Source organism: Hemitrygon akajei, chromosome 5 (genome assembly GCF_048418815.1).
Source record: "Hemitrygon akajei chromosome 5, sHemAka1.3, whole genome shotgun sequence".
Classification (NCBI taxonomy): Eukaryota; Metazoa; Chordata; class Chondrichthyes; order Myliobatiformes; family Dasyatidae; genus Hemitrygon; species Hemitrygon akajei.
This window is the reverse complement of record NC_133128.1, coordinates 76844584-77132941: the sequence shown is the minus strand read 5'-3', so window position 1 is coordinate 77132941 and position 288358 is coordinate 76844584. Positions and strand designations below refer to the sequence as shown.

Here is a 288358-nt window from a genome sequence, read left to right as displayed (position 1 = left end):
AACATCGTGTAATGATTTGGTTTTGTGCTAGAGCACATCACAATGAGAACCAAATACAATTCCTTCTCATGGTAGCTTTAACTCCAGTCCAAAAATTATTAATTTGGTTTTTCTAAAGAGATGTGCTATTAGACAGATTTTGCAGCAGTTGTTTTACAGACTGGACAGTAACACTGCTGTGTTGGGACAAAATGAAAAATATTAAAATAAATTGTATTGCTTTCGCTTCACAACTTTCAAATATGGCCCTCCTTAGGATAGGACTAAAATGCTCATGGCACTTCAGAGAGACCACTTAAAGTTGGAAACATCAAAGCAACAGCAGAGCTATTAAGAAATCAAGGTAATCCCTGATCAAAGAGCAAATTTTAAGTAGTATCTCAAAGGTGAGTTATAAACATGGAATAGTTTACCAAGCGTAGCAGATGGAGCAAAGAGTGACAGGTAAGAATACAGATGCTTCACAATTTATGCAATGGACAAGGTTGTTATAACTTCAAAAGACAATTGAAAATCTGCTTCTGGAGGAACTATAATCTATCATTAACCTTCCATTATTGTAAGAACAATATGTTACCTGCAGTAGATTTCAATGAGATAATTTATAAATAGATCCAAGGACCTTATTACATTTTTCAGAGGAAAAGAACATTTTAAGTGCCAAATTGCAATGTCCATTGATTGGGTACAAGGATGCTCATTTTGTAATTTGGTTTGCTCTATATTGTATACCATATTACAATTTGCACTATATAGCTGCATTAGAAGTCCTTCAGGTCCTATGCTCCAAAAGAAATTATTTTATTTTGTATCTCTTTGCAACAGGCAATTGACACCCATGGATTCATGAAGATTGCAAACAGCCCACAATGGAGTAAGCCCTGGAATTGTCAATTGCCCCTGTATTGTTTGAGGGTTCCCTTAGGGAAGCTTATAAAATGTTCAGAGATTCTAAGGGATTTCACTTAATGTCCAGCCATAAGAACATGATAGTCAAAGAGTGATTGATGCCTATAAAGTGGTTACATGAACATACTGTACTTATGTATGAACATTTGAATAACAAATATCAGGAGACTACTTAGTCTCTCAGCCTTGTTGCATCATTCAATAAGATCTTGGCAGATTTAATCGTAGACTCAGCTTGGCATAGTTGGAGAGCTGCTGCTTCACTGCTCCAGATCAATCCTGATCAGTTTGTGTGGAGTTTGCTCATTCTCTTCCTGACCACCAGTTGCTGTGGTTTCTTCCCATGTCCCAAGCACCAGTGGGCTGTTCATCTAATTGATAACTGTAAACTGCTCTGAATGTGTAATGGAGTGGTGGTACCTGGCAGGGAACTGATGGGCATGTGGAGAGAATAAAAAGGGACAGGTGAAGCTTGGGTATGAATGAGTGTTTGATCAGTCAGGTCTTGCTTACATGCTATGTGACTCTGTGATTCTTTTACCCCATTGTTCATCAAGTATCTCTGTCATAAAAATATTCAAACACTCTGTTTCCATGCCCTTTAAAAAGCACATTTACAAAGGCACATAACCTACTGAGAGAAAAGAAAAATCGTTCTTCTCTGTCTTAAATGCAAGGTCCTTGTTTTTAAGCAGTGACTTCTAGCTCAAGAAGCAGTGAGTGTCAGAAATACCCAGCAAATCAGACAGTCTCTGTGGAGGGAGATACAGAGTTGCTATCCAGATTGATGATATTTTATCAGTTTCTAATGCTGTGTCCCATTCAGTACTTCCATCATTTTCTGATTTTCTTTCAGATTTAAGCATTTTGAATCTTTGATTTCCAACACCTGCTTGTAGATTCTCCCACATTCTCTCCACATCTTCCCCATCAAGACACATCAGGATCTTAAATGTCTTTCTCCTTGTAGAAAAGATATTTCCCCACATCGAGCTAATGACCGCAACAAACCATAAGGGCCATTCTATTTCTCATCAATGATTCACTTAGTCCTTCTCTCATCATGACACATTAGGATCTTAAATGTATTTCACTTTTCCAAACTCCACCTGATGCAAATCTGATCTGACAAATCTTAGAGTCTTTGAGTATCACAGCATGAAAACAGGCACTATTTCTGTCTAGTTACATTGACCCGCACCCGGAACATACCCCTCCATATCCCATCTCATCCATGTACATATCCAAATTTCTCTTAAATGTTGAAATCAAACCTACATACACCACTTCTGCTGGCAGCTCATTCCATACTCACTATTCTCTGAGTGAAGAAATTCTCCCTCAGGTTCCCCTTAAATATTTCATCTTTCACCCTTAATCTATGACCTCTGGTTCTGGTCTCACCCAAAATCACTGAATCATATCGGAATGGGAATGGGAAGTGAAATTAAACTGGATGGCCACTGGGAGGTCCCACTTTTTCTGGTGGATGGAGTGTAGATGCTCAGTGAAGCTTCTCCCAATCTACATCGGATCGCACCAGTATACAGGAGGCCGCTTTGAAACACCAAACACAATAAATGACCCCAACAGACTCACAGGTGAAGTGTAGCCTCACCTGGAAGGACTGTTTAAGGCCCTGAATGGTAGTGAGGGAGGAGGTGTAGGGGCAGATGTGGCACTTGTTCCGCTTGCAAGGATAAATGCCAGGTGGGAGGCCAGTGGGGAGGGATAAATGGACAAGGAAGTCACGTAGGGAGCGATCCCTGCAGAAAGCAGAAAGGTGGGGGGGGGGGGGCGGGAGGGAAAGATGTGTTTGGTGGTGCAATCCAGTTGGCAGTGGCAGCAGATGCGGAGGATTATGTGCTGGACGTGGAGGCTAGTGGGGTGGTAGGTGAGGACAAGAGGACACCCTGTCCTTGGTAGTATAGCCATTCTTCAGCCTATTTTTTCAGCTGGTCCAAATGCCACTGCAAGCTTTAATAGGCTTCCTCACTATCCATGATACTCCCCAGTCCTAGTGTCATACTCAAATTTGCAGATCCAGTTTACCACATTATCAACCAACCAATTATTATATATGACAAGCAACAACAGACCCAGAACCAATCATTTCAGCACACCAGTACTCACAGGCCTCCATTCAGAGAGGCTACTATCTACGACCACTCCATGGCTTCAGTCATGTGTTAATGTCAAATCCATATTTACTACCTCACATGCTGAGCGACTGAACTTTCTTGACGAGCCTCCCATGTGGGACCTTGTCAAAGGCCTTGATAAAGTCCATGTAGACATCATCATCATCTGCTTTTCCCTCATCAACTTTCTGAGTAACCTCCTCAAAAAACTATAAGATTGGTTAGACACGACCTAATATTCACAAAGCCATGTTGACTATCCATAATCAGTCACTGTCTATCCAAATACTTATAAATTAAATACCTTCCAATAATTTACCCAACAAACTAATACTGGGCTCACCGGACTACAATTTCCTGGCTTATTCTTAGAGGTTTTCTAAAGCAATGGAACAGCAATAGCTAATAGAGTCCTCCGGCATCTCACTCATGGTGAAGAATGTTTTAAATATCTCCGCTAGAGTCTCTGCAGTTTCTGCACTAGTCTCCCACAAGGTCTGAGTGGACACCTTGTCAGGTCCTGAGGATTTCTGCACCCTAATTTGCCTCAAGATAGCAAGTACCTTCTCCTCTGTAATCCATACATGGTTTATGACCTTACTTCCAAGTAAATTCAGATACAAAAGATCCATTTAAGGTCTACCTCATTTCTTCTTGCTCTATGCATAGATGACCACGCTGATCTTCAAGAGGACCAATTTTGTCCTTTGCTATCACTTTTTCTTTAATATGCCTTTAGAAGTCCTTGTGATTCTCCTGCACCTTGTCTGCTGGAGAAACTTCATGCCTTTTTTTAGCCTTCTCGATTTCCCTCTTAAGTGCTCTCTTGCATTTATTCTACTCCTTGAGTACCTCATTTGTTCCTTGTTGCAAATAACTGCTATGCAGCACCTGCTTCTTCTTGTTTGGCACAGCTTTGTGGGCCGAAGGGCCTGTATTGTGCTGTAGGTTTTCTATATTTCTATGTTTTCTATGTAAATCCACACTTGCCAGAACCTTTCTGATGGTTATCAAAATTAGCCTTTCTCCAATTTAGAATCTCAACCTGAGGACCAGGTTGACCTATCCTTCTCCATAATTATCTTTGTTTCCAAAACAAACTGTTACATGATCTTTCTTACAACATGACATTACAATTTAGAATAAAACCATCCAGCACTTTGGCTCAATGCTAACTCTTCCATTAGTCAGATTCATCCACTTATTTTCCTTTTCTCTCTCACATGTCTGTCAGCTACACTCTGATTATACCCCAGGGTTCCTACAATTCTTGCTTACCTATGAGTTGCCATTTTCTTGTGTTCCTGACAAAACAGTGTCATATGACCAAGACCTCCTGTTTTTTTATACCTTCAGTCCCAAACTTTTCCACTAATTGTATACTTACACCACTCTTGCTTGCTCTAATGATACTTTAAATATTAGTCATTGCAGCTTGAAGAACAAATGGTGCCCTTCCTCTTCCATTTCCAGTACCTAGAATAAAATATCTATAGAGCCATTTTCTTGCCATTTCCTATCATTTTCACAGAAGTCTGGAGGGTTTCAGAATATGCCAAATATGGAAGGACTACTTAGAAGGTGAGAGAACTTTCCCCACAATGATGTTAATGCATTGGTAAGGGCAGGAATCCTCATTGCCCATTGTTCTCCATCCTAAGCTAGACTTAGACACTCCTGTACCGTGGGTAAGTTTTATTTATAGCAGCTGTTACAGCAAGAGTCTTTATTCTATTTCCAAGAGCAAGGAACTCGCAACACATGCTGGTAAAACTTGAACATATGACCTATTTACATACTATATACAAATGTTGAGCCATCCACATCCAATTACCACAACTGAAAAAATATAAGACCACACCAAATGAAGATTCCAAATAATATACACAACCATGGCAAATGGTGCCAAGTATCAACTAATTTCCCTTTGGGTTCCCTTGGTGCTTACCATCTGCATGTCCAGGTACAGGTTCCAATGACTGAGGGACTACTCACTCACTGGCTGCATATAGCTTGAGGAAGGATGATTGCATGTAGCGGATTGCAGAAGTATGATGTTGAGCAGCCTAGAAGTTCTGACAAAGGGCTATAGATATGAAATATTGACTGTTTCTCTTTCCAGAAATGATATCCGACTTGTTGAGTGCTACCAGCATTTTCTGGCGTAAAAGGTTCAGTTACAGAATGCAGTATCTCAATGCATATCTGAACCTCAAGGCAGCACACGTGAGTGGTGGGGTGAGGGGCAAGTATGCTTACATCATATCCCGACTGAGGATGGGACGAGGGGGGAAATGTGAAATGGAGGACATAGCCATTCCAAGTGTGGCTGTCACTCTCTGAACCAAAGGCAAGAGTGGATTCTCTGCCTTCTCCACCACCATTCTCTAGGATTCTCTTCAGAAAAGTTTAATTTGTACAATTGTTGGACAAGTTCTTTCTTTACATCTTGCTTTTGATCAGCAACCTCACTGGGAAACTTCTGTCACTAGCTTCTGAGTGATGTTCTCCTTATTGCAATTTTTCCATCAATAGTGCTTATGTCCTTGTCTTGACCTCAGATTTTCATTTTAAGTAGATTTACGTCCCATCTCATTTCAGGACAAATTTATTTTTATTACTCTCAAATCCTTTCTTATTAACAGTGTTGCTAATCCTTAATCTCCACTGAACAATTCAAACAAACAATATAAACCTTCTGTCCATCCTTCCCTTCTGTCAGAAAACTTTTGTCTTGATAAAAATGCTGAACTTCATCAATATCATGACAATCACCACTTCTTATCAATGCTACACATATATTTCAGTTTTTGAAGAGGTAGCCAAAATGATTGATTAGTGCATAGTCCTGCAGGGTGGGCTGGTCTGGAAGGGCAGATATTGTTATGCTTGTTCCTGATAAAAGATAAACTTTACATCAAAGTTTTCAAATGTTAGCACATTTACTAGCATGGGACAGCTATAGCTTCTGCTTGACCACATTTTGCTTGGGGTCTTGGTGTACCTTGGGTCATTGTCCTGATGAAAGATGAACTTAGGTCCCCAGTTCAAGCTTTCTGACAGAGGCTAGCAGGTTTTATTCAGGATCTCTCTGTATTTAACGGTGTTCATTGTCCCATCAATCCTGACTAGATTTCCAGTCCCTCCTGCTGAAAAGCATCCCCATAGCATGATGCTACCTCCACCATACTTTACAGTAGGGATGGTGCTATCTGGCTGATATGCAGGATAGGATTTTCACCGCACATACCACTTAGAGTTGAGGCCAATATATTCCACTTTAGTCTCATCCAACCACAAGATGTTCTTCCACATCTTTTCAGTAGCTTCTAAGTGATGCTTTGCAAAGACTTTACAGGCAAGGTTATGCTTTTTTTTTTAGCTGGGGCATTTTCCTTGCCACTCTTCCATAAATACCCTTTTTTGCAAGGCCTTAGAAATTGTGGAACCACAAACTTCATCTCCGGTTGCAGCCATTGACTTCTGCTGCTCACTCAGAGTGATTGTTGATGTCACATTAGCCTCTCTTAGAAGGGCCATTCTTCTCCAGTGACCAAGTTTAGAGGGGAGGCCTGACCTAAGCAGTGTGGCTGGGGCTTCATATTTTTTCTATTTTTTCACGATGGACTGCACAGAGTTCTGAGGTATGTTTAACCATATATAACCATATAACAATTACAGCACCGAAACAGGCCATCTTGGCCCTTCTAGTCCATGCTGAGTGCTTACTCTCACCTACCTGCACTCAGCCCATAACCCTCCATTCCTTATACCATATACCTATCCAATTTTTTTTTAAATGACAAAATCAAACCTGCCTCTACCACATAGGAGATTGGTGGGTAAAATCAAAGCTCATGGCAGTGGGGGGAAGACATTGACATGGATAGAAAACTGGTTGGCAGATAGAAAGCAAAGGGTAGCGGTGAATGGGTGTTTCTTGGAATGGCAGGTGGTGACTAGTGGGGTGCCACAGGGCTCGGTATTGGGACCACAGCTGTTTACGATTTACGTCAACAATTTAGATGAAGGCATTGAGAATAACATCAGCAAATTTGCTGATGATACTAAGCTGGGTGGCAGTGTGACATGTGATGAGGATGTTAGGAGAATTCAGGGTGACTTGGATAGGCTGGGTGAGTGGGCAGATACTTGGCAGATGACGTTTAATGTGAATAAGTGTGAGGTTATCCACTTTGGGAGTAAGAACAGGAAGGCAGATTATTATCTGAACGGTGTAGAGTTAGGTAAGGGAGAAATACAAAGAGATCTAGGAGTCCTTGTTCATCAGTTACTGAAGGTGAATGAGCAAGTGCAGCAGGCAGTGAAGAAGGCTAATGGAATGTTGGCCTTTATTACAAAGGGAATTGAGTACAAGAGCAAGGAAATCCTCTTGCATTTGTACAGAGCCCTGGTGAGACCAAACCTGGAGTATTGTGTACAGTTTTGGTCTCCAGGGTTAAGGAAGGACATCCTGGCTGTAGAGGAAGTGCAGCGTAGATTCACGAGGTTAATTCCTGGGATGTCTGGACTGTCTTACGCAGAGAGGTTAGAGAGACTGGGCTTGTACACGCTGGAATTAAGGAGATGAGAGGGGATCTGATTGAAACATATAAGATTATTAAGGGATTGGACAAGATAGAGGCAGGAAATATGTTCCAGATGCTGGGAGAGTCCAGTACCAGAGGGCATGGTTTGAGAATAAGGGGTATGTCATTTAGGACAGAGTTAAGGAAAAACTTCTTCTCCCAGAGAGCTGTGGGGGTCTGGAATGCACTGCCTCGGAAGGTAGTGGAGGCCAATTCTCTGGATACTTTCAAGAAGGAGCTAGACTTATGAATATTTATGCACCAAATGAAAACGATGTAAAATTTATACAGGAGGTTTTTCTGAATTTGGCTAATGCACATGATAAAATATTAATAGGTGGAGATTTTAATTTTTGTCTAGATCCAGTTTTAGATAGATCAATAAAGGCTACTACAAAATCAAAAGTAGTAAAACTAACTCTATCATTGATGAAAGATCTAAATTTGATTGATATATGGAGAAGAATCAATCCAAAAGAAAGAGATTATTCATTTTATTCAAATAGACATAAAACATATTCAAGGATAGATTTTTTCTTATTATCAACGAATATTCAAGATAGAGTGAAAAATGTGGAATATAAAGCAAGAATATTGTCTGATCACTCTCCTTTAATAATGACAATGATTATGATAGATAAAGAGGAATCAATTTATAGATGGAGATTTAATTCAATTTTACTAAAACGACAGGATTTTTGTGATTTTATGAAAAAACAGATTCAGTTCTTTTTAGATACAAATTTACATTCAGTTGATGATAAATTCATACTGTGGGAAACAATGAAGGCATATTTGAGAGGTCAGATAATAAGTTATACTTCTAAAATTAAGAAGGAATATATGATAGAAATAGATCAATTGGAAAAAGAGATTATAAAATTAGAAAAAGAATCTCAAAGAAATATGACAGAAGAAAAACGAAGACAACTTATCAATAAGAAGTTAAAATACAATACACTCCAGACATATCGAACAGAAAAAGCAATTATGAGAACTAAACAGAGATATTATGAACTAGGTGAAAGATCACATAAGGTCCTTGCATGGCAATTAAAAACAGATCAGGTTTCCAAAACAATAAATGCAATCCGAACAAAAGTGAATAAGGTTACTTATAAGCCTCTAGAAATTAATGAGGCTTTTAAGAACTTTTATTCTGAGTTGTATAAATCAGAATCAAAAAACGATGATGCTAAGATAGAAAGATTTTTAGCACAAATAACTCTTCCAAAATTAGATATGGAAGAACAGAAGGGATTAGGTATGCCTTTTACAGTGAAGGAAGTTGAAGAAGCTCTAGGATCACTTCAAAGTAATAAATCCCCAGGAGAAGATGGTTTTCCGCCTGAATTTTATAAAAAGTTTAAAGATTTATTAATTTCTCCTTTTATGGAGTTAATACATCAAGCGGAAAGAACACATAGACTTCCAGAATCTTTTTCAACAGCTGTTTTAATAGTGTTGCCAAAAAAAGATAGAGATCTTCTAAAACCAGCATCATATAGACCTATTTCTTTATTAAATACTGATTATAAAATAATAGCAAAAATCTTATCTAATAGATTATCTAAATGTTTACCAAAATTAGTGCATATGGATCAAACAGGATTTATCAAAAATAGACAATCGGCAGATAATGTAACCGGATTAATTAGTATAATCCATTTAGCGCAAAAGAGGGAGGAAATGAGTGTGGCAGTTGCTTTAGATGCAGAAAAAGCGTTTGATAGATTGGAATGGGATTTTTTATTCAAGGTATTGGAAAAATATGGATTAGGAACACCATTTATAAGATGGATTAATACCTTGAATACTAATCCCAAAGCTAAAGTAGTGACGAATGGTCAAATTTCGACACCATTTCAGTTAACAAGATCAACTAGGCAAGGTTGTCCATTATCACCTGCTTTGTTTGTGTTGGCAATAGAGCCATTAGCTGAATTAATTAGAATGGATCCAGATATTAAGGGTTTTAGAGTTAATCAGGAAGAATATAAGATTAATTTATTTGCTGATGATGTTCTACTTTATTTAACAGATCCATTACACTCATTGGGTAAATTATCTTATAGACTAGAAGAATATGGGAAAATATCAGGTTATAAAGTAAATTGGGATAAAAGCGAAATTTTACCTCTTACTAATGGAGACTATAGTCAATGTCGATTAATAACTCAATTTAGATGGCCGGCAAATGGTATAAAATATTTAGGTATAAGAATTGATAATGACACAAAAAACTTATATAAATTAAACTATTTACCACTTTTAAAAAAAATTCAGGAGGATCTTGATAAATGGATGGCATTACCAATAACATTAGTAGGTAGAGTAAATACTATAAAAATGAATATATTCCCTAGACTACAATATTTATTTCAATCATTACCAATACAATTACCCCAGAAGTTTTTTCAAGAGATAAATAAATATGTGAGGAAGTTTCTTTGGAAAGGTAAGATGTCAAGAATATCGTTGGAAAAATTGACATGGAAATTTGATCTAGGAGGGTTACAACTTCCAAATTTTAAGAACTATTATAAAGCAAATCAACTTAGATTTATTGCATCTTTTTTTGAGAAAGATAAACCGGCATGGATTAGAATAGAACTGGACAAAATAGGAGAAAACGTACCAGAAGATTTTATATATAAATGGGAATCTAAATGGATACGGGAAAAGAAAGAATCTCCTATATTAAAACATTTGATTGATTTATGGAATAAGATAAATGTTGATGATGAGACAAAAAAATCTTTATTAGCAAAGAGATCTTTAATTCAAAATAGACTTATTCCTTTTACAATGGACAATCAACTTTTATATAATTGGTTTCAACAAGGGATTAAATATATAGGAGATTGTTTTGAAGGAGGTATATTAATGTCATTTGATCAACTAAAGAATAAATATAAAATATCAAATAACACTTTATTTTGTTACTTTCAATTAAGGGCTTATATAAGAGAAAAACTAGGTCAAACAATGTTATTGCCGAAATCTAAAGAAATAGAAATTTTAATTCAAAAAGGAAATATTAAAAAATTTATATCTTGTATGTATAATTTGATTCAAAACCAGGCAACTAAACAAGGAGTCCATAAGTCAAGACAAAAATGGGAAAGTGATTTGAATATTAAAATTGAAGAAACAAATTGGTCAAGACTGTGTCTTGACAGTATGACAAATACAATAAATGTTCGGTTAAGATTAGTGCAATATAATTTTTTACATCAATTATATATTATACCACAAAAAATAAATAAATTAAATCCAAGTTTATCTGATCAGTGTTTCCGATGTAACCAAGAAACTGGTACATTTTTACATTCTACATGGTCTTGCTCTAAAATTCAACCTTTTTGGACAAATTTAAGACTTTTATTGGAACAAATTACGGGAATAAAACTTCCTCATAATCCAATATTACTTTTACTAGGTGATATTGAAGGGACAAAACCAAAACTCAAACTTAATAAATATCAGAAAGAATTTATAAAAATTGCGCTGGCTGTAGCCAAAAAGGCTATTGCAATTACTTGGAAATCAGATACATATTTAAGTATAGATTGTTGGAAAAAAGAAATCTATGGCTGTATTCCATTAGAAAAAATTACTTATAACTTAAGAGATAAATATGAAACATTTTTGAAAATCTGGGGCCCTTATTTACAAAAGACAGGATTAAATATATAGGTGCTCTGAAGAGAAAATTAATGGCTACTTGGGGAAAGAAATAAATACATATACTAAAGTTATTAAGAACTCCATGGAGCATGTGGAGACCTTCCAACAACCAGGCACTCTTTCTTTCTTTCTTTTCTTTCTTTCTTAATTTTTTTTTTTATATAGGGAAGTTAGGGGGGAGGGATTAAGGGGAGGGGGGAAGGGTCACATATCCTTTTTTCTTCACTTGTAATCATTTAAAAATTTAATTAAATAAAATTTAGAAAAAAAAAAAAAGGAGCTAGATAGGTATCTTATGGATAGGGGAATCAAGGGATATGGGGACAAGGCAGGAACCGGGTGTTGATAGTAGATGATCAGCCATGATCTCAAAATGGCGGTGCAGGCTCGAAGGGCCGAATGGTCTACTTCTGCATCTATTGCCTATTGTCTATTTCTACTGCAAGTTCGTTCCACACAGCTACCACTCTCTGAGTAAAGAAGATCCCCCTCGTGTTACCCCTAAACTTTTTCCCCTTAACTCTCAACTCATGTCCTCTTGTTTGAATCTCCCCTACTCTCAATGGAAAAAGCCTATCCACGTCAACTCTATCTATCCCCCTCATAATTTTAAATTCCTTTAACCCCCCTCAACCTTCAATACCAAGTCCCCCCTCAACCTTCTACGCTCCAAAGAATAAAGACCTAACTTGCTCAACCTTTCTCTGTAACTAAGGTCCTGAAACCCAGCTAACATTCTAGTAAATCTCCTCTGTACTCTCTGTATTTTGTTGACGTCTTTCCAATAATTTGGTGACCAGAACTGTGCACATATTTAGTGTCTTTGAGATGGTCTTTTGCATTTCCCCAGATTTGTGCTTCTCTATTGTCATTTCTCTGACTTGCCTTGAACGTACACGTTTGTACTTCCATCTTCATTTTGGTTTGGTCTGTTGAAAATCTACCATTCTATTGGACTTTACAGAGAGGGGCATTTATTCAGGTGAACATCCAATTTTCAACATCAACAAATTGGATGAGTTGGTAAGGTAATATACAGTATTGCACCTGAGAAAAGTTAGTGTACATAGTAACTATAAAGGGGATAAATACTTTTTCAGCCTCACAATTGTGGTTTTTAATTTTTAGCAAATTGTTGACAGGTTTTGGTATTTTTGTTTTGATTTAACATGATGCACAGCATTTTATAAATTAGCTCAAAGACCCTACTTCAATATTTTTTAAATTTAGAAATTGAGACATTAAAATGTGAAAATAGTTGTGGAGCTGAATACTTATTCAAGGCACTGTAAGGCACACTTTCCTTCATGAGTCAGGGTACTGAGAACAAGATGTTGCTGAGACCCCACCAGGAGTATTGTATGCAGTTTTAGTTGCCGTACTAAGTATGCCAAAGAGAGTACAGGGAAGATCCAAAAGGTTTTTGCCTGGCGCTCGTGGGCTTGAGTTACTTGGAGAGTCAGAATAAGCTGGAAGTTTTTTTCTCCTTGAAAATGAGAAGTTTGAGGGGTGACATGATCTAGTTTTATAAAATCATAAGGGACATAGATAAATGGATGGTCACTCTCTTTTTCCGAGTATAGGGTATAGGTTGAGGATGGGAGGTGTAAGATTTAAAGGGATTTCACATGTGGGGTGATGGGTAATGGAATGAGCTGCCAGAGGAAGCTGTAGAGGTGGGTACAGTTAAAACATTTAATGCTTTAGATAGGTACATGGTTAGAAAGGTTTTAGAAGGACATGGGACAAATGGGAATATTCAAGGAAGCATTTTTGAGCAACATGGATGAGTTGGGCCAAAGGATCTATGTGTACTCAATGACTCTGTATTGTTTACTCTGTTGATGCTGCTTCCTTTTCAGACTCCATTATTTTATACATTCATTCTCTTTCTGTTCTAGTTCTTTGTTTACATATTTTTCAATTAAAATAGCTTGGACAATCTTAGTTCTAAAGTCATTTTTATCCCTTCTTCTAAGCAGAAGTTTAACCCTTGGACTGTACGTTTAAGGTTTGTGAAGTTTAAATGGACATGTGACACGAAGCTTTCAATTATGCAGCTTTTCTCCAGATTCCTCAGCCTTTGATGTACTGTGTGCTTATCATTGGTTCTTACAGGCTAGTTCTTTGAACCAGTGTTGGGAATGAGCCGCAGAGCAGAGACTGAGGGTAATGGATTTAAACCTATCTATCTCAGTTGTAAATGGTTGTGTCCTGTCTTGACTATAGAAGTTTAAATTGGTCCCATTGGGGTTATGTAAAGTTGGTATTACATTTTTTGATTATTTTTCTGAAATTAGTACAAGTGAACGGGGCCAAAGCAACAACTGCTACAAGCCCAGAATTGATCATATTTATCTTAACTCTTGATTCTTCAGTGAAAATTGATAAAGAATTATAACCTCACTGGTCAGCTGTGCAGGAGTAGGTGGTGGTATGGTATTGTGGTGGCTACCTGGCACATATGGACAGTAAGTATGTTTACTTGTTTGGGCACTGTCCTGGCAGAGTGTCTGTTTATATGATCATGATGGTGCCCCTTTCCTTGGAAGTGGAGTCTTTCAGGGAGGTCCCATGATCAGCCTATTATATTCCACTTCTGTCCTTCCGCGGGTGTTTATGGTTTTGGCTTTGTGTGGAAGCTGATCTCTCAACATATCTGCTGTTGTAGCTCTCACTGTCACCAATCGTGCAGACTGGTAGAGGATGTACAGAATGACAGCCAGCAGATCTTTTTTCACTGCACGGTCCACAAGAGTCAGTTGGATGATATGGTGGTTGAAGATCCTATTGGAGGTGTTTAGGCCTAAAGCATGAAACACCACATATCTCCCTCATCTCAAGCTCTGTCTCTTGATCAAACATGATCCAGAAAAGTGCCAAGAGTTGGAGATGAAAGTCACTCTTTCCTAAGATGGAGGACTGCCCAGATTAATTTTCTATTCATTTTTGTTGTCTTTTAGTAGGTATTATAAAATAGAAACAAAAATCCTTTCCAAACAGAAAGGTCACCCTTTGGTATCTTCCAACAGATCACTCTGTCTGGGCCAGCAGATGTCCTAAAGAAGAGATTCAGGAAGAGAAGCATCACGAATTGTGAATGCTAACCGGTGACAGAGATGGGAAATGAGTTTGCAGGGTCACAATGGAGCACTGGTCTTAATGGTCTCACTCATGCAAGCTCAGAGCCTTTTTAAATACAACTTCAATGATTTTGCAGAACTATTTTCCTGCTCGGTGAAATTAGCTCAAGATTCAAATGAACAATGGATCCCTGTCATGGTTTGCTGATGAAGTGTCTTCCCTGTTTCCAGCTGATGCATTAAAGACATTGTGGTGTCAATGCCATTCCTATCATGCATCTTTTCCTAAACTGTTATGAAGTCAGAGGATTCTTTGGAGACATGGAAAAGTATTGAGAAACTGCGAATTCCCTAAAGGAAAGATATTATACAGTAACAGAGCTAGAAGTCATTTACGCTCCCTGTGTCTAATATATTCTGCCTGGTGATGAATTAAAACTAGGCAGAAATCAGATGGGATTTTTATTCAAATGTTAACTAAAATCACATAAAACACGAATAATCTGCAAAATACATTGAATTAAATTGTACTCATTAACTTTCTGTCCCAATCACTCTGTTTTTATTTCCTTGGAGCCATTTTTAATAATTGTAGAAGAATCATTTGAATTAAGAGGTCAATATAGTCTCCAATCCAATAAAGAGAAGAGATGCAAGGTTAAAAGTATAATTTTTATAGGCAGAGATTTACCAAGAGCTTCTGAAGCTTGTTTCCTTTATGTTAATTTATTTTCCTGATGTTGTTACAAATACCAGTGTTTATTGTCCATCCTTATTGCCCTTGAGAAGGAAGTGATAAGCTGCCTTCTTGAAAGATGCAGTCCTTTTGATTAAGATAATTGTACTGTAGATTTGAATATGCAACTCCAAAATTCAGACCTAGTAACAATACAACATCATTTACAACATGAAGGAAACTTTCAGAAGTGGTCTTCTGAAATCTCATGTTGACTTTGTTCTTTACTGACGGTAAAGTTTCCAAATTTGGGAAGGCCATGATGGACATCTGTAGCCCCTCAACTGAGAAACCATTTTCATAAATCTTCTCCAGTTCCTCTCTAATGCCTCCATACCATTCCAAAAATGAGGTGACCAAAATTGAACATAATGTTTCAGTTGAGGCTAGACCAGAGTAGTATAAAGATTCAGCATAACTTCCCTGAATTTATACTTCTGTTGATAAATTCCTGAACAGTTTCTGCCTTGTTAACCATTTTCTCAATTTGTCCTGTCACTTTCAATGGTTTGTGCACCCACACCCCAGTGCTTCTGCTCCTGCAAGCTTTTTAGAAAAGTATCCTTTATTCTACATGTCTCTCCTCCTTCTTTCAACCAAAACTGGAATCATCTCACACTTCTCCATATTAAATTTTACCTGCCATGCATCTGTCCTTTCACCAGTTCTCACTCACCTGGAGAAGAGGGATGCATACGTTAGAATGCTGTTCCTGGACTAAATTCAGCATTCAACACCATAATTCCCTCCAGACCTGACAGGAAGCTCAGGGACCTCAGCCTGCACCCTGCCTTGTGCATCTAGATCCTGGACTTCCTATTGGACCGCCAACAGGTGGCAAGGATGGGCTCTCTCAACACTCTGTCCCTCTGACCTTCAACACAGATGCCCCCCAGGGTTGTATTCTGAGTCCTCTACTCCCTTTAAACCCATGACTGTGCTGCCACACGCAGCTCCAATCTGCTGATCAAATTTGCAGATGACATGACATTGGTTGGCCTTATTTCTAGCAGCGATGAGACAGCCTACAGAGGACAGGTTGACACCCTGCCACAGTGGTGTCAAGGTAACTTCTCTCTCAATGTCCAAAACAATAGAGCTGATTGTGGATTACAGAAGAAATGCAGACAGACTCGCTCTGATCAACAGTTGAGAGGGTGAGTCATTTTAAGTTCCTCGGTATACACATCACTGATGATCTCGTCTGGACTGTACACACCAGCTTTGTGGCAAAAAAAAAAGCACAACAGCATCTCTTCCACCTCAAGTGACTGAAGAAGTTTGGCATGGACCCCCATATCCTCAAGACCTTCTACAGAGGCACCACTGAGAGTGTCCTGACTGGCTGTATCATCGCCTGGTACGGGGACTGTACCACCCCTGATTGCTGGACACTACAGAGAGTGGTGTGGACAGCCCAGCTTATCTGTGGATGCGAACTTCCCTCCACTGAGGACATTTATAGCAGTAGGTGCGTAAAGAAGGCCCGAGAGATCATCAGGGACACTAGTCACCCCAACCATAAACTGTTTTAGCTGCTTCTGTCTGGGAAATGGTACAGCAGCATAAAAGCCAGGACCAACAGGCTACAGGACAGCTTCTTTCTACAAGCCATTAGACTCTTAAATTCACATGTCTGTTAATTGCGAAGGAGTAATAATGCAAATAATTTTATTTGTTCATGTTGTGGGATGGATGCAAGATTTAAATAAAATTCAAATTCAAATTCAGATATTCTACTGTGATCTCCTGCTATTCCTTTTCCAGCTAATAATAAAGTAGATTTTGGCTAATTGGGATTGGTTAATCCAGCCAAGCATTTATTTAGGACAACTCAAACAAGAAAAACTAATCTGGAAAATAGCCTGGAATCCCTTTGTTTATCTAGGAGAGGAGACTGTTGATGAACATTTTCCAATGGCCATCAGTCACGTGCACTTGTGTGGCTGTTAAACACTACACCACGCTTAGAATGAACAGGTTTCAAATAACGTTTGTGTTCAAAAAACAGTGAAATACATAGGAAGACAATTTAGAACTGTTTTGCTCACTGCGGTTTCAAGCACTCAGGCTTGGAGGTGCCAGAAATGGCAGGGAATGAAAATTTAACTACTTCGACAAGTTAGGACTATGAAGAATTTGAAGGCACTGACAATCATCTTGAATATTAAAATGAAAACAAAGATTTAGAGAATGTAATCATCAAAAGCATTTTATGAAGGTAGTCTGTTATCTGCATTCAGTGTCTGCATTGATTTATTTCACTTACGGTCAGTCATAAGCATACACTAGATGAATTCCTCTGTCATTAACTATTAGGAACTAAAACACAGTTTTATAGCACTTAGTAGTATTGGCAGTGGTTTAATTTGTTCTGTATTTCATTTAAATACATAATTTGTTACTTAGTTAAATGGTGGTCTGTCTTTTTTATACCTTTTTAACTATTTCCATGAAACCTCAGCTAATTGGGACAGCCGTTTAATTAGGCCAGAATGAACTGGTCTCGATGAGTCCCAATTAACCAGAATCCACCGTGTTCCCAGTGTAAATTTGTGTAAGTACAATGTAAATTTGTACTTTACACATTTAGAAATTATACTTCCATCCCCAAGCCTAGGTCATAAGATAGATAAAAAAAAACTCAAAGCTCTATCGTGATGGTATTGGGTTTGCTGTCCATAAAGCTCCAAACCAAAAGGAGATTTTTAAGCCCTGTATCTACAAATACCCTCATACTCCACCTGTAGGAAGGTTATACTATATCACACTACACTTCAAAGACTGGTTTACTTCCCTGTTTATCCGTTACATCCATCATGCCAGGTGAATGCAATGTTTAATTAGGCCAGAGTGGGTCTCATGAATTCTCTTGGTTAAATCACATGCCAAAGAGAACCTCATTATGCTCTTGTTTATGACAGGTAATATTGATTCAAAGTTTAGCTTAATTGAAAACAGCTTGCTGATCCCCAGAAATCCCTGCGCTAGAAAGCTGAGGTTAGCAATAAGCACATTGGGCCCTTGAAAGTGAGTATTCATGATGCTATCATTATCCTTGAAAATGCCTCTGTTTATCTTCCTCTGGCCAAACAACCCCCTCTGTTAGCTTTTATCTAGCCAGCTTTGTACCTATGTCATCAGTGCACCTTTCATGCCAATGCTTCAAGTTTGCTGATCAGTTTTGTTGAAAACTTCCTGAAAGTCCCTGAACCACATTATATTCATCAACCTTACTCTCTAACCCATAAATATATTTTATTAAGTTGGTTAAACATGGTTTCAAGTTCAAAGTTCAAATTTACTATGAATGTAGCTGCACATACATGTTACTGTGTATGACCTTAATACTCTCTTTGTTGCAGGCATTTACAGGAACAATAAAAATACAATAGAGTCAATGAAAAACCATACATATACAGAGACTGACAAACAAGTACACCCTATCCTCGTTATATGCATCTTCATACTATGCTGATTCACAGTTATGCGAGGAACCTATTTCTACCAACGTCTCCTTATATGCATCCAAAACTCACAGTTATGCAAGGAACACTGCCTTCCCGCCAATACAAGTCATGTGCGCACGTCTCACAGTCTCATTCCCACCAGTCTCGCAAGGTGTAGATGTGCGATCTTGCACTCTTAAACTTTTGTTGGTTTGACCTATGGTGCAGTAATTTTGTGCTTGAAATATTTAACTATGCCTCCTAAGCATCCGATGTCATGTCCTGGGCCATCAGCCGGGCGGCAGAGAACCACTTTAACACTTGAAAAAAAGTTGGAAATTATAAACAGCGCGGCCTCAGCTGAAGGTAACACACTTCTGGGACATTACTACAGGGAACAGAATCTTGCCTTTAAAGTTATTTTGTTGCTTGACAATGTGCCAGCCCATCCTAAACATTTGGACAGCATTTCTCCTAACGTAACAGTGCGTTTCCTGCCGCCTAGCACAACATCGCTGATTCAACCACTCGACCAAGGTGCGATCCACATTCAAGGCGTATTTTTTTTCCCAGTGAACTATCTCTCAGATGCTGCAAGCAACAGACGGTTTTGAAAATCCCGGGAGTTTCCCCAACAGTGAGGGAATGGTGGAAGTCAGAACACTTGGCACAAATGGCGATGGAAATGGACTCAAGTTTAGAACAGAGTCAGCATTTCAGTCGTTCCCTGCCATCAACCCTTCTTCCCTACAAGCAAATTTATGCAGAAAAACAAAATGCTGCCAAGCAAACAATCCTCACCATTTTATTCAAACCGGTGTCATCGCCTGCTGCCAGGAGTTCTAAGAGTTCTGTGAGTCTTCCTTCACCCCTTGCTGTGCTTGATATGATCCCAACACCACAACAACCACTCATCTCCCGGAGCAAACTCGCCTGCCACTGTTGGTGAGTACTGTACACTTTAGTATGTTAACTTTCTATGATTTATTACATTGAATATTACCTTAAATTGATGAAATATAATACGAATGTTGCCTTGTGGTAATGCTTTTGAGTTGTATTGGTATGAAAATGTGAATAAATTACAGATAAAACACATTTAGGAAGTCCTCTGGAACGCATCCCTATTTTCTCCATTTAAATAATTATTCACATTATGCGTCGACTGCAAGGAACATATCCCCCGCATATAACGAGGATAGGGTGTAATGTGCAAAAGAAGACAAACTACAATGAAAAAAATACTGAGAATATGAGTTGTAAAGAGTCCTTGAAAGTTGGTCTGTTGGACATAAAATCAGTTCAGGGTTGTGCTGAGTCAAGTTATCTAGAGCAGTTCAGGAGGCTGATGGTTGCTCTTAACAAACCTATTTTATTAGGAAACTGTTACTCTTATCCAGCATCAATCTTTTTAAAAACTTTCCAACCCCAGAGATTAAGCTGAATGGCCTGCAGTTATAGAGCTGATGCCTCCTTGCTTTGAACAACAGAATAACATTCTCCACTCTCCAGTTCTCTGGCACCACACTCCAAATACAAAGAGCATTGAGACATTATGGTCAATGTCCCTGTGAATTTGCGCATAACATCCTAGGATGCATCACATCTTGTTCTGGTGATATGTCTGCTTTAACTCTCCCAAATGCCCCAATGTTTAGTGCCTCAACTATCCTCTCCAGACCGATTACTTTAGAAGCACCCTCTTCCTTGGTGAAGTCAATTGCAAACCAATCTTTTACTAACTTAACATTGTCCTCATTATCCACATGCAAGTTTTAATTTTTATCTGTAAGATCTCCACTCATCCATTACTTTTTTGACTTTATCATGCCTTTTAGTTTCTCGTTTATGTTGACAGTAATGTTTTCTCATACACTTTCTTGGCCTTTCTTGTTTTACTTTTCATCTTCCCTCTGATGCTTTGCAGCCAGCCAGCCTGGTTCGCACTGATAATTCCAGTATGAAGTTGACTTTTTTTTCCCCTTCTATCTTCCTCTGAATCTCTTCCATTATCTATGAGCTGTGAGTTTGTCTGCTCTTCATGGGAATGTGCCTCAATCTGTTTTGAATGATCTCCTTAAAGACAGTCTATTGTTCATTCCTGGGAAACACATCTGCCTTCTTCCTTGCTGAATGCGAAACACACTACACTCAAAGAAAACAACAGAGGTCTCTCATTACAACAAAAATCCACAGACTTTTGAAGAAAAGAATTCCAGCTTTCCATCCCCCTTTACCTGAGAAAGTTAGGTCTAATTCAATTTCTAATTGATTTCTCCACAAGAATTCCCTCCTCTGTTTTCACTCACCCGTGGTGTTTTGTGTATTGTATGTGGGGAGTAGCTCAAATGATGCCAATGAACAAGACACAAGTTTGTGATGGGAATGCAGGTAACTCCATGATGGGCCTCATTTATAACCCCCATTAATTCAGAGAGCCAAAGAGAAATCAACACAGCAAGAACTTAATTGAGGCATGACTGTGCAGGCGCATAGATGTCAGCGAGTTAGACCAGTGGGAAGAATTTAAAAAGAAGACAGCTTTATAGAGTGGGGGACAGAGTAGAGGGAGTCAGAGTAGGAGGGCTTTGGCTCAATGGGGCTTCAGCAATAACAGGCTGCGGCGAGGTAAGTCGAACGTGAAGAATAGGAATAGGAAGTATGCCTGTGAGGTCGGTATTCTGTACTGGTTGTCAGACGTGGGATGTCTGGGAGACTCCCAGCCTCCCGGAAGGCCACATCTGCACCAGGTGCATCGAGCTGCAGCTCCTTAGGGATTGGGTTAAGAAACTGGAGATGCAACTCCATGACCTTCATCTGGTTAGGGAGAGTGAGGAGGTGATAGAGAGGAGTTATAGGCAGGTAGTCACACCGGGGCCTCAGGAGACAGGTAAGTGGGTAACAGTCAGGAGAGGGAAGGGCAGGAGTCAGAAGCTAGAGAGCACCCCTGTGGCTGTACCCCTTGGCAATAAGTACTCCTGTTTGAGTACTGTTGGGGAGGGACAACCTATCAGGGGGAAGCAACAGTGACAGCGTCTCTGGCACAGAGTCCGGCCCTGTGGCTCAGAAGGGTAGGGAAGGAAGAGGATGGCAGCAGTGACAGGGGACTCTATAGTCAGGAGTTCAGACAGGCGATTCTGTGGATGCAGGAAAGAAACACGGATGGTTTCTGATCGCATCCACGATATCCTGAAGTGGGAAGGTGAACAGCCAGAGGTTGTGGTACATATTGGAACCAATGACATATGTAGGAAAAGGGATGAGGTCCTGAAGGCAGACCACAGGGAGTTAGGAAGGAAATTGTGAAGCAGGACCTCAAAGGTAGGAATCTCGGGATTGCTGCCTGTGCCAAGCGACAGTGAGTATAGGAATAGAATGAGGTGGAGGATAAATGCGTGGCTGAGGGATTGGAGCAGGGGGCAGGGATTCAGATTTCTGGATAATTGGGACCTCTTTTGAGGCAGGTGTGACCTGTACAAGAAGGACGGGTTGCACGAATACGAGGGGGACCAATGTCCTGGCAGGAAGGTTTACTAAGGCTACAGGGGAGAGTTTAAACTCAAATTGCTTGGGGGGTGGGAACCGAACTGAAGAGATGAAGGAAGGGGCTGTTGGCTTACAAATAGAGAAAGCTTGTAGGCAGTGTGAGACGGAGGATAGGCAGATGATAGAGAAAGGATGTGCTAAGACTGATGGTTTGAGATGTGTCTATTTCAATGCAAGGAGTATCATGAACAAAGTGGATGAGCTTAGAGCGTGGATCAGTACTTGGAGTTATGATGTTGTGGCCATTAGAGAGACTTGGATGGCTCAGGGGCAGGAATGGCAGGAGTGCCAGGCTTAGATGTTTCAGGAAGGACAGGGAATGAGGCAAAAGAGGTGGGGGTGTGGCACTGTAGATCAGAGATAGTGTCATGGCTGCAGAAAAGGAGGAAGTCATAGAGGGATTGTCTACGGAGTCTCTGTGGGTGGATGTTAGAAAGAGGAAGGGGTCAATAACTCTACTGGGTGTTTTTTATAGAGCACCCAATAGTAATAGAGACATCGAGGAGCAGATAGAGACAGATTCTGGAACAGTGTAATAATAACAGGGTTGTCATGATGGGGGAATTTTAATTTCCCCAATATTGATTAGCATGTCCCTAGAGCAAGGGGTTTAGATGGGGTGGAGTTTGTTAGGTGTGTTCAGGAAGGTTTCTTGACACAATATGTAGATAAGCCCACAAGAGGAGAGGCTGTACTTGATCTGGTATTGGGAAATGAACCTGGTCAGGTGTCAGGTCTCTCAGTGGGAGAACATGTTGGAAATAGTGATCACAGTTCTATCTCCTTTACTAAAGCATTGGAGAGCGATAGGAACAGACAAGTTAGGAAAGCGTATAATTGGAGTAAAAGGTAATATGAAGCTATCAGGAAGGAATTTGGAAGCATAGATTGGAAACAGATGTTCTCAGGGAAATGTATGGCAGAAATATGGCAAATGTTCAGGGGATATTTGTGTGGCATTCTGCACAGGTACGTTCCAATGAGACAGGGAAAGGATGGTAGGGTACAGGAACTGTGGTGTACAAAGGCTGTTGAAAATCTAGTCATGAAGAAAAGAAAAGTTTACAAAAGGTTCAAAAAACTAGGTAATGATAGAGATCTAGAAAATTATAAGGCTAGCAGGAAGGAGCTTAAATATGAAATTAGGAGAGTAGGTTTAAGAAAAACCCCAAGGCATTCTCCAAATATGTGAAGAGCAAGAGGATAAGATGTGAGAGAATAGGACCAATCAATTGTGACAGTGGAAAAGTGTGTATGGAACAGAGGAGGTAGTGGAGGTACTTCATGAATACTGTGCTTCAGTATTTACTATGGAGAAGGATCTTGGAGATTGTAGGGATGACTTACAGCAGATTGAAAAGCCTGAGCACATGGACATTAAGAAAGAGGATGTACTGGAGCTTTTGGAAAGCATCATGTTGGATAAGTCACTGGAACTGGATGAGATATAACCCAAGCTACTGTGGGAAGTGTGAAAAGAGATTGCTGAGCCTCTGGCAATGACCTTTGCATCATCAATGGGGACGGGAGAGGTTCTGAAGGATTGGATGGTTGCAGATGTTGCTCCCTTATTCAAGAAAGGGAGTAGAGATAGCCCAGAAAATTATAGACCAGTGAGTCTTACGTCAGTGGTTGGTAAGTTGATGGAGAAGATCCTGAGAGGCAGGATTTATGAACATTTAGAGAGGCATAAAATGATTAGGAATAGTCAGCATGGCTTTGTAAAGGGCAGGTCGTGCCTTACAAGCCTGATTGAATTTTTCGAGGATGTTACTAAACACAGTGATGAAGGTAGAGCAGTAGATGTAGTGTATATTGATTTCAGTAAGGCATTTGATAAGGTACCCCATGCAAGGCTTATTCAGAAAGTAAGAAGGCATGGAATTCAAGGGAACCTTGCTTTGTAGATCCAGACCTGGTTTGCAAACAGAAGGCAAAGAGTGGTTGTAGATGGGTCATATTCTGCATGGAGGTTGGTGATCAGTGGTGTGCCTCAGGGATCTGTTCTGTAAACCTTTCTCTTCGTGATTTTTATAAATAACCTGGATGAGGAAGTGGAGGGATGAGTTAGTAAATTTGCTGATGACACAAAGGTTGGGGGTGTTGTGGATAGTGTGGAGGGCTGTCAGAGGTTACAGCGGGACATCGATAGGATGCAAAACTGGGCTGAGAGGTGGTAGATGGAGTTCAAACCGGATAAATGTGAGGTGGTTCATTTTTGTAGGACAAATATGATGACAGGATACAGTATTAATGGTAAGACTCTTGGCAATGTGGAGGATCAGGTGGATCTTGGGGTCCAAGTCCATAGGACGCTCAAAGCAGCTGCACAGGTTGACTCTGTGGTTAAAAAGTCATACAGTGTATTGGCCTTAATCAGCTGTGGGATTGAGTTCAAGAGCCGAGAGGTAATGTTGCAGCTATATAGGACCCTGGTCAGACCCCACTTGGAGTACTGTGCTCAGTTCTGGTCATCTCACGACAGGAAGGATGTGGAAACTATAGAAAGAGTGCAGAGGAGATTTACAAGTATTTTGCCTGGACTGGGGAGAAGTCCTTTTGAGAAAAGGTAGAGTGAACTTGGCCTTTTCTCCTTAAAGTGACATAAGATGAGAGGTGACCTGATAGAGGTGTATAACATGATGAGAGGAATTGATCATGTGGATAGTCAGAGGCTTTTTCCTAGGGCTGAAATGGCTAACACGAGAGGGCAGAGTTTTAAAGTGCATGGAAGTAGGTACAGAGGGGATGTCAGGGGTAGGTTTTTTACGCAGAGTGGTGAGTGCATGGAATGGGCTGCCAGCGACGGTGGTGGAGGCAGATACGATAGGGTCTTTTAAAAGACTCCTGGATAGGTACATGGAGCTTAGAAAAATAGAGGGCTATGGGTAACCCTCGGTAATTTAAGAACATGTTGAGCACAGCATGTGGGCCAAAGGGCCTGTATTGCATCATAGGTTTTTCTATGTTTCCATGTTTTAACCAGATTTTTGCCAGACACTGGAAAAACAAAGAAGATCTGCACATCAACACAGCACAGCACGGAGAATAGAATCAAAACAAATGTCAGAGCAGTGGGTGCAGAACAAAGTCACGAGCAGCAGATAATCAATGTCCGTATACGTCCAGTCTGATTATGATAGTACATCTATTCCTTCAGAATTTTAATATCAACCTTTGCATTAGCATTGAAAAGATACAAATTCCTAACAAATTTCTGGTGTGAAAGGGTTACTTACATTTTTTTTGGTTTAAGAACATTTCCTTACTCATGTTGTTTTAGTAAAAACATTTACATGGTTCTGTTGACAGGTGAAATTAGACAGAAAGGCTGTGAGACTGCAGTTAGGAAGTTAAATCTGAAATTGATGCACCTTAATCACCGAACATAAACTTTGGAAGACAATAGATTTGTTCTCTGTCAATTCTCTTCCACCCCTCTCTGTTAGCGGAATTGCCCCTTGGAGGAAACATTAAACAGTTTCCTCCAATGGTTGGCTATTATTTGTCTCATAACTGATATCAGCAAGACAAGTGATCAGAACATTATCTCTTGGTGAGAGCTGCTTGTGAACTAATTAGCTGCCATGTCTACAACAGTGGTCAGACTTTAGAAAGGGGAATAAGGATAAACTGACATCCATGGGCCAGATACATTAAGCTTGTGAGTGGGGAGCATTTGGAATGTAATGGTCACTTGGACGGCAGTAGATTAAGTAATGGAATCTGGGATGAACTTGTGGAAAGGAAATCACGCCTGCATAATTTGATGGGAGCTTTCTTTAATGGGATAACAAGAGGGTTGATGGGGCAGTATGGTTGTTCTAATATATATGGGAAAAGTTATGATTAAGTTATTTCATGATAAGGCTTTCAACATGGCTGGAGCCTATGGAAGTAAGTGGGCAGAAACAGCAGGGGTAAGATGCAGCTTTAAAACATGATGTATAGCATTATGGTTTTAAACTAGAGGAAGATGTGTAATAGTGGTGGGAGGAGTCAATGGTAAGACAATTCCTTTCCTGAGTTTGATGCACAAGTTTGGCTTTAGCAAAAACTTCTAGTGCCATAAAACTTTGAAAACAAGTGAACTTTGAGGAAGATACTGATAAACCTCATGGGCAGTTTAGTACAATGGATAAACACTAGGCAACTGAATTGTAATGTTGAAAGTTACAACGTGAAAAGGTTTGAAGAGAAGAACAAAGAAGCCACACAATATAAAAGTAACTATTCAGACGAGCATGAGAGTCTTTGAATGTAGCTGGAGAGATATATCAGAAATCGTGCTTAAATAATTAGATGCTATAACAAGTAAGTTGTGATTAAATGTTATAGAATAGAGGGTCAGTCACAACTAGTTACATTCATTGCATGAATAGCAATGACTCCAGTTTAATTAACCTGTTTCATTCAAAGCTCTTTGCAACATACTAACTGAACATACAGTGCCTATAAAAAGTATTCACCCCACTTGGAAGTTTTCGTGTTTTATTGCTTTACAACATTGAATCACAGTGGATTTAATTTGGCTTTTTTGACTCAGATCAATAGAAAAAGACTCTTTCGTTGCAAAGTGAAAACAGATCTCTATAAAGTGATATACTATATATATGTATATAAAATTATGATTCTACAGTTCCAATCTGCTAATTAAATTTGCTGACAACACTACATTGATTGGCCTAATCTCAAATAATAATGAGAAGAAATTATTACCCTGACACAGTGGTGTCAAGAAAACAACCTCAATACCGCAAAAACAAAGGAGCTGGTTGTAGACTAGAGGAAGAATGGAGACAGGCTAACCCCTACTGACATCAATGGATCTGGGGTTGAGAAGGTGAACAGCTTTAAGTTCCTCGGCATACACATCAGTGGATCTCATGTAGTCTGTACATTCTGGCTGTGTGGTGAAAAAAGCAAAACAGCACACCTCTTTCACCTCAAACAGTTGAAGAGTTTTGTATGGGTCCGCAAATCCTAAAAACGTTCTACAGGGGCACAATTGAGAGCATCCTGACTGGCTGCTTCACTGCCTGGTATAGGAACTGTTTTCTTCTCTCAATCGCAGGATTCCGCAGAGAGTGGTGCGGACAGCCCAGCACATCTGTAGACGTGAACTTCCCACTATTCAGGACATTTACAGAGACAGGTGGTTAAAAAGGGCTCAAAGGATCATTGGGGACCCAAGTCACCCGTTCCACAAACTATTCCAGCTGCTACCATCCAGGAAATCGTACCGCAGCATTCAAGCCAGAACCAACAGGCTTCTCCCACCAGGCCATCAGACTGATTAGTTCATGCTGATACAATTGTACTTCTGTTTATTTACTATCCTGTTGAACAAACCATTTCTTACAAATTATTATAAGTTGCACATTGCACATTTAGACGGGGACGTAATATAAAGATTTTTACTCCTCGTGTATTTGAACGATGTAAGTAATAAAATCAATTCAAGTGATCTAAATTGATTACAAAATTAAAACACAAAATAATTGATTGCATAAGCATTCATCCCCTTCAAGTCAGTATTTAGTAGATAGACCTTTGGCAGTAGTTATGACCTTGAGTCTTTGTGGATATGTCTCAATCAGCTTTGCACATTTGGACCATGCAATTTTTCCCCATTCTTCTTTACAAAACTGCTCAAGCTCTGTCAGATTGCATGGGGATCATGCATGAACAGCACTTTTCAAGACCAGCCACAAATTCACAATGGGATTGAGGGCTGGACTTCGACTTGGCCACTCCAGGACATGAACTTTGTTGTTTTTAAGTCACTCCTGTGTAGCTTCGGCTTTATGCTTGGGGTCATTGTCTTGCTGGAAAAGAAATCTTCTCCCAAGTCACAGTTCTCTTGCAGACTGCATCAGGTTTTCTACCAGGATTTCCCTGTATTTTGCTGCATTCATTTTACCCTCTACCTTCACAAGCCTTCCAGGGGCTGCTGCAGTGAAGCTTCCCCACAGCATGATGCAGCCACCACCGTGCTTCATGGTGGGGATGGTGTGTTTTTGATGATGTGGGGTGTTTGGCTTACACCAAACATAGCGTTTAGTCTGATGTCCAGAAGCTCAATTTTGGTCTCATCAGACCATAGAACCTTCTTCCATCTAACTTCAGAGTGTCTCCTATACCTTCTGACAAACTCTAGTCAAGATTTCATGTGAGCTTTTTTCAACAGTGGCTCTTTGGCAGTCTGTTTGCTACTCTCCCACAAAGTTGTGACTGGTGAAGCACCTAGGCAACAGTTGTATGTACAGCCTCTCCCATCACAGCCACTGAAGCTTGTAATTCTTCCAGAGTTGTCATAGGTCTCTTGGTGGCCTCGCTCACTATTCCCCTTCTTGCAGTCACTTAGTTTTTGAGGACGGCCTGCTCTAGGCAGATTTACAACTGTGCCATATTCCTTCCATTTCTTGATGATTGACTTAACTGCACTCCAAGGGATATTCAGTGGCTTGGACTTTTTCTTGTATCCATCTCCTGACTTGTGTTTTTCAGTAACCTTTTCACAGAGTTGATTGGGAGTATTCTTTTGTCTTCTGGGTGTAGTTTTTGCCAGTACACTGTCTCATCAGCAGTTTGACCCTCCAGATACAGGTGGATTTTTACTAGAATGAATTATAACATCTTGACTGCACAGAGATGATCTCCATTTAACTCATTATGTGACTTACAAAACTGATTGGCTGCACCAGTGTGTCATATTAAAATGGGTGAATACGTATTCAATCAACTATTTTGTGTGTTATATTTGTAATTAATTTAAATCACTTTGTAGAGATCTGTTTTCACTTTGGCACGAAAGAGTTTTTTTCTGTTTATCAGTGTCAAAAAAGCCAAATTAAATCCACTTTGATTCTGTGGTAACTTCTACTTTACGAAAGACCATTCGACAATTTTATGCCAAAAGAACATCTTTATCTGGGACAGCAAATGATATTTACAATACAGAGGCTTCCAGATACTTCATGCAGCCTGGGTGGAGGAACTATACACAATGCATACCAGGAGTAAAAAGAGCAGAAGTAAAAACCCTGCCAACCCCAGAACCCACCTCTTGTTACCAACAGCTTCCCAATTAGTATTAACTTACTGTTAATAATACTCACATTACAACAGATTCAATGTTGTAAAACAACAAAACATGAAAACTTCCAAGGGAGTGAATACTTTTCGTAGGCATTATATATCACACTGTCAATGCTTATGCTGATAAAGACCTTATGCTAAGTGTTCAGAGGACATTAAAGAGATGAGTAGCACAAGAGTAAGATTTTCTAAAGAACCATTCTATGTGTCTGGTGCAGAAAATTGCTGCAAGACTATCTTGGCAAACGTTAGCTTGGTAATTTCTGAATTACCTTGCCTTTCTATTATTTCACATTTGAGCAAGATACTTGAGCAAGAGTATAGTAGTGGATGTGGGCTAAGTGCTGGTTGTCCTATCCTCTCCATTTAGCCTTGGTGAGTAAACACTCCTGCCCCGGTAACCAATGGGATTGATTGTCCATTGGTTTTTATGGCTGCTGAGAGACAAGCAGATGCTCCAAAGGTGAAACACCAGGAAGAGCCCAATGGAAAAACCTCCCACCTCTTAAGTGGTAGGATTGGACCTGCTGTGTGGATCAAGCACAATTGATATTTGCTCGGTGCAATCAGTCATATCTACAATTATTGTAGATTGAGTTCAAGCATGGAAAATCTTTCCTTTGTGTGAATGCAGTTGGGCTTTAACTTAATGGATTTATGGACTTGAATTTAAGATTATTTTCCGATTTCCAATTCCTTAAATCTCTGCAATTTACTTTAGAGTCATTTGGAGAAACATTCAAAGATTTCAGAAAGTGTTTCCTCACAGTGTGTACGAGATCAATTTTGTATGAAATACTGGCGACTTTTGATGTTTTCCTTTGCTTCTTAGTGAAAGTGCAAATTTGTTAGCAGTCACTAAGGGAGGTATCAAAATCATAACAATACCAATAAAAGAGAATAATGATTCTTGTGATAAGGTATAGTAAGAAAGACAAATCTTCTTATTAAACTAAATGAAGATCTTAAATACTTAAAGACACCTCTCACTGGGAGAAGATTGAGTAGTAGAGTGGTACAACACAGAAGCAAACCCTTTGGCTCATTGAGTCCACACTGATTATCAATCACCTATTTTATAGTAATTGTACATTAATCCCATTGTATATTGCCTCCATATTCTCTTCAACATCACCCAGTTTCTATCATTCACCTACACACTATATTTACAATATTGAATTAACATATTAATCCACACATCTTTTTAATGTGGGAGAAAGCCAGAGCATGCAGTGTAAACTCCACACAAACAGTTCCAGAGGTAACACACACAAAATGCTGGTGGAACGCAGCAGGCCAGGCAACATTTTGTGTGTGTTGCTTCAATTTCCAGCATCTGCTGATTTCCTTGTGCTTGCTCTTTAGTTCCAGAGGTAATCTCCTCATCCCTTTCCCACAAATCTCCCTCACCTCTCTGAAATATAATAAAAATATAACAACACAGGGTCTCGAACTGTTAACACTTTCCCAAATGCTATCAAGTTTAGAATTTCTGAATACAGTTGTGCAAACCTACAAGCATCAGACTTACCAACATCAATTTTACTGAATGCACTCTGATATCAGACTCCCCTGATTAATCTGACCCAATAAAACACCAGTTAAATGTAATGCAGGAACTTCATTTCCATTCATTTGAGTAGAGAGGAATGGTTACAGTCTGTGGAAGCATGTTATAATTAATTTAAAAAGTTTGAAATTAAATGAAAGGTTTAATTGATGTTTGATTTTTTTTTTGTGTGTGATATTTTAATACCATTTTAATCATATTAATGTTTAATGAGGTTTGATAGTCTTTAAATGTCTCTTACATTTATAAACATTAAGATTCGACAGGTTTCACTGGATCGTTTGGTCGTCAATATTTTCTTCTGGCTTTGTTTAAACCATCTGTCCGCACCATCATATAATGCTTTACGAGGTCCTGAATCCACTTAGGGTCTTGCCACTGTAAATTATGTTTAATTAGAGACAGCTTTCCACTGCAGATTCTGCAAAAGGCAAATTCATGCTTGCGACATTATGGCTAGCGTGGGCAGTTCAACTCTGATAGGAAACTCTGGGACAGTATTTGGGTGATCAACATATTTATCAATTCCACCTGAGGAGGTAAAATAGCAGAAAGTTTAAATTTGTGTTGATATTCTTTTTCCTGGGCAGTCCCTTAGTGTGGAAGATGAACTGCATTCAGTTTCATTCCACTAGTTCTGAGGTGCCAGGTGGGACCCATAGATTCTGCCTCAGTGACCATAACTTTTAACACAAGGACCAAAGCCTCTACCACAGAGACAATAGATTCTATCACAGGGACATCAGATTCTACCACAGGGATGATGGCTTTTAACGCAGGGACCGTGGATTCTACCATAGGGACCATAGATTCTACCAAAGAGATGTTAGATTCTCCCACAGTTGGCCAATTTGAGCTGATGTGAGTGCTTGGACTCTGAGTGATCTTGCTATCACAATAAAAGTGCTGTTTTCTTTATGGTATATATCCCTGCCTGTTTGAACAACCTTGGGCAGGCATTCCCATGAGCCAGTGAGTAGATAACATTCCTTCATAAAGACTTTGAGGATGACCTTTCCATCCTACTTGGGAATCACTTGTGGATTTTGATGCTGCCTATTTGGGATATACAACCTGACATTAGCTTATATTGGGGACACTTTTCATGCTAATGGATTTGGAAGGTCCCTGTTAACTTTCTCTTATCCTTTGTGGCTGGTCTGTAGGTGATCCGTATCTCTGACATGTACAGGAGGGCAGGGAACGCTGCTGCTTAGAAGACCATGAGCTAGGTGTTGATTTAAAGACGTTGGTCTTCAAACATTCTTTTCCTCAAATGGCTGAAGGCAGTATGGACATACAGCTGCTGATGGTGGATCTTGCTGCCCGTATCCTCTCCCACTGAGTGGTGGCTTCTTTCTTGGGGAGAGGGGGTATGGTGGCGGATCCTCCATGACAAGTTGGGTGGTGGTGCAACATGGTGACACAAGGCAATAATGAAATGTTGTCAAGTATATGTTTAGTGAAAAAATCATCTTCTTACTTAAGCCATGAAAAAAGAGAAAGGTTTGGAAGTTGGTCTCTAAGTATATATATTCATAACCATTGCCTGTTCTCTGTGATTGGATGGACAAAGCTGGTGTGACTTCGGCTTCAGAAAAAAGGGGAGGAGGGTTGAACATTTTCTTGAGGCAGTTTGAGAAGATATTTCATGCAAGCAGACAACCTTTCTTAACGCTATTATGTATGGCAATTGGGTCTCTGATAGACGGTAGGTAAGAGTCATGGCTTACCATAGAGGATGGTGTTGAATTGCTAAAGACAGACAAATATTCCATAATCCTTCTCAGCTTATAGAGTCAAAGACATTTGTGAAGTCACACAGGGACATATAGAGCAGCTGATGCTGAGCTGATTAACTATAAATTTCATACAGTAGGACAGTGTGAAGTTTTGTTCGCTTTGGTACTGCTTTGAACTGTTTCATATCTTCTGAAATCATTTCAACTGAACGATTGAGTCCCGACACGTGCGCGTTTCTGGGGATGTGCATAAATTAGTGTTGTGTCGCTTCATCACGTTATTTATGGCCATCTCTTCATAGCAAGCACATACTTAAAAATAAACTCTCTTTCTTGTTATTGTTTTCACTCCATAGTAGGTATGGCTGTCTGAATGAAATACATCCAACTTCTAAGTATACATTTTAAGACAAACAGAACTAAGTACCTTATTCTTTAATCCTCTTTTAAAATCTTGAACATGCCTCTATATTTTAAGAAGTAATATTGTACAACTTAACTGTGTCAAAAATAGAAAATGCTGAAGACACTCAGCCAGTCCCAGGACATCTGTAGAGTTAATGTTTGAGTCCAATGAGATTTTAACCACAGCTGGAAAGGAGAGAAAACAAATGTAGTTTAAGGTAGTGCAAATGGGGAGGGAATGGGTGGGGGATGATGAAGAGAACAGAGGAATTGCCTGTGAAAGGATGCAAACAAGTTTTTCTTCATGCAGGTGATAGAATTATGAGAGATAGAGACAGACAAAGACAGAGTGACAGAGAGAGAGAAACAGAGAGAGTGAGAGACAGAGAGAGAGAGGGAGAGAGAGGGAAGGAGGGAGAGAGAGGGAAGGAGAGAGAGAGAGGGAGATATTAAACCAAAGATAGAGCAGTGTGATTCTGAATACTGATAGTAGAAATAGAGACAGAATGGGTGAAAAGAAAAGAACTGAGCCTCATTTGGATGATCTTGCATCAAGACTGAGCAGTTCTGATGCAAACGGCAATGGTGATCTGAAATTTCTGAATTCCTTGTGGACTCCTGGGTTGCAGCTTGTTTGATAGAAGAGGAGGCTCTGTTCTCTGTGCTTCTTTTGAACAGTGCAGCAGGCCAGGGTGAGAATGGGATGCAGAATTAAAGTGACATGCAACTGGAACCACTGACTAAATGCAGGCATTCTGCAAGGTAAGCACCCGATATCCTGGCTTCTCTGATGTGGTGGTGAAGTTGAGCACAGAATGCAGTGGACTAGATTGGAAGTAGAGAAGGTTCAGATGAAGTGAGGTTTTCAAAGATGCTCTTTATTTCATTCAAAGTCAGCTCTAAAGATCAGCAGGTCCTCGTAGATATGTAGTATATGGGAGGACTGTGAAAAACGTAATTGCATCCGCTGTCTTTCTCACACAGTAACTGTGCTACATAATTCAGAAATACAAGAGCTTCTGCAGATGCTGTGAATCTTCAACAAAACACACAAAATGTTGGAGGAACTTGGCAAGAAAGGCAGAATAAATGGAGGGGAATGAACAGTTGGTATTTTCGGCCAAGACAAGGGTCTTCATCAGGTGTTTCAGCCCGAAATGGCGACTGTTTTTTCCCCTCCTTAGATGTTGCCTGATTTGCTGAGTTCCCTCAGCATGTCTATGATTTATAGCCATTCTGCAAGGGTTCAACAGTACTCAATAAACCACTTAGCTGCTCTTTTATGAGATATTTGATATTTAGATTTCAATTCCATTGATAATATCTAGGGGAGGGTAAGCTTTATTACCTTGTCATCTAAGAATATCTGCTCCTAAATCACTAATCTATTTTTTAAAAAAAGCCATTAAAGATGGTGACAATTTCACAGAAGTGCTTTTCTTCTTTTTAATGTACAAGATTAGTCAAGAGTAAAGAAAAAGAGTCAAAAAGAAAAAGAGGTATATATCATTAAAGATTAAAAATCAAGAATTCAGAATATTTCTTCAATTTGTAATTGAATTAATAAGTAATCAGTCTTTATTATATTAATACCACTTGAATTCACAGGTGTCTCTATTCAATTCTCAAGCGTAACAAAACAGATCAAATGATGTTTATTGCATTGCTTTTTTTCCCCGATATTATATTTTTGATTCTTACTCTGCATTAATTTTTAACAGGCACAGCCAAATTGAAAGAGATTATAGAAAGTTTCTTCATATTCCAACTTTCGTATATCTCTTGTAATATATTTCTCTGCATGTGTCGACATGCGCAAACGTCTGCAGACAAATCAGGATGATTGCAAGGAACTGCAATGTTTTACTGAGTTATAAGGATAGAACAGTAATTCTGCATTTATAAATAAATTCATCAAATCCATCCTTATGAATAAGTATTTCACACCCATGAGATTACTCTAGCAAAGCAATGCCTAGATTGTGTCTGGTAGAATTTATTTTGTTATACGTTGCCTTGTAATGGAGACTTCATAGAACTTTTCATGGCTAGGCTGTATTCTTCACTGTTGGATTAAAATCCTGTCTATTATAATTTACCATTTCTTTATGCTTATGGAGTCTAGAAGGAAGGCAGGGTTGATGACAAATATCCGATCAGCTGGGATGCTACTAAATGGCAGAATAGTCCCAAAGAGCCAAGGAATTAAACTTAATTGATTTCTTATGTTCTAATGCTACTTACAATTACTACTTCATAGTATTTTGTATCCAAAAATAAAAGAAAACTGTGAAAGGCAGCACGCCAGCGGAGTGGTTAGCACAATCCTTTACAGTGCAAATGACCTGGGCTCAATTCTTGCCACTGCCTGTAAGGAGTTTGTACGTTCTCCTTGTGACCACGTGGGTTTCCACCGGGTGCTCTGGTTTCCTCCCACAGTCCAAAGATACACAGACTAGAAGTTTAGTTGGTCATTGTAAATTGTTCTGTGATTGGGCTAGGATTAAATCCGGGATTGCTGGGCGGCACGGCTCGAAGGTACTGTATCTCAATAAATAAATAAACAATACTGAAATTCAGAATGCACTTCATACAGCATCAACTTTCTCTGCACCTTTGAAAAACAAAAATAAAGCCCCACCAATTCATGCGTTCATCTGCATCACCTCCAGCAGTCATTCCCAGAGGTTATATTATTGGTTGTATGTCTTCATGAACTTTCAGCAAACCTACCCATTGAATCACATTCTAAGTAATTTCTTGCTGCAAAAACATTTTACTGAGCTATGAACTAAACCTACTTCAATTCCTTCTTCGCCAGACATTGACTTTTCCCACCCACCTGGCTTCACTTATCTCTTCCAGCTAGCCTCCTGCCCCTCCACCCACCTTTTTATAATGGCATCCTCCCCCTTCCTTCTCAGTCCTGAACAAGGGTCTTGGCCGAACTATCCATTTCCATGTGTGGTCCAATTCCAGACATGAATAACAAGTGAATCATGATAAGAATCAGACCTCAATCATAATCTAAGAATTAGCGTAACTTGTAGAATATCATAGGTGAACTCAGCTGTCTGTTAAAAGCACAATTAAAGTGCAGGTTCAGCTCTAAACCCCTAGGATTCTATGTAGTTGCAAGAAAAATGTTTTTAAAAAAATGAAGATTATTTGTCATCTGGATATTTATGCTTTAAAATGTTTAATAAAATTACAGTTACCTTTTTAGAATTTATAACACTTTGATTTAAGCAATAATAACCAAGATACATCATTCATTCTGGAAACAACAATGGAAAACACATACAGGATAATACAGGTCCTCCCCAGATTAGAAAAACCCAATTTATATACAGTTTGCACATACCAATAAGCATTAGGGAGACCAAAGGGCTGGATTTTCCAGCTTCTGCAGGGCTGCAGGCTTCTTCTGCCATGTGGGAACTGAGTTTGTGATAATGTTATTGAACCTTGCAGAGAATCTGAAATTGTCCTGGTTTAACTACATACTTTCCTTGGTTGGCTGATGTTTTTATTTAAGTATATTGCTGGAAGGTGGCTGTTCCAATTTGCAAATTGTTCAGGTCACAAACAGTACACAGTGTTAAGCTCAGCAGCAATAAGGTTTTCAAATGAAAAGAACAACTGCAAAATTATGCTTGCTATCGAGGGCACTAAAATGCAGATTAATGGCTGTAGTTGTTGGTGCTCATGGGCTCTGATGCATGTGCGTGATAGGACTGTAGATATATCACAAAAAAACTAATTTAGGAGATATGAGTGATGATCAGAATTGTCTGTTCAAACCCCACCGTGACAGTTGTGGTAATTAAATAGCTACAGATTTAAATGCCAGTAATGCTGCTTGCTAAATAACCAAATTTTAGTTTAGCAACCCATTGGATTCACTAATATCCTATGCTAATAGTAATTCCTGGTCTATTTAGAATTTGCTTTCAGTCTTACAGTCATGAAGTTATCTAGTAGACCATGAGGTTTGAGGATATTTAAGGATGGGCAACAAACCCATTGATGCCCATCTCTGGAGAATAAATCTTAACTGGGTCATTCAAGTGGATTAAAGCAGGTTGGCTAAAGAAGTGCTTGTTGAGGCTCTGCAATTGCTCATTCCTCACCAACCTGGATAACTTTGTCTTTTGTAGCCATGTGCAGGACTCTGCCATCACTGAGGAAGGAATCTCCTTCTCCAATGAATTGTCTCAATGGGTGTGGCAGGACTTTGGAACATTTGATCTCTTGCTCTATTTGTAGCAGGTATGTCCAACAGCACAACCTTACTTCTATCATTTGTGCAGTGCTCCTGCTTGCATACTCACAGTTCAAAGTAAATTTATTATAAAAGTACATATAGGTCACCATATACGACCCTAAAATTTATTTTCATGCGGGCATACTCAATAATCCCATAATGGAATAATAATCATATCAAATAATCAACCAGTGTAAATACAAAGAGAAAGAAATAATAATAATAAATAAATAAGCAAAAAATATCGCGTACATGAGATGAAGATTTCTTGAAAGTGAGTCCATAGGTTATAGGAACATTTCAATGATGGGGCGAGTGAAGTTGAGTAAAGTTATCCATTTTGGTTCAAGAGCATGATGGTTGAGGGGTAATAGCTGTTCCTGAGCCTGGAAGTCTTGAGGCTCCTCCTGATGGCAGCAGCAAGAAGAGGACATGTTCTGGGTGGTGGGAATCTCTGATATGTATGCTGCTTTCCTGTGACAACGTTTCATGTAGATGTGGTCAACAGTGGGGAGGGCTTTAGCTATGATGTACTGGTCTGTATCCACTATTATTTGGAGGATTTTTTTGTTCAAGAGTATTGGTGTTTCCATACCAGGCAGTGATGCCACCAGTCAATAAACTCCATACTACACAAATATAGAAGTTTGTCAAAGTTTTAGATGTCATGCTGAATCTTCACAAGCTCTTAAGGAAGCAAAGGCCCTGCTGTGATTCCTTCGTAATTGCACTTACATGCTGGGCCCAGGATCCGGCCTCAAAACTGATATACTGAGGGTCATGTTGTTGACCCTCTCCTATGCTTCAAGTAATAAGGAGTGGATTCCTGGCTTGTATGCAATAACAAAGTGGCAAGCAAGCTATTTCCTACTTCTTTTTCATAATTCTATCAAGTGAATGTTGGGGAAGTTGGCACACCTGTAGTGCAATTCGTACACAAGGGATGTCTTTATTATTGGTATGTGTACTCAGAGGGACCATTGAAAAAGATATTGATGTTTGAGGGGTGACAAGAGAACACAGAAGCAAGCATCAGCAGCACCTTTAAGAAATAACATTGATTTTTGTGATTTTACGTTGCAATGTCTCAGTCTAAAATGGCAATCAACTTGATCAATGGTGGGAACAGTTTAGAGTTGTGGGAAGTGAAGTAGGAAAAAATTACCCCCTCAATAGCCTGTTGGTTGAGGAGTAATAACTCTTCTTGAACCTGTTGGCTCTGAGGCTCCGGTACCACCTTTCTGATTGCAGCAGCATGGACTGTTAGGACTCTTAATCTTATGTTCTCAATATTTATTGCTTATTTATTTATTATTATTATTTGTTTTTTGCTTTTGTACCTGCACAGTTCATTGTCTTTTGCATATAGGGTGTTTGTCTTGTTGTGTGCATTATTTACTGGCTCTATCATGTTTCTCTGTATTCACTGGGAATGTTTGAAGGAAAATGAATCTCACGGTTGTACACAGTGACATAAAAGGTATGTACTTTGACAACCAATTCGCCTTGAACAATTGAACTTTTGAACTAGTTTCTTTCAGTTTCTCGTTTTGATCTGGAAAACAGGTTTTGGAAAATTAGGTTTTATTTTTAGACTATAAGAATATCAATCACTTTGCTATATTATAGATGTAATATGCAGTGTGAACAGGAATGTGTTTGATATGAATGTTTTTCTCCAGATTGCTAACTTTACAAGATGTGATTCTACTCAGGAGCAATTCTACCAAACCGTTTCAATATATAAGATAGGTTTGCCTAATAGACTTCAATCAAATAATTCAGTGGGAATTGAATGAAGCATTGACATGTATGTGGGTAAATTCCAATTGTCTTGTATAGGGCTACCATAATGACATTGTTACAGGGTCCTTCCCATGTAAGGTTCCATCTTCATTAGAGCAAATCATGGCTCAACTGCCCAGAAGTCACAATATTCGAAATCATCATTTGGAGTATAAAGCTCTAAAGAAATCTGACTTTCCCTATTTCCTCCCATTCTCAGCATCATACTTGACAAAATGAAATGAAGGTTCCTAGTAATGAAAAATAAATTGATTAACTGCAGAATTGGATCTGGCTGCCTTGCTCTTTAATTTCACTTGATGGCCTTGCTAATTATCATAAATAAACAAATGTCTATCAACCTAACCATGAGAATAATTTGTGGTTTAAAATCTTATTGCATGAAGGCTTTATGTGATCTCTGTCTGCTTTAATCAATTAACAAGTATCTGAAATGCAAGATTAAATATCAAAACGTCTAATGGTATTTCAAAAAGGTAGCCACTGATCTGATATAATTAATTATGAATATAAAACCTATTGCACACAAAAGCGGTTTGACTTACCAAGCCAAGAAAACATACTAACATTTAGTGACAGAAAAGCAAATGGCAGCAGCAAGTGGTGAAAAACTCAGGCAATTGAAGCCGGAAATGGGAGCTTCATGTGCATAAATTAGTTTACATTTATTTTGCTCTAGCTATCGCATTTAAGCCTAATCGGACCCCGTCAATCAACGTGATGCACGTCTTAAGTGGTGCTTTAGACATTGCTTTCAGTGTAAAGTTAGTATTTCTAGGAAATGAATAACAGCTCCTGTCGATTTGAGCTGTCTGTCAGTTCTGAAGTTTGTACTAGTGCAGAGATTATTACTGTTATTATAGGTTCATTGCTCCGTGAGAACTTACTTTATTCAAGGGTTGTTCTTCATTATTTTCTTTTATATCTATTTTGTCAGTGGTGATGGGTACAGAAAGTGCAGAAATTCCTTATTCCCAGTGGGTTAAGTTACTGGATTAGTATTCAGAGGGTTGGACCATTGATGTGGAGGCATGAGATTGAATCTTACCACAGCAGCTGTAAAGTCAGAGACCCATGGTAGATTCTTTAGAAGGTTGGGGAGGGGGGTACTTTGGAGCCATATAAGGGATGGTTGAGGGGAGAATTATGAAGGACCTTCTATGATGGGAGTGGTTAGTTGGTAAAGGGTTGATTTTTGCAGTGCTTTATGATCAGAGAGGAGAAATATTACAGGTTTGCTACAAGCTCCATTTGGGAGAGGCATGGAGAATTGGGAAATTTATGCTGGTGAGGAAGCAGGATGGAAATAGGGGCAGAGTTGGTTCAGTGTAGTAGGAAAGAAAAGTGAGGGACTTCCAGATCTATGTCTTGGTTTGATGCTACGCTGGGAGGATCAGATTCCCTGGGCATGGTCCAATGATGACTGTATCCAGGACAACTAGGCCCAAGTTCCAACACCATGCACCAAAGGGGAACAATATGAATGTATATGTGGCTGAGGTATGTATAATAACAACATCACAGCTGTGACTCCCACTCTGATGTGACCGGTTAAAATTTTGGAATGACTTAGAAAGGTTCAGGAATCTAAAATAAATGTTGTCATGCTGTTTGGGTTCTTGGGCAATAAGTTTTAAGTGCCCTTAGTTTCTTTGAAGTTTATGTAGATTTGCTATATCACCAAACTCTTTGACCAACTTCTGGAAACATACAGTAGAGAGTATTCCAACTGGTTGTATCACAGCCTGCTATGGAAACTCAAATGTCTAGGAACAGAAAAGGCTACAGAAAGTGCTCGATACGACCCAGTCCATCACAGGCAAAGCCCTCCCCAACGTTGAGTACATTTACTTGAAGAACTGACACAAGAAAGAAAATTGAAGACCTCCACCATCAAGGCCATGGCCTCTTCCTACTACTACCATTGGGCAGGAGTATGTACAGAAGCCTTGGATCCTACTCCACCAGGTTCAGGAAAACACACTACCCTACAACTTCAATCACCACTACTCTTGACAAATTCTATGACTTACAGGCTCACTTTCATTGACTCTATACAACTCATATTTTTAGGATTATCTTTTTATTTGCATAGTTTGTCTTCTTTTGCACATTGAGTGTTTCTCAATCTTTGTTTATGCATAGATTTTCATAAAATTCCATTGTATTTCTCCCCTATAAATACATGCACGAAAAAGAATATCATGGAAATATACCTTAATGTATATAAGTACATATGTTAACATATGTTAATGACTTGGATGATGGCATTGATGCCTTTGTTGCCAAGTTTTCAGATAATACGAAGTTAGGTGGAGGGGAAGGGAGTTTTGAGGAAATAGAGAAGCTACAGAGGGACTTACGCAGATTAGGAGAATGGGCAAAGAAGTGACAGATGGAATACAGTATCAGGAAGTGTATGGACAGGTACATTGGTAGAAGAAATGAAAGGGTTAACTATTTTCTAAATGGAGAGAAAATACAAAAAAACTGAGATGCAAAGGAACTTGGGAGTGCTTGTGCAGAGTTCCCTGAAGGTTAATTTGTAGGTTGAGTTTGTGGTGAGGAAGGAAAATGCTATGTCAGCATTTATTTCAAGAGGACTAGAATATAAAATCAAGGATGTAATGTTGAGACTTTGCAAAGCACTGGTGGGGCCTCACTTGGAGTACTGTGAGCAGTTTTTGGCCCTTTATCTTAGAAAGGATGTGCTGAAACTGGAGAGAGTTCAAAGGAGGTTCATGAAAATGATTCCAGGTTTGAACGGCTTGTCATATGAAGAGCGTTTGATTGCTCTGGGCCTGTATTCACTGGAATTCAGAAGAATGAGGGGTGACCTCATTAAAACCTATCAAATAGTGAAAGGCCTTGATAGAGTGGATGTCGAGAGGATGTTTCCTATGGTAGGAGAGTCTAGGACTAAAAGACAGAACCTCAGAATAGAGGGGTGTCCTTTTAGACTGGAGATGAGGAGGATTCTTTTAGCTAGAGGGTGGTGAATCTATGGAATTCATTTCCACAACAACTGTGGAGGCCTAGTATGTATGTATATTTAAGGCGGAGGTTAATAGATTCTTGATTGGTCAGGGCATGAAGGGATACCTGGAGAAGGCATGAGATTGGGGCTGAGAGAAAAATTGGATCAGCCATGATGAAATAGTGGAGCAGACTTGATGGCCAAATGGCCTAATTCTGATCCTATACCTTATGGTCTCCTACATGTACTTTGATAATAAATTTATTTTAAACATTGAAGTTTATTGAAAACACCAAGCACCCCTCGTCCTAATATCAGGAGATCTGGACACATTCATTGAATCTTACTTTTGTAGATGGCAAATTTAATCCTAAATGTAAAGTTTAAATAAATATCCATGGTGACCATGAAGCTATAAACTGTCACAACTAGTGATCTGTCTTATTCCTGCCAATCCTGCCTTCTTTGACCAACATGCACACGCACACACAGTTGTTTCTCTGAATGGCCCTGTAAGAGCCTCAATCCAACAGGTAAGTAAGGAGGATTCAGAAATGTTGGTTGTGCCTCACAGCAGCAGCTTTGCAGCTGTGGCAAAGCTACCGATAAGCAGTCACTGGTACTGTCTCACTAAATCTTTCCCAAAGACCAAGGTCAAAAAAGGTGTTGACTTAAAGCTTATATTGTTTAAAATATCAAACTTTATCAGATCTCATTATTGGACTCAGTACAGGCAAGATCAAATATTAACTCAAACTCACAAGTGACTGCTTTGAACAGGATTAAGAAATCTTACAAAACACGGGTGCAGTTGACAAAAAAGTTGGAGCTACCGAAGTGCTGCTGTAAATGCTCTCACGTGCCAGTCGCTTGTTAGATTGCCAGATTGCTCAGCTGTTTCCAGTTCATTGCTCATGCAGTGTCTAATTCACAGATAAGTGCTCTGAAACTGTAGGCCCAGGTAGTCTAAAAATATCTTTTGATTACAAGTTTGCCAATAATGGCAGGGACCCATGGAATAGGGAACAAGAGGTTTAACTGACTACGACATCTGTGAAAGTCAGTGCAGAGAAAGGTCAAAGGCACTCAGACAATACTACTTATATAGAATACACCAAGACAAACATTAAATATACTTAAAGATGATAGCTGTGTTTTCCTTCTCTTCGAAAGTAAACAGTGTGGGCTTTTTTGCCAGTTCACACAGATGTTATTTTGTCATTTCATTTCATAATATCAAAATAGATAAAAATTCATAACTAATTCCTGAGATATCAACACACCTGAGAATTTTTCATATCCCTCTTATATAACCAATGGTATAACCTATTAATGCATCAGCTATATAAAATAAAAATTAATGACTTTGATGCTTGATCATAGCTGCTATTCTGATAATAATTCAAGATTATATGAGACATTGAATTAAAGCAGATTATCTGAGCCATGTTTAATTATTTTATTACTAGAATCTTTTATCCATCTAATGTATTAGATTTTTATGGATGAAGCAAGTAGGGTAGAGTGGGAGAATCAGTTAGATTGATAATAGATCAGGCTCCTGTACTGCCTTCCTGATGGTAGAAATGAGAACAAGGCACGACATGTGTTATGGGGGTCCTTAATAATAGATGCCACCTTTTTGAGGCATCGCTCCATGAAGGTGTCCTGGATATTACGGAGGCTAGTGCCCATGATGGAACTGACTAGGTTTACAACTCTCTGCAGTTAATTTTGATCCTGTGCTATAGCCCCCCCCCCCCCCCCACTTCCCAGACCAGATGGTGATGAAGCCAGTTAGCATGCTCTCCATGGTACAGCTGTGGAAAGCTGAGAGTATCTTTGATGATATACCAAACCTCCTCAAATATATTTAATAGTTTCTATGTCCCATATTGATCACCTCAGTTTTTTGCATATTATATCACTATATAGAGACATAATCATTGCTAAACTCATTGTTATTTCCTCAAAGAAATCTAACAAGTTCCTACTTATGCCAACTAATACAAGTGCTTCGATTCTCTCCCCAAAGCACGTCTGATATTTGAGCACTTGCCACTGAAATATTCTGAAGATTAATTTGAACTCACCCCCCTCATACACTTTAAAACGCAGGCACGTCCATGCTAAGATCTGGGCAAAGAGAAAGATCTCACCATGTTCCTTGCTATTATTTCTCAATCTCATAGTTGGGATGTGCCAGTTTGCAAAGCCATTGCTCCTTATCTAATGCATTTTTCCATTTGGGTGCTCTCATCAACTTCCTTTCAACAGATGGAGTGGCTTTTTTTGTGTGTTTTGTGTTAGCCGGAAGATTACACAGCATTCTGAGTATAATTGCTCTGATGATTTATAAGCTGGAAGGATTTACTCATTATTTTGACCTTTTAAATTGATCTAAGATCCAATTAGCTTTACATGCTGCGACCAAGGATTGTTGCAATAATTTGACCTGTTGTACTTCAGATAGTTTTCGGTTTTTATGGAGGTTGTTATCCTTCCGTTTTAAGCCATTACCGCTACTTTGGCACCATTATAATCATGGAAAAACTGCGTATTACTGATGAATTTATGTTGATCCTGTGAACTATCCTTTTTCTCCAAAGATTCAAATCATCTCTTGCTTTCAACAATCTGCACTGAAGTAATGCTGAAAGACAGATACTGTCATTCAAAATTCAAAGATTGAAAGAATCAAAGAACATTTATTATCAAAGTATGTATGCAGAATATAACTCTGAGATTCTCCCTCCACAGGCAGTCATGAAACAAAGGAACACCATGGAGCCCGTTCAAAGAAAACATCAAGCACCCAACACGTGGGAGAAGAATGGATTGCGCAAGTGGCAGAAAGCAAGTGCACAACACATAGAATATCAAACGTCTAACCAGGAGTATTCGGATTAGTTCAGTTCAGCTCCGTGCCGTTAGCCAACTGCAGGCTGCAGAGCTATTGCTGAGGTGCCCCAGTCTGCACCAATCACCCCAATCAAACTGCTCAAAAACAGCAAGAAAGTGTAACGAGAATCCGGAAATACGTGCAACATGAACCTCAAGGTCCTCCAGAACGAGCATTGCCAATCAATCCTTGCAAAGTGGAACACAAGACTCCTGCACTTTCCTCTGACAGCAGGTGGTGAAAGGGAGAGGAAAACTGGTCCAACTGAGGCAGACAGCATCGAGCACCCACACACGCTCCACTCGCGTCTGGTTGACTTCAACCCTGCTCAGGGCAATCGGAAAGAAGCAATGGGGTCAATCTTGGGCTCGCACCCCGCGCCCGGTCTTGAGGTGACTAGGCTGCACACTCATTTCCCAACCTCATCGAACTCCCTCAGAGACCGTAAAGGACCAGATCACTCAGTCGGCCCAAAAGCACACCATCAAAACAGAAATCAAAGGTTCCAGTTGCACACAGCTTCGTAGTAGAATCGTATTTGAAAGAAGAAGAAGTAATAGTTTTGTGATCGGTCTGCTGGACATCGCTGTGGTTTCATTGTTCACTGGTACTGTCTTAAACACTTTTATGTGTACTGCTAAGCTGCATTCCAGTTCAGGCTTAATATGGTATATAAATGGAGAGTCCAAAGATGGAGGATTCTTAACCTGCTGTGCAGGAGAATGAAATGATTTTCATTGAATCTTTGGCACTACCTCGCTTTTTTAAATGTACAGTATTTCTGTTTTTGCACTTTTTTTCAAATCTATTTAATATACATAATTGATTTATTTGTTTATTTTTTATTATTGTATTTATTATTATCTTTTTTTCTCTCTGCTAGATTATGTATTGCATTGAACTGCTGCTGCTAAGTTAACAAATTTCACATCACATGCCGGTGATAATAAACCTGATATGTTTTATTTTAATTAACCTTTTTTTATTTTGTAAAATCTGTTAACATTCATTTTAATAGTTCTTTAATACTTTATCTCTGAATGCTAAAGACATGTACATTTGCTAAATGCTTTGTTAGCTTCGAAAAGGATTGAACGTCTGCCCGCACCTTTACTTTCTCTGAAAGGTAGTCTGGGTGTTCTGGGGCCTCAGCAGTACACCGGCTGTGATCCGGTCACTGCTACCTTATGTTTCCCGAATCCAGGCACACAGCAGAATTCCACCTGTGCGTTCACTTCATATCAACATGATATGACCCTTTCTCCCCTTCCTTCCTGTAACTTTTATTCAAGAATCATGGATTATTTCTCAGCCTAATTCACTTTTCTCAGGACCTGTGGAAACAGCTGTGATCTTTATGCCAAATTATTCTTCTGTAAACAATTTTTATGTGTCCAACTTTATTCCTTCTTGATTTCTTCACAAACTGTAGGGGCCACCTAAATTTTTAGCCCAGATTTTGGTTTGTTTGACTTTTCACTATTCAAAGGAATTCTCTCTGCCCTTACACTCTTAACCATATGCCAAGTCCCATCATAAATTTATAACACCAGTTTCATTCAGAAAAAAAACAGGCTTTTATACCTGTTCCAATGTCTGTATATAGTTGAAAATGTGTGTCTGCTTCCTTCTCAAGCCAGTTACCGGGGAGATAAGAATAACAAACATTAAAACATAAGACCATAAGACATTAAAACATGTGTAATAACATAAGTTGGGACAGTGCCGGTGGCCTTTTAACGCATTTGTGTGGTGCACAATTGAAAGGTTCAACAACTAGGCCCAAACACCATTTTATGACACTCAAAAAGTACAAGAAACATTACACACTGGAACACACTAGCCTGGCAAGGAATCCACTGAGTGCTGGAGTTTTTATAACGATCGAGGGAAAACAAAAACTTACCCGAAGGCAGAAGAGGAACTGGCCCAACAGGATTCAGGAAAGACTGTGGTCTATATAAGGATCTGGTTCTTCAGTGAATTGATGTTAAGCGCCGAAATCCATGGATACAATAGCACAACTGAAGATACTGTAGTGTTTGCATCATCCGCAAAACCACCATGCTATTTTCTTCTCCAAGGTATCATTATTTTTAATTATTTGTAATAAACATTTAATTTCTTCATCCAAGCAGAGGAGATTTACTAATACGCTGTTTGGATTAGAGAGCATATGGAAAGGTTGAGGGAGCTAATGTTCCTATCCTTGGAGCGAAAAGCATGAGAGGACTTGATAGAGGTGTATAAGATTATAAAAGGCATAGATAGAATGGACAGCCAGCATTTTTTCCCTAGAGTGGCAATGGCTACTACCACGGGAATTTGTTTTAAGGTGATTGGAAGATAGTTCAGGGGCGATTTAGAGGTAGATATTTTACAGAGAATACAGTAAGTGTTTGGATATGCACTGCTGGGAGTGGTGGTTGAGGCTGATACATTAGGGACATTTAAAATACTTAAATAGTCACATTGATGATAGAAAAATGGAAGGTACATAAGAGAGAGGGGGTAGATTGATCGTGGAGTGGGTTTATGTAGGTCAGCCCAGTATTACAGGCTGAAATGCTCATACTGTGCTGTACTGTTCTGTTTTATTCCTCTGTGATTTATTTTATTGCAGGTATCCACCAGATTATTTAAATAATTTGCATATTAAAGATTTACCTACTGATGTCTTCAATAGTCGTTCCATATATTTAAGGGAATTAGAAGGAGTGGATGAGAGATTTAAAACTTATTGTCTGAGTGGATGTAGACACATTTTATAATATTTGAACCACTCTTGGACATTTGCTTGTTGTCAGGCCTGCACATGCAGGCTCCTCCCAGTCTCCACCCAATTAAAATAAGTTACCTGCCACTCGTTTCCAACATGTCACCTGCAGCCTATTTAAACCCAGCTTGCATCTACAAGCCTTGTTCACTCATACAAATCAGTCACCCTCAACCAATTGCTTCTGGACTTCAGGTATCTTGTTACTTTGTCGTGTTAAATATCTATGCTCTATCATCTTGTGGCCCCTCATGGTTTGTTATTTTGCAGTTTATTATTAAAATTATCACTCACCGCTAAATAGTCTCCATTGCTCAGTGTTTGGGTTAAGACTCCTCTACATTTCCTGACAGGATGAGTGAACTAGTGACTAACCCACCAGAGTTTGCTTGCCTCAAGGAACATGCCCGTTGATATAAGAGCATGATCCAGGAGCAGCAGAAAACCATTGAGCATCTGCTTGACACCCTCATCCAACCCTCTGTCTCAATACACGAACCTTCGCATCAGTCAACCTCCTCCCTCAGAACCCCGGATTCTGGTGCTTGAACACTTCAATGGATCCCCAACACGATGTCACAGCGTCCTGTACAGTGCATCTCATGCTTCGAGCTCCAGCCATTTCTGTTTGTTACGGACCGAGCCAAGATTCCCTTCATCATTTCTCTGTTGACTGGGTGAACTCTGACCTGGGCTGCCACAAACTAGGACAATAAAACCCATTTTTACAACCTCTATGAAGATGTTCACTGAGGTGCAACCATTTGGGATGTGGAAAGGGTGCAGTGGATTGGATACTTTGCGTGTGCTCTGCATTGGATTACACCATGGAATTCAGGACCATCATGGTAGAGTGTTGCTAGAATGCGGAAGTTCTGCTGGCCCATTACCATCACAGGCTCTTCTGTGTAGATAGCTCATACAGAGTGCTTGAAAGGCGCCCACCAACCTCAAAAGCCTCATCACTCTAGCCCTCCATATTGTCAAGTATCATATAGAATGACCCTCCAGAATTTCAGTCAGGACCCCAGTTACATTCCCAGAGTCATTTCAGGCTGCAAGACCCCCATCATTAACACCTCCAGAACATATGCTATTAGGGACAGCTGCCCTAAACCCCGCCCCCCTCGAGTGTCGGTACGGAAACAACTTGTGCACTTCCTGTGGAACAGCTGATCACCAAGGCATTAAATGCTCCCTGTGTACCAGAAAATGTCACTGCTGGCTAGACACGAGGAGCAATATATCTGGTAAGCACCATAGCATACTCACTCTCTGTCCTACTCCATAATCCAATGGATTACAAACTTCCTAGACCAGCCTACTGAGCCTATCTCTCACCTATCTGCATCATGGCTACTTAGGGTCTGGGATGGTTAGAGTGCACACACAGCCTGTGTATTTGAGCATTGGGGAGCTCTGCGAGCCCATCCAATTCCACCTGATCGACTCACCCAACACTCTGTGTTTCTTGGGTTACCCCTGGCTCTCCACCCTTAACCCTCTGTTCGCCTGGTTACCCAGTTCATTGCTGAGTTGGGGATCCACTTGACAGGCCACTTGCCTTCAAGCTCAGCTGACTTCACCCTGTAAATCTGTGGAGACAGAGGAAACCTTCGACCTCATAACCTCCCTCCTAGGCACCAGCCTTCCCTGAGATCATCTGTTCTCCCTCTGCCCTCCTGAGACATAAGCAAGGAATGACTACATCACCAAAGTGCTACAGCATGGCTTCATTTAACCATCCCAGTCCCCAGCTGATGCACGATTCTTCTTTGTTAAGAAGAAAGAACGAGGTCTTCATCCTTGCATTGACTACCGTGGATGCAGCAACATTGCTGTTAAGAACTGTTACTCTCTCCTCTTAGTGGATAGCTCATTTGAACCATGCTGCGAGGTCTGTACCTTCACGTTGGAGCTACTGAGTGTATTCAATCTGATCTTCATTCGCCAGGGGAATGACAGCAAGCCGGCATTCATAACACTCACTGGCATCGACAAGAACTTGGTGATGCCTTTCCCACTTCCCAACAGTTCAGCTGTTTTCCAAGCCTTCATCATCAAAGACCTCTGAGACATGTCACACAGGTATATGTTCGCCGACCCCTACAACATGCTCATCTTCTCCATGGACCAGCCCAAGACCACATCGGCCACACCTGATCAGTCCTTTGGCACCTCCTTGAAATCCAACTGTTCTGCAAGTTAGAAAAATGCCAGTTCCGCACCCCAGTCATTTCCTTCCTGGATAATGTGCTTTCACCCCAAGGCATAACCATGGACCCAGAGAAAGTGAACGCTGTCACTGAATGGGCCTGCCTGCACTCCCTCAAATAGCCACAGTGCTTCTTGGGCTTCTCCAACTTCTACTGTTGTTTCATCATAAACTACAGCCAAATCTGCCACACCTCTCACCACCTCACAGCTAATCTGGTCTGCTGCAGCAGACTACACTTTAGAGAAGCTCAAAAGACACTTCACCACCAATCACATTCTCCAAAATCTGAATGCCTCTGGACCTTTTGTGGTAGGTTATCCTCTTGTGTTGAGGATCGGTTGAGAAGGCACACCTTTGTGCCTTCTTGCACAGGTTCATCTCTACACAGTGCAGTTATGGAGTAGGGGACAGGGAGCTAATCACCATCAAATGGGACTTGGAGGAATGGAGACATTGGCTGATGGGAAACACTGATCTGGACCTGATCACCTCACATCCATTCAACAGATGCGCTAACTCAACCCATGTCAGGCTTGTTGGACCCTCTTCTTCGAGCAATTCAACTTCAATACCTCCTACCAACCCAGTTCCAAGAAACCTAAGGCAGGCGCCCCGTCATAACAGTTCAACACAGCTGAAATGGAGATGAACCCTCAGCCAATCAATCCATCCTCCCAGACCCTCATGCCAATCATTTGAGACCTTGAGAATCAGATCTGCCAGGCCCTACAGCAAGAGCATGCTCCAGCTGACACATCTTACGGAGGCCATGCGCTCTGAGGCACTCCAGTGGGCCCAATCCTGACCCCTCTCCAGCCATCCAGGTGCATGATGGGCTCTGAACGTTCTCTGATTGCACATGTACATCAGTTTGTCACTCTTTTCTCTCAATGTGCCCCGTCCAATTCTTCCACCCAGTGGCCCTCTGGGGTCCTGCAGCCTCTGCTGGTACCTTGGCACCCATGGCCCCACATTGCCATGATTGGAATCATACCTGACACACAGGAAGATGGCTGTGGTGGTTGGAGGTCAATCTGCCACACCTCTCATCCTCAGGACATTACTGCAGGATTTCCTCAAGGAAGTGTTCGAACACCAACCATCTTCAGTTGCTTCATCAATGACCTTCCTTCCGACATAAGATCAGAAGTGGGGATGTTCTCAGGTGACTGCTCAATGTTCTGCACTATTTGTGATTCCTCAGATAATGAAGCAGTTCTACCCAAATGCAGAAGGACCTGGACAATATCCAGGCTTGAGCTGACAAGTGGCAACTAACATTCGAGCCACACAAGTGCCGGGCAATGACCATCTCCAACAAGGGAGGCTCTAACCATCATCCCTTGACATTCAGTGACATCACAGTCATTGAATCCACTACTATCAGCATCCTGGGAGTTAACATTGACAGGAAACTGAACTGGTCTAGCCATATAAACACCGTGACTACCAAAGCAGGTCAAAGGCTAGGAGTACTGTAGCCTGTAACTCACCTTCTGACTATCCAAAGCCTGTCCAGCATCTACAAGGCTCAAGTCAGGAGTGTAATAGAATTCTCACCACTTGCGTGGATGAGTGCAGCTCCATCAACACTCAAGATGCTTGATACCATCCAGTACAAGGCAGTCCACCTGATTAGTACCCCTTCCACAAGCATCCAATCCCTCCACCATCGATGGACAGTTGCAGTAGTGTGTACTATCTACAAAATGCACTGCAACAACACACCAAAGTTCCTAAGGCAGCACTTTCCAGACCCATGGAAGGATGAGAACAGCAGATACACCACCACTTGAAATCCCCCTCCGAGTCACTCACCATCCTGACTTGGAAACATATCGCTGTTCCCTCATTGTCGCTGGGTCAAAATCATGGAATTCCCTCCTTAACAGCACTGTGTGTGTACCTACACCTCAGGGACTGCAGCAACTCAAGAAGGCAACTCATTACCACCTTCTCAAGGGCAACTAGGGATGGGCAATAGATGCTGGCTTAGATGCTGACCCCCCCCCCATAAATGAATACATTTAAAAGCAATCATGTTGGGTTTGCCACATTCTGATGGGCCACAGTAATCATTACAGTGGTGTCCAGTTCTCCAAGATGGCTCCCTTCATTGATCTCCTCAATTTTTTGTCAGCTGTTGAGACAGTGGACTTGTTTCTCCAACTTGTGGTTTGCCACTACGGCTTCCCCCAGAACATTGTGCCAGACCAGGCTCCGCAATTCATCTTCCACTTTTGGCAAGCCTTCTGCTCCCTCCTCCACACCTCAGTGATTTGGCCCTTTGAGTTATCCTCTGCAGACCAATGGACGGTCAGAAAGCATCAATCAGCAAGTGCAGAAGTTTCTGCGAATCTTCACCGACTTTAACCCTTCCACGTGGAAGAAGTATCTGCTCTGGGCTGAGCTGCCCCACAACCCACACACCTCCTCTGCCACAGGATGTTATGTCTCTACTGTAACTTTTCCATGTTATAATCTCACCACAATATTCATCCCAATCCAGCTTGGTTCAGGCCCCTACTTTCAGCCAATTAGGGTCTATAAGGCCATAAAACCATAAGATATCAGAGCAGAATTAGGCCATTTGGCCCATCAAGTCTGCTCTTATATTAAATAATGGCTGATCCTTTTATTCTCTCCTCAGCCCCACCTCTTCCATTAATCCAGGGAGAGGAGGAGGATTCAGCTCCCCCTCTTGACTAACAAGGGTCCAGTTTCTACTCCCGGCCAATCTAGCTTTCACTTGAGGCAAACCTGGGTTCATTTCTGGCTTCAGCATGTTTGCAGTTCAGATGATGGTTGCTACACAGTAGCTAAATGACTGGACCAGTAACCTGGACTCAGTGTCAGTGAGACCAAGGAACTGATTGTGGACTTCAGGAGAGGAAAATTGAGGGGTCAGCAGAGGAAAGAGTGAGCAGCTTCAAGTTCCTGTGTATCAACACCTCTGAAGGTCTATGCTGGGGCCAGCATTTTGATGTAATTACGAAGAGGGCACACCAGCAGCTGCATTTCATTAGGAGACTGAGGATACTTGGTATGTCAGCAAAGTCTCTAGAAAATTTCCACAGATGTACTGTGGAGAGTATTTTGACTGGTTGCGTCACTGCCTGGTATCGAGGTTCAAGGGCACAGATTTGGAAGAAGTGGTAGAAGGTTGTAGACTCAACCAGCTCCATCACGGGCACTAACCTCCCCACCATTCAGGACAACTTCAATAGGGAATGCCTCAAGAAGGTGTCATCCGCCATTAGGAACCTTCACCATCAAGGACAGCTCCTTTCATTGCTCCAGCAGGGTGGACGTGCAGAAGCCTGAAGACATAAATTTAACATTTAAGGAACAGCTTCTTCCCCTCCATCAAATCAAACCAGACCATTAACCCATAAACACAACCTCACTTTTTGCATTCATACTTTTTAATATATTTCTTATTCTAACTTTACACACTGTACTGCTGCTGCAAAACAACAAATTTCACAGCTTGCTGTATGCCACTGACAATAAACCTGATTCTGATTCTATGAAATCGGCTACAATTTGGAGTCCTATTCAAATCCCATAATGGCACTGGTAGAATTTAAATTCGGTCAATAATCTTGCTAGGATTAAAATTAATGATCTGAAATTAACTGCTCACATGTGTAATGATAACTACAAAACTACTGGACCCACAAAGGTCCATCTGATTCACCAGTGCCCTTATGGGAAGGAAACCTGGTATCCCTCCAGGTCTGGAATAGATACAGTTCCAGATTCATTGTGGTTAACTCTGCAAGACCCTCTATTACAGTAAAGCCTATTACAGCAGGGCTGTTATGGATGGAAAATAAATGCAGGCTCAGCGACTGATGTTACAACCTGAAAAATGGATACATTTTTAAAAAATCTCCCAGTCTCTGCTGACTGGGACAGATCTTTGTCATGAAGTGATCCATTTCCAAGATGTATCATCAGGTAGTATCACTGGGTAGAGTGGGACAAAATAGGGCCAGAGTGAAGTCTCACAAAGTTGATTACAGTGGCAGCCATTAGGTTACAAGTCAGTGGTTTCTGCAGGCTACTCCTGGCCTAAATCATCAAAGCAGCTAAGACAGCTGGTAGTTAACTATTTTGGCTTGGTGAACAATATAAGCATCGGCTAATTTTAAACATGTTCTTTCTAAGTGGTAAGTCTTTCACTTGAAAGGAGCATCAGATTTGTTGCATCTGATAAGGGGAACAGAGTGAGTCAGTTAATTCAACATTGGTTGCTACTGAAGGGTAGTTGAATATTCATTGCATATACTTTGTTATGTTCTCCTTTTTTGGTGGCTCTACTTGTTTCCACACGAGTCCAGCGGTAGTCATTCCTAGGACTTATAACTCATTGACTGTATTTGTTACAGTGCAAATAGGGTCATTAACTCACTTTATTTTTATATCAGAAGCATTTGAAATCAGAATAATACATTTCTATAAATAAATGTACCATTAAAGTACCTTTGGGAAATGCTGCAGAAGATTGTGTTAAATTAAATAAACTAAAAGAAACAAATGTATTTCTGGTCAGAATCAAAATCTGAGCAGCCCATGAATTATCATAATGATGTTTGTACTGGGAAGGCATTAAGGGTTTTACAGCTGAATCAGAATCAGGTTTAATATCACTGGCATATGTCAGGAAATGTGTTGTTTTGCAGCAGCAGTATAAAACAATAGAATTAAGTAAGAAGTGCAAATGGAGAGGAAAAAATAGTGGAGTAATGTTTATGGGTTCATTGCCCATTCAGAAATCTGAAGGCAGAGGGGAATAAGTTGTTACTAAAACATTGAGTGGGTGTCTTTGAGCTCCTGTATCTCCTCCTTGATGTTAGCAATGAGAAGGGCATGACCAGGGTGATGGGGATTCACAATGATGGATGCCACCTTTCTGAGGCATCTCCTTTTGCAGGTGCCTTCGATGCTGGGAGCCCATGATGGAGCTGGCTGAGTTTACAACTTTCTGCAGCTTTTTCCAATCCTGAGCAGTGGCCCTTCCATACCGGATAGTGATGCCCCCAGTTAGAACGCTCTCCATGGAACATCAGTAGAAATTTGCAAGAGTCTTTGGTGACATACCAATTCTCCTCAAACTCCTAATGAAATATAGCTGCCGTGGTGCCTTCTATGTAAGTTAAGTCAAGTCATTTTTTATTGTAATTTTGACCATAACTGCTGGTACAGTACACAGTAAAAATGAGACAACATTTTTCAGGGCCATGGTGGTACATGAAACAATACAAAAACTAGACTGAACTACGTGAAAACAACGCAGAAAAAAAATACTACACTAGACTACAGACCTACCCAGGACTGCATAAAGTGCACAAAACAATGCAGGCATTACAATAAATAATAAACAAGACAATAGGCACAGTAGAGGGCAGTAAGTTGGTGTCAGTCCAGGCTCTGGGTATTGAGGACTCTGATAGCTTGGGGAATCAATATGCAGGGCACAGGATGGATCTGCAGAGATGTTGATGCCCAGTAACTTGAAACTGTTCACTCTTTCCACTTCTGATCCCTCAATGAGGACTGGTGTGTGTTCCTTGACTTCTCTTTCCTGAAGTCCACAATCAATTCCTTGGCCTTACTGACATTGAGTTCACCACTCAACCAGCTGATCTACCTCGCTGCTCGTTACCATCTGAAATTCTGCCAACAATAGCTCTGCTGCCAGTATCTGAGCTGTGCCTAGCCACATTGTCATGAGTATAGGGAGAGTAGAGCTGTGGTCTAAGTGCACATCCTTGAGTAATGTTATTTCCGATCCACACAGATTGTGGTCTCCTGGTGAGGAAGTCAAGGATCCACTTGCAGAGGGAGGTACAGAGGCCCAGGTTTTGGAGTTGTTGATTAGTACTGAGGGTATGATTGTGCTGAACGCTGAGCTATAGTCAATAAACAGCAGTCTGATGTAGATATTACTATTGTCCAGGTGATCCAAGGACAAGTGGAGAGCCAGTAAGGTTGCATCCATTATAGACCAATTTGCAATATGCAAATTGCAGCAAGTCCAGATCCCAGCTTATGCAGGAGTTAAGTTGATTCTGTCCATGACCAGCCCCCCAAAGCCCTTCATCACTGTTGATGTGAGTGGCACTGGGTAATAGTCAGTGAGGCAGCCTACCCTGCTCTTCTTGGGCACTGTGATGATTGCCTCTCTTTGGAAGCAGGTGGAACTTTAACTGCAGCACTGACAGTATGAAGATCTCTTTCAACGGCCCCGCCATTTGGTTGGCATAGGTTTTCAGAGCCCTACCAGATAAACCATCAGCACCTGATACCTGGCAAGGGTTCACCCTCTTGAAAGATGTTCTGACATTGGCTGCTGAGACAGAGATCACAGGTTCACCACACACTTCCGGGGTTCGCACAAGTGTAGTTTTATTCTCTCGTTAAAAGCATACCTAAAAGGGAATGATCCCATCTGCGAGTGAAGTGTCACTGCCATTCATGATGTTAGGTTTCATTACAGGAAGTAATCGCCTGTTAGCCCTGCCAGAGCTGATGTACATCCGATTCCATCTCTAACCTCAATCAGAATTGTTTTCTACTCTTACCTTTAGTGGGTTCTAATTGGACTTCTTGTAACGTTCAGGCTCACCAGTCTTGAATGCACAGATTTAGCCCTCAGTAGACTATGAATCTCCTGGTTCATCTATGGCTTTAGTTTGGGTCTTTTTGGAATGGTATGGTTCTTGAAGGCACACACTCATCCACATTAGTCTTGATGAAGTTGTTAACGACTGTGGCATATGCATTCAGACTTGAAGAAGAATCCATGAATATTGTCCAGTCCACTGACTCAAATCAATCCTGTAAGTGCTCCTCTACATCCCCCACTTAACCATACCTTCTTGGTCCTCACTACTGATGCTGCAGGGTTTAGTCCCTGTCTATATGCTGGCAATAGAAGTACAGCCCAGTGACCGAACCTTCCAAACTGTAGATGTGGGATCACATGGTAAGCATTCTTGATGGTGGTATAACAGTGGTCAAGCATGTTGGCTCCTCTAGTTCCACAGGTGAAATGTTCATGTCAGATCTTCAGAGACTTCTTCAAGCTGGGCTGGTTGAAATCTCCTTCAATGACAGGGGGCACTGCTTCATGCCTGCTGATTACTTGCCTTGCCCTCCGCCTACCTGATGTTGGCTTGAGGCAGATTGTACACCACCACCAGAATGAAGAACACTCCCTAGAAAGGACAGAAACTAAACAACAACATCTGTGCACCACAAAGAGTTAATCATAAAGCATACTCTCTCCACATCCTCCACGTTTAAAAGACTGAGCTGTCATATATTAGCAGGGAGTGGTGAAGCCAATGAGCTGCAGGGCTACATCCAAAAACATGGCGGAGGATAGCCACATTTCCATGAAGCAAAGCACACAGCCTTCCCCCCTCTGGTACAGCAATCTCAGTCTGAAGTCTTCAATTTTATTTTCCAGAGTCAGAACGTTCACCAGCAGGACAGTCAGGAGATGAGGTCTAAAGCCTCTGCATTTCAATTGTACCTGTAGACCAGCTTAGCTTCCACAATTCTGTTTTCTTAAAGGGGAAATGCAGTTCGTAATCTATTGATTTTGAGTATCAATAGACATTTTAAACATCTTAAATTGATGTGGCATACTGAACTAGCCATGGCTGTGAAAATAGAGTCACCTATAGTAGTGCTAAACAGAAATATTTGAAGATTCCTGTTGGAGCTACATACAAAGAGTCATCCCCTTATCAGCAGCATCTTGGATATCTTGGTGCCTTTTTAAGGGCTTTACAGTTGGTGTCTGTTCTAGTAAATTAGGGATGGAAATAGTTAAGATTCTTATGTAGGGTTCTTATGAGTCCTGATGAAGGGTTTTGAGCCAAAACATCTACGGTATATTCCCATCCATAGATGCTGCCTGACCTGCTGAGTTCCTCCAGCACATTGTATACATTGCTCTAGATTTCCAGCATCTGCAGTACCTCTTGTGGCTAAAGTTCTTCAGCCTGATTGCTGAACAGGGACCCCTGGTGGACATGGACAGCATTGAAACCTATGTGGCCGCCTTTTATGGCAGTGTGTCAGTGGGATATCAGCAGGCTGCCCACAATCATGTGAGCTGGAAAAGCCTTTTACTTGTTCAGTGGGCATTCATTATATGGAATTAGAGTTACTAATGTTGGTCATGCCATTGATCAGCAGGGTCTATGACAAAGGCCAGTCCACGTTGCTTCAGAATCAGAATTGGGTTTAATATCACCAGCATACATCGTGAAGTTTGTTGTTTTGCACAGCAGTATATGGCAATACGTAGTAATAAAAACTGTAAATTACAATGAGAACTATATATTAAAAAATAAAGAAAGAGTGCAAAAAGGGAGGGAGGAAACATACTGGGCTCATGGTTTCATTGTCCATTCAGATACCTGATGGCGGGGGAAGAAGCTGTTCATGAAAAGTTGAGTGTCTGTCTTCATGCTCCTTGTTGGTAGCAATGTGAAGAGGGCATGTCCTGGATGATAGAGATCTTTAATGATAGATACCACATTTTCTGAGGCATCGCCGTTTGAAGGTGTCCTCGATGCTGGGGAGTCCAGGGCCCATGATGGAGCTGGCTGTGCTTACAACTTTCTGCAGCTTTTTCTGACCCTGTGCAGTGGCCCCTCCATACCACACAGTGATGCAACCAGGTAGAATGTTCTCTGCAGTACATCTGTAGAAATTTGTGAGAGTCTTTGATGATATTCAATTCTCCTCAAGCTCCTACTGAAACATAACCATTGTTGTGCCTTTATAACTGTGTCAATATGTTGGGCCCTGGATATATCCTCAGAGATGTTGATACCCAGGAACTTGAAACTGCTCACCCTTTCCACTTCTGATCCCTCAATGAGAACCGATGTGCGTTCCTCAACTTCCCCTTCCTGAACTCCACAATCAATTCCTTGGTTTTGCTGACGCTTGGGTACAAAGCTGTGTTATATTTTGCAATTCCAAAAATTTAAACTAATTGAAAGGAAACTCAGAGCCAGGAATGCGTGTCTTAGTTTTGTTCTTACTTAAGCAAGATGCACCCGTATGATAAGGTTGTGTGATGGCATATGCCTGTCACAAACTTTGAGATATAACCCATAATTAATTATTTAAATGAAGAACAATGCTTAAGCAAACAACATATTTACAATATTACTCAAATATTACTAAAATATTAAACACTCATCAAGCTGATCTACCTCGTTCCTGTACCCTGCCTTGCCACTATCTGAAATTCTGCCAACAATAGTTGTGTCATTGACAAATTTATAGTTGGTGTTTGTGCTGGTCAAGCCACACAGTGGTGGTGTAGACAGAGAAGAGCAGTGGACTAAGCATGAATCCTTGAGTTGCACCAATGTTGATTGTCAGTGAAAAGAAGATGTTACCTATGATCCGCACAACAGCGCCTCTTTCACCTCAGATGACTGAAGAAGTTCAGCATGAGTCCCCAGATCTTAAGTACTTTCTATAGGGGCACAATTGAGAGCATTCTGACTGGCTGCATCACTGCCTGGTATGGGAACTGTACCTCCCTCAGTCGCAGGATTCTGCAGAGAGTGGTGTGGACAGCCCAGCATATCTGTGGATGTGAACTTCCTACTATTCAGGACATTTACAGTGACGTGTCCTTAAAAAGGGCCCAAAAGACTATTGGGGACCTGAGTCACCCCAACCACAAACTGTTCCAGCTGCTGCCATCTGGGAAACGGTACTGCAGCATAAAATCCAGGACAACAGACTCTGGGACAGCTTCTTTTACCAGGCCATCAGACTGTTTAATTCATGCTGACACAATTGTATTTCTATGCTATATTGACAGTTCTGTTGTATATCTTATTGTACATATTATTTATTACAAATTATTATAATTTGCACATTGCACATTCAGGTGGAGATGTAACGTAAAGATTTTTACTCTTCATGTATTTCAATTCAGTTCAGACTGTGGTCTACTGGTGTGGAATTCAAGTTGCAGCAGGAGGTACAGAAGCCCAGGATCTGCAGCTTGTTCATTAGAACTGAAGGTACGATTGTGTTGAACACTGAGCTGTAATCAATAATACAATGCCTGTTGTAAGTATTGCTATTTTTCAGATGATCTAAGGCTGAGTGGGGAGCCAATGAGATTGCAACCACTTTAGACCTGTTGTGGCGATAGGCAAATTGTAGTGGGCCCAGATACCTGGTTAGGCAGATGTTGATTCCAGGCATAACTAACCTCTCAAAGCACTTCATCACAGTAGCTGTGAGTGCAACTGGGCGATAGATATTGAGGCAGATCACCTTGCTCTTCTTGGGCACTGGTATGACTGTTGCCCTTTTGAAGCCGGTGGGAACATCCGACTGCAGCAGTGAGAGATTGAAGATGTCCTTGAACGTTCCTTCCAGTTAGTTGGTACAGGTTTTCAGAGACCTACCAAGTATACCATCAGTGCCTCATACCTTTTGAAAGTCCACCCTCTTGAAAGATGTTTTAACATTGGCCTCTGAGACTGAGACCACAGGTCAGCAGATGCTGCAGGGATTAGGACAGGTGTAGTTTTATTCTCCTTTTAAAAATGTGCATAAGAAGTGTTTAGCTCATCTGGAAGTTAAGCATCACAGCCATTCATGATGTGAGATTTTGCTTTGTAGGAAGCAATGGCCTGCGAACTTCAAGTCAATTTGCCAAAGCTTACCTGCTTCTGATTCCATCTCGAACTTCAACCAGAATTGTTTTTTTTTGCTCTGAAGGTAGCCTTCCATAGGTTGTATCTGGACTTCTTGTATAGTTCTACATCACAGATCTAGCCCTCAGCAGGCTATGGATCTCCTTATTTTGCTGTATCCATGATGTTCTCGAAGGCACACACTCATCCACACGGATTTTGATGAAGTCAATGACAACTGTGGATTATTCATTCAGACTTGAACCTCTGTGTATTGTCCTGCCTACTGACTGAAAGCAGTCCTGTAAGCACTCCTCTGCCTCCCTTGACCTTACCTTCTTGGTCCTCACCACTACTGCTGTAGTCTTTAATCTCTGTTTATATGCTGGGAATAGAAGTACAGCCAGGTGATCGGACTTTCCAAAGTGTGGACCTGGCATGGCAAGGTAAGTGTTCTTGGTGCTGCTATAACAGTGGTCAAGATTGTTGGCTCCTCTGGTTCCACAGATGATATGTTGGTGGTTCCTGTTCTGAGACTTCTTCTATCTGGGCTGGTTGATTGCACCTTCGTGCATAAGATATTAAACTAATCTGAACCAGAACTCCAGTGACCCATTTTCACTCTTGAACTCCAGGGCTATTGTGTGGAGTTTTCGCATTCTCCTTGTGACTGTGAGGATTGCTCCTGAGCGCTCCTGGTTTATCCCACATCTTGAAGATGTGCTGATGGATCAAGTAAGCTCTTTGTGTTGGTGGATTCCAGGAGAGTCAAGTGGGTGTCACTGGGCATGTGTGACGGAATCAGTTATGGAAGTCAGGGAAATAAGGAAGGATATGAGACTGATGTGATTACTTTTCTGGGAACAAACACATTTCTGATCAGCTGAATGGCCCCCTTTGGTGTTGTTACAAGATATAGTCAGTGGCCATTTCATTAGGTACAACTGCACACCTGCTCGTTAATACAAATATCTAATCAGCTAATCATGTGGCAGCGACTCAATGTATAAATGTCGGCAGACATGGTTAAGAGGTTCAGTTGTTGTTCAGACCAAACATCAGAATGGGGAAGAAATGTGACCTAGGTGACTTTGAGCATGGAATAATTGCTGGTGTCACACAGGGTGGTCTGAGTACCTCCAGAGATTTTTACACAAATGAGCCTCTCATGTTTACAGAGAATAAAGCGAAAAATGCAAAAAAAAAATCCAGTGAAAGGCAGTTCTGTGAACGAAGGCACTTTGTTAATGAGAGAGGTCAGAGGATAATGAACAGATTGGCTGAAGACGACAGTAATTTAAAAACATTATAGCAATGGTGTGCTGAAGATCACTTCTAAATGCGCAGCACGTGGAATCTGGAAGTGGATGGGCTGCAGCAGCAAAAGATCACAAACATACACTCAGTGGCAAGTTTATTAGCAACAAAACGCTCCTAGTTAAGTGGCCACTGAGTATTTAAAATAATGACCGCTGATTGTTTTAGTGTTATTGGTTGAGATGTAAATATTTTCCAGGACACAAGGAGAATGTCTATAGTCCTCTTAAATGACCTTATGGGATTGTTTAAGCCTTCTTGAGAGGGTACAGGACTTGGTTTAACGTCTCACCCCCAACAGCACAGCATGCCCTGAGATGGGATCCCAATCAGATTCCAGGCCGAAGTGCTGGTGTTGAGATTGGTACAACTGAGTGAGAGGTGAGAATACTGACACCTACTGGCCCTTTGGAATATCACAAATTGGAAGCAAAGCTGGGGGCTTAAATAATTTTCAAGACGAGAGATTCTGCAAGTGCTGGAAATCCAGAGCAACACGCACACAAAATGCTGGAGGAACTCAGCAGATCAGGTGGCATCTTTGAAAATGAATAAACAGACGACTTTTCGGCCCAAGACCCTTCATCAGCACCACCTGCAGAAAATGAGCAGATGAGGGAAAATAAATGAATATCTGGTTCTGCCTTTCCAGCCTAAATTGATAGTTTTGATTATCTTGGTCATTCGACAGCACCTTATCTCCAACAGACTGTCTGTACAGCAATGTCCGTAATAAAACAGAGGAACCAGATGTATCATATTTTGTCAGGAGCTACATACAGAAAGGATTACTAAGATATTGCTGCAGCAGATTCAGGCTGAGAATTAATTAATAATTGCAGGTCAGAAGATATTTGAAAAATAATTGTGAAACTAGGGAATAAAAATGAAATAGGAATTATTATCCTTATTAGAAACAGCAAAATGGCCTTGGCTTTCGGTTGAATCTGTGCGGCTGTAAAGGATTGATTGATTGATCAATACAACAATTGGATCGATCGACAGATCAATGAAAGGAAGGTGGGGGAAGAAAAATAAGTGTTGTGAGAATTATCTCTGAATTATAGAATTTCATGTAACAGATGGAAGTCATTAAAACATGAAATAATCACTAAATAATACTTGCTAAACCAATATTAATTCATCATTACATCACGGAATGACATTTTTACAATGCCTGGATATTCCCTTCTAATAGAATCAGAGAGTCATAGAAAAGTACAGCACAGAAATAGGCCCTTCAACCCATCTAATCTGTGCCAAAAGCATGTAAACTGTCTACTCCCATTGACCTGCACCGGGACCATAGCCCTCCCATACCTCTACCATCCATGTACCTATCCAAACTTCCCTTAAATGGTGAAATCGAGCTTGCATGCAACTCTTGTGCTGACAGCTTGTTCCACACTTTCAAGACCCTCTGAGTGAAGTAGTTTCCCCTCATGTTTCCATAAACTTTTCATCTTTCACCCTTTACCCATGAATTCTAGTTGTAGTCCCACCCAACGCCAGTGGAAAAAGCCTGCTTACATTTACCCTATCTAAGCCCCTCATAATTTTGTATACCGCTATCAAATCACATCTCAATCTTTTACATTCCAAGAAATAGAAATCTGAGTCTATTCAATCTTTCCTTATAACTCAGGTCCTCCAGACCTGGCAACATTCTTGTAAGCTTTCTCTGTACGCTTTCAACCTTATTTATATCTTTCCTGGAGGTAGGTGACCAAAACTGCACATAATACTCCACATTAGGCCTCACCAATGTCTTGTATAACTTCAATGTAACATCCCAACTCCTCTACTTAATACTTTGATTTACGAAGGCCAGTGTGCCAAAAGCTTTCTTCAGTGTTGTAAGAAGTGAAAGAATAAAGGAACTGCAATTGTTCTTTGTAGAGAACATTGAAACAGATCGATAGGAAAAGTAAAGGTAGCTGAAGTTCAAGGCCACAAGATTACCAGAGCAAAATATATTTTGGGTGGCCATGAAAATCAATAATAGATTGCAGAAAAGCTGATTTTGATGGTTTGATAATAGAACTCAAAAGAATATTATCAATAATGTTGGTAAATAATAATGCACAACACCAAAGGAAAATATTGGGTTCAAAATAGACCAGGAAAAGTACATCCCATTAAAAAAAAACAAAGACAAAAGCTAATGGCTCTGAGAGGAAGGCACAGAGGGAGAGTTGGGGTGATGAAGGAAACCCAAATTAAACACATGGAAATTATGGAGATCATGGAGGGAGGATGGCGAGGGAGGAATATGCAGGAGAACAGGAAAAAAAAATCTGGAAGGACAAAATGGAGTGTGATTAAATGTTCAAATTTCAAAGTAACTGTATTGTCAAAGTATGGTGGTGGTAGAAAGTCTGTGAACTCTGTAGAATTTTCTCTATTTCTTCATAAATATGACCTGAAGTGTGATCAGATCTTCACATAAGTCCTAAATCTAGATAACGGGAGCCCAATTAAATAAATAACACTAAAACATTATACTTGTTCACTTATTTATTGTGAAAAAAGGTCCAATATTACATGTGTTTGTTGTAAAAAGTATGTGAATCTTTGCTTTCAGTAATTGGTGTGACTCCCCCCACCCTGCCCCTTGTATAACAATAACTTCAATCAAATGTTTCTGATAACTGATGATCAGTCCTGAACATTAGCTTGGAGGAATTCTAGGCCATTCCTCCTTACAAAACTGCTTGAACTCTGGGATTTTGGTGGGCTTCCTTGCATGAACTGCTTGCTTCAGGTCCTTCCACAATGTTCTTATAGGAATAAAGTCAGGACTTTGATTTGGCCATTGCAAAACACAGATTTTCTTCTTTTTAAACCATTCTGTTGTTGATTTACTCTTGTCTTTTGGATCATTGTCTTGTTGCATTATCCAACTTCTGTTAGACTTCAAGCGACAGACAGATATCCTGACATTCTCCTGTAAAATGTCTTGATATTTTCATAAAATGTTTTTGATATTTTGATAAAATTCTTGATAAAATGTCTTGTTACAATTTTGAATTAAATGTTCTCTCAGCAATTGCAAGCTGCCCAGGCCCTGAGGCAGCGAAGCAGCCCAAAACCATGATGCTCCTTCCACCATGCTTCACAGGTGGGATGAGGTCTTGGTGTTGGTGTGCAGTGCCCTTTTTCCTCCAAACATAGCAATGAGCATTTCTGCCAAAAAGTTGAAAGTCTCTCTCATCTGTCCACAGAACATTGTCCTAGAAGTGTTATAGAACATCCAGAAGGACTTTTACAAACTTGAGATGTGCAGCAATTTTTTTTCTGGAGAGTAGTGGTGTCCTTCAGTGTTTTTCTTATAGTGGACACCTCTACAGGGACTTCAGCAAGTTCCAGAGATTTCTGTGGGTTTTTTGCTGTTACCTTTGGGTTCTTTTTCACCTCCTTCAGCACTGCGCGTTGTGCTTTTGGTGTGATCTTTGCAGGACACCCACTTCTAGTGAGGGTAGCAACAGTACTGAAATACCTCCATTTATAGACCATTTCTTTTACTATGGACTGATAAACATTCAGGTCTTTAGAAATGTTTTTGTAGCTTTCTCATTCATCTATACAATTCTTTTTCTAAGATCCTCTGAAAGCTATTTTGATCGAGGAATGGTGCACATAAACTGATCTTTCCTGGGAATAGCAGGTTCTGTCAATAACCTGGCTTTGTTTGCCTTTTTTTATTGAGCGGGAAACCTCCACAATGCACACCTCCAATCTCATCTCATTGATTGGAACACCTATCTCCAAATAACTTTTGTAGAAGGTAGAAGGTACACATACTTTTTCCAACAAATGATAGATAGATAGATAGATAGATAGATAGATACTTTATTCATCCCCATGGGGAAATTCAACTTTTTTCCAATGTCCCATACACTTGTTGTAGCAAAACTAATTACATACAATACTTAACTCAGTAAAAAAAAATGATATGCATCTAAATCACTATCTCAAAAAGCATTAATAATAGCAAGTATGATGATTTTTATGTTATTCATTTAATTGGATTTACATAGTGATCTGATCACATTTAGGTCATATTTATTCAGAAATAGATATGCTCAATGGAGGGGACAAAATATTCAGCAGATATATGAACAAAACAATTGAATGTTGGAATGGAAGTAGAGTGCTGGGAGATGGAAGGATTGCCATTGCAGGCAGCCTTGAGCTTAATATTAAATAGCTACTTTCCTTTATTGTTGCCCTGGGAGACAGATCATGTGAGCATGACATCAGTGTGGGAAATATTAAATGAAGTAAAATAAAGAATTAGAGGGTAAATCTCCTCATCTAACCGAAGTATATACTTGTACTAAAAGAAAATTAGACAATGAGAGGAAGGGGCTGAAATTCAGTTAATAATTTGTAAGAAAATCATAAAGGACCAACATTGGCAGGTAGGTTATTAAAATGTATAAATACAAGAAAGTCTGCAGATGTTGGAAATCCAAAGTAATACACATGGGTTAGGCAGCATCTATGAAAATGCAGAAAAAAAGTTGACATTTTGGGCTGAGACCCTTCTTCGAGACTGAAAAGGAAGGGGGCAGGTGGAAGGGAAAGAGAATAGCTGGAAGGTGATAGTTGAAGCCAAGTAGTTTGGAAAGATAAAGTTCTGGAGAAGAAGGGATCTGATAGGAGAGGAGAGTGGACTATAGGAGAAAGGAAAGGAGGAGGGAGCCCAAGGGGAGGTGATAAGTAGGAAAGAAGAGGTAAGAGGCCAAAGTTGGGAATAGAAGAAGAGGAGTGGGAGAGGAAATATTTTTCTTACATGAAGGAGAAATTGACATTCATGCCTTCAGGTCAGAGGCTACCCAGAAGTAATATGAAGAGTTGCTTCTCTACCCTGAGGGTGACCTCATCTTGGCACAAGAGGAGGCCGTGGACTAACACATCGGATTGGGAATGGGAATTAAAATACTTGTGGCAGATGGAGTGGATGTGCTCAATGAACAATCCTTCAATCTATAACAGGTCTCAACCAATGTAAAGGAAGCTGCATCAGGAGCACTGGTTACAACAGATGACCCCAATAGATTGGCAGGTAGAGTGTTGCTTCACCTGGGAGGATTGCTTGGGGCTCTGAATGGAGATGAGGGAGGGGGTGAATGGGCAGGTGATGGTGGAAGTTGGGAAGGATGATGGGATGGTAGATAAGAACAAGTGGAACTATCACTGTTAAAGTGGCAGGAAAATGGGGTGAGTGTGGATGTTCGGAAAATGGGGGAGATGCAAGTGAGAGCAGCATCAATACTGGAGGAAGGAAAATCTGGTTCTTTGAAGAACATCTCTGATGTCCTGGAAAGGAAAGTCGAATCCTGGGATCAGATACAGTGGAGATGAAGGAAGCCAGAGAAGGGAATGGCATTTTTACAGGAGGCAGGGTGGGAAGAGGTATAGTCAAGATAACTGTACGAATCAGTAGGTTCATAAAAATGTTGGTTAACAGTTTGTCTCCAGGAATAGAGACAGAAAGATTGAGAAAAGGGAGGGAGGGGTCAGAAATGGATCATATGAATTTAAGAAATTTAAATGTACTGTATGTTTAAGAAGCGAAGTAAAATGTGGTTCAGGTAACTGCAAAGCATTGAGCTAATTTTTGATGGTAGGATAATAATGAAACTCTACTAAAAGAGTTAGAAGCCAAACCATTGTAATAAATTTCAACACAGATTTAAAAAACTACAAAACTTGTCTTTCTTGACCAACATCATTAAATTCTTTGGAGAGATAACAGAAAATAATCAAGGATAATGAAGTGGGCTAATTTATCTTGAATTTTGAAAAAGGCAGAATTGATTGAAGAATAATATCAGACCATGTCAATTCAAGAGAACATTTAATAGAAGAAAGAGGGGGTGAAGGAAGACCAATGAGATATAGTTTTATAACCTTTGTTGTCCATAATGTGTACAACTGGAGTCATAGAGCGATACAGAAGAGAAGCAGGCACTGTGGATCATCATGTCAATACCGACTATGATGGTTTAGATTTTTGGAATCAAATTTGTTGACACAAAGCTGAAAGAAGAGCCAATACTGAGGTGGACTACAACTGTTATAAAGTGATAGTAAGAAGCTTGCAGAAAGGGCACATAAATGGCAAGTAAACTCCTGCGCAGTTACAAACAAAGTTGCATTTTAGCAATAAAATTAAGCAGTCATTTTATTTAGAAATTGAGAATTTCATCAGAGTGACGAAAGAAAAGGATATTGGAGGACCAACATCACCAAGCAGAGAGACAATTATTACCTACATCCATCTGGCTCCTGAACCAATGTGGATAGCTACACTCACCTTGTCTCTGAATTGATTGCACAGACTGCAGACTCACTCTCAAGGACTCGACAACTCACATTCTCAGTATTATTTATATATTTTTCATTTGCACAGTTTGTCTTCTTTTGCGCATTGGTTGTTTGGCAATCTTTATTTATGTATATAGTTTTTCATAAAATTCTATTGTATTTCTTTATTTTCTTGTAAATTTTATTCATTCTCCTCATTTTTTTTATTTTCCTGCAAGAAAGTGAACCTCTAGGTAGTACATGGTGACGTATTCAGTATGTGTAGGATTTTGTCAATAAAGCATGCGAGAGATGTTTTCACAAAACCAGTTTATCTCGTCGCCAAAAATATGTGGTAACTTCTACTTTATGAAAAGACCACTCGACAACTTGATGGCCAAAAGAGCATCTTTATCAGGGATGGAAAATGATACTTACAATACAGAGGCTTCCAGGTACCTCGTGAGGCATGGGTGGAGGAACTATATATAATGCATACTGGGAGTAAAAATAGCGGAAGTAAAGACCCCGCCAACCCCGGATCCCGCCTCTTGCTACCAACAACTTCCCGATTAGTATTAACTTACTTTTAATAATACTCACATTACAACAAAAATCTACATCCCTTTACATCCAATATGAACAAACCAAAAGCAGTCGCCTTACACTGATGTCATTAAGTCAGACACTGTCTCCTAAAATCATTTAACAACTCAATGACGGTGTTTGTGAATTATATAGGAACAGTTTCTATTATGAACAATATGTGTCATCTGTCGCCCATTACGTTATCCTGCATAGGCACCCGCACCCAGAATTCACTACAACCAGCACCGTAAATCTGTCTAGAGCTCGGCTCATGCCCTAATTGCCTTGGTTGGAGTAACAGCAGGTGCCTAAGGCTCATCCAGGGGTGTGGTGACACACACACGTTCATGTCCTGATGCAGGGGAGATGGTTGTGGAACCATTCAGTTCTTGATGGGCTGGATTAAGGTGATCGATAGGAATACGTTCAGGTTTACCCCTCCTATCTACAATAAAAGTCTTTTTCTCAGTTCCAAAATGCGAAACCATTGTAAGGGGGCTTAAGGGGATGTCGATGTGCAACATGGCAGACAAAAGCAAAAGAGGTAGAATGCAGGTCAACTAGAACCCAAGTGTGTTGTACGCCATGATGGAAATTGAGTTTACTGAGGAGGGTAGAATCCTGCTGAGGTACCAGCCAGGTGATCACAGCATCAGGACTAAAATTATCCGACACCTGTAATGGCTGCCAATACACCAACTCAGCTGTGGTGGACTTCAGATCCTCTTTTGAAGCCATTCTGAGCCCAGGCAGGACCCACAGGAGACAATCGTGGCAACACTCATCCTTCATGAAGACTCTCTGAATAGTTTTTAAGGAATGGTGAAACTGCTCACGCAGGCCATTGGAGTGCAGTTGATACACCATGGTGTGATGCAATTTAGAATCAAAGAACCATAGAACATTACAGCACAGAAACAGGCCTTTTGGCCCTTCTTGGCTGTGCCAAACCATTTTTCTGCTTAGTCCCACTGACCTGCACCTGGGCCATATCCCTCCATACACCTCTCATCCGTGTACCTGTCCAAGTTTTTCTTAAATGTTAAAAGTGAGCCCACATTTACAACTTCATCTGGCAGCTCATTCCACACTCCCACCACTCTCTGTGTGAAGAAGTCCCCCCTAATGTTCCCTTTAAACTTTTCCCCCTTCACCCTTAACTCATAACCTGTTTTTTTTCTCTCCTAGCCTCAGTGGAAAAAGCCTGCTTGCATTCACTCTATCTATGCCCATCATAATTTTATACACCTCTATCAAATCACCCCTCATTCTCCTACGCTCCAGGGAATAAAGTCCTAACTTATTCAACCTTTATCTGTAACTCAGTTTCTCAAGTCCCAGCAACATCCTTGTAAACCTTCTCAGCACTCTTTCAACCTTATTAATATTCTTCCTGTAATTAGGTAACCAAAACTGCACACAATACTCCAAATTTGGTCTCACCAATGTCTTATACAACCTCACCATTACATTCTAACTCTTATACTCAATACTTTGAATTATAAAGGCCAATGTACCAAAAGCTCTCTTTACAACCCTATCTACTTGTGACGCCACTTTTAGGGAATTATGTATCTGTACTCCCAGATCCCTCTGTTCTACTGCACTCCTTAGTGTCCTACCATTTACCTTGTATGTTCTACATTGGTTTGACCTTCCGAAGTGCAATACCTCACACTTGTCCACATTAAACTCCATCTGCCATTTTTCTGCCCATTCCTCCAACTGGTCCAAATCCCTCTGCAAGCTTTGAAAACCTTCCTCACTGTCCACTACACCTCCAATCTTTGTATCATCAGCAAATTTGCTGATCCAATTTGCCACATTATCATCCAGATCATTGATATAGATGACAAATAATAATGGACCCAGCACTGATCCCTGTGGCACACCACTAGTCACAGGCCTCCACTCAGAGAAGCAATCCTCCACTACCACTCTCTGGCTTCTTCCATTGAGCCAATGTCTAATCCAATTTACTACCTCTGCATGTATACCTAGCGACTGAATCTTTCTACTAACTTCCCATGCGGGACCTTGTTTAACGCCAAGGTTCTGGGCTATTGTGGCCTAGAGGTCTGACATGAATTGGGAACCATGGTCAGAAGAAAGATCAGATGAGATGCCAAAGTGAAGAACATCCAAGCCACGTCCATGCTAGAGGGACAATCTCTAGTCACCTGGTGGTAAGGTCCACCATCATAAAGTCCACATTCTGGTCAAAAAATGCTGTGAAATGCTGACGCTCCATTAGAAAGCAAAAATGCATGAGGGGGTGTGGGGGGACAGCTGAAGAAGGCTATTCATACACAACACCCACAGCATAGTCTGAAGTGTCAGTAGTGATGGCTATAGGTGTGTTGGGGAGTGGCTATACAGTCGTGTTCTAAACAGCTCGTTTAGTGTCATCAACTGCTCTGGGTCATGTCTGCTGAACACTCAAACATGCGACTAGGGCCACTGCCTTTAAGGCCCCTGTACAAGGGGAGCATAAATTCAGCAGCTCGTGGATAAAAGCAGTGATAGAAATTCACCATATGTAAAAACTCTTGCAGCTCTTTGGGACTGCAGAACAGTATAAAGTCCACAATAGTGGAAAGTTTTGATAGCTCGGGGTGTCACATCTTCTGCAGAGACACAGTGGACAAGAAAGTCATTAGTAGGCAACCTGAACTGGCATTTAGCAGGGTTAAAAATCAGTCCATGTTAGCTTAAGTGCTTGAAAAGTGGGTAGCAATGGGATACATGTTCAGTTTTGGATGTGCTGGCAACAACAATGTCATCCAGGTAAACAAAAAGAAAATCGAAATCTTTTAAGACAGCTGGAAAGTCAGTGCCTCATTTTTCAGCCCAAACAGGAAGGCACAGAAGCTCAAATAGGCCAAACGGGGTTAAAGCAGCTGGTTTGGAAACTCCTCAGTGCAGACAATGCCTGGTGGTAGCAGTCAGGGTCACCAATGTAGGATTTTGTGAATAAAACATGCGAGAGATGTTATATGTGCTTAATAAAAGCTGCTGTTCTTTACTTCCATTATGAACTAATCAAAAGCAGTCACCTTTCACTAATGTCTCTACGTCAGACACCGTCTCTTAATGTGAACACAACAACTTAATGACAGTGTTTGTGAATTATGTAGAGCAGTTTCTATTATGAACAATATGTGTTACCTGTCACCCATTACATCATCTGAAATGCGTACTTTGGATAATAAATTTACTTTGACTATGAAACACAGTAACTAATTGACAAAAAAAAAACGTAAGTTGAAATTGAAATGGCAAGATTTATTTCCAGAGGAATAGCAGGAGCATTCCAAGTGTGAGTGTGTTTGACTGCTGTAATGGTAACCACGTTACAGTAAATGATGTGGAGGCAGTGGAAGATTTGTGGCTTGTGGCTTCCACTTTAATGCCTGCCTGGTGTTGTTGTTGATTGACTTTCTCAAAGTGTGGCCAATCCACCTCCATTTCCATTTGTTATATTTGTATCTCCAATGCTTGATGGTAGGTGTTTTCCCACAGTATCGGGTTGGTTACTTTGTCAGTCCATCTGATGTGCAGGATCCTCCTCAGGCACTGGTTGATGAAAGCCTGCAGTTTCTGTAGTGTCTTCCTTGTTCTGGTTTCAGAGCTATATAGGAGCACTGGTTCAGTTGAAGATTCTGATTTTGGTTTTCCTTGATATGATTCTGTATGTCCACACTTACTTCAAGATGATGAAAACTACTCTGGCCTTGTTGATCTTGGCTTTAACATCCTCATCCATTCCATCATATATACTCACAATGTTTCTCTTAATCCATGCTAGTATATTATTCCCAATTACACCCTGTTGACTGACCGTATTTACAAATCTCCTGCATGGGACCTGATTGAAAACTATCCAAATGCCAAAATTAAAAGAGTATTACCTTCTATAGACAATGCAGCTTCCAAACTTGTAGAAAATTTATATTATTTATTTATTGATTTTTGAATTGCATTATAAATACCTGTTAAATTTTACACATTTTTATAAATAGATTACCGCCTGTTGAAATAGGAGAAGCATTTTTTTTGTTTCTTTTGTGCATGTTGTCTTGTTTGTTGTGTTAATACAGCAACTTCTGTATCTTTTGAATAATATAAGAAAGTATAGGAAGGTTAAAGCTGTATTTTATGGTATTAAAATGCAAATAAACATATTGTAGCAAAAAAAACATTGCAGGTTAGAACTTGAAAGGGAGAAATCAAGTTAATTTTAGGTGGCAAAAGAGATTTAGGGGTAGAACAAAGCAGAAATCAGATGATTGTTCCAAATGTTGAATCCTTAATCTGATCCTTTATTAGCAATGAGCAAGTATAAATCTTGAAGTGATGAAACTTAAAAGCGAAATTAAGTGTAATTGAGCTGAAAACAAAAGATGCAACATTCATCAGACCCCAGCTGTGAACTGCCCCGAACAAAGCCCAAGTATGCAACTTACAAACAAGAGAAAATCTGCAGATGCTGGAAATCCGAGCAACACACACAAAATGCTGGAGGAACTCAGTCGGTCAGGCAGCATCTATGGAAAAGAGTACAGTCAACCTTTTGGGTCGGAACCCTTTGAAGGGTCCTGCTGAAGGGTCTCAGCCCGAAACTCGACTGTACTCTTTTCCGTAGATGCTGCCTAACCTGCTGAGTTCCTCCAGCATTTTGTACGTAACTTATTCCCTTTGGTTTTACCACTCGTGTGATCAGTTACTATAATAAATGTGCAACACAGAATATAATGCAGATAGAGAACAGATGAATGGCTCCTACAACATCCATTAGTAACCCAAGAACACTACCTTGTTATTCCTTTCATGCAGTATTGACATATTTATTTCTGTAATTTAAAGCAACTTTATGTCTTTGGCTGTACTGCTGCAGCAAAACAACAAATTGCATGTCATTTAAGAAAGTGATAATAAATCTGATTCTGAACTTGTAAATTTGAAAATAATTCCAACATTTTCCCAGCTGCCGATGTCAGCTTTCCTTCTCGATCCTTTCTTAAATAACTATGTCACACATGCCTCCTGTTAATCTGCAAGAATCATCGCAGAGTCTGTAGAATTTCAAAAGCAGCGGAGCCAGAAGGCATCGATGTAAGGTGATGAACAGCAAATCAGTAAGAATCAGTAGGTGGTGAGAGTATGGAACTCAGTGCCTCTGAGAGTGCTGGAGATGCTAGACTAATGTGTGCGTGAGTGTGTAATAAGCAGTGTAAAAGATTATATGGAAAATAGGGAGGAGGCCTAAGTGCCAATATGGACTGTAGGATGCTGAGAGGTGACTTTATAGAAGTTTTCTTTAAGAGGGGCATACATTGGATGGATAGCGAGAATCTTTTTCCCAGGACTGGTTAGTCTAGAACTACAAGGCATAGGTTTAATGTGAGAATGGCAGAATTTAGAGGAGAAATAAGGGACAGTTTTTCACAAAGAGAATGATGTTTCTTTTCATTATATGGAATGTTCTGCCAGAGGAGGTGGTAGAGTGAGATTCAATTACAGTGGGTCAGAAAGGCATAGAGGGAGATTGTAATTGGGCACTAATTCTGGGCCTGCTTGAAAAAATACACAAAGATATTGCTAGAAATACTCAGTAGGTCAGGTCTCATCTGTGTATACAAGAAACAGAGTTAATGCTTCTCTCTGTAGATCCTTCATCAGATCTGAAAAAGAGACAAGAATACTTTTGGAAAAAAACCTTTTCAGTGGCACAGTAGCATAGCATTATTACAGTGCTTGCGACACTGGTTCATCTTCACTGCTGTCTGTAAGGATAAGGAGCTTGTACATTCTCTGTAAGGGCAATGACTGCTCAGGAATCAAACTCAGGTTGCGGGCTTGAAAATCCAGCACTGTACCATTGAGGATTGTGAGTGAACCCAGCTGCAGAAACCACGATGCACCGTGATGCAGTCAGGAATTGATGTGCAGATTCAAAAGCAAGTTTCACTTTCTTTTAGCAAAAAAGATGTTATCAGTCAATTCAAGAATGCAGTAATCCAAACACAAATTCAGTAATCCAATATCTTGATGCACAAGTAAAATCCAGAGATGGCAGGCGGTAAGCAGATATTTAAAAAACCAGAATAGATAGATAGATACTGTAGATCGATCGATAGATAGATCCCACTTTAGGCCTGAGCAAAGTAAGGGTTTAAATATGCATTCGTTAATTGGGAGCATGTGTAATCTATGATCAATAAGAGGAGAGACCAATCAGTACTGAAAAAAGTTAGGGAACTATGTCTGCCCCTGCTGGCCAACCCCGGAATCGACCGAAGGACAAACATTCTCCTCGTGACCACGTAGGTTTCCTCTGGGTGCTGCGGTTTCCTCCCATATTCCAAAGCATCAGTAGATTAATTGGGCCAAAGGGTGTAATTGGGTGGTGTGCACTAGTTGGACAGAAGAGCTTGTTACCCTGCTGTGTCTCTAAATGAAAGTATACAAATTAAGATGCAAGGAGGGTGGAGGGGTGTCTCTGACAGGGTAACATCAGAGTGATCTTAGGGATAAACAATAGAACTAGATTATCTGGTTAGAGAATGAGAATGTAAGCAAAATGAATTGCACTGAGGTTTGTTAGCGCTCTTGGGGAGGGTTTAAAATTCAGCTGACAGGGGGTGGGTACCAGAGTGATAGGGCAGAGGAAGGGCAGTTGGTATAGATGAATTGTGCAGAGAGACTGTGAGAAAGGACAGACAGATGATAGGGCAAACTTGCAGTCAATGGAATGAGCTGGAGAGTAATATGGGGGAAAAATAAAAAGGGTGATGAGTAGAGGACTGAAGGCATTATATTTAAATACATAAAGTGTACAGAATAAGGTTGGGAATCCTTGTGCAGGATTCTCTAAAGGTTAACTTTCAGATTGAGTTGGTGGTAAGGAAGGCAAATGCAAAGGTAAAATTCATTTCAAGAGGATGCTGAGGCTTTATAAAGCATTGGTCCAGTCAAGATGGCGCCAATAATCAATGATTCCTCAGTAATCAATGATTATTTCACTTTATCTGTGTGCTCTACTTATTCTTTTTATCTGAATTGTGTTTCTGAAACTGTTGGAGCCCATGACTTACAGTTTGGAGTTCGATTGAGTGCTCTACTGTCCCTGAGAAAATTCCAGGAGAGAATGATGAGCACAAGCTGCGTTGAGGAGAAGCTCTGAGTCAGGGCAGGGGCCACGACTGACTCCATTACTCAGCGAAAATGCATTGAGGCAGTTTGAGACATCGAGGCAGATGCAGAGGAGAGTGGGCACGAGGTGAGGTGCTGGGATTGGTGGTGGCTCTATAGAAGGCCATGCTGCTGTGTCCAGTGGTCGCTCTGTACGGAAAGCCTGTGTTTGTGCAATTGCTCTCCTCGACGCTCATGGAAGATGTTATTGAAATTCTAAGATTTATGTGATTATTGATCTGGTTTGCAGTTCACGCCGATCTCCTTCAGTTTTCTGTGTTTTTCTTCTTGTTGCAGACTGGCGTGTTGGGGGTTGGGGTTTGATGTCCTTTCTCCCGTTTTCTAGATGGGCAATGTGTTTGTTTTTTTTGTGTGAGGGGGAGATTGGGCACCTAGAGGTTGAAGTTCTTGTTGGTGTTTTGTCATATGTGTGATATGTTAGTTTTTTTGTGAGGTGGGGGGTTGGGGGTTTGGGGTTTGATGTTCTAGCTGCCATAGAACCATAGAACATTACAGTACAGAAACAGGCCTTTTGGCCCTTCTTGGCTGTGCCAAATGATTTTTCTGCCTAGTCCCACTGACCTGCACCTGGCCCATATCCCTCCATACACCTCTCATCCATGTACCTGTCCAAGTTTTTCTTAAATGTTAAAAGTGAGCCCACATTTACAACTTCATCTGGCAGCTCATTCCACACTCCAATCACTCTCTGTGTGAAGAAGCCTCCCCTAATGTTCCCTTTAAACTTTTCCCCCTTCACCCTTAACCCATGTCCTCTGTTTTTGTTTCTCCCCTAGCCTTAGTGGAAAAAGCCTGCTTGCATTCACTCTGTCTATACCCATCATAATTTTATACACCTCTATCAAATCAACCCTCATTCTCCTACGCTCCAGGGAATAAAGTCCTAACCTATTCAACCTTTCTCTGTAACTCAGTTTCTCAAGTCCAGCAACACCTTTGTAAACCTTCTCTGCACTTTTTCAACCTTATTAGTATCCTTCCTGTAACTTGGTGATCGAAACTGCACACAATACTCCAAACTCAGCCTCACCAATGCCTTATACAACTTCACCATAACATTCCAACTCTTATACTCAATACTTTGATTTATAAAGGCCAATGTACCAAAATCTCTCTTTACTACCCTATCTACCTGTGACGCCAACTTTAGGGAATTTTGTATCTGTATTCCTAGATCCCTCTGTTCTACTGCACTCCTCAGTGCCCTACCACTTACCTTTTATGTTCTACCTTAGTTTTTCCTTCCAAAGTGCAATACCTCACACTTGTCTGTATTAAACTCCATCTGCCACTTTTCAGCCCATTTTTCCAGCTGGTTCAGATCCCTCTGTAAGCTTTGAAAACCTTCCTCACAGTCCACTACACCTCCAATCTTTGTATCATCAGCAAATTTGCTGATCCAATTTACCACATTATCATCCAGATCATTGATATAGATGACAAATAACAATGGACCTAGCACTGATCCCTATGGCACACCACTAGTCACAGGCCTCCACTCAGAGAAGCAATCCTCCACTACCGCTCTCTGGCTTCTCCTATTGAAACAATGCCTGATCCAATTTACTACCTCTCGATGTACTACCTAGTGACTGAATCTTCCTAACTAACCTCCCATGCGGGACCTTGTCAAAGGCCTTACTGAAGTCCATATAGACAACATCCACTGCCTTCCCTTCATCCACTTTCCTTGTAACCTCCTCGAAAAATTCTAATAGATTGGTTAAACATGACCTACCGTGCACAAAGCCCTGTTGACTCACCCTAATAAGTCCCTGTCTATCTAAATACTTGTAGATCCTATCTCTTAGTACTCCTTCCAATAATTTACCTACTACCGACGTTAAGCTTACCGGCCTATAATTTCCCAGATTATTTTTAAAGCCTTTTTTAAACAACGGAACAACATGAGCTATCCTCCAATCATCTGGCACTTTACCCGTAGATAACAACATTTTAAACATATCTGCCAGGGCCCCTGCAATTTCAACACTAGTCTTCTTCAAGATCCTTTATCATTTCTTCAAATTTGGCCTTTTTCCAGTTTAGAACTTCAACCCGAGGACCATATCTATCTTTATTCATGAGCAAGTTGAAATTAATGGTGTTATGAACACTGGAACCAAAGTGTTCCCCTACACACACTTCCGTCACCTGTCCTAACTCATTTCCTAATAGGAGATCTAATATTGCATCCTCTCTAGTCAGTACCTCTATATATTGATTTAGAAAATTTTCCTGAACACATTTTACAAACTCTAACCCATCTAGACCTTTAACAGTATGGGAGTCCCAATCAATACATGGAAAATTAAAATCCCCTACTATCACAACTTTATGTTTCCTGCAGTTGTCTGCTATCTCTCTGCAAATCTGTAATTCTCGCTGACGATTGGGTGGTCTATAATACAACCCCATTAATATGGTCATACCTTTCCTGTTTCTTAGCTCCACCCATATGGCCTCGGTAGAGAGCCCACTAATCTGTCTTGCCTGTGCACTGCTGTAACATTTTCCCTGACTAGCAATGCCACCCCGCCACCCTTCATCCCTCTGCTTCTATCATGTCGGAAACATCAGAACCCCAGAACATTAAGCTGCCAGTCCTGCCCCTCCTGTCGCCCAGTTTCACTAATGGCTATAATATCATAATTCCACATGTCAATCTATGCTCTCAGCTCATCAGCCTTCCCCACAATACTCCTCGCATTGAAATAGACACACCTCAGAAGATTATTACCACCACACACAACCCTGCTATTTGTGACTTTGCATGAAACTTTAACATCATTTATCTTCACCCCTGCTCCACTATCTACTCTGTCACTCTGGTTCCCATCCCCCTACAAATCTAGTTTAAACTCCGCCCCCCCCCAATAGCACTCACAAACCTCCCTGCAAGGATATTGGTCCCCCTGTGGTTCAGGTGTAACCCTTCTCTCTTGTATAGGTCCCACCTGCCCCAGAAGAGGTCCCAATGATCCTGAAATCTGAAACCCTGCCCCCTACACCAGTTTCTCAGCCACGTGTTCATCCTCCAGAGCATCCTATTCTTACCCTCACTGGCATGTTGCACAGGTAGCAATCCTGAGATTACCACCCACGAGGTCCTGCTTTTTAACTTCCTACCAAGCTCTCTATACTCACTCTTCAGGACTTCCTCACTCTTTCTTCCTACATCATTGGTACCAATGTGTACCATGACATCTAGCTGCTCACCCTCCCATTTCAGAATGCCGTGCACGCGATCAGAGGCATCCCTGACCCTGGCACCTGGGGGCAACAAACCATCCGGGAGTCTCTGTCGTGACCACAGAACCTCCTGTCTGTACCTCTAACTATCCTTCACCTTGACTGCCAAAGCTACCTCATGTCTTCTTTTAGCCCTCCTGATTTCTTTCTTAAGTATTTTTTTGTACTTTTTATACTCCTCAAGTACCTTATTTGTTCCCTGTTTCCTATATATGTCATACATCTCTCTCTTCTTCTTTATCAGAGTTCCTATATCCCATATGCCATTTTCCATGTGGGTGATCTGTTAGTTTTTGTGCAAGGAAGGGGATTGTGGGCTTGGAGTTTGTGTGTTTTTGTTTCTTTTTCTTTTATTGTGTGGGGGGTGGGTAGTTGATGCCTTTTCTTTAACAATCTCCATGGTTTTTCTGTTTCGTGCCTATCTGGAGCAGAAGAATCTCAGAGTTGTGTTCTGCATACATACTTTGATAATAAAATTAACCTTTCAACTTGGAATACCATGGGCCATTTTTTTATTTATTGAAATACAGTGCGGAATATGTCTTTCTGATCCTTCATGCCCACACCCAGCAACCCCCCAATTTAACCCAAGCCTAATCACAGGACAAGTTAAAATGATTAATTAACCAACCAATTGGTATGCCTTTGGACTTTGAGTGGAAACCAGAGCACCCAGAGGAAACCCCAGCATTCACAGGGGAATGTACAAATTCCTTACAGACAGTGGTGGGAATTGAACCCACATCACTGGTACTGTAAAGCATTCTGCTAACCACTGTCTTACAATGGACCCCTTACCTGAGAAAGGATAAGCTGGCATTGGAGAGGGACAAGAGGAGGTTCACAGGAAAGATTCCTGGAATGAAAATGTTAAAGTATGAGGAGTGCATCTGGGAATCTGATGGCTCTGGGCCTGGACTTGCTGGAGTTTAGAAGAATGAGAGAGGATCTCATTGAGGCCTATCAAACATTGAAAGGCCTTGATAGTGTGGATGTGGAGAGGATGTTCCCTTTAGCTGGGGTGTTCAGGACTGGAGGGTGCAGACTCAGAATAGGGGAGCACCCCTTTAGAACAGAGATGATAGGAATTCCTTTAGCCAGTGGGCGATGAGCCTGTGGAACTCATTGCCACAGATGAGTTATTGAGGCCAAGTCACTGAGTATATTTAAAGCCCAGGTTGACAGGTCCTTGGTCTGTCAGGGTATCAAAGGTTACGGGGAGAAGGCAGGAGAATGGCGTTGTGAAGGATAATAAATCAGCCGTGATAGAACGGCAGAGCAGATGTGATGGTCCGAGTGGCCTAATTCTGCTCCTATATTTATGGTCTTATGGTCAAAAGAATGTGAAAGTTGGGAAATGTAATTCATGAGTGTTTCCAGTCTCACCTGCTGGGCATTTCTTCCAATGCCAGGGCAATTAAAAAGGAGGAATAGGAAAGCTGAGCAAATATCACGATGGATGACGGATACTGACCAAGAAATCATTTTGTAGAGTTCAATATTGCAAGCTTCTGTTTTTCATTTTTAATTTTGACAAAGGGTCTCCAACCGGAAAAGCTGACTCTCTTTCTCTTTCTAATGATAAGGCCTGACCTCTTGAGAATTCCCAATGTTCTCTGTTTCTTTGTGTTTTAGATTTCCAGCATCTGCAGTTTCTTTTTTGATTCTAACTTGTTCTGCTCCTTGCTTCATAAACTGATTTGTTATTATCACATGTGTAGTATTGAGGTAGAGTGAGGAAGTTTGTTTTACATGCCATCCATACGGATAAATCCATTGCTTCAATGCGTTGAGGCAGTATAGGGGAAATCAATAACAGAATGCAGAATAAGGTGTCACAGAATTTCAGTGACAAATGTGAAGTTGTCATTCTAAAACTCTCCAGCTGACTTTGCCCTGCTCAAACTAAGATCCCGGTTCCAAACTGGCAGTAACAAATGAAAAGGAAACAAGTACAGAAGGGCCTGCAGATTACTCCAGTGAATTCTGCCAAACACAAACCACGTTGAATGCACTTCTGCCAATATTTTCCTACTGTGTATTCTAAGTGATTTTTTTGAACAGTTGTCCTTTTTATTTCTAGAGCCCCCTATGAGACAGAAAAATGTACTGCTGTGAAGTGCACTTAAGGGCTGTCAAACTGAGAATAATTTACAGTTTTATCTCTGATTATCCATCATTCAATCATCCCTTAATTATGCTTTTAAGATTAAGAATAATTATACATCTCTAGTCATAATTTGCATAAGTGGAGTAGGAAAATCACTTACCATTCTCTAGGTATTTCTTCTGACAATCATCAATCAAGTAAATGTTGAAAGATCAGGCTCCCCTGGGCTTAATGCACTAAACAGCCTTTGCAGACAAGACATCTTGGTGAACATTCAGTGCATCCTTCAGCACCCTGGATTTATCTTATCCAGGTGACATAACAGTAACAATTAGTTTGTGTTGCCATAACAATTAGTCTGAGAAAGAGGTAAGATTTCCTTGCCAAATACTTGTCATCTTGTTGACATTCGACTGAATGCATGAGGGAGAACCAGGGGTCCTAATCTTAATAAACACCAAGCAGGAAATATGGATGGTTCAAGAGGTAAGGTTTTTTTTTCCCCATAGGCTGCCAGTTTTGGAACTGAACGCTGTTCAGTGAATAACTTCAGGCAAATACAATCCAGTGGCAATATCTTTTGAATGTCTCATTCTAAACTGCAGGGCCTTCTCTGACTCTCTCCTATTTTGCTCAGAAGTCATTGGGGGTTTAGGAGAAATTTAATGCCCTTTCTGTGAAGATAGGTCTATTTTCTCCATGAGGACTGGGTGCTGGTTACTTTACCAACACTCTCATCGAGAGCTGAATGACAAATGACCTGGGAGGACGAAGTCAAATGGGATCATTATCTGAAAATCATAAAGCAGAAATCAAAACAGAAAATGCTGGAAATACTCAGCAGTTCTTAATAAAGACAAACTTGGCATGGGTTTACATTAGAATATTTTATTACTGAACTGCTCTTAACACTGAGGGAGACACAGAATGAATACTTCAGTTTAAAAGTCCCAGAGCTTGACTAGGTAATTTATAGTGGTGCTACTAAGCCGCCATTGGCGATAAAAGTTGAAGGCCCTCATCCAGAGTTTGTTTCGTCCCTTTGCTATTCTTGACTTCTTCCTGGGAATATCGCACATGCAATAGTTCTAATTCATTAGCTGATGTCAGGGTGTGATTATTGATGGGGATGAATATATTATCAGGGTGTGATTATTGATGGGGATGGGTATGTTGTCAGGGTGTGATTATTGATGGGGATGGGTATGTTGTCAGGGTGTGATTATTGATGGGGATGGGTATGTTGTCAGGGTGTAATTAATGATGGCGTTGGGTATGTTGTCAGGGTGTGATTATTGATGGGGATGGGTATGTTGTCAGGGTGTGATTATTGATGGGGATGGGTATGTTGTCAGGGTGTACTTAATGATGGCGTTGGGTATGTTGTCAGGGTGTGATTAATGATGGCGTTGGGTATGTTGTCAGGGTGTGATTATTGATGGGGATGGGTATGTTGTCAGGGTGTGATTATTGATGGGGATGGGTATGTTGTCAGGGTGTGATTATTGATGGGGATGGGTATGTTGTCAGGGTGTAATTAATGATGGGGATGGGTATGTTGTCAGGGTGTGATTATTGATGGGGATGGGTATGTTGTCAGGGTGTGATTAATGATGGCGTTGGGTATGTTGTCAGGGTGTGATTATTGATGGGGATGGGTATGTTGTCAGGGTGTGATTATTGATGGGGATGGGTATGTTGTCAGGGTGTAATTAATGATGGGGATGGGTATGTTGTCAGGGTGTGATTATTGATGGGGATGGGTATGTTGTCAGGGTGTGATTATTGATGGGGATGGGTATGTTGTCAGGGTGTGATTAATGATGGTGTTGGGTATGTTGTCAGGGTGTGATTATTGATGGGGATGGGTATGTTGTCAGGGTGTGATTATTGATGGGGATGGGTATGTTGTCAGGGTGTGATTATTGATGGGGATGGGTATGTTGTCAGGGTGTGATTATTGATGGGGATGGGTATGTTGTCAGGGTGTGATTATTGATGGGGATGGGTATGTTGTCAGGGTGTGATTATTGATGGGGATGGGTATGTTATCAGGGTGTGATTATTGATGGGGATGGGTATGTTGTCAGAGTGTGATTATTGATGGCGTTGGGTATGTTGTCAGGGTGTGATTATTGATGGGGATGGGTATATTGTCAGAGTGTGATTATTGATGGGGATGGGTACGTTGTCAGGGTGTGATTATTGATGGGGATGGGTACGTTGTCAGGGTGTGATTATTGATGGGGATGGGTATGTTGTCAGGGTGTGATTATTGATGGGGATGGGTATGTTGTCAGGGTGTGATTATTGATGGGGATGGGTATGTTATCAGGGTGTGATTATTGATGGGGATGGGTATGTTGTCAGGGTGTGATTATTGATGGGGATGGGTATGTTGTCAGGGTGTGATTATTGATGGGGATGGGTATGTTGTCAGGATGTGATTATTGATGGGGATGGGTAGGTTGTCAGAGTGTGATTATTGATGGGGATGGGTACGTTGTCAGAGTGTGATTATTGATGGGGATGGGTACGTTGTCAGGGTGTGATTATTGATGGGGATGGGTACGTTGTCAGGGTGTGATTATTAATGGGGATGGGTATGTTGTCAGGGTGTGATTATTGATGGGGATGGGTATGTTGTCAGGGTGTGATTATTGATGGGGATGGGTATGTTGTCAGGGTGTAATTAATGATGGGGATGGGTATGTTGTCAGGGTGTGATTATTGATGGGGATGGGTATGTTGACAGGGTGTGATTATTGATGGGGATGGGTATGTTGTCAGGGTGTAATTAATGATGGGGATGGGTATGTTGTCAGGGTGTGATTATTGATGGGGATGGGTATGTTGACAGGGTGTGATTATTGATGGGGATGGGTATGTTGTCAGGGTGTGATTATTGATGGGGATGGGTATGTTGTCAGGGTGTGATTAATGATGGGGATGGGTATGTTGTCAGGGTGTAACTAATGATGGCGTTGGGTATGTTGTCAGGGTGTGATTAATGATGGCGTTGGGTATGTTGTCAGGGTGTGATTATTGATGGGGATGGGTATGTTGTCAGGGTGTAATTAATGATGGGGATGGGTATGTTGTCAGGGTGTGATTATTGATGGGGATGGGTATGTTGTCAGGGTGTGATTATTGATGGGGATGGGTATGTTGTCAGGGTGTGATTATTGATGGGGATGGGTATGTTGTCAGAGTGTGATTATTGATGGGGATGGGTATGTTGTCAGGGTGTGATTATTGATGGGGATGGGTATGTTGTCAGGGTGTGATTATTGATGGGGATGGGTATGTTGACAGGGTGTGATTATTGATGGGGATGGGTATGTTGTCAGGATGTGATTATTGATGGGGATGGGTATGTTGTCAGAGTGTGATTATTGATGGGGATGGGTATGTTGTCAGGATGTGATTATTGATGGGGATGGGTATGTTGTCAGAGTGTGATTATTGATGGGGATGGGTATGTTGTCACGGTGTAATTAATGATGGGGATGGGTATGTTGTCAGGGTGTGATTATTGATGGGGATGGGTATGTTGACAGGGTGTGATTATTGATGGGGATGGGTACGTTGTCAGAGTGTGATTATTGATGGGGATGGGTATGTTGACAGGGTGTGATTATTGATGGGGATGGGTATGTTGTCAGGGTGTAATTAATGATGGCGTTGGGTATGTTGTCAGGGTGTGATTAATGATGGCGTTGGGTATGTTGTCAGGGTGTGATTATTGATGGGGATGGGTACGTTGTCAGAGTGTGATTATTGATGGGGATGGGTACGTTGTCAGGGTGTGATTATTGATGGGGATGGGTACGTTGTCAGGGTGTGATTATTGATGGGGATGGGTATGTTGTCAGGGTGTGATTATTGATGCGGATGGGTATGTTGTCAGGGTGTGATTATTGATGGGGATGGGTATGTTGTCAGGGTGTGATTATTGATGGGGATGGGTATGTTGTCAGGTTGTGATTATTGATGGGGATGGGTATGTTGTCAGGGTGTAATTATTGATGGGGATGGGTATGTTGTCAGGGTGTAATTAATGATGGCGTTGGGTATGTTGTCAGGGTGTGATTATTGATGGGGATGGGTATGTTGTCAGGGTGTGATTATTGATGGGGATGGGGATGTTGTCAGGGTGTGATTATTGATGGGGATGGGTATGTTGTCAGGGTGTGATTATTGATGGGGATGGGTATGTTGTCAGGGTGTGATTATTGATGGGGATGGGTATGTTGTCAGAGTGTGATTATTGATGGGGATGGGTATGTTGTCAGGGTGTGATTATTGATGGGGATGGGTATGTTGTCAGGATGTGATTATTGATGGAGATGGGTATGTTGTCAGAGTGTGATTATTGATGGGGATGGGTATGTTGTCAGGGTGTGATTATTGATGGGGATGGGTATGTTGTCAGGGTGTGATTATTGATGGGGATGAATACATTATCAGGCTGTGATTATTGATGGGGATGGGTATGTTGTCAGGGTGTGATTATTGATGGGGATGGGGATGTTGTCAGGGTGTGATTATTGATGGGGATGGGTATGTTGTCAGGGTGTGATTATTGATGGGGATGGGTATGTTGTCAGGGTGTGATTATTGATGGGGATGGGTATGTTGTCAGAGTGTGATTATTGATGGGGATGGGTATGTTGTCAGGGTGTGATTATTGATGGGGATGGGTATGTTGTCAGGATGTGATTATTGATGGAGATGGGTATGTTGTCAGAGTGTGATTATTGATGGGGATGGGTATGTTGTCAGGGTGTGATTATTGATGGGGATGGGTATGTTGTCAGGGTGTGATTATTGATGGGGATGGGTATGTTGTCAGGGTGTGATTATTGATGGGGATGGGGATGTTGTCAGGGTGTGATTATTGATGGGGATGGGTATGTTGTCAGAGTGTGATTATTGATGGGGATGGGTATGTTGTCAGGGTGTGATTATTGATGGGGATGGGTATGTTGTCAGGATGTGATTATTGATGGAGATGGGTATGTTGTCAGAGTGTGATTATTGATGGGGATGGGTATGTTGTCAGGGTGTGATTATTGATGGGGATGGGTATGTTGTCAGGGTGTGATTATTGATGGGGATGGGTATGTTGTCAGGGTGTGATTATTGATGGGGATGGGTATGTTGTCAGGGTGTAACTAATGCTGGCGTTGGGTATGTTGTCAGGGTGTGATTAATGATGGCGTTGGGTATGTTGTCAGGGTGTGATTATTGATGGGGATGGGTATGTTGTCAGGGTGTAATTAATGATGGGGATGGGTATGTTGTCAGGGTGTGATTGTTGATGGGGATGGGGATGTTGACAGGGTGTGATTATTGATGGGGATGGGTACGTTGTCAGAGTGTGATTATTGATGGGGATGGGTATGTTGACAGGGTGTGATTATTGATGGGGATGGGTATGTTGTCAGGGTGTGATTAATGATGGGGATGGGTATGTTGTCAGGGTGTAACTAATGATGGCGTTGGGTATGTTGTCAGGGTGTGATTAATGATGGCGTTGGGTATGTTGTCAGGGTGTGATTATTGATGGGGATGGGTACGTTGACAGGGTGTGATTATTGATGGGGATGGGTACGTTGTCAGAGTGTGATTATTGATGGGGATGGGTAAGTTGTCAGGGTGTGATTATTGATGGGGATGGGTACGTTGTCAGGGTGTGATTATTGATGGGGATGGGTACGTTGTCAGGGTGTGATTATTGATGGGGATGGGTATGTTGTCAGGGTGTGATTATTGATGCGGATGGGTATGTTGTCAGGGTGTGATTATTGATGGGGATGGGTATGTTGTCAGGGTGTGATTATTGATGGGGATGGGTATGTTGTCAGGGTGTAATTATTGATGGGGATGGGTATGTTGACAGGGTGTGATTATTGATGGGGATGGGTATGTTGTCAGGGTGTAATTATTGATGGGGATGGGTATGTTGTCAGGGTGTAATTAATGATGGCGTTGGGTATGTTGTCAGGGTGTGATTATTGATGGGGATGGGTATGTTGTCAGGGTGTGATTATTGATGGGGATGAATACATTATCAGGGTGTGATTATTGATGGGGATGGGTATGTTGTCAGGGTGTGATTATTGATGGGGATGGGTATGTTGTCAGGGTGTGATTATTGATGGGGATGGGGATGTTGTCAGGGTGTGATTATTGATGGGGATGGGTATGTTGTCAGGGTGTGATTATTGATGGGGATGGGTATGTTGTCAGGGTGTGATTATTGATGGGGATGGGTATGTTGTCAGGGTGTGATTATTGATGGGGATGGGTATGTTGTCAGAGTGTGATTATTGATGGGGATGGGTATGTTGTCAGGGTGTGATTATTGATGGGGATGGGTATGTTGTCAGGATGTGATTATTGATGGAGATGGGTATGTTGTCAGAGTGTGATTATTGATGGGGATGGGTATGTTGTCAGGGTGTGATTATTGATGGGGATGGGTATGTTGTCAGGGTGTGATTATTGATGGGGATGGGGATGTTGTCAGGGTGTGATTATTGATGGGGATGGGTATGTTGTCAGGGTGTGATTATTGATGGGGATGGGTATGTTGTCAGGGTGTGATTATTGATGGGGATGGGTATGTTGTCAGAGTGTGATTATTGATGGGGATGGGTATGTTGTCAGGGTGTGATTATTGATGGGGATGGGTATGTTGTCAGGATGTGATTATTGATGGAGATGGGTATGTTGTCAGAGTGTGATTATTGATGGGGATGGGTATGTTGTCAGGGTGTGATTATTGATGGGGATGGGTATGTTGTCAGGGTGTGATTATTGATGGGGATGAATACATTATCAGGCTGTGATTATTGATGGGGATGGGTATGTTGTCAGGGTGTGATTATTGATGGGGATGGGGATGTTGTCAGGGTGTGATTATTGATGGGGATGGGTATGTTGTCAGGGTGTGATTATTGATGGGGATGGGTATGTTGTCAGGGTGTGATTATTGATGGGGATGGGTATGTTGTCAGAGTGTGATTATTGATGGGGATGGGTATGTTGTCAGGGTGTGATTATTGATGGGGATGGGTATGTTGTCAGGATGTGATTATTGATGGAGATGGGTATGTTGTCAGAGTGTGATTATTGATGGGGATGGGTATGTTGTCAGGGTGTGATTATTGATGGGGATGGGTATGTTGTCAGGGTGTGATTATTGATGGGGATGGGTATGTTGTCAGGGTGTGATTATTGATGGGGATGGGGATGTTGTCAGGGTGTGATTATTGATGGGGATGGGTATGTTGTCAGAGTGTGATTATTGATGGGGATGGGTATGTTGTCAGGATGTGATTATTGATGGAGATGGGTATGTTGTCAGAGTGTGATTATTGATGGGGATGGGTATGTTGTCAGGGTGTGATTATTGATGGGGATGGGTATGTTGTCAGGGTGTGATTATTGATGGGGATGGGTATGTTGTCAGGGTGTGATTATTGATGGGGATGGGTATGTTGTCAGGGTGTAACTAATGCTGGCGTTGGGTATGTTGTCAGGGTGTGATTAATGATGGCGTTGGGTATGTTGTCAGAGTGTGATTATTGATGGGGATGGGTATGTTGTCAGGGTGTAATTAATGATGGGGATGGGTATGTTGTCAGGGTGTGATTGTTGATGGGGATGGGGATGTTGACAGGGTGTGATTATTGATGGGGATGGGTACGTTGTCAGAGTGTGATTATTGATGGGGATGGGTATGTTGACAGGGTGTGATTATTGATGGGGATGGGTATGTTGTCAGGGTGTGATTAATGATGGGGATGGGTATGTTGTCAGGGTGTAACTAATGATGGCGTTGGGTATGTTGTCAGGGTGTGATTAATGATGGCGTTGGGTATGTTGTCAGGGTGTGATTATTGATGGGGATGGGTACGTTGACAGGGTGTGATTATTGATGGGGATGGGTACGTTGTCAGAGTGTGATTATTGATGGGGATGGGTACGTTGTCAGGGTGTGATTATTGATGGGGATGGGTACGTTGTCAGGGTGTGATTATTGATGGGGATGGGTACGTTGTCAGGGTGTGATTATTGATGGGGATGGGTATGTTGTCAGGGTGTGATTATTGATGGGGATGGGTATGTTGTCAGGGTGTGATTATTGATGCGGATGGGTATGTTGTCAGGGTGTGATTATTGATGGGGATGGGTATGTTGTCAGGGTGTGATTATTGATGGGGATGGGTATGTTGTCAGGGTGTAATTATTGATGGGGATGGGTATGTTGACAGGGTGTGATTATTGATGGGGATGGGTATGTTGTCAGGGTGTAATTATTGATGGGGATGGGTATGTTGTCAGGGTGTAATTAATGATGGCGTTGGGTATGTTGTCAGGGTGTGATTATTGATGGGGATGGGTATGTTGTCAGGGTGTGATTATTGATGGGGATGAATACATTATCAGGGTGTGATTATTGATGGGGATGGGTATGTTGTCAGGGTGTGATTATTGATGGGGATGGGTATGTTGTCAGGGTGTGATTATTGATGGGGATGGGGATGTTGTCAGGGTGTGATTATTGATGGGGATGGGTATGTTGTCAGGGTGTGATTATTGATGGGGATGGGTATGTTGTCAGGGTGTGATTATTGATGGGGATGGGTATGTTGTCAGGGTGTGATTATTGATGGGGATGGGTATGTTGTCAGAGTGTGATTATTGATGGGGATGGGTATGTTGTCAGGGTGTGATTATTGATGGGGATGGGTATGTTGTCAGGATGTGATTATTGATGGAGATGGGTATGTTGTCAGAGTGTGATTATTGATGGGGATGGGTATGTTGTCAGGGTGTGATTATTGATGGGGATGGGTATGTTGTCAGGGTGTGATTATTGATGGGGATGGGTATGTTGTCAGGGTGTGATTATTGATGGGGATGGGTATGTTGTCAGGGTGTGATTATTGATGGGGATGGGTATGTTATCAGGGTGTGATTATTGATGGGGATGGGTATGTTGTCAGGGTGTGACTATTGATGGGGATGGGTATGTTGTCAGGGTGTGATTATTGATGGGGATGGGTATGTTGTCAGAGTGTGATTATTGATGGGGATGGGTATGTTGTCAGGGTGTGATTATTGATGGGGATGGGTATGTTGTCAGGGTGTGATTATTGATGGGGATGGGTATGTTGTCAGAGTGTGATTATTGATGGGGATGGGTATGTTGTCAGAGTGTGATTATTGATGGGGATGGGTATGTTGTCAGAGTGTGATTATTGATGGGGATGGGTATGTTGTCAGGATGTGATTATTGATGGGGATGGGTATGTTGTCAGGGTGTGATTATTGATGGGGATGGGTATGTTGTCAGGGTGTGATTATTGATGGGGATGGGTATGTTGACAGGGTGTGATTATTGATGGGGATGGGTATGTTGTCAGGGTGTGATTAATGATGGGGATGGGTATGTTGTCAGGGTGTAACTAATGATGGCGTTGGGTATGTTGTCAGGGTGTGATTATTGATGGCGTTGGGTATGTTGTCAGGGTGTGATTATTGATGGGGATGGGTATGTTGTCAGGTTGTCCAAGCCCTTGTTTGCCCCATTGATGCACCATCAATAACTCTCTCTGAGATGTGAAGTTGAGATATCGGCTTTTATTGACTGGAAGAAAGAACAAGCAGTAGTTGACCGCCATACTACATCCTGGAGAATGAGGCCGGGCTCAAGCCTCAATCGACTTTATACTGGGCTCTGTGGGAGGAGCCACAGGAGCAGTCAGCAGGGGGCGTGTCCAGACAGGTATATGTAGTTCACCACATCCATTTTCTCAATCTCCTACAGCAGGACAGATAACCTAAGGAATGTGCATTGCAGACATCATGGCCTGAAATTTGCTGTTGAAGGTTATTAAATATTCTATGTGTAAACGGCATATGGAGTAAAACCTAATATATGCACTGTATGGTTCAGAGAATAAGGAGTTCATTTATTTTATAAGTGCGATAGTTTTATAAATGTGCTGGGATCTTCTTATTAATCTATGTACTGTTGCTTGCCTACATGTTGACATAATTCATAAATTTGAAATGTCTATAATTATTTATAAATATCAATAGTTACTATAAAGTACTAAGATGAGAAAACCTGCAGATACTGGTTATCCAAGCAACACACACAACACGCTGGAGGAACTCAGAAGGCCAGACAACATCTATGGAAAAGAACAGAAAATCAATGTGTTGCGCCAAGGCCCTTCATCGGGGCTGGAAAAACAGATGAGGAGTTAGAGCAAGAAGGTAGGGGGAGAAGAGTAGGTACAAGGTGGTAGGTGATAGGTGAAAGTGGGAGATGTGGAAGTGTAAACAGCTGGGAAGCTGAAGGGTCAAAGAGATTAAGGGCTGGAGCAGACGGAATCTGACTGGAGAGGGTAGAAGACTATGGAAGTAAGGGAAGGGGAACAGCACCAGAGGGAGGTGATAGGCAAGTAAGAAGATTAGGTGAGAGGGATCTGGGAATGGTAAAGGGGAGGGTGGCAATTACCAGGTTCAAGAAATCAATGATCATACCATCAAGTTGAAGGGTACCCAGACAGAATATAAGGTGTTGCTCCTCCAACCTGATTGTGGCTTCATCGCAGCAGTAAAGGAGGCCATGGACGGAAATTTCGGAATGGAAAAAGGATGTAGAATTGAAATAGGTGGCCATTCCCATTTCTGGAACTTACTGTAATTGCCCCCAATTCACCATTGCCATTCCCATTTCCCTCTCTCACCTTATCTCCTTACCTGTCCATCACCTCCCTCTGGTGCTCCTTCCCCTTCCCTTTTCCTCCATGGTCTTCATTCCTCTCCTATCAGAATCCCACATCTCTAGCCCTTTATCTCTTTCACCTATTATCTTCCCAGTTCTTTCCTTCACCCCGCCCCCTCTCGCGGTCTCTCCTATCACCTATAACCTTGTACTTCTTCCTCCCTTCCGCCCATCGACTTGATCTGACTTCTCATCTTTTTTTCCAGTCCTGAAGAAGAGTGTCAGCCTGAAACATCGACTGTTTGCTCTTTTCCAAAGATGTTACCTGACCTGCTGAGTTCCTCCAGCATTTTGTGTGTGTTGCTATTATAATGTACTTACCGCTTATAATGAATATATTTTTAACTGTACTATAGAGTGACAAATAGGTTTTTTTATACATTGGAATAACAACTATAAACCAGAGTATAAACAATATTGTGTGTTTCGGCAAACTAAATGCCGGTAGAATTCAGCAGGTCAGGGAGCGTTTGTGGAGGGAGATGGAAAGTTAACATAATGGGTCAAGACTCTTCAAATCACCCTGAAATATCGTCCATTTTCCTCTGCAGGTGTAGTCTGAACTGATGAGTTCACCACCTTTTTATTTGTTTGCTCTGTCTTCCAGCATCTATGGAGCTTAGTGTCAACATCCTGTGCTTGACTTGCATGTGGTCAGATTTCTGCTCCAACCAAGCCACAGCCAATAAAGGGATGTTGTGCAGGAGGCTCTAATGATGGTTGGTTGACTTCTCTGGTAGATGGTTGTGCCGTGTAGTTGAGCAGAGCCACAATAGCTGGAGACAGCAAGAAGAGAAAATAGATGGCAAACTGGGGCTGCAGTTACTGTATATAGATATTGTACATCTTGTAAACCGTGAAGTCAATTAGATTCTGGAATGCTGCCATTCCTTCGTTCTGTCAGTGACTGCTCTTTAAATAATAACTAATTAATGTTGTAGGGGATCCTCAGATTGAGGTAATTACTATGTTATTGAAGGCTTCTTCTTTCCAACAAGCATCAGTGATATACAGGAGCACAACATCGTGGCTGAGACCGGGCCTTGATGTTTCTTGACTTTCATGTTCCCTTGGTTTAGTGACAGTAGAGCTTAAATTCAAAATATCAAATGACTTGTAAGAAGTGTATTGCTGGCCACTGAGCGAAGGGGCTGATTAGTTCTACCAGACCTCCGGCTGAACAGGTCAGTTTCTTTCAGTTACTATTAAAATGAAAAGAAAATGTGAAGCTTGGACCAGAAGAAAATAAATCATCATAAGAGTTTTATTTTTGCTGCTTAGCCTGAATTCTTTGCAACACCAACTAGGAAAAAATTACATTGTTCCATACTAATGGAATCAAGAATGATAATAATTGAAAGTGGGCTTGTTGGTGGCTCGGTGGTACAAATGTGGCTTGCAATGCCAGTAAACCAGCGAATGAGGAGGTTTAGAATCTATCGTTTCACACTTTGTGTTGGATATCTGACCATGAGTGCTTAATGTGTAACTTTGTAGTTCTGCAATGTAGCCACTTCTGAAATTTGAATATGTGATACGAGACACGGTCAGGGCAACATTGTGGCTGCAGTATATGAGCAACTGAGAATGAAACGTGTGTGTCTGCTCCTGCTAGTCAAAGTCGTGATATATTCCACTCGAAAGGACAACAGGATTTCCTCTTTTTCTTTGTTGTTTTATTCTCCCTGATAAATCTAGCTGTAATTGTCAAAATGTGCAGTATTGCTCCATTTCATTCAGTTGCCTCTACACTTGTAAATATGCTTGTTATGCTGTAGAACATATAAATATTAAACTCAGAGAATCTCTGAGAAGAAGTAAACTCAAAACACTGATTCATTTCAGCAGTCATGCATAAGCAACTTCAGAAGTGGATGGAATGAGAGCAATTAGATTGAAAACAACATACCTTATGGATCAGAACTATAAGCCAATGTGTTGGTCTTCTGCACTGTGATAATGTGGAGATATCAAGTTCAGTCTGCTTAATTTAAAGTTCCAGAATGGAAGACATACTTTGACATAGTCAGGGCAGGATTTGCAACCCAAATTTTCCTTATAATCCAGACCATGGAAACTGGTAAAGGACTTCAGGAAAGATGCATCTCAATTGTTTTGGCAACTCTTAGCCCCATTGTTGGACGAAGATGGTGTTGAAGGAACTCACACTAGGTAACATTACTAAAAAGGAATTATTATGGACCTCACAGAGGCCTCCTGATTCCGCTCTAGGCAGCAGCAAACAGAGGACATTTTCAAGAACAGTCAGTTTAGCTCTGATCAACTCTGACCTGAAGTTATAAAAAAAATACATATTTGAACACATCATAAACTTTCCATTGCAGTATCGACTTTACATGTACATTTAAAAGTCTGTGCAGTTTGCCAGCAATTGTGTCAAATCTCAGCAGTGGCCAGGATGGAAAACAGCTTCTTCATAAAACATCAGTTTTCACTGAGCTTATGACAATGATAAATACCAACTAATTTGTTTTCATCATTAAAATTACAGCCATAATTTTCCACCTTGTGCATAAATTATCATTACAACTAGTACAAACTGCAACATTCTACACTTTATAAATAGTTCACAAGCATCGTCCATAAAACCTTCACAACCATAAAAATCTGAAGCTACTACAATCAAACATGAGCAAGTCTTAATTCAAAGTACTTCCCAGGACTGAGAACGTATCTTACAGTTCCAAACAATATCCAGGAAGATCCTATTTGGAAAGTTTCTGATATGATGGATAAATACTGATATGTCATCTATAAAGCTACTTATAAATCTTTTTCCACATTCAGGAATGGATGCCTGAACGTTGCCTTGTGTGGAGTCTATTTTGCAGTCCAAGCCTCGCTTCAAGAACTACAATTGACCAGAAGTTCTTTGGCGTATAGCTCACCCCACATCGCAGTCTCAGCAGCAGAACTTCCTACAATAGTCAGAGCAAAGGCATTACGATCAAACTGGTGTTAGACTGCAAATGATTCTTTCATCTTTCCCATGCATATATACAGTACACAAATCACTAGGCTAGCTGCCTAATTGATACAATATACCTGTCTTATCTACTTAAGGGGGAGAAATCAATTAATGAGCAACATTTTATTTCAGTTTAGCTTACTGTTAATTGGCAACACTACTTAGCACAGTAAAGGGAAACTGTAAGATCTAAAACACAAACAGAAAATGGTGGATCGGTCAGTTCAACCAACGTCCGTGAAAGGAAGAGTTAATATTTCAGGTCAAAGACTCTTCATTAAAATGAAGAAAGTGAGGGAAAATACCTTATTTCTAAGTTACTAGAGTGTGGGAGAGCAGTAGATAGGGAAAAAAGAATATCCCAAAAAGGTGAGGCAAGGGTTGCCATGGTGATATGCTGTTTGATTTGTGTTAGGCTGGTAACTAACACTGACATTTGTACTAGTTCATAGCGTAATCCAGTATAATTAAGAAACACTGAATTAGAGTTGAACATGTTAAATGTGCCCTGGTTCTTATATAATAGGGTGGAAAACAATTGTTTGTTGGGAGGCTGTAATGAAATATTGCAGACAGAGAGATCTTGCTGCAATTATGGAAAGGGCATTGCTCTATTGTCATTTCTTTCACTATGTTTTTTACAGCGTGGCCTGATAGCTCAAAGGACTGGTCTTGAGTTGAGTTGGAAAGCTTAGAGTGAGAATCTAATGTCAGGGACAGTGGAGACAGTTCCCGATTAGCAGGGCCCATTGCAGGTTGGTGGGGGCATGGGGAGGGGGAGGATAGAACCAAGTTGAAAGTCAGGAGGGAGAAGAGCCCAGCTCTCTGAGGGTTGGGAGAAGACTTCTCCCACGAACAGTGCTGTGCAAAGCCCTAACCCCCACCTACCTTAGTTGTCACATTCCCCAAGCTCCAGGAAAGCTGCCAGGGGTTACATTGATGCCATAGTCAAAATCTAGGGAAGAGGACTCTTGGCCCAGAGAGAGACCCCTTCCCTTAGATATGACCCATTCAGAAAGGCTCATATACCTCCACAAATCCACCCTTGTTATAGCACTCCCATAGACATGCAGAGCACAGAAACTGAAAGAGTAAACGTAGGTGGAGTCATTCAGAAGGGGTTGCAACTGAATTTCTCCTTAGGCAAAGACACTGACAGCAAGCAGGATATTCAGTGTACGGAGCAACATGACAATACTGGATAACTCAACCCTTCTGCCTCTGTATCTGTACCTGTACCTCACTTGTATATTCATTCAATCTTGATTAGGTTAACAGACTGTATGCCTTCCACAGCTCTTAGTTCTTTCACTATTATTTTTTAAACTAGATGTAATGAATGCCTCTTAAAGGAGCTTGCCCAGCAGTTATATAATGGCAACAACTGTAACTCCTTAATTCCCTCTCCTTCTCTGGACTTTGAGTCATGCTGCATATTTGATCATAGATTTTTGTAAAACCTAATCAAATAATGATTTACTGAAGCAACACACACAAAATGCTGAAGGAACTCAGCAGGTCGGGCAGCATCTATGGAAATGAATAAACAGTTAACATTTTTGGCCGAGTCCCTTCTTCAGGACTGGAAAGGAAGGGGGAAATGCCAGAATAAAAAGGTGGCGGGGGGGGGGGGGGCAGAAAGGAAAAGAGGATGGCTGGATGGTGAAAAATGAAGCCAGGAGGGTAGGAAAGGTAAAGGGCTAGGGAGGAAGGAATCTGATAGGAGAGGAGTTGGAGCAGAGGAGAAAAGGAAGGAGGAGAGGACCCAGGGAGAAGTGATAGACAGGTGATAAGAGTTAAGAGGCTAGAGTGGGAACAGAAGATGGGGAGAGGGGAAAGGCAATTTTTTTTACCAGAAGGAGAAATCGATATTCATAAAAAATCAGGTAGGTGGCTACCCAAATGGAATATAAGGTGTTGCATGGGGAAACATGCCTTCCTCTCCAGCCTTTCACCTTTCCCACCTGCCTGGCCTCACCTATCACCTTCTTGCTGTCCTCTTTCCCCTCCCACCTCCACGCCTTTTTATTCTGGCATCTTCCCTTTTCCTTTCCAACCTGCTGAGTTACCTCAGCGTTTTGTGTGCTGCTTTGGGTTTCCAGCATCTGTAGAGTTCCCTGTGTTAATAATTTACAGAGCTTCTGCCTTCCTAACCATGCCCTGATCCCCGCTTGAAGGCGAATAGCAGCATTATTTCCAATAAATCTCTGCCAACCAGAATTAACTTACATGCTTGTGGTACTGTGAGGTGATATCTTTAAGCCTTAGCACCTATAGAATAGAAAGAGATAACCAGTTTAGTCATTGTTCAATATACTGTTTCCTTGGACACAGCCAGAACACAGTGCTGCAACAAATGAAAAAATGCTTAATAGTAATAACTCCTTTTAAGCACAAGTCAAAGTGTAATTCCACACTAATAATATGTCTACTAGGTGCATATAATTCTCCAAACAGGTTAGTCAAGGAAGAACTTAACTATCTCAAGTTACTTTTCTATTTGTATATCACCATAACATTTTAAATTGAGTTACCTTTTTTACATGTGAGCCCTCAGGTATTGCAAGAAATGTGATAATGATCAGATCAGCTGTTTCAGACATAAGTATTGATCTGAAGAGTGTGGAGAACGTTGTCAGAATGCATCTTTTACATCTAATGTGAGGACCAGAGTAGATCTTGAAGATGGTGTCAGTCACATGTGACAATCCCTCAGTACTGCTTTGGAATGAGAGCCTGGAGCATGTGTTCATGGCCCTGTAGTGTTGCTGTTTAACTTGTGTTGAGATTCTCATAATATTGACTAATGGTTAGTCATTCTCATAAAGCTGACTTGAATACTTATTCAATGTGGTATATATTAAGATGCAAGAAAGAAGCAGAAGACCACAGGAGCTGAGTTGTCTGCAGCCAATGTGAGAGGGCAGGTACAACCCAGTGACTTCCTTTAGTTAAGTTGCCCATTGTCTGGGGAAATGACAGAGAGAATTACCATGTGAGACCAGGTGTGTATAAAGATAAGAAGATGGGAATCTTTAAGAAATATTTAAGTTAAAAGCTGTTTTATTGGTTTTATGATTCTTGAAAATAACATATCATTCAATTTACATAGTAGTTTATGGACATCATTGTATATGATAGATCTGGGGTGTATTACAGATGTCTAGCCATATATTGTGCTCTTGGTTTTGTCTAACTGAAGTAACTTTTTATCAATTTGTACAGCCCAGTTCAATCACATGGCCTTTTGGAAATAGCTGCTCTATTATTGAAGGCAATAGAACCAATGTATTTCCTTTTGTCTTCAATTAATCTCTGGGCTTTTAAAATAAATACATTTTACTGTTTAAAGAATGCTTTGATATGTTAACTGTAAAATGGACTTTCAGCCAAGTTACTTGTTTACTTTTTTGCTATTCTATTTATATAAAACACCAAACATGAGACTTTTAGTATCCTTGGGTGAAAAATAAAATGAAGCACAACAGCACTGTGGTGCTTTAATAGATTAAACTGTTTAAACTTGCTTATGCATCTGGTGCCTTTCCTCACCCGTGACAGCACATGACCAGTTAATACACAAACTGCAGTAAAATCTGCGTTGTTGAATAGTATGGCAAACTGTTTTGCAGCCTTGTAATGATGCATTGCTGATCCAGCACAAGTGGAGAAATGCTAGGCCATTTTTTTCTTTCTGGAACAAATTTGTTTATGCTACCTTTGTACACAATGTTGCTCCACTAAAAGACTAGACCTATGTTTTATTTATTGGAGCAAACTGGGAGTAAGAGTACTATTAATCTGTGATATTTCAATGGTTTGTTTATACAGTCCATCATAATTAATGCCTGACAAAACCAAAGTAATCTATTATAAATTTCAAAGAAGGCCATTAATACATTAATTGGGTACTGTGAAATGCACCTAGTATGTAGGTGAGTGGTAAAATCTGAGAGGGGTGGGTGTGGGGGAGAGTTGCTGGGAATCTGGAGAGTGTAAAATGGAATTAGTGTCAAATTAGTGTGGCTGGGTGTTTGATGATAGGTTCAACACAAGGAATGGATAGATGTTTCCACACTCTATAGCCAGCCTATAGCGTATTCTCTGGTGACTAACCCTTTAAAAGCAGTGGAAACTGTTTTGACTCTTATTGATAAGACTTCTGTCACCAACAAATCACATAAATTTTAGTTGTCATATTTTTGGGTGATGCTGAAGTACAGGAATACATAATGTTCTTAACTTATCCCCAGTGGTTCCAACAGCACTGACGTTTACCCTTATGTCAATGGAATTAAGCAACCAAAATCAGCGCCTTAGGATCATCAAGAGAACATAATGATAGAGGCCATTCATCCCACCATGCTGATGTCATCCCTTTGAAAGAGCTCTCTCATCTATTTTCTTAATGCTACTTCCTGCATTTTTTTCCTTTTTCGGTTTGTATCTAATCCCTTTTGAAAGTTGTTCTTAAATCATCTGCTTTCATTCTTCCAAACAGCATATTATGGATCATAATAAATTTCTGCAAAACAGATTGCTATTCCCATCCCTGAGCTCTTGATCTTAAATGTGCATTCACTTTCTCGCCAATGCAAACATGTTCCCCTGATCTGGCTCTTTCAAAACACTTCATAATTCTGAACACTGGGTTAAATAGCCACTTGGCCTTTTCTGTTCTAAGGAGAATAAAACTAGTTTCTCTAGTTCCTCCTCACAATATAATTTTTATAATTAAGTAGAAATATTAGAACTAGTGTTTGTTTATTTCCTTGTCATTACAATGTGGACTAGTGCAGTGCCCTTTAAGTTCCCAGCTCTAATAAAACAATGTTGGCAACACTTTGAGAATATTGTAACTAAGCACATTCTGGGAGGAATTCATCTTTCTAGTTAAACTAATTTCAGTAAAGATTTTCAATACTCTTTAACCCCTTGAATGCCTCTATTTTCTTTTTTAAATTATTTGAACTTCTTTGTGTAAATCATCCTTAAAGTGCAAAATTCATCTGCTTTAAAATGTTTGTTCCTGCTTCATCTGGACTACCTCAGATGCAAGTCAGACCAACTCCTTCTAGATATGATTCAGCAACAATGTAGTTCATTTACCCATTCTACTTTCCTCACAGCCATAGCTCAGTATAGTTATTTCATGGTGGAAATAGGATCTAAAGGTTATGACCTATGACCTTCATGGAATGAAGAGCGCATCGTGCTTGAAGGAATAAACCATGGCTAAATTAAAGCATCCTCTACGCAGAACATCAACTTTATGTGCAATGCTTCCTCTCAAGAATTTTTTATTAAATTAGTCCTGTCAGTTGTCCAAAGATGGAGGCTTCTGTAAGTGGTGAATATAGGTCACTGACTCCCCCTCAGAGTTGTCACTATGATGCCATTGGTAATGGGAGCTTCTATAGTCAGGGAGGGTTCTCCAGTGAAAAGTCATGCAGAGTGACCAAGCCTTCACTCAGTTTACATTGTTTCCCTTCTCCTCCCCTCCCACGCAACTCCCAGTCTGAGATAACAATGTCACCAGTGGAAGATGCCATCACAAAACATCCCATAGCATTTTCCAGTGTTGCGCTCAAACAGATTTGACATTAAGAACTGATATCAAACCAAAGCCTTTAATCAAGTCCAGGTCTATTGAAACAGCCATACACACCATTGGCATTGGGGTGACTGGAGTATTCCTGAACCAGAAATAAGGAGGAGTGATACTGTAAGGAGTTATTGGACGTTGAGGACAAGGACTTGGCCTGGACCGGGGGTTGCAACTTCTTTGTGTTATTTGTTGCGGTTCTGCTCCAATCTGCAAAACAAACAATAACATTTTAAATAATTCAATACGTACTGCTGCTCAATTATCTAGAAAAAAAAACACTTCTATTTAACATATGTTCATTTGGGTATTTCTGATTGTGAGTGTTACTGTCAGACAAGCTGCCTGAGTGGGCATTTCTGCCCATTGTTGTTTCTGTCAAGGTGGCACATTACAGGTGGGTGAATCACTGTTTCTTGTTTTATACTCAAAGGTGAAATGGCTCAAATGACTCTTTAAGCTTCAAAGTCAGCTCAAGATCCTGACTTTTGAATATTTGAAGTAAGAACAGGAAAGCTGGGAAAGCCCAGGTGCTGATTTTGATTTATTCGAGCAGAAGCCTCTGCAATTTTTAGGACCTGATCTAATGTAAGTTTGTCATGGAAACTGAAGGATGCCAAAATAAAAGGTCTTGGTAACATTAACAGTTTCACAGTTCCAACAGTTGAGATTGGACAGAAGCAACCAGCAACTAGGCATATTCCTAATGTGAACTTCAGATGCACTTAGTCCTGAGAACCTGATTAAAAGAGCTTATGACTTGAAACAGGCAGGGGCTTTGCATACCTCGTGCTAACCTGGATTGTTACAACAACTCCAAACCCACTTTGAGACCTGTACTACTCAAAGCATTTGGAAAAGGAAAGCTCTCATTAACCATTTGTAGATCTGCAGTGTTCTCTTCTGTAGGCTTCCATCACATTTTTAAAAATCTATTATAGACAACCCTTTAAGATTAGGAAGCAGACAGCTGACATGAGTGGTGAATACCTCAGAAGTAGGATTACCGTACACAGGAAATAATCGAATTTTTGCTCTTTTTCTAAGACTGATTTCTAATAGTTAAACCTTTAATATTATACATGGCAGGAATTAGTTTAATGATTGATGGCATTGTTAGTATTGCTTAGCCATAAAATTCTTGGCAATAATCCAAGTGTGAAGGGTGCTTATCATGAGATACAGAAGTTCTTCTTGTTTACAATGGAATTAGTTGCACTGGTTACTTTTGAGGCACAATGTTTTCTTCACAGTGACTGCAAAGTTCACCTGGTGATTTGTAGTGGCTTTGTAGAATTACATGAAAAGCAAGTACTTTCTGGAAGAGCTCAGTATGAGATTTGGCCACGAGTTAAGATTTTGACTTTATAAACTATGACCTGCCTTAAGCTGAGCTTTTTCAATGATCCCAAAGATCTTAAATTCTATATTTTTCAGAAATTAGTTTGAAATCTATGACAATACAACCCTTGAAAAAGTTTCGTAACAAACCAGAAGCTAAAAGTGAAAAGGATAGTTTGAATAGTTTATATTCAGGGACAGACACAGTCCCCTAATGTGGTCTTACTTGGAGGTAGGTGCATCATAGTTTTATTTATTTATTGAGATACAGTGCACAGTAGGCCTTCTGGCCCTTCGAACCGCACTGCCTAGTAATCCACCAATTTAATCTGAGCCTAACGGGACAATTCACGATGACCAATTAATGAACCAATCGCTACGTCTTTAGACTGTTGTTGGAAACCAGAGCACCCGGAGGAAACTCATGTGGTCACGGGGAGAACGTACAAACTCCTTACAGGCAGTGGTGGGAATTGAACCTGAGTTGCTGGTACCTTGAAGCATGGTGCTAACCACTATGTACTGCCCCATAGTTGTTGAACACTAGTCAATATGCCCACACCCCAAGAATGTGATTCAAGTTGCTTTCTTACCTGAATTCTCAGCCAACCTCAGCTTGCCGCAGCACAGATACCTCCTCCACTGTTTCTGAACATTTTCTTTGACCAAGCAGTGAAAGATGAAGATAAAAGTTCCTGCAGAAATATAAAACACATGGTTTTCAGCCTACTGATCGAGAGGTTGCCTGTGGTTCAGCACTTTGTTTGCCAAGGAAGAGATTCCTGCTCCAGAGATTTCACCTCAAGAACTCACACTGACAGACCAGTGCAGTGCCAAGGGAGGGCTGCATGTCTGATACCGCCAGGTAAGACATAAATAGAGGACTGGTCTGCTGTCTGACGTAAAAACCCAGGTGGCAATCTTTCAAAGAGAGGAGAAGTTATTTCTGTTGATCTGCCTAATATTTATCACTCAGTCTGCATTTTAAAAACCAACAATCTTGCTGATAGCAAAGTATTGTCCATGGAGTATTCCTGGGGATGTTGTTGCAATGCATATACAAAGACACATGAAAATGGAAGCAGCAGTAAGCCAGCTGTCCCATCAAGCTTGCCCTGTCTATATCTGCCCCAGGGTCTCATTTTCTCTTCAGTCATTTTTCCATAGTCCTCAATTCATCAAATTTCCAAACATACAGCTATTTCCTCTTTATATCTCTCCAATAATCCAACCCCTACAACACACAGCATAGAGAACTCCAGAGGTTTGTCACCCTCAATGAGAAAACATTTCTAAACACCTCAGTTTTAAATCATCATCTCCTACAGATATTTCAGCTTATGTCCACTCATTCCAGATTCTTCCATGAGTGGAAACATCTCCACATCTACCCTATCACATCCCCTTAGGATCTTATATGCTTCAATAAGATCACCCTTCATCCTTCTAAAGAACGGAGATCATACTTTTAAAGCTGTTAATCATGGGGCAATCCTCTCATCCTCAGAATAAGTTCTTCTGGGCTACTTCCAATGCTATTACATACTTCGTTAAATAAGGAGACCAAAACTTTATAAAGCCCTGGTGAGGCCTCACTTGGAGTATTGTGAGCAGGTTTGGGTCCCTTATCTTAGAAAGGATGTGCTGAAACTGCAGAGGGTTCAAAGGAGGTTCATGAAAATTATTCCAGGATTGAACAGCTTATCATATGAAGAGCATATGATGGCTATGGGCCTGTGTTCTCCAGAATTCAGAAGAATGAGGGGTGACCTTACAGAAAACTATCGAATGCTGAAAGGCCTTGATAGAGTGCACTTGGAGAGGATGCTTCCTATGGTGGGAGAGTCTAAGACCAGAGGACTCAGCCTCAGAATAGTGTCCTTTTAGAATGAAGATAAAGAGGAATTCCTTTAACCAGAGGGTGGTGAATCTGTTTAATTCTTTGCCACAGACAGCTGTGGAGGCAAGTCTTTATCTATATTTAAGGCAGAAGTTGATAGGTTCTTGATTGGTCAAGGCATGACAGGATACGGGGAGAAGGCAGGAGATTGGGGCTGAGAGGAGAATTGGATCAGCCATGATGAAATAGTGGAACAGACTCGATGGGCCAAATGGCCTAATTCTGATCCTAAATGTTACAGTCTTATGGTCTTAAAACTGTACACAGTACTCTAGTTGTGGTCTCATTAATAGCTTTACAATTATAACAATATTTTTTCTCTCTTTAACCTATAGTAATAAAGGCCTATAAGCCTCTTGCTGTTTTAAATCTCTTACTACATCTGGTTGCTATCATTGTGTTTCATGCACAAGAACACTCCAGTCTATCCTATCCTCCACTCCTTAGTGTAGTGACTGTTTTTAAAGTGCTGCATTTGCCATAATGTGTGTCGCACCATTCGGAAAAGGCTGAGAAAAATACTATATAAATACAAGTTTTTCCTTTTTGAGGTGGCATCTAATTGGTCTACATATTACCTGGCCTTTCTCAGTCCAAACCTGAGTATTCCTAGTCTCAACCCATACCATATAACCATATAACAATCACAGCACGGAAACAGGCCATTCCGGCCCTCCTAGTCCATAGCCCATAGGCATACAGAATCCCACAATCTGTGGAGCTTCAAAGAGAACTGAAAACTGTGCAGGTTCAATGGATAAAGTTCAGCAATTACTTTAAGCTTTGCTGATGAGACAGCTTGAGGATGGGGATAGACTTGCAGGGAGACCGTAAGTACAAAGAAGACAAAGTAACAGCTACAATGAAAGAATGGTTTTGGTCTGCACTGCAATAAACAATGTTGAAAATGCAACACAGACAAAATGCTGGAGGATCCTCAGCAAGTCAGGCAGCATCTATGGAGGGGAACAAAGGATCCACATTTTTCTGAGACCCTGCATCGAGACTGGAAAGGAAAGTGGCCGGAGGGGGTCAAGGTCAACCTGGCAGGTGATAGGTGAGACCAAGTGAGGGGAAAGGTGAATGAAGTAAGAAGCTGGGAGGGGAGAGGTGGGTGAGGTAAAGGGTTGAAGAAGAAGAAATCTAATGGGAGAGAACAGGGGACCTTGGATTAAAGGGAGGGAAGAGGGGAAACGGAAGGAGCAGGTAAAGAAAAGAGGAGAGGTGAGAGCATGACCAGAATGGTGAATGGAAAAAAAGAGAAGGAGGAAAGTGGGAATAATTAATGCAAGTTGGAGAAATTGTTCGTGATATCGGATTGGAGGCTATCCAGGCAGAATGTAACATGTTGCCAATTCAAACTGAGTTTGGCCTCATTATGGCAAATGATTGCCATGTCAGAATGGGAATGGGAAGTCAAATTGAAATAGGCAGGCTCCAGCAGGTCCAATGTTTTGCAGTAGACAGAACAAAGCTGCTTGACAGAGCCATCTCCAAGTCTGTATTGGGTCTCATTGATGTAGAGGAGGCTGCATCATGTGCACCATATAAAATAGATGACTCCAGCAGACTTGCTGCACCTGGAAGGACTGTTTAGGGTCCTAGGTGGTGATGAGGGAGGAGATGTTGGAGCAGATGTGGCACTTGCATACTTGCAGGGATTAGTGCCAGGAGGGAAATCAGTGGGGAGGGACACGTGAACAAAGGAGTCATACAGAGAGAGATCCCTATGGGAAGCAGAGGGGTGGGGGAATGGAAAGACATGTTTAGTGGTAGAATTGATTTGGAGCTGGCCGACGTTGAATAGAATGATGTTCTGGAATCAGAGGCTCCTAATTATGAGGGTGGACACGCGAGAAATGAAGGAGATACAAATGAGGGCAGCATCATTGGCGGTGGAAGGGAAATCCCATTTTAGGGAAAAAAGAGAACATCGCAGATGTTCCAGAATGTAAAGTTTCATCCTGAGAACAGATACAACAAAGATGGAGGAAATGAGAGAATAGTTTTCTTACAAGTGACAGAGTGAGAAGAGGAATAGTCAAGATAATTGTGAGAGTTAGTAGGCTTGTAAAAGATGTCAGCAGATAGATGTTTCAAGAGATAGAGACAGATTACTAAATGGGACAGAGGTGTCAGAAGTGGAGAAGTAAATATAAGAGCAGGATAGAGACATAGTTGATGACATTTATGGGCTCAGCAGGGTGTAGCAGCAATGCAATCATCAATATAGTGCTGGAAAAGTAGGGGAGTATTATCAGTGTAGGCTTGGAACATGGACCATTCCACTAACCGACAAAAGGGCAGGCATAGCCTGGGCCCATACCATTGCCAATCACTACACTTATTGATTGAAATACAGTGTATTAACTTATGAACAAAGAAACTGCTCCTTTAAGGGTAACTCTACCAAAAAAGCAAGATACTTAGAAGCAACACACACAAAATGCTGGAGGAACTCAGCAGGCCAGGCAGCATCGATGGAAGGGAATAAACAGTTGTCACTTCAGGACTGACTAAGAGCCTTGGCCAAAAACATCAACTGTGTAGTCCACCCCATTGATGCTTCCTGACCCGCTGAGTTTCTCCAGCAGTTTGCATGTGTTGCTCAAGATTTGCAGCATCTGCAGAATCTCTTGTGTCTAAAATACTAAGAGGGCTGGACTTAATGGAGCCATTCAATTTTATGAGGTACTTTGAGACCATGAGTTGAATTGTCCCCTAAAACCCTGGCTTTCTCCTTCAGGAACCAGTGGGTCACTCAGACTTTTCATTAAATGATCATATCCTCTTGGTAACAGAATTGAGTCTAACTTGCAATCAGTTGTGGTAGATAACTTAGAGTGTTTGCTCACTGGATCAGAGATAATTAATACATACCTTGCAATGTATTGAAGATGGCAAATAGATACATAAATGGAATGTTAACTGGGGCCCATGCAAAGAAGGCAAATCCCCAGGTGATTCCCAGTAAGAAGGTAAGGCCAGTGACACTTCTTATGCTTTGTGATATACTCCTTTCTGCATTTTGATGTTGCTTCTGATTTTTGATTCGGCAGAACTGAATCATCACCACAATGAACATGCTGATGTTCAGGAGGAACATTACACAGAAATAGGCTACGGCAGCAACATAGAACACAATGTCGTCGTTGATCCAACAGCTGAAACACAGGAGAAAAGCACAGAGCTGGTTAGAAAACGGGTTCCAATGTTGTTGAATATTTCCTTTCTTTTAATGATCAGAAAAAAATTGTCTTTATAATGTGAAATTACACAAGCATCTTATTTCACACTGAGCTGCAGAATGAAGTACTTCATCTGAATTTAAATAATTGCAGTTGGAACCAGCATTGACCCAATGTAAGACATGTCATTTGAATAGCAATAACTAAGTTGCATTTTCTCTGATTTACTGTATCACCCATTTTGTACGAATTCATTCATGACAGAGCTAGAGTTTTACAGTTGTAGGCTTCTTTGCTAATTCAAAGCATAATTACTTGCATGTGAGCTGGATATACAGTATCTCATGGTAAGAAGCTGGAGCCTAGTCATTCACCCAACTAAATATACAGTCAACAGAGATCAGGAGCTCCCACCCGTACATTCTTACAACCTTGCTTGGTCCACTGCAGCCAATAAGTTAACTAGTATAGGATTTGCCTCTCCTCATTCCACTCAAGTATCCAGGTAGGGAACTTTGTTGCCTTCCTGTACTATGTCTTGCAAAATTACAAATAAGACTTTTATAAGTCTGTTTGCCATGTTATTATTGCATGTGGTGTAGAGAGGCAAAGTTCCAAAAGCAAAAGCAAAATTATTGGGTAGAAATAATATTTCCATTGCTTATTAACTAAAATGTCTTCTGTAATCGACAACAAATTTGTTTGCTTCCTCTGCAGACCCACTTACAACATATCGGAGGTCGTGTTGGCGGTCTTGTCATAGTGCCCAAGTCCATAGTTGTCTGGACTTATGATGAGGACGATGGCAATCACAATACTGGGAGTTCCTATTTCAGTCAGGAAGATTACAGTTAGCAAGCTGCTTATAAATACCAGTTGTCCTACTGTATTTTAGGAAAAAATGCACTGCTACAACCTAGACTTCTTCAACTCAGCATAAAAACATAATAAAAAACAATTTCTGCAAATTATAGGGCAGTTGCAATAATTCCTATTATCATATCTCTTACTTATCCCTTTGTGTTCCTGCTTATCTCCCTCTAACTTCACCCTCCCGTCTATACTCAGAATTATGTTATTATTTTTTGCTTGTACTCCCTCAGTGTATTGATGTGGGGAAATTATCTATATACTGTAATGACATAGAAAAAGAGTTTTTCACTCTATCAAACCAATTTAGTCTGTCTCACCACTCCCCTCTCCTCTCTATATTGCCCTCCCCAACAGATCCTGCTTGACTTGTGGAGTTCCTCCAGCAGTTTGCAGTCTCTTGTGTCTCCAAAGATACACAAAATTTTCCTGCCCTGGTTGTGGTTCAGTCTGCACCACAGAACACATGCATTCAGTCCACGGGTGAGGAGAATACTCAAGAGCTCGTGAACTTTTAGTGTTCTTTTTCTGAAGGGAGCTCTGGCTTCCAGTTGTTGACTATATTCAAGGTTGTCTGGTGGATTTTGTAATAGTCAGTGAATTGCATGGAGATTGGAACTGATACACAGAACACAAGAGTCTGTAAATGCTGGGATCTGGAATAACACATAAAATGCAGGAAGAAGTCAGTGTGTCAGACAGGGAAAGAAATGGACAGTCAGTGTTTCAGGTTGAGACGCTTCATCTGGACTGAAAGGAAGAAGGACAATAACTAGTAGGTAGAAAGGTGGAGCAAGAGCTGGCAGGTGATAATTGAATCTAGCCAAGGTATTGATAAGCAGATGGCAGAGGCTTGGGAGGGGATAGAAGAAAGTGACAAAGGGCTGAAGATAATGAATGTGATCAGCAAGGAAGGTAGAGCATGGAATACAGGGAGAGAGGTGGGAAGGGCAATCAGTGGGATGGGTGTGTAGGTGAAGAGCAGATGAAGAGGGTGGAGAAGAGAAAGATAAAATATCAAAAACCAGACAGCCATCATCTGCCTTTCACATTCCTTGCCTGGACTCACCTGCCAGATCTTGCTCAACCCCTTGCCCCCACCTCTTTATATTGGCCATCTCCCCTCTAACGTTCAGACCAGATGAAAGGTCAGAACACAAAAAGTCCATTACCTTCTGCAGATGCTAGTTGACCTGCCAAGTTCCTCCGACACTTTGTGTGAGGAACTGATGTACAAGGTTATCCACAACATTATTGAATGATGGAGTAGATAAAGGAGACCAAAGACCTACTCCTGTTTCTACTGCTTTTGTTCCATCATCATTTATGTTGGGCATCATACAGAGTTTGGAAATCAACTTCTTTTTAATATGAAACAACATACTTTTCAAGAAACGGAATTACTTTGAAATGCCATGAGAAAAAATTGTAATTTGTCTTTGATTCTAAGTGTTATATATGGAAAGCACTTGCACAAAGAGATACAAGTCAGCAATGACGTCAACCAAGACTGATTAAGATCTAACTTTACAAGCCGGGTGAAGGATTTGCTGACTGCAACATGCAAAGAAAACTATTAATAGAGCATGTTCTTCAAAGAACATATGGGGCAGGGAGCTATGATTGATGGAAGTAGCTGTGAAACAAACAAGTGCAATTGCTTTCATTAATATGGTGTCTTGACGTGAGAAGAGATATGAAGGTTTTATCTATGACATGTAATTTTGACCTACAGAATATACATGCTTCATAATATTAGCGGTTCAAAAGGGAATTTTAGATGTTTTAGGTGTTTGTGTGGGGGCTTGTGGTAGCCTGTGTCACAACTCCCAAATTACAAATTTCACTAGCAAACCTCAGAGGTGTTTCCAAAGTGAAAGATGTCAAATGGCAGGTTAGGGATTTGGGAGAGAGGCTGGGGTAGCAGCCAGAGAAGATGGGTTGAGGTCACTGAGAGAAGAAGGTTCTCGAGGATGATGGTAATGCTTGAAAATGAAAGAGAGCTAGATGGGGCTGGGTTCTTCAAAGACGACTGGAACTTGGGTTGGACAATGGAAAGAGAAATACTGCACAGCCTAATCATCTTCCTCGGGGAGTCCACCTCCACACTCCTGCATTGACCTAATGCACAACAAAAGTCAACTTTGTGTATGACATTTTCTTTTTAACAAGAAAAACTTTGGACTTACTTACCCCAACCAATGATGCAGAATTTCAACATGTACTTGCGCACATATGTGTTAAATACTTTAACAAGAGCCAGGTACATGTGGATAGCTTCAAGGCTCATCCATGTGAAGGAAACCAACAGGAAATAATGGAGGAACACAGCCACTGCAATACAGAGACCCTTGATGCTGAAGCCCGAAATCCAGGAATCAATGAGGAATGTCAAATTGAGAAATAATAGGGCAGTACACAGATTTATTAGGATTTTTGAGGGATAGTCCCTGCGGAGTTTCCTGAAAGAAAAATGAAAAATTGATTTGTTACTAGTCATTCATTCATTAGTGATCCCGGTGATCATATTTCCATTTTGTTATACTGTATGGATTCAAATTAGGGCAAGGAGGAGGGAGAAATAGTTGAATTATGCCACATCAAACTAAATTAATCACAAATGTGGGAACTTGTTTATTTCTTATAAGAACACTGTAAACACTGCCCTACATCCTACATCCACTACAACATCCAGAGTTGGTAACTGCTTGATTTTGCTGCTTGTGAAGTGAAGAATACAATGCTAGGCAAGCTGATAAATGTCATTACTCTGAATTACTTTGTGGAGGAGGGACATACTTCAACAGTAACAAGTCTGTGTTTTGGGCTTCGGGAAAGCAGTTAACAGCCGTGAAAATGAAAGAAAGTCTCCGAGCTTTCACTCATGTGGCTTCACAAGGGAGCCTGTAGATGCTGCAAACCTGGAGAAACACTCAACATTCCGGAGGGATCTATGGAGGCAAATGAACAGTTGATGCTTCAGGTCAAGCCCTTCCTTTCCAAACTCGATAAAGGGCTTCTTCCAGGCTTTCTGTTTTAATGTAGAAACAGGCAGGCCCCTCCCCCCAGTTACTAAATAACCTCACTTATGGAAGCCAGAATTTATGTAAATTCTCCCATACAATTTTCAAACTTGTAATAATAATAACTTGTTTAATAGATATAGCCATTCCAAACACAGAAGCCAATAAGTGAAAAGCAGCCTGAAATATGCTGAATTAAAAGAGGAAGTTGAAAGACTATAGGACAGGAACAGGGTATGCATCAGAATCTGATTTAATATCATCGGCCTATCTCTTGAAATTTGTTATCTTTGTGGCAGCAGTGCAATGCAATACATAATAATACAAAAAACCTGTAAATTACAGTAAATATATATATAATAGTTAAATTCAATAAGTAGTGCAAAAATAGAAACAAGAAAGTAGTGAGGTACTGTTCAAGGGTTCAATGCCCATTTAGAAATTGGATGGCAGAGGGGAAGAAGCTGTTCCTGAATCATTGAGTGTGTGCCTTCAGGCTTCTGTACCTCTTTCCTGATGGTAGCAATGAAAACAGGGAATGACCTGGGTGATGGGGTCCTTAATGATCCTATTGGTACTATCCACAACTGGTGTCACTGCAAAGTCACTACACAATAGCATTAAATAATTAGGCATTCGCACCAATATTTATGTAGATCTCCAGAAAGCCACAATACTAAACACCACTAGAAAAGTGTGATTTTCCTAGCAATTGAGAAATGAGCGTGCTTGGCAATGCCTGTACCTCAGGTTTACCAGCTTGAGCTGAGAAAAAAATGAAAATAAATCAAAAAATTCAGTGGTATTCATTAATGACTCAATATAGTGTAATGCCCTGGTTCACGTATTTACTGTTATGGCGTAGGTATTTCACTTTAGTAGTTCTGTAAGAGCACTCTGTTCTGCTTTCTGCCTGTTTGGGTTATTGTTGGAGATAAGGGATGATGGGGAATGTGTGCCATCCAATTAGGATGGTGGAACTGGGGGAGAGGTCTTTTGTGAGGGACATTAAAGTTGGTCTTGAGGATTTTTTCGGCGGGAGATGAACAGAGAAAAAGCTGGAATGAACCAGTCGTAGGATTCGACCCGGTGTGAGACTGTGATTTGATGAAACTCGGCGGCAAGATCATCTAAGGATCGGTGAATATTAATGAAGCATTGAGCTCCAACTTGTGCACATTTACCTGTTTAATTAAAATGGGCCCTCTTCTTTACTTTTCCTTCACTAACTCTTCAGTTAAGGCTCATAAATATAATTCCTTTAATTGCATGCGGTATACTGTCTGTTATTTTGTGGCATTAATTTTTAGCAGGGCAGCAAATTGCACAACATCCACACAAACCGGTGTTTGGGGTGGGAGAGCTGTCTCGATCTCACGGGTTTAGCGAGACCAGAGTGTGCCTTCCCTAAACTTGCACAGCCAAGGAAACCAGGGGTTTTCAATAGTATAACATATATCCTATTACATGTTGAGTATCACTTATTGAAAATCCCAAAATCCAAAAACTTCTGAAAGCCAAAATATATCACTTAATGGTATGCTGATCATGAAACACGCAGAGATCTATCATGACAAACTGACAATTAAAGGTAATTATGAATATTCAGCAGGCTGGTTGCAGAAATTTAAGAAGAGGCATGGCATTAAAATTTTTAAAGATTTGTGGTGATAAAAGTTAAGTCAAGTCAAGTCACTTTTATTGTCATTTCGACCATAACTGCTGGTACAGTACATAGTAAAAATGAGACAACGTTTTTCAGGACCATGGTGTTACATGACACAGTACAAAAACTAGACTGAACTACGTAAAAAAAAACAACACGGAGAAAGCTACACTAGACTACAGACCTACACTGGACTGCATAAAGTGCACAAAAACAGTGCAGGCATTACAATAAATAATAAACAGGACAATAGGGCAAGGTGTCCGTCCTGGCTTCGGGTATTGAGGAGTCTGATAGCTTGGAGGAAGAAACTGTTACATAGTCTGGTCGTGAGAGCCCGAATGCTTCGGAGCCTTTTCCCAGACGGCAGGAGGGAGAAGAGATTGTATGAGGGGTGCATGGGGTCCTGACGAACGGTCTCAGCCCATAACGTCGACAGTGCTTCTCCCTATAGATGCTGCCTGGCCTGCTATGTTCCACCAGCATTTTGTGTGTGTTGGTTGGGTCCTTCATAATGCTGTTTCCTTTGCGGATGCAGCTTGTAGTGTAAATGTCCGTGATGGCGAGAAGACCCCGATGATCTTCTCAGCTGACCTCACTATCCGCTGCAGGGTCTTGCGATCCTGCAAGATGTCTGCTGATCAGGAAGCAGCAGAGAAATTCATTGGTGAGTTTGCCAAGATCGTTGCTGATAAAAGCCTAACGTTGAATGACTGCATCAGTAAGCATGTGTAATAAACAAGTGTCAAACAAAGACTGCTTACTGCGAAATTCAGAGTCAGAAATTATGGCGGTCCCAAGCTATCTCATTTTATATTCCAAAATCCCAAAAAATTCCCAAATCTGAAACACTTCTGTTCCAAAGCATTTCGGATGAGGGGTACTCAGCCTGTAGCTTAATTATGGGTGATTATTGAAGGAAATGGAAGGATTAGGCATGAAGTTCTGAAATTCTGGTCACCCCATTGTAGGGAAGATGTGGTGACTGTGGGAAGAGTGTAGAAATGGTTTACCAGAATGATGCTTGGATTAGAGGGTAATAGAAGGTGACACAGTCGGGTAGCAGTTAGCTCAACATTTGAAGTGCCAGCAGTCAGTAGTTGAGTTTCAATTTCTATTGCTATCTGTAAGGAGCCTGTATCTTCTCCCCATGACCATGTGGGTTTCCTCTAGCTACTCCAGTTTTCTTCCCACGTTTCATGTTACGTTGGCATCGGAAGCATGGTGACACTTCTGGGACACCCTCAGGTCGCAGTGGTTGTTGACATTTCACTATATGTGTTGATGTATATGAGACAAACAAAAGCTAACCGTTAGCTATAAGGAGACAGTGAACCAACTTGGGTTGTTCCCTCTCGAGTATCAGAGGCTAAGAGGAGACTTGACTGAAGTTTTTAAAATTATTAGAGGTACAGATAGTGTAGCCAGTTGGAATCCTCCCAGAGGAGAAATGTCAAAGACCAGAGGGCATGCTTTTAAGGTTACAGGGGAATTTTAAAGTTGATGTGAGAGGCAAGATTTTTTACAGAGAGAATGGTTGTTGCTTGGGATGGGTTATCAGACATAGTAGTGGAAGAAGGCAGTTTGGAGGAGTTTAAGAGGCTTTAAGATAGACATGAATATGAAGGGACTGGAGAGATATGGGTGATACACAGGAGGATTACATTTAGTTAAAATGGGCATTAAGATCGGCAAAACATCACGGACCAAATTACCTGTCCAATGCTCTAATTTTCATTGATTATACCAAGTATGCGTAGAATGATATGACATAGATTACTATTGAAAATTAATTTTTCTGACACTTAGGAATCAGCTTATGGGCAGTTCTTAGGAACACCTACGCAACCTGAAGACTACCCTGTATTTTACTTTGGAGGGGCAGCTCACTGGTTCTAACATTTAGGGAAAGAGAGGGGGAGATAATAGTGTCGAGACCATTGTAGGATCAGCTATGTTGGCGAATGGCGAAACAGGCTTGAATGGCTGAGTAGACCATTCTTAAAGTTTCTCTTTAAACTTTTTAAAGTTTCTCTTTAACTTATTCTTTTGCTGGTTCTTAAAGTTTTATGTTCTTACGAGATTTCAATTTTACATGACATACACAGGTTTCCTGTGCTTCCTGAGACCCAGTCATGAAACAAGTGAATGGAAATTTATGAAGCTGAGTAGGAACCAGCATTTAGAACAAATAACAGAACATAGAACAAATCCTATCATCGAAGGTTATTGGGAAAAGGCAGGAGAATAGGGTTGAGAGGGATGATAAATCAGCCATGATGGAGCAGACTCAATTGGCCAAGTGGTTTAATTCTGCTTTAATTATGTGCTTATGGTCTTAACAGCACAAAAACAGGAACAGGCCTTATGACCCACTAATTACATGCCTAACTAATCTAATTTTTTCTGCCTACATAATGTCCATATCTCTCCATTCTCGGTATATTCATGTGCTGATGTAAGAACATTTTCAACACCGCTATCATATTTGCCTCCACTACCAATCATGAACCAACAATGTAAGAAAAACTTGTTCTGCTCATCTTTGAACTTACTCCCACTCACTTTAAATGCCCCCTGGTAGCAGACATTTCTGCCCTGTGAAAAAAGATACCAGCTCTCTACTCTATGTTTGCTTCTCATAACCATAAACTCCTAACAGGAATGTGAATAAATTCTGGATATCAATAAATACTGAGCACTCATAGATGCTCACTCAGGACAAGTATTGTTGAAAAGTGAGGAGTTAGGCATTGTAAGTTAATTTGTATCAGAATGGATAACAAGTGACTGTCTTAGATCAGACCTCAATCTGTGAAATCCATTTATAAGAGCTTTTTCCGCTACAGGTCCACACCCAGCAGCTGAAGGAGGACCCGTACTCCAAGCCCTGTGACCATTAATAACTTGGCATTGTTAAAAAAAAGTACAAGTGGCATATGTGGAATGTCTTTAACATAGTAAAATATTCCAGTTAAATCACATAAGGAAACAGATAATCACGTTAATCAATGGATTAGCTTATAACTAACATCTTAAATGAGGAGAAGGGCATGGAGAATATAGGGGCATCTGAGGTGGGAAGAAGAACATTCAAGATAAAAGTCTAGTTTCTGAACCAGAGTGATACTAAAGAACCTTTCTACTGGTTGTGTTTATACTGAATCCAAACAATGAAAAAAATTATCTTGCCATTCCAAAGCCAATTAACTTGAGCAATTCAAATACAAAATAGCCTTGATATATTGATCCAAACCTTTATTTTTGTCAGTGTCATAAATCCTCATAAAAATAGATGGACTTTCTATGTAGGAGGGGATGCGTGTTTTAAAACAGACATCTCTTTTCTACTATGCAAGTTCTAAATATGTCAAATGCCTCATTAATCAAGATTAAGAATAGATTAGCTAATGACATTTTTAGCATGAGGAGGTTTGCCAAAAACATTTTGTACAATGTTGGTTGTATCAGAGAATAATTATCTCCAACACCAGCCTGAAACCTTAACCTGAATCTTGTTTCCTTTCTTTTCTTCCTCACTAGCAAGTAGTGTGAAGCATGAGGGGATAGTCCTGTTTTATTATCATGCACTAAAGGTCTTCATATTTAGCTGTGTTTGGATAGTGAATGTAAACAAACATGGGATCAGGAGAATCACCTCAAAGTCCATAAACCCAAGACAAGATTGCAGTATAGGTTGCTTGAATAGTACCAATGGTCTACATTACTAAGCAATCCATGACTTACTCCATGCTAAGAATATGTCCCTATGAATAAAGAGTTACTACATTGAAGTTTAAGAGAGGGGGAGAGTATAAAGTCAAGTTGATTGAAGACAAGTGGTATGTGGACTCTTAGTGACCAAGGACTTGAATACAAGATAGAGATGACTCGCTTCTTTTGCAGAGGGTCTTGGTAAAACTGCAACTGAAATATTGTGAATATGTTTAATAGGTCTGGTGTTTCTGCTACAGGAAGGAGATACTTGAATTGAATTGAATTGAATTGAATGATCTTTATTGTCATTATACATAGGTACAATGAAACTTTGTTTGGCTTCCTCTCAGGCAATCAAACAGAGAGGTAGATAAAAACAAGACAGTAATAGAAAAACAGTATTAAATAGATAAGTAGCAGAAAATAAGTCACAGCAGCACCAGAATATCACAGTAATGCACAAAGTGTCATTAGTGCAAGTATTTGAGTCCTTGTGGGTGCTCACGGTTTCAGTCATTGTTCTGTGGGAGTGGTGTGATGGAGGCCACAGCTCTGGGGTAGAAGCTGTTCCTCAGTCTATTTGTTCTGGTTTTTAGTGTCCTGAACCTTTTGCTGGAAGGAAGCGGGTCAAACAGGGAGTGGCCGGGGTGTGTGGTGTCTCTGGTTATTCTGATTGCATTCCTCCTGAGTCTGCTGGAATGGATGGTGTCCAGTCCTGGGAGCTCCATCCTGACAGTTCGCTGGGCTGCCTTCACCATACGATGCAGGTCTTGTCGCTCAGCGGCTGTGCAGCTAGCATACCACACTGTGGTGCTGTTGGTCAGGGTGGTTTCAATTGTGCTTCAGTAGAAGTTAAGCAACAGCTTTTGTGGGAGTTTGGCCTGTTTCAGCTTTCTAAGGAAGAAGAGTCTTTGTTGTGCCTTTTTTACAAGCATTGAGGTGTTGGTGGTCCATGTCAGCTGCTTTGACAACATAACTCCAAGGAGTTACTTGGAATTGAAAGAGTGCTGAGAAGGTTAGGTTCAAGGAATCCTAGAATTGTACAGCACAGAAGTAATCTACTCAGGCTATCTTGTCTATTCCAACCCGTTACATTAATCCATCAGCCAGCAATTAGCCCATTGCACTGTAGCAATTCAAGTTACAAGACTGATTCCTGAGTTGGAGGGTCTATCCAATGAGAGAAATTAAACAGTTTCATTCTTATTCTCTAAAGTTAAATGTGAGAGATGATCTGCAAAACTCTTACAGGGCTTGACAGGGTAAATACGTATCTAGATCTTGGGGGGGGGGGATCACAGTTTCAGAGTGAGATGTCTGCAATTCAGGACTGCAATGCAAAGAAATTGAGAAAGATTTCTTCACTCAGAGCTGTTTGAAATTCCATCCTCAAGAGTGTAAAAAGACTCAGCATATTCATGAGTGAGATCAGATTTAAAGCAGGAAAGTGTTGAGGAGATTAGCATAGTGGACAAACTGGCTTCTTGTGCACTTATCTTTCATGTTCTTATATAAAGACATTCACGACCTTGTCACAACAGAAGGCAGTGTTTTTGGTGTGCTGGCCCCCTAGTGGATGTGACAAAAACAACAGCCGATTTGTGCATTGTGACATACCACAAACAGAAATGGGCCTGCTAATTAGATTATGCAGCGAATGTTATCCAAGCCTTTGGGGTTGTTCTTTTTTGAATAGAAACATATGGGTTTGTCCAGTTATCAGTTTTTAAACATCTACTGTATGAACAGTCAGTGTTCAAGAACTAAAATAAAGCATCAAAATAGGGAGATATCCATTTAAGGTAGAGATGACGTGATCTTTTTTTCTCCAGGGTTTGAAGAATCTTTGGAATTCTCCAACCCACTGGACACTGGGAGCAGAGTATTTTGAGTATTTTTAAGGCAAAGGTAAACGGATGAACATTGAGATAAAGATTTACTAGGGCTAGGCAGTAATATAGAGTTAAGGTTATAATCATATCCTTAATTGTAACCTTAATGACTAAAGTTACAATTGGTAACTTTAATGCAATTCGAATGGCTCTTGTTTGAAAATGACCATATTGCACTCCCTGTAAGTGCCAAACTTCTTAAGACCCGAAAGGCAGGGAGGGGGAATTTACACCTTCTAAGACTGAGATGTACGTGGCACATTGAGTTATACTCATCTTCAGTGTGTAGTGGAGTGCTGGGCATGTTACATTAAAAAAAAACAGTTTGGATGAATGATTTATCTTAGAAGTGGAACATATTGTAATTTCACTGGTTTGCAGAGAAAATCACCCAGTGTTGGGAGTATTAGAAAGTATATGAGGAAAACTAGAGACTCACTCAAAGGCGAGATAGGTAACCAGGGTTACAGCCAACAGAACTGAGGAAAGTCCGCAACCAATATATGTAATGAAAGTAAGGATCCGGTTGTTCTGTTCATCAATTTTGTCTCTGGAAATAACCTGCGGAAACAACAGAAAACTAAGTTACATAGCATGGAGCTTTGGTCCATCTTGGTAAGAGTTATTGCAATTAAATACGAAGCCTCTTCATTCACTCAGAGCAGTATCCATCAACTTCTTTTAAATAGTTTCACATATTTGTTATCTGTAGATGTCTTTTGTGATAATTAGATTTAACAGCATCAATGAGGAAAAGAACTTGCACCTTGAGTCTGGTAGTGGTGTAGAATTTACTATTGAAGGGGGTGATAGAGACAGGAACCCTCATTGTATGTAAACTGCACCGCGATGTGTATTTGAAGAGCCATGAGCTATAGATCTATAAAGGGCAATAGATCCGGTGCTGGGAGGCAGATTAGTCTGGATAGATCTTTAACAACTACATGGATATGATGGCTGAAATGGCCTCCTCCTGTGTCAGTAATTTTCTGTCATTTTATCCACAGGTGACTCTACGGTTTCGAAACCATGAACTCTCAGACTCTTTATAAGACTGCCACTCTGTCACAACTCTGTCAAATGATTTCCTGCTATTAGTAAAATGCCTAATGTAAAACTAATGCTCCACTCCAAGACTTTCCCAAACTCTTCCTCTCCAGCACTCCAATATATGATCAGTTTCAACATTATGAGTTTGAACATTTACTGGGCAAATTTTCTTGGCTCTTTTTGTTAATTACCCTCAAACCACATGTTAAATTAGTCTAGGCATCAAAGTTATGAGTAAACACTGGTTATTACCAATTTTTTTTGTAATTGCTTGCTATAAAGTAATTGCTTGCTATAAAGTATTTATATAAATACTATATAAAGTATTTAAATACTATAAAGTAAACATCTTGTAGAATTATTATAGTTTTAAATTTCATTGGGTGCAAAGTTCAAAAGTGTTGAGGTCACGAAAGGTCTTTCTAAAGATAATTATAGTAGTAAGATATTCTTATTTGATGCCAATACATTTAGCATTAAGCTAGATTATATCTAACATTTTATTTACTTTCTTAATCATTGCGCTTAGAAAATTGCAGGTACTTTAATCAAATTTAACAAGGGTTGAGTTTTGGTCAGGAAGTCTTTCCATTTGTTCACCTACCAGCAAGACGCCGAAGTGCGTGAGATGGTCACATTCACAGAATGTCTCATTAGAATTTTTCGGTACTGTTCTGCAACCATCTGAATTCCATCCGCCTCTACCACCTGCAAGCATAGGAAGGCACTGTAACATTCTGAAATTAAATTCCGGCATGCAAAAAGCAAACACCATTGCACCCACTCCAAAGATGAAACTGAGAGGGTGGATTGTATTAAAGGATGCAGAAAAAGCTTGGTAAATTATAGAACTAGGCAGAATAATGAGAGTGAAAAGTTAATGTATGCAAGTATTTACTGCTGCACATAGGGAAGAAATACTGGACAGGTGGATTTTTTTGGGTTGTTTAAATTTGGCAAGGAGTACTTACTGTTTTTACTGAAGTCCCAGAACACACACTGTACCTTAAAATCATTCTGCAATTGAAGAACACAATGCAGATATGTATCAATTTTTGTACAAAAGAAAGATGGGTATGACTTATACAGAATTAACCATCTTTAACATAACAAGATTTTTACAAAGATTGTTCAAATGTGATCAACTTATTTAATTTTCTTTTAATAAATACCCGGAACCAAGTCCCATGCAATTGATTTGCATGAAAAACAAAATTTTCCTCAAACTTTCTGATATTAGACCTAGCATCTGCCTATTAAAGTACGTGTTATAGTTCAGTCTGAAGATTGTGGGTGTAAGTCCCATGGAAGTTTAAAAATCAAAGCAAGTCTGAATAGGATGCTGAGGTACCATTCTGCTGCTGAGACTGTTGTCTTTGAAATGAAATACTTAACTGAGGCCCTCTTTCCTGATGTCACCAGGTCAATATTTATTCCTTTATCAGTGTCACTAAAAAGATAGTCTCATTGTTACTTTAGAAGCCTGCTGTACACAAACTGGCTGCTGTAGTTTCATCAAAAACATTTTGGCTGTCTTGACTCCCTACAGAAAGCACACCCTCTTTTCTTCAATTATTAATTTCAATAAGAAATTTTCAAGCAACTTCACACCATCTGCAAAAAGCAGAATTTCCCACGGCCAATTATTTTAATCCTATCCCCATTCCTGCTCCAACATATCAATGCACAGCCTCCTCTTCTGCCACAATAAGGCCACTGTCTGGGTAGAGGAGCAACACCTCACATTCCATCTAGGTAGCCTCCAACCTGATGGCATGAACATTGATTTCTCCTTTGGGTACCTTTTTCTCCCCCCTCCTTCCCCTATTGCTCACTCTGGCCTCTTCCTGCTTCTCCTCACATGCCTATCACCCCCCTACCCCGATGCCTTTCCTCCTTCCCTTTCTCCCATAATCCACTCTGTTATCCTATCAGGTTCCTTCTTCTCCAGCCATTTGCCTTTTGCATCTATCACCTCCCAGCTTTGTTCTTCATCCCCCTTCCTCTACCCATTTGGCTTCACCTATCACCTTACAACTTGTCCTCCTTCTCCTTTTTATTCTGGCATCTTCCCCTTCGTTTGCAGTCTTGAGGAAGGGTCTCGGCCTGAAACGTCGATTGTTTATTCCTTTCCTTAGATGCTGCCTGACCTGCTAAGACCCTCCAGCATTTTGTGTGTGTTGCTCTGGATTTCCAACATCTGCAGAATCTCTTGTGTTTATGATTTGTTTTATTTAGAAGTTTATTTATTGACTTTCACTTGCCCAAGAATAATGCAAGATAAAAATGTGTCTTGAAACTTTTGTGGCATTACAATTCTGACCTAAAATAAACTTTCTCAATACGATTCTTATATCATATTTTCTATTATATACACAGAAATTTCCCAACTACTTCTGACAGGAAACTGAGTGGATAGCAATGGTGTGTATCAAAGAACGATCATAGATTTTGGTAATACCTTCGTGGGCTCAATATTCCTGAATGTGATTCGGACTGGATCTGTCAGATTAACAATGCTAAGATTGGCAACACTGGATGCGATGATGTAACTGTTCAAGCAGTAATTTTTCTTCAGGCTGGGATCCTGATAACATGGAGCATAATTGTTAAAAAAAAAGAATTGTAAATCTAGAAACAATTAGTTACTTGATCCTTACTTAACCACTAGCCTAAAAGCTGGCAAGGAAACTGGCAATCTATTATTGATCGAATTTAATAATTAATTTTGAACGCTTTCAAATATGGCATGGGTTATCAGATTCCAGGAAGTTTTGGCAAAGCATAAATAATGACCTATGCCATAATTTTCAGGCAATTTTACAGTTTAAAATAAACACAATGCGTATATATGTTGTCCCAACAGAGCAAATATCCAGGAAGTTCTAGGCCACTAAGACTGGGCTCCATTGTAGCGTAGAGGTTAGCATGACACTATTAGAGCTTAGGGAGTTCCAGAGCTTGGAGTTTGATTCCGGCACCATTCTGTAAGGAGCCTCTGTATGTCTCCCTGTGGAATGCATGGGTTTTCGCCAGTGCTCCGGTTCCCTCCCACAGTCCAAAGACAGCACATTCTTAGGTAGGTTAATTGGTCATTGTAAGTTGTCCCTTGGTTAGGTTAAGGTTAATCGGGCTGGTGGGGTTGCTGGAGCAGCATAGCTCAGAGGGCTAGAGGAGCCGACTGTGCTCTGTATAGCCCAATAAATAAATAAACAAATAAGAAAGTCCATTTCCTCACTTCTACCCGCAGCATTTGTGTGAAGTTTCAAACTTCTTTTCTGATCATTGTAGTCATTCAAAGGCAAAGATAAGCAAAAAGAGCAGTTAGACTTCTACCTGGAAGAGTGTTGGTTTTTCGTAGAAGGTGAATTGTACTCTTGACGCTTGCTCCTGATTCTCCGATGTCAAGTTGCTCAGCAGAGAAGGTGGAAGTTTAATTGCTGCAAATGTTTCTGCAGGGGCTGCTTCATCCAGAGAAACCTGAAGCATCAAACCAATAATTACACAGACCATAAAGAGTTGGATAACAAGAGACTGCTCTTTGAATTTTTGCGAGGATTGGGCACTCGAAACAGCAAATTTCAGATTTCTTAATTTAGCACGATCACAGACATCTTTTATTTATCATTAAATTTTCTCACTATTAAACTCCAAGAACAACTCTGACCACTTTTTGGCTTCAGACATTTCTAAATGAGGTGGAAATTTTGCGGCCATGGTACCTGCAGGTTGGTGACATCACTGATGCTGAAGTCTGCTCCGTTGAAGCCTGTGGCGTTGATCTTGGATACCGCCAGAGCCAAAGAAGACGAGGTGATGTTTATTGATTCAGTTGTGAAACTCAGCTTCAGGCCAATTGTGTCAACACTTTGTATTAGTCTAAGAGAAGAACAATCTATGTTAGCAGCTGGCAGGAAGTTACATGTGCAAAAAAGCAGGAGAAAGAAAGAGGTGGAAATTTATGTGATCAAATCAAATAAATGGTTCAATGATTTTACAGATCTATTTACCTACTCTTACTGCGTCTAAAGACAAATAGAAATAGTGAAATGGATAGCAAAATGGGCTGAAAATCTCAAAGGTATTCAGCCTTCTGCACGATGAAATATCTTCATTATTCTCCTTTTTTCACTAATTACAATTTTGCAATCTTGTCTGCATTTTTAAATTAAAAACAGCTTGAGGAATAATATTAGGTCATGGAGTCAGTGCATGGAATTTATTCTTTTGGCCCAAATCATCTATGCCAACCAAGATCCCTATCCAAAATAGAACCAATTGCTTGAATTTTTTTCATACTGTTTCTAAACATTTACTATCCATGTATCTCTCCATCTAGTTTTTTTTATTAAATTTTTATGAGTTTCTACAATGCAACAAAACAAAAACAGTAAAAAAAGAGGTTTATACAGTTCAAAACAAACATATCAAAAGTACAGTTCATAACAGTTAAGAACCCATAGTAAAATCGTATAAAGTTAGTTACCACCCCACCCTCCCACTACCCAACTCCAAGCCAACCTTACGATATATAAAAAAGTTCATCAGAACTTATTCACCACAGAGCTGTATTTATAAAAAGAAGGTATATTGCCTACTACCTAATCTATAATATGTTTACACATCAAAAAAAATCATAAATCCTAACCGTAAGAAACTGGAAGTAAGGGATTTAAATGCAAAAGTAAAACAGGGAGGGATGCACCCTTAATATAATGGAAAATTTAAGAAGAAGTCTCCACTGCTTTTGGAATTTTATGTCCGAATTAAGAAGTGAATAATGAATCTTTTCAAGGTCTAAGCAGGACATAATGTCTCTGAGCCATTGAGCATGAGTGGGTGGGGCAGCCTCTCTCCACCTAAGAAGGACTGCACGTCTGGCCAAAAGAGGCAAAAGACAATGTACAACGCTTAGTCGGAATGAAATGCACGTCAACTTCTCCCGAAATACCATCTAGTTTTTAAATATTATCAATGTACTTGTCTCAACCACTTCCTCTGGCAGCTCATTCTACACAGTGTTCACTCTCCTTTCTTGTTGAGCTCATCTTGTCATTGTCAATAAATATTCATCGTTTCACTCTGTAAACCTTGCACTTCAAATTTCACTTCTCCAATATTACACAATTTACAAATTCTGCATCAGAATTATCAAGTATCTCACTCGGGAAAATACGTACATTTTTAGGTAGCTTGTGGACGGATAGCCACTCACAGTACAGCTATTCTATTAGAGTTATTCATTGTTTAGCACATACCTGGACCAAGTTTTAACAGGAAGAGGACAAGAGACCAATTTTTAATTCATTTTGTGTGTCATTGGCAAAGACTAGGATGTTTGTGTCCATCCCCAATTCTCGTTGAGGTGGTGGTGGGACATCACTTTGAACCATTGCCATCTTTCTGGTGAAGGTACCCCCACCGTGCTGTCAGGCAGGGAGTTGGAGAATGCAGACCCAGAGATGATGAAAGGCTCGCAATATATTTCCAAAAGTGAGCAGCCAGTGCGATGCAGAGGGGAACGGGCAGGTGGTGGTGTCATGTACATATGCCACCAATGTTTGTCTTGGTGGTAGAATGTATAATTGGAAGATACAGTCAGAGTAGCCTTGAAGATGACTGCAGTGCAATATACGGACGGAAAATGCTGCAGCCTATGGCACCTACAAGGAGTGATTGATAAGTTTGTGGCCTAAGGTAGAAGGAGTCAATTTTAGAAAACCTAGCACATTTATTTTTAAACATAGTCCCCTCGTACATTTACGCACTTAGTCCAGCGGTCGTGGAGCATATGGATCTTGGACCTCCAGAAAGTGTCCACAGCGGGGGTGATTGATAAGTTTGTGGTAGAAGGAGATGAGTTACAGTATTAACTTCAAACTTTCTGCATAATCACTCAAAGAGTTGACCTGCAAGTGCATGTAACGAGAGCTGTATAACTCATCTCCTTCTACCTTAGGCCACAAACTTATCAATCACTCATCTGTGGACACTCTCTGGAGGTCCAAGATCCGTATGTTCCACGACCGCTGGAGCATAAAATGTAGGAGGGGACTATGTTGAAAAATAAACGTGCTAGGTTTTCTAAAATTGACTCCTTTACCTTAGGCCACAGACTTATCAATCACCCCTCGTACATTGGAGGGAAGGAATATCTCGGCTGCCGGTTGGATAACCAGTTTAGTGGGCTACTTTATCCTCGATTTTGCCAAGCTCCTTGAGAATTTTTAAGCTGCACTCTGAGAAGCAGGTAGGTCACCAATTTTTGAATTTTGAAAATCCATAACTATTGATAACTATTTGGATTTACTGATTTGATTCTTCAGCATGACCTGTGGCCAGGATTGGTAATTCTTCCCAATAGCCTTTGAAGCAGGTGTTGCACAATCTCTCTGTCACACATTGATCTTCCACTCCCATCACTCTCGTCCACTCTCGCAGCTCTCAGTACCACTGAATCTTGAACTGGCTACAATTGCAGTTAATCTGCTTGTGTTGGAAGCATTTCCATCTGGTGTCTGGCTGTCTTCTCAATCTGGCTACTAGCTGGTTGTGACATGAATATCAAAACTATAATTAAGCCCTGCTGTTAAATTTGACCTCACTTTCTTGGCATCTCCAGGGTTTCTCCAGCACCTTACACTTCCCCTTAAACGTTGAAGACCTACTTGCCATATAAAATAGTTTTCTCCTAATGTGGTCAACTCCATGCCTCTTTTTATCTTTGTGACCACCTCCAACTCGATAACCCTCCAAACTTTTTGCATTCGCCCAATTCTAGTCTCCTGAATATCTCTTTTTATTTGCCTTTAGCTTCCAAAATACAGTACTTGATCGCTAAACCTCTTCGCCTTTCCTATCTTCTGATAAGTGATTAATTAACACATCGACACTATGAATACATTATTGGTCATCTGTCTATAATTTGGTGGCACAGTGCTGATGTTATAAAATGCAATGAAAAATGTTCCCTATTAAAAACAGATGAGTTGTTGTTGCCACTCTATGTTACCTTTTGGAAAATGAAGTAAGAACAGTAGAGGAGGCATTGAGGAGGGTGCTTATCATGCCAATGATTTGACTTGCAATGCCTGCATCTATAGCTTCCATTTGCAAAATTTTGTCCAAATCAGACAGAAATGCAGCCAAGTCCGTGAAGTTCAAGGTCACTAGCGTAGTTGGTGGACTCTCTGAAATTAAAAGGAGACTAAGATTAGGAAAGGATATCCCACAGCGTTTTCATTGAAGGCTAATAAAATGTTGTTTCCCAAACTATTCAAATACAATCACCATTTAGTTGAAGAAGGTAGAACTGGAAACAGTCTTCACAAGTTATTTAGAACAGGAGCTGGGAAAGACCACTCAGACCTTCAAACCAGATGTGCCCTATGCCTGAACTTCTCTTCTGTTCCAAAGCCCTCAATTCTCTGATCTTTCAAACATTTATCTACTTCCTCCTTAAATAGCTTCAACAATCTACCTTCCTTAGCCCTTCAGCAAAGAAAACTGTAGAGATTCACCACTTTGCAAGAATTGTTCCCATGGACCTCAGTTTTAAATGACCATACTCTGATTTTATAATGATGTTGCTCCTATCAGTAAATATCATTTCAATACATTTACCCTGTCATACTCCCTCACACTGTTATATACTTCAGTATGAGCACCTCTCATTCTTCCATACTCTAACAAATACCATTCTAATTTTTTTAGTCACTGGTGATAGGCCAACTCTCTTCAAAGTTCAAAGTAAATTTTATTAACAGAGAACATACATGACACCACATACAACCTGCAGTCCTCTTTACCTGCAAGCAGACTTAACAAATCTATAGAACAGTAACTGTAAACAACAAACATCAAGAACTGTAAACTGTAAACAAACTTGTGCAAATGCAGATAATAAATAAAGCAATAGATAATGAGGATGAAATAACAAGATGAAAGAGTCTTTAAATGAGTGTAGTTATTCCCCTTTTGTTCAAGAGTCTGATGGTTGAGGGGTAGTATCTGTTCTTGAAGCTGGTGGTGTGTGTCCTGAGGCTCTTGTACCTTCTGCCTGGAATGACAGCAGTGAGAAACGGGCATGGCCTGGATGACAGAAACATAGAAAACCTACAGCACAATACAGGCCCTTCGGCCCACAAAGCTGTGCCGAACATGTTCTGACCTTCGAAATTACCTGGGGTTACCAATAGCCCTTTATTTTTCTGAGCTCCATTACCTGTCCAGGAGTCTCTTAAAAGACCCTATCATATCCGCCTCCACCACTATCACCAGCAGCCCTTTCCATGCACTCAACCACTCTCTGCATAAAAAACTTACCTCTGACATCTCCTCTATACCTACTTCCAAGCACCTTAAACCTGTACCCTCCAGTGCTAGCCATTTCAGCCCTGGGAAAAAGCCTCTGACTATCCACACCATCAATGCCTCTCATCTATCTCTATCAGGTCACTTCTCATTCCGAAGGATGAGGATCTTTGATGACGGAAGCTGCTTTCCTATGACAACGTTTCATGCAGATGTGCCCAGTGGTTGGGAGGGGTTCACCCTTGATGTACTGGGCTGAAACAATTACCTTTTGAGGGATTTTCAAGGGTATTGGTGTTCCCATAATGAGCCAAAATGCAGCCAGTCAGCACACTTTCTGCCACACATCTATAAAAGTCTGCCGAGGTTTTTGGTGACATGCCGACCCTCTGCAGACTCCTGAGGAAGTAGAGGAGCTGTCATGCTTCCTTCAGAATCTTATTCATACTTTGGACCTGGGACAGATCCTCCGAGATAATGACACCCAGGAATTTAAAGTTACTGACTCTCTCCACTTCCGATCCTCCGATGATTACTGGCCTATGAACCTTTGGTTTTCCTCTCCTGAAGTCTACAATCAGTTCCTTGGCCTTACTGACATTGAGTGAATGGTTGTTATTATTACACCACTCAGCCAAATTTTCAATCTCCCTCCTGTATGCTGATTCATCACCTGCTTTGATGCAGCCCTAAAAAGTGGTGTCATCAGCAAACTCGTATGTTGTGTTGGAGCTGTTCTTCACCACTCTGTCAAAAGGAGTATATTTAAGGGGAAAACTGGTACAATTTCCTGCCGTCCACAGACAGTCAACGATGTACACCAGCACCCTCCTGTTCCTGATCCCAGGCATTGGTTAGCCTTAAAAATAAATAAATTATAAGACTCTCAAAAATTCCATCAATGAAGATTGATATATTTGCAAACTCTTCCTTCACAACTTGTAACTATGTACATTCATTCAGTCATGCATGTGGTGGGAGCACCTCTAGTAAAGCTAACAGTTATTGTTCACTTAAATCTGTGTTGTATGAGAAAACATCAGTAGTACCAAAATTGTACACATTTTCTATACCTGTAACGTTCAGTTCAACAGTTGAGCCGACAGCTGGAAAGAGAAGAGTGATACTTGTGTTATTTAGAGGTGCATTAAAGGCATTTGAAATGAAAACAGAACTGTTCTTTTCACAATATAATATCACTTGGTGCAGTTTCACCAGAAACTCTACTACAGTACAAATGAATTTTGTATTATTAGAGCTCAGGACCTAATTTTTGGAAAGCTTCTGGGAAGTCTGATACTACACTTCAACATATAGAGTGCACAATAACTCCGCATCAGGAGATTGTTAGAATTCCATCCAGGATTTAATGACATAATTTATTCTTGAATGATTTGCTCTTCCTGAAGTTTTCCCATAAAAGAGCTAAATGGTGGGAATGCCAGAAGAAACCAAACGAGTTCAGGCTGTGAAACGTGGGAAGAATTTAGATAAGTCAGTCTGAAACATTTGAGCTGTGTTCATTGGCATGCCTTTTAAAAGGGCATGGGCTAACTGGATAACTATTTCAAGGAGCCCACTCACAGTTAAAAGCAGAAGAGGCCTGCCCTTTGTTTTGTGATTAATAGCATAACCATTCTCCAGTTTAACAGCATAATTAAAGTAATTGTTTGCTAGTACTAAGTTTCCAAAAAACAGGTTTTCCATACCTGGAATTAAGGTTGCATTGACAGTGCTGTTCTCTGTTAAGGAAATCATAACATTTCAGATCAGACAAATAACCACCAGACATTATACTGCTGCATTCCAGTGTCCAGAACAAAAGATTATCAAAAAGACCATGAAATGATTATAACATAAAACATTAAATATTGAATTAGCTTAATAAGACCTCACAATTTACTCCAGCACTTGACAACCAGGCAAGTTTTATGTTTTACCAACTTTTCAACTCAAATCAACCAGGCAACCAGGCAAATTTTATGTTTTACCAACTTTTCAACTCAAATCAAGGGATTTGCAGTTTAAGAACTAATCTGAGGTGATTATATCTCACAACTTTCCAGATCTGCCACCTCAAACATTCTGTTCGATATTGGAGGTTTTGCCTAATTTCCACAGCAGAGATAAAGTAAAGCTGTAGGTAATTTAGAAATGTTCTTGAAAACTGTTTACATCTCAGCTGGAGTACCTATGCACTTTCTGTAGAACAATTCAATAGGAAAGACGTCAAGTCCTCGGGTTGTGTGCAGGAGTAAGCTACCCTAATAATTGACTTTAGTAAATAAACGGGGTGACTGTAGAAACTACTTTATTTGTTATTTCGAGACGCAGCACAGCAATAGCTGTTTCTGTCCCAATGGGCTCAAGCAGCCCAATTACACCCATGTGACCAATTAACCTGCCAAAGGGTTTCAACCTGAAATGCCAACTGTACTTCTGTCCTTAGATGCCGCCTGGCCTGCTGAGTTCCTCCAGCATTTTGTGTGTGCTGCTCGGATTTCCAGCATCTGCAGAGTTTCTCTTGTTTGTGACCATTTAACCTACGCAGATATAGCCTTTGAAATTTGGGAGGAAACCAGAGAACCAAGAGGAAGCCCAGGTGGTCACAGGGAGAATGTACAAACTCCTTACAAACAGCAGAGGAATTGAACAAGGGTTGCTGGCACCAAAATACTGCTATTCTGCCATTCACAAAACTTCTTGAAAGCTGGAAGCAATTGAGAGAAGGTTTCACAGAGGCACTCGAAGTTATGAAGGATTAGATGGGTATTTCTTCCAAAGGCAGGTCAGTTGGAAAACATATCTTCTCGTTTTGAGACAATATGTCATGGTAAAAGAGAGAAAGCAAAAGGAATTTCATCTTAACTCCTGCCTAATCAAGGCTCTGCACCCACTGCAATTTGTCTACCACAATAATAGGTCTACAGCAGATGCAATATCACTGGATCTCCACATGGCCTTGGACTACTGGACAACAGTAATATTTTCCTCAAGGTGCTGATTATTGATTATTGCTCAGCTTCCAAGGCTATCATATCCTCAGAAGACCATCTTACCCTCAATATGCCATCTTTCCGTCAATACTAATCAATAAGCTTCTAAACCTGTGCCTCTGGAGTTCACGCTCCAACTGGATCTTTGACTTCCTTCATTAGGGGATCATGGTCCATGGAGATCAGAAATAAAATCTCCTCCTCAATGACAATCAAAACTTGTGCAACACAATGTGTATGCTTAGCCCACAGCTCTACTCTCTCTGCACCCATATCTGTGTGGCTAGGCACAGTTCAAACACGATCTACAAGCAATGTACTGCTGCTGCAAAACAACAAATTTCACAACATAGGCCAGTGGTTTTAAACCTAACTGATTATGATTCTGGAAACTATTTTCACTCAAAATTTTCAGAAAGCTCACAATTCTCAAATTTACAGTTTTGATCTTAACTGGTCTACTTGTGTAAAATAATGGAAGCCACTCATTAGGAAGGAATCTTAACTCCTTAGAAAGCTTAATACTATCAAAGTTTAGAAAGATTGAAGTAAATTTATTATCAAGATACATACCACTATATACAACCCTGAGATTAATTTTCTTTTGGGCATTCTCAATAAATCCATAATAGAATAGTAACTATAATAGAATCAAATAAAGACTGCACCAACTTGCACCAGTGTCCAAAAGACAATAAGCCATGAAAATACAAAAAGAATGAAATAATAATAATAATAATAATAATAATAATAATAATATTAATAATAATAATAATAATAATAATAATAATATAAATAAGCAAAAAATAGCAGGAACATCAGATGAATTTCTTGATAGTGATTCTATAGGTTGTGGGAACATTTCAGTAATTCAATGATGGAGCAAGTGAAGTTAAAAGAGGTTAATAATAATAATAGGTACTTTATTGATCCTGAGTGGGAAATTATTTTGTTACAGCAGCAAGATTTAAAAACACACATAGCAATAATAATTATTATTATTAATAAACTAATAATAAAGTGTAGAATAATAATATACAGAATAATAATTTTACCATTGTGCAATAATGTGTAATAATAATGCATGAAATAATAAAGCAGAGACTATTGTACTATGATGTGTGTTCTCCTGTTGCACAGAGATGAACTGTTGTATGTGCTTATTGCATTTGGAAGGAAAGATTTTCTGTAACGATCTTTGCGACAGCGGAGCTGAATGAATGTTCGAAGGGTGCTCCGCTGCCTATTCAGTAGGTCATGGAGAGAATGTGCCTGGTTGTCCACACAGTTTTGAACTGCTTTGGTTCAAGATCCTGATGGCTGGGTGGGGGTGGGGTGGGGGGGGGGGGGTAATAACTCTCTCTCAACATGGTGTGTGAGTCCTGAGGCAGGAAAATGAGGACTGAATTCTGCTGTCAAACCTCTACCTGCTGCGTCCCTTGGAAATTAATGGTCAGAGTGTGTCTGCGATCAAATAATTCAAATTTCTGGGGACTACCATTACCAGTACATTGAGGTGGAATAAGCATGTTACTTTCATCACTAGGATTGTTCTTCCTATGCCAGCTTAGGAAACATAACATCTCCGGGCATAGCCTGATGAAATTTTACTCAGCCATCATTGAGAGTGTTGCGATCACCTCTATCACCATTTGGTTTTCCGCCCTTTCTCCTTCTCCAAGCCCAGTTTGCAGTGAGTGGTTCACACAGCAGAGAAGAGCAAATTACCTCAGACTCCACCCGCCCTTGCAGTAACCAATTCAGCAAATTACCATCAGGGAGATGCCACAAGTCCATCACCAGCAGGACTACACATCATCTCTGAAGCTTCTTTCCTGTCACTATCCAGCTGCTCAACAAAACTCACTCAGGTGTAAAACCCTAACCTTAACTGTCCCCGAACAATGGTCTTTCCTGCTTTCCTTGTTCAGTTGATAATTGTTTTGTCCATATGTTGGTATTCAATCAAGTTTGACTATTAACGTTTGTGCTAATTGGTGATTGTTCATGGCTGTTGCACTATTGTCTTGTAAATTGCTGGCTGCTATTGTGTTGTCTATTATGATATTGTCCTATGTTTTATGTTTGGCACCGAACCACAATCAATTCTGGTATGTTTCACACATTGGCAATAAAATGTTTCTGATTCTGATGCTGAAATTAAATCCTTACAGAGGAAATAGAAATTCCAAAATGGTGCAATGGGTCAATGTGTCCAGTTCTGTTAAATATCTGGAGAATCTAATAATCTTGGAGTAAGGAGAAAGAAGGAAATGTTTCAAAAATCTGAATCGTTTTGATTACGTAACTAAGTGAAATTGATTGGTGTAGCAGTACAATCAGCAATCAGGGTTCATGGATAAATTGGAACTTATTAAGGAGACAGGTCAGAATGAGGAAAATATATGATTATCCAGCCATTTTTAAGATACAGAATCTGTTTTATGATTATCCTTCATAATAATAATAGATACACACAAAGGTATTTGATGGGAGGAGATTACCGGACCAATTCAGGGAATTATTTCAAAGAGACCCAAAAGACACAATAGAACTTCACTTAAATTAATCAACCATGGACTCACTTTCAAGTGCTCTTCATCTCATGTTCTTGATATTTATTGACTATTTATTTATTTATTTATATTTCCTTTTTGATTTTTTCTGTATCTGTACCTGCACAGTTTTTGTTTTTTTCCATATTTTCCACATTGGTTGCCATCTTGTGTGTGGTTTTTCATTGATTCTATTGTGCTTCTTTGTATTTACTATAAAGGCCCACAAGAGAATGAATCTCAGTGTAGTATATGGGGACATACATGTACTTTAATAAATTTACTTTGAACTTTCAGAACAAATAGCCTTGGTCCTTCCTTTCATTATAGAGATGGGCAATAAATACTGGCCTCAAAGCCGTGCCCACAGCCTGTACAGGGATAAAAATAAATCACGTAAACACTCCTCATGCTTCTGAATTACTACTTCTGCATCATGTTTCTAATATTACTGATACTGACAAACAGCTATGCCCGGTGTGTGATACTGTTTATGGTGCATCCGTAGATTATGACACTGGTGTACAGTCTGAGAATAATGAATAGAAGTAGATTTAAAGAATTTCATAGGTACTGGCAATTCCCTTCAATACTCAATGGAACTAAGTAATAACTAGTGTCAACTTAATAAAATGTTAATTAACACACGTGAAAAATGTCCTTTGGCAAAAGTAATTTCAAATAGAAACAATCGTTGGTGTTGTTCAGCTCCTGTCACGAGTCCACCCCATCTCCTACACAACTGGAGGGCGCAGAAAAGTTCAGATGACACTAAACGGCGACTCCTTTGCTTGCATCTTCGGAAGCAGCTCTATTTCTATCCTTGATATCTCTTTTCTTCATTTTGAAGACCTGGAGTTACTCGCTGACTTTGGTTCTTTGCGGGAGTGGGACCCACTCTCAGGGCCTCACAACTAGTCACTTTTCAATATGCCAAGGACACGGCTTGGAAGAGCAGCGTGCCTTCAGTGTGCCAGATTTTCGTGGCTCTAAAGATGGGCTGATTCAAGGCTGGTGCCCCTGACTGAGGTGTCGCGGGAGAACACAGAACATCGGGAGCAACGGGTTAGCTGCTGTGTGTTCAGAGACTTGAGCCTTTCCAGGGCTGATTCTCTGGGAGCAGAGCTCGGAAAAAGTGACGCAACAGACTTTTAACGCCATAAATCAGTGAGTTGTTTATTATGTCTCCTTTCTCGCTGTGAAAAGGGGACACCTCTTTTTCCCTTATTAGGGTGAGAGAGAGAGAGTCTGTGGTATGTTGAATTACCAGGTGAATGAGTAGCCTTTGGGATACTGTAAGTCTGTGTCTTTATTGATGCTTGCTGCAGGCTTCAGTGCTCAGTGGAGGGTGCTGATGGTTTTCTGCTGGTGGGGGAGGGAGGATCGTTGTCTTGCTGCTACTGTGCATGGGAGGGGGAGCTGGGAGGGAGCTTTGGGGTTCTAACATTTAATTATCATTCATTCCTTTGGGCAGTCCTCTATTTTCGTGGATGTTTGCAAAGAAACAGAATTTCAGGATGGATATTGTATACATTTCTCTGGCATTAAATGTACCTACTGAACCCACTGAACATTCTATTCTATTATCTTGTGCTTTAACTATGACTAGAAACAGAAACAATTTTTTCCTAATTTTTTTTCAAAAATTTACATTTGCAGTCTTAACCCTCATGCAATGTAATGTGAGAAGGATCTTAAAAGCAGTGCTCCTTTTTTCACACAACTTACCTCTCACGTTTCTTCTCATTCTCTGTCATTGTCTGCCTCCATCAATAATTCACCTGCCAATGTCTCTCAACTCCAGCAGCCCTCCGCTTACCCGACTGGCACAAAATGCCCAACATCTTGCACCCCTCCTCATTCCAGCAGTCACCCCAGAATCCTATTTGTCACTCCCATTCTCCCCTTTACACTGGCTGTCTTGTCTCTCTACTCTCACCCCTGATTCAGAATTTCAACCCAAAATGTTGACAGGTCCTTTCCTTCCACAGATGCTGCTGGACCCATGAGTTCTTCTCGTTTCTTGCCAAGGTTTCAGCATCTGCAGTCCCTTGTGCTTCTCTTATAAACAATACTAAGAGTTTACTTTGTGCTGGAAATACTTCTTCTGGTGTACTTTTGTACAGTTAATTAAATACTTTCTCTAAAGAACTTGGAGACCATAATAGACAGGATAGCAGAGGCAGTTGCCTGAATGGTATAAAGATGACTGCCTGTCTGGAGTATCTCATTGCCCTGCAACAGGGCAGATTCAATAGAATGTACATGAAGGGGTTGACCCAAGGCAATTTTTTTTTGTCTACAACCAAGACAACAATTTATATGCATCGTAAATAACTTGTTCTGAAGCTTTCAGAAATTTAGGCAAAAATATGTTTTTTGTAATTAATTCTAAGCTTTTTTTTGTAAGAACAACTTGAAAAGTTATAGAAGCTGTTTGAATCTATGTCAGTAAAATGAAATTGGATAAATCCCTGAAAAACAGATGTACAATATACGAACTCGGAAACAGGAAGATGTTATGATACTGAGAGGGTAACTATTTCAGTGGTACCATGAACTAAAACATGCTTTTTGTTTGCCCTTTATTAGATGCATTTTTAGGCAGTAAATACTGGGTCCAAATCTGTATATCAGCAAAAGAACAAATAACCACAGCAGGATTCATCATTCTTAACGATACAGTGTCTAATTATTAATATCTTCAAGAAACAGAATGCCCATACCTGTTGTAGTCATTGGAACAGATGTCACACCAGTGGTACTGTTCACTGAAATGGAAATAAAAGGTTTCATGAAACATCTACCTTTCCTTTCTCTGCCTTTTTCCTTTGCTTGACAGTATAGCATAGGGATATGCTTTGCACCAGAAAGTTATTGTTTAAGATGGTAACAGATATTGAGAATTCATTCCCCACCGCCAATCTCTTTACACGTCTTTGCCTAAATCATATTAGTTAACATATCTATTTCTCAGAATTAAGTTCAAACAGAAACATACAAGGATTGCAATGCTGATTGTGGTTATTCAGTTGCCACCCAAATTCACCCCAGGCTCATCAACATACCTTCTGCCCACCACCCAGACACCTGAATTAATCAAAATCATTTGGTTCCCATCAAGAACCCATTCCATCTTCTTCAAAACACCTTCTGCTTTGGGTAAAGATTTCCAACAGCCTTAATAGGCAGGATGGAACAAATAGTCTTCTTCTGTCAATTATTCTGAAGTTGTTAGAGATGAGCAAAATTTCTGGCCCCAACCGTGATAATCACTACATATAGACAGGTAAGAATAAATCATATCAACAGTTCCCAACTTTATTAGTGATGAGAGAATTCAACAGAATTCTAATATTATTAATATTTTCATGGAATAAATTTACAGCGCCTATGGTATTTGTTTGAAGTAAAATCCCAACAGATATTCTGGTCACTAAAATGAAAGTACAAGATTATATATGAAACAATTCTGTATTCTCTATGTTATTATTTTTCTAACATTTCTACAGATATAACACTGTGGACATACTCAATAAATCCAAAGCAGAATAATAACTAATAAAAATCCTAATGAAAAATCACACCAACTTGGGCATTCAGCTCGTGGGCAAAAGACAACAACCTGTACAAATGCAAAAGGAAGGAAACAATAATAATAAATAGTTAAGCAATAAATATTAAGAATATGAGAAGAACGTGTACTTGAAAGTGAGCCCATAGGTGTTGGGAAAATTTAGTGATGAGAGAGGTGATGTTGAAAGAAGTTATCCCTTTTAGTTCAAAAGCCTGATGGTTGAGGGGTAATAACTATTCCTGAACCTAGTGGTGTGAGTTCTGAGGCTCCTGTACCTGTTGGAATGAGGATTTACTTCTGATGACAACCCTCTGCCAGCTACCCCACCCCCCACTTCTAAATTAATGGGTCAGTCTGTCTCAAATTCAAATTCCGGGGGACTGCCATTACCAATACAGTGAGTCTACCCTGTTTCTTAGTCTTTACTGTGAATTCTCGCAAGAGAATGAATCCCAGGGTAATATATGGGGACATTCATGTACTTTGATAATAAATTTACTTTGAACTTTGAGAAGAAATAGCCCGGTTCTTCCTTGCATTATAGAGATGCACAATAAATACTGGCCCCAAAGCCATGCCCACAGCCTGTACAGGGATAACAATAAATCACATGAACAGTCCTCATGTTTCTGAATAACAATTTCTGTATCATGTTTCTAATATCACTGATATTGTGAAAGAACAAATTGACTGTACCTGTGGTATTCAGTGTCAGTGATGTTACTGTACTGATATCTGTAATGAAAATATAAAGTCAGATGAGTCAAACAGCTATGCCCGGTGTGTGATACAGTTTATGGTGCATCTGTAGACTATGACACTGGTGTACAGTCTGAGAATAATGAATACAAGTAGTTTTTAAGAATTTCATAGGAACTGTAATTGTCTTCAATACTCAATGGAACTAAGTAATAACCTGGTGATATCATAATAAAAATATTAGCTAACACCAGCGAAAAATGTCCTTTGGGCCAAAGTCATTCCAACCAGAAACAAATTCAGATTTTAACCTTCATTAGTGCTGTTCAGCTCCTATCACCAATCCAACCCACCGTCCATACAACATTCTATTCTATCATCTTGTATCACTAATTGTACCACAATAGACTGGATAGTAGAGACAGTTGCCTCAATGGTACAAAGGATGACTGTCTTCAGAAACATGGGTGTCTGGAGAACCTTATCTCCCTAGAACAGGGCAGATTCAAAGGAATGATCCTGAAGGTGTTGATCCAGGGCATTTTTTTTTTTTTTGTCCACAACCTATATACATGTGCTATGCATAATTTGTTCTGCAGCAATGAAGAAACTGAGGCAAAGAAATCTTCGGCAATGAAGAGTTTGTCATTTTTGTAAAAGCAACTGATTAGTTATAAAAGCTGTTTTAATTTTTGTCAGCAAAAGGGAATTGGGTGTACTGCTGAAAAACAGATCTATGCACACTCTCTGCAAAGAGAAGGTGGTGTTAATACTGACTGGGTAACTACCTCAGAGGTACAGTGGGCTGAACTTGTTTTTCACTTGCACTTTATTAGACGCATTATTGGACAGTGAATGCTGGGGTCAGCATTTGTTTGTTTACAAACAAAAAAATAAATAACCACAGCAGTCTTCATTTTTCATAATGAACCAATATCTAATTATTATCAATATTTTCATGGAACAAAATTACAGTAGCTGTGGTATTCACTTGAACATTTGTCACACCAGTGGTATTGCTCTCTAAAATGGAAATACTGTACAAGGTTTCACGAACAAATGCCTTTGCATTCTTTCTGTTATTCCTTTTCTCAATGGAGTATAGTGCAGGGGTATTTTTTGAAGGTTTTGTATCTGAAAGTATTTTTTAAGATGTTAACTCATCACCATACTTTCTGCCCAACACCCAGACTCACTGCCCTTCTGCAAAATACCTCAGCTAATGCTTTGTAAACAGCTTTACTTTGAAGATACCAGTAACTGAGACAGAGTGTACAGTATTTCAGAGAAGGAACATGAAATATACATTTGTGATATTTTTCATTTTACTGATTATATCACACAGCTAAGGAAAATGCACTTAAGAGAAAACACAGAGGTTATGGTATTGGTATGACCGAACTTTATCTGAAAGTTACAAGGTACCATTACCTAAAAACCCAGGCATGACTGGACAATCTAATCTCCTGTGTAAGTTTAAGAGGAATATCAACAGCCATTTTAGGGTATTGAAAACTTTAGATTTGAAGAAGTAAAACTGTGATACATCCAAGAGTGAGTCATTCAGCAATCTGGGTTCATGGATTCATTACAATTTCTTATTGGATCAGGTTGGAAATTTTATGATTATGATATTGGGGTACTATTTAAGAGTATGGTGGAGAAAGAAGAATGGTTTAAGCATTTTATAGAAGTTTTCATGTCCCTCCATTGAATTCAAGTCCTATCCTAATCAGCAATGAATCAATTTGATATATATAAACAGTGATATACATTCTTTTGTTTTTAAAAGATCTTCCATGGGGTGAACTGAATTCTGAGAGTAACAAGCTTGAATCTTAATGCCAGTTCTCCCAACGTTATAAATAACTTTTCATGAACAGCCTCCTTACTCGGGGCCGAGGAGTCAAACACCCGAATGATGAATCGGTTCTTTGTGTCCAATTAATTGAAATATTGGAAAATCTAACAATCTTTGAGTAATGGGAAGAAAGGAAATGGAGGGTTCAAAAATCGGAATAGTTTTGATTGTGTAACTAAGTGAAATTGATACCTATGGCAGCTCAATCAGCAACAAGGGTTCATGGAAGCATTGTATCTTGTACAGGAGATAGGTGAGAATAAGGGAAATATGATTATGGAACCATTTTTAAGGCCATAAAGTTGATTCATGATTATTATAGAATCATGGTAGAATTAGGTACATATATTTCAAACAAGCCTATTTGAAGGGAGGAGGGTACTGAACCTATTCAGGGAACTGCACGTTTCAAAGACCCCTCACAGACACATTAGAACTTTACTCAACTTAATAATGCAATCACCCATGGACTCACTTTCAGTGACTCTTCATCGCAGCTTCTCGATATTTATTGCTTATTTATTATTATTATTATTATTTTATTTACTCTTTTTTCTTCTTTTGTATCTGTATTTGCACAATTTGTCGTGTTTGGTATATCTGCACTTTGTTTGGTCTGTCTCGTGTGTGGTTTTACATTGATTCTATCATGTTTCTTTGTATTTACTGTAAATGCCTGCTAGAGAATGAATCCCAGGGTAGTATATGGTGACATGCATCTAATTTGATAATAAATTTACTATGAACATTGAGAACTAATAGCCCTGGTTCTTCCTTTCATTATAGAGATGGGCAATAAATACTGACCCCTAAAGCCGTGCCCACAGCCTGTACAGGGATAACAATAAATCACGTGAACAGTCCTCATGTTTCTGAATAACAATTTCTGTATCATGTTTCTAATATTACTGACACTGTGAAAGAACAAATTGACTGTACCTGTGGTATTCGGTGTCAGTGATGTTACGGTACTGATATCTGTAATGAAAATATAAAGTCACATGAGACAAACAGCTATGCCCGGTGTGTGATACTGTTTATGGTGCATCTGTAGATGATGACACTGGTGTACAGTCTGACAATAATGAACACAAGCAGATTTTAAGAATTTCATATGTACTGGCAATTCCCTTCAATACTCAATAGAACTATGTAATAAGCTAATGACAACTTAATAAAAATATTAGCTAACACCAGCGAAAAATGTCCTTTGGGCCAAAGTCATTCCAACCAGAAACAAATTCAGATTTTAACTTCCATCAGCATTGTACAGCTGCTGTCAGCAGTCCATTCCATCTTCCACACAACATTCTCATCTACTATCATGTTTCACTAACTATGTCTGAAAACTGAAATGTTTTTTTCTATTTTTTTCAAATATTCCATCAGCAGTGTGAAGATATTTCTTAACCCTAACCCAATTCAATCTGAAAAGGAGCTTAAAAGCAATATCTCCTTCCTTCACACTCCTGCCTCCTACCATGCTCTCTGTTTTTCACTTCCTTTCCTTCTGTCTCCTCGCTGCATCCATCTGTAATCGACCTGCCAATGTATCTCACCTCCAGTACCCCTCCTGTCTCCTAACTAGCACTAACTGCCTATCATCTTACACCCATCCTAAGTCCATCAGTCACCTCAGAGTCCTTTATCGCCACTCCCCATCACCCCTTTACTCTGGCTGTCTTGCCTCTCCACTCTCAGTCCTGATGCAGAATTTCAACTCAAAATGTTGACAGATCCTTTCCTCTCAGAGATGCTGTTTGACCCATGAGATCTTCTTGTTTGCTTGTTTGGGTATAGGGGTGATTTACCCAAGTAATTTAAATACAATTTGTCTTCAAATATTGAGTTTGAGTGAAGATTCTGATCTCCTGAGAAGATGAATCTTCAAGAGAAATGGTGACAGAATTATCAAGCAATGAATGTTTTGAATCAGATTAATAAGGCAATTAAGTCCTCAGGCAGGTCAGTCAGCAGTCAGAATGCAAGGATTTGTTGTTTCTCTTTGGAACCAGTTAGGAAATGAGGGTGAATCATTTGTATGGAATCATTATCTGGTTGCACCTGAGAGTAGGAGGTGGATGGCGTTTCAGAATTCATTTTCATTAGAGTATTGGATATGCAGTGGAATCTATTTAACTGGGAGACATCAGGACCGGTACAATTTGGCCCAATAAATTATTTGATTCTACTGTGTTTCTTTGTATTTACTGTGAATGCCCACAAGAGAGTGAATCTCAGGGTTTAACATTGTGAAATATATATCCTTTGATAATAAATTTACTTTGAACTGTGAGAAGATATAGCCCTGGTTCTTCCTTTCATTATAAAGATGGGCAATAAATACTGGCCCCAAAGCCGTGCCCACAGCTGGTACAGGGATAAAAATCAATCAAATTAACAGTCCACATGTCTCTGAATAACAATTTCTCCATCAGCTTTCTAATATTACTGAAACTATGAAAGAACAAACTGACTGTACCTGTGGTATTCAGTATCAGTGATGTTACGGTACTGATATCTGTAATGAAAATATAAAGTCACATGCGACAAACAGCTATGCCCGGTGTGTGATACTGTTTATGGTGCATCTGTAGATTATGACACTGGTGTACAGTCTGAGAATAATGAATACAAGTAGTTTTTAAGAATTTCATAGGTACTGTAATTGTCTTCAATACTCAATGGAACTAAGTAATAACCTAGTGATATCATAACAAAAATATTAGCTAACACCAGCGAAAAATGTCCTTTGGACCAAAGTCATTCCAACTAGAAACAAATTCAGATTTCAACCTTCATCAGTATCGTTCAGCACCTATCACCAGTCCAGCCCATCGTCAAGTCCATCGTCCACACAACATTCTATTCTACTATCTTGTTTCACTAAATATGTCCAAAACAGATATATTTTTTTCTATTTTTTTCTTAATTTCATTCAGCAGTGGGAAGGAATTTCTTAATCCTAATGCAATGTAATCTGAAAAGGAACTTTAAAACATTGTCTTCTTTCTTCACACTTCCAGGCTCCCATATTGCACCCTCTGTTTTTCACTCATTTTTCCTTTACCCTTTTTGTCTGCCTCCATCTGTAATTCACCTGCCTATGTCTCTCAACTCCACCGTTCCTCTAATCACCTAACTGGCACTAACTGCCTGTCATTTACACCCCTTCTCAAACCACCAGTCACCACTAAATTCTTTATCACCATTTCCATTCTCCCCTTTACACTGGCGGTCTTGCCTCCCCACTCTCAGTCCTGATGAGGAATTTTGACTCAAAACGTTGACAGTTCCTTTCCTCCCACAAATGCTGTTTAACCTATAAGATCTTCTTGTTTGTTGCTCAGGATTTCAGCATCTGCTGTTCCTTGTGCTTCTCTTATTATGAGTTTGCGTTTTTCTGAATGTTCTTCTACTGGTGTACTTATGTACAGATAAGGAAACACTGTCTCTGAGGAACTTGGAGACCATTATAGACTGGGTAGAGGAGACAGTTGCCTGACTGTCTGCAGAAACATGGGGGTCTGGAGAATCTTATCTCCAAGACATGTTCATGACGTTGCTGATCCAGGGCAATTTTTTTTGTTCACAGCCAAGATATCAATTTGCTTGAATTGTAAATAACTTGTTCTGGAGCATTGAAGAAACTGAGGCCAAAAAAAAAGTCCTTTGCAATTAATTATTCGTTACTTTGTAAAAACAACTTAATGAGTTATAGAAGCTGTTTCAATCTTTGTCAGCAAAAGGGAATTGGATACACCCATGAAAAACAGATATATGCGAACTTTTTGCAACAAGAAGATGGTATTGATACTGACAGGGTAACTGTTTCAAGGATATAATGGACTGAATACATTCTTTGCCTGCTTTTTATTACATGTATACTTAGATAGCAAATGCTGTGGTCAGAAACTCTATACAAACAAAAGAATACATAACCAAAGATGTCCTCATGTTTTATAATGAAACAGAATCTAATTAGTATTAATATTATCAAGGAACAAAATTTCAACATCTGTGGCATTCACTTGAACAGTTGTCACATCAGTGATACTGCTGACTGAAATTGACCATCAGACAAATGCCTTTGCTTTCTCTATTATTCATTTTCTCTATAGAGAACAGCACAGGGGTATTCTTTGTAGATTATGCATGAGAAATGTATTGTTTAAGATGTTAACAAGTAATGAAAATTCATCCCCCACCACTGATCTCTTTACACATCCATTTCTCAATCATATTATATTTTTCACCAAGGTGGCCTGTAATTTTAGTTGCTAAATCTCATGGTTGTTCAGAATCAACTTCAATTAGAAACATACGAGGATCACAATCCTGATTGAGGTTGTTCAGTTGCCACTCCAATGCACCCCAGATTCATCACCATACTTTCTGCCCACCACCCAGACTCCCTGTCCTTCTACAACTTACCCTGGTAATGCTTTGAGCACAGCTTTATTTTGAATTCACCATTAACTGAGGCAGAGTGTACAGTATTTCAGAGAAGGAACATCAAATATACATCTGTGGTATTTTTTCACTTTATTGATTGTATCGCAGAAAAAAATACAACTAAGGAAAATGCACTTAAAAGAAAACAAAGGTTTTGGTCTTGGTATGGGAGAACTTTATCTGAAAGTTACAAGGTGCAAATACCTTCGAACACCAGGGATGACTTGTAAATCTAATTTTCTGCGATAGGTTAAGAGGAATATTAAATACTAATTAAGAGTACAGTGGAGTTAGATGAATGTTTCATGCATTTTATTGATGTTATTATGTCCCTCCATTGAAACCAAGTCATATCCTAGACGACAATGAACAAAATTGACATCTATCACCAGCAAAATACATGATTTTATTTTTAAAAGATCTTCCAAGGGCTGAGCTGAATTCTTACACTAAAAAATTCAAATCTTAATGCAAGTTCTTCCCAGGTTACAAATAACATTCTATCAACAACTTTGTATTTGCTCCTTATTCTAAGCAGAGGAAAAAATACCTGAAAGAAGAAATTATTCTTTACATTCAGTTATTTGAAATATCTGGAGTGTCTAATAATCTTGGAGTAATGGGAAGAAAGGGAAGGTTTCATGGAGGGTTCAAGATTCTGAATAGTTTTGGTTGTGTAACTAAGTGAATTTGATTCCTGTGGCCGTTCAATCAGCAATCAAGGTTCATGGATACATTGTAACTTATTAAGGAGACAGGTGAGAATGAGGGAAATACGATTATGGGACCATTTTTAAGATCTCAAAGTTATTTCATGATTATTATAGAATCATAATCGAATTAGATTCAGATATTTCACACAAGGATATTTGATGGGAGGAGGGAACAAAACCTATTTAGGGAACTACGTATTTCAAAGAGACATCACAGGCACATTAGAACCTCACTCAACTTAATAATGCAATCACCTATGCATTCACTATCAAGAAGTCTTAATCCCATGTTCTCGATTGTTATTGCTTATTTATTTATTATTCTAATTTCATTGCTCTTTTTTCTTCTTTTTTATCTGTATTTGCACAGTTCATTGTCTTTGGCATAGTTTGTGTATTGGTTGAATTTCCGTCTTGTGTGTGGTTTTTCATTGACTCTACTGTGTTTCTTTGTATTTACTGTGAAGGCCCACAAGAGAGTGAATCTCAGGATAGTATACGATGACATACATGTACTTTGATAATAAATTTACTTTAAACTTTGAGAACAAATAGCTCAGGTTCTTCCTTTCATTATAGAGATGGGCAATAAATACTGGCCCCAAAGCCGTGCCCACAGCCTGTACAGGGATAAAAATAAATCACATGAACAGTCCTCATGTTTCTGAATAGCAATTTCTGCAACATATTTCTAAAATTACTAATATTGTGAAAGAACAAATTGACTGTACCTGTGATATTTGGTGTCAGTGATGTTACAGTACTGTCCTCTGTAATGAAAATATAAAGTCACATGAGACAAACAGCTATGCCCGGTGTGTGATACTGTTTATGGTGCATCTGTAGATTATGACACTGGTGTAAAGTCTCAGAAAAAGGAATATGAGTAGTTATTAAAGAATTTCATAGTTACTAGCAATTCCCTTCAATACTCAATGGAACTAAGTGATAATCAAGTGACAACTTAATAAAAATATTAGCTAACACCAGTGAAAAATATCCTACAAGCCAAAATCATTCCAAACAGCAACAATTTCAGATTTTAACATTTCTCAGTGTAGCTCCGCTCCCATCACCAGTCTATTCCACCTTCCACACAACATTCAATTGTACTATCTTGTATCACTAATTATGTCCAAAAACAGATTTTTTTTTCAATATTTTTCTAAATTTCCATCAGCAGTGGGAAGTTATTTCTTAACCCTCATGCAATGTAATCTGAAACAGAACTTAAAAGCAGCATCTCTTTTCTTCACACTCCCTGCCTCCCATTTTGCCCACTTTGTTTTATCTTCCTTTTTGCTTTCTCTCTTTGTCAGCATCCATCTATAATTCACCTGTCAGTGTCTCTCAACTCCACCGCCTCTCCGCTCAGCTAACTGCCCGTCATTTTACACCCCCCACCACCAGTCCACCGATCGGCTCGGAATCCTTTATCACCACTCCCCGTCTCCCCATTACGTCAGCTGTCTTTCCTCGCCACTCTCAGTCCTGATGCAGAATTTTGACTCAAAACATTGACAGATCCTTTCCTGCCACAGATGCAGCTGGACCCATGAATTCTTCTTCTTCCCTGCTTAGTATTTCAGCACCTGCAGTCCTGCCATAAGCTAGGGAGGACCTGTATCATTGAAATCAATCAGATTCCTCCAGCAACCTAATCCTTCTTCCACAAAACACCTTCCACTTCAGCTAATGATTTGAAAGAGCCTTAACTGGCAGGATGGAACAAATAAGTCTTCTTCTGTCAGTTATTCTGAAATTGTTAGAGATAGCAAAACTGCTGGTCCCACCTGTGATACCCACTACATATACACAGTAAGAATAAATCATATCATCATTTCCCATCTTTATTAATGATGAGATTTTGGCAACTGTCTTCTAATAGTAATAGTAATTTCAAAGAATGAATTTATAGCACCTATGTTTTTGTTTGAAGAAATATCACAACAAATGTATTGCTTACTGAAATGAAAATAAAAGATTTGACATCAAACAACTCTTCTCTGTGTTATTCCTTTTCTAACATTTCTACATAAATAGTACTATCATCCCCTTGAAAGATTATGCAGCAGGAAGCATTAATATGCAACATAGAAAGTTGACTAAATATTGAGAATCGTACCAATATCTTTACAAAACTAATTTACAGCCTTCTCAAAACTGAATAGAAATGATGATTTTCAGCAATAGGACTTTCGATGTTTGTGAAAATAAAGCTGCTACTCTGAATTGACTTCAAACAGACATAAACAAACCCTCACTGAGTTGTTCGGTTCTTACCCCAATTCTTCCGAGCCTTCACCACCACATTTTATACCCACTACATAAACACCCTGTCCCATTAGATTCCATTCCAGATCATCACCAGTAAAGCAAGTTATTGTAAAGTTATCATCATAATGGATCTCGGAGAAGGATTATCGTACTGCACCAGAATATTACAAAGATATCCCTACATCCTTTACAATTTATTGCCTAAATTAAAGTAGGTACTGTACATTTAAGCAGAAACACACTTTTTGCAGGCCTTGGTTTGGGAATAGGAGTGATTTATCCAAGTAATATAAAATATAATTTGTCTTCAAATATTGAGTTTGAGTGAAGATTCTGATTTCTTGAGAAGATGAATCTTCAAGAGAAATGGTGACAGAATTATCAAGCAATGAATGTTTTGAATCAGATTAATAAGGCAATTAAGTCCTCAGGCAGGTCAGTCAGCAGTCAGAATGCAGGGATTTGTTGTTTCTCTTTGGAACCAGATGGGAAATTAGGGTGAATCATTTGTATGGAATCATTATCTGGTTGCACCTGAGAGTAGGAGGTGGATGGAGTTTCAGAATTCATTTTCATTAGAGAATTGGATATGCAGTGGAATCTATTTAACTGGGAGACATCAGGACCGGTACAATTTGGCCAATAAATTTTTTGATTCTACTTTGTTTCTTTGTATTTACTGTGAATGCCCACAAGAGAGTGAATCTCAGGTTTTAACATTGTGAAATATATATCCTTTGATAATAAATTTACTTTGAACTGTGAGAAGATATAGCCCCGGTTCTTCCTTTCATTATAGAGATGGGCAATAAATACTGGCCCCAAAGCCATGCCCACAGCTGGTACAGGGATAAAAATCAATCAAATTAACAGTCCACATGTCTCTGAATAACAATTTCTCCATCAGCTTTCTAATATTACTGATACTGTGAAAGAACAAATTGACTGTACCTGTGGTATTCAGTGTCAGTGATGTTACGGTACTGATATCTGTAATGAAAATATAAAGTCACATGAGACAAACAGCTATGCCCGGTGTGTGATACTGTTTATGGTGCATCTGTAGACTATGACACAGGTGTACAGTCTGAGAATAATGAATACAAGTAGTTTTTAAGAATTTCATAGGTACTGTAATTCCCTTCAATACTCAATGAAAGTAAGTAATAACCTAGTGATATCATAACAAAAATATTAGCTAACACCAGCAAAAATTGTCCTTTGGACCAACATCATTCCAACTGGAAACAAATTCAGATTTCAACCTTCTTCAGTATTGTTAAGTACCTATCACCAGTCCAGCCCATCATCCACACAACATTCTATTCTACTAACTTGTTTCGCTAAATATGTCCAAAACAGAACAATTTTTTCCTATTTTTTTCTTTTTTCATTCAGCAGTGGGAAGGAATTTCTTAACCCTAATGCAATGTAATCTGAAAAGGAACTTAAAAACATTGTCTTCTGTCTTCACACTTCCAGGCTCCCATATTGCACCCTCTGTTTTTCACTCATTTTTCCTTTACCCTTTTTGTCTGCCTCCATCTGTAATTCACCTGCCTATGTGTCTTAACTCCACTGTTCCTCTACTCACCTAACTGGCACTAACTGCCTGTCATTTACACCCCTTCTCAAACCACCAGTCACCACTGAATTCTTTATCACCATTTCCATTCTCCCCTTTACACTGGCGGTCTTGCCTCCCCACTCTCAGTCCTGATGCGGAATTTTGACTCAAAATGTTGACAGTTCCTTTCCTCCCACAAATGCTGTTTAACCTATGAGATCTTCTTGTTTGTTGCTCAGGATTTCAGCTTCTGCAGTTCCTCATGCCTCTCTTATTAAGAGTTTGCATTTTTTTGGATGTACTTCTACTGGTGTACTTATGTACAGATAAGGAAACAGTCTCTCTGAGGAACTTGGTTTCAGTCCTCATGTTTCTGAATAACAATTTCTGCAACATGTTTCTAAAATTACTGATATTGTGAAAGAACAAATTGACTGTACCTGTGATATTTGGTGTCAGTGATGTTACAGTACTGTCCTCTGTAATGAAAATACAAAATCTCATGAGACAAACAGCTATGGTGTGTGATACTGTTTATGGTGCATCTGTAGATTATGACACTGGTGTAAAGTCTGAGAAAAAGGAATATGAGTAGTTATTAAAGAATTTCATAGTTACTAGCAATTCCCTTCAATACTCAATGGAACTAAGTGATAATCAAGTGACAACTTAATAAAAATATTAGCTAACACCAGTGAAAAATATCCTACAAGCCAAAATCATTCCAAACAGCAATGATTTCAGATTTTAACATTTCTCAGTGTAGCTCCGCTCCCATTACCAGTCTATTCCACCTTCCACACAACATTCGATTGTACTATCTTGTATCACTAATTATGTCCAAAAACAGAATTTTTTTCAATTTTTTTCTAAATTTCCATCAGCAATGGGAAGGTATTTCTTAACCCTCATGCAATGTAATCTGAAAAGGAACTTATCTTTTCTTCACACTCCCTGCCTCCCATTTTGTCCACTTTGTTTTATCTTCCTTTTTGCTTTCTCTCTTTGTCAGCATCCATCTATAATTCACCTGTCAATGTCTCTCAACTCCACCGCCTCTCCGCTCAGCTAACCGCCCGTCATCTTACACCCCCCACCCCTCAGTCCACCGATCGGCTCGGAATCCTTTATCACCACTCCCCTTCTCCCCATTACATCGGCTGTCTTTCCTCGCCACTCTCAGTCCTGATGCAGAATTTTGACTCAAAACGTTGACAGATCCTTTCCTGCCACAGATGCAGCTGGACCCATGAATTCTTCTTCTTCCCTGCTTAGTATTTCAGCACCTGCAGTCCTGCCATAAGCTAGGGAGGACCTGTATCATTGAAATCAATCAGATTCCTCCAGCAACCTAATCCTTCTTCCACAAAACACCTTCCACTTCAGCTAATGATTTGAAAGAGCCTTAACTGGCAGGATGGAACAAATAAGTCTTCTTCTGTCAGTTATTCTGAAATTGTTAGAGATAGCAAAACTGCTGGTCCCACCTGTGATACCCCCTACATATACACAATAAGAATAAACATATCATCATTTCCCATCTTTATTAATGATGAGATTTTGGCAACTGTCTTCTAATAGTAATAGTAATTTCAAAGAATGAATTTATAGCACCTATGTTTTTGTTTGAAGAAATATCACAACAAATGTATTGCTTACTGAAATGAAAATAAAAGATTTGACATCAAACAACTCTTCTCTGTGTTATTCCTTTTCTAACGTTTCTACATAAATAGTACTATCATCCCCTTGAAAGATTATGCAGCAGGAAGCATTAATATGCAACATAAAAAGTTGACTAAATATTGAGAATCGTACCAATATCTTTACAAAACTAATTTACAGCCTTCTCTAAACTGAATAGAAATGATGATTTTCAGCAATAGGACTTTCGATGTTTGTGAAAATAAAGCTGCTACTCTGAATTGACTTCAAACAGACATAAACAACCCCTCACTGAGTTGTTCGGTTCTTACCCCAATTCTTCCGAGCATTCACCACCACATTTTATACCCACTACATAAACACTCTGTCCCATTAGATTCCATTCCAGATAATCACCAGTAAAGCAAGTTATTGTAAAGTTATCATCATAATGGATCTCGAAGAAGGATTATCGTACTGCACCAGAATATTACAAAGACATCCCTGCATCCTTTACAATTTATTGCCTAAATTAAAGCAGGTACCATATATTTAAAGAGAAACACACTTTTTGCAGGCCTTGATTTGGGAATAGGGGTGATTTACCCAAGTAATATAAAATATAATTTGTCTTCAAATATTGACTTTGAGTGAAGATTCTGATTTCTTGAGAAGATGAATCTTCAAGAGAAATGGTGACAGAATTATCAAGCAATGAATGTTTTGAATCAGATTAATAAGGCAATTAAGTCCTCAGGCAGGTCAGTCAGCAGTCAGAATGCAAGGATTTGTTGCTTCTCTTTGGAACCAGATGGGAAATGAGGGCGAATCATTTGTATGGAATCATTATCTGGTTGCACCTGAGAGTAGGAGGTGGATGGCGTTTCAGAATTCATTTTCATTAGAGAATTGGATATGCAGTGGAATCTGTTTAACTGGGAGACATCAGGACCGGTACAATTTGGCCCAATAAATTTTTTGATTCTACTGTGTTTCTTTGTATTTACTGTGAATGCCCACAAGAGAGTGAATCTCAGGGTTTAACATTGTGAAATATATATCCTTTGATAATAAATTTACTTTGAACTGTGAGAAGATATAGCCCTGGTTCTTCCTTTCATTATAGAGATGGGCAATAAATACTGGCCCCAAAGCCGTGCCCACAGCTGGTACAGGGATAAAAATCAATCAAATTAACAGTCCACATGTCTCTGAATAACAATTTCTCCATCAGCATTCTAATATTACTGATACTGTGAAAGAACAAATTGACTGTACCTGTGGTATTCAGTGTCAGTGATGTTACGGTACTGATATCTGTAATGAAAATATAAAGTCACATGAGACAAACAGCTATGCCCGGTGTGTGATACTGTTTATGGTGCATCTGTAGATTATGACACTGGTGTACAGTCTGAGAATAATGAATACAAGTAGCTTTTAACAATTTTATAGGTACTGTAATTGTCTTCAATACTCAATGGAACTAAGTAATAACCTAGTGATATCTTAATAAAAATATTAGCTTATACCAGCGAAAATTGTCCTTTGATCCAAAGTTATTCCAACTAAAAACAAATTCAGATTTTAACTTTCATCAGTATTGTTCAGTACCTTTCACCAGTCCGGCCCATCGTACACACAACATTCTATTCTACTATCTTGTTTCACTAAATATGTCCAAAACAGCTATTTTTTTCTATTTTTTCTCAATTTCATTCAGCAGTGGGAAGGAATTTCTTAACCCTAATGCAATGTAATCTGAAAAGGAACTTAAAAACATTGTCTCCTTTCTTCACACTCCCAGGCTCACATATTGCACCCTCTGTTTTTCACTTACTTTTCCTTTACTCGCTTTGCCTACCTCCATCTCTAATTCACCTGCCAACATCTCTCAACACCACCGTTCCTCTACTCACCTAACTGGCACTAACTGCCTGTCATTTACACCCCACCTCAGTCCATCAGTCACCCCGGAATCCTTCATCACCACTTCCCTTCTCCCCTTTACACCGGCTGTCTTGCCTTTCCACTCTCAATCCTGATGCAGAATTTCAACTCAATATGTTGGCAGTTCCTTTCCTTCCACAGATCTGTTAACTTAGCAGCAATAGTTCAATGCAATACATAATCTACTAGAGAAAATAAAAATAATAATAATAATAAGTAAAATAAAAAATAATAAATAAACAAGTAAATCAATTACGTATATTGAATAGATTTTTAAAAATGAGCAAAAGTAAAAATACTGTATATTAAAAAAATGTGAAGCAGTGTCCAAAAATTCAATGTTCATTTAGGAATTGGATGGTAGAGGGGAAGAAGCTGTTCCTGAATCACTGAGTGTGTGCCTTCAGGCTTCTGTACCTCCTACCTGATGGTAACAGTGAGAAAAAGGCATGCCCTGGGTGCTGGAATTCTTAAAAATTGACACTGCCTTTCTGAGACACTGCTCTCTGAAAATGTCCTGGGTATTTTGTAGGCTAGTATCCAAGGAGGAGCTGACTAGATTTACAACTTCTGCAGCTTATTTCCATCCTGTGCTATAGCCTCTGCATTCCAGACAATGATGCAGCCTGTCAGAATGCTCTCCACGGTACAACTATTGAAGTTTTTGAGTGTTTTTGTTGACATACCAAATCTGTTCAAACTCTTAACAAAGTGTAGCTGCTATCTTGCCTTCTTTATAACTACATTGATATGTTGGGACCAGGTTAGATCCCCAGAGATCTTGACACCCAGGAACTTGAAGCTGCTCACTCTCTCCACTTCTGATCTCTCTATGAGGATTGGTATGTGCTCCTTCAATTTACCCTTCCTGAAGTCAACAATCAACTCTTTTGTCTTACTGATGTTGAGTGCCATGTCGATGCTGCGACACCACTCCACTAGTTGGCATATCTCACTCCTGTACACCCTCTCGTCACCACTAGAGATTCTACCAACAATGGTTGCATCATCAGCAAATTTGTAGATGGTATTTGAGCTATGCCTAGCCACATAGTCATGTGTATATAGCGAGTAGAGCAGTGGACTAAGCACACATCCCTGAGATGCACCAGTGTTGATCGTTAGCAAGGAGGATATGTTATCACCAATCAGCACAGACTGTAGTCTTCCGGTTAGGAATTCGAGGATCCAATTGCCGAGGGAGGTACAGAGGCCCAGGTTCTGCAACTTCTCAATCAGGATTGTGGAAATGATAGTATTAAGTACTAAGCTATAGTCGATGAACAGCATCCTGACGTAGGTGTTTGTGTTGTCCAGGCGGGCTAAAGCCACGTGAGATTGTGTCTGACGTTGACCTATTACATGCATTGTAAATAGCTTGTCCGGAGCTTGAAGAAACTGGGGCAAAATATCTTTTGCAATTAATTATATGATTTTTTTCTGTAAAAAGACCTTGAAAAGTTAAGAGAAGCTGTTTTAATCATTGTCAGCAACATTGAGTTGTGTATGCCTTTGAAATACAGTAATATACAAATGTCCTGCAACAAGAAGACGGTATTGATTCTGACTGGATAACTACTTCAGAGGTACAAAAGTGTGAACTTGTTTTCTTGCTTGCCTTTATTAGATGCATTATTATATTCCACAGTAAATGCTGAGGTCAGAAACTATATACAAAGAAAATAATAAATAACTGCAGTAGTTCTCATGTTTCATAATGGTACAGTCAATAATTATTATTAATATTTCCAAAGAACAAAATTACAGTAAGGTGTGGTATTTAGTTGAACAGTTGTCATACTAGTGATATTGGTCCCTAAAATGGAAATACAAGTTTTCATGAGACAAAAGCCTCTGCTTTCTCTCTGTTACTCCTTTTCTCTGCAAAGCAGATTTCAGAGATACTCTTTGCGGATTATATCTCAGAAAGTTATCGTTTAAGGAGTTGACAGACATTGAGAATTCATCCTCCCACCACCAATCTCCTTACACATCCTTGTCTAAATCATAATATATTTTTAACCATGATGCCTTGCAATATTAGAATCTCACTATTGCTCAGAATTAACTTCAAAGAGAAACATACGAGGATTGCGACGCCGATTGAGGTTGTTCAGTTGCCACCTCAATCCACCCCAGACTCCATCATCATACCTTCTGCCCACCACCTGGACTCCCTGTCCTTCTACATTTTACTCTACCAACGTTTTGTAAAACAGCTTTATTTTGAAGTTACCATCACGAGACAAAGTGTCTAGCATTTCAGAGAAGGACCATCTCATAAACATTTGTGATATTCTTCATTTTACAGATTATATCACAGATCACATACAGCTAAGGAAAATACACTTGAAAACACAGAGGTTTTGGTATTGGTACAGGAGAACTTTATCTGAAAGATACAAGGTGCCTTCTAACACCAGAGATGACTAGAAAATCTAGTCTCCTGAGAAGGGTGAAGAGGAATAGCCAGAGCAATTTTAAAGTCTTGAAAATTTTAGATATGATTGAACTAAAATGAGATACATCCAAGAGCAAGTCAATCAGCAATCTATGTTCATGGACTCATTAAAATGTATTACTGGACCAGGTTGGAAATTTTATGATTATGATATTGGGGTACTATTTAAGAGTATGGTGGAGAAAGATGAATGGTTTAAGCATTTTATAGAAGTTTTCATGTCCCTCCATTGAATTTAAGTCCTATTCTAATCAACAATGAATCAATTTGACATATATCACCAGGTATATACGTTCTTTTGTTTTTAAAAAATCTTCCATGGCGTGAACTGGATTCTTGGAGTAACAAACTTGAATCTTAATGCAAATTCTTCCAATGTTATAAATACCATTTTATGAAAAGCCTCTTTAATCTGGGCAGAGGAATCAAATACCCAAATGATGAACTGGTTCTTTGCGTCCAATTAATTGAAATATTGGAGAAACTAACAATCTTTGAGTAATGGGAAGAAAGGGAAGGTTTCATGGAGGGATCAAAAATCGGAATAGTTTTGATTGTGTAACTAAGTGAAATTGATACCTATAGCAGCTCAATCAGCAACAAGGGTTCATGGAAGCATTGTATCTTGTACAGGAGATAGGTGAGAATAAGGGAAATATGATTATGGAACCATTTTTAAGGCCATAAAGTTGATTCATGATTATTATAGAATCATGGTAGAATTAGGTACATATATTTCAAACAAGCCTATTTGAAGGGAGGAGGGTGCTGAACCTATTCAGGGAACTGCACGTTTCAAAGACCCCTCACAGACACATTAGAACTTTACTCAACTTAATAATGCAATCACCCATGGACTCACTTTCAGTGACTCTTCATCGCAGCTTCTCGATATTTATTGCTTATTTATTATTATTATTATTTTATTTACTCTTTTTTCTTCTTTTGTATCTGTATTTGCACAATTTGTCGTGTTTGGTATATCTGCACTTTGTTTGGTCTGTCTCGTGTGTGGTTTTACATTGATTCTATCATGTTTCTTTGTATTTACTGTAAATGCCTGCTAGAGAATGAATCCCAGGGTAGTATACGGTGACATGCATCTAATTTGATAATAAATTTACTATGAACATTGGGAACTAATAGCCTTGGTTCTTCCTTTCATTATAGAGATGGGCAATAAATACTGACCCCTAAAGCCGTGCCCACAGCCTGTACAGGGATAACAATAAATCACGTGAACAGTCCTCATGTTTCTGAATAACAATTTCTGTATCATGTTTCTAATATTACTGATACTGTGAAAGAACAAATTGACTGTACCTGTGGTATTCGGTGTCAGTGATGTTACGGTACTGATATCTGTAATGAAAATATAAAGTCACATGAGACAAACAGCTATGCCTGGTGTGTGATACTGTTTATGGTACATCTGTAGACGATGACACTGGTGTACAGTCTGAGAATAATGAACACAAGCAGATTTTAAGAATTTCATATGTACTGGCAATTCCCTTCAATACTCAATAGAACTATGTAATAAGCTAATGACAACTTAATAAAAATATTAGCTAACACCAGCGAAAAATGTCCTTTGGGCCAAAGTCATTCCAACCAGAAACAAATTCTTAACTTCCATCAGCATTGTACAGCTGCTGTCAACAGTCCATTCCATCTTCCACACAATATTCTCATCTACTATCATGTTTCACTAATTATGTCTGAAAACTGAAATGTTTTTTTCTATTTTTTTCAAATATTCCATCAGCAGATGGGAGGTATTTCTAAGCCTTATTCCAATGTAATATTAAAAGGAAATTAAAAGCAATCTCTCCTTTCTGCACATTCCCTGCCTCTCACCATGGCCCTCTCTCTTTTTTCTTCCTTCTCCTTCCTTCTCCTTCCTTCTCTTTGTCTGCCTCCATCTATAATTCATCTACCAATGTCTCACAACTCCACCAGCAATCCTCTCTTCTAGCGAGCACTAAATACCTGTCATCTTACACACATCAGCAGTCCATCAGTCACCGTGGAATCGATTTTGCCACTCCCTTTTCAACTGGCTGTCTTGCCTCTCCACTCTGAGTCCTGATGCAGAATTTCAACTCAAAATGTTAAACGTTCCTTTCCTCCCACAGATGCTGTTTGACCCATGATTTCTTCTTGTTTGTTGCTCAGGATTTCAGCATCTGCAGTCCCTTGAGCCTCTCTTATGAACAACATTAGGAGTTTACTTTGTGCTCAACATACATCTACTGATGTACTTATGTACAATCAAGGAAGCACTCTCTCAGAAGAACTTGGAGACAATAATAGACTGGGTAACAGAGGCAGTTGCCTGAATGGTATAAAGGATGACTGTCTTCAGAAACTTGGGTGTCTGGAGCATCTTGTCTCCCTAGAAAAGGCCAATTCAAAAGGAATGTTCATGAAGGTGTTGATCCAGGGCAATTTTTTTCCCGTCCACAACCAAGATAACAATTTACATACACTGTAAATAATTTGTCTGGAGCTCAAAGAAACTGAGACAAAAAATATCTTTCGCAATTAATTATTTGGTTCATTTTGTAAAAACAACTTGATGAGTTATAGAAGCTGTTTTAATCTTTGTCAGCATAAGGGAATTGGGTATACCCATGTAAAACAGATATATGCAATCTCTCTGCAATGAGAGATTAATACTGTTACGGTTACTATTTCAGACGTACAACAGACTGAACACATTACTTGTGCTTTATTAGATGCATTAATAGACAGCAAATGCTGGGGTCCAAAACTCTGAACAAACAAAGGAATATAAAACTGCAGCAGTCCTCATATTTTGTAATAATACAGAATAAGGAACAAAATTAAAGTACCTGTGGTATTCATTTGAACAGTTGTCAGACTAGTGTTACTGCTCTCTAAAATGGAAACACAAGGTTTCATGAGACAAATGCCTTTACATTCTCTCTGTTATTCCTTTCCTCTACAGAGTATAACAGGGGGGTATCCTTTGAATATTATGTATCAGAAAGCTATTGTTTAAGAAGTTAACAGATAATGGCCATTGCTCTGAAATGACTATAAATAGATACATATAAACTATTACTGGGTTGTTCAGTTCCTACCCCAAGTCATCACCACATTTTATACTCACTACCCAGACACTCTGTCCCATTACATTCTATTTCTGATAATGTCCAGTAAAACAACTGCTATAAAGTTATTATCATAGTGGATCTCGGAGAAGGATTGTCATACTCCACCAACATTATGTAATGAATGTTTTGAATCAGATAAATAAAGGAATTAAATCCTCAGGCAGGTCAGTCAGCAGTCAGGGTGCAGGGATTCAATGTTATTTGATTGGAACCGGTTGGGAAATGAGGCTGTACCGGAGAGTACGAGGTAGATACTGTTTCAGAATGAATTTCCTTAAGAGAATTGGATAAGAAGAGAATTCTGGTTAATTCAGACGCATTGGGATCAGTAGATTTAGACCCAATTAATTCAACGATTCTACTGTGTTTCTTTGAATTTACTGCGAATGCTCTCAAGTGAACGAATCCTTGGGTTCTAGATGGGGACATACATGTACTTCAATAATAAATTTACTTTGAACTTTGAGAACAAATAGCTCCAGTTTTTCATTTCATTATAGAGATGGGTATTCAATACTGGCCTCAAAGCCGTGCCGACAGCCTGTACAGGCATAACAATAAATCTCATGGACAGTCCTCATGTTTCTGAACAACAATTTCTGCAACATGTTTCTAACATTACCGATATTGTGAAAGAACTAATTGACTGTACCTGGTGTATTCGGTGTCAGTGATGTTACGGTACTGATATCTGTAATGAAAATATAAAGTCACGTGAGACAAACAGCTATGCCCGGTGTGTGATACTGTTTATGGTGCATCTGTAGACTATGACACTGGTGTACAGTCTGAGAATAATGAATACAAGTAGTTATTAATGAATATCATAGGTACTGGCAGTTTCCTTTGTTACGCCTGTGCCCCCTCCTTTTTGAGAATCGCAAGATCGCTATTAATTCAGGTCAGGAGTCCCAGGAAATGAGAGAGAGATGTTTAGAATGTCTTGGCCCCTCGGCGATACAAAGCTATGGGAAACGGCCATTGTCTCTTGGAGAGGGAATTGTGTATTGAGTATGGTGCTATTTATTTGAAGCCCTCAGGGAATGACCAAAAGTAGGCTGGTTGAGGGGAGGCATCCCTCCACCCTGATTGACATCTGAAATCCTGTGAGTCAGGATAAAAGAGGGTCTGTGGGAACAGCCCCTTTAGATGCACCAGAAGAAACACTAGAAATCCTGTAACAGCGTAACAGCGAAAGCCCGTGGAAAGCCCACGTGCGTCCTTTTCCATTTGCCTTGGAATTGGTGGGCCTTGCCACAGCAGAACGGCTTTAGCTAAAACAAAGGAGAAATCAGCCCCAATGACTCTCGAAGGATTGACATCATAAAAGGAATGGGCAAGTTTTAAACTCTCTCTCTTGACTCCAACCAAAGGCTGCAGCCTGCAGCTTGAATGAACTTGAGTGACTTTTATATTTCCATCGGACAATACATTATCCCCTAGACAATGATAGAGTTATTTCTGATTGATTATTATTATACCCACGCTTTTAGATTTAGTATTGACGATGTATATTATCTGTATGGTTGCATTGATATTATTTTTGTGTATTTTTATCAATAAATACTGTTAAAAATAGTACCATCAGACTTCAATGGACCTCTCTATCTTTGCTGGTAAGTGACCCAGTTACGGGGTACGTAACAATTGGGGGCTCGTCCGGGATTAGAAACCAAATTGGAAGGCCAATGAATCGGGCTTGTAAGTCCAAACCTGGATCTGGTTACACGGGTAGCCAGATGGGAAACCAGCAAAGATGGACGTGGGTGAATTTATAGAAAACCCGACTCTGGAGGCCCTAGAGGTGGCCACCAAATCAGACTTGATAAATATGGCGAAGGGGTTAAACCTCGCAGAGGTGAGGTTGTCAATGAAAAAGTGGGAGGTGCGAAGGGCCATAACTCAGTATTATATTGAGAAGAATGTGTTTGCAGCTGAGGTATTGGAAAATATCCCTGAAAAGGTACCAGCCAGTGGGATGGCTCAGTTAGAGTTGGAGAAATTAAGGTTGGAACATGCAATTAAGTTAAAGCAGCTGGAAGCAGCTGAGAAGGAGAAAGAAAGAGCCAAGAGAGAGAAAGGGAAAAAAAGAGCCGAGAGACAAAGGGAGCATGAGCTCCAGCTAAAAGAGTTAGCAGTGAAAAGGGAGCATGAGCTCCAGCTAAAGGGGTTAGAGGTGAAGAAAGAGCAGGACCGAGCTGAGAAGCAAAGAGAGCATGAAATTCAGTTAAAACAGCTGGAAGCAGCTGAAAAAGAGAGGGAAAGAGCCGAGAAGGAGAGGGAGGTGGAGAAACAGAGGCAACATGACTTGGATATGGAGAAGTTAAGGCAAGAGTGAAGAGCTCAAGGGTCAGACCGAGAGGAGCGGTTTAATGTTAGTCGGGAGTTTAGGTTAGTACCTCCATTGGAGGAGACGGATGTTGATAGTTATTTCTTGCTTTTTGAAAAGGTGGCAGTGAATCAGAAGTGGCCCAAAGAGCAGTGGGTGGCATTGTTACAAAGTGTGTTAAAAGGGAAGGCACAACGAGCATATACGGCATTGTCCATGGAGGAGGAAGAGGCGGAGAGTTATGACAAAGTAAAAGCGGCCATTCTCTGGACTTATGAATTGGTACCTGAAGCATATAGACAAAAGTTCAGAAATTTAAAGAAAGGGTGGAATCAGACGTATATTGAGTTTGCCTATGAGAAGGGTGTGCTCTTGGACCGTTGGTGCACAGCAGAGATAGTGGAAGAGGATTTTTGGCATCTCAGGGTGTTAATTCTGATTGAGGAATTTAAAAGTGGTGTTTCGGAGGATATCCGGATGTATTTGAATGAGAAGCCGAATAAGTCCATCTCCGAATTTGCTAGTTTCGCAGATGAATATGCCCTAACCCACAAGACAAAGTTTTCCTCGAATAAAAGTTCCCAGAGAGACCGTGGGAATGATAGAGAAAGCCCACCGGCTGAGGCAGACGTCCCGCCGGGAGCTAGTGGTAAGGTTGGGGAGGAGAGGCAAGATGGCCAGAGGTTTCCGGGCTTGACCTGTTTTAATTGTGGAAAGGGGGGACATATTGCATATACGTGCTTTACTCCGAGGAGGGAGACAGGAAAAGGGAAAGCAGCAGTCCCTATCAGATGTGCCGTGGTAATCAGTAAATCGACAAGAGAGCCCCGGGTAGACAGAGTACGAGAAGGGTCTGAGACTTGTATGTCAAACGGACCCGTGTCTGTGAGGGAGGGAGACCCACCAGTTCCTGTGCGGATCTGGAGAGACATGGGCGCTGAACTGTCATTGATTAGCAGTAAGGTACTAGATTTTGGTCGCAAGATGGGAATGGTAGCTGGGAAAGAAATAGGAAAAGGGACGGAAATGGTGCCCTTGCATAGGATCATTATGAATTGTGAGCTAGTCTCTGGACCAGTTGAAATGGGGGTGCGATCAGAATTCCCGAGAACTGACGCGGACATTCTTCTGGGTAATGATTTAGCCAGTGGTAAGGTTTGGTCAGCAATGACACTGACGAGACAGCCTGTGAGTGTTGAGGCTCCGCCCCTAGATCCAAAGATCTATCCTGCATGTGCAATCACTCGCAGCCTGTCGAGAAAGGCAGCTGAGAATGAGAGCAGTTTAAATCCGGCCGGTATCGAGTTGGCCGAGGTGTTTTTACCGACCCTGTACCACAAGGGTTTAGAGAGTGGTAAATCTAAGAGTAGTAAAGTGAAAGAGAGTAACGGAGAGGAGGTAGACCTGCCCTTAGCAAGGAGAAAAGTTCTAGAGGCACGAAATAATGATGAGAAACAGATAAAGCTGTTAAAAGGTCCAGGGTTGGACATGGATGATCTGTCTGGTTTGGCAAAACTGTTTGAAGAAGTGGAAAATTCTAAAGGTGTTCCCAATAATGAAATGAGGGCAGTCCTAGATGAAAAGGGTGCCCTTACCTTGAAGAAGTCTGCTGGGTTGGCAGATGAGGTTGTTTCAGCCCGCGGGGTTGAGTTTACTCCGGAAGGGAGTTGCCCAGAGAGTAGCTGGGAGGATCAGGGGAATTTAGAATTTGGACTGGGTACGGGTATTGAAGGCCTGGAAGAGGCAAATGTCCTGTTTGAGTGTATCCAAGATGTGGATGCACGTGGTACTGAACCTAGTAATGGAGCTCAGAAAAAGTCTGAGGTATTTGATTCAGTTGAAAAGGAATGCAATCCTTTTGGGTCAGATGGACTTGGTTCAGTGAAGAAAGGGTTAACCTTGGTAATAGTGGGAAGTGAGAGTTCCCAGGTGTTTGTGCTCGAAGGTGTGTTAAAAGTCAGTGAGGAGATCAAAGGTGGTGGGGTGAATATTATTATCGAAGGAAAGGGGAAATATGTAGTTCCCAGATTGAATGAAGAAAATTTAAAGGCTGGACTGATATCAAAAGCAGCAACCAGGCTACAGAGACAATGGCATGGTACCACAAAGCCTGTGAATCAATTACAGGTTGAGTTGGAAGGTAAAGGGGCCCCACACGCTATTGTTATTCCAGAGTGTGGTGTAAAAAGGCAGAATTTGAAATGCTGTTTGAACAAAGAGTTTAAACTAAAAACTAATAGCCTCAAGGGTCCTGAAGAGAAAACTAGCAACTTGCGTAAAATTAAAGAATTGGGTGGAAATTCGGGAAATGGTCTAAGTTTGGAACACATTGTTGATAAAATAACTCCTATGAAAGGAGCGGGCGAAAGCCTATTTCGCCAGGGTGCACAAGCTCCCCATGTGGGAGTTAACCGGAAAAGAGGCGAGGGTTAATGGGGACGCCATTTTTAAATAGCAGAAGCCGTTGTTTTACGGGATTTCGACAAAGCATGTGAATAATAAAGACAACCCCATGGAAGCTTGACTGTTAAGTTTGAAAGTAACATAAAGATTAGTATTTTGCATGAACTTTTGTAGTATACACGTAAGATAAGATCACAACTCTTTAGTTTTTGCTTGCTGAAGGAAAGAAAAAAATAGGTGGTTATTAAATTGGAGTCTGATGCTACAAGACTTTAGTAAGGTACAAGATGTTAAGATATTAAAGGAAGTGACAATGTAATCGTTACCTGTTTAGGTGCTGAATTGAATGTTTAACTGTATTACGCTGTAGTGAAAAAATAGCTTTTGTATTGTGTTAGATTCTAAAATCCTGTAAGACTCTGTATTACTTCGTTTTTACCGATGGTAAAAACACGTTGAAGAAAGGGGGAGTTACGCCTGTGCCCCCTCCTTTTTGAGAATCGCAAGATCGCTATTAATTCAGGTCAGGAGACCCAGGAAATGAGAGAGAGACGTTTGGAATGTCTTGGCCCCTCGGTGATACAAAGCTACGGGAAACGGCCATTGTCTCTTGGAGACAGAATTGTGTATTGAGTACGGTGCTATTTATTTGAAGCCCTCAGGGGATGACCAAAAGTGGGCTGGTGGAGGGGAGGCATCCCTCCACCCTGATTGACATCTGAAACCCTGTGAGTCAGGATAAAAGAGGGTCTGGGGGAACAGCCCCTTTAGACGCACCAGAAAAAACACTAGAAATCCTGTAACAGCGTAATAGCAAAAGCCCGTGGAAAGCCTACGTGCGTCCTTTTCCATTTGCCTCAGAATTGGTGGGCCTTGCCACGGCAGAATGGCTTTAGCTAAAACAAAGGAGAAATCAGCCCCAACGACTCTCGAAGGATTGACATCATAAAAGGAATGGGCAAGTTTTAAATTCTCTCTCTTGACTCCAAACAAAGGCTGCAGCCTGCAGCTTGAATGAACTTGAGTGACTTTTATATTTCCATCGGACAATATGTTATCCCCTAGACAATGATAGAGTTATTTCTGATTGATTATTATTATACCCACGCTTTTAGATTTAGTATTGCTGATGTATATTATCTGTATGGTTGCATTGATATTATTTTTGTGTATTTTTATCAATAAATACTGTTAAAAATAGTACCACCAGACTTCAACGGACCTCTCTATCTTTGCTGGTAAGTGACCCAGTTACGGGGTACGTAACACCTTCAGTACTCAATAGAACAAAATAATAACCTAGTGACAACTCTGTACAAAATATTCACTAACACCGGTGAAAAATGTCCTTTGGGCTAAAGTCATTCCAACTAGAAACAAATTCAGATTTTAACTTTCATCAGTGTTGTTCAACACCCATCACCAGTCCAGCCCATCATCCACACAACATTCTATTCCACTATCTTGTTTTACTAATTATTTGATTTCTAAATTTCCATCAGCACTGCGCAGGAGTTTCTTAACTCTAATCCAATGTAATCTGGAAAGAAACTTAAAAGCAATATCTCCTTTCTTCACACTCCCTACTTCCACCTTGCTCCGTCCGTTTATTTCTTCCTTTTCCTCCTCTCTCTTTGTCTGCCTCCACCTATGATTCCCTTGCCAATGTATCTCAACTCCACCATTCCTCCGCTCACCTAACTGGCACTAACTGCCCATCATCATTCCAACAGTCACCTCAGAATCCTTTATCACCACTCCTCTTCTCCCCTTTACACTGGCAGTCTTGTCTCTCCACTCTCAGTCCTGATGCAGAATTTCAACTCAAAACAGTTCCTTTCCTCCCAGAGTTCTGCTGGACCCATGATTTCTTCTTGTTTGTTGCTCAGGATTTCAGCATCTGCAGTCCCTTCTGCCTCTCTTATGAACAACATTAGGAGTTTACTTTGTGCTCAACATACATCTACTGGTGTACTTATGTACAATCAAGGAAGCACTCTCTCAGAAGAACTTGGAGACAATAATAGACTGGGTAACAGAGGCAGTTGCCTGAATGGTATAAAAGATGACTGTCTTCAGAAACTTGGGTGTCTGGAGAATCTTGTCTCACTAGAAAAGGCCAATTCAAAAGGGATGTTCATGAAGGTGTTGATCCAGGGCAATTTTATTCCTGTCCACAACCAAGATAACAATTTACATACACTGTAAATAATTTGTCGGGAGCTCAAAGAAACTGAGGCAAAAATATCTTTCGCAATTAATTATTTGGTTCTTTTAGTAAAAATAACTTGATGAGTTATAGAAGCTGTTTTAATCTTTATCAGCATAAGGGAATTGGCTAAACCAATGAACGATACATGCAATCTCTCTGCTATGAGAGATTAATACTATTACGGTTACTGTTACTGTTACGGTTACTATTTCAGATGTACAACAGACTGAACACATTACTTGTGCTTTATTAGATGCATTAATAGACAGCAAATGCTGGGGTCCAAAACTCTGAACAAACAAAGGAATATAAAACTGCAGCAGTCCTCATATTTTGTAATAATACAGAATAAGGAACAAAATTAAAGTACCTGTGGTATTCATTTGAACAGTTGTCAGACTAGTGTTACTGCTCTCTAAAATGGAAACACAAGGTTTCATGAGACAAATGCCTTTACATTCTCTCTGTTATTCCTTTTCTCTACAGAGTATAACAGGGGGGTATCCTTTGAATATTATGTATCAGAAAGCTAATGTTTAAGAAGTTAACAGATAATGGCCATTGCTCTGAAATGACTATAAATAGATACATATAAACTATTACTGGGTTGTTCAGTTCCTACCCCAAGTCATCACCACATTTTATACTCACTACCCAGACACTCTGTCCCATTACATTCTATTTCTGATCATGTCCAGTAAAACAACTGTTTTAAAGTTATTATCATAATGGATCTCGGAGAAGGATCGTCATACTCCACCACACTATGTTGCAAAGACATTCCTACATCCTTTGCAATTTATTGGCTAAATTAAAGTTGGTACCGTATATTTACTAAAACAACATACTTTTTGAAAACCACAGTCTTTGGATTGGGAATAGGGGTGATTTACCAAAGTAATATAAAATATGATTGAATTCAAATATCGAGGAAGACCTAAGTATTTAATCTCCTGAGAACATAAATCTTCAGAAAAAAATTTTGACAGAATTTTCAAGTAATTAATGTTTTGAATCAGATAAATAAAGGAATTAAATCCTCAGGCAGGTCAGTCAGCAGTCAGGGCGCAGGGATTCAATTTTATTTGATTGGAACCGGTTGGGAAATGAGGCTGTACCAGAGAGTAAGAGGTGGATACTGCTTCAGAATGAATTTCCTTAAGAGAATTGGATAAGAAGAGAATTCCGGTTAATTCAGACACTTTGGGATCAGTAGGTTTAGACCCAATTAATTCAATGATTCTACTGTGTTTCTTTGAATTTACTGTGAACGCTCTCAAGTGAATGAATCCTTGGGTTCTAGATAGGGACATACATGTACTTCGATAATAAATTTACTTTGAACTTTGAGAACAAATAGCGACGGTTCTTCCTTTCATTATAGAGATGGGTATCAAATACTGGCCTCAAAGCCGTGCCCACAGCCTGTACAGGGATAACAATAAATCTCATGGACAGTTCTCATGTTTCTGAACAACAATTTCTGCAACATGTTTCTAACATTACCGATATTGTGAAAGAACTAATTGACTGTACCTGGTGTATTCAGTGGCAGTGATGTTACGGTACTGGTATCTGTAATGAAAATATAAAATCAGATGAGACAAACAGCTATGTGTTATACTGTTTATGGTGCATCTGTAGATTCTGACACTGGTGTACAGTCTGAGAATAATGAATACAAGTAGTTATTAAAGAATATCATAGGTACTGGCAGTTCCCTTCGATACTCAATAGAACAAAATAATAACCTAGTGACAACTCTGTACAAAATATTCACTAACACCGGTGAAAAATGTCCTGTGGGCTAAAGTCATTCCAACTAGAAACAAATTCAGATTTTAACTTTCATCAGTGCTGTTCAACACCCATCACCAGTCCAGCCCATCATCCACACAACATTATATTCTACCATCCTGTTTTACTAACTATTTGATATCTAAATTTCCATCAGCAGTGGGCAGGAGTTTCTTAACTCTAATCCAATGTAATCTGAAAAGAAACTTAAAAGCAACATCTCCTTTCTTCACACTCCCTACTTCCACCTTGCTCCGTCCGTTTATTTCTTCCTTTTCCTTCTCTCTCTTTGTCTGCCTCCACCTATGATTCCCTTGCCAATGTATCTCAACTCCACCATTCCTCCGCTCACCTAACTGGCACTAACTGCCCATCATCATTCCAACAGTCACCTCAGAATCCTTTATCACCACTCCTCTTCTCCCCTTTATACTGGCAGTCTTGTCTCTCCACTCTCAGTCCTGATGCAGAATTTCAACTCAAAACAATTCCTTTCCTCCCAGAGTTCTGCTGGACCCATGATTTCTTCTTGTTTGTTGCTCAGGATTTCAGCATCTGCAGTCCCTTCTGCCTCTCTTATGAACAACATTAGGAGTTTACTTTGTGCTCAATATACTTCTACTGATGTACTTATGTACAATCAAGGAAGCACTCTCTCAGAAGAACTTGGAGACAATAATAGACTGGGTAACAGAGGCAGTTGCCTGAATGGTATAAAGGATGACTGTCTTCAGAAACTTGGGTGTCTGGAGCATCTTGTCTCCCTATAAAAGGCCAATTCAAAAGGAATGTTCATGAAGGTGTTGATCCAGGGCAATTTTTTCCCATCCACAACCAAGATAACAATTTACATACACTGTAAATAATTTGTTGGGAGCTCAAAGAAACTGAGGCAAAAATATCTTTCGCAATTAATTATTTGGTTCTTTTTGTAAAAACAACTTGATGAGTTATAGAAGCTGTTTTAATCTTTGTCAGCATAAGGGAGTTCGCTAAACCCATGAAAGATATATGCAATCCCTCTGCAATGAGAGATTAATACTATTACAGTTACTGTTACTGTTACGGTTACTATTTCAGATGTACAACAGACTGAACACATTACTTGTGCTTTATTAGATGCATTAATAGACAGCAAATGCTGGGGTCCAAAACTCTGAACAAACAAAGGAATATAAAACTGCAGCAGTCCTCATATTTTGTAATAATACAGAATAAGGAACAAAATTAAAGTACCTGTGGTATTCATTTGAACAGTTGTCAGACTAGTGTTACTGCTCTCTAAAATGGAAACACAAGGTTTCATGAGACAAATGCCTTTACATTCTCTCTGTTATTCCTTTTCTCTACAGAGTATTGCAGGGGGGTATTCTTTGAATATTATGTATCAGAAAGCTATTGTTTAAGAAGTTAACAGATAATGGCCATTGCTCTGAAATGACTATAAATAGATACATATAAACTATTACTGGGTTGTTCAGTTCCTACCCCAAGTCATCACCACATTTTATACCCACTACCCAGACACTCTGTCCCATTACATTCTATTTCTGATCATGTCCAGTAAAACAACTGTTATAAAGTTATTATCATAGTGGATCTAGGAGAAGGATCGTCATACTCCACCACACTATGTTGCAAAGACATTCCTACATCCTTTGCAATTTATTGGCTAAATTAAAGTTGGTACCGTATATTTACTAAAACAACATACTTTTTGAAAACCACAGTCTTTGGATTGGGAATAGGGGTGATTTACCAAAGTAATATAAAATATGATTGAATTCAAATATCGAGGATGACTGAAGTATTTAATCTCCTGAGAACATAAATCTTCAGAAAAATTTTTGACAGAATTTTCAATTAATGTTTTGAATCAGATAAATAAAGGAATTAAATCCTCAGGCAGGTCAGTCAGCAGTCAGGGTGCAGGGATTCAATGTTATTTGATTGGAACCGGTTGGGAAATGAGGCTGTACTGGAGAGTAAGAGGTGGATACTGCTTCAGAATGAATTTCCTTAAGAGAATTGGATAAGAAGCAAATTCCGGTTAATTCAGACGCATTGGGATCAGTAAGTTTAGACCCAATTAATTCCATGATTCTACTGTGTTTCTTTGAATTTACTGTGAATGCTCTCAAGTGAATGAATCCTTGGGTTCTAGATGGGGACATACATGTACTTTGATAATAAATTTACTTTGAACTTTGAGAACAAATAGCGATGGTTCTTCCTTTCATTATAGAGATGGGTATGAAATACTGGCCTCAAAGCCGTGCCCACAGCCTGTACAGGGATAACAATAAATCACATAAACAGTCCTCATGTTTCTGAATAACAATTTCTGCAACATGTTTCTAACATTACCGATATTGTGAAAGAACTAATTGACTGTACCTGGTGTATTCAGTGGCAGTGTTGTTACGGTACTGGTATCTGTAATGAAAATATAAAATCAGATGAGACAAACAGCTATGCCCGGTGTGTGATACTGTTTATGATGCATCTGTAGATTCTGACACTGGTGTACAGTCTGAGAATAATGAATACAAGTAATTATTACAGAATATTATAGTTACTGGCAGTTCCCTTCAATACTCAATAGAACAAAATGATAGTGACAATTCAGTACAAAATATTCACTAACACCAGTGAAAAATGTCCTTTAAAGTCATTCCAACTAGAAACAAATTCAGATTTTAACTTTCATCAGTGCTGTTCAACTACCATCATCAGTCCAGCCCATCATCCACACAACGTTATATTCTACCATCTTGTTTTACTAATTATTTGATTTCTAAATTTCCATCAGCAGTGGGCAGGAGTTTCTTAACTCTAATCCAATGTAATCTGAAAAAAAACTTAAAAGCAATATCTCCTTTCTTCACACTCCCTACTTCCACCTTGCTCCGTCCGTTTATTTCTTCTTTTTCCTTCTCTCTCTTTGTCTGCCTCCACCTATGATTCCCTTGCCAATGTATCTCAACTCCACCATTCCTCCGCTCACCTAACTGGCACTAACTGCCCATCATCATTCCAACAGTCACCTCAGAATCCTTTATCACCACTCCTCTTCTCCCCTTTATACTGGCAGTCTTGTCTCTCCACTCTCAGTCCTGATGCAGAATTTCAACTCAAAACAATTCCTTTCCTCCCAGAGTTCTGCTGGACCCATGATTTCTTCTTGTTTGTTGCTCAGGATTTCAGCATCTGCAGTCCCTTCTGCCTCTCTTATGAACAACATTAGGAGTTTACTTTGTGCTCAATATACTTCTACTGATGTACTTATGTACAATCAAGGAAGCACTCTCTCAGAAGAACTTGGAGACAATAATAGACTGGGTAACAGAGGCAGTTGCCTGAATGGTATAAAGGATGACTGTCTTCAGAAACTTGGGTGTCTGGAGCATTTTGTCTCCCTAGAAAAGGCCAATTCAAAAGGAATGTTCATGAAGGTGTTGATCCAGGGCAATTTTTTTCCCATCCACAACCAAGATAACAATTTACATACACTGTAAATAATTTGTCGGGAGCTCAAAGAAACTGAGGCAAAAATATCTTTCGCAATTAATTATTTGGTTCTTTTTGTAAAAACAACTTGATGAGTTATAGAAGCTGTTTTAATCTTTATCAGCATAAGGGAATTGGCAATCCCTCTGCAATGAGAGATTAATACTATTACGGTTACTGTTACTGTTACGGTTACTATTTCAGATGTACAACAGACTGAACACATGACTTGTGCTTTATTAGATGCATTAATAGACAGCAAATGCTGGGGTCCAAAACTCTGAACAAATAAAAGAATGTAAAACTGCAGCAGACCTCATATTTTGTAATAATACAGAAGAAGGAACAAAATTAAAGTACCTGTGGTATTCATTTGAACAGTTGTCAGACTAGTGTTACTGCTCTCTAAAATGGAAACACAGGGTTTCATGAGACAAATGCCTTTACATTCTCTCTGTTATTCCATTTCTCTACAGAGTATAGTGGGGGGGTATTCTTTGAATATTATGTATCAGAAAGCTATTGTTTAAGAAGTTAACAGATAATGGCCATTGCTCTGAAATGACTATAAATAGATACATATAAACTATTACTGGGTTGTTCAGTTCCTACCCCAAGTCATCACCACATTTTATACTCACTACCCATTACATTCTATTTCTGATCATGTCCAGTAAAACAACTGTTATAAAGTTATTATCATAATGGATCTAGGAGAAGGATCGTCATACTCCGCCACACTATGTTGCAAAGACATTCCTACATCCTTTGCAATTTATTGGCTAAATTAAAGTTGGTACCGTATATTTACTAAAACAACATACTTTTTGAAAACCACAGTCTTTGGATTGGGAATAGGGGTGATTTACCAAGGTAATATAAAATATGATTGAATTCAAATATCGAGGATGACTTAAGTATTTAATCTCCTGAGAACATAAATCTTCAGAAAAAAATTTTGACAGAATTTTCAAGTAATTAATGTTTTGAATCAGATAAATAAAGGAATTAAATCCTCAGGCAGGTCAGTCAGCAGTCAGGGTGCAGGGATTCAATGTTATTTGATTGGAACCGGTTGGGAAATGAGGCTGTACTGGAGAGTAAGAGGTGGATACTGCTTCAGAATGAATTTCCTTAAGAGAATTGGATAAGAAGCGAATTCCGGTTAATTCAGACGCATTGGGATCAGTAGGTTTAAACCCAATTAATTCCATGATTCTACTGTGTTTCTTTGAATTTACTGTGAATGCTCTCAAGTGAATGAATCCTTGGGTTCTAGATGGGGACATACATGTACTTTGATAATAAATTTACTTTGAACTTTGAGAACAAATAGCGACGGTTCTTCCTTTCATTATAGAGATGGGTATGAAATACTGGCCTCAAAGCCGTGCCCACAGCCTGTACAGGGATAACAATAAATCACATAAACAGTCCTCATGTTTCTGAATAACAATTTCTGCAACATGTTTCTAACATTACCGATATTGTGAAAGAACTAATTGACTGTACCTGGTGTATTCAGTGGCAGTGATGTTACGGTACTGGTATCTGTAATGAAAATATAAAGTCACATGAGACAAACAGCTATGCCCGGTGTGTGATACTGTTTATGATGCATCTGTAGATTCTGACACTGGTGTACAGTCTGAGAATAATGAATACAAGTAATTATTACAGAATATTATAGTTACTGGCAGTTCCCTTCAATACTCAATAGAACAAAATGATAGTGACAATTCAGTACAAAATATTCACTAACACCAGTGAAAAATGTCCTTTAAAGTCATTCCAACTAGAAACAAATTCAGATTTTAACTTTCATCAGTGCTGTTCAACTACCATCATCAGTCCAGCCCATCATCCACACAACATTATATTCTACCATCTTGTTTTACTAATTATTTGATTTCTAAATTTCCATCAGCAGTGGGCAGGAGTTTCTTAACTCTAATCCAATGTAATCTGAAAAAAAACTTAAAAGCAATATCTCCTTTCTTCACACTCCCTACTTCCACCTTGCTCCGTCCGTTTATTTCTTCTTTTTCCTTCTCTCTCTTTGTCTGCCTCCACCTATGATTCCCTTGCCAATGTATCTCAACTCCACCATTCCTCCGCTCACCTAACTGGCACTAACTGCCCATCATCATTCCAACAGTCACCTCAGAATCCTTTATCACCACTCCTCTTCTCCCCTTTATACTGGCAGTCTTGTCTCTCCACTCTCAGTCCTGATGCAGAATTTCAACTCAAAACAATTCCTTTCCTCCCAGAGTTCTGCTGGACCCATGATTTCTTCTTGTTTGTTGCTCAGGATTTCAGCATCTGCAGTCCCTTCTGCCTCTCTTATGAACAACATTAGGAGTTTACTTTGTGCTCAATATACTTCTACTGATGTACTTATGTACAATCAAGGAAGCACTCTCTCAGAAGAACTTGGAGACAATAATAGACTGGGTAACAGAGGCAGTTGCCTGAATGGTATAAAGGATGACTGTCTTCAGAAACTTGGGTGTCTGGAGCATCTTGACTCCCTAGAAAAGGCCAATTCAAAAGGAATGTTCATGAAGGTGTTGATCCAGGGCAATTTTTTTCCCATCCACAACCAAGATAACAATTTACATACACTGTAAATAATTTGTCGGGAGCTCAAAGAAACTGAGGCAAAAATATCTTTCGCAATTAATTATTCTGTTCATTTTGTAAAAACAACTTGATGAGTTATAGAAGCTGTTTTAATCTTTATCAGCATAAGGGAATTGGCTAAACCCATGAAAGATATATGCAATCCCTCTGCAATGAGAGATTAATACTATTACGGTTACTGTTACTGTTACGGTTACTATTTCAGATGTACAACAGACTGAACACATTACTTGTGCTTTATTAGATGCATTAATAGACAGCAAATGCTGTGGTCCAAAATTCTGAACAAATAAAAGAATGTAAAACTGCAGCAGACCTCATATTTTGTAATAATACAGAAGAAGGAACAAAATTAAATTACCTATGGTATTCATTTGAACAGTTGTCAGACTAGTGTTACTGCTCTCTAAAATGGAAACACAGGGTTTCATGAGACAAATGCCTTTACATTCTCTCTGTTATTCCATTTCTCTACAGAGTATAGTGGGGGGGTATTCTTTGAATATTATGTATCAGAAAGCTATTGTTTAAGAAGTTAACAGATAATGGCCATTGCTCTGAAATGACTATAAATAGATACATATAAACTATTACTGGGTTGTTCAGTTCCTACCCCAAGTCATCACCACATTTTATACTCATTACCCAGACACTCTGTCCCATTACATTCTATTTCTGATCATGTCCAGTAAAACAACTGTTATAAAGTTATTATCATAATGGATCTAGGAGAAGGATCGTCATACTCCGCCACACTATGTTGCAAAGACATTCCTACATCCTTTGCAATTTATTGGCTAAATTAAAGTTGGTACCGTATATTTACTGAAACAACATACTTTTTGAAAACCACAGTCTTTGGATTGGGAATAGGGGTGATTTACCAAGGTAATATAAAATATGATTGAATTCAAATATCGAGGATGACTTAAGTATTTAATCTCCTGAGAACATAAATCTTCAGAAAAAAATTTTGACAGAATTTTCAAGTAATTAATGTTTTGAATCAGATAAATAAAGGAATTAAATCCTCAGGCAGGTCAGTCAGCAGTCAGGGCGCAGGGATTCAATTTTATTTGATTGGAACCGGTTGGGAAATGAGGCTGTACCAGAGAGTAAGAGGTGGATACTGCTTCAGAATGAATTTCCTTAAGAGAATTGGATAAGAAGAGAATTCCGGTTAATTCAGACACTTTGGGATCAGTAGGTTTAGACCCAATTAATTCAATGATTCTACTGTGTTTCTTTGAATTTACTGTGAACTCTCTCAAGTGAATGAATCCTTGGGTTCTAGATGGGGACATACATGTACTTCGATAATAAATTTACATTGATCTTTGAGAACAAATAGCGACGGTTCTTCCTTTCATTATAGAGATGGGTATGAAATACTGGCCTCAAAGCCGTGCCCACAGCCTGTACAGGGATAACAATAAATCTCATGGACAGTTCTCATGTTTCTGAACAACAATTTCTGCAACATGTTTCTAACATTACCGATATTGTGAAAGAACTAATTGACTGTACCTGGTGTATTCAGTGGCAGTGATGTTACGATACTGGTATCTGTAATGAAAATATAAAATCAGATGAGACAAACAGCTATGCCCGGTGTGTGATACTGTTTATGATGCATCTGTAGATTCTGACACTGGTGTACAGTCTGAGAATAATGAATACAAGTAGTTATTAATGAATATCATAGGTACTGGCAGTTCCCTTCGATACTCAATAGAACAAAATAATAACCTAGTGACAACTCTGTACAAAATATTCACTAACACCGGTGAAAAATGTCCTGTGGGCTAAAGTCATTCCAACTAGAAACAAATTCAGATTTTAACTTTCATCAGTGCTGTTCAACTCCCATCACCAGTCCAGCCCATCATCCACACAACATTATATTCTACCATCCTGTTTTACTAACTATTTGATATCTAAATTTCCATCAGCAGTGGGCAGGAGTTTCTTAACTCTAATCCAATGTAATCTGAAAAGAAACTTAAAAGCAACATCTCCTTTCTTCACACTCCCTACTTCCACCTTGCTCCGTCCATTTATTTCTTCCTTTTCCTTCTCTCTCTTTGTCTGCCTCCACCTATGATTCCCTTGCCAATGTATCTCAACTCCACCATTCCTCCGCTCACCTAACTGGCACTAACTGCCCATCATCATTCCAACAGTCACCTCAGAATCCTTTATCACCACTCCTCTTCTCCCCTTTACACTGGCAGTCTTGTCTCTCCACTCTCAGTCCTGATGCAGAATTTCTTTTTTTTGTAATTTCTTTTTTTATTGAAGTTCTTCAAACAAACATTTCCATAAGATGTATTTCAGTCATTGTACATATATATCATATAATCATATATATCACAGTATCTCCACAAAATATTTATCTGGAGTATACACTTATAGAAAAGAGTGGGAAGAAAAAACAAGCAAAAGGAAAGAACTATGTACAAGTAGGGAGCGATCTTTTATTTTACAACAGATTCATTGATTTGTGAGAATAAAATCAGGCCTATGAGGCATTATGTAGTTAAACCATTTTTCCCAGTATGAATCAAATTGTTCCAGCTTATGGTTAACAGATGCTGTTATCTTCTCCATTTTGTAAATTTCCATTGTAATTTTCATCCATGTATTTAAAGTTGGGCTCTCCTGTGATAATCATTTTCTAGTAAGAGTCTTTTTACCAGCCACCAACAGTATATTCGTTAAATATTTATCTCTTTTCAACCATTCTTGAGGTATATATCCAAAATATATGGTCTTGCTCTCTAAGGGTATTTCACATTTAAAGATGTCTTGTAGGGCTTTGTGTATGCCCCTCCAATAGTTTTTGATAACAGGGCATTCCCAAAAAATATAATGATTTGCATTTTCATTTCCACAATTTCTGCAGCAAACAGGAAGGTTACTATCATAATGGGATTTCTGAGAGGGTGTAATAAAATATCTTATCAAGTTTTTCCATCCAAACTCCCTCCATTTCTGTGAATTGGTACACTTCCATTGATATCTCCATATTGTTTTCCATTCTTCCTCAAATATAATTATCCCTCCTTCCTTCTCCCATTTTGTTTTAATGTATGAAGTCGAATGTGTTTTAAGATTTGACAACCCCTTATACATGCTTTAAATGATTCTACTACCATTATCTGAATTATATGCTTTTATAAAGAGCTCTATCAAGCATGTATTTGCCTTGGTTCCATATTTAAGCGTCTTATTAACATATTGTCGCATCTGTAAATACCGATTAAAATCTTGTTTTTCTAATAAGTGTTTCTCTTTAAGTATTTCAAAACTGAACAGTATTCCTTCTTTCAATATGTTGCAAAGAACTGTTATTCCTTTAGCTGTCCATTCCTTAAATCTAGCATCCAAATTATTTGGTGTAAAATCAGAGTCATATGCACACCATTTAAGAAATGCAATATCTCCCTCTAGATTGTATTCTTTTATAGTAGTTTTCCATATTTTAAGAGTCCATTTCACCCATGGCTTATCAATAGTATTTATGTACCTTTGCAGATTGTTATCAGCCAAAATTGCTTGTATGGGGATGGGAAGTACCTGCTCCTCAATGTTTTTCCATTGAACGTCATATGATGGGTTGCACCAACATATCACAGCTCTCAACTGTGCTGCAAAATAATAATCTCTAAGAGAAGGCAAGCCCCATCCCCCCTTTTCCTTTGCTAATTGCAAAGTTTTGAGATGAACTCTAGGCTATTTACCCTGCCAAATATACCTTGATAGCATCTTGTTCCATTCATTGAGTTGATTTTGATTAATCTTTATTGGTAGGGTCTGAAAGAGATATAACAGTCTGGGCAGTATATTCATTTTAATAGACTCAATCTTTGAACTGAGACTGAAAAAAGGAATCAGGCTCCATCTTGCCACATCTTCTTTAATTTTTTATATAAAGGCTGATAATTACATTCTGATATTTTTGCCAAATCTTTTGGCATAATGATGCCCAAATATTTGAAAGACTCTGTGTGCCATGCCCAGGGGTATCGATTTTCAATTTCTCTTGGTGGGCTATAGTATTATGAAAGTAATTGGGTTTTATCTATGTTGACCTTGTATCCTGATAATTGACCATATTGTTCAAAGGATTACATCAATTTAGGTAAAGAGTATGTTGGTTGCCCTAGGTAGATCAAAATGTCATCCGCATAACAAGCCAATTTATGCTCTGTCCCTTTAATAGTAATTCCCCTGATATCTTCATTTTGTCTGATGTATTGAGCTAATGGTTCCAGATATAATGCGAAGAGTAGTGGTGACCATGCACAACCCTGTCTCGTGTCCCTTTCTAGGGTAAGACTATTTGATAAATATCCATTGATTTTAATCCTCGCAGTTGGATTGTCATATAGTGTCTGTATAGTTTTAATAATTGTGTCTTGGAAACCAAATCTATGTAAAACTCTGTAAAGAAAATTCCAATTAACCGAATCAAATGCTTTTTCAGCATCCACGCTTATCACTATTGCTTCGATTTTATTTTTTTGTATATGATCCATAATGTGAAGTGTCCTTCATATATTGTCTTGAGTCTGGCGTTGTCATATAAAACCTGTCTGATCGTTACGTATCATTATGGGTAGAAACTCCTCTAATCGTTTGGCCATGATGGAAGTAAATAACCTATAGTCTACATTAAGAACGGATATTGGCCTAAATGACCCGTATTCCATTTTATCCTTTCCTTCTTTCGGTATAGCTGAGATTATCGCTTCCTTCCAACTGGGTGGCATTTGTGCCTTTTTTAGAGCCCAGTTCAGAGTGGGGAGTAAAACAGGAATTAACTCATTTTTAAATTCTTTGTACCACTCTGCCATATACTCATCTGATCCTGGTGACTTGCTTAATTTAAGCCTATTAATTGCAGCTTTTAATTCAACTTCAGTTACGTCAGCAGTCATCCTTCTATTTTGTTCTTTGCTTAAAGTGGGTAACTCTAGAGAATTCAAGAAGGTGTCAATTTGGGTTATGCTTCCTCCTGGAACTTTGGAATATAGAGTTTTGTAAAACACCTCAAAAGCTTCTTGAATTTCACTTAGCTTATTTTTTATCATTTTTGTTCTTGGGTCCCTAATTCTATGAATTGTATTTTCAGCTTTCTTTTTTTTTTCAGTTTCCACACCAGTATTTTCATAGATTTCGATCCACTTTCATAATGTCACATTAAGTTTTTCCTGATTTCTTGCATAGCCAAATTATTTTTTCATTCCTAATTCTTTTAATTTCCCCTAATGTATCCTGTGCCAAATTCAATTTGTGTTTTTTCTCTAGTTTCTTCAGCCTATTTTGTAATTCCTCTAATGTTTTATTCCTTATTTTTTTCTTATATGAAGATATCGCTATAATTTTCCCTCTTAAGACCACCTTCAGAGTATCCCATAAAATGGGAGGTGAAACCTCTCCATTATCGTTAAATTCTAAATAGAGACCAATTTATTTTTTAAATTTGTTCCTTAAAGTACGGATCATTGAGTAGACTTGAATTTAGTTTCCAAATAGTATTCTTTGGTTGTAGGTCAAAATCAACAGATAAATATATAGGTGCATGGTCACTTACATCTATTGTCCCAATTCCACAGGTGTTAATTTTGTCTTTGTCTTTTCCAAATGTTATGAAATAGTCTATTCTTGTAAATACAGAATGGGGAGCAGAATAATGAGTGTAATCCCTTCTGTCAGGGAAAAGGTCCCTCCATATGTCAATTAAACCAACATCCTCAAAAAGTGTATTAACTTTCTTACGTAAAGATTTTGTTTCATAGGTTTTTCTATTGGAAGAGTCTAAGTTTGGTTGTAATTGTAAATTTAAGTCTTCCCCACATATCAGGAGACCTTCTGTTTCCGTTACCAAATATCAGTAATTTTCTGAAAGAAACCAATGTCACTTCCCTGGGGTTCATATATATTCAGTAGAGTAACTGAATTGCCATCTCTGTTCCCCCTTACCAGAATATATCTGCCTTCTTTATCTCCCATTTTGAATATTTTTTCAAAATTTAGCTTACTTGAGATAAGAATAGCAACTCCTCTCCTATGTCCTGATTTATATGAAGAGAAAAACAGATTAGTGAAGCCCATTCTCTTTAGTTTTTTATGCTCATTATCATTTAAATGAGTTTCCTGTAAATATACTACATGGGCTTGTTCTTTTTTCATTTTGGATAAAATTCAGAAATGTATTTTACCTTGTCCTTAGCCATCTGTATTTATCTGTCAATGTATCACTGAAATTAGAATAAAACTTAATCGATCTGCTCCCTGAACAAATAAGAACCAAGAAACTCAAATATTAACAAAAATGGCAACGAACGTGTGATTCCAAGGCTGAGGTCTCTAGTAAATGACCCTGCGTTGAGCTAGAGGAAATGTCTAGCTATGGGGGATAACCCCTCCTACTTGTGAGTTGAGGGCCCCCATTGCATAAAAGTCAGTGAACAAATCCATTACACAGAAAAGATTTCCCTGTGTACTCCTCCTAGATATATATATATATATGTATATATGCACACACACACACACACACACACACACACACACACACAAATATATATATATATATACACACATACATACATATATACACATACACACACACACATTACACACATACACACATATGCACACATATATATATATTCTCATTTCGGTGAGGAAAAAGGAGTAAGTGAGTGAATAAAGAATAACAACTAAGTAATATAAAATCCACATTATAATAAGTATTTCTTGAGACAGGTATATCACCATGTACATTTGCTTCCATTTAGCTTCTCAACATTTTTAAAGTTAGCCAAACCCTATGGCTCTTCTGAAGGGGGTGAGGACTGTCTTTGGGAAGCTCCCGGTCTCTTCCTGATATGTTTCTCTCGGCCTCCTCCCATCTCCTGCCTTCTCACTTCTTGCACTATTTCCCAAGCCGAGCGGGACAATTCCTCAGCCAGGCTTTCCTTCATTTTGGTCATGCTGACGGGCAACCCTCTGGCCTTCATGTCTGTAGTCGCCTCTTCCACTGTCTGGTACAACTGCGTCCCATTGTCATAAAACACTCGAAGTTTAGCAGGGTACGGAGATTGAAATCTAATCTTATTTTGCTTTAATACTCGCTTTACTTCAGAGTATTCTTTATGTTTCTGGAGGACCGGGGGGGGGGTAATCTTGGTGGAAATATATTAATTTATCCTCTAAAAACACTCTCTTCTTACCCCAGGCTCTTCGTAGAATCTCCGCCTTGGTGCTGTACCGAAGGAATTTAATTATTGTTGAGCGTGGCTTTCTATCTTGGGTAGGTTTCGGGACGAGCACGCAGTGGGCTCTTTCGACTTCCAGCTTCATAGCCGGGGGAAGATCCAACGCGTCCCACAGTAACTTTCCAACAAACTCCGTCATAGACGAGCCCTCCACTCCTTTGGAAACGTAGTTTCTGATATTTTTCTGCCGTGATCTTCCCTCCAGGTCAAGCAGTTTACCTTCTTGGTGATGTATTATTTTTATTGTCTTGCTCAGTATCCGTTCCACGTTTTGAACGCGATCTTCCACCTTCTCAATTCGAGTCTCTGCCACTGCTATTTTTTGATTAACGCTGGCGAGCTCTGCCTTAATATCACGGAGTTGCTGCTTCATATCTTTCTGGACCTCCATTATTTCTTTCAGGATTTCGAACATATTTGTCGCTTCGACTGAACGAGGCCCAACAGCCGCCTCACTAACACGTGGTCGGGTAGAAGAGCTGCTCGCTGCACTCCTCTCGGACGCAGGCTCCGCAGTGTCGCTTTTTTTATTTCCATTTCTTCTCCCCACTCTTGCCCCTTTTCAGTGCAAATATTTTTCGAAAAATATTATATTTGACAGGTTAATGGGGCTTAATATGCGTTTTTCCAGAGGAGCTAGTTACTTACGCTGCCATTCTCGATGATGACATCACCGGAAAAAAACCCTGATGCAGAATTTCAACTCAAAATGTTGACAGTTCCTTTCCTCCCACAGACGCTGTTTGACCCATGATTTCTTCTTGTTTGCTGCTCAGGATTTCTGCATCTGAAGTCCCATGTGCCTCTCTTATGAACAATATTAAGAGTTTACATTATGCTCAATGTACTTCTACTAGTGTACTTATGTACAGTTAAGGAAACACTCTCTCATAAGAACTTGGAGACAATAGTAGACTGGGTACCATAGACAATTGCCTGAATGGAACTAAGGATGTCTGTCTTCAAAAACATGGGTATCTGGAGAATCTCCCTAGAAAAGTCCAATTCAAAGGAATGTTCATGAAGGTGCTGATTCAGGGCAACTTTTTTTAGTCCACAACCAAGATAACAATTAACATGCATTGTAAGTAACTTGTCTGGGGTTTGAAGAAACTGAGGCAAAAATACCTTTTACAATAAATGATACGGTTCTTTTTGTAAAAACAATTTGATGAATTATAGAAGCTGTTTTAATCTTTGTCATCAAAAGGGAATTGGGTATTCTCCTGGAAAAATAGATATAAACAAACTCTCTGCAATGAGATATTAATACCAAACATGTTACTGACTAGGTAACTAGTTGGACGTACAATGGACTGAACCTGTATTTATTTTTCACTTTATTAGATGCATTATTAGACAGCAAATGCTGGGGTTCAAAACTCTATGCAAACAAAAGAATATTTATATAATTATAAGTTTTTTTTGTAAAAACTGCTTGAAAAGATATAGAAGCTGTTTTAATCTTTGTTAGCAAAAGTGAATTGTGTATGTCCCTGATTTACAGATATATACAAACTTCCCGTAATGAGAAGATAGTATTGAAACTGATGGAGGAATTATTTCAATTGAACAAAAGATTAAGCATTTTTTTACTTCCTCTTTCTTTGATGCATTATTAGACAGTAAATGCTGGAACTGTATACAAACTAAAGAACGAATACCCGCAGCAGTCATCATAGTTTGTAATGTTTCATCATATATTGTAATGATAAGGCATCTAATTATTTATATCTTCAAAGAACAAAATAACCATACCTGTGGTATTCATTTGATCTCTTGTCGTACGACTGGAATTGTTCCCTAAATTGGAAATACAAGGTTTCATGAGACCGATATCTTTGCTTTTACTGTTATTCCTTATCTCTACAGAGTATAGCACAGGGGTATTCTTTGAAGATTATGTATCTGAAAGGTATTGCTTAAGATGTTAACAGATATTGACAATTCATCCTGCAACTACCCAACTCTTTACACATCCTTGCCTAAATCATTTTATATGTTTCACCAAGGTGGCTTGTAATATTAGTTAATAAATCTCACTATTTCCCAGAATTAACTTCAATTAGGAACATACAAGGATTGCGATGCTGATTGAGGTTGTTCAGTTGCCACCCCAATTCACCGCTGACTCCATCACCATACCTTTTGCCCACCACCCAGAGTCCCTGTCCTTCTATAACTTTCCCTGGTAAAGCTTTACTTTGAAGATACTAGTAACTGAGACAGAGTGTACAGTGTTTCAGAGTGTACAGTATTAGATTTGTTATATTTTTCATTTTACTGATTATATCACAGCAAAAATACAGCTAAAGAAAATGCACAAGAGAAAGCACAAAGGTTTTGGTGTTATTATGGTTGAACTTTATCGAAAGCTACAAAGTGCAGTTGCCTTCAAACACCAGGGTGACTAGAAAATCTAATCTCCTTTTCTAATCTAATCTTCTTTTCTTTCTTGGTTTCATGGCTACTCGAAGTAGAAGAATTTTAAGCTGTATACTTCAATAAGAAATAAACCTTTGAAGCTTTGATCCTTCAAAATTCCTGATTTATGAACAGCCCATCCTTACAAAACATTGTTTGAGAGACTGGCAGGTTAGATTTGCCCGCTACTCTGAGATTGCAGGTATCTGCTGCTGTGTGGAACTCAGGTCACAGTAATGTTTTGCAGAACATCTGAATGACTAAATTAAAATTCCTGGTTTAATTATTTCTTGCCCTTAGTTGGCCGATGTTTTTATTTAAGTACACAATTCCAATTGTCAAATTGTTCAGTTTGCAGACTGCTCTCTGGAACAGATCTCAGCCATAACCTGGGGGAGGAGCTGAATTAATATGAATCATTCAGGTTCCCACCAACAACCCATTAAATCTTCCTCAAAACACCTTCCACTTCAGGTCAAGATTTCAAAGAGCCTTCACAGGCAGGATAGAACAAATAGTCTTCTTTTGTCAATTATTCTTAAATTATTAGAGATAAGCAAAACTGCTGCTCCCAACTGTGATACCCACTACATATACACAGGTTAGAATAAATCATATCAACAGTTCCCAAATTTATTAGTGATTAGAGATCTGCGACAGAATTCTAATATTATTAATATTTTCAGGGAGTAAATTTACAGCGCCTATGGTATTTGTTTGACGTAATATCACAACAAATATTCTGGTCACTAAAATGAAAGTACAAGATTTTACATGAAACAACTCTGCATTCTCTATGTTATTCCTTTTCTAACATTTCTACAGAGATAGCACGCCATCCCCTTGAAAGATTATGCAGCAGGAAGCAGTATTATGCAACATTAAAAGTTTAATAAATACTGATAACTACCCAATTTCTTTACACAACTAATTTACAGCCTTGTCTAAACTGAATAGAAATGATGATTTTCACCAATAAGACCTGTAATGTTTGTGAAAATATAACCATTGCTCTGAATTGACTACAAACAGATACATATAAACTATTACTGTTCAGTTCTTACCCCAATTCATCCGAGTCTTCACCACCACATTTTATACTCACTAATCAAACACTCTGCCCCATTGCATTCTATTTCTGATAATGTCCAGTAATACAACTTTATTGTAAAGTTATCATCATAGTGGATCTTGGAGAAGGATTATTGTACTGCACCGCAATATTACAAAGATATTCCTGCATCCTTTACAATTTACCGGCTAAATTAAAGCTGGTACTGTATATTTAAGAAGAAACGTACTATTTGCAAACCACAGAGTCCTTGGATTGGGAATAGAGATGACTAACCAAAGTTATATAAATTGTGGTTGTCTTCAAACATCAAGGTTGACTAAAGCATCTAATTTACTGAGAACATTAATCTTCAAGAAAAGTATTGACAGAGATTTTCAAGTCATGAATATTTTGAATCAGAAAAATAAGGGAATCAAATCCCCAGACTGTTTAAGAATTAATTTCCATAAAAGAATTGGATATCCAGTGAATTCCATCTATTTGGGACACATTGGAACGAGTACATTTTGGCCCAAATAAGTGGCTTCTCCAATTAGCTAGTTTCATGGAAATACCGTAGATTCTGGCCTACAGAGCGCACCTGATTAAAAGCCACAGGCTCTAATTTTAGAAAGAAAATCAATTTTGTACTTGTACAAGCCGCACCGGATTTTAAGCCGCAGGTGTCCCACGTTGTAATATGAGATATTTACACAGAAAGATATTACACGTGAGGATTTTTTAACTTTTAATTAAATCCGTATGGTAACATAAACAAATACATATTGCAAATGCTTTTTTTTCGAACCGTGCCTGTAACACGGCTACTTTTAAATATACATACGTATCGGTAACACACAAATTACGTTGCGTATACTTTTTTACTGAACAGTGCACTAACAACATTCCAATATCTCCTAACGACTGGTAAAAAAATATATACTGCAGCCTACCAGGAAAAGTTATTGATCGCCTTTAACTTAAAAGCTGCATCATATGTTTGCAGCGTTCTCACGCGGGTCTAATGCGCTCGCCCCCTCCTTTCTGTTTATCGCAAACCGGTATTTTCCCCACAAGACGCGGCGAAACCGGATGTGATGTCATAGCATCCCGGGATGTAGTACAGAAAACAAATATACTTAAAACACTTCTAACTTTAACTAGAAAATACTAACAAATGAATTACTAAGCGAAAATATTATAAACTAAATAACTGCCATAAAGGCAGCACAATGCTTTTCTTCGAGTGTTTTCCATGTTGATGAGGGTGAGTACAAATGACTGATTTACAATAATTTAATTGTGAAAGTGCGCTTGATTTATCGTACAATTTCATTGGACCTCTGTGAACTACTCATCAATTTTATTGGTCTATACTGTTACGAGGCAAAATGTTTTTGGCGGCATGAAAAAAAAACATGCATTAGCCGCACTGTAGTAAAGGCCGCAGTGTTCAAAGCTGTTCAAAATGTGGGAAAAAAGTAGCGGCTTATAATCCGGAATCTACGGTAGTTTAAAAGCTGTAAAGAAGACAAATTACTGTTTAACTATGTACCAAATTATGTATTTAAATGAAATAGAGAGCAAATTAGAACACTACCAATGCTATTGGTGGTTGTCTGTCATATTGGACAATGACAGGAAATCTGTGCAGAAGAGTTTTTAAAATGGAAAACCATTGCACTGAGGCAGTTCTACACTCTTGACCCTGGAAGTCTGGGTCCAGTGGTATGAGGAGATATCACAACTGGGGTCTCCCCATGTCTTCTCTGTGCCTCATCATGCCCTTCATTCTCCGTGGAGCATTACAGATTGGCCTTGCTGGCCGTTGGATCTCAGCGTAGCTCTCATCTACCCAGTCCACCGGAACTGATTTCACACACTAGGATGGGCAAGTCTCTATCTCACTGGCTGCCCTCACCTGATTTAACCTGTTTGTCGAAATGGTATGCCAAGGTGTGGCTGCTGTCAAATGCGAACAGCTACTTGGAGCCTCAGGTGAGATCTGAGAGTTAGGTGGGGACCAAAGGTAGCATTCAAGATGATTGTTGATACTTTCAAATTCTTCATAGTACCTAGCTTGTTGAATTAGTGAAATAATTTCATTTTCACTCCAGGCCCTGTTTCAGGAATTTCCAAGTCTGAATGCTTGAAACCACATTGAGCAAAATAGTTCTGGGTTGTCATATTACTTATTTCTCACTAACTATCAGTACTTTTTTTAACACAAACACACACTACTAACGATATTTAAAAACTGTACTCTCTAAGCCTGGTGTAGTGTTCAACAGCCACACAATTGCACATGACTGGCGCTAGCTAGAAACCATTTGGCAACTGTGTCTGGTCCCAGTTAGGTGGCATAGACCCCCAAAGGAATGAAGGGAATCCTGGCTATTTTCTCAATTAGTTTTTGGTCTTTAAGAGTTGTTCCAAATGAATGGTTGCTCCTATTAACTGACAGCCCAATTAACCAGAATCCACTCTATTTCACTACAGGACACATAGACAGTGCTCTCTGATGGAACGAGGGGATTAAATCCATTCTGAGAAAGCTGCATAGGCATGATGGAATAGATAATTCTGTCTTTTATTCCACCATCAACATGGATAGGTATTAAATTCTGGTTTCATTGCAAAATCCTCCACTCAAACTTAAAATAAAACATTTCAGAAAACCTCGTTCTTTAACAACATAATTTATGGATTAGTTTTGTAATATTGCTGTATAATTAAAGAAATAATTTAGAGCACTCTGGTTGTTTAATACAGAGGGTCTGTTGTCCCCGGTAATAAAAGTACAAGATTTCATATGAGACAAACTGCCATGCCTGCTGTGAGAAATTTCCTTGTCAGTTATCTGCAGATTATGGCAATGGTGTAATATTTCAGAATATCATAGAATAAGATTAACCTCTTAATAGTTTAATAGATATTAATATTAGCCTGGAATCCTTAATTAAACTAAGTCACGTTCTCGTCAGAATGGAATAGAAGTGTCATCATCACCAGTGAAGTGTGTTCTCTTTTGTAAAACATTTACCCTTGTATTGAAACCACTTCAAACAGAGCAAAAAAATTAAATGTTAATATTAATCAAAGTTGTTCTTTTCCCAACTCCAACCATCCCATGTTCCTCACTACATCTTCCACCTGACACCCAGATTTTTGTTTGATGGGAGGAGGCTAATAATTTTTTTCAGGTAAATATTTCAAGGAGCCATGGCTGGTACAATGGAGCAAGTAGACTTGTTCCATCAGCTATTCCCAGGATAATTAGGGAAGAGCAATAAATGCTGGCCCCCACCTTCAATAAACATGGAAATAATAAATCACAATCGCGGTACTCATGTTGTTTTATAACCGAAAAACAAAATACAGCAAAGCATCTATAGTATTCTTTGGAAATTATGTCATATTAATGATGTCACTGGTTTCTAAAATAGAATTAGATCATTTTTAGGAGACAACTGTCATGTCTGATATATGATTTTCCTTTGCAATCTGCCTACAGATTACAGCAGTGGTGTACTATCTGAGGATATTGTATTCTTGATGTTATATACACTTGGCCCCATAATACTTTAAGGAACGAAGTTTCAGCTTGGTCTGAACTGAATCATCATGACATTTACAGCAAGGAAACTTGCAACTTTTGTTGATAAAATTCCATATTCCCTTCAAAGAGTTATAAATGTTTAATATTAAACAGTTCCTATAGCAAAGCCATTTTTTTATCCCCAGAATTCCTTACCCTGGCACCAGACACAGTTGCATTATATTTGTTCTGTAGGCACTAGTAAGAAAAGTAAATTTCTTCTTCCAATTTTTCATCAGCAGTGACAAGGTGTTTCTCAGAGAATTCCTGTGGTTTTGTATATTTTCTTATGAACTATTGCATAAACATTTACAATTTTCTAGTTATATCTCAGCTAGCTAATTAAAATAGAGTCCAGGGGAAAAGTCCTCAAGACTAGTAAGGGGGAATTAAGTACATGCATGTTTCAGCACCAGGGATGGCAATCTTCAGATGCGTAGGGTGACGAGGAAATCTAATCACCAAAGATGAGAGGGAATAAGAGACACTCACGGAATAGTTCAACATTTTGAATAGCAAAAGCAAGGAAAAATTTAACAACTGCTTTCTGCAAATCTAGTTACCTTGGTTACCTTATAAGGTACTTATACAGCAACTCGAGGGAAAATGAGATAAAAGAGTTTCTATGGTCTGTTACTCACAAGCTGAAAGTGTAACGGAAGCTACAGCATTTCAATATGATCTATGTAAAGATAATTATATATACTTCTCAAGGGTACCGATTAATTCCATAATCAAAAGAATAATATTGAAACTAATGAGATAACCAGTTAACTAATGAGATAATCAACAGACCTAAGCAGATTCCCTTCACCACTACCGTCCTCTGTCTGACAGAATTGGTCCTCAACCTCAACAATTTCTTTTGGCTCCTCCAATCCCAAGGATTAGTCACGGGCACCTGAAAGGTCCCCAGCTATGCTTGCCTTTTCATTGGCCATGTGGAACACCTCATGCTCCAAGGCTACACTGATAACGTTCCCTGATACTTTCTATGGGGCGTTGACCACTATCTATATACTGATACCTTTTTATAAACCTACGGACTCTCACATCCCTTCCTACACTATTCCATTTTTCAGTTCTTTCATCTCCACCACATCTGTTCTTAGGACGATAGTTCCCATTTTAGAATATCTGAAATATACTCCTTCTTCAAACAACAGTGATTCCCTTCCACAACCAATAAAGGTACCCTCAGCAGCATTTCCTCCATTTCCTGTACATCTGCCCTCATGCCATCTGCCCACTGCCATAACAGGGATAGGGTTCCCCTTGTCCTTACCTTGCATTCCCACTAGCCTCCATGTCCAGCACATTATTCTCTGTAACATCCTCCATTTATAAAGGAACCCTACCACTAACCATATCTTTCCCTACCCCCCACCCACTCTCCGCTTCCTGTATGGGTTGCTCTCCACATGAGTCTCTTGTCCACTCATTCCCCCCCCCCCCATTGATTTCCCTCCAGGACAAGTGGTACACCTGCCCCAAAACCTCCTCTCTCACCACCATTCAGGGCTCAATCTGTCCTTCCAGGTGGGAGGTCACTTTCAGGATCATCTCCTCTATCCGGTGCTCCCAGTGGGTTCTCCTCTATATCGCTGAGACCCATCATAGATTGGGGAATTGCTTTGTCACTCCCTTTTGCTCTGTTTGCCACAAGGGCAAAGTTTCCCTGAGGCCACACATTATGACATGTCAGTCTGTGGCCTCTTCTACTGCTATGCAAAGGCCGCGCTCAGGCTGGGGGAGCAACATCTTATATTCCATCTGATTAGCCTTCAAATTGATGGCATAAACACTAAATTATGGTAAGTTCTCCCTCTTCCCACTTCTCTCGTTTTCCATTCCCCATTATGGTTCTCCTCTCACCCCTTCTCCTCGCCAGCGCATCACATACTCCTCTTTCTTCCATGGTACACTGTCCTCTCCTATCATGTTCCTTCTTCTTCAGCCCTCTACCTCTTCCACCTATCACCTCGCAGCTTCTTATTTCATCCCCCCTCCCCCTCCCACACACCTTCCCTCTCACCTGGTCTCACCTATCACCTGCTGGCCTTTACACCTTCCCCTTCCCCCACCTTCTTATCCTAGCCACTGCCCCATTCCTTTCCAATCCTGATGAAGGGTCTCAGCTTGAATGGTCAACAGTTTACTTGCCTCCACAGATGCTGCCTGACTAACTGAGTTCCTCCAGCAACTTGTGTGTCTTGCTCAAGATATCCAGGGTCTGCAGAACTTCTTATTTTTAAAATTAAGATAAGAATTTCAAAGCTCTGTCAGAGGTACAGTGCAATGACTAGTGTTGGCCTTTTGCATTTTGTGTTGTGCAATAAATAATGCTTCACTAGCAAAACTCACAACTTGTAAATTATCAATGACAAAGTTGCAGAGAGAAGTTCCCATCTCTTGTATCAATAATATATTTGCCACAGATTTTGAATTTTATTACTAAGGTTTAAAGAACAAGTTTACAGCACCTTTTGGGTTCTTCCGACGTATTGTCATATTAGGCATTTTTGTTCCTGTAATAGAAGTGGAACATTTCAAATGAGACCAACAATTACTTCTGGTGTGAGATTTCCCTCTGTAGTATGTCTCTGGACTGTCGCTTTGGTGTAGCATTGGATGATAAAGTGGGGCAACATTTTTCTTTTAAGAGTTGAACAGATATTCACAAGTTATGACAACACTTCATGGTGCTAAGATGTATTGTTTTTCAGGTTGAATAGAATTGGTATTCATTACATCAAAATTTATAATTTTTGGTGCTAATGTTTCTTATTTGATCTGCAGTCACTTCCCACAGAGAGAAATTCATATTTTAATACTAATCAAAGTTGTTTAGTTCCCAGCACCAAGCCATGCAATTTTCCCACAATTCCTTCTCCCCACAACCCTTATCTCATTATATTGTGCTTCAGATGTACAGATGAGCAACTGTTTTCTTCCAACTTTCCATCAGCCATGATAAGGCGATACTCAGAGAACGGCTGTGGTATATAAACAATAGCTCTGATGTTCACAGTTTGCAGACCATAATTGTGGAATTTTATGCACAAGACAGGTCCTTTGCCCCAACTGTGTCCTTTTTGTAGCAATGCATCTTAGCTGGTTTAATGATGCACATTCTAGGAAATAGCATTGGACTTGCTGCAGGAATGATTTATCTTCCCACCAACTCCCTCCTCCCATCCCCTAGACTACCTGAATGATTACTTTCTTACTATGAGCAAGCCTAGAAAAACAGCTCCATTTCTGAATTCCCAGACACATCTAATAGAAGGTCTGTAGGATTGTTACACAACCTTTTAAAGCATTTGTTTACAATCCCAATCAAGTGCACCTCAGGACTTTATGGGGGGGGGGGCGGGCTAGTGAAGCAATATCAGAGAACATTGTAGAAATAATACTTTGTCATTATCCGCTGGAAAAAGTTTGAAGATTGGAAGGTGGTTAATGTTGTTCAGGAAGGGTAGCAAGGACAGGCCAGTGAACTACAGATTAGTGATCCTCACTTCAGTTATAGGGAAGTTGCTGAAGGAAATTCTGAGGGACGCAGTCTCCCAGCACTTGGATAGTCAAGGCCTGAGCACAAATTGTCAGCATTTGTCACCAGCCAAACCAGGGAACTTGTATCGTGAATGAGAGTGACCTGACGAGTGTTGTAGAACAAAAGGATCTGGGAGTACAAGAGATGCACAGAAGTTCACAGAGTGGTGCTCAAGTAGACAGGAAGGTGAAGAAGGCATTTAACAGGCTGGCCTTCACCAGTCAGGGCATCAAGTTTATAAGTGGGGTCAAATGTTGCAGCTATGTTAATGTCCCATTTCGGGGGCTTGAGATATAGCCAGGATTGGCCATGCTGGATCTTTACTCCTGGGACAGTAGGGGAATGAGATGTGACCTCACAGAAGTTTATGAAGTCATGAGGAGTATGGATAAGGTGGACAGTCATTGTCTTTTCCCAGGATAGAGGAGGCCGTGATGAAGACCATGGAGCGGCTGATAATACAGAATCTGAGGCCACAAACCAGGCACGCCCAGGATCCTCTTCAGTTTGCATATAAGGAGAAGGTGGGAGTGGAGGATGCTATCATGTATTTGCTGCACAAATCACTCTCTCACCTAGATGGGGTCAGTTGTGCTGTGAGGATTACATTCCTTGACTTCTCTAGTGCCTTTAACACCATCCAGCCCAAGATCTTAAGGCACAAACTAACGGAGATGGGAGTAGACTCTCACATGGTGGATTGGATAGTGGACTACTTGACAGATAGACCTCAGTATGTGCGGTTGGGAGACTGTAGGTCTGACACGGTGGTCAGCAGCACAGGGGCGCCGCAGGGAACCGTACTCTCTCCGGTCCTGTTCACCCTGTACACATCAGACTTCCAATATAACTCAGAGTCCTGCCATGTGCAGAAGTTCGCTGATGACACGGCCATAGTGGGGTGTGTCAGGAATGGACAGGAGGAGGAGTATAGGAAACTGATACAGGACTTTGTGATATGGTGCAACTCAAACTACCTGCGTCTCAATATCACCAAGACCAAGGAGATGGTGGTGGACTTTAGGAGATCTAGGCCCCATATGGAGCCAGTGATCATTAATGGAGAACGTGTGGAGCAGGTTAAGACCTACAAGTATCTGGGAGTACAGTTAGACGAGAAGCTTGACTGGACTGCCAACACAGATGCCTTGTGCAGGAAGGCACAGAGTCGAATGTACTTCCTAAGAAGGTTGGCGTCATTCAATGTCTGTAGTGAGATGCTGAAGATGTTCTATAGGTCAGTTGTGGAGAGCGCCCTCTTCTTTGTGGTGGCGTGTTGGGGAGGAAGCATTAAGAAGAGGGACGCCTCACGTCTTAATAAGCTGGTAAGGAAGGCGGGCTCTGTCGTGGGCAAAGTACTGGAGAGTTTAACATCGGTAGCTGAGCGAAGGGCGCTGAGTAGGCTACGGTCAATTATGGATAACTCTGAACATCCTCTACATAGCACCATCCAGAGACAGAGAAGCAGTTTCAGTGACAGGTTACTATCGATGCAATGCTCCTCAGACAGGATGAAGAGGTCAATACTCCCCAAAGCCATTAGGCTTTACAATTCTACCGCCAGGACTTAAGAACTTTTTAAAAGCTATTATTAATGCTTTTTGAGACGGTGATTTAGATGCATATCATATTTTTTTACTGAGTTAAGTATTGTATGTAATTAGTTTTGCTACAACAAGTGTATGGGACATTGGAAAAAAAGTTGAATTTCCCCATGGGGATGAATAAAGTATCTATCTATCTATCTATCTATCTATCTATCTATCTATCTATCTATCTATCTATCTATCTATCTATCTATCTATCTATCTATCTATCTATAAATACACGATCAGAGAGGAGAGATTTCAAAGTAACCTGAGAGGTAACCTCTTTACACAGTGGGTCGTGAGTACCTGGAATGATCTGCCAGAGGAAGTAGATGAGGTGGGTACAATTGCAATATTGAACAGGGATTCAGAAAGAATCATGGAGAGAAAGGTCTTGACAAGTTATGAGCCAAATGGGACTAGCAGGGAGGATGCGGTAGTCAGCAGGGACCAGTTGGGTTGAATAGCCTGTTTCCATGCTGTATTACTCTCTGATTCTATTTGGTTGGATTAAGCTGGTATATTTACTTACAATTAAAGGAAAGAAACTTTCTTATCCTTGCTTGCTACCTTCCTTCCCATCTTCAAACTTTTACCAGTGGATAAGAAAGTGGACACCTTGGACTGGGTAGACAGCAATCAGTGGGACAGAGTTTGTCTTGTTGGTGATCAGGTAACTACTTCAAAGGTGCAATGCAGGCATGATGGATTGAACACACACCTTCTGCCCTTAATTTTATTATTATTAGGGATGAGCAATGAATGCTGGCCTTACCAGCAAAGCCTGTTACCTGTATACAAACAAAACAAAGGCATATCAGCAGACACATTATCGTTCATGATGCAGTCAGCATCTAGTTTCTAATATTATTACAATTTCCAAAGAAAAGATTTACAGTACCTTGCATTTTCAGTGAAAATGGTGTCACACTAGAAGTACTTTCCCCTATGATTTAAGTATAAGGTATATCATGAGATAAGTTGTCTTGCTTGATATGATGTCCTTATATATTTTTTATCCACATTATGGTACCAGCATACTATTTGGAGATTGTGTAGTACAAGTTATTTTATCTGCATTAGATTTCTCCAGTCAATGCAGAAATCTATAAAAAATTTATTTCTCTGATCTGCAATGCCTTGCCTCCATATACTTCCCAAAGTGTGTTTCCCTTTACAGTACAGATTTAGGGCAGATTTAAAAATGTTTTATGAGACTGTGTCTTAATACTACATTACCACCAGAGCTACTAATAATAGGACAGGGATCCATAGAGTCATTGACTTAGAGAAAAGGGCTGTAAAGAAACCGGCCCTTTGGCCCATCTAGTTCATGCCGAACCATTTAAGCTGTCTACTCCCACTGACCTGCACCAGAACCATAGCCCTCCATACCTCTGCCATCCATGTACTGACCCAAGCTTCCCTTAAGCATTGAAACCAAGCTCGCATGCACCACTTGTGCTGGCAACTCATTCCACACTCTCGCAACCTTCTAGGTGAAGAAGTTTCCCCTTTATTTCCCTTAAAATTTTTAACCTTTTAAACTCATTTACTCTAAACCAGGGATGGCCAACCTATGGCGCATGCGCTAAAAGTGATGCATTATATGATTAGAAGTGGCGCATTGCACCTCAGTGATAATAATAAAAAAGTAAGCCTACTCATGCAAAGAGTATTAACCAAAAACCGATTTGTAGAAAAAAAAATCTATAACAGGAATTCAAGTAGCTTAGAGCTAGAAATGGGTTTTACTGAGAATAAATCTAAAACAGCAATTATTTTTAGCAATTTTATTATTTCATGCGCATCTTTTGGTGAATGTTATCTTCTTTCACATTAATCTGTTTTCAGTTTTAAAAATGTTTAATGAGTCAAACTAGGAAAGAAGGACTTTTGTTCTGCAGTTGTTCCATAACTGTTCAATACACGTTTGATACTTGTTTGATCCTGATGCGCCAGGTGTCTGCACCAGCGATGCGTCGCAGGTGTTTGTCAGTCAGTTTACAATTGACACTCGTGCGCTACAGAGTTGTGCTTTGTTTGTCCTTTGTCAACATTTGCAGTTTTGTATTTTTTCAAAAATTAAGCTTTGTTTTTACATTCAGTTACCCATCACAGTGCAAAAGAAAAGCAGAAAGTGATAGTAAGCGTGAATTCAATGAACAGTGGAAAAACGAGTTCTTATTTATATCAGGAAAACCATTGTGCATTTTTGTGAAAACATTTTCTCACATAATTGAGGACATGATCTTAATAGACACTAGAAAAGACAACATCAGACTGAAATAGAAGGAAAACTGAAGCAAGTGCTTGGGTCTGAGTTATGGAAAGAATATGTGATTAGGAAAAAGGAAGAAATCAAAAGCAGATAAAATATATTTGTTAAAAGTCTCACTAAGGTAAAGTAATGTTTATCTTGTTTTTCTATCAAATCAATATATCATGTAAAAATGCTAAATATGTCTATATTAACATATTTTTACAAGAATTGAATGGGGGAACAAGAATTGTGTGGCGCATCTGAACTCGTGTGAAAAAATTGACGCATGAAGTGTAAAAGGTTGGCCACCCCTGCTCTAAACCCATGACCTCTAGTTGTCATTCCACCTAATCTCAGTGGAGAAAGCCTACTCGCATTTATCCTATCGATACCCCTCATAATTGTGTACAACTCTATCAAATATCTGAGAACAAAATGTTCTTACCATGGAGAGAGTGCAAAATGCTCTCACTAGACTGATGACTGGGATAGCAGGACTGATGCATTGGGAACTGGGTTGGTTAGGCCTCTATTCACTGGATAATATCAGATCGATCGGTGATCTCAGAAACTTACAAAATTCTAACAGGACCACACAGTTTAGATACAAGAAAGACATCTCCTGATGCCTGAACAATCCAGAACAAGTGATCGCAGGTACAAAATTTATACAACACCATAAAGAACAAAGGTCTAGCGTATTTCTTCGCCCAGAGGCTGGAAAAGCTGGAGAAGGCAGAAGGGTAGAGGAGAGGGGTTGGAGTGGCAAACAGAACAGGGAACTGAATAACTTGGTTTAGTTTTACATTCTGAATTTGAAACATAAGAAAGATAACCAATGAAAAATTTTGCTGCTGATAAAAAGAAAATATCTGTTCATTTCAGACAAGGCTGTGAGTTGAATAGCATTTCCTAAGTATTGTAAATTGGCTGTGCTGTTTCAGAATTACTAGCCGCAGTGATAAGGTGTTGCTCATGGAAAGTTTGAGAAATTGTGAAATACTTGCATGAAAGCATGTTATTTTTCAAGATTCCTCATTACATCTCAGCTGCTGTAATTGTGCACAATGAAGGAGAGCAGTCATTAGGAAAGGTATTAAATTCTAGGATTGGGTGACAGGAATAATCTATCCACATGGTGCAATGGTTGATGGAACTCAGTATGTGGCACATCTGGAGCATCCAAAAGTCTAAGAGCAGAGAGAAGTATGAGGAATGTTCACAGAGCTGTTTAAATAAGTAGATGAGTGGGAGTAATTTCAACGATAGATCCACCAGCAATTAGAGTTTGTGACAGCAGTGTAATTTATTACGGAAATGGAACAGAATGAGGGGAAATTTTGTTTGTGGAACTGCTTTTAAGATCTGGACTGCAACATTGAAAAATGGTTGTTTCAGAGTTATTGTTCTTAAGTGAGCTGGATATCTTCCATACAAAACAAGACTATTTGATGGGAGAAATGTAATTCGGTAGATCACCTTAAACCAGACGACCAAGTTTCAGAGGATTTAGCTACCATGCCCCTGCCACTGCAACATGACCAAGAACGTGTCAACACACCTCTGTACAAGCCAGAGGCCTCTGCTTTTCCTTCATACATGGAACATAGGAAGTGAGCTGGCTGAACTCCAGACAGCCACACAGTGCCAGTTTTAGCAAATTTTTGGGGTGGCCTGTGTAGGGTAACATAATTAGTGGAAAAGTACATAATTCACAGCCACCAATGTTGAATTGGGGTTCACTATAAGAGGCTGGTCTGCCATTTTTATTTGCAAAAGCATCTAATATCACAGCAAGTACATTTGTACATTTATATATCATGAAGGGAAACACTCTTTAGAAAGAAAATGGAGGACTGAGTATAGGTGTGGTACAATTTATCTCAATCGTACAAAGGGTGATAGTCTGTGGACACACGGGGAGCCTGGAGAATCTTGGAAGAGGAGGGTTAAAACAAAATATTTACAAGGTGTTTTAAATTACTCAATATTTAATGAAAATCTCTTGAACAAATTTAAATGGATGTGCTATTTATTACAAAACATTCATTTTTTTTGTACATTCACTTCTAACAGGAATAAATTCAGATATTAATGTTGCATAAAATGTTTGTGTTCCCATCATACATATCTTACTAAAACTCCCTCCCACTACTACCCTGACTCACTGCCCCATTACATTAAATCTTCACTAACTCCAGGAAAAACTGTTGCTTTTTCCAATCTCCATCAGCAGAGATGAGCCTTCTCAGAGAAGGCTGATGACATCGTAATACTATCTCATGATGCATTACTAAGATCTTTAGTTTGAGGTCTACACTGTATCAGATGCTGTATTTATGTACAGTCAAGGGAATCATTCATTTCCAAGAATATGGAGGCCTTGGAGGTGGTATAGGTATGATTTAGTTAAGTGCTACTTAAGATAATTGTCTTCATACATGTGGAGCGATGGGGAATCTAATCACCAGAGTGCAGGGAGAATTATAAGAAATATTTACAGGAGGGGTTCAAAATTCTGAATGGCTGTGATTGTGAAACAAAAGAATTTGTAATGACTGGCAAGTCACAAGGGAATCAAGTCTTCTGAATTCCATATATATATATATTATTATATGAACTAGAGGAGAAATGAGAGGAATCTTCTTTCCTCTTTTGCATTGTTACCAAAAGCCTGAAAAGGAGTGGAAACTCTTTCAGTATCACCCATAAAAAGATAATTTCATATAAGTCTGAAGGGGACAAATATATTTGGTGTATAAAAGAAGATACTAATGAAACTATTCAGGTAGCTAACTAATCAGGTCTTTATTTTAAAAGAGTCATAAACTGGTCTTATTCTGACATTTATTTTATCATTATTGGGAGAGGCAATAACTCTGGCCTCAGCAGCAAACCCATAAACTATAAACAAAGAAAAATATAAATCGAATGGGCAGTCTTAATGACACAATACTTGCTTTGTTTCCATTCTGCTAATACTTTCAGAAAACAAATTTGCAGTACCTGTGGTATTCTGTACAGATGATGTCATTGTCATTATATCGTTCCCTACAATAAAAAGGAAAAGTTTCCTATGAGATGCAGTATTTGGTAATGTTTCTGTGGATTCTGGCACTAGTGACTAATCTAATGTGACATAAGATTAACTTTTCAAAAGATTAATATATTGTCAAGATGGAACCAAGCTGTACCATTGACAAGCAGATTAATAAAGATAATTATCTGAACAAACCTTAACTAACTTTGGCAAATGTTCATCTTTTGTCTGATATCTCTTCTCACTCAAAAGGATTTGCATTTTAATGCTAATAAATTCTGTTTAGTTCCCACAACCAAGCTATTCCATATTCCCCAAAACTCTCTTCTCTACCACCCACGCTCCCTGCCCCATTACATGGTGTTCTGATAATGCTCATGGAAAGAGCTCCAATTCCATCAGTAGTGAGAGGTCTTTCTTAATGAAGGATGGTAATATGTAACACAAGTAATCTTAAAGCTGTTGGTGAGATTCTAAAATTTTGCTAGCTATATCTCAGCTGGTGTATTTATATGTAATTGAGGGAAACAAACTTTAAAAAATGTTGAAAACTAAGTACCAAATCAACTTAACTAAATGGTTCAAAGGATGATCGAAGATTGGTGCTGTAAACGCTTCATTATTCTGCAAATTTGGGGTATCCTGTGCAATACACACAAAATACTGGTGGAACTCATCAATAGGGTCTCAACCTGAAACATTGAGAGTTTTTTCTCCTTCACAGATGCTGCCTGATTTGCTGAGTATTTCCAGCATTCTGTGTGTGTTGGTCATGTCCTGCTGAATGTTTCCACTACTCTCTGTCCAGATGTCCCAGTGAAGAGTGTTGGACAACTGGCATCTGCTAGAAACAGTTCATCCTGAGTACTTGCACACAAGTTGTTGCCTTTCAGGATATACTGTTGCATAAGACACTGAGAGCAAAGGGAATATTCATATCAAACTGAATTGACCACATCCCTGGAAAGGAGATCCTGCAGTGCAGATGGGGCAGAGTTGGCACTTGAATTAATTGTTCTGCTCTTTTATTGGTAGGAATGACCAGAATATGCTCATTCCATCCATCATTGTTTCCTGATAAATCCAATCATCATTTTTTATGGGCCATAATTACTGAATTTCTAAAGCAAGTACTTGGTATTCCTAACATTTCCAAAGTGTTCAAAACTATATTGAAGGAAGAACGTGTAGAATGGATCCAGATTTTACCTCCCTTCTACTGTTACATTACCTGTTACAATTGGTGGAGGTGATGACTCATTCAAAGTGCTTGTCTCTGTAAGGAAAGTAAAGAGTTAATTTCAGATCTGCAAACACGAGGAAATCTGCAGATGCTGGAAATTCAAGCAACACACACAAAATGCTGGTGGAACACAGCAGGCCAGGCAGCATCTATAGGAAGAAGTACAGTCGACGTTTCGGTCCGAGACCCTTTGTCTGGACTAACTGAAAGAAAAGATAGTAGGAGATATGGAAGTGAGAGGGGGAGGGGGAAATCTGAAATGATAGGAGAAGACAGGAGGGAGAGGGATGAAGCTAAGAGCTAGAAAGGTGATTGGCAAAAGGGATAAACAGCTGGAGAAGGGAGAGGATCTTGGGACGGGAGGCCTAGGGAGTAAGAAAGAGGGAGAGGAGCACCAGAGGGAGATGGAGAACAGGCAAAGAGTGATTGTGAGAAGGGCAGAGAGAGAAAAAAAGGGAGGGAAAAAAGGGGAAAATAAATAGATAGATAGATAGATAAATAAGGGGTGGGGTAAGAAGGGGAGGAAGGGCATTAACTGAAGTTAGAGAAATCAATGTTCATGCCATCAGGTTGAAGGCTACTCAGATGGAATAAAAGGTGTTGTTCCTCCACCCTGAGTGTGGCTTCGTCTTTATAGTAGAGGAGGCCATGGATAGACATCTCAGAATGGGAATGGGACATGGAATTAAAATGTGTGGCCACTGGGAGATCCTGCTTTCTCTGGCGGATCAAGCATAGGTGTTCAGCGAAACGGTCTCCCAGTCTGCGTTGGTTCTCACCAATATATAAAAGGCCACACCGGGAGCACCGGACGCAGTATATCACACCAGCCGACTCACAGGTGAAGTGTCGCCTCACCTGGAAGGACTGTCTGGGGCCCTGAATGGTGGTGAGGGAGTAAGTGTAAGGGCAGGTGGTGCACTTGTTCCACTTACAAGGATAAGTGCCAGGAGGGAGATCAGTGGGAAGGGATGGGGGGGGGGTTGGAAATGAATGGACAAAGGAGTCATGTAAGGAGTGATCTCTGCGGAAAGCAGAAGGGGGGGGGGAGGGAAAGATGTGCTTGGTGGTGGGATCCCGTTGGAGGTGGCGGAAGTTACGGAGAATTATGTGTTGGACCCAGAGGCTGATGGAGTGGTAGGTGAGGACAAGGGGAACCCTATCCTGAGTGGGGTGGTGGGAGAATAGGGTGAGAGCAGATGTGTGTGAAATGGGAGAGATGCGTTTGAGAGCAGAGTTGATGGTGGAGGAAGGGAAGCCCCTTTCTTTAAAAAAGTAAGATATCTCCTTCGTCCTGGAATGAAAATGAGTTGCCAAGCCTTGTCTCTCAGGTCTTGGGGTAGAAGCAAGAGGTGCTTGTGAAAATAACCTGAAAGAATCTTTAAGTAAATTGATGAGACTGTCCTGCTCTAGTGGGTTGTATCTCGTGTTAGGGACATACTCCAAACACAGATGTGTTTCGGTTAAGGCCTGAGTTATTTTTTTCCTGGTTACAGCTATGGTTACTTGACTCTTCTTTAGGGAATCTGCCTCAGAGAGTGGCTGATCTCATCATGATGAATAGCTTAGACTATCTGTTGCTTTTTATTTTGTAAGCTGGATTATTACCTCTACAGCAGAGAAGGCACATCTATCAATAGAATGCTGTGATGTGAACTCAAATGAAAAGCAGCATAACAGAATTACTCCGATCCAACTGGAAAGGGATAACTTCCACATTACTTTTAAGGAAGGATCATCTCAGTTTCAAGCCATTTAATTAATATAGGATATCCCAGTCCCATTTCTTGCTAAACAGGCCTCCATGTGTTCTCAAAACTCTTCTACTGCCTACTGCCAAGGAAGCTGTCATACAAGGAAGTTGGTCTGACAGGCATAAGACCCCCTCTCGCCTCAGTTACTGTTAAAGCTGAACACAGTTATTGAATGCCTTTGACATTCAAGCTCAAAACCACCTGCAACCTGTCAAAATATAAGAGTAACATCAAAAAATTATGAAAAGGTACCAAAGAGAAACAAAGTGATGTACTTTAGTGACTACCACCCAGTGGCCCTAACATCCAACATCATGAAATGCTTCAAGAGGCTGATCATGGTTAACATGAACTCCAGCCTCCCAGGCAACCTCAACCCACTGCTATTTGTCAGCTACTGAAACAGGTCCATGCTAATTGCCGTCTCTTTGGCCCAACACTCATCTCTAGAACGTCTGCACTGTAAAGATACTTACATCATTGTTTATTGACTACAGTTCATTATACAATACTATAATTCTAAACAAACTCCTTTCTAAACTCCTAGATCTAGAACTCAATGCCTCTCTTTGCAACAGGATCCTTGACCTCCTGAACAACAGACCTCAATTAGTAAGGATGGGCAGCAATATCTCTGTCACGATTATCCTCGACAATGGTGCCACACACGGCTGCGTCCTTAGCCCTAACTTATTGCCTGTACATGCATGACTGTGTGGCCAGAATCTGCTCTAACTCCATCTTTCAGTTTGCAGAATGATAATGGACCATATCTCAAATAATGATGAGCAGGAGTGCAGGAAGGAGATAGAGAGATTAGTGACATAGTGTCATGACAACAGGCTTTATAACCTCGATATCTAACAGGCTAGCTTCCTGGGATATAAGTGCTCTTTCAGTCACCTCTTTAAAGTGCACCATTAAAAATGGTTATGGTCAATTTATTTAACTTTAACTCTATTTAATCTAACTAAAACAAGATCATTTAAAGACTAACAACCCAAGGAGATATATGGAATAATGGAGGCAGTAATAAATATAGCTATTAATATTGTGTCAATGTTCTCAAAAATCTCACACCAAAGGAACTCATTAAATCGTCATTGTTGCAAGTAGTGAACTGCAGAGGTGAGATTATAGACATTCACTTTTATGGCTAATGCACCAGTTCCAGTTGAAGTAGAGAAAAAGGACTTGCATTTATGTAATAGCTGTCAAATCCCTTTTGCGATATCACAACGAGTTTTCAATCAAATGACATGCCGTATAAAGTTTAGTTATTATTGTAGTGCAGAAAATCCACACACAACAAGATCCAAAACAGCCAGAATGGTTATGAACTGGAAATATCCAACATGCTCTCTTGAGTGAGGTATTAACACTGGACTGCTCACCAAGGAGAACTGCCCTATTCATTGTTGAGTTATGGCCATAATATCACCGCTTTCTACCTGAGACCAAGTGGCCGAATGTTCCACGTGAAAAAAGTTCTCACTGCACTACTCTGTCACTCCCAACTCATTAAATAATAAATTAATTAATCAATTAATGAACACTCAAACAAAAGTCATAGCAGTTTTCAAATAGGTCTTAGCTAATGCTAAAATTCATGAGCAATCAATGTGGTAAAGTGCACAGCTATAAAATCCAAGCATTAACTCAAATTTTATGAATTAAAATCAAAGGAATTCTATCTTGGTTTCAAGTTTAAGAAAGAAAAGGCATGTCTTTTTATTATTCTTCTACAATGTAGGTGAGGATCTAGCATTTACAGACCATCTCTAGTGCCCTTAACAATGCAGTGAGTCATCTTACTGAACATCAAGTTCACAAGATCTAATTCCAGTACTTTTACCCAGTAATGATGAGGAAACTGTGATATTCTTCCAATGCAGGATAACGTGTGGCACTGGGGAGGTGGTGCTCTCCTGTGGCTACGATCTTTATAGCTTCTGGTGTTTGGCAATGCAGAAGATGCTTTGCAAGTGGCTTTAGCAATCAGCAGCAATGCATCTTGCCATAGTTACACAGTGTCCATGTAGAGCCCAGTGATATGGTTGGGTGATAACGGAGCTGCCAACCAGTGTTTTACAGTCAGCGATGTATTCTTTACAGATAGTCAATGTTGCAAAGTAAGAATTGCATCAGTCATTTTATACAATGCAACTTTTCATAAACAATTGTGTTACAATAACAAGATACTCAAGTGTTAGTCTTGTTGGCTGGGGACTAACTTTTGGTTGCTATACTGGAGGCACTGGATTAACCTCCCATCTACCTTTGCTTCTCCTTTAAATAGTTTCCATTGTCAGTGGGATAGTTAGCGTTTGTGCAGCTAACATAATTCATAGTTACTACAAAGGAAATGAGAGAAAATGATTTTCACAGAGCTATTTCAGTATGCACAGAATGTATTGTCAGAGAAGACAGAGGAATCTATTGCAACAACAACATTCAAGAGGAAATTAAAATTATTTTGAAGAGGAGGTATTTACAGATATTTTGTGTGAGAGCAGGATATAACAGCAAAGTAGATTAATGATCCAAGAACAGTGGATTGAAAACACTGACACCATCCTCAATATTTCTATAATAACTCAATTCAGCAATCACCAGTAATCTTTAATTACCCAATTCATGCATTTTTTTCTTACATACATACATACATACATAATATTTTCAAAGAGACATTTTCAATACCTGTTGAATGTCTTGTTGATGCCATCTCATTAAGAGTGCTGCTTTCTGCAAAGACAGTAAAAAGTCAGAAACTGAAATGTTAGTTATTGTATCAGCAGATCCCTTATAGGTGGTAAGTAAGGAACTATAAAGTCCTTATATATTCACAACAAAACTCAAGAGTATTTGTTCTCAACGAGTATTTTTGAAGTGAAAATTGTCCATACCAGGCTCCAAAACCTACGTAGTAAACTCTCTATTCCCCCATCAGAACCCTAATTTGCCATTCAGAAAATATGGAAAGGTTTATAAGATGTTGGTCAGAACACACTTGGAATATTGGGCCCTAAATCTGGCCCTGATGAAGGTCCAGAGAAGGTTCACAAGATTGTTCCCAGGAATGAAAGGCTTAACATCGGAGGTTTAATTTTTTTTTTATGGGTCTGTGGTCAGTGGAGTTCGGAAGGATGAGGGGAGATCGCATTGAAACCTGTTGAATACTGCAAGGTCTGGATAGACTGAAAATGGAGAGGATGTGTCCAGTAGTAGGGGAGTCCAGGGCACAGATTAGGAATGAAGGGGTATCCCTTTAAAACTGAAATGAGAATGAAGGTGTTGAATCTATGGAATTCATTGACACATAGATCTGTGGAAGCTTGGTTAGGCTAACATTGGTAAGGGGTTAAGGTTTACGGGGAGAAGGTCAGAGAAAATGGTTAAAAAGAACTAGGAATGATTGTGAAGTAAATCAGATAGCCTAATTCTACTCCTGTCTAATAGTGTAATGCTCTAATTTCACAACAAGTACCTTTAGCCTTCTATTTTTACAATGACAATGTACTTAGCATTAGTAATGTTTCCTAAAGTTTGATTGGAATGCTGCAATGTATTGCATGACATTGCTTCTAAATAGAATCATTCAGAAGCCCTGAAACATATTTTTGTTTATTTTCTTTTTCCAAAAACTTCACCTCAGAAAATAAGGTGATTCGCAAATTCCACACCGAATAAAGTCCATTCTGTTTTTCTTCTCAAATTGGTGATGTCGAGAATTTATATCTTCAAAATACTGACTCAGAATTGATAACATTACTAGCTGGAAATGGGCTAAAAGTAATTTGTTTGAATAATGTTGTTTTTATTTTGGGTGCTAACTACACAAAAAATTGATTTACTTTGAGTTCCACACCAGCAATCTTCACTGATTAAAATCATACCATTTGCAAAATTGCCTGGACACTCCTTTAAATGATCCATATTCTTACATACAATAGTTGTCTATAATTAAATGCACACAATAGTTATGCCATCTTCCCTGTGATGCCACTTTCTAGGACTTTTGATAGAAATAGTAACTTAGAGGAAATTGTAAAGAACAGGACAGAACTAGACATACTGTATATGACACAAGTTCATTGTTCTCGTCCTATTCGAATGGATACATCATTATCTGCAAGAAAGTAGGTTGACCTCCCAGCTAGCATGACATTGCTTCTCCATTAAACAGCTTCCATTGTCTGGAGGGTCAGTAAATAGCATTTGTGGAGCAATCATAAATATTAGGTAGTAGAAAGGAAATAAGAGAAAATTATGTTTTACATAGCTATTTCACAATGTGCAGAATGCACTACTGGAGAAGATGATGGGAGACTTTGCAACCTCAGCTTACAGGAGGAGATTGGATATATTTTGAAGGTGATGTATTTACAGGTTTTGGATGAGAGCAGAATACCAACAATCATTCAATAAATGTCTGCAACAATGGATTGGAAATACTGATAATGTACTAAGATTTCTATAAATCAATTCAGCAAATCCCAGTAATCTTTAACTACAAAATTGATGCAAGATTTTACATACATATGTAATATTTTCACAGAGTTATTCTCAATACCTGTTGTATGTGTTGGCGATGACGCATCAATGAAAGTGCTGCTCTCTGCAAAGACAGTAAAAGATCAGAAACAGAAATGTTAGTTATTGTAGCAGCAGTTTCCTTGCTGGACAGTGCTGTACTGATCTATAACAAACTCAGGAGTTTGATGTCAACGGGCTAGTTTTGAATTGAAAATTGTTCAAACAGAACCATGCTCCAAAACCTGCGTAGTAAACTCACTATTCCCCCATCACAACCCTTGTAAATTTTTACCACAGAGAAAATATGGAAGGGTTTATATTGTGTTGGTCAGACCACATTTTTCCCTGTATCTGAGAAAGAATGTTCTGGCCCCTGGAGAGCATCAAGAGGGAATCTCAAACTTCCTGAACTTCACTTGCCCCTTCATTATTCCCATGACTTATGGATTCATTTTCCATTGTCTGAAGGGTCTGTGCTCAGCATTTGTGCTGCTAACATAATTCATAGTTTCTAGAATGGAAAGAAGGGAAATTGTTTTTAATATTTTTTACACAGCTGGTTTACAATGTGCAGAATGCACTGCCTGAGAAGACAACGGAAGCCATTCCTCATCAGCTTTCATGAGGATATTGGATATATTTCGAAGAGGACATATTTACAGGATTTAGTTAATAGCAGTATGCAAGAACTCATTTGGTAGATATTGCAAGAACATTAGATTGAAAATACTGATACCATCTTTAATATTCCTGTAATACAATACAGCAAATCCTATAATTTGTTAATTACCTGATTCGTGCAAGATTTTACATACATATGTAATATTTTCAAAGAGTTATTCTCAATACCTGTTGTATGTGTTGGCGATGACGCATCAATGAAAGTGCTGCTCTCTGCAAAGACAGGAAAAGATCAGAAACAGAAATGTTAGTTATTGTAGCAGCAGTTCCCTTGCCGGTGCGCTGTACAGATCTATAACAAACTCAAGAGTTTGATGTGAACGGGCTAGTTTTGAATTGAAAGTTGTTCAAACAGAACCATGCTCCAAAACCTGCACAGTAAACTCACTATTTCCCCATCACAACCCTTGTAAATTTTTGCCACACAGAAAATATGGATGGGTTTATATTGTGTTGGTCAGACCACATTTTACCCTGTATCTGAGAAAGAATGTTCTGGCCCCTGGAGAGCATCAAGAGGGAATCTCAAACGTCCTGAACTTCACTTGCCCCATCATTATTCCCATGACTTATGGATTCAATTTCAAGGACCTTTTATCCGATATTCTCGATATTTATTGTTTATATATTTATTTTCAAAATGTAATTTTTTTTTGTATTGGCCCAGTTTTATTTCCCTCTTATCTACCATTACATTGCTTCTCTTTTAAATAATTTCCATTGTCTGAAGGGTCTGTGCTCAGCATTTGTGCTGCGTACATAATTCATAGTTTCTGGAATGGAAAGAATTAAAATTGTTTTTAATATTTTTTACACAGCTGGTTTACAATGTGCAGAATGCACTGCCTGAGAAGACAACGGAAGCCATTGCACATCAGCTTTCATGAGGATATTGGATATATTTCGAAGAGGACATATTTACAGGTTTTAGTTAAGAGCAGTATACGGGAACTCATTTGGTAAATATTGCAAGAACTTTGGATTGAAAATACTGATACCATTCTTAATATTTCGGTAATACAATACAGTAAATCCCAGTATTTGTTAATTGCCTGATTCATGCAAGACTTTTCTTACGAAAATAATATTTTCAGAGAGTCATTTTCAATACCTGTTGTCTGTCCTGTTGATGACATCTCATTAAGAGTGCTGCTTTCTGCAAAGACAGTAAAAGACCAGAAACTGAAAGGTTAAGTATTGTAGCGGCAGCTCCTTCATAGGTGGTAAGTAGGAAATATACATAAAGTCCATATACATTCACAACAAAACTCAAGAGTTTTTGTTATCAACAGACTAACTTTGATCTAACTTTGGCTGCAGTGGCTGCTAGCTGCTTTTGGATCTCAAGCTGGCAAGAAGATTGAAAATCCACCTCTTGCATCTCAACCAGCAGCTTACTGCCATGGCTCTGGATGTGAGACATTTGCTGATGGGGCAGATCAACCATGAGGCATTTCTGCTGAAGCTCAAGATTGGCAAGCACGTGGTATCAATTTAGCTCCATCTTCTTCACTCACCAGAAGTACTATTCATTCTGGGTCATCGCTGGATTTCATCTTACAACCCGAAAGTCAATTGAATTACTGATGTTGTTCTAGACTGGTCAAACCAGTGTGAGAAATTCCTCGTAAAGAAGCCTAAGTCATTACCTCTGGAAATACCTCCTGGGCTTACTTTGAAGACACCTTCTGAGACATCTTCCAGGACTGCATCCAGGACTAGCTCCAAGACAACTGCCGAGACTACCTCTCAGACAACGCCTGCAACTACTTTTGAGACTACTTCTGACATGCCACCTGAAATATCTGTTGAACTTTCTACCTCTAACCCCAATGCATCTGATTTGTCTAGAGTAATTGCCGAATATTCAGGTCTGATGGAGGTCTTCAGCAAGAAAAAGGCTACAACCCCATTGCCTCACCAGGACGACGACTGCACCGTTGATCTGTTGCTGAATACTTGTCCTCCCCAGGGACAGCTCTTCTACCTATCGGCCCCAGAGAGAAACAGCATGGAGGACTACATCAAAGAAGCTCTGGCATCTGAGTATTTCCAAACATCCACATCTCAAGTTCCAAGTAAATTTTATTGTCAAAGTACATATATGTTACCATATACAACAATGAGATTCATTTTCTTGTGGGCATACTCAACAAGTCTATAGAATAATAACCATAGCAGTATCAATGAAAGATCACCCAACTCGGGCGTTCACAGTTCCCTCGCCGGTACACTGTACGGATCTATACCAAACTCAAGAGTTTGATGTCATTGGGCTAGTTTTGAATTGAAAATTGTTCAAATAGAACCATGCTCCAAAACCTGCATAGTAAACTCACTATTCCCCCATCACAACCCTTGTAAATTTTTGCCACACAAAAAATATGGAAGGGTTTATATTGTGTTGGTCAGACCACATTTTGCCCTGTATCTGAGAAAGAATTTTCTGGCCCCTGGAGAGCATCAAGAGTGAATCTCAAACTTCCTGAACTTCACTTGCCCCTTCATTATTCCCATGACTTATGGATTCACTTTCAAGGACCTTTTATCTGATGTTTTCGATATTTATTGTTTATTTATTTATATTTGAAATGGTTTTTTTTTTATTGGCCCAGTTTTATTCCCCTCCTATCTACCATTACATTGCTTCTCTTTTCAATAATTTCCACTGTCTGAAGGATCTGTGCTCAACATTTGTGCTGCTAACATAATTCATAGTTTCTGGAATGGAAGGAAGGGAAATTGTTTTTAATATTTTTTACACAGCTGGTTTACAATGTGCAGAATGCACTGCCTGAGAAGACAACGGAAGCCATTGCACATCAGCTTTCATGAGGACATTGGATATATTTTGAAGAGGACATATTTACAGGTTTTAGTTAAGAGCAGTATGCGAGAACTCATTTGGTAAATATTGCAAGAACATTGGATTGAAAATACTGATACCATCCTTAATATTTCTGTAATACAATACAGCAAATCCCAGTATTTGTTAATTACCTGATTCATGCAAGATTTTACTTATATATGTAATACATAAGTTTGTTGCCAAAGACAACAAACTGTGCACATACACAAAGAAGAAACAATATTTTAAATAAATAAGCAATATATATTGAGAACATGAAATAAAGAGTCCTTGAAAGTGAGTTTAATGGTTGAGAGAACATTTAAATGATGGGTTAAGTTAAGTGATGTAATCCCCTATGGTCAAGAGCCTAATAGTAATAATAGTAATAACATAGGGGTAATAACAGTTCCTAAACCTGGTGGTGCGAGTCCTGAGGTTCTTGTACCTTCTTCCTGAAGGGCGGGGTCCCTAATGATGGATGTTTGTCTCCCATGACACTGCTTAATCAGATTGACTCAAATGTTGGGAAGGCTTTACCCGTGATGGACTGGAGTGTATCCACTACTTTTTGTAGCATTTGCCATTCATGGGGATTGGTGAATCCATGCCAGGCTGTGATGCAGCCAGTCAATATTCTCTCCACTACACACCTACAGAAGTTTGTTACAGTTTTAGATGTCATGCTGAATCTCAGCAAACTCCTAAAGACGTCAGGAAATAGATGTGCTGCCATGCTTCCTCTGAAATACAAACACCTAGGAATTTAAAGTTGCTAACCCTCTCCACATACGATCCTCTGAAGAGGACCAGTTCATGGACCTCTGGTTTCGTTCTTCTGAAGTCTATAATCAGCTCCATGGTCTTGCTGACATTGAGTGAGAGGTTGCTGTTATGACACCACTCAGCCATATTTTTAACCTCCCTCCTATATGCTGATTCTTCACCACCTTGGATTCAGCAATGGCAGTGGTATTGTTAGCAAACTTGAATATAGCATTGCAGCTGCGCTTAGCTACACAGTCATAAGTGTAAAGCGTGTAGAGCAGGGGGCAAAGTACGCGGCCTTGCGGTGCACCTGTGCTGATGGTAATTGTGGAGGACATGTTGTTGACAATCTGAACTGAGTAGAGTCTTCAAGTGAGGAATTCCAGGACCCAATTTCAGCAGGAGGTTTTGTGGCTTATTGATTAGTTCTGTGGGGATGATGGTATTGAATGCTGAGCTGTAATCAATAAAGATCGTCCTGGTGTCTGCATCTTTGCTGTCCAAATGTTCCAGGGTTGAACGAAGAACCAATAAGATGGCATCTACTGTGGACCTTTTGCTCCTGTAGGAAAATTTGGAGTGGATCTAAATCAGGCAGGAGTTCAGCTGTTTCATCACCAGCTCTCAAAACACGTCATCACTGTGGATGTAAGTGTTGCTGGGTGAGCATTATTGAGGTAGGTCGCCATGCTCTTCTTGGCCACCAGTATAATTGAAGTCGGCTTAAAGCAGGTGGGTACCAGTCGCTGCTGAAACCAAAGGTTAAAGATCTCCGTGAACACACCAGCCAGTTAATCAACACAGGTCTTTAGCACTCGGCCATGTCCCCTGTCCAGGCCAGATGTTTTTTGTGGGTTCAGCTCGCACATCAGCCTCAGAAACCGAACTCATGGGATCATCGGGGGATCAGGTGGCAGGAACCGACAGTGTGATTGACGAAACATCACCATTTAACTTAAAGCTACCTGCCACTCATTCAGGTACGCACACTCTGAGTGATGAGGAGCCTGGTGTACAACCAGAGCTGCATGTGGTAGGTTACCATTTCAGAGCTTGGGGAAAGGGGTGACTCCTGCCAGCTCAGCAAAGGCTGAGGACACGTTATTTCCGCTGTAGAGGACTTTGGTGAGAGGAGCAGAGTGTTGCCCTACAAAGGAACGCTGATGGGAGCCTGCAGTGAAATGTCTGGCCCATCGGCAGGTGCAACAGGAAACCTGGGCAGGATGTCATAAAGCATGAGCTGTCCAGCACCATGTGCTCGGAACCTGGAATCCATTCGTTCCAACATGGATGTGCCAGCCAAATCCCTCAGTGGAACCAGCATGCAGCCTCTGGTGACCAAAATCTCAATAGCTTTTGTAGCATAAACAAAGTCTCCCAGTAGTGAAAGCTCAGCTCAGTACTAACTGGTGCCAATGTGGCTGTGAGTACCAGTGTTACAGGTTCTCTTGAAGTTCCCAGTAATTTCCACTTCAGCACATTACTGGAATTGGCTCCACTCTAACCTATATCATGGAGGCTTATCTACTGATAACTCAGGGATTGCTACGGATTAAATGTACCTTGATTCCTTCCAATATATCAAGCAGCAAACCATCAAATTAGACAACTAGCACCTTAATCTTCAGTGAGTTCTTATTAACTTGCTTGGTCCAGGCTGTTAACAATGGAATCCGCAAACACTCAACGATACTTTGTGTTGTAGGGAAGTCCGTCCTCTACGTCCTCACTCGAAAAGCCAAGAGAGGATGCTGTATACCAGTTCAGTTGGAATAAATCAGCCTGCAGCCTCATTTATGGAAAGGTGTGCAGCAAACTCTGACCTGTGGTAGGTATCTCCAGTCCTGAACACAAGGCATTCGGCACCTGGAAGAGGACTGAGAAGTACAAGCCCATGGCTGCTGTGTAGCACATGTGATGAGATGTGTCACTCTTCCCTGCCGATAATGGCAGCTCTGTAAATATGTCAGGAAGCATCCATTGTGGGACAACTTGAAATAGTTTCAGAAATAATTAATCAACATGTATTTCACAAGCCATTGAAAAGTGATTCTGGGGTCCTCCCATTGGCTGAACACTTGATCCTTTCTGTGTGTCAAACACATTACAGCTTCAAGGATGAATCCAACCTGCCAGCTGCATTGATACATTACTATCAGACCTTTACTGATATCATGGTCTGTCTAGTCCTCATGGCTCAATTTCCATTATGACCACTGGGAAAATGACAAACTAGAGTTAAATTGGCACCCATATCCTAAATGGAGAAGTATTGCAAACAAATCTTTCAGCTGGCATTTTGATTGGATCTTCAAATCCTGTTTCCATGCAGATCCCTCTACTTTCTCTTTCTCTGTTCTCTTTCTGTTCTCTTTCTCATCTTTCTCTGTTTTTGATGAATTCCCTGTTGATCTATCCATATGTCAGGCTGAAAATATGCTCTGAACCTTCATTGAATCTCCCTTGCCTAGAGAAAATTGAGAATGGCACTGGGAGATTCCTGACTGTCATTCCATTCCGCTTGACAGGAAGATTTGATTCACACTGATGCTAATCTTAAAAACCTGATTGACATAATGACCAAAGAATGTGGTGAGTTCTATTCCAGTGAATGTGCTTCTTTTTTCCAGGGACCTACTCTGTTTGTGCCCGAGTTTAGTGTGTGATTGCACCACTATTCGCTTCGAATTATAAAAAGAAGTGTTATTTGTAATCAGCCTTCCTTTACAATTAACTTTTGTATGTTGAAATACCAAGTAAGTCCATGTTCTTAATTTGGTGATAGAAGCAAGTGAGGGAACAGTGGGGTGGGAAAAAATATCAAATAAAACACACACAGCAGAATAGTTCAGATATATAGGAAGACGTAAAAAATGCAGTACGCCCGTCACTTCAGTGTAAAACAAACTCTTCCCTGAAACGGAAATGAAACAACTAATTGATTATACGATAATTCCAATTATACTTAACTACAATTGTGCCAATTTCTAGGACTTTTGATAGAAATAGTAACTCAGAGAAAATTATAAAGATCAGGACAGAACTAGACATACTGTATATGACACAAGTTCATTGTTCTCATCCTATTTGAATGGATACATCATTATCTGCAAGAAAGTAGGTTGACCTCCCAGCTAGCATGACATTGCTTCTCCATTAAACAGCTTCCATTGTCTGGAGGGTCAGTAATTAGCATTTGTGGAGCAATCATAAATATTAGGTAGTAGAAAGGAAATAAGAGAAAATTATGTTTTACACAGCTATTTCACAATGTTCAGAATGCACTACTGGAGAAGATGATGGAAGACTTTGCAACTTCAGCTTTCAGGAGGAGATTGGATATATTTTGAAGGTGACATATTTACAGGTTTTGGATGAGAGCAGAATACCAACAATCATTCAATACATGTCTGCAACAATGGATTGGAAACACTGACACTGTACTTATATTTCTATAACTCAATACAACAAATCCTGGTATTTGTTAATTACCTGATTCATGCAAGATTTTACTTACATATGTAATATTTTCAAAGAGTTATTCTCAATACCTGTTGTATGTGTTGGCGATGACGCAGCATTAAAAGTGCTGCTCTCTGCAAAGACAGTAGAAGATCAGAAATAGAAATGTTAGTTTTTGTAGCAGCAGTTTCCTTGCCAGTGCGCTGTACAGATCTATAACAAACTCAAGAGTTTGATGTCAACGCACTAGTTTTGAATTGAAAGTTGTTCAAGTAGAACCATGCTCCAAAACCTGCGTAGTAAACTCACTATTCCCCCATCACAACCCTTGTAAATTTTTGCCACACAGAAAATATGGAAGGGTTTATATTGTGTTGGTCAGACCACATTTTGCCCTGTATCTGAGAAAGAATGTTCTGGCCCCTGGAGAGCATCAAGAGTGAATCTCAAACTTCCTGAACTTCATTTGCCCCTTCATTATTCCCATGACTTATGGATTTACTTTCAAGGACCTTTTATCTGATGTTCTCGATATTTATTGTTTGTTTGTTTGCTTGTTTATTTATTTTCAAAATGTGTTTTTTTTTATTGGCCCAGTTTTATTTCCCTCCTATCAACCATTACATTGCTTCTCTTTTAAATATTTTCCATTGTCTGAAGGGTCTGTGCTCAGCATTTGTGCTGCTAACATAATTCATAGTTTCTAGAATGGAAAGAAGGGAAATTGTTTTTAATATTTTTTACACAGCTGGTTTACAATGTGCAGAATGCACTGCCTGAGAAGACAATGGAAGCCATTGCACATCAGCTTTCATGAGGATATTGGATATATTTCGTAGAGGACATATTTACAGGTTTTAGTTAAGAACAGTATGCGAGAACTCATTTGGTAAATATTGCAAGAACATTGGATTGAAAATACTGATACCATCCTTAATATTTCTGTAACACAATACAGCAAATCCTGGTATTTGTTAATTACCTGATTCATGCAAGATTTTAATTATATATGTAATATTTTGAAAGAGTTATTTTCAATACCTGTTGTATGTGTTGGCGATGATGCAGCATTAAAAGTGCTGCTCTCTGCAAAGACAGTAAAAGATCAGAAACAGAAATGTTAGTTTTTGTAGCAGCAGTTCCCTCGCCGGTGCGCTGTACCGATCTATACCAAGCTCAAGAGTTTGATGTGAATGGGCTGGTTTTGAATTGAAAGTTGTTCAAACAGAACCATGCTCCAAAACCTGCATAGTAAACTCACTATTCCCCCATACAACCTTTGTAAATTTTTGCCACACAGAAAATATGGAAGGGTTTATATTGTGTTGGTCAGGCCACATTTTGCCCTGTATCTGAGAAAAATGTTCTGGCCCCTGGAGAGCATCAAGAGGGAATCTCAAACTTCCTGAACGTCACTTGCCCCATCATTATTCCCATGACTTATGGATTCAATTTCAAGGACCTTTTATCGGATATTCTCGATATTTATTGTTTATTTATTTATTTTCGAAATGTGGTTTTTTTTTGTATTGGCCCAGATTTATTTCCCTCCTATCTACCATTACATTGCTTCTCTTTTAAATAATTTCCACTGTCTGAAGGGTCTGTGCTCAACATTTGTGCTGCTAACATAATTCATAGAGTCTGGAATGGAAAGAAGGGAAAAAAAATTTTTTTACACAGCTGGTTTACAATGTGCAGAATGCACTGCCTGAAAAGACAACGGAAGCCATTGCACATCAGCTTTCATGAGGATATTGGATATATTTTGAAGAGGGCATATTTACAGGTTTTAGTTATGAGCAGTATGCGAGAACTCATTTGGTAAATATTGCAAGAACATTGGATTGAAAATACTGATACCATCCTTAATATTTCTGTAATACAATACAGCAAATCCCGGTATTTGTTAATTATCTGATTCATGCAAGACTTTTCTTATATAAATTATAATTTCAGAGAGTCATTTTCAATACCTGTTGTCTGTCCTGTTGATGACATCCCATTAAGAGTGCTGCTTTCTGCAAAGACAGTAAAAGACCAGAAACTGAAAGGTTAAGTATTGTAGCGGCAGCTCCTTCATAGGTGGTAAGTAGGAAAGATACATAAAGTCCATATACATTCACAACAAAACTCAAGAGTTTTTGTTATCAACAGACTACTTTTGAAGTGAAAATTGTCCAAAAAGAACCAGACTCAGAAACCTGAGTAGTAAACTCACTATTCCTCTTCACAATGCTAATTAAATGTTTGCCACTTAGAAAATATGGAATGTTTCAGGAGATCCTCAGTACTCTAGAAACACTCTGACTCTGGATGGCAGGGTCTAACTTTGGCTACAGTGGCTGCCAGCTTTTTTTGGATCTCAAGCTGGCAAGAAGATTGAAAATCCACCTCTTGCATCTCAACCAGCAGCTTACTGCCATGGCTCTGGATGTGAGACATTTGCTGATGGGGCAGATCAACCATGAGGCATTTCTGCTGAAGCTCAAGATTGGCAAGCATGTGGTATCAATTTAGCTCCATCTTCTTCACTCACCAGAAGTACTATTCATTCTGGGTCATCGCCGGATTTCATCTTACAACCCGAAAGTCAATTGAACTACTGATGTTGTTCTAGACTGGTTAAACCAGTGTGAGAAATTCCTCGTAAAGAAGCCTAAGTCATTACCTCTGGAAATACCTCCTGGGCTTACTTTGAAGACACCTTCTGAGACATCTTCCAGGACTGCATCCAGGACTAGCTCCAAGACAACTTCCGAGACTACCTCTCAGACAACGCCTGCAACTACTTTTGAGACTACTTCTGACATGCCACCTGAAATATCTGTTGAACTTTCTACCTCTAACCCCAATGCATCTGATTTGTCTAGAGTAATTGCCGAATATTCAGGTCTGATGGAGGTCTTCAGCAAGAAAAAGGCTACCACCCCATTGCCTCACCAGGACGACGACTGCACCGTTGATCTGTTGCTGAATACTTGTCCTCCCCAGGGACAGCTCTTCTACCTATCGGCCCCAGATAGAAACAGCATGGAGGACTACATCAAAGAAGCTCTGGTGTCTGAGTATTTCCAAACATCCACATCTCAAGTTCCAAGTAAATTTTATTGTCAAAGTACATATATGTTACCATATACAACAATGAGATTCATTTTCTTGTGGGCATACTCAACAAGTCTATAGAATAATAACCATAGCAGTATCAATGAAAGATCACCCAACTCGGGCGTTCACAGTTCCCTCGCCGGTACACTGTACGGATCTATACCAAACTCAAGAGTTTGATGTCATCGGGCTAGTTTTGAATTGAAAATTGTTCAAATAGAACCATGCTCCAAAACCTGCATAGTAAACTCACTATTCCCCCATCACAACCCTTGTAAATTTTTGCCACACAAAAAATATGGAAGGGTTTATATTGTGTTGGTCAGACCACATTTTGCCCTGTATCTGAGAAAGAATGTTCTGGCCCCTGGAGAGCATCAAGAGGGAATCTCAAACTTCCTGAACTTCACTTGCCCCATCATTATTCCCATGACTTATGGATTCACTTTCAAGGACCTTTTATCTGATGTTTTCGATATTTATTGTTTATTTAATTATATTTGAAATGGTTTTTTTTTGTATTGGCCCAGTTTTATTCCCCTCCTATCTACCATTACATTGCTTCTCTTTTCAATAATTTCCACTGTCTGAAGGATCTGTGCTCAACATTTGTGCTGCTAACATAATTCATAGTTTCTGGAATGGAAGGAAGGGAAATTGTTTTTAATATTTTTTACACAGCTGGTTTACAATGTGCAGAATGCACTGCCTGAGAAGACAACGGAAGCCATTGCACATCAGCTTTCATGAGGACATTGGATATATTTCGAAGAGGACATATTTACAGGTTTTAGTTAAGAGCAGTATGCGAGAACTCATTTGGTAAATATTGCAAGAACATTGGATTGAAAATACTGATACCATCCTTAATATTTCTGTAATACAATACAGAAAATCCTGGTATTTGTTAATTACCTGATTCATGCAAGATTTTACTTATATATGTAATACATAAGTTTGTTGCCAAAGACAACAAACTGTGCACATACACAAAGAAGAAACAATATTTTAGATAAATAAGCAATATATATTGAGAACATGAAATAAAGAGTCCTTGAAAGTGAGTTTAATGGTTGAGAGAACATTTAAATGATGGGTTAAGTTAAGTGATGTAATCCCCTATGGTCAAGAGCCTAATAGTAATAATAGTAATAACATAGGGGTAATAACAGTTCCTAAACCTGGTGGTGCGAGTCCTGAGGTTCTTGTACCTTCTTCCTGAAGGGTGGGGTCCCTAATGATGGATGCTTGTCTCCCACGACACTGCTTAATCAGATTGACTCAAATGTTGGGAAGGCTTTACCCGTGATGGACTGGAGTGTATCCACTACTTTTTGTAGCATTTGCCATTCATGGGGATTGGTGAATCCATGCCAGGCTGTGATGCAGCCAGTCAATATTCTCTCCACTACACACCTACAGAAGTTTGTTACAGTTTTAGATGTCATGCTGAATCTCAGCAAACTCCTAAAGACGTCAGGAAATAGATGTGCTGCCATGCTTCCTCTGAAATACAAACACCAGGAATTTAAAGTTGCTAACCCTCTCCACATACGATCCTCTGAAGAGGACCAGTTCATGGACCTCTGGTTTCGTTCTTCTGAAGTCTATAATCAGCTCCATGGTCTTGCTGACATTGAGTGAGAGGTTGCTGTTATGACACCACTCAGCCATATTTTTAACCTCCCTCCTATATGCTGATTCTTCACCACCTTGGATTCAGCAACGGCAGTGGTATTGTTAGCAAACTTGAATATAGCATTGCAGCTGCGCTGAGCTACACAGTCATAAGTGTAAAGCGTGTAGAGCAGGGGGCAAAGTACACGGCCTTGCGGTGCACCTGTGCTGATGGTAATTGTGGAGGACATGTTGTTGACAATCTGAACTGAGTAGAGTCTTCAAGTGAGGAATTCCAGGACCCAATTTCAGAAGGAGGTTTTGTGGCTTATTGATTAGTTCTGTGGGGATGATGGTATTGAATGCTGAGCTGTAATCAATAAAGATCGTCCTGGTGTCTGCATCTTTGCTGTCCAAATGTTCCAGGGTTGAACGAAGAACCAATAAGATGGCATCTACTGTGGACCTTTTGCTCCTGTAGGAAAATTTGGAGTGGATCTAAATCAGGCAGGAGTTCAGCTGTTTCATCACCAGCTCTCAAAACACGTCATCACTGTGGATGTAAGTGTTGCTGGGTGAGCATTATTGAGGTAGGTCGCCATGCTCTTCTTGGCCACCAGTATAATTGAAGTCGGCTTAAAGCAGGTGGGTACCAGTCGCTGCTGAAACCAAAGGTTAAAGATCCCGGTGAACACACCAGCCAGTTAATCAACACAGGTCTTTAGTACTCGGCCATGTCCCCTGTCCAGGCCAGATGTTTTTTGTGGGTTCAGCTCGCACATCAGCCTCAGAAACCGAACTCATGGGATCATCGGGGGATCAGGTGGCAGGAACCGACAGTGTGATTGACGAAACATCACCATTTAACTTAAAGCTACCTGCCACTCATTCAGGTACGCACACTCTGAGTGATGAGGAGCCTGGTGTACAACCAGAGCTGCATGTGGTAGGTTACCATTTCAGAGCTTGGGGAAAGGGGTGACTCCTGCCAGCTCAGCAAAGGCTGAGGACACGTTATTTCCGCTGTAGAGGACTTTGGTGAGAGGAGCAGAGTGTTGCCCTACAAAGGAATGCTGATGGGAGCCTGCAGTGAAATGTCTGGCCCATCGGCAGGTGCAACAGGAAACCTGGGCAGGATGTCATAAAGCATGAGCTGTCCAGCACCATGTGCTCGGAACCTGGAATCCATTCGTTCCAACATGGATGTGCCAGCCAAATCCCTCAGTGGAACCAGCACGCAGCCTCTGGTGACCAAAATCTCAATAGCTTTTGTAGCATAAACAAAGTCTCCCAGTAGTGAAAGCTCAGCTCAGTACTAACTGGTGCCAATGTGGCTGTGAGTACCAGTGTTACAGGTTCTCTTGAAGTTCCCAGTAATTTCCACTTCAGCACATTACTGGAATTGGCTCCACTCTAACCTATATCATGGAGGCTTATCTACTGATAACTCAGGGATTGCTACGGATTAAATGTACCTTGATTCCTTCCAATATATCAAGCAGCAAACCATCAAATTAGACAACTAGCACCTTAATCTTCAGTGAGTTCTTATTAACTTGCTTGGTCCAGGCTGTTAACAATGGAATCCGCAAACACTCAACGATACTTTGTGTTGTAGGGAAGTCCGTCCTCTACGTCCTCACTCGAAAAGCCAAGAGAGGATGCTGTATACCAGTTCAGTTGGAATAAATCAGCCTGCAGCCTCATTTATGGAAAGGTGTGCAGCAAACTCTGACCTGTGGTAGGTATCTCCAGTCCTGAACACAAGGCATTCGGCACCTGGAAGAGGACTGAGAAGTACAAGCCCATGGCTGCTGTGTAGCACATGTGATGAGATGTGTCACTCTTCCCTGCCGATAATGGCAGCTCTGTAAATATGTCAGGAAGCATCCATTGTGGGACAACTTGAAATAGTTTCAGAAATAATTAATCAACATGTATTTCACAAGCCATTGAAAAGTGATTCTGGGGTCCTCCCATTGGCTGAACACTTGATCCTTTCTGTGTGTCAAACACATTACAGCTTCAAGGATGAATCCAACCTGCCAGCTGCATTGATACATTACTATCAGACCTTTACTGATATCATGGTCTGTCTAGTCCTCATGGCTCAATTTCCATTATGACCACTGGGAAAATGACAAACTAGAGTTAAATTGGCACCCATATCCTAAATGGAGAAGTATTGCAAACAAATCTTTCAGCTGGCGTTTTGATTGGATCTTCAAATCCTGTTTCCATGCAGATCCCTCTACTTTCTCTTTCTCTGTTCTCTTTCTGTTCTCTTTCTCATCTTTCTCTGTTTTTGATGAATTCCCTGTTGATCTATCCATATGTCAGGCTGAAAATATGCTCTGAACCTTCATTGAATCTCCCTTGCCTAGAGAAAATTGAGAATGGCACTGGGAGATTCCTGACTGTCATTCCATTCCGCTTGACAGGAAGATTTGATTCACACTGATGCTAATCTTAAAAACCTGATTGACATAATGACCAAAGAATGTGATGAGTTCTATTCCAGTGAATGTGCTTCTTTTTTCCAGGGACCTACTCTGTTTGTGCCCGAGTTTAGTGTGTGATTGCACCACTATTCGCTTCGAATTATAAAAAGAAGTGTTATTTGTAATCAGCCTTCCTTTACAATTAACTTTTGTATGTTGAAATACCAAGTAAGTCCATGTTCTTAATTTGGTGATAGAAGCAAGTGAGGGAACAGAGGGGTGGGAAAAAATATCAACTAAAACACACACAGCAGAATAGTTCAGATATATAGGAAGACGTAAAAAATGCAGTACGCCCGTCACTTCAGTGTAAAACAAACTCTTCCCTGAAACGGAAATGAAACAACTAATTGATTATACGATAATTCCAATTATACTTAACTACAATTGTGCCAATTTCTAGGACTTTTGATAGAAATAGTAACTCAGAGAAAATTATAAAGATCAGGACAGAACTAGACATACTGTATATGACACAAGTTCATTGTTCTCATCCTATTTGAATGGATACATCATTATCTGCAAGAAAGTAGGTTGACCTCCCAGCTAGCATGACATTGCTTCTCCATTAAACAGCTTCCATTGTCTGGAGGGTCAGTAATTAGCATTTGTGGAGCAATCATAAATATTAGGTAGTAGAAAGGAAATAAGAGAAAATTATGTTTTACACAGCTATTTCACAATGTTCAGAATGCACTACTGGAGAAGATGATGGAAGACTTTGCAACTTCAGCTTTCAGGAGGAGATTGGATATATTTTGAAGGTGACATATTTACAGGTTTTGGATGAGAGCAGAATACCAACAATCATTCAATACATGTCTGCAACAATGGATTGGAAACACTGACACTGTACTTATATTTCTATAACTCAATACAACAAATCCTGGTATTTGTTAATTACCTGATTCATGCAAGATTTTACTTACATATGTAATATTTTCAAAGAGTTATTCTCAATACCTGTTGTATGTGTTGGCGATGACGCAGCATTAAAAGTGCTGCTCTCTGCAAAGACAGTAGAAGATCAGAAATAGAAATGTTAGTTTTTGTAGCAGCAGTTTCCTTGCCGGTGCGCTGTACCGATCTATAACAAACTCAAGAGTTTGATGTCATCGGGCTAGTTTTGAATTGAAAGTTGTTCAAACAGAACCATGCTCCAAAACCTGCGTAGTAAACTCGCTATTCCCCCATCACAACCCTTGTAAATTTTTGCCACAAAGAAAATATGGAAGGGTTTATATTGTGTTGGTCAGACCACATTTTGCCCTGTATCTGAGAAAGAATGTTCTGGCCCCTGGAGAGCGTCAAGAGGGAATCTCAAACATCCTGAACTTCACTTGCCCCTTCATTATTCCCATGACTTATGGATTCAATTTCAAGGACCTTTTATCCGATATTCTCGATATTTATTGTTTATTTATTTATTTTCAAAATGTGATATTTTTGTATTGGCCCAGTTTTATTTCCCTCCTATCAACCATTCCATTGTTTCTCTTTTAAATAATATCCACTGTCTGAAGGATCTGTACTCAACATTTGTGCTGCTAACATAATTCATAGTTTCTGGAATGGAAAAAAGGGAAATTGTTTTTAATATTTTTTACACAGCTGGTTTACAATGTGCAGAATGCACTGACTGAGAAGACAATGGAAGCCATTGCACATCAGCTTTCATGAGGACATTGGATATATTTCGAAGAGGACATATTTACAGGTTTTAGTTAAGAGCAGTATGCGAGAACTCATTTGGTAAATATTGCAAGAACATTGGATTGAAAATACTGATACCATCCTTAATATTTCTGTAATACAATACAGCAAATCCCAGTATTTGTTAATTATCTGATTCATGCAAGACTTTTCTTACATAAATAATATTTTCAGAGAGTCATTTTCAATACCTGTTGTCTGGCTTGTTGATGACATCCCATTAAGTGTGCTGCTTTCTGCAAAGACAGTAAAAGACCAGAAACTGAAAGGTTAAGTATTGTAGCGGCAGCTCCTTCATAGGTGGTAAGTAGGAAATATACATAAAGTCCATATACATTCACAACAAAACTCAAGAGTTTTTGTTATCACCAGACTACTTTTGAAGTGAAAATTGTCCAAAAAGAACCAGACTCAGAAACCTGTGTAGAAAACTCACTATTCCCCTTCACAACCCTACTTAAGTGTTTGCCATTTAGAAAATATGGAATGTTTCAGGTGATCCTCAGTACTCTAGAAACACTCTGACTCTGGATGGCAGGATCTAACTTTGGCTACAGTAGCTGCCAGCTTTTTTTTGGATCTCAGGCTGGCAAGAAGATTGAAAATCCACCTCTTGCATCTCAACCAGCAGCTTACTGCTATGGCTCTGGATGTGAGACATTTGCTGCCAGGGCAGATCAACCATCAAGCATTTCAGCTGAAGCTCAAGATTGACTAGCATATGGAATCAATTTAGCTCCATCTTCTTCGCTCCCCAGAAGTACTATTCATTCTGGGTCATCCCTGGATTTCATCTCACAACCCGAAAGTCAATTGAATTACTGATGTACTCCTAGACTGGTCAAACCAGTGTGAGAAATTCCTTGAAAAGAAGCCTAAGTCATTACCTCTGGAAATACCTCCTGGGCTTACTATGAAGACACCTTCTGAGACATCTTCCAGGACTGCATCCGGGACTAGCTCCAAGACAACTGCCGAGACTACCTCTCAGACAAAGCCTGCAACTACTTTTGAGACTACTTCTGACATGCCACCTGAAATATCTGCTGAACTTTTCGCATCTAACCCCAATCTAGAGTTCTTGCAGAATATTCAGGTCTGATGGAGGTCTTCAGCAAGAAAAAGACTACCACTCTACTGCCTCACCAGGACGACGACGGCACCATTGATCAGTTGCTGAATACTTGTCCTCCCCAGGGACAGCTCTTCTATCTATCGGCCCCAGATAGAAACAGCATGGAGGACTACATCAAAGAAGCTCTGGCATCTGAGTATTTCCAAACATCCACATCTCAAGTTCCAAGTAAATTTTATTGTCAAAGTACATATATGTTACCATATACAACCATGAGATTCATTTCTTGTGGGCATACTCAACAAGTCTATAGAATAATAACCATAGCAGTATCAATGAAAGATCACCCAACTAGGGCGTTCACACTTCCCTCGCCAGTGCACTGTACCAATCTATACCAAACTCAAGAGTTTGATGTCAACGCACTAGTTTTGAATTGAAAGTTGTTCAAACAGAACCATGCTCCAAAACCTGCGTAGTAAACTCACTATTCCCCCATCACAACCCTTGTAAATTTTTGCCACACAGAAAATATGGAAGGGTTTATATTGTGTTGGTCAGACCACATTTTGCCCTGTATCTGAGAAAGAATGTTCTGGCCCCTGGAGAGCATCTAGAGGGAATCTCAAACTTCCTGAACTTCATTTGCCCCTTCATTATTCCCATGACTTATGGATTTACTTTCAAGGACCTTTTATCTGATGTTCTCGATATTTATTGTTTGTTTGTTTGCTTGTTTATTTATTTTCAAAATGTGTTTTTTTTTATTGGCCCAGTTTTATTTCCCTCCTATCAACCATTACATTGCTTCTCTTTTAAATATTTTCCATTGTCTGAAGGGTCTGTGCTCAGCATTTGTGCTGCTAACATAATTCATAGTTTCTAGAATGGAAAGAAGGGAAATTGTTTTTAATATTTTTTACACAGTTGGTTTACAATGTGCAGAATGCACTGCCTGAGAAGACAACGGAAGCCATTGCACATCAGCTTTCATGAGGATATTGGATATATTTCGTAGAGGACATATTTACAGGTTTTAGTTAAGAACAGTATGCGAGAACTCATTTGGTAAATATTGCAAGAACATTGGATTGAAAATACTGATACCATCCTTAATATTTCTGTAACACAATACAGCAAATCCTGGTATTTGTTAATTACCTGATTCATGCAAGATTTTAATTATATATGTAATATTTTGAAAGAGTTATTTTCAATACCTGTTGTATGTGTTGGCGATGATGCAGCATTAAAAGTGCTGCTCTCTGCAAAGACAGTAAAAGATCAGAAACAGAAATGTTAGTTTTTGTAGCAGCAGTTCCCTCGCCGGTGCGCTGTACCGATCTATACCAAGCTCAAGAGTTTGATGTGAATGGGCTGGTTTTGAATTGAAAGTTGTTCAAACAGAACCATGCTCCAAAACCTGCATAGTAAACTCACTATTCCCCCATACAACCCTTGTAAATTTTTGCCACACAGAAAATATGGAAGGGTTTATATTGTGTTGGTCAGGCCACATTTTGCCCTGTATCTGAGAAAGAATGTTCTGGCCCCTGGAGAGCATCAAGAGGGAATCTCAAACTTCCTGAACTTCACTTGCCCCATCATTATTCCCATGACTTATGGATTCAATTTCAAGGACCTTTTATCGGATATTCTCGATATTTATTGTTTATTTATTTATTTTCGAAATGTGTTTTTTTTTTGTATTGGCCCAGATTTATTTCCCTCCTATCTGCCATTACATTGCTTCTCTTTTAAATAATTTCCACTGTCTGAAGGGTCTGTGCTCAACATTTGTGCTGCTAACATAATTCATAGAGTCTGGAATGGAAAGAAGGGAAAAAAAAATTTTTTACACAGCTGGTTTACAATGTGCAGAATGCACTGCCTGAAAAGACAACGGAAGCCATTGCACATCAGCTTTCATGAGGATATTGGATATATTTTGAAGAGGGCATATTTACAGGTTTTAGTTATGAGCAGTATGTGAGAACTCATTTGGTAAATATTGCAAGAACATTGGATTGAAAATACTGATGCCATCCTTAATATTTCGGTAATACAATACAGTAAATCCCAGTATTTGTTAATTGCCTGATTCATGCAAGACTTTTCTTACGAAAATAATATTTTCAGTGAGGCATTTTCAATACCTGTTGTCTGTCCTGTTGATGACATCTCATTAAGAGTGCTGCTTTCTGCAAAGACAGTAAAAGACCAGAAACTGAAAGGTTAAGTATTGTAGCGGCAGCTCCTTCATAGGTGGTAAGTAGGAAATATACATAAAGTCCATATACATTCACAACAAAACTCAAGAGTTTTTGTTATCAACAGACTACTTTTGAAGTGAAAATTGTCCAAAAAGAACCAGACTCAGAAACCTGAGTAGTAAACTCACTATTCCTCTTCACAACGCTAATTAAATGTTTGCCACTTAGAAAATATGGAATGTTTCAGGAGATCCTCAGTACTCTAGAAACACTCTGACTCTGGATGGCAGGGTCTAACTTTGGCTAGAGTGGCTGCCAGCTTTTTTTGGATCTCAAGCTGGCAAGAAGATTGAAAATCCACCTCTTGCATCTCAACCAGCAGCTTACTGCCATGGCTCTGGATGTGAGACATTTGCTGCCAGGGCAGATCAACCATCAAGCATTTCAGCTGAAGCTCAAGACTGGCAAGCATATGGAATCAATTTAGCTCCATCTTCTTCACTCACCAGAAGTACTATTCATTCTGGGTCATCGCTGGATTTCATCTTACAACCCGAAAGTCAATTGAACTACTGATGTTGTTCTAGACTGGATAAACCAGTGTGAGAATTTCCTCGTAAAGAAGCCTAAGTCTTTACCTCTGGAAATACCTCCTGGGCTTACTTTGAAGAAACCTTCTGAGACATCTTCCAGGACTGCATCCGGGACTAGTTACAAGACAACTTCCGAGACTACCTCTCAGACAATGCCTGCAACTACTTTTGAGACTACTTCTGACATGCCACCTGAAATATCTGTTGAACTTTCTACCTCTAACCCCAATGCATCTGATTTGTCTAGAGTAATTGCCGAATATTCAGGTCTGATGGAGGTCTTCAGCAAGAAAAAGGCTACCACCCCATTGCCTCACCAGGACGACGACTGCACCGTTGATCTGTTGCTGAATACTTGTCCTCCCCAGGGACAGCTCTTCTACCTATCGGCCCCAGAGAGAAACAGCATGGAGGACTACATCAAAGAAGCTCTGGTGTCTGAGTATTTCCAAACATCCACATCTCAAGTTCCAAGTAAATTTTATTGTCAAAGTACATATATGTTACCATATACAATCATGAGATTCATTTTCATGTGGGCATACTCAACAAGTCTATAGAATAATAACCATAGCAGTATCAATGAAAGATCACCCAACTAGGGCATTCACACTTCCCTCTCCAGTGCACTGTACCAATCTATACCAAACTCAAGAGTTTGATGTCAACGCGCTAGTTTTGAATTGAAAGTTGTTCAAACAGAACCATGCCCCAAAACCTGCGTAGTAAACTCGCTATTCCCCCATCACAACCCTTGTAAATTTTTGCCACACAGAAAATATGGAAGGGTTTATATTGTGTTGGTCAGACCACATTTTGCCCTGTATCTGAGAAAGAATGTTCTGGCCCCTGGAGAGCATCAAGAGGGAATCTCAAACTTCCTGAACTTCACTTGCCCCTTCATTATTCCCATGACTTATGGATTTACTTTCAAGGACCTTTTATCTGATGTTCTCGATATTTATTGTTTGTTTGTTTGCTTGTTTATTTATTTTCAAAATGTGTTTTTTTTTATTGGCCCAGTTTTATTTCCCTCCTATCAACCATTACATTGCTTCTCTTTTAAATAATTTCCATTGTCTGAAGGGTCTGTGCTCAGCATTTGTGCTGCTAACATAATTCATAGTTTCTGGAATGGAAAGAAGGGAAATTGTTTTTAATATTTTTTACACAGCTGGTTTACAATGTGCAGAATGCACTGCCTGAGAAGACAACGGAAGCCATTGCACATCAGCTTTCATGAGGATATTGGATATATTTCGTAGAGGACATATTTACAGGTTTTAGTTAAGAGCAGTATGCGAGAACTCATTTGGTAAATATTGCAAGAACATTGGATTGAAAATACTGATACCATCCTTAATATTTCTGTAACACAATACAGCAAATCCTGGTATTTGTTAATTACCTGATTCATGCAAGATTTTAATTATATATGTAATATTTTGAAAGAGTTATTTTCAATACCTGTTGTATGTGTTGGCGATGATGCAGCATTAAAAGTGCTGCTCTCTGCAAAGACAGTAAAAGATCAGAAACAGAAATGTTAGTTTTTGTAGCAGCAGTTCCCTCGCCGGTGCGCTGTACCGATCTATACCAAGCTCAAGAGTTTGATGTGAATGGGCTGGTTTTGAATTGAAAGTTGTTCAAACAGAACCATGCTCCAAAACCTGCATAGTAAACTCACTATTCCCCCATACAACCCTTGTAAATTTTTGCCACACAGAAAATATGGAAGGGTTTATATTGTGTTGGTCAGGCCACATTTTGCCCTGTATCTGAGAAAGAATGTTCTGGCCCCTGGAGAGCATCAAGAGGGAATCTCAAACTTCCTGAACTTCACTTGCCCCATCATTATTCCCATGACTTATGGATTCAATTTCAAGGACCTTTTATCGGATATTCTCGATATTTATTGTTTATTTATTTATTTTCGAAATGTGTTTTTTTTTTGTATTGGCCCAGATTTATTTCCCTCCTATCTGCCATTACATTGCTTCTCTTTTAAATAATTTCCACTGTCTGAAGGGTCTGTGCTCAACATTTGTGCTGCTAACATAATTCATAGAGTCTGGAATGGAAAGAAGGGAAAAAAAAATTTTTTACACAGCTGGTTTACAATGTGCAGATTGCACTGCCTGAAAAGACAACGGAAGCCATTGCACATCAGCTTTCATGAGGATATTGGATATATTTTGAAGAGGGCATATTTACAGGTTTTAGTTATGAGCAGTATGTGAGAACTCATTTGGTAAATATTGCAAGAACATTGGATTGAAAATACTGATGCCATCCTTAATATTTCGGTAATACAATACAGTAAATCCCAGTATTTGTTAATTGCCTGATTCATGCAAGACTTTTCTTACGAAAATAATATTTTCAGTGAGGCATTTTCAATACCTGTTGTCTGTCCTGTTGATGACATCTCATTAAGAGTGCTGCTTTCTGCAAAGACAGTAAAAGACCAGAAACTGAAAGGTTAAGTATTGTAGCGGCAGCTCCTTCATAGGTGGTAAGTAGGAAAGATACATAAAGTCCATATACATTCACAACAAAACTCAAGAGTTTTTGTTATCAACAGACTACTTTTGAAGTGAAAATTGTCCAAAAAGAACCAGACTCAGAAACCTGAGTAGTAAACTCACTATTCCTCTTCACAACGCTAATAAAATGTTTGCCACTTAGAAAATATGGAATGTTTCAGGAGATCCTCAATACTCTAGAAACACTCTGACTCTGGATGGCAGGGTCTAACTTTGGCTAGAGTGGCTGCCAGCTTTTTTTGGATCTCAAGCTGGCAAGAAGATTGAAAATCCACCTCTTGCATCTCAACCAGCAGCTTACTGCCATGGCTCTGGATGTGAGACATTTGCTGCCAGGGCAGATCAACCATCAAGCATTTCAGCTGAAGCTCAAGACTGGCAAGCATATGGAATCAATTTAGCTCCATCTTCTTCACTCACCAGAAGTACTATTCATTCTGGGTCATCGCTGGATTTCATCTTACAACCCGAAAGTCAATTGAACTACTGATGTTGTTCTAGACTGGTTAAACCAGTGTGAGAAATTCCTCGTAAAGAAGCCTAAGTCATTACCTCTGGAAATACCTCCTGGGCTTACTTTGAAGACACCTTCTGAGACATCTTCCAGGACTGCATCCAGGACTAGCTCCAAGACAACTGCCGAGACTACCTCTCAGACAACGCCTGCAACTACTTTTGAGACTACTTCTGACATGCCACCTGAAATATCTGTTGAACTTTCTACCTCTAACCCCAATGCATCTGATTTGTCTAGAGTAATTGCCGAATATTCAGGTCTGATGGAGGTCTTCAGCAAGAAAAAGGCTACAACCCCATTGCCTCACCAGGACGACGACTGCACCATTGATCTGTTGCTGAATACTTGTCCTCCCCAGGGACAGCTCTTCTACCTATCGGCCCCAGAGAGAAACAGCATGGAGGACTACATCAAAGAAGCTCTGGCGTCTGAGTATTTCCAAACATCCACATCTCAAGTTCCAAGTAAATTTTATTGTCAAAGTACATATATGTTACCATATACAACAATGAGATTCATTTTCTTGTGGGCATACTCAACAAGTCTATAGAATAATAACCATAGCAGTATCAATGAAAGATCACCCAACTCGGGCGTTCACAGTTCCCTTGCCGGTACACTGTACGGATCTATACCAAACTCAAGAGTTTGATGTCATCGGGCTAGTTTTGAATTGAAAGTTGTTCAAATAGAACCATGCTCCAAAACCTGCGTAGTAAACTCACTATTCCCCCATCACAACCCTTGTAAATTTTTGCCACACAAAAAATATGGAAGGGTTTATATTGTGTTGGTCAGACCACATTTTGCCCTGTATCTGAGAAAGAATTTTCTGGCCCCTGGAGAGCATCAAGAGTGAATCTCAAACTTCCTGAACTTCACTTGCCCCTTCATTATTCCCATGACTTATGGATTCACTTTCAAGGACCTTTTATCTGATGTTTTCGATATTTATTGTTTATTTATTTATATTTGAAATGGTTTTTTTTTTGTATTGGCCCAGTTTTATTCCCCTCCTATCTACCATTACATTGCTTCTCTTTTCAATAATTTCCACTGTCTGAAGGATCCGTGCTCAACATTTGTGCTGCTAACATAATTCATAGTTTCTGGAATGGAAAGAAGGGAAAAATTTTTTTTTACACAGCTGGTTTACAATGTGCAGAATGCACTGACTGAGAAGACAACAGAAGCCATTGCAAGTCAGCTTTCATGAGGACATTGGATATATTTCGAAGAGGACATATTTACAGGTTTTAGTTAAGAGCAGTATGCGAGAACTCATTTGGTAAATATTGCAAGAACATTGGATTGAAAATACTGATACCATCCTTAATATTTCTGTAATACAATACAGAAAATCCTGGTATTTGTTAATTACCTGATTCATGCAAGATTTTAATTATATATGTAATATTTTGAAAGAGTTATTTTCAATACCTGTTGTATGTGTTGGCGATGATGCAGCATTAAAAGTGCTGCTCTCTGCAAAGACAGTAAAAGATCAGAAACAGAAATGTTAGTTTTTGTAGCAGCAGTTCCCTCGCCGGTGCGCTGCACCGATCTATAACAAACTCAAGAGTTTGATGTCATCGGGCTAGTTTTGAATTGAAAGTTGTTCAAACAGAACCATGCTCCAAAACCTGCATAGTAAACTCACTATTCCTCCATCACAACCCTTGTAAATTTTTGCCACAGAGAAAATATGGAAGGGTTTATATTGTGTTGGTCAGGCCACATTTTGCCCTATATCTGAGAAAGAATGTTCTGGCCCCTGGAGAGCATCAAGAGGGAATCTCAAACTTCCTGAACTTCATTTGCCCCATCATTATTCCCATGACTTATGGATTCACTTTCAAGGACCTTTTATCTGATGTTCTTAATATTTATTGTTTATTTATTTATATTTGAAATGGTTTTTTTTTGTATTGGCCCAGTTTTATTCCCCTCCTATCTACCATTACATTGCTTCTCTTTTCAATAATTTCCACTGTCTGAAGGATCCGTGCTCAACATTTGTGCTGCTAACATAATTCATAGTTTCTGGAATGGAAAGAAGGGAAATTGTTTTTAATATTTTTTACACAGCTAGTTTACAATGTGCAGAATGCACTGACTGAGAAGACAACGGAAGCCATTGCACATCAGCTTTCATGAGGACATTGGATATATTTCGAAGAGGACATATTTACAGGTTTTAGTTAAGAGCAGTATGCGAGAACTCATTTGGTAAATATTGCAAGAACTTTGGATTGAAAATACTGATACCATCCTTAATATTTCTGTAATACAATACAGCAAATCCCAGTATTTGTTAATTGCCTGATTCATGCAAGACTTTTCTTACAAAAATAATATTTTCAGTGAGGCATTTTCAATACCTGTTGTCTGTCCTGTTGATGACATCTCATTAAGAGTGCTGCTTTCTGCAAAGACAGTAAAAGACCAGAAACTGAAAGGTTAAGTATTGTAGCGGCAGCTCCTTCATAGGTGGTAAGTAGGAAAGATACATAAAGTCCATATACATTCACAACAAAACTCAAGAGTTTTTGTTATCAACAGACTACTTTTGAAGTGAAAATTGTCCAAAAAGAACCAGACTCAGAAACCTGAGTAGTAAACTCACTATTCCTCTTCACAACGCTAATAAAATGTTTGCCACTTAGAAAATATGGAATGTTTCAGGAGATCCTCAGTACTCTAGAAACACTCTGACTCTGGATGGCAGGGTCTAACTTTGGCTAGAGTGGCTGCCAGCTTTTTTTGGATCTCAAGCTGGCAAGAAGATTGAAAATCCACCTCTTGCATCTCAACCAGCAGCTTACTGCCATGGCTCTGGATGTGAGACATTTGCTGCCAGGGCAGATCAACCATCAAGCATTTCAGCTGAAGCTCAAGACTGGCAAGCATATGGAATCAATTTAGCTCCATCTTCTTCACTCACCAGAAGTACTATTCATTCTGGGTCATCGCTGGATTTCATCTTACAACCCGAAAGTCAATTGAACTACTGATGTTGTTCTAGACTGGTTAAACCAGTGTGAGAAATTCCTCGTAAAGAAGCCTAAGTCATTACCTCTGGAAATACCTCCTGGGCTTACTTTGAAGACACCTTCTGAGACATCTTCCAGGACTGCATCCAGGACTAGCTCCAAGACAACTGCCGAGACTACCTCTCAGACAACGCCTGCAACTACTTTTGAGACTACTTCTGACATGCCACCTGAAATATCTGTTGAACTTTCTACCTCTAACCCCAATGCATCTGATTTGTCTAGAGTAATTGCCGAATATTCAGGTCTGATGGAGGTCTTCAGCAAGAAAAAGGCTACCACCCCATTGCCTCACCAGGACGACGACTGCACCGTTGATCTGTTGCTGAATACTTGTCCTCCCCAGGGACAGCTCTTCTACCTATCGGCCCCAGAGAGAAACAGCATGGAGGACTACATCAAAGAAGCTCTGGCGTCTGAGTATTTCCAAACATCCACATCTCAAGTTCCAAGTAAATTTTATTGTCAAAGTACATATATGTTACCATATACAACAATGAGATTCATTTTCTTGTGGGCATACTCAACAAGTCTATAGAATAATAACCATAGCAGTATCAATGAAAGATCACCCAACTCGGGCGTTCACAGTTCCCTTGCCGGTACACTGTACGGATCTATACCAAACTCAAGAGTTTGATGTCATCGGGCTAGTTTTGAATTGAAAGTTGTTCAAATAGAACCATGCTCCAAAACCTGCGTAGTAAACTCACTATTCCCCCATCACAACCCTTGTAAATTTTTGCCACACAAAAAATATGGAAGGGTTTATATTGTGTTGGTCAGACCACATTTTGCCCTGTATCTGAGAAAGAATTTTCTGGCCCCTGGAGAGCATCAAGAGTGAATCTCAAACTTCCTGAACTTCACTTGCCCCTTCATTATTCCCATGACTTATGGATTCACTTTCAAGGACCTTTTATCTGATGTTTTCGATATTTATTGTTTATTTATTTATATTTGAAATGGTTTTTTTTTTGTATTGGCCCAGTTTTATTCCCCTCCTATCTACCATTACATTGCTTCTCTTTTCAATAATTTCCACTGTCTGAAGGATCCGTGCTCAACATTTGTGCTGCTAACATAATTCATAGTTTCTGGAATGGAAAGAAGGGAAAAATTTTTTTTTACACAGCTGGTTTACAATGTGCAGAATGCACTGACTGAGAAGACAACAGAAGCCATTGCAAGTCAGCTTTCATGAGGACATTGGATATATTTCGAAGAGGACATATTTACAGGTTTTAGTTAAGAGCAGTATGCGAGAACTCATTTGGTAAATATTGCAAGAACATTGGATTGAAAATACTGATACCATCCTTAATATTTCTGTAATACAATACAGAAAATCCTGGTATTTGTTAATTACCTGATTCATGCAAGATTTTAATTATATATGTAATATTTTGAAAGAGTTATTTTCAATACCTGTTGTATGTGTTGGCGATGATGCAGCATTAAAAGTGCTGCTCTCTGCAAAGACAGTAAAAGATCAGAAACAGAAATGTTAGTTTTTGTAGCAGCAGTTCCCTCGCCGGTGCGCTGCACCGATCTATAACAAACTCAAGAGTTTGATGTCATCGGGCTAGTTTTGAATTGAAAGTTGTTCAAACAGAACCATGCTCCAAAACCTGCATAGTAAACTCACTATTCCTCCATCACAACCCTTGTAAATTTTTGCCACAGAGAAAATATGGAAGGGTTTATATTGTGTTGGTCAGGCCACATTTTGCCCTATATCTGAGAAAGAATGTTCTGGCCCCTGGAGAGCATCAAGAGGGAATCTCAAACTTCCTGAACTTCATTTGCCCCATCATTATTCCCATGACTTATGGATTCACTTTCAAGGACCTTTTATCTGATGTTCTCAATATTTATTGTTTATTTATTTATATTTGAAATGGTTTTTTTTTGTATTGGCCCAGTTTTATTCCCCTCCTATCTACCATTACATTGCTTCTCTTTTCAATAATTTCCACTGTCTGAAGGATCCGTGCTCAACATTTGTGCTGCTAACATAATTCATAGTTTCTGGAATGGAAAGAAGGGAAATTGTTTTTAATATTTTTTACACAGCTAGTTTACAATGTGCAGAATGCACTGACTGAGAAGACAACGGAAGCCATTGCACATCAGCTTTCATGAGGACATTGGATATATTTCGAAGAGGACATATTTACAGGTTTTAGTTAAGAGCAGTATGCGAGAACTCATTTGGTAAATATTGCAAGAACATTGGATTGAAAATACTGATACCATCCTTAATATTTCTGTAATACAATACAGCAAATCCTGGTATTTGTTAATTACCTGATTCATGCAAGATTTTACTTATATATGTAATACATAAGTTTGTTGCCAAAGACAACAAACTGTGCACATACACAAAGAAGAAACAATATTTTAAATAAATAAGCAATATATATTGAGAACATGAAATAAAGAGTCCTTGAAAGTGAGTTTAATGGTTGAGAGAACATTTAAATGATGGGTTAAGTTAAGTGATGTAATCCCCTATGGTCAAGAGCCTAATAGTAATAATAGTAATAACATAGGGGTAATAACAGTTCCTAAACCTGGTGGTGCGAGTCCTGGGGTTCTTGTACCTTCTTCCTGAAGGGCGGGGTCCCTAATGATGGATGCTTGTCTCCCACGACACTGCTTAATCAGATTGACTCAAATGTTGGGAAGGCTTTACCCATGATGGACTGGAGTGTATCCACTACTTTTTGTAGCATTTGCCATTCATGGGGATTGGTGAATCCATGCCAGGCTGTGATGCAGCCAGTCAATATTCTCTCCACTACACACCTACAGAAGTTTGTTACAGTTTTAGATGTCATGCTGAATCTCAGCAAACTCCTAAAGACGTCAGGAAATAGATGTGCTGCCATGCTTCCTCTGAAATACAAACACCAGGAATTTAAAGTTGCTAACCCTCTCCACATACGATCCTCTGAAGAGGACCAGTTCATGGACCTCTGGTTTCGTTCTTCTGAAGTCTATAATCAGCTCCATGGTCTTGCTGACATTGAGTGAGAGGTTGCTGTTATGACACCACTCAGCCATATTTTTAACCTCCCTCCTATATGCTGATTCTTCACCACCTTGGATTCAGCAATGGCAGTGGTATTGTTAGCAAACTTGAATATAGCATTGCAGCTGCGCTGAGCTACACAGTCATAAGTGTAAAGCGTGTAGAGCAGGGGGCAAAGTACGCGGCCTTGCGGTGCACCTGTGCTGATGGTAATTGTGGAGGACATGTTGTTGACAATCTGAACTGAGTAGAGTCTTCAAGTGAGGAATTCCAGGACCCAATTTCAGAAGGAGGTTTTGAGGCTTATTGATTAGTTCTGTGGGGATGATGGTATTGAATGCTGAGCTGTAATCAATAAAGATCGTCCTGGTGTCTGCATCTTTGCTGTCCAAGTGTTCCAGGGTTGAGCGAAGAACCAATAAGTTGGCATCTATTTGCTCCTGTAGTAAAATTTGTAGTGGATCTAAATCAGGCAGGAGTTCAGCTGTTTCATCACCAGCTCTCAAAACACGTCGTCACTGTGGATGTAAGTGTTGCTGGGTGAGCATTATTGAGGTAGGTCGCCATGCTCTTCTTGGCCACCAGTATAATTGAAGTCGGCTTAAAGCAGGTGGGTACCAGTCGCTGCTGAAACCAAAGGTTAAAGATCTCCGTGAACACACCAGCCAGTTAATCAACACAGGTCTTTAGCACTCGGCCATGTCCCCTGTCCAGGCCAGATGTTTTTTGTGGGTTCAGCTCGCACATCAGCCTCAGAAACCGAACTCATGGGATCATCGGGGGATCAGGTGGCAGGAACCGACAGTGTGATTGACGAAACATCACCATTTAACTTAAAGCTACCTGCCACTCATTCAGGTACGCACACTCTGAGTGATGAGGAGCCTGGTGTACAACCAGAGCTGCATGTGGTAGGTTACCATTTCAGAGCTTGGGGAAAGGGGTGACTCCTGCCAGCTCAGCAAAGGCTGAGGACACGTTATTTCCGCTGTAGAGGACTTTGGTGAGAGGAGCAGTGTTGCCCTACAAAGGAACGCTGATGGGAGCCTGCAGTGAAATGTCTGGCCCATCGGCAGGTGCAACAGGAAACCTGGGCAGGATGTCATAAAGCATGAGCTGTCCAGCACCATGTGCTCGGAACCTGGAATCCATTCGTTCCAACATGGATGTGCCAGCCAAATCCCTCAGTGGAACCAGCACGCAGCCTCTGGTGACCAAAATCTCAATAGCTTTTGTAGCATAAACAAAGTCTCCCAGTAGTGAAAGCTCAGCTCAGTACTAACTGGTGCCAATGTGGCTGTGAGTACCAGTGTTACAGGTTCTCTTGAAGTTCCCAGTAATTTCCACTTCAGCACATTACTGGAATTGGCTCCACTCTAACCTATATCATGGAGGCTTATCTACTGATAACTCAGGGATTGCTATGGACTAAATGTACCTTGATTCCTTCCAATATATCAAGCAGCAAACCATCAAATTAGACTAATAGCACCTTAATCTTCAGTGAGTTCTTATTAACTTGCTTGGTCCAGGCCGTTAACAATGGAATCCGCAAACACTCAACGATACTTTGTGTTGTAGGGAAGTCCGTCCTCTACGTCCTCACTCGAAAAGCCAAGAGAGGATGCTGTTTACCAGTTCAGTTGGAATAAATCAGCCTGCAGCCTCATTTATGGAAAGGTGTGCAGCAAACTCTGACCTGTGGTAGGTATCTCCAGTCCTGAACACGAGGCATTCGGCACCTGGAAGAGGACTGAGAAGTACAAGCCCATGGCTGCTGTGTAGCACATGTGATGAGATGTGTCACTCTTCCCTGCCAATAATGGCAGCTCTGTAAATATGTCAGGAAGCATCCACTGTGGGACAACTTGAAATAGTTTCAGAAATAATTTATCAACATGTATTTCACAAGCCATTGAAAAGTGATTCTGGGGTCCTCCCGTTGGCTGAACACTTGATCCTTTCTGTGTGTCAAACACATTACAGCTTCAAGGATGAATTCAACCTGCCAGCTGCATTGATACATTACTATCAGACGTTTACTGATATCATGGTCTGTCTAGTCCTCATGGCTCAATTTCCATTATGACCACTGGGAAAATGACAAACTAGAGTTAAATTGGCATCCATATCCTAAATGGAGAAGTATTGCAAGCAAATCTGTCAGCTGGCATTTTGATTGGATCTTCAAATCCTGTTTCCATGCAGATCCCTCTACCACTTCTTTCTCTGTTTTTGATGAATTCCCTGTTGATCTATCCATATGTCAGGCTGAAAATATGCTCTGAACCTTCATCGAATCTCCCTTGCCTAGAGAAAAGTGAGAATGGCACTGGGAGATTCCTGACTGTCATTCCATTCCGCTTGAGAGGAAGATTTGATTCACACTGATGCTAATCTTAAAAACCTGATTAACATAATAACCAAAGAATGTGATGAGTTCTATTCCAGTGTGTGTGCTTCTGCTTTCCAGGGACCTACTCTGTCTGTGCCCGAGTTCTGTGTGTGATTGCACCACTATTGGTCTAGAATTATGAAAAAAAAGATTTATTTGCAATCAGCCTTCCTTTACAATTAACTTTTGTATGTTGAAATAATAAATAAATCCATGTTCTTAATTTCGTGATAGAAGCAAGTGAGGGTGGGAAAAAATATCAACTAAAAACACACAGCAGATTAGTTCAGATATATAGGAAGACGTAAAAAATGCAGTATGCCCGTCACTTCAGTGTAAAACAAACTCTTCCCCGAAACGGAAATGAAACAACTAATTGATTATACTATAATTCCAACTAAACTTAACTATAATCGTGTCATTTAAATGATTCATCTTAAAAAAGAAGTTAATCTCTTCTGTGTTTTATTTGTATAATTTATCATCAGGATATATTTATTGACAAATTTCCCTGCAACCACTATAAAAAAGGGAGATGTTTCCAGTACCTGTTATGGCTGATGTTGTGGGTGCAGCAGTGATGTTGTTGGAAAGAACTGAAAGAAAGTAACTGGAATTAGATCAGAAATAGGAGAGGACCACTGTCGGTAACGTCAGTATAAACAGCCAACAATTCCTGTCACAATGAATGACAAGCATTGGTCATAATAACATTCCAACTTCAGCTCATCAACTTTTTTCAAAGCAAAAATTAAGTTCCAACAAGAATTTTCAACTATAACCACTAGATCGCTGCCTCATAAATAATATCAGGATATCAATGTAATAAGGAAACTGTTGATACCTGTTGTGCTGAAAGAATCAGTGGAGTTAAGATCTGAAAACAGACAGGAAGATGGTTATGCAGTGTTGTTGTATAACAGGGTTACAGATAGTGAGAATTTTCAATCATTCAAACAAATTGTCCCTTCTTTGGGATGACATATAAATTCCTTTCATACCAAATTGTTTTATTCATTACTGAATCAGGTATCCAAACCATTCTACACTAACCTTTAACCAAGTGCACCATGAAATGTTGTTGATTCCCATTTAGTTCTCGAATTCTTATGAAGAGTGCAAGTAACTTATGATTTCAAAGCAGACGGGAAGCAAGTCCAGGGAAATGATGATTTCTTTAATGCTTGGAACCATCAAGAATGGAACATACTTACATATGCTGACAGATGCTGTTCCTGCTGGAAGGGCAATGCTATTTCTGATGGGGTATATTTGAGGATATTGGTATCATGTGACCGGTCCTTAGTAGCATCTAAACACCAGGGAGGTCTACCCATGGTATTGCTCTTAACTCACAGTTCATGACTTTACCAAAGCAGGAGATGTGTGCAGGAGTTTAGTATTGTAAAGTGCCTTTGCTGGGCACTATATTTCAAATAGAGGGATGGAAGTATGTTCTACTCAAAGGAAGCATTGCTGCCTCCTCACCTTCTGCAGTCCATGGGGTAAAAACAATCTCAACAAGTGGGTCCAGTTGACATCAGCTGACAACAGAATACTGTTCCATACTTGATGATTGGAGATCGAATGGTAAGCAGAGGTTTGTAGGACTTAATCACTTAACCAGGTGGAGTCAGGAAGCCATTTGTAGACATGTTGAGACTCGTACAGCTTAAGTTCAGACATAGAATACAGGACAGTACAGCACATGGAACGGTCTCTTCAGCCCATGATGACTGCACTGAACACAATGCCAAAATTAACTAATTCTCTTCAGCATACAATACGCTATAACTCAGTCCTCATTGCGGGATCAGCAGTGGAAAGGGTGAGCACTTCCAAGTTCCTGGGTGTCAACATCTCTGAAGGTCTATCCTGGGCCCCACATATTGATGCAATTACGAAGAAGTCACAACAACAGCTGCAAGTCATTAGGAGTTAGATGAGATCTGGTATGTCACTAAAGTCCCTAGCATGTTTCTACAGATGTACCATGAAGAGCATTATAATTGGTTGCATCACCATCTGATATGGACAGGCCACTGCACAGGATGGGAAAAAGCTGCAGAAAATTGCTGACTCAGCCAGCTCCATCATGGGAACTCGCCTCCCCAGCATCAGGGACATCTTCCAAAGGCAATGCCTCAAAAAGGTGGCATCCATCATTAAGGACCCCATCATGCAGGACATGCCATCTTCTCATTACTACCATCAGATGAAGGCATTGAGAATAATATCAGCAAGTTTGCTGATGATACTAAGCTGACTGGCAGTGTGACATGTGATGAGGATGTTAGGAGAATTCAGGGTGACTTGGATAGGCTGGGTGAGTGGGCAGATACTTGGCAGATGACGTTTAATGTGAATAAGTGTGAGGTTATCCACTTTGGGAGTAAGAACAGGAAGGCAGATTATTATCTGAACGGTGTAGAGTTGGGTAAGGGAGAAATACAAAGAGATCTCGGGGTCCTTGTTCATCAGTCACTGAAGGTGAATGAGAAAGTGCAGCAGGCAGTGAAGAAGGCTAATGGAATGTTGGCCTTTATTACAAAGGGAATTGAGTACAAGAGCAAGGAAATCCTTTTGCATTTGTACAGGGCCCTGGTGAGACCACACCTGGGGTGAGACCACACCTGGAGTATTGTGTACAGTTTTGGTCTCCAGGGTTAAGGAAGGACATCCTGGCTGTAGAGGAAGTGCAGCGTAGATTCACGAGGTTAATTCCTGGGATGTCCGGACTGTCTTACGCAGAGAGGTTAGAGAGACTGGGCTTGTACACGCTGGAATTAAGGAGATTGAGAGGGGATCTGATTGCAACATATAAGATTATTAAGGGATTGGACAAGATAGAGGCAGGAAATATGTTCCAGATGCTGGGAGTACCAGAGGGCATGGTTTGAGAATAAGGGGTAGGTCATTTAGGACAGAGTTAAGGAAAAACTTCTTTTCCCAGAGAGTTGTGGGGGTCTGGAATGCACTGCCTCGAAAGGTAGTGGAGGTCAATTCTCTGGATGCTTTCAAGGAGCTAGATAGGTATCTTATGGATAGGGGAATCAAGGGATATGGGGACAAGGCAGGAACTGGGTATTGATAGTAGATGATCAACCATGATCTCAGAATGGTGGTGCAGGCTCGAAGGGCCGAATGGTCTACTTCTGCACCTATTGTCTATTGTCTATTGTCTATCAAGGAGGAGTTACAGGAGCCTGAAGACACACATTCAAAATTTCAGAACAGCTTCTTCCCCTCTGCCACCAGATTTCTGAATGGACAATGAGCCCATGGAGCCAATGAGCATCACTATTTTCCCCTGTCTCTTTGCACTACTAATTTTACTTAATTTTATATTTCTTATTGTAATTTATGTGCTTAGTTATGTATTGCATTGAACTGCTGCCACAAACAGCAAATTTCACAACATATGCCGTTGATATTAAACTTGATTCTGATTCTGATATACTGCGTGCACCATGGCACAACATAGATAACATTTATGTATTTACAAGCATGCAAGATGCAAGATATCTGACGCAAGAAGTTCAACTTTCGTTGGTATGTTGCCATATCCAAAAGTGAAGGGCAGAAGTTAAACCGCTCTGCATGCTAAATTGGTCAGAGTATGAGCCAGAAGGATACGGTGTTGTGCCCTGGTGGCCAAGAAACTGGTTTGAAAATGAGTGTAGCCTGGGCAATGGTTACCTTCAGGTTAGCAAACATCTTCCAGAATGAGTTCCAGGACTTGTGCAGATGCTTCTTTGCACCATCTGTTCGTGCACTTTCTTCCACTGTAGATTATAACCTCCCATCCCAACAAATGCCAGCCTTGCTTTACAATACTGTAAAAGCATTGTGCATTGAATCTCTCCCTCTCCCACATACACACAAACACATAGATATGTACCACAGATAATGCTTTTTATGAAATATTTGTATGTGAACAGATAGATATTTGGCTGGGCCAGCAGTACCTGTGCATGCAGAGATTGACCAGCAGGGGGACCCAATAACACATTACAGGAACCATCATTTGCCATGATCTCCACAGTGAACTGTGGAAGGCAAGAACTAATCCCAAGAAGCACAACAGATGAGGTGGGTCCTTTTAACATTATTGACATGAAATGTTGGAAACAGTCTACATATTCATTACACCCTTTAAAAATAGAGCAGGGTTTCCATTTGAAACTGACAACTCTTTTATTTATTGTATCAAATGCTGACAAATATACTTATTGCTTTCTTGATTTTTTCATGTATCCTAATTTTTGTAATGTCTGTTTGTTTTCCTTGTTGCTTTATAGTCATTATCTTTGCTATAGAAATGCATCAAACTAAGATTCTTTGCCACTCCTTCCCTGGCAGGTGTTTTGAAATTAGAAACACGCTATATGTTCACTTTGGATCGTAATGATAACAAAAATTAATGCATTTTCCAACAAAATTATTCAGTAAATCTGTCTGCCTCACAGTTGTTTTGATCCAAATAGAACATTTTCCTTTTTGTCTCTCTATTCACTGATCAATCTAATGTCACGAATTTGCATCGCATTCGAAGTATCACTGCTTAATCTGTTCTGTACCTTCTGTTCCTTAAGGTTGTTATAGCCAGGGCTGGTAATGGGGATAAGCCCCCACTACCTATTAAATGCTCCCAAAGGCTGGTGCCTCAGGTAGCCTCTGACAACCAAGTCCGTTTCCTGGCCTTCAGGTGTGGCTTAGCTACTAAGTCCGGCAAAACCGTTTCTACGGAAACGGTTCTACTGACAGCAGAAAGGACAAAGGACAAAGGGCAGGTTACTGGTGCCTTAAAGCCAGTCACTTTAGGCAGATGGGGCTCATCAGCTGTGGATGGCAGCTCATCTAGGAGTAGGAAAACTCTGATCTCAAACTTCTGCTGATTTGCGACTGTACCCACTCATGGGGAAGGGTTCAGGAGTAAACCCTGAGGAAAACTCCAGAGCTGGAGTTGCTAAGGCAGTCTTACATTGAGTTCAATGCTGCTTGGCAACTCCTGTGATGCCGTTGGTACCGAACAGTATCAGTCTCTGCCATTCCTTTGGATTCATCAGATGCGTGGAGAGGGGGAGCTTGCTACATGGGCAACAGACTGTTCTCCACATTGTACTGCCCAGGCTTGTGTATCTAGACAGCTAGGATGCAATATCCATGCTCAACCCTGACTGATGGAGGCCTCAGACCTTACAATATTTAATTTATGCACTTCACTTTGGTTATTTATGTGTAATTCAGCTGTAGATTTTATCCATACTTTCATAAGTTATTGTGTGTGATATGTATGTTTTATGTACTACTGTGCTTTACACCCTGATTTGAAGAAACATTGTCTCATTTGATAGTATAAATTACAATAAACTTGATTTGAATTTTGTAATGCTCCTACGACAGACTTGTACCATACCAATGTACTTAAAGTAAGAAATTATTTGTTTGGATTCCATGCAAACAAACCTTTATATACATATTCTGGTACATGTGACAATAATAAACCGATTACCAATATATGAAGGAAAAACGATAGCAAGATTTACTGCAGAGAATGGAAAGCCCCACCACCCCTCAACTTATCTAAAGTACCCATGGGGGCAGTGCATGGAAACCAAACAACATCTAACATCTAAACAAATTGCGTGCCTTCACTTGTGCGTACAGAGGGAGTAGTGCTGTCGGTATTATAAAGAGCAAGTTGCACTGGAGATTATTTCTCTAGGTCAGGTTTTTCAGGTCTGACAAGGAAGAATCTAGTGAAATAATCAACTCTGCAGATGCGGCCTTCTGTTTGAAAGTCTTTGTGTGCCTGTGGATTGAAACTGCTACCTAACTTTGACATTCACCCTGGAATGCAGATTGCATCTGAATTTGGGGTGGAATCAAGTTCTTGGGGGAGGGGGGGGCTGAATCTGAGTTATAGGTGTTATTTGATAAAGATCCATTGATGGTTTAATCTTACAATAATGGGCCCTTTCATTGGAATTGGGTATTTTTGCCTTTACATAACGAGGAAAATCTGCCATTCACAGAAGAGACTGACTTGAGAAAATCTGCAGATGCTGGGATTCCAAAGCAACACACACAAAATGCTGGAGGAATTCAGCAGGCCAGGAAGCATCTATAGAAAAAAGTAAACAGTGGACATTTCGGGCCCAGACCCTTCATCGGGACTGGAAAGGAATTCATGGAAGAGAATTCATTTCACTAAACTATTTCCATTGTGTACCACATAGAGCACTAGGTTCTCCAGTAATTCTCTTCTGCAAGGTTCAAATACTGGCAATAATACCCATGGATGAACAAAAGTCAAGGTTTGTATTGCTCAACCTTAAGCCATGCAAATGTTGTCAAAATCGTAGGTTTTAAGGCATGGGAAAACATGAATATTACAGCATTAGTGTGGAAGGGTACCTGATAGTCAGAGCCACTCAGTGGAGTAAAGGGGTTTGTTTCTGAATGACTGTATGGCCAAGGTGAAAGTGCAAGTTCCTATAGGGAAGGGTGTACTGGGATCAGGAGAAGCAGAATGTAAACAGCCACGAAGACAAATGGTATGTCAGCCTTTACTGCAAGAAAGCTCATTCACTTGCAAGGACTCTTCATCTCATCTTCTCAATATTTGTTGCTTATTCATTTATATTTTTTCTTTTTGTATTTGCCCAGTTTGTTGTGTTTTCCACATTGCTTTTTTGTCAGTCTTGTGGGAGGTTTTTCATTGATTCTATTGCGATCACAAGAAAATGCACCTCAGGGCCGTATATGGTGACGTGTATCTACTCTGATCACAAGTTTACTTTGAATTTTGAAGCTGGAGTACAAAATTAAGGGAATCTTGCTGAGCTTGTGCAGAGTTTTAATTGTGCCATGTGTAATTTTGGTCTCCACACTTGATCAAGATAGTACCAGCCTTAGCAAGCAGTGTACAACACTTACAAGCTGGATTCTGAGGTTAAGGAAACTGTTCTGTGCAAATCGAAGACACAAGAGACTGCGGATGCTGGAAATCTGATGCAACACGCACAAAAGTTTGGGGAAACTCAGCAAATCAGGTAGCAACAATGGAGGGAAATGAATAGTTGATGTTTTAGATCGTGATCCTTCAACAAGACTGGAAAGACAGATTGGAAATAGCCAATGTAAGGAGGAGGGGATGGAGCAAGCATTGTCAGTTGATAGGTGGATCCAAATGAAGAGTGTTGTAAACAGCTGACAGGGGGAGGGGGATGAGAATAGGAATGCCTTGCGAAGCTGGGAGGTGATAGGTGAAAGTAACAAAGGACTGAAGAAAGTGTAATCTGATTGGAGAGGACAGTAGACCATGGAATAAATGGGAGGAGGTGAAGAAGGGAACTAGAGGGAGGAATATGTATGTGGATGAAGGACAGATTGAGGGGGTGTGGGAGGTAAAAAAGATGGAGTGATGGGGGCTGGTGGGATAAAGGGAAAAAAATGAAACAGAAGAGAGTGGTTACCAAAAGTTAAAGAGATTGATGTTATCAGGTTGGAGATTACCAGAGTTTCCGCTAATGTGTGTCTAGCCTCAGTTTGGCAGTAGAGGAGGCTGTGGACAGACATTTGATGAGAGACAGTTGGGAATACTCCAAGAGCTGGCATTGACTCAATGGGCTGAATAAGCTCCTTCAGTGTCACGATGACATTTGAGAAAAATAAGAGATTTAGAGAAAGACCTTTAGCTGGAGGGCCTCTATGACTATAGCTAGAACTCCAGCAGGGCAGAAGGAAATTTGAGTGGCATCACTATGTCGTACCGCAGCAGACTGTATCGAACCACATCCTGACTAGATCAGGACGCTGATAGAGTTCAGTGATCAGGAAACATTGCCACTGTTCACTGGACAAGTTGGCCAAACAACCTGCAGGAATAATTGCAAATAAAAACTACATCAAAAGGGTGCATATTGCTGCCGTTGCAAGGGTTGCCCTGGGCAGCCATCCAGACAGATAGCTGGGTGGCAGCAGGTCACTCCTTGCACCTTGCATGATTTCCAATGAATGCAAAGACACTGGAGATATTGTAATTAGAGTTATGAAAGGAAGGGTGACCTAGGTAAAGTATCTTACAGCCTGCTCAACAATGGAACGTGAAATCTGGCAGCTAATTTCAAAGGAAGTAACCCCATCTCAAATGTAATATTGAATCTTATACTGACACAGAGGGAGACCATTTTGGCCTACTTGGACTGTGTCGGCTTCCAGCGAATCAATGCTATTGGTCACCTTAACCCTCTTAGTTCCCCGTAGCCTTGAAACTGATACACTCTCACACACGTCCATCAACTTCCCTTTTATTCTTTTTGCCATTAGCCAACACTAAGGTGTAATTGACAAAGGGTAATTAACCCACCATTATGTTTTTGGGAAGAGGAAGCCAGAGCACCTAAGGGAAACCAACATGGGTGCTATGAGAATGTGCAAACTCCACACAGGTTCAGAATGAAACCCAGGCTCCTCGAACTGTGAGGCAGTAGCACTACCTGCCACACCACTGCACTGTCCCAATAGATCAGGGGTTCCCAACCATTTTTATGCCATGGACCCCCTACCATTAACTGAGGGACCCCAGAAAAGGATTGCTTAAAGGTGAAGATGTGAACCTATGTAGTTGTAACATTTGATAGTGTAAATGAAAGGTTGCTTAAGTCAGATATGAAGCAACAAGGAAGATACAGACAGAAATAGGAACAGAACATAGAATAGTACAGCATAGTTCAGCCCATGATGTTGTGCCAACCTGTTAAAACGTGCTCCATGATTAATCCAACCCTTCCCTCATGCACAACACTGAACTCTCCATTTTTCTTATGTTCATGTGCCTATCCCAGAGACTCTGAAATGTCCCTGTTGTGTCAGCCCCACCACCAACCCCAGCACTCAAAGATGCCACCACCCAGCCTCATGATGGGACATTAGTGAGCAGGACAAAGATGAGGCAGGGGCTGCTTTTCTCACCCTTAACTCACTTCAACAGATGGTATGGTGCTTTTGCAGCTGAGTCACTCTGGAAATGTAAAGAGCAGAGGTATTTCAGGAACACTCTGATTCCTGTAAACCCACACTAAAAGCCACCAACAAACAGAATGGCATTTTAAGCTTTCAGTTGATCTACATAGAATCTTCCTTCTGGTTGCCTACAAGAATAAAACTATGAATCCTTCACCAAAACAATAATTAGAGATAAACATCAGTCTTAATATCAAATGTCTTTCCTAATTTAGTCCTTAATCTGCTTGCAGTTTGAAGAATAGTTTCACTCTTTTTTTAAAAAAGGAATTGTTTTCATTATTAATCTATTTGTCTTTCTAGATCACCTAAAGGTATCAGATGCCACAGCTTAAGTATGAAGGATAAAGCACTAAATAGATTAGGATTCAGTAATCAGTTTTACCTGCACAAAAGGCCACTTATCTTTCAAACAGCTCAGTAAGCTATTGACTAGCTGGAGAAGGCAAATGCTCACAAAAGTCAAGCACTTAATCGTAAATCCCAATGATATTTGAGCTCCACAAATTAACGTTGTAAGATTTGTTCTCAAGACTGGTTTAGATAGGAACCTTGGTCAGCATGGACCAAAAAGGCCAAAGGGCCTGTTTGCGTGCCTATGACTCTATGACTTCTAAGCAACTAGTCCAATAAGATCACCGGTGGACCAGGCTAACCATCTGATAATGGGATGTTACATCTTCACAACATTCTCTGGTCACTCTTTAAAGTTCAAAGTAAATTGATTTTCAAAGTACGTTATGTCACCATGCTGCATTGTAAGCAGTTTCAGGCTCCTTATCTAAGAAAGGATGTGCTGACATTGGGTAGGGTTCAAAAGAGGTTCACAAAAATGATTCCAGGATTGAAAGGCTTATTATATGAGTGGCGTTTGATGGCTCTGGGCCTGTACTCACTGGAATTCAGAAGAATGGGGGGAGGGGTGTGATCTCATCGAAATCTATCGAATGTTGAAAGGCCTCAATACGCTGGATGTGGAGAAGATGCTTCCTGTGATGGGGATCAAATGACACAGCCTCAGAACAGAGGGGTGTCCTTCTTAGAACAGAGATGATGAGGAATTTCTTTAGCCAGAGATGGTGAATCTATGGAATTCATTGCCACCAGCAGCAATGGAGTTCAAGTCATCGGGTATATTTAAGGCAGAGGTTGATAGGTTCTTTGATTAGTCAGGGCATGAATGGACATGGGGAGAAGGCAGGAGACTGTGGCTGAAAAAGAAATGGATCAGCCATGATGAGATGGCAGAGTAGACTTGATGGGCCAAATGGCCTAATTCTGCTCCCATATCGTATGGTCTTATGGTCCAATATCCTGGCAAAAATGGATGATTACTTAACATGAAGTCAGTTGAGGTCCATTAAAATGGGGTTCTTTCACTTGCAGCTTTGGGTTCAAGTACACTCAGACTTCCACAAGAATAGTTGATGTAACTGAGAGGTTTGTGGGAACAAAATAAAGGAAAATGTGATTGGACCTTGTTCCATTAGGAGCTGTGTATTAAGTTCTTCCATATTTTTGGCCAGGATTGAAAGGTGAAAGCTAACAGAATGTTTATTGTAATAGACCTAGTCTTTAAGTCTCCATTTATCAATTGGAAAAGAGAGGAGATCAATACAGAAAAGAGAATTCCTAAAATATCTACAAGGTTCTTCCCACAAGCAAGTGCAGAAGAATTGCTAAATCTCTCATTGATCAATTTTTAATGGTAAAATATCCTGCTTATTTATCACAGCCTAAAACTAGATCTCTTGGCCCAGCAGATCCATGCTGGCTCCCAGCTGGGCAACCCTATCATTCCCATTCCCCCATTCTGATTTTCCTGCAAATTGCTCCCTTTCAGGTGCCATTTAACACTTTCGTTTTTCATTATTTCATCGCCTACTTACACTAACAGCGATTTACTAAATAAACCCACCAGCAGATCTTTCAGATGTGGGAGAGAAACTGAAGCACTTAGGTGAAACCTACACACAGTCATAGTGAGACTGTGCAAACTCCTGACAAGCAGCACCCCAGGTCGGGATTGAACACAAGTCGTGTGGGTTGTGAGGCAGCCACACTATGGCTCATCGGAATAGGCTGTCTCTATCCAAACGCATTCTGCATCTAATCTTGCTGAGGAATTGAGATTGAAACTATCCAAACTATGGAAAACTAGGAGGCATAGGATGTGACAAAAATGAAATTATCACTCTTGTTTATAGCCTGAAGTGTCATACATATAGATCAGATACTTGTTTGCATGCAGAAACTGAAGTCTTCCAATCTTCCAATCTAAATCCACCAGACAGAATAAGCTCAGTTGAGGCTTCGGTATTCCCCCAAGTGGACCACAAGCTTGTCCTGGTTTGGAGGCTTGTGTTCCTCAATGACCCAGAGAGATATGTTGGCTGGAGTCAGGGTTTTATGCTTTGGCTCCTGGTCGTGTTACCCATGCCAAACAGGTCATGGGGTAGAGGCCAGACTAAGAGTGGTCTACTAGTCCTCCAAGTTCAGGGGATCAGCTCAGGGCTAACAACCCTGACTGATAAAACAAAACTGCTACACAAACAGCAATGAAGAATCCTTCTACATCTGGGTGTGATGGTATACTTGAATCTTCATACCGAACTTGCATGACTGACAGTAGTGAAAACTGAGCTACTGACATGAAGAAGGAAGCCCTGAACACTGCAGGAGATAAAGGACCATCATTGCTGCCTTAAACAGCAGCGGTGTGATGGCAGTAGAGAGGCTTCAGTGCTAAAGTTCCTGAGGTATACACCCACGGTGGCAAAGATCACCAAACCAAAACAGCAACTAAGAAAAAGCAGTAGGTTCAGTAGTAGTGGTTAGATAATGTCATGGACAGGGTATGAAAGGCTACATGTTGTTGGAAAGATGATTGCTTAAGGCATAAAGAACTGCACTTACTATTTGGCAATAATGAAGCAAATATGAAATGGAATGGTGAGTCCTGATTTCAACAAAGGAGACATTAGTATCACATTGCATTTGCAAAGCAGAACAATGGCATCTGGAAGAAGGAAATCATTGTTATACTTTCACACCTTTTTATGATCACTGCTGTTTACAGTGTTTTCCCATTTACAGAGTGGCCTTTTTCTATTGGCTGAGCTTTGCTTCTTGCTCTACTTTGCGGCTTCATTCTGAAGGTCAAACAGGGTAGGTCTGGGTGGGGTAGGGTATTAAATACCAAATTCAATGCCAGCCTGTTATTTTTGGCCAGTCCTTTCACAAGCTGGCAATAGATATCATCAAACATGCTTTTATTCCATACCACTGAAACCATTACAATAATAGTAGCAGTGAAATAAATAATTAAAGGATTGAAGCAAAACTTGTTAATCACCTAGCATCAGCTGAGCACACAAGGGAGCTATTGATACAAGATTGATGGGTTTCACGTCTCCATGGAAGTTTAAGTGAAAGCTGCAGAGCTACAACTTGCTATTAAACTAGCATGGAATTATTGCTTATTTGAAGCCTAATATTATTAATATGCACGCATGGCCATAGCAGCAGAGTGTAAAATATAAAATTTATATTTTATAAATTTTTACATTACACACACACACACAGACACACACACACACACACACACACACACACACACACACACACACACACACACACACACACACACACACACTATATGTAAACACACTAAATGTGCAAAAGTCTTAGGCAATCTAGATTTTTATATGGTTTCAGATTTTATGGTCTCCATAAAGCCCTCATTTCAACATCATCAAGGCTGTCTGGGATTTCCTGGAGAGACAGAAGCAAATAAGACAGCCGACATCTGCAGAAGAACTGTGGCAAATTATCCAAGGTGCTTGGAACAGCTTAGCAACCAATTCTCTTATAAAACATCACTACTATCTACCTATAAAGAACAAATGCAATTTTAAAGACAAAGGGTGGTCACAACAAATATTGATTGCATTTAGTTTTTTACTGTTTACTGCTCTCATAGTAATTTTTTGACTTTTAGAAACTTTCCATTTCATTATTTTTGAAAGCATCTTTGCTTTACAGAACTTTGCATGTGCCTAAGACCTTTGCAAAGTAATGTGGTAATTTTATGTGCTGCACTGTGAGGCTGCCACAAAAATAATATTATTACATATGTGAGTGAGGATATACTTGATTCCGATATGGGTCTCTATTGTGGACTGAGAGTGGGAAGGGGCAGGGAGAGGGGAATCACTGTTGAGAAAAAGGGAAGGAAGAGGGGAGGGATCGGGAAGTATCAGAGAGAGAGGCATTCTGTAATGAACAATAAACTAATTATTTGGAACAAATGAACTTCCTGGGACTCAGGGCTGGGTGTTTCTGCAGCTGCACCACCCCCTGCTCCAGGCACTCCTTCTCTGTCCCATTCCCGTAATGACAAATACAGTACCGTCTAGAAGTCGGAAGCACCTGAGCTCTATGTGTGTCTAAGACTTCTGCACAGTACTGTATATACATATATATTAGCAAGAATATAAAGGCAAGGATGTATGGCTGAGGTTTCAGAAGCCATTGGTCAGACTGCATTTGGAACATGGTGACCGATTGTGAGCAACATGGGTGTGACACTGTTACCGTCTGGGGCATCGGAGTTTTGAGTTCAATTCCGGCATCTTCTATAAGGAAATTTGTATGTTGCTTCCCGTACAAAACATTGGCTTCCTCCAGGTGCTTTGGTTTCCTTCTGCAGTCCCATGACTTACTGGTTAGTGGGTTAATTGGCGATTGTAAATTGTTCCGTGATTAGGTTAGGGTTAAATTGGTGGGTTGTTGGGCAGCACTGCTCGAAGGGCCAGAGGGGCCTGTTCCGTCTGAATCTCCTGTTATGAATGTGCCACAACTCTGAGGGGCCGAAGGGTACAAAGTAGCCCCCTCCTTTTTGAGAATCGCAAGATCGCTATTAATTCGGGTCTGGGACCCAGGAAATGAGAGAGAGATGTCCAGAATACACAGGGCTTGGAATGTGTCCTGGCCTCAGCAAGACGGAACCATTGATAACGGCTATTGTCTCTTGGAGACGGAATTGTGTATTGAGTACTGTACTATTCATTGAAGCCCTCAGGAGATGACCAGAGTGGGCTGGTTGAGGGATTGCATCATCCCAACCTGATTGACATCTGAGACCCCGTGAGTAAGGATAAAAGAGGGTCTGGGAAACAACCCCTTTAGACGCACCAGGAGAAACGTATGAGACCGGTGGGAACTTGTGTGTGTGTCCATCCTTGCCCGGATGACGAGTCTTCCATGGAACGGCCTCGCTAAAGGACGAATATGGATCAAGATCGGATAAAGGAAAGCCAGCAAGTTTCTAAAATCTGTCTCTCTCCAACCAAAAGGCTGCAGCCTGCATGAACTGAGTGACTTTTATATTTCCATCGGACAATACATTATCCCCTAGACAACGATAGAGCTTATTTCTTATTGATTATTATTATACCCGCACTTTTAGATTTAGTATTGACAACATATATTATTTGTATGTTTGCATTGATATTATTTTTGTGTATTTTTACCAATAAATGCTGTTAAAAATAGTACCATCAGACTTCAACGGACCTCTCTATCTTTGCTGGTAAGTGACCCAGTTACAGGGTTCGTAACACTCCAAATAAATTACAAATAAATAAATGTTTTGGGGGCTCCAAATCTAAATAAGCATGCGCTGGCCCTGGAGAGAAACACGAGAATGACCATGGGATTGAAATGCTTAACATATAAAGGGCATTTGATGATCATGGGCTTGTACTCAATTGAATTCAGAAGGATGAGGGAAGATGTCAGCATCTCTGGTTCTGTCTGCGAGGAGTTTGATCTAGTGTCTCCAGTTTCCACACACTTTTCCAATGATGGACATGGTGGCTGTGAATGACCTTGAGCATATAGCAGAATGTAAGGATCTGAGGGGAATGTAGGGAGAATGATGGAATGTGATTGATGTAGAGGTAGGGGAAATTAGTATCTGATGGTTACTGTGGACAGAGTGGATCAATGGGGTTGGTTGGGGGGGTGGTGTAGTGGTATTCTTTCCACACTCTATGATAAGGTGATTCCACCTACTGGACTCTTTCCATGGGGATGGTTTTGAATAAGCTGATCCGAGTGCACAGAATGAAAAGGGAAATTAATGATCCTGTTGATCACGCGATTGAAATGTAAAGCTATTCACCAATCAATGCGGACACACCAAGCCTCGTTATTTGGAATCCTCATGTAATTACACACTAATTTGCTGCCTGGAAACAAAAGCTGTTAATGTGCACCAGCAACCTGAAAATAAACATTTCCCTCTGCTTCAGGTGACTGTATTTCTCCATGGCCCACTCAACAAATCGGTTTAGTGATTCAAAGCAAATCAGTTACCTTTCCTAATGGTGACTGGAGATGGTATGAACCACCCATTATTCATCAAGCCACATCTCCTCTTCCATCAAAGTCAATGAAGGGTAAATTTGTACAAGGCAGAGTCACAATTCAATCTCTTCTACTTACAATGGCTTCTAGAGCAATGTGGTATTTACATAACATGTTGATCTAACAGGATAAGACAAGAAGCAAAGCCACAGGTGTTCCATGAATGTTCATGACCATGAACTGAATAAGTAAGATCTGGACCTACTTTAGACTGGCTTGAAGAAATAATAAACACAAGATATTCTGCAGATGCTAGAAATCCAGAGCGACACACACAAAATGCTAGAGCATCTATGGGAATGAATAAACAGTCAATATTTTAGGCCAAGACCTGATAAAGAAGGAGGAGGATACCAGAATAAAAAGGTGGGGGGAGAGGGAGGAGCACAAGCTGGAAGGTGATTGGTGAAGCCAGGTGGGGGAAAGGGTGATGAAGTAAGAAACAGGGAGGTGATAGGCAGAAAAGGTAAAGTGCTGAAGAGGAAGGAATCTGGCAGGAGAAGAGAGTGGACCATGGGAGAAAGGGAATGAGGAGGGGAGCTAGGTGATAGGCAGGTGAGGAGAAGAGGTAGAAGGCCAGAGTGGGTAATAGAAGAAGAGGAAAGGGGGAGGGGAAAATAAAATAAACAGAATAACATTTGAAAAACATAACAAGAAAGAGAAATCGATGTTCACGTCATCAGGTTGGAGGCTAGTTAGATGGAATATGAGGTACTGCTCCTCAATCCTGAAAGTGGCTTAATTGTGACGGACCAACGTGTCAGAATAGGGTGGCGGGTAGGAATTAAAATAGTTGGCCACCAGGAACTTCCACTTACTCCAGATGGAGTGGAGATACTTGACAAAGCAGATGCCCATTTTACATGGGGTATCACCAACGTAGAGGAGGCAGCATCGTAATAATTGGATACAGTAAATGATCCCAACAGGTTCGTGGGTGAAGCGGTGTCTCACCTGGAAGAACTGTTTGGGGCCCTGCATGGAGGTGAAGGAAGAGGTGTATGGACAGGTGTGGCATTTCTGTTACAAGGAGGGAGGCTAGTTCAGAGGGACGAATGGACAAGGGAATCATGAACGGAGTGATCCCAGCAGAAAGCAGAGAGTGGAGGAGGGGAGGAGAAGGTAGAGATGTGTTTGGTGATAGGATTCCTTTGGAGATGGTGAAAATTGCAGAAAATAGTGTTTTGGATGTGGAGTCTCAAAGGGTGGTAGGTGATGACAAGGGGAACTCAGTCCTTGTTAAAGTGGCAGGAAGATGGAATGAGCATAAATGTCTGGGAAACGAAGGAGATATGGATGAGGGCAGCATAAATGGTGGAGAAAGGGGGACACTGTTTTTTTGAAGAAGGGGGACATCTCGAATATCCTGGAAAGGAAAGCATCATCCTGGGGACAGATGAGGAAGAGGCAAAGGAACTGAGAAAAGGGAATGACATTTTTACAGGAGGCAGGGTGGGAAGGGGTATAGTCAAGATAGCTGTGGGATGCTGCCTGACCTGCTGAGCTCCTCCAGCATTTTGTGTGTGTTGTTTGAAGAAAGTGAGTTTGATAAATGGGAAGGACTTCTTTTCCTTAACACACAGGATTATTAGAACAACCATCCCAATCTGTGAAAATTTTGACACGTGGCATTATTTCAGCCTTTATAATTTTTATTAAAGTATTTTTAAAATATCTATAGGTCTGTAATTTTTGTGACATATTCAATACATTACACGACTTAATCTTTAAGCAATGTTGCAGGTGAATCTAGGTTTGCTTTAACATTGCTCTGCCCATAACTGCAAGATACTGCACAGAGTTATGGGCACAGATCAGCACATCTTAAAACACAGTTTTGGACACCCTCTACGCTTTTTGCTGTTTGTGTAATACAGACAGCATAAAGACCCCTCCCACAATGGATATTCTATCTTCTCCCTCCATCTGACAGAAAACATAAAAGCCTGAAAGCACATACCACCAGGCGCAAGGACTGCTGTTAATTCACTGTTATAAGACTATTAGATGGGCATCTTATACAATGTGATGGACTCGACCTCACAATCTATCTCGTCGTGGCCTTGCACCATACTGTCTGCCTGCAATGCACTTTCTCTGTGACTGTAACTCTATATTCTACATTGTTATTTCCTTACAGAGCCTCAATGTACTGACGTATGGAATGATCTGTAAGGATGGTTTCTCAGTGTTCCTCAGGACGTGTGACAACAATAAACCAATTAACAATCATGAAGTGATTCACTTGAGGTTAATCTCAGTTAAGGATCAAATGAGAATGGAGAAGAGATGCTGGCCTTGTAAGCAACCTTGAAAAATAATTGATAACAAAATAATTTAGCTTCTTCAAAGTGCCAAACTTAGTAACTTCCAGGATAGTGAAAATACTTCAGAAATCAGGTGATGAGGAAATGAATTCAAAGGTAAACCCATGAACTGATACCATGGAAATCCTCTCTGGAATGCAAGGCGAAACCTTAGCCGGGGTTATCCTCGGACCTTGTTCCATTCTACCACCTGTTAACAGGGTTTCCGAGCCCATCAGATGAATTTCCAATGGCTGAGTGGGAGCCGACCCTGCAAAATTCCTAGCCATACTATAATCTTTTGTTCGAGTTACTGATCTGTGCATTATATGTGAAACAATGCAACCAGATTATCTGGAATGCCAAATCCAGGCTCTCCATCACAGAGCTTAATCTGTCAATGACATTTGGTGCTATTTGATTTTGCAGCACGAAAATCAGCCTTTTAGCTCAACTTAAAGCTCAGTCACAAGTCCTCTCCCACCATATTTTCTCCATCAATGTAACAATCTGTGCTTCAAATTTCTTATCCATGCACTTATGCTAATCATCTCAAATGTTCTACATAACAATACATTCCACATCCTCGCCATTGTCAATATATTGTACTTACACATTGGTGGTCTCTCATTCCGGGCAGGCCCACATTTGGTTGGGCTACTGCCATTCATTCATGTTCAGCATTTCCAATTGTCTCATTAACATTTGGGGTTTGAACTCCCAGGGGGATTAAAAAAAACACGCTGCTTTGCCAAGCTTTTTCAACCTGACCAGACTACCTTGACCTTCCCTGTGTGATTTGTCAATCATCTCCCTTGGCCTTTGAAGTAACAGGAATTCAAAGAAACAGAGACAATAAAATGACATCTGTGGAAGTAGTCAACCAGCAGTGCTCCTATAGTCAGCTCACATTGTTTAAGTTGGTGTGGGAGGGTTTTGAATCTTCAAATCACAGCCAAAACCAGGCTGATGGTTTCATTGATTAAAGACAGTGCAGGAGTGTTGACAAAAGATTTGAGTTTAGTTCTAAAAGCTAAACCCAATTTGATAGGACTCTATCAAATGAGGTCTTATTCCATGAAAAAGTGAAGGGGGTGCAAAGACCATTCAATTTCTGAATTTTTTTGGGGGGTATTAAAATAATAACATAGAAACAGAAAAACTACAACGCAATACAGGCCTTTCGGCCCACAATGCTGTGCCAAACATGTACTTAATTTAGAAATTACCTAGGATTACCCATAGCCCTCTATTTTTTAAGCTGTTGAGGTTTTCCCAAAATGCTGTTTGCAGAAGTCACTAAAACTTCAAATTGTGGCTCAGTGAACAATTTTGTTAGGTTTCACAGTGCAATACCATATTAAGCTGACACCTTTGATGTGTCGCAACAAATCATGCATGGTGTTCTTCATGGGAAGCTTTTAAAGGGACATTAGCATGACAATCAACATTTTTCCATTTGCAGGTATGTTGCCAATGAATGAATGGATTCTGCAGTGTTTGAAGTTGTATAGAGTGCTCAGTGGTCGGGGACAGAGATCAGATGGTAAAGAACAATGTCGATGGCAGGTATGTCAGGAGGCCATAGAAAACCTGGCAGGTTACACACACAGACACACACACCCACAATGCAGGATGTTACCACAGTGGTCTCTATAAAGATGTGAGTGTAGCGTATGAACACCTGGAATTTGGAAAAGCCTTAAATACTGGAGAGTTCTCTCATGCCCCTGGCAACACCATGGCTTGAGGGCTAGTCAAAAGAGAATGAATTCTTCTCTCCTTGATTAGTGTACTTAGGGTGAAATTCCTAATTCAATGATAAGCTCAAACTGCAAGGTGGCAGGAAAAAACCAATTCTAAATCTAGGACATCGAGAGTAACCATGACCATAACCTCTGTGGGCAGAGCTGGCCGGGTGCACAAGTGAGATTGTATTTGAGATTATGTGTAGTCATGCACCTCAGAAGGGACAAAGAGATCAGCTTCAGTGTTATCCCTTGAAACGGCATTGTTTCAGCAAAAATAAGATTAGTAAAAACTGGCTATCATGTGAATATGTATAAACTGACATTGTTGAGACTGCCAGTTTTGAAAATTTCAGTGCAGATAAATCTTGCATGCTGTTTATATCATTTGTGGGAGCTTTATTCGCAGGAAAAAGTGTCAGTGGAAATGAAACTCCCACCAAAAAAGTGTATGAATTTCTGAAAGGATGCCAACCCAGAAATTGTGCAAAATTGCTCTACCTCAGGGTAAGCTGATTTTTAACTCCATGGCATCATATTTCTTTAAAGATTTGCATGAATTAATTTCTAGCCCGAAGTATTCCCCCTGCCACAACACCTTTCTTTTTAAATCTACAGTTGAATTCAACAGAGTTACAAATGTGCTATCTTGACTGATGATATCATTGCTCTGGGTATAGTTAAAATTGCTTTTTGCTCTCCAGTGTAGGTAACAGAATACCATGCATAGTTAACATACTTCTTGCTTAACTTGAGAAATTAACTTAGCTAGTATACTTCATTTCCTCTCAAAATTCACCGGAATCTGTGCACATTGTAGTATTTGTGCAATGGGGTGATTAAAATAACTTACTACAAACAGCAACCATCCTGCCTGTTTTTTTTTCAAAACTCAATGGTTAAGTTGCAATAGTAACTGAAGCAAAAACTCCAGGATAAATCATCACTGAACCAGCAGAGAAAACAAGTGTTATCTTTCACTGGATCACTGAGGAATCAGATGGATGCTACTCTAGCCCACAATTAAAGAATTTGCAAAGCCACCACTAAACAAACCGAGTATACACCTTTACACAGAATTGATGCATATTTGTTAAATGCTTGATCACGCCATGCCTTCTTTTAAAGTGGAAAGGATAAAAGTCAAGTAATGCCAAAAGAGCTAACATAGAGATAAACTTTATATAAGATAACATCACACATGCGGAGACTGTCCATAAGATGTACACGAAAAGCATCATTTTTTCCAAATGAAGTTGACATATCTGTTAAATTTGGTTCCCACATTACTTTAAAATAACATTATATTTCAGCCTCCTTTCTTCAGTTAAACTAGAAAGAATGGTGTTCTTAGCCTTTATCGTTTATATTTATGAACTGCTCTGGCAGCACAAGGGTTTTTTTTTTATTTTGAAGTTTATGTCCTTAGAGTCAAAAAAGATGGATTGGACTGAACCTTACTTTGATGGTGCATCATTTTATTAGGTCACCAGATTTCCAGCCTATTAGAATATGATTCAGTCAGATGCTGATCCTTAATATTTATCAGGGAATCTCAGGTCTGTTCAGGAAGGCATAATGGACATTAATAATCATATTTCTTAGTGTAGACCAAACAATAGATATTCCATATTGCATAAGGATGCGTGACTTTTGATTTGTAAAGTGCTGAAATACATAAACGGAAGAAATTGTAAAAAATAGCCATGAGTAATTAATGTAGAGTACAACTGAGGACTAGAGTGATAGAGGCAGAATTGTTCATTGGTTGTGTATAGGAAAGATGATTACTGCAGACAGCTGGACCAGGGAAGGAAGCATAGAAAGAACAGCTACATATTTGTATAGCCTATTATGACAGGCTTTGATAACAGGTATATTATAAAGTCTTAACCGTGACATGTATCTGTGACGTAAGTAAAACTCAATTCTAATGTGCTATAACCTCCCAAGCCCATCACAGGAATGTTACCAAACAAAAATGAAGAGTCAACTGCACAAACATGGCTTTTAAAGGGTTATTTTAAAGGAGAAAAGAGTGATAAAAGAGGGAGAATTCCAGAAAGATGGTGGTGTGGTCAGATGCAGCAGCTTTGATGGGGCTAACTAAAGGTGTTATTGTCTTCTATAAATGTATTTTTAATTATTGCAAAACCCAGCTGGACATTAAGAACCTAAAGTACTGCAGGCCTACCCCATCAGCGAGTTGCTCGCAGGCTGAGAAACTGAAGGAACTGGGCTTGGTGTGGACCATGCTGCAGAAGTGTGGGAGTTAGTGCGCAAAAATGGTGTGCAGTCAAACAGGGAGTGATTGTCTTAGTTGCTTTTCTTGTGATCGCAAGACCCTGTTGGACGCTGGTTATGTGGAATACTACAAGTCCAATTTACTGGTTTATTGCAAATGGCAGATATGGAAGGCAGGGGAGTGAGCTACAAGGCCTCAGTCATAGTGAGGACTAGCCCTCAGGCCGTGGTGTTGCCAGGGACATCAGTGCTGCTCTCCAGTGTTTGCTCAGCAGAAGGCAAGAGGCATTGTGTTCAACTGCAGATTGCTACAACATTCATGGACTCAGGAACTTGGACTATATTTTTTGTGATAGTTTTCTACTACTGTCTGATATGTGGTACTGTGTATGTGCCTTGCGCTATGCGGATGGTGGGGGAGCTGTGTGGCTTTGGTTGTAGTGAAGACTAGGCCTCAGGCTATAGTGTCACCTGCTTGCAGCCATCTAGGAAAGCTGGAGACATCAGTATTGCCTCCATTGCTCACTTGGCCGAAGACAAGCTATATTGTGTTTGACTGCAGACTGCTGCAACATTCATGGACTTGGGGACTTGGACTATATATCGTTTGTGTGGAAGTCCAGGGCATATGCTTTGATAGATGAAGGCATAGACATGACCGGTGGAGTGAATAAATTACTGGATTTTCAAGATGTCAGAATTAGATTGCAGATATCTTGAGGTTTGCATGCTGGAGGAGATTGTAGAGAACGGAGAAGTGAAATAACAGATGGGGTTTGGAAGCAAGAAAGAGAACTTTTAACATGCTTAACTTGGAGCAAATCTGTGTCAATAAGCACCAGGCTATTGAAAGAACAGTAATTGGAGCAAGTTAAAACACAAGGAGCACTGACATGGCAGGCCAGAAGTAAATTGGAACTGTTGGGTTTGGAGGGAACAACATGGTTTCTAAAGGAATATAGTTTATAATCATCCCCAGATTGTTTGAAAGACACAGAAAGTGAAATATCTCTCTCGGATCTGGTTTAGCCTGCTTTTCCTGAGCATCATTAAAGTCTGTTCCTTTGGTTCTTGATTAGCCAGGGCATCAAAGGGTACGGGAAGAAGGCAGGGGAGTGGGCGTGACTGGAAGAATTGAATCAGCCCATGATTGAATGGCGGAGCAGACTCGATGGGCCAAATGGCCTACTTCTGCTCCTATATCTTATGGTCTTACATACTTTCTATCAAGTGTGCATTGATAATTTTGAACCACAGAAACATGGTGACAAAATACTAACAAGATTCACCTGTGTAAGGTTGGGTTTATATAATTTTATTCACATGTAACAACATTAAATATGTGTGCTTTATAATTAAAGCACCAGATCCATGGTAGCTATCCTTCATCATGAGTGGTTCTAGCTGGTCTAAGAATATTGATGGATCAGTACTAGAAAGAGCAATTGAACTATGGATTTACACTTCAACAATGTGCAGTTTACCCAAGTTTGTGTATATTTTACTTATTGGCATAAAGCTTTAAGTAGCTCATGGATATTACATTATTAACGGTAGGTATGATTTGACTCATCATGTTGTGATTCACTAAAGGATGCAAAGGGCAAAATTTCTGATCTTTTAATCAAGGACAATTGCTTTTTACTGAACTTCTAAGTTAGTTCATGGATCTGACAGTGCAATATTCCATCGAATAACAGGTGGCTAGGTTGGTTATTTTATTAATTTAGTTTGGGCTATTACACAACTTTGTGAAAGCAAATTCATTAGTTCATTTAAGAATAGGACAAGTAAATGAGGTGTAAAAAGCCCAAGGCAATGAATATTATAAAAATATGATATCAAATAATTCATTTTTATCATTGTTTCAGTTACTTACCAAGTAATCTCCGTGAGATCCTTGTTCTGTGGTGTTCATATTCTGATATGTAACATCAATAAATTTTAGAAGGACTCGAGTAAAATTATAAATATCATTTATGTTTCACATATCACAATTTCCAAACCTGTTTGGAATGGGTCTCGTTTTAACCCTGACTTTTTAAAGAAGGTGCTTTCCGGAACCCTATTGGCCCTGTTGACTTGTGGATTCTGACCTCGCTGCTTCAGTAAAGCAGCCAACACAATCAAAGTAACTGAACACACCAGACAGTTTCTCTTCTACCCCTGCCATTGGACAGAAGATACAAAAGTATAAAAAATCACTGCCCACCAGGCTCAAGGCCAGCTTCTATCCCATTGACTAAGCCTCCATGTCTGAAAAGATGGACCCTTGACCTCACAATCTATCTTGCTGTGGTTGTACCAAATTGCCTGCCTGCACTACATTGTCTATGACACTTCATTCTGCACAGACAAAAAAAATCTGCAGATGCTGGAAATCCAAGCAACACACACAAAATGCTGGAAGAACTCTGCAGGCTGGGCAGCATCTATGGAAAAGAGTACACTCGACATTTCAGTCCAAGAACGTTCAGCAGGACAGGAGAAAGAAAGATGAGGAGTGGATTTAAAAGGTGGGGGAGGGGATGGAGATACACAGGGTGATAGGTGACATCGGAAGGGGAAGGGGTGAAGTAAAGAGCTGGGAAGTTGATTGGTGAAAGAGATACAGGGCTGGAGAAGGGGGAATCTAATAGGAGAGGGCAGAAGATCGTGGAAAAAAGAAAAGTGAGGAGGGGCACCAGAGGGAGGCAATAGTCAGGCAAGGAGATGAGATGAGAGAAGGAAATGGAAATAGGCAATGGTGAAGGGGGATGATTACTGGAAGTTCGAGAAATCGATGTTCATGCCATCAGGTTGGAGACTACACCAGTCCCAAATCCATAGCCTCCTCTACTATCATGATGAGGCCACTCTCAGGTTGGAGGATCAACTCCTTATATTCCGTCTGGGTAGCCTCCAACCTAATGACATGAACATCGATTTCTCGAATTTCCAGTAATGTCCCCTTTCTCTCCTCACCATTCCCCATGCCTTTTTCCCTCTCTTCACCTTATCTCCTTGCCTGACCATCACCTCCCTCTGTTTTTCCCTCTCTTCACCTTATCTCCTTGCCTGACCATCACCTCCCTCTGGTTCTCCCTCCCCACTTCCTTTCTTCCATGACCTTCTGCCCTCTCCTATCAGATTCCCCCTTCTCCGGCCCTGTATCTCTTTCACCAGTCAACTTCCCAGCTCTTTACTTCACCCCGTCCCCCTCTCGGATTCACCTATCACCTTGTGTTTCTCCCTCCCCTCCCCCCACCTATTAAATCGACTCATCTTTTTTCCTCCAGTCCTGCTGAAGGGTCTCAGCCTGAAACGTTGACTCTATTCTATTCCATAGATGCTGTCTGGCCTGCCGAGTTCCTCCAGCATTTTGTGTGTGTAGCTTCATACTGCATTTTGTTTTGTTTTCCCGAACATGACCTTGATGAGCTGTTGCAATGACATGATCTGTATAGATAATTGCAAAAACAAGTTTTTCACTATAGCTCGGTACATGTGATCATAATAAAACAATTCATTAATCACTGACTGGGAGCCTCTGGATGGAGAAAAGCACTGAGATGTACAGAGCAGATGGACATTGGCTGTAATTTCCAACATAGGGTTAAGAGAAGGAGATTAACTTTTACCTCATGCTGAGGTGAGTTAAAAGTAGACCAAGCTCCTGATCATTTTTCAAAATGTGTGTTTTGCCAGAACAGTCACTGATAACAATGATCATACTCAGTGATGACACCCCCTCAATTGAAAAGTCAACAAAGTTCACCATGAAGGTTTATATATTGTCATAATGCAGACACCACCACTGTTAATCAGGTGAATGGGGAGAAAATCCAGTTTGGTCCTCCTGGGATCTATTCCTGGGCTAGCATCCCTAATCTGTTCTCCTCCACAGAAGTACATTTTTGTTTATTCCTCATCCTGATTTTGCAATTTGCAACAGCAATTTACCCTTGGGAAACTAATATCACAACTAATGTCATTTGTCAGCATAGTGAGAGCTACTTCCCCCATCACGGCACCTCTGGATGCCTGGCTTTCCCTAAACTAGTTTCTTTTTTGTGTTTGTTATTTGTTTTCTCTTTGAGCTGTAGCTCTGAGATTGTTTGAAGGGGATACAATAATTTCCTTCAAACATCAATAATCTCTACTTAAAAACATTGCCAAGTGATAAACTTGCTTGGATTACCACTGCAGAGTGAATTAGGGCATGGACAAAATTGTAGCTACCTGCTTTGATGCACCCAAGGTGATTGACATGAAAGATGACTCATTATGGTCCATTGATTATGCAGTTCACAAATCACAGTCTCTCACTCTCTCCATGCCCAATTATATCCCTCAGTAAGAACTATTCAATAGCTTAAATCACAATCTATAATGATTATTTCATTCTTAATATATACGTAGCTTTATCAGATTTTTTCCCAAGACTGGTAACATCAAAATAAATCATTCATGTCTACTGTTATTGTGATGTTTTATGCAAACTGTTATTGTGAATATTTTATGCAATAATCTCATGCAGTGAAATATTTTGTTTCACTTCACGGACCTGTTGAGGAATCTACTTTTTTGATCAAACACACAAAACAAGTTAGAGAAGACATCATATTTCACTGGACTCGTAATTAAGAGAATTGGTTTCATTAGAGTCCACTATATTTTTCAAAATCCAATTCCTATTCTTAAATTATGAATTATCAGAATGTGTGACCAAAAATCTGTTGATTTATTCCATTGTTCCTTTAATGCTCCCAGGGTAAGGAAACTTTCCTCTTTGTTCAGGTTGACCTGCATGCGATTCTATTCCCACACCGATTTATTTGGAGACCTAGAAAGCCACACGTTTACAACAAACCAGTATGAAGGATATCACTGATTACACTACCACCTTCTCAGGAACAATTGGGATGGGCATTGGTTGCCAATGTTGACAACAATGCCTACATCTTGAGAAACAATTATGAAAAAATCTGTTCTTAAAGCCAATAATAAATGTTTTATCAACAACCATCAAAACAAAATGGTATTGTGTTCCCAAGAGTTGGCAGGACCGCATTGCTGTGGCCCTTCTCCACCAGTGAAATCCTTCCTAATATGTAGCTTCAAAGCCAGGCTCAAACACTCCACAAGTGTCACCAATCCAAGTGAGATTTTGACTGTATGTTCAGAGTGTTTCCAAAATGGATCCACCGATCAATGATGAACCTGGACTTGGAGCCAATATTATTCTCCTCCAGGACATACTTACTGGAGTGACGTAAAAATGAAACAGGCACCCTTTAAAGATTTTCTGCAAAGCTTGACTGCTTCTGAATCTCTTAATGCACTGCACTGTACTAAAAGACAAGGGACTGGAAATCCTAGCCTTACTAACTTCTAATATCATCATGAATAATTGTTAGTGTAGTCTTGGATGAAAGGGATGACAAACGTTTTCACAACAGTAGCTCCTGTCTAGAACCCCTGCCTTTCAGTAATGAAGTGAAGTACATGAGAGTGGTGTTGTATATTGGGGGAGTTGGTACAATGGTGGGATATTGATAAGGAACTTCAGTGTTGGCATGGTCAACACCATCAAATGGTGTAGTGAGTCTCTTACTACAAAATTACATAAAAATTAAAATTGCTATGGAACACTACATCTTTTTAACTATTTGTTTGTAGTTTTCCTCCATCCTTCGCTGACACTGAAGAACATACATGTGAAATTTCAAAAAGTGACTCAATGGGAGAACCAACAGATGTTCTGTAACAGTAAGATTTTACAGGGGAATGGTAATCATTCACATGAGAGAGCAGTTGTGAAGGACTGTATGATTTAATCTTGTCGAGACTTGACTTAAAACTTGCAGAAGTGCAAGATCTTGAACATTTATAGCTGTGCTTGCAATTTTTAACCCTCCTTAATTTAGAAATGGGAACAAGGGAATGGTGTGGAAATAGAAGGGAAAAAAAAGACCTGAGAAACTGAGCCACAATTTTAATGAATCCTTCTTAAACTGAGGTTTCCTCAGGTGGGGGGGAGTGGGGGAAACAGTGCTTTAAATTGTCTATTTCATGATACTGTGTGAAGCAGGTTCAGGGAGAGAGAACTGGGAATAACTCAAAGTGCTATAAAAATAACTGAATACAGTTTGAACTCCGTGAACATTTGAAGAAGATCTTAGCTGATGTGTAGATACTGAGTTAAAACTATGTTAAACTAGTTAAAACTATGCAACAGATAAAACTATGGTAAAATATTTCCGCAATTTGCTTCACACAGTTGTCTAGATCTTGACTGAGGGGTGGGCCATTATCTCTTCTCTTTCCTCTGGCTAACAATGTAAAGGATATCCTTAAACTTTGCACAAGATCTTTATGGGTGAATGAGAAAAGTTAAATGAGGAACCTCCCAAAGTAGATGCAGTATTTCCTCCTTACCTGAACGTTTGAAACGCGATTTGACAAATTGTTCGCCTAAAAGATCAGAATTTTATTAATATTCTATTCCGCATAAATAAGCAGACTCTGATCGATGTCCAAACGAAGAACTTCACTTATATTAACCATTCTGTTTTATGTTGCACATCGGTAATGAGTAATGAGTAAACTCTTGCCAGCATCATTTTGTTATCCAACACTTCTTTAATGGAGCTGATTCATTATGAATGAAAACCTTGCATTCAAGAATGTATGTATATCACAATATCAGAGTTCAAACCTTGAAGGTACATTGGTAAAGCAAAGTACCGTTTTAGCACATGAATAAATATTTATGTTAACAATAAAGCATTTTAAAGACTATTATCTTAAAGATATATTAGTAGTACCTGGACATATGTAAGTAAAACTGGTCGCAAGGTAATATGGAAATAAAGCAGAGAAAGTTCATTCCATTTGCCCATAGCATTCAAAAAGAGCACAACTACGAACTCCATTTTCTCAGCCATGTTTCTTATCCTTCGACTTTCTTATTGAATAATCAGTCAGTCACGTATCAATCAGCACGCAATATCCACAGAGGGCGATCCAAAAGCAATTCAGTGGTTCAATTTATTATCAGAGAATGCGTCCAGTATACATCCTGAAATCCTTACTCTTCACAGACATCCACAAAACAGGAGAAAACTCCCAAAGAAAATCCCAAAGCACACCCTTGCCCTCCCACGCACAAGCGGCCAACCCTCCCCATCCCCCTCCCTCCACTAGCTCCAGCAAAAGCATCAATCCCCAACACCCACCAAGCAAGCAATAGCAAAGCCCCCCAGAGTGGTTACTTCAACATGGAGCATTAAATATGTGCCATTCATAATCCACTTGTCCCTAAGTCCCTGGGGAAAAATTACCTCAGTGCAATTTATAAATATGCACCAAGACCCAAAAGTTGTGCTCAAATAACAAATGAAGGCCTGACAGACATGGCATCTTAGGGACACTGGCTGTATTTTTTGAAGGAGCTGGTCAGTTTACTGAGCCAGCTATATGTTGGGTTCATGAAACACAAAATGTTCTTAGGAATGTGTGACATTTCACAAAAAAAAAGTCAGCTTTCTCTCTAAATCAAAATCCCACATACACATTCAACTTACAGGAAGGAAGACCGAGAGTTTGTATTAAGAATTCTTTTTCTAGGGGAGAGAAGAAGCAAAGTACAATTTATAGCTTAAATTAATAGTGTGGATTTAATACATAACTTCAAAGCAGAACTGGCTAGGTTGGAAAAGCAGATGAAAGGGAGGTGAAATAATTATTCATACTAATGATGGTCAATGTTTTGGTTGGAGAAGAATTTGCTGACTATTTTCTCTCTAATTTGGTGTTTGCTCTTCCCATGCAATTATATAGCTTGGGTGGAGTTGCTGGTTATAGAAAGCTAAATCAAAGAAGCAGTCCCATGCCTGACATCAGCCACCCATTTTTACACTAAACCGACCAACACCCATTTTGTTCTCCTGACTTTCCATCAGTTCCACCCCCAAACTGCATCACTCAACTACACACTAGGGGCAATTTACAGTGTCAATCAAACTACCAGACAGTGAACTACAGCAACGGAAGGAAACCCACACTATTTTGGGGAGAGTTTGCAAACTCCACGTAGGTGCCATTGGGGGTCAGGACTGAATCCAGGTCACTGGAGCTGCGAGGCAGCTTTTTATCACCTGTACCACTGTGCTGCCCAGGGTAGATTATGAATGGGAGGTTGGGAATTGTATAGTAATCTATTCTAAAGTACCTATGTATGCACATAGGATTTGGAACTGGCCTCACTTAATAAAAGTTGTTTTTGTTTTAATCTATAGACTATTTGTCATTTCCTGTTAACCTATAAACTTTCTGTTTTAATCTATAGGCTGCTAGATATAATGAAAAGATTGCTGTTGTTCGTTGGCAGAGCTCAATGTGTCATCTGAGGAAGAGGAAACTTGCACCAAGATGAAGGTCAAATCTTAGACTCAGTAAAATCAGATGTAACCTAATGTGGGTTAGGGTTAGGGTTAGGGTTAGGTTACTGTTGCCCCCTGTGATTATTTTAATGTTGGAAGCACATCTTTTGTTCAGCCTGATGGATGGCTACAAAGATTACAGCTTAATCAGCACACTTAATGGATGCAGTGAGACTTACAGCAGTTTAACGTGATGTCACGTTCCAAGGATACTCCAATGAAGTTCAAATGTTCACTGTCCCAGGTGATGACATTCCCGTCTTCACAGTCCAGTAGAGATATTGACCGCTGATTTATTTCAAATTCCCATAACCTGAACAGGTACATGTCTCCAACAAATGCCATCTGAAAGTTCCCCTGCAGCTGATCATCTTTTCGCATGTGTTTGTGCCCAAGCACCAGGCTCCCATTTCCCCCAAGCCTTTGGTTATCCAAGTTCTTACTCTTCACCAATGATTTGTTCACATAGATGTGAGCTTCTTTACTTTGGCCATTCCATGTTAAACATAAAGAATACCAGTTATCTAAGCGAAGCTTTTCTGTCACATCAATCTTCCGATGAAACATCAAGATTTCTAGTTTGTTTTTCTTCACTATGATCCCAAGTTCATGCCTGGATGGGCGACCAGGAGGGCGACTATCTATGTTGTAGGTAAATACTGCCATTCCATTCTCAGTATTGCCTCTAATCCTGACGTCCACACATAAAGTAAATGCTTCAAGACTGGGGATCCTGGTTTCTGCTGACAAGGTCCCATATTCATTGTTTATGTTATGATCAAAAACTGCTCTTTGACCTTTGAGGCTCGTGCTTGTTGCTGAAGGAACTGTAAAATAAAGATTGAACATGCTCATTGCCATTTAGGATAAAGATCAAAGAAAAATACAACAGTCAAAATACAGCAAACAATATATTCTCTTTCATGTAGCTCAAGCGAAGTGCAAACGCTGTTCCTAGCTCTGATTAGAAGCATTACATTGGCTAGGAACAACTTTAGAATTAAGTGAGTAACACCATTGTCTACAGCAGGGGTTCTCCGCCTTTTTTATGCCATGGACCCCTACCATAAACCGAGAGGTCCATGGACCCCAGGTTGGGAACCCCAGGTCTAGAGGGTAAACTGGATTATAGTGGCAGGAAAGTTAGTAATCCAAGTTAAACTCAGTGCTACGATAGGTTACACTTGGTTAGGGAAGGGATAGTCAGGATTAAGAGACTTATTTCATTTTCCTCAAAGGTTTCCAGGGTTAGGGGAAGGGAAGATCAGAGGTACCTCTGATCTCCTGCTGGAACTTGGATAAAGAGGACTTCCTGATGGTTATCTCAAAAGACAGAGCAGAAAGTTAAGTCCAGCAGTTGTTTGAACCCAGACTGGCCCCTTGAGGATCTGGCTCACATGGAAGCAGCAATCTGCCTTCCCACCATCTATCCCATTCGGCAGCTCTACAGAAAGTGATGAAAAGGGAAAGCAGAGGCCAGGTTCAGGCACTCTGCCATTATGTAATGAAAGGCCAGAATAATGATCACAAATATGATACTACCTTTGAAAGCTGCACCTTTTCTGTTCTGTAATAAGAGATAGTGCTGGATATGTATAACAGGTCAAATAATAGAAAGTTAATGTTTCGCATCAATGACACTTACCAGGCCCTTCATTAATTGTTAATATAATAGTTAATTCTGTTTCTCTCTCCTTTGATGCTGCCAGACCAGCCGAGCAGTCTCTTACATTTCCCTATTTTTTATATTTCAAATTTATCAATGTATTTTTTTCAGCTTGCCAATTAGAGAGTCTTTCTTTTCTATTTTGTTTGTTACAGTTGTGTGTAACTATGACTACTTACTTCAGGCAATTTTTCTGAAACAAAGGCAGAACAAATACTACTATCTAAAGGGCGTGGACAAAAATGTTGAAGTACCAAGTGGAATGTCATTACACATAGCACGTCAGTTGAAATTCAACCTAACGTCAAATTGCAACGTCACTGTTACAGTGCTCTACAGTTTTGATATTTTGAAACCTTTACAAAGGTGACTAGCTGATTCATAAGCATGTGATGTCACAAAATACAAAGGGATTCTCCCAAATGTGTTCCAGAGGCATGTGCAGGTCCCCACGGTTTGCCTCTCTCTCAAAAAAATCTTCAAAAAACTGCTGGGAGTAATTATGTATTCTCAAGGACAAGGAGGTTTTCATCTTAATGATATATACTCTATGGCCCATGATAAAAATTTAGAAAGCAAGGATAACATGAGGTGAAGACCAAATTTTGCCTGAATTTCTCCCACTGTGAAATGACCTACAATAACATACAGCTCTTCTTGGTGTGCAAATAACAGTCACTTGTTCAAGGTCCTGGCAGAAAGGCAACACAAGGTTTACTTGTTTCAAATCAGGTTAGAAAATTTGTAGAGTATAAATATTAAGCCTCTAAATAGGGACAATTTCAAAGCACTCCAAGGAAGTAGAGATCATGGAATAATGGGTATGGTGTAATGTTGAAGCACTGTATCCTGATTATGAAAGTACTCTGTAGATACTCCTGTGGTTTATAGACTTCTTCTGATAATCCTTGTTTTAATCACCTCTATGAAACTAAAAACTCATTGCCCCCACCCTGAACCAAAGGTAGCTAAACCCTCCCTCGGTTATCTCCACACGAAAATCAGATTCTCACTCAATGAAAACCACTTCCGCCACCCACCACCCCTCCCCACCGAAGATTCCTGCCCCAGCCACTCCAGCTGCAGGTGATGTCCTTCCTAGCCCTCTCCACCACAAGGAAGTGGATTCCCTGCCTCAATCCCACAATGGATCTTAATTCCCAGCAGCAAGTTTGTTTGGTCTTTGTGTGATTCCTGCTCCACTTTCCCTCGCGGAGATCAGCATTCCGGCTCCATTTTGTAGTGAGGTTATTTTCTAAATATGAGTGTAAACATTAAAGTTTTAAAGATTAACTTGTTTGATTTGACTTGTTGTACTTTTTCTCATGCTGGTACTACTTCAACCTCTAAAATTCTAATACTTCACACTCAAATTTAGAGAATTTGTAAAGAAAGTGATAGTATGTGTCGAGCACATGCTTTTGGAAGAGGTTCTAACCCTTTGCTGAGTGACAGTCCTCAATAGTTCTGAAGTTGGCTTGTGAGCTGATTTGAGAGAGATAGGATGATGGAAGAAAACAGCTGTAATGATTTTGATTCTGTTATGTTCTCTAGCTCCAAAATCGAATCAAAAGAAAACAGAGGAGCCCAGGAAAACGGGGCAGCTTCTATTTTACTTTAGTAAGTCACGTACATATGATGTGGTAGTGTAATGATGTATGCTTTTCACATACTTCTTATATATAACCCCTAGGGAATTATGTAAACAAAGAATGCTTAATCAACTAATACATTTACAATATTACTGAAATATTAAATATACTACAGATTCTTACCTTGCAGTACAGACACGAGAATAAATAAGACTGCATGGAGGAAGAAAATATGAGCTTTAGGAGACATCCACCTGCCTGAGGTATAGCACTGCTCTCTACAGGGAACCATTCTGAGAAAAAAGCAAGGTGAAAACAAATAAAAATATGGACAGGGTAATTAATGACATAACCCAAGCTGGAAAACACATAGCAACTAGCATATACATGGCACCTTGGACAAATTGATCGAAACATTTCAGAGGTGCAAACTCTGGACAATTCTGAGCTAAGAATTTCTCAGGAAGTCTTACTGGCAGAGTCGAGCTATAGGTGTGGAAGGAGGCAAGGAGGTAGGGCCAGTGAAAGACATTCTGAGTTATGTTATGATAGGCAGATTTATTGAGGGAATTCTACAACCAAAGGCCTGGACAACTGGACCCCAAATGACTGGGCAAAGGGCATGTGCAATGTGAGAAAAGGATGAGCTTTGGAACTCACCTGGCTAGAGGAATAGTCTTCATTTTGAAACTTCAAAATATTCATAAAATTTGCAAATGTATATTGTGGTGTGTATATTGCAGTATGTTGCCACCCATAACATTTCAGTTACATTACATCATTATGACATCAATTTCTCTTCATATACATTCCTTCAAAGAGGGCCTAGCCCCTCAGTGCAGAGTGACAGGAAGACCTTGAAATTGCAGTTTCTCCCAAAGCTGTCTGTGTGGTGGCTGCACCAGCTTTAAAGTATCCCTCTGCCTGTGATTCTGCCTCTTGAAAGGCACCAATTCACAGCACAGGGGGTAGAACAGCTGCCTCACGGTGCCAGAAACCTGGGTTCAATCTTGACCTCGGGTGCTGCCTATGTGGAGTTTGCACGTTTTCCCCTTGACCCTGGGTGTTCTGGTTTTCCCCACTGAACAAAGATGTGCAGGCTGGTGGATTATTTGGCTGCTAACATGTGGTGTCAAAATGGCTGCTGTGACTCGTCTAATGTGGTAGTGCAGTGGGTATGCTTGCCACTCTCACTTACAGCTTCCAGCACTGGCTAACAGTCTCGCGAAAAGGAGAGCTGAATTATCTAAGTCTCTCCCTACCAGTACATAGCCTCTCCTGCACCACGGCTCACGTAGTGCCTCTTCCTTCGCTGGTAACACACAGAAACTTTCGGACTCAGGCAGAACTACAGAGAATGGGGAGGAGTTCTGGCCCCTGCACTCATAGCACGCATCCCACCAGTACCTGTGAACCAGCTTCCCAGCAATGAGTAAATAGCCCCATTGCCTTGTGGGCAGCCTCGGGAAAGGCGAAGGCTACGGGAATAAACCCAGACGGCAAATCCGGAGTGGAACCACTCAGGCGGCTGGATGTCATTAAACATCCTTCCGGCAGCTTCTGTAGCCAAGCTGGTGCCAAACATATTGCTTTACTACATATTTTACTACATATTTAAAACATATTGTTTTACTACGGTAAGATTTGACAGAGATGCCAAAAAGTGTGGGAAGAAGAAAGGAGGGGGACTCGCTGTCTACATTAACGAAAGATGGTGTAACCCCGGGCATGTGAGTACAAAGATCTCCGTTTGTGAAAGAGATATTGAGCTGATCGCCGTGAGTATGAGGCCATATTACCTGCCTCGAGAATTCGCAAGCGTCATTGTTGTGAATGTGTATGTCCCGCCGCGTGCCGACGCAACGGTAGCGTGTGACGTCATCAGCTCCGCTGTTGCTAGGCTTCAGACACAGCACCCTGAGGCACTGGTGATAATTACAGGGGACTTCAACCATGTGACTTTGGACAAGACACTACCTGCTTTCTCCCAGTACGTGGATTGCTACACCAGGGGTAATAGGACTATTGACCTACTGTCAAACGTAGAGGAGGCATATAGTGCATCTCCACTGCCTTCATTGGGGAAAGCTGATCACAACCTGGTTTTGTTACAGCCCAGATATAAATCAATTGTGATGAGGCATCCCACTACCACACGCTCTTTTAGGAAGTGGACTCCTGAAGCTGAACAGGCCCTGAGAGACTGCTTCGGTACTACTAACTGGGATGTACTGCAAGGGGGGCTCTGTGGGGGCGTTGAGGAGGTCACTGAATGCACAACGGACTATATTAACTTTTGTGTGGATGCAGTTGTCCCTGTTAGAACTGTTCGCTGCTATCCCAATAATAAGCCCTGGATCACTAGTCACATCAAAGGCCTCCTAAACCAGAAGAAGAGGGCCTTTAAAGATGGTGATCGGTTGGAGCTTAAAAGAGTTCAGAAGGAACTCAGAGTACAGATAAGGGGGGCAAAGGAGCAGTATAGGAGGAAGCTAGAACAAAAGCTGCAGAAAAAAAGCATGAAGGAGGTGTGGGATGGGATGAAGATCATCACCGGATGCGGTGCAAAGCGGAGGGCGAACATAAGTGGAGATGTGGAGAAAGCGAACCAGCTGAACAACTTCTTCAACAGGTTCGACAGCTCAATCTCAACCTCACCGCAGAAATCCACACCAGGCTTACTTCCCTCACAGGAAAATAGCCACTCACAGGAGACCTTGCCCACGCCCAGGATTACGGCTGCACAGGTGGAAGATCAACTGAGGAAGATCTGTACCAGCAAGGCGGCTGGACCGGATGGAGTTTCCCCACGATTACTGAGGGCCTGTGCGACTGAGCTGGGAGAACCACTACAGCGCATCTTCAACATGAGCCTGGAGCAGAGAAGAGTACCCAGACAGTGGAAAACATCCTGTATTGTCCCGGTACTGAAGAAACCACAACCAAAGGAGTTGAATGACTTCAGACCTGTTGCCTTGACATCGCACGTGATGAAGACCATGGAGCGGCTGATAATACAGAATCTGAGGCCACAAACCAGGCACGCCCAGGATCCTCTTCAGTTTGCGTATAAGGAGAAGGTGGGAGTGGAGGATGCTATCACGTATTTGCTGCACAAATCACTCTCTCACCTAGAGGGGGTCAGTTGTGCTGTGAGGATTACATTCCTTGACTTCTCTAGTGCCTTTAACACCATCCAGCCCAAGATCTTAAGGCACAAACTAACGGAGATGGGAGTAGACTCTCACATGGTGGATTGGATAGTGGGCTACTTGACAGATAGACCTCAGTATGTGCGGTTGGGAGACTGTAGGTCTGACACGGTGGTCAGCAGCACAGGGGCGCCGCAGGGAACTGTACTCTCTCCGGTTCTGTTCACCCTGTACACATCAGACTTCCAATATAACTCAGAGTCCTGCCATGTGCAGAAGTTCGCTGATGACACGGCCATAGTGGGGTGTGTCAGGAATGGACAGGAGGAGGAGTATAGGAAACTGATACAGGACTTTGTGATATGGTGCAACTCAAACTACCTGCGTCTCAATATCACCAAGACCAAGGAGATGGTAGTGGACTTTAGGAGATCTAGGCCTCATATGGAGCCAGTGATCATTAATGGAGAATGTGTGGAGCAGGTTAAGACCTACAAGTATCTGGGAGTACAGTTAGACGAGAAGCTAGACTGGACTGCCAACACAGATGCCTTGTGCAGGAAGGCACAGAGTCGAATGTACTTCCTAAGAAGGTTGGCGTCATTCAATGTCTGTAGTGAGATGCTGAAGATGTTCTATAGGTCAGTTGTGGAGAGCGCCCTCTTCTTTGTGGTGGCGTGTTGGGGAGGAAGCATTAAGAAGAGGGACGCCTCATGTCTTAATAAGCTGGTAAGGAAGGCGGGCTCTGTCGTGGGCAAAGTACTGGAGAGTTTAACATCGGTAGCTGAGCGAAGGGCGCTGAGTAGGCTACGGTCAATTATGGAAAACTCTGAACATCCTCTACATAGCACCATCCAGAGACAGAGAAGCAGTTTCAGTGACAGGTTACTATCGATGCAATGCTCCTCAGACAGGATGAAGAGGTCAATACTCCCCAATGCCATTAGGCTTTACAATTCTACCGCCAGGACTTAAGAACTTTTTAAAGCTATTATTAATGCTTTTTGAGATGGTGATTTAGATGCATATCACATTTTTTTTACTGAGTTAAGTATTGTATGTAATTAGTTTTGCTACAACAAGTATATGGGACATTGGAAAAAAGTTGAATTTCCCCATGGGGATGAATAAAGTATCTATCTATCTATCTATCTATCTATCTATCTATCTATCTATCTATCTATCTATCTATCTATCTATCTATCTATCTATCTATCATAAGCTTTCCTTTGGACAACACTGGTGAGGCTGAGAGGGGATCACAGGATCTCCATATCTTCCACCCAAGCTTGTGATGATGGCCATCATCACCCATTGTCCTCCGAGACAGATGGATGTCAAACAACCAATATGTGGTAAAACTTGCGGAGAGCTGCTGAAATTGTGGGAAGGAAGTAAGTCTGGGATTTAAGTTGGTTCAGTATAAATGAGTGAAACTTTTATCAGTGACAGTGCAGTCGAAGTTGGTCTTTCAACTATTCACTTCTATTCATTTTTCTGTTAATCAACCCTAATCTGTATCTTAGCTTCGCTTACCCATCTCAATTCAGAAAAGCTTAATAACCCATGGCATATTAATTCTTACCAGTTGCAGCTTTGAATTAATGTACACTACTGTAACTATTTCTAGTGCATCAAACAATGAAAAAGACCTGTTTTTGCCAGGGAAACCACCAACTGTATTCTGCTTAAAGTAAAATGTCAACGCTTTTTCAAAAAGAAACATAAGGTAAATCCGTGCCAATGAACATAGAAAACCCTCTGCTGAACTGCTCCTATTAGATGCAATAGCATCGTATTACTGATGGCATGCACCAAATGTTTCATGCCAGTGTTTATCTTGGCAACACACCATCTTAAAGAATCAGATCTCAATGATGTCAGATTGATATTATGATGGAGTAACTTGATGCAGCACCAGCTCCATTCCTGTTCATTTTGAAAGGCCAAGTCTTACCAGAGTTGTCACTGTGCTCCTACCAATGGAGAAAATGGAACGTTCATTAAGCTATTCAACCTACAGAAGACAACATGGTGCTGCTTGTCAAAATGGAAATATATTCTGAACTTGGGTCACAGTTGAAGAACACACACCATACCTACATTCCTATACAAATGGCATAATAACAATACCAGTAAAATAAATCATGTGGAATGATTGTACAACTAGATCAATGCAGGATTTGATTTATTTCTCTGGATTCTCAGGTTCTCCTTTGGAAATACAATCCAATTTCTGACAATGTTAACTTTTAGTTATACTTACCAACAAATCTACCGCATCATGATAAGTCTAATAACTAACACATCTCCAGACTGGCTGTGATTGTTTTCCTTGCAGCAGAAAAGTTTATAAGGGGCTTTGATAAGGTTACGATGAAGAAAATGTTTCCAAAGGCCAGAAGATCAGGGATCAAAGGACACAGGTTTAAAATGATTGAACCAAAAGTGAGCAGAAGAAGAACTTCGATATGCGACAACCATTTATTCAGTAACCTGCCTTAAGAAGTGATGAAGGCACATTCAATTGTAATTTTCAAAAAAAATGGAATTGAATAAATACTTGAAAAGACACAGTGTGGGACTGATCTGGGAATCTGAAGAGTACTTTTGAACTCAAGGCGCTTTACTGGTCTTCTGATATTTTGGATATCTTGATTGCAATCTTTTTGGAGATTAACAAATAAGAAAATAGACTTTTTGGATTTATTGTTTTAGAAATGGAACTAAACCAACAAGAGCCACTGTGATTTTGACAAAGATTTAAATTCTCTGATCTTTGAATGAAGCAAGTTCTGCGGGCTTTGTCCTCATGATTCACACCAGCAGTACTTTCCCCAGGGACCTTCATCCTCTACTTATTGGGTGGATCATTTTGAATATAAAAGTGATGGAACTATGTCCCATAGAATAAAATATTTCAAACACTGTCATACTTTGCACAATACAAATACTTTTGCGACTACATTTAAAGCTAAATCTTAGAAGTACGTGGGAAAATAGGCAAACCATTGACAGAATCTATTGGATTGTATTATGTTGTTAGCTGGCTTCTTTAAATGAGGAAGCATGAGCAATAAACTTGAAATTAACGTGAAATGGAAATATCAGATTACTGCAGTACTGAATCAAAATGCTCATTTGACATTAACTTAATAGAATAAAGCAACTGAGAATGAATGGCTACTTGTAGTTCTCCGCTCTCCTTCAAGCATTTCTTGCATTAGAGTTAGGATTTCTTTAACCTGCTAGTGCTGGTTATTATTTCATCAGTTATGTAAAGTGTCAATAGCAATATAAAGCAACATTTTTATGGAATTTCAAGGATTCAAAGTTCATTTTTTATCAAAGAATAGATGCAACCTTGAGATTCGTCTACCCTACAGACGGCCACGAAACAAAGAAAAATCATGGAACCTGTTCTAAGAAAAACATTACCCCCCCCCACCTGCACAAAAAAATCATGCAAATGGCAGCAAAGAAAGGTGAGAAACAGAGAAGGTAAAACACAACAATTGAAAGATTTCAGACATATTCAGTTTAGCTCAGTGTTCATTATCTGCAGGCTGACCCAATTCAAAATCACGCAAGGTAGCAGCAAAGAAAAGGAGAGACCAGAAACCAGAAGCACATCATAACATGAACTACAGAGTCCGATCCACAAACCGCAGCGATTCAACCTTGCTCAGCACCCATTTGCCTCCAAGAGGACCACAACCTTGTTGTGGTTTGGAGGCCAGTGTCCCTCAATGACCCGGAGAGCTACTTTGGCTGGAGTCAGAGCTTTATGCTTTGCTCTTAGTAGGGTCACCCATGCCAAACAGGTCAAAGGGTAGAGGACAGACTAACTCCTCCAGGTTTCGGGGTTCAACTCAGGGCTAACAACCCTGACTGGCACAGGAAAATTGTTATGGAAACAGCAATGAAGAATTCTTCTACATCTGAGTGCGACGGTATTCCTGAGTCTCCATTCAGTACTTGCGTGACTGACAGCAATGAGAACCGAGTGGAAGCTACTGACATGATGAAGGCAGCCCTGAACACCGCCAGAGATGGAGGAGCTTCATTGCTGCCCTGAACTCCAGCAGTGTAACAGCCAGTAAGAAAGTAAGATCCAGAACTCCGGCACCATCCTCTGACAGCATCGAGGGAGAGAGAGATCCTTCAAATACAGGAGCATTTCTTCAGGGGCAGCAAGCAAGAGAGGGAGCGAGAGACCAACACACACATACACCTTCCTCCAGCAGCAGCAACCGAGAGGCTGGTAGGCAGTGCTGAACACCCACCTGCCTTGATGATTTACAATCTTCGTCAGCCCTTTACTTGGTGAAAAATGGAATTGACACGGGCTCGTGCTTCGACTTCAGGCTCCTTGGCCTCAAGGCTGCTCGAAGCCTCACAGAGACAGCAAAGTGCCAGATCACTCAATCAGCCCAATAACACACTGCCAAGATGTAGATCACAGGCTGCAACAGTAGCAGAACCACATTTGAAAGAAAAAGAAAGTGTAAAAGAAGTGGAAGAAGTAGTTTTGTGAACTGTCTGGAGATGTCAACCTTGGTCACACTGTTCGCTGGCGCCATCTTCTTTTATTATCTATTGTGCAGTTTGCTTTTGGATTTGGAAAAATTATATCTATTTATTATTAAAATATTTTAAAATCCTTTATATTTGTGTGATGCAGATATATCTACCTTTTTTTTCATTCTTTTTCACAGTTTAGAATGCAATTCTAAATTTGGCCTGTCTCCTAAAACCCTCACTAATTTTTATAGGTGCACCAGATCTGGGCCGTACCTTCCAAATATCTGGACCCGACTTTCACTACCTTACTTTCCCTTTTCTATTTTCTAATTATGATTTATAATTTAAATTTTTATTATATTTACTTCGATTTGTACTTCAGGGAGCGTGAAGAGCAGAAACAAATATCACTGTGAAGATTGTACGCTCTAGTATCAATTGTCTGGTGACAATAAAGTAAAGTAAAGTAATTCAAGGCTAACTTAAATGTTGTATAATCAAGTGTAACTTCTTTCATGAGTATTGTTATTGAGAGACTAGTTCATATCCATCCAAAATCATTTCATTTCTACAAGGTAACATTGCTCCGAATCTGTACACAGTTTTCCTTGCTACAAATTCCACCACACCTTCAACAAGCTTCCATCCAGAAGTAATCTTTGGGATGAACAAGAAGCTGTACAAGGATTGCCAGTTCCACTCCAGAACCAAGGTCACTTAAACTCAATCACCAAGTTATTGTACTCAGACATGTGCAAAGCAGCAAGAACCAAGTCATCATTGACTCCTTAACAGAAGAACATGTGAGGATGGCGTAATAATCCGTCCCACCTCCCCACCCCACCCCCCACCTTCCACATTCCCTGACAATAAAAGTCCAAGGCAAAATTTTAGAGAGTGTAGATCAATCTCATATTCACTTCTCAGAGAAGGCGACATTGATGATGAAATTCATCACCACTCCCATGGATTAGTATACAGTAGTCTTCAACTGACTGAAGAAAAGAGTAGCTAAGCCCAGACCATCAAACCCCTTGGTCAAGCAAGCAGCTGCAATCCCTGTTCTCCTGTATGCTTCTAATTCAATTACATCTCACAATAAATACCTAAACATTGGAAATTGCCACCAAAGTGATCTCTGCATGTCCTTACAAACTGATAATTTCTCTCTCCCACAGAAATATCCCCAGCTTGGAGTGTCTGCTCAGTCCGAGCCAGCTCCAATGGTGAGTTATGCCCAACGCCATATTGCTGAAAGGAGCACTCAGCTCTCAGTTCCATCATTTCCTGCAATGGAGAAATTACAAACTCTTCTTGCAAAAAAAATGTAGTAGTCTCAATGATTCCTAGAAATTCCAAGCCCACTACTATGCCATTTGGAAAGTAGCCAATTTCATCCAAATTCTACAATGGTAGCAAAAGCCATGAACAAGCAGCAGAAGGATCCCACAACATCACAAACAAAACATCTGACCACTTAGTAGCAGTGTCTCCAGATCCCACGCAGAACCAATCAGCCTTGTTGAAGCCTGTAGAACTGGAGAAGGAGCAAACCATTCTTCAGAAAGAAAATTAAGACTACAACAAAATGTAGGCCATCAAACCCAACCCGTCTGTTCAGATGATTCAGTTATACCGCTGATGAGCTAATGTTACCATTGCCTGCTTGCCATGGCACCATTCCACCAGCAGGAAATATATAAACTATTCATTCTTCACCATTTTGGTGGAATCTTACAATTAGGTTGTTGTACTTACTTAACTGTTGCTGCAATAATTATCCTGCTTGGAATTCTAACTTTCTACATTTATTCTTAATATTTACTGCTGCAATGAAGAAATTGCAGCTTCCTGTTGATATTAAACATATGGGAAGTAAATCTAAATCAGAATCGGGTTTAAAATCACCAGCATGTGCCTGAAATTTGTTGTTATGTGGCAGCAGTACATTACAATACATAATAACAAAAACAATAAGAAATATATATATATATAAATAAGTAGTGTGAAAAGAGAGGGGAAAAAGCTTAGGTACTGTTCATGGGTTCAATGTCCATTCAGAAATCAGATGGCAGAGGGGAAGAAGGTGTTCCTGAATTGTTGACTGTGTGCATTCATGCTTCTGTGCCTTCTCCCTGATGGTAACAATGAGAAAACATGTCTTGGGTGATGAGGATTCCTAATGATGAATGCTGTTCATTGAGGCATTGTTCACTGAAGATATCCTGGATGCTGGCAGTCTAGTGGCCATGATGGAGCTAATTGAACTTACAGCTTTCTGCAGCTTATTTTGATCCTGTGCAATGACCTTTCCATGCCAGATTGTGATACCACTGGTTAGAAAGCTCTCTGCGGTATATCCACAGGACTTTGCAAGTCCAACTCCCTTGAAGAAGGTGTGACACCCTCTGACTCAGGAAGTTTGTTACAGGTTGTGACATGAGCTTGTGGTATTTTTCTACAGTTCAGATAGTCAATATGGAATAAAGTCATCCAGAGTTATCTCTCTACACTAGTTCATCAACCACTGGCAGCTTATTTGCTTGTTGTAGGATGGGTGCCATGACCAAGTCAGCCTTCATTAAAATTTAATCCTTTCAGAAATAAAACAAACCTCAACTCTGAGCCCACAGAACTCGCAGCAACACTAACCCTTGTCACAATCATAAAGGAGTTACTATTTAACAGTAAAAGGACTCATAAGACCATCATCACTCAGCTTCCAGCATTTTGTCCATGTCCATGTGTCCCTGCGGTGTCCACAGATACAACATGGGATTTCCGGGACAGGTGGGAGCCACAAGGATTTTGGTGCATTCTGGATAGAGATGACCATGTGACAATCTGATACTGTAAATTGTATGTATTTTGAATATTTTATTAAGTTGATTTTGTATAAAAAGGTATTAAAAATACTCAGCTTTATAACCAGTAGGAAATGTTATAAATCTGAACACTCTCCTTCTCCTTGTCTGAGAAGCCATAACGATTTTTCAAGGAGTATCATCTCCACATTTCTCAAGGACTTCTGAATAATTAATGTGAGCTCCAGTGTGGTTAATCTTCCTTAGAGCTCTCCTGTTCAAGAATTTCCTCGAAACACAACTCCAGCAAATAGTGCAAAAATTAAACTACTGGAAGAACTCAGCATGTCAAGCATGTGGAGGCAAGGGAGGGCTGTATACAGAGACCAATGTTCCTCCTAATTTGTCATGACCAGTGTTACCAATGAGGAGCAACTCTGATGGGCAGAAGGGTGCAGAGTCGCCCCCCCCCCCTTTTTGAGAATTGCGAAATCGCTATTGGAAAATATCCCTGAAAAGGTACCAGCTATTGGGACGGCTCAGTTAGAGTTGGAAAAATTAAGGTTGGAACAGAAGAAAGGGGAGTATGAGCTCCAGCTAAAGGAGTTAGAGGCGAAGAGGGAGCATTAAATTAGGTTAAAAGAGCTGGAAGCAGCTGAAAAGGAGAGGGAAAGAGCTGAAAAGCAGAGGGAGTATGAGGAGAAGGAGAAACAGAGGCAGCATGAGCTGGACATGGAGAAGTTAAAGCACGAGAGAAGGGTCCAAGGGGCGGACCGAGAGGAGAGGTTTAATGTTAGTAGGGAGTTTAGGTTAGTACCTCCGTTCGAGGAGACAGATGTTGATAGTTATTTCTTGCATTTTGAAAAGGTGGCAGTGAATCAAAAGTGGCCCAGAGATCAATGGGTGGCGTTGTTACAAAGTGTGTTAAAAGGGAAGGCACAACGGGCATATGCGGCGTTGTCTGTGGAGGCGGAGAAGTATGAGAATTACGAGGAAGTAAAACAGGCCATTCTTCGGGCCTACGAATTGGTACCTGAGGCATATAGACAAAAGTTCAGAGATTTAAAGAAAGTGTGGAATCAGACGTATGCAGAGTTTGCCTATGAGAAGGGTGTGCTCTTGGATCGCTGGTGTGCAGCAGAAAGGGTGGAGGAGGATTTTCGGCGTTTCAGGGAGTTGATTCTGATTGAGGAATTTAAAGGTTGTGTTTCGGATGATATCCGGATGTATTTGAACGAGAAGCCGAATAAGTCCATATCAGAATTTGCCAGGTTCGCAGATGAATATGCCCTAACCCACAAGACAAAGTTTTCCTTGAATAAGAGTTAACAGAAAGACCGTAGGAACAGTAGAGAAAGCCCGCCGGCTGAGGCAGAGATTCAGCCGGGAGCTAGTGGTAAAAATAAGGAGGAAGAAAGGCAAGATGGCAGGAGGGTTCCTGGCTTGACCTGTTTTAATTGTGGAAAGGTGGGTCGTATTGCATCTAAGTGCTTTGCTCCGAGGAAGGAGACAGGAAAAGGGAAAGCAGCAGTCCCTACAGGGTGTATTGTGTCGATCAGCAAATCGACGAGAAAGCCCCAGGTAGATAGAATACAAGAGGGGTGTGAGAAATTTATTTCAGAAGGGACCGTGTCTGTGAAAGAGGGAGACACACCAGTTCCAGTGCAGATCTGGAGAGATACTGGAGCTGAGCAGTCATTGATTCTCAGTAAGGTACTAGATTTTGGTCCTAAGACTGGAGAGGTAGTTTTGAGAGGCATAGGAAAAGGGACAGAAGCTGTACCTTTGCATAGGATCATTATAAATTGTGATCTGGTATCTGGACCAGTTGAAATAGGGGTGCGATCAGAATTCCCGAGAGAAGGTGTGGACGTCCTTCTGGGTAACGATTTAACTGGTGGTGAGGTCTGGTCAGCAATGGAGCTGACGAGCAAGCCTGTAAGTGTTGAGGACCTGCCCCTAGGTTCCAAGATCTATCCTGCATGCGCGATCACTCGCAGCATGTCGAGAAAGACAGCTGAGAAAGAGACCAGTTTAAATCAGTCCAGTGTTGATTTGGCTGAGACATTTTTACTGACCCTGTACCAAGACGGGTTAGGGGATGGTAAAACGGAGAATAGGGAGGTGAAAGAGAGTAAAGGAGAGGAGGTAGACCTACCCTTAGCCAGGAGGAAATTTATAGAGGCACGGAGTAAAAATGAGAAACAGATAAGGCTGTTAGAAGGTCCAGGGTTGGACATGGATGATCTGTCTGGCTTGATAGAACTGTTTGAAGAAGTTGAAAATTTTAAATGTGTTCCCGATAATGAAATGAGGGCAGTCCTAGATGAAAAGGATGCCATTACCTTGAAGAAGTCTGCTGGGTTAGCAGATGAGGTTGTTTTAACCCGCAGGGTTGAGTTTACTCCGGAAGGGAGTTGCCCAGAGAGTAGTTGGGAGGATCAGGGGAACTTAGAATTTGAAAAGGGGATGGGTATTGAAAGCCTGGAAGAGGCAGATGTCCCATTTGAATGTGTTCAAGATGTGGATGCACATGGTACTGAACCTAGTAATGAAACTCAGGAAAAGTCTGAGGTATCTGATTTAGTTGAAAAGGAATGCAGTCCTTTTGGGTCAGATGGACTTGGTTCAGTGAAGAAAGGGTTAACCTTGGCACTGGTGGGAAGTGAGAATTCCCAGTTGTTTGTGTTAGAAGGTGTGTTAAAAGTTAGTGAGCAGATGAAAGATGGTGATGTGGATATTATTATTGAAGGAGAAGGGAAAAGTGTAGTTCCTAAATTGAATGAAGAAAGTTTAAAGTCTGGATTGGTTTCAGAAGCAGTAACCAGGCTGAAGGACAATGGCTTGTTACCAAGGTGCCTGTGAATCAATTACAGTTTGATTTGGAATGTGAAGGTGCCCCACTCGCTAATGTTATTCAAGGGTGTGCTGTGAAGAGGCAGAATTTGAAATGTTGTTTGGACAAAGAGGGATCACTTGCAGATGTTAACCTGAAAACTAATAGAATGAAGGGTCCTGAAGATAAAATTAATGACTTGCTTAAAAATAAAGAATTGTGTGGAAGTTCAGAAGATGGGCTAAGTTTGGAAAATATTGTTGATAAAAAAAACTCCTATGAAAGGAGTATGCGAAAGCCTATTCCACACTGGTGAGCAAGCTAACCACGTGAGAGTTAAGCGGAAAAGGGGCGAAGGTTGACAAAATGCCACTTTAAATAACAGAATCTGGTTTTGAGGGATTTCGACAAAGCATGTAAATAATAAAGACAACAACATGGAAGATTGACTGTTAAGTTTAAAAGTAAAATAAAGATTAGTATTTGCATAAACTTTTGTAATGTACTACAGAATAATCACACATGTATTGGTTCACATTTTGTAATATACACTTAAGCTAAGATCACAACTCTTTAGTTTTGTTTTGCTGAAGAAAAGGAATAAAAATAGGTGGTTATTAAATTGGAGTCTGATGCTACAGGAATTTATTAAGGTACAAGATATTAAGATATTAAAGGAAGTGACAATGTAATCGCTAAATGTTTAGATGCTAAATTGAATGTATAACTATATTACTCTGTAGTGAAAACTCTTTTGTATTGTGTTAGATTCTGAATTTCTGTAAGACTCTGTATTAGTTAATTTTCCCCTTTTTGGTGAAAATTCTTAGAAGGATGGGGGTGTTACGGATGAGGAGCAACTCTGATGGGCAGAAGGGTGCAGAGTTGCCCCCCCTTTTGAGAATTGTGAAATCGCTATTATTTCAGGTCTGATACCAAAGTAATGAGAGAGAGACAATGCAGGGATACACAAAGGTGGAATGTCTCCTCCTAACAAAAGCGGAATGGAACCACTGGTTACTGCTATTGTCTCTTGGAGAAGGAATTGTGTATTGAGTACTGATCTATTCATTGAAACCCCTCAGGGGGCAACCAGAGTGGTCTGGTTGATGTGTTGCATCATCCCAACCTGATTGACACCTGAAACCCCGTGAATGGGGATAAAAGTAAGGTCTGGGGAACGCCCCTCAGACGCACCAGGAGAGATGCTACGAGACCGGTGGGGGCTTGTGTGTGTGTCCACCTTGCCTGGGTGATGAGTCCTCCACGGAACGGTCTAGCTAAAGGACGGAGTGGTCATACGTGAATGGCCACAGCAACAACGCATCGACGGATCAAGATCGTAAAAGGAAAGTCAGCAAGTTAATAGCTGTTATTCTCTCTTTCTTTCTCTCTCTCCAACAATTGCAACACCGCGAACAACAACTACTGCAGCCTGCATGAACTGAACTGAACTTTATATTTCCATCGGACAATTCATTATCCCCTAGACAACGATAGAGCTTATTTCTTATTGATTATTATTATACCCGCACTTTTAGGTTTAGTATTGATGATGTATAATATCTGTATATTTGCATTGATATTATTTTTGTGTATTTTTACTAATAAATACTGTTAAAAATAGTATCATCAGACTTCAACGGATACTCCTATCTTTGCTGGTAACACACCCAGTTACAGGGTTCGTAACACCAGTGTGTGCAGAAATCTTCTGCTGTGCCATTTTTTGCCCAGTGACAACAACAGGAGCGCACTGAGTTTTTAAATGGAAGTAAACCTGAAGCAATTCTAAAGATAATAAACTACCAAGTCTGGTTTGTTGTTCACTGTTTAAAAGAAATAATATAATACACATCAATGAGTCTTATTTCTCATACACCATACAAACTATTCTCATATACCAATTCCTTTGCATGCTAGTGGCAAAAGATGTGTGTGGCCGCACACTTTAGAGGAAACATTGGTTGAGACTTTGAACCAAATTCCAGCATCTGCAGTCTCCAACAATGCCAGGGGATGGTCAAAGGGAGAGGCAATGTGTGAAAGAGGGAGAATGGGCAAATGGAAAATGTGCGTCTGGGTGCATTTTCCACCCAGAAATTGACCACTAATCATTCTCTGATTCGTTATATCAGCAAAGCACACAACATGCAGATGAAAGACCCTCAGACCTTCACCAGCCATCTGACACCACCACTCACAACTCCATTGGCCACTTCCTGACCACAACCAACACTCACAGTCCCAATCACCCAACCCAGCCTCAATCCTCAAAGGCACTCATCACCTCAACCCTCTTCCTCCCCATAAGCTCCAGCTCTGATTACCACTGTGAACAACCACCATAATAGCCTCAGCCACCACCAGCAGCCTCATTGTCTCTCTCCCACACCAAGCATCATCCCCAATCCCAACCTCAACCTCAACCTACAGCAGAATCCTCAACCAGCCCCATCCCAGCCTCAGCCACCACCAGCAGCCTCATCGTCTCTCTCCCACATCAAGCATCATCCCCAATCCCAACTTCAACCTACAGCAGAATCCTCAACCAGCCACCACCATCACCCCAGATCCTACCTCCACCTCAACCCAACCTTCAGACCATTCCCCAAACTCAAGTTGCGTCTCAAACTCTACATTATCCCAAACTCAAACACCATCCAGATGCAACCACGTTTCCAGTCCCAGAAGTCGTTCAAACCACAATCACCGTGCCGTTCTGAACCGTCGTCCCAAACCCAACCTTCATCCCAGACGCGACAACCTTTCCAGCCAAGCACAACGCCTACCTGCCGGGAGTTGCTGCCCTGGGATCTGAACGGTGTAAAATTCGTTCTTGTTTGAACGGTGGACGATTAGCGATCATTCCGCGAAAGTCTCTCTGTCACTGTCAGAGCAAGAGTTTCGTCGGTGCTGGTGCCGAGACTCTATCTACCCCAGTGCCGAAACGGGTCACGCTCGCTTCCCCGACCCGATCTATGCAAAGTCAGTGCTTTACTGTCGGTTGGTTTTCGGAAAGTTCTTGGTCAGCCTCCAAAGGTGCAGCTCTGAATCAGTAGTCTGGGAATCACAAGTGTCAGGCGACGGACGGAGATTCCCGCGTCTCTCTCTCTCTCTCTCTGTCGGTCCGGGCAGTCTGACAGCCCCTCAATATATCGCGCTACTGATCCCAACAATACAATTCCTAGCGAAGCAACTCACGAGGATTCGGCAGATCGAGGCTGGGTGCCAGGTTCAGTTCCAACCCCTGCGAATTTGCGGCAAAGGTTGTTTCTTCACAATTCCCGAAAGGATGCCAAACAATACAATTTAACCTTTCTTGAACACAGTAGGTGTAATGGTTTGTAAAATGCAAATCAATACCTCATGTAGAGGTGGGGCAATTATAGAGTAGGTCTGCTGATCAGGTTACATTCTTCGTTGATGGAAAGGAAGCGTCACCGAGATTTGCTCGAGGGATCTGCTCGTCTGCAAAAGGCACAAGGCACGGTCCTCGCTCCTGAAATATCGCTTTGCCTTAAGTACATAATATAGATTTTTATTCACCCGCTGACGCTGTGCGTGGACTGCTGCTAGAGCCCCCACTGTCCAGACAAGGTTGTAATGCACGATTGGAAAGAGTCAGAGCTAACTGAGAGCAATGAAAGTCACTCTGTCCGTCAGTCAATTCAAAGCATCACCTTGGCATTCGAGTATCACCGGGACAGCTGAACAACTTAGAAGCACTAAGATCTGAAGGGCATTTTTCATGTGTGCCAACTTAGCTGGTCTGTTACTGCGCCACAGTCCTGCGTCATTTAACACCAAGAGACACCTCGCCAAAATTGGCAAGTCTCATCAAAGCCGAAAATATTGTCAAATTAGTGGTGTGAGACCATGTTTTACACTATGGGACTCATGGTTGAGCTATCCTAGCTTCTATAGAGGTTTTCAAAAGTTGTTTAGATGGGCGGACGAATATGAATAAGATGGACAGATATTATAAGTAGGAGGGGTTAGTTTTGGGGGGGGGGTTGATTTACATTTTAGCTGGTTCTGCACAACATGGTGGGCAGAAGGGGTTGTCTGTGTGCTGTATCCCTCAACCCCATGCAGGAGCAGAGGCCCAGGTGGCTATTTCTCTTCCTTAACTGGGACACAGCAGCAAAGTTTTAGTATTGTTCAGCCACCGTTAAATCACAATATTGAGCAAAGGTGCAACCTTGAACTTCCCTGTCTGTGTAGTTCAGGCAATAGGGAGTTGTCTACGCGTCTTGTTGTCTCTGGGCGGCAGGGCTAGCACAACGCTTTGCAGTTCCTGCCACTGCTGCCTGTAAGGAGTTTGTATGTCCCCCTCCCACACCGTCCTACCCCCGTGACCATGTGCGTTTCCTCTGGGTGCACCGGTTTCCTTCCATAACCCAAAGATGTACTGGTTGGTAGGTTAATTGGTTTTTGTAAATTGTCCCGTGATTAAGCAAGGATTATATCGGTGGTTGCTGGGTGACATGGCGTGAAGGGCTGGGAGGGCCTATTCTGTGCTGTATGTCAATAATATACAAATAGAAAATAAGATGAAT

General features: G+C 40.1%; 1 protein-coding gene across 1 annotated transcript; it reads right to left on the bottom strand.

Moving 5' to 3' along the window:
• Window positions 1–93474: 93474 nt before the first annotated feature.
• LOC140727897 (uncharacterized) lies at window positions 93475–287128 on the bottom strand. Its single transcript, XM_073045834.1, has 62 exons — window positions 286589–287128; window positions 270664–270773; window positions 267402–268049; window positions 265217–265252; window positions 260676–260717; window positions 237881–237913; window positions 237585–237632; window positions 233033–233077; window positions 230933–230977; window positions 229992–230036; window positions 227892–227936; window positions 226956–227000; window positions 224839–224883; window positions 223903–223947; window positions 221799–221843; window positions 220858–220902; window positions 214645–214689; window positions 213710–213754; window positions 212758–212802; window positions 206702–206746; window positions 205759–205803; window positions 204947–204991; window positions 203074–203118; window positions 198608–198652; window positions 197343–197387; window positions 192975–193019; window positions 189412–189456; window positions 181611–181655; window positions 174094–174132; window positions 171433–171471; window positions 170281–170325; window positions 168808–168846; window positions 167647–167691; window positions 166150–166188; window positions 164984–165028; window positions 158322–158360; window positions 157385–157429; window positions 155850–155888; window positions 151394–151432; window positions 148912–148950; window positions 147856–147894; window positions 145359–145397; window positions 141942–141980; window positions 140399–140437; window positions 137596–137634; window positions 136049–136093; window positions 129481–129513; window positions 128845–128877; window positions 126471–126648; window positions 123181–123337; window positions 122795–122938; window positions 121920–122045; window positions 120430–120475; window positions 120063–120166; window positions 118848–118969; window positions 110304–110572; window positions 107968–108067; window positions 106933–107216; window positions 102746–102847; window positions 100875–101021; window positions 97436–97477; window positions 93475–95156 (listed from the first exon to the last, which is right to left on the bottom strand). Exons 1-61 carry the CDS (start codon window positions 286663–286665, stop codon window positions 97464–97466), a joined length of 4530 nt encoding a protein of 1509 aa, XP_072901935.1. The 5' UTR covers window positions 286666–287128; the 3' UTR covers window positions 93475–95156; window positions 97436–97463.
• Between the last annotated feature and the right edge of the window lie 1230 nt (window positions 287129–288358).

Excerpts from the sequence above, each read along its gene's own strand:
- LOC140727897 (XM_073045834.1), bottom strand. The coding sequence starts at position 286,665 with ATGATCGCTAATCGTCCACCGTTCAAACAAGAACGAATTTTACACCGT. Across the intron at positions 212,803-213,709 it reads ATCGCCAACACATACAACAG|AGAGCAGCACTTTTAATGCT; the intron begins GTATTGAAAATA and ends CTGTCTTTGCAG. Across the intron at positions 158,361-164,983 it reads TGTTCAAATGAATACCACAG|ATATCAGTACCGTAACATCA; the intron begins GTACTTTAATTT and ends TTTTCATTACAG.